The sequence below is a fragment of the Notolabrus celidotus genome, chromosome 10 (assembly GCF_009762535.1).
Source record: "Notolabrus celidotus isolate fNotCel1 chromosome 10, fNotCel1.pri, whole genome shotgun sequence".
Classification (NCBI taxonomy): Eukaryota; Metazoa; Chordata; class Actinopteri; order Labriformes; family Labridae; genus Notolabrus; species Notolabrus celidotus.
Window position 1 is genome coordinate 5,176,125 of NC_048281.1, and position 266,925 is coordinate 5,443,049.

General features: G+C 40.1%; 6 protein-coding genes across 18 annotated transcripts; 2 read left to right on the plus strand and 4 right to left on the minus strand.

The window, feature by feature from the left end:
* Positions 1-11,319: 11,319 nt before the first annotated feature.
* wnt6b (wingless-type MMTV integration site family, member 6b) lies at positions 11,320-52,060 on the minus strand. The gene is made up of 4 exons (XM_034693139.1): positions 51,399-52,060; positions 33,532-33,752; positions 17,551-17,855; positions 11,320-16,320 (listed from the first exon to the last, which is right to left on the minus strand). Exons 1-4 carry the CDS (start codon positions 51,476-51,478, stop codon positions 15,859-15,861), a joined length of 1,068 nt encoding a protein of 355 aa, XP_034549030.1. The 5' UTR covers positions 51,479-52,060; the 3' UTR covers positions 11,320-15,858.
* Positions 52,061-74,403: 22,343 nt separating this feature from the next.
* On the plus strand, positions 74,404-80,827 carry LOC117820351 (FAST kinase domain-containing protein 3, mitochondrial-like). The gene is made up of 10 exons (XM_034694084.1): positions 74,404-74,539; positions 74,792-75,647; positions 75,788-75,938; positions 76,096-76,283; positions 76,502-76,670; positions 78,114-78,199; positions 78,308-78,479; positions 78,649-78,718; positions 79,948-80,062; positions 80,205-80,827. The coding sequence occupies exons 2-10, from the start codon at positions 74,817-74,819 to the stop codon at positions 80,301-80,303; spliced, it is 1,881 nt and encodes a 626-aa protein (XP_034549975.1). The 5' UTR covers positions 74,404-74,539; positions 74,792-74,816; the 3' UTR covers positions 80,304-80,827.
* Positions 80,828-82,507: 1,680 nt separating this feature from the next.
* On the minus strand, positions 82,508-101,549 carry cfap65 (cilia and flagella associated protein 65). Of its 11 annotated transcripts, none has more exons than XM_034694292.1 (35): positions 101,458-101,549; positions 100,006-100,090; positions 99,834-99,892; positions 98,891-99,081; positions 98,703-98,805; positions 98,388-98,554; positions 97,968-98,176; positions 96,022-96,152; positions 95,717-95,942; positions 95,368-95,636; positions 95,101-95,295; positions 94,784-94,995; positions 94,281-94,437; positions 93,993-94,121; positions 93,528-93,779; positions 93,288-93,427; positions 93,076-93,160; positions 92,844-92,990; positions 90,216-90,381; positions 89,596-89,724; positions 89,262-89,475; positions 88,966-89,094; positions 88,664-88,754; positions 88,441-88,526; positions 88,174-88,240; positions 86,965-87,075; positions 86,691-86,882; positions 86,381-86,539; positions 86,099-86,236; positions 83,977-84,093; positions 83,741-83,875; positions 83,608-83,664; positions 83,293-83,507; positions 83,066-83,173; positions 82,508-82,990 (listed from the first exon to the last, which is right to left on the minus strand). In XM_034694292.1, exons 2-35 carry the CDS (start codon positions 100,037-100,039, stop codon positions 82,597-82,599), a joined length of 5,214 nt encoding a protein of 1,737 aa, XP_034550183.1. In that variant the 5' UTR covers positions 100,040-100,090; positions 101,458-101,549; the 3' UTR covers positions 82,508-82,596. The 11 variants fall into 11 exon arrangements, with proteins under 11 accessions (XP_034550183.1, XP_034550191.1, XP_034550184.1 ...); XM_034694300.1 differs by having other exon boundaries at positions 99,834-99,847; positions 101,458-101,548; XM_034694293.1 differs by lacking the exon at positions 101,458-101,549 and adding an exon at positions 101,135-101,277 and having other exon boundaries at positions 98,891-99,078.
* A 1,652-nt stretch (positions 101,550-103,201) lies between these two features.
* Positions 103,202-106,716, minus strand: LOC117820421 (motor neuron and pancreas homeobox protein 1-like). Its single transcript, XM_034694173.1, has 3 exons — positions 105,975-106,716; positions 104,874-105,034; positions 103,202-104,377 (listed from the first exon to the last, which is right to left on the minus strand). The coding sequence occupies exons 1-3, from the start codon at positions 106,441-106,443 to the stop codon at positions 104,036-104,038; spliced, it is 972 nt and encodes a 323-aa protein (XP_034550064.1). The 5' UTR covers positions 106,444-106,716; the 3' UTR covers positions 103,202-104,035.
* Positions 106,717-133,187: 26,471 nt separating this feature from the next.
* myo1b (myosin IB) lies at positions 133,188-219,349 on the minus strand. Of its 3 annotated transcripts, XM_034693483.1 has the most exons (31): positions 219,060-219,279; positions 206,188-206,334; positions 200,735-200,850; positions 176,775-176,869; positions 172,664-172,768; positions 171,278-171,324; positions 168,714-168,777; positions 165,627-165,725; positions 163,287-163,390; positions 160,846-160,993; positions 159,693-159,811; positions 159,021-159,107; positions 158,831-158,896; positions 155,179-155,283; positions 153,062-153,124; positions 152,661-152,861; positions 152,322-152,548; positions 150,507-150,707; positions 147,482-147,575; positions 146,445-146,594; positions 146,256-146,324; positions 146,059-146,145; positions 145,575-145,661; positions 143,583-143,669; positions 142,057-142,131; positions 141,794-141,928; positions 140,274-140,380; positions 139,961-140,093; positions 139,406-139,558; positions 135,600-135,730; positions 133,188-135,512 (listed from the first exon to the last, which is right to left on the minus strand). In XM_034693483.1, exons 2-31 carry the CDS (start codon positions 206,311-206,313, stop codon positions 135,380-135,382), a joined length of 3,414 nt encoding a protein of 1,137 aa, XP_034549374.1. In that variant the 5' UTR covers positions 206,314-206,334; positions 219,060-219,279; the 3' UTR covers positions 133,188-135,379. The 3 variants fall into 3 exon arrangements, with proteins under 3 accessions (XP_034549374.1, XP_034549376.1, XP_034549375.1); XM_034693484.1 differs by lacking the exon at positions 145,575-145,661 and having other exon boundaries at positions 133,204-135,512; positions 219,060-219,254; XM_034693485.1 differs by lacking the exons at positions 143,583-143,669; positions 145,575-145,661 and having other exon boundaries at positions 219,060-219,349.
* A 1,335-nt stretch (positions 219,350-220,684) lies between these two features.
* LOC117820659 (basic leucine zipper and W2 domain-containing protein 1-A) lies at positions 220,685-234,159 on the plus strand. The gene is made up of 12 exons (XM_034694507.1): positions 220,685-220,811; positions 223,128-223,201; positions 223,546-223,722; positions 224,831-224,925; positions 226,458-226,523; positions 226,687-226,822; positions 230,723-230,832; positions 231,071-231,241; positions 231,530-231,676; positions 232,004-232,142; positions 232,371-232,493; positions 233,448-234,159. Exons 2-12 carry the CDS (start codon positions 223,138-223,140, stop codon positions 233,477-233,479), a joined length of 1,260 nt encoding a protein of 419 aa, XP_034550398.1. The 5' UTR covers positions 220,685-220,811; positions 223,128-223,137; the 3' UTR covers positions 233,480-234,159.
* The last annotated feature ends 32,766 nt before the right edge of the window (positions 234,160-266,925 follow it).

Genomic DNA, 266,925 nt, shown 5'->3' on the forward strand with positions numbered 1-266,925 from the left:
GTGTATGACTTTGTAGCCACTTACTGTCTCGCAGTTCCTTATAAGCATGACTCATGCATCACTCCCCTGTCACCACTTTGAGAATTGAAAACAGCAGCAGAGAGGACATTTTTTGTGACTCTTTTGTGTCCCAGTCAGGCAGATCTCTGGCCAGATCGTGTTACACTTTTTATTTTCCTTACTATAAAACAGTTTGGAAAGTGTAGAAGCCCAGGAGGGTATGTTGTGACCCAAAGTTCAAAATCCCAATCAAGACAAGAAAAAGATGTGATGTGAAGGGTTGACATGGCAGGATGTTGTGGGTGAAGTTAAAACATTATAAAGTTTTCACGGTTCTGTTTATCTGGGTTCATCTGCTGATTTCACTCAAACTTAAATCAGATTGAGTTTGATCTACATCACTGCCCCAGAGGTTTACAGTTCACAGGTCAGACTCCACTGTTTACTATTCATATAGATGGGATTTTCAACAGCAGGTCAAATGGGGTCATTGGGACCCCAAACAAAAACTTAAATGTAATTTATGTGATTATGGAAAAACTATAAACACAATAAAAAATAAACACACTAGTCAGAGTAAAATATAACTGTTTAGGGGGTTTTATGGTAAGTTGTGGTGAGGGGAAAAATGGTGAAATTGGAACCACAAACAAACAAAATTTTAGCACAGCTGGAGGGTTAAGAAGACATGAGAAATAAAGGACCTTGGGATAAAACATTCAGTTTCCTTAAAGGACGAAGGAAACAGAGAGAATAGTAATGACACAAATAACCACATTTCTACAAGAAATAAATAGTTATAGCTAAATAAAATGTGATCTCATTATGAGGATGAAAAAGGCAACAGTGAGTTGAATTTTGGACCAACTAAATCAAACTGCAAGTAGACCAGCTAGCTTAGGCTTCCAAACTTCAGCTAGACACAGTTCTGTCACTGTATCACCAGGATATAATTTATAGGCTCTTTTAAGAAGTTTGTTTCTCACGGCCAATTGCCTTAAGTTGTAAGTTGTGGTGATGGGAAAATGGTGAAATTGGACCCACAAAATCCAAATTTGAACACCATTGGATGGTAAAGTAGAAAGGAGAAATAAAAGTCCTTGGGACATATTCAGTTTACTTTAAGGACGAAGGAAATAAAGAAAATAGTAATGACGAGTTTAAGCTAATTTGTCCAAGAAAGAAAACTTTAAAGCTGAAATATGATGTCTTGATAGGGTTAGACATGGTAACATTGGGTCAAATTTTGGACTAACTAGCTAGCTTATGATTCCTTAAGCTTAACATTGTTTGTCACTGAATCCCAAATGAGATAATTTATAGGCTCTTCTAAGAGTATTGTTTCTCAAGGCCAATCACAATTCAGAAAAAAATCTAAGTTTAAGGTCCACATCATTCAGCTGAACCTCTAACTTCTCTTAAGTTTTAGCAAACATCAGAGAGAAATTAGCTAACACTACTTCTCATGTTGCTCAACAATTTTTTTTCAGACTTGGGTTGGTTTTTTTTTCTCCAAAAATGAGCTTGTCCTGCTTTTTGTGTTAATTTATTAGGTTGTAAAAGTAAGGATGAAATTAATTAAAGTTGTGCAACAGAAAGTACACATTATCACTTTGAAAAAATCTTGCAAAATAGTCAAAATAGAAGTCAAGTTTCTCACAAGATTTAAAGTCTGCCACTTTAAATGAATCACTTCCTACTGACAGCTGGAGGTTATGCAAATCATATAACAAGCTATGACCCCCACTCATTCATTCAAGCTTTTCCACTCACATATATGTCAGGGGTGATGACTCTGGGGTGCTTTTTAAAATGTGAGTGACAAATCTAGTCCTCAGGAGGTAACAGCACTTTTTAAAACCCACACCTCTTATACATTTTCCCTCTATGAACCTGTAGCACATTATTCTGTTTGAAAGGATATTGTACTCACACTCTTGTGCAGATGCAGACTCAAAATACACACAGCTTCCACATCTGGACTGGGGTCCTCTGCCAAGAGGTTTGGTCTGCTGTCTTTTTCTCTCCCTCTCTTTTCGTGTGTGTTTTCTTTACTCTCTCTATCTGTCTTTTTCTTGTAGTTTCTCTAAAACACACACACACACACCTATAATTGTTTTTTATTCTTCACCAGAGACCATGTTACCATTCAGTTACATTCATTAAAAATGATGTGGGAAACCTTTCAGTGCTAGTCTCAGTTCACATTCAGTCCTGTGTCTGGAGACAGAAACTTTATGTTTGTCAAACGCTCACGCCAGGTTCATTTCAGAGTTCTCCACTTTGTGCCTGAGCGTTTTTGTTTTAACATGATTTTCCTGCAGTTATTGAAAACATTTATTAAATTTATCTTGCACTGCTCACTCTCACTCACCCAGCTCCATGAAATATGACCCTGCTGAACATTTAATTCAATAATAAACTAAAACACAGAGTTTTCCCAACAGCCCCGGTATTTTTATCGAGTCGCAGTGTCTGCTTCAATTGAAACTTTATTGTCCTGCAGGGAGCGACACGGCCGAGCTAAGTTTTCACAGTCTGGTGGCGAGTGCCATGTAAACACATGAGGTCATACAGAATTTATGAATATGTAGTTTCTGCTCTTGTGCAATAAGACTGTAAATTTTTAGTGGGGTAGTTTCATGCAGCAGCAGTGATTTACTGCTGAAATGTAAAACATGGAAATTTAAGATTTTATCTTAAAGCTTCTTTATGTTTGTCTTCAGTCAGACAAATCCAGTTATAAATGTTAAGTTCATGTTGGGCTGAAGACATAAACACAGTTAGTTTTAAGACTTGACTGTAAGTGTGACCTTTGATGCAGGCTCAACTGAAGGTCAGTGACACAATGAGAGTGGTATGATATGAATGTCAATAATAAGTTATGCACATTTATGTCAAAATAAGACATACGATTGGCTGACTTTTCCTTACATTTCTACATCTAGTAATCATTTTCAGCATATTGCTTTGTACTTGTGATTCCAGTTACCAGACAAGTAGCAGGTCTATTTATTTCTATGAAGTTTAGTAGGGCATGACACAAAAAGTTGTAAGTATCAAATTACTTTGGCCTTTTTGGCTAGCTTTACCTCTGGGATTCCCACTGAATAAGAACAATAGTGTTTTCCTTTACTGTGCCCCCTTTGTACTTGGGGTGCATTATGCCATTGTGAAGACTGGTTATTGGGTACATTCATCCATTTTAGGACCTTACAATTTAAGGCTAAGAGATATGTCACAGTTTGTAGAAACAAGGAGGCAGACAAAAGAAATAAACAAAAACGTACTTAACTCAGAATCCACAAAAGACAACACACTGGTATCACAGGGAGCAGGAGACGTCACAACATGGGGAGCACGATACAACTTAATGAACGGACACAGAACGGAGGAAACACAGAGACAATAAACACACACTGGGTAACGAGTAACGAGACACAGGTGAGAACAATGAGGCACAGGTGTAAACAATCAAAGAGGAGGGAAAAGACAGGAAGTCAAACTACAGGGAGCAATTACTACAAAATAAAACAGGAAACATGCTAGACAAGGATCACAAAGAAAGACACAAGGAATACAACACAAGACAAGGATCACTAAACATATAACCAATACAGAATATAAACAGGGATGAAACACAAGGTAAATCTACAAAATAAGACCAGAAATCAAAGACAGAATACAACAAAGAAAATACAAAACAAAAGCAACCCATGACAAGATATTTACTTGTTTGTATATGGAAGGCCATACACTTTGAAATAACAATAATATTTTTTAAAGGAGTGTGCCTAGTTGTGAATATAACATTAGGCGACTACCACACGCTTTCTGGGGGCCGTAGTTTTAAAAAAGTTTGACTCAACTATCCATCAATGTCTGTGAGTTTCAATGGGAGCTAGCAGTGCACGAGGGTAATGGTGAGAAAGAGATGCATAACTGTGTCATCTGCTAAGATGCTCAATGACAGTGATATGAGATAATACCTCCAAGTGGTTGCATATTTAATCAAAATACAATTGGTCCTAGAATAATTCCTTGGGGAATCCCATCTTTGATAACAGTAGTTTCTGACAGATCAAGTTCAGTACCACTCCCTTTGTACCAAACATTAGGCTATAACCAATAACCTACAAATTTAGCTGAATACAAAGAGTGAAAACAAAGGAAGGCTAGCTTCTTCAGATATAAACAGTTTCAGATTTGTTTACAGGTTGAGCGTTTCACTCCAGCTGTTGCCTCACTCTCAGCATGCAGTTTAAATAAATAAGAATTTTTTGTCATATTTAGAGTGAGTAAGCATTATCGCCTGAACTGTGGGACTTCTCCTCTGAAGTCAATTAAAACTCGTTTTCAGCAGTTCCTCCTCTTTGCTAAATACAGCTGCCAGATCTGTTCCATCCTGTTTACTCCAAAGTCCATCTGCATCGCTGCTTTCATACTTGGCTGAAAACCATGGTAATTTTGGTCAGTGTACCTCTGTCACACCAGTAAACTTAAGGGTGATGGATGAATGGTGATGCTGTATATTACTTCTTTTTACACCTTTAAGGGGTTTCTATTGTGACTTGACTTTGGTGCATTTTAACACAGTACAGTAATGTGTTTTCATTAGATAGCAGCAGTCCCTCTTTACTGCCATGAACTTTTCAAGCTTCACTTTATTGTTGGAGACATAGTAAACCTGGTGTCATGGTTACTTCCAGCATTTCCTGCATCCACTACTAGACTATCATGAACTCAAACCACCATTACTGTCAACCAGGGATCCAATACATAGCAAATAAAGAAGAAGGAAGTTTCCTATGATAGGATTTATGATGGGCAGTAAATAATTACAACATACAGTAATTTAAAGATAGATTTGGCCATTTTGAAAAATCCCTCAGGTTCTCAGTCCGTGTCATTGGCTGGTCCAGGCCTTTCTCTCCCACACTCTCTGTCGCACATGGACCTCTGACACTATAACAGCACAATGTCCTTTATATTAACTGACAGAAGTTATGTTTGTCACACCCTCACTCACTGTGTTTCTACGAGAAGGGAGTTCAGGCGAAGTTCATGTTTCTTGGAGAGTTTTGGAGCGAGCTGACGAAAATGAGCAAAGCAGAGGGGAGCGCGGCAGAGCAGAGGTTAGTCAATTACAAGGCTCGACTCTCGTAACAAACTTCTACAAGCAAACTCTTGGCTCCAGTCGTGTGTGTTTGTGTGAGTAGAGGAGACAGAAAGGCAGGATAGGAGACTGGTTGTACAATGTTGTCAATAAGAATTGGCGTTTGTATGCTTATGCTCGCAGGGATCCATGTTTGTGGGGTATTTTGTGTGAAATGTGGAGAGCAGAAAAAGGAGGGACAAACTGTGAGGGAAGGGACAGCTGTGCAGTTACACCAGAGGGAGCTAGGACAAACGACTGCGCTGAGAGTGAAATGAAACTATCAGTAGTGAAGATTGATGGTATTGCAAAAAAAAAATTTAAAGACAAAGAGAACTCCTATGAAAATATAATTTGGTCCAGGAAACTTTGATTTAGGCCACATTTTCTGGTTCAGTCTTAGAGCACAAAAGGAGGACAGCTCTAAATCAGCGGGGCTCTGAATTTGTTCACGCTACTTTTTATTTTTATCCTCTCATTCAGTGTGTGTATAATCTCCCGTAATCTCAATCTATTAATCTAGAAATCACACCCACATATGCTGTGCAGTGTTATGCAATTTTTTGCAACTGATATACCAGTTCTACATGCATGCTATCAGGTGTATCTTACTGTTAACATATTGTATCTGTTGAACAATCCCCATGCTGTGGCTCTAATCAATTAACCCGTCACTGAGGAGAATGAAAATATCCCAGGGTTGTGAGAACTGATTTTATTTTGGATGATCCTGACGAGTCACAGAATGTCCAGAGAAAACATGCCTGAGGGGAGGTAAAACTTCGTGGAGGATCCTTTAACAAAACAGGCACCAGAGTAGGATCCTAAACTTACGTGATTTTTTTCTTTCTTCACCCAAGTGAATGGAAAAGAAAATATTTTGAAAGTTTTCTGTAGAGGGAGAAAGTGAAAGAGTCACATTCAAATGTTTCAGTCAGTCTGAAAACACTACAGTTATTGTTCAACAGTCAAAAATGACAACTTAAGTTGATTTTTTCAGGGTTCCAATAATGCATTACTTGGAATTGAAGGGGTGTCAAGCAGGGGAAGAGAAATGAAAAGCAAGGTTAAATCAGAGATTGCATCAAAAAGAAAATACATTACTTTTAGTCCCTGTGTTATGAATTATGCATAATTTGTGTGAGAAGGTGCAAATTCAAATGTTTATGCACATTTTTTTTCCATAAATCACAGTTCTTGGATCAAAGTAGAGGTTCAGTATCTTACACAATAACACTTTTATGAGGTGTCTTCATGACCTAAGGTGTACATATGGGACAATGCTGTCGTGGATTTGAGCCTAGTGCAGGACTTTTTGTGAAACTTCACTCCTAAATTTTCTTTTAGCACCATACACTACTTATCAAAGCCAAAAGAGACACGTTCACATACTTTTCACCACAACTTTTTGTACTTTCAAAACATCATGTCAACTAGCTATCTCTCAATGGAATACAACAAAGCAAACTGCGCCATTGTTTGTGTTTAGTTTATCAATCTGAGAAGTCGAAGAGGGAGTCCCTGTAACTGTGAAGACAACGGACTAGCCTGTGGAGAACAGACAAATCACAATGGCTTTAAAAACTTTAGATTTATTGTATTAAGATTTAGATAGACTTATGTGCATGAGGATGTGTGCACAGACACACACGCACACACTAACTCATGCAGCCTTGTTTGTAGAGATCAGAAGTGCTTGCTTTCCTTACTGCCTCACTTACTCCTGGGTATCCCTAATTGGGGATGATTACAACATGTTTGCATGCTACTGTTGTCTCAAATCATTGTCGTGTGTGTGCGTACGTGTGTGTGTGTGTACGTGTGTGTGTGTGTGTATGTGTCTGCTGGCTCCTTTAATATGTGTTGTTGTGTGCGTGTGTGTAACTCAACTAGAGAGGCATGCAAGGTAGCAGGAGCAGCCGATCCAAGAATGTGTTTACAAAGCCTTATCATAGCTTCAGAGCACAATGAATGAGGACCAGTTGGGTAATTACATGGATAACTAAGCTAAAAATGTCCCCAAAATCTCTGTTTCTCTTTGGCACACATCAAAACTGATACTTACATATGTTCACTAACCCAAATACACATGCACACTTATTCTATTTATAATGCACAGAAAGTGAAACTGGTTGAAACCATGCCAAATGATGGACAACTTCAGAAAGTAATGTCTTCAATTCCTTTAATTCAAAATTATATTATTACATTATGTAACTTGTGAGTGATACTGTGTTATTACATGATAATTGTCATTGTCAGTTATTACTGGTGTCATCCATAGGAGGATACAGTGTGCCACGAAAGTAAGTCAGCTTCCTGCTGCAAGGGCGCCATCTTGTGTTCAAAATACAAAGTGATGAAAGCCTCTTTGTTACATGCAGTGGAAAGAGTGTTTAAAACATTGCTCTGTATTATTAAATCAAAGTCAAATTTTAACTAAAGATAAATGTTACATTGATGGGTTTCTTCACCTGAACAATGAAGTAGCTGACATGCTGCTCTTTGATGCCTCATTTATGCATCTCTGTGTGTATATCTCCTGTCATTCCATGTTCCAGCCAAACACTGAAGTCCTCGAATGCTCCCTTTTAGATGTTCCTTATGTGTCTAACACAGAGAGAGAGAGCTTTCTGTATGTATGACCCTTAACTGTGCCTCTTGACACTGAAAGACATACTAGAGACATACATTTTTAATCCTGCTTTTAACTTAGAGTAATTTCACTATTAATGTTATGATTTTTAAGATTGTTATGATTATGATTATTATGATTATTGTTATTTTAATTGTTATTATTATTATCATTATTATTATTGTTATTATTATTATTATTATCATTATTATTATTGTTATTATTATTATTATTATTATTATTATTATTGTTATTGTTATTACTAATACTATTATTATTACCATTATTATTATCACTGTAATTATTATTACCATTATTATGGTAAAGATTATTGCAATTATTATTGTGATTATTATTATTATTATTATTATTATTGTTGATGTTGTTATTATTATTATCATTATTATTATTATTATTATTATTGTGTTTATTTTTTATTATTGTTATTATTATTATTATTATTATTTTAACATAAGTACATTTTAATTTTAAATATCTTATTTTATATTATTGTATTTTTGTATTACTTTTCTGGTATTTATCTGAATATATTTTATTGATTTTATTGTAATAATTATATTAATAAGTATTACTATATTACTTTCCTCCATCTTGTTATAGCCCTGTATCATTATACTTTTTTTTTGCTATTTTCTGTCTCTCTGTTCTTTTGTGAAACACCCTGCATGCTTAAACGTATGAAAGGTGCTATTTAGATCAAATTGAGTTGAGTTGAGAGAGTTGAGTATTCCCCCAGGAGTGCTGCATAGTGATCACAGGTTGCCCACGCACACATGTGCACGCACACTTGAGCAACCCGGTTGTCTGCTTCCCATCAGGGATTTGCCTGACTGTTGTTGTGCAAACAGCCGTGTTTATTGTCTCTGTTCTAAAGAAAGAGACCCTCCTTGTCTTCACACAGGAACAGACACTGAGCCAAAGCAGCCACAACAGGCAGCTGACCCCCTGTGTCTCCTGGCGGCCATGTTTTCACAACCCAGGATAACAGAGAAGAGAGGAGGGGGTGTAAAGAGACGGTTACAGAGTTTGGTAAGCGACACGATCACAAGTACAGCATGATGAAAGAAAGAGAGAGAAAGAGAAACTGATAAAGATGTGGGTCTGCTGTTGGAAGACTTTGGGGAGTGGGGGCGTAAGGGATGAGTAAAAGATACATCACCAGGTCATCTCAATGTTTTTCCACCCACGACAATGATGTGGGTCAATGAGTGATTCCCAAGGCGGCAAGTGTTGTTACAGGATGTTGCAATGATGACAGGTTCTTTGAGGAAACCCAACATATTTTCTTATTCTGCATATTCCTCAGGGGGGTCGGGGAAAGTTTGCCAAACACAAAAATACTCTCGTTGAACTTTCTTCTTTTTCTGGACAGCATTATATCTGGATTAACACCTTGACACTCTCATGCAGGAACAACCCTATGCGTGCTAAGTCAGATTATATCCCTGATGTGTCTCTCTGCAGAGTATATGTCATTTAATTCTCCTGAGGCAAGCTGTGCCTAAAATGTCATGCACAAAATGGACTATTAAATCTCTACGCCGAGTTGGGTGGGCTGTGGAACTGAGGCAGCAGCTGAGCTATCACCTCCGGGGCCTGCATTAACTCATAAAGATCACTGTCTCTTCCAAACATACTGAGCCAAAGTGGAGGTCATGTGTGCAAATGTGAAAATGTGAGTGCCTCTTTCTTTAAAGTATAATAAAGAATACATTTAGTGCACATTTTATCTTGTAAAAGAGGTACGATTGTTTAATTTCATGGTTTGTGTTAAACATTTCTCTGAATGTCTGTCTCTCCCACTCCTTTAATTATAGTCATTGGTATCAGATGAAACCCCACACAGAGTTGATCTCTACTTGTGCCCTTTGTGTAAGCAACATCTCACTGCTAGATTGATGGAGGATTGGAGGAGAGTTCACACAAATGGAAGAGCATTATAGTGTCAGATTACCTCTAAGTTCTCCCTCATTATCTATCCCTCCTTGTCTCATTTATAATTTCCCCTCCCCTGATGTTCATTTTCCTGTATTTGCCCATTTTTTTTCTCATTTCTTTATGATCTAATCCCTTTCCAGCTCTCTTATTGTCTTCCTGTAGGTGAGCATGCACATACATGTAAAGGAAACACACAGTGAATAAAAGCAACAGACCACCAAGACTCCTCTGTAGGAGCTGAGAAGCAGCAGGACTCTATTTATCTGTTTGATATACGGAAATGACAGACTGCAGGGTAACACTATAGATCCATTTATTCTGGCAACCCTTCATTAATGCTTTGTGTGCGGCTGTATTTGTGTGTGCATGCACTTAACAGTCATTGTAGGTGGAGACAAAGCTCATCTCCAGCAGGGAACGATGTTGCATACCTCAGGCACTATTTCTCTTTCAAAGGGACACATGGAAAAATACACACACTCTAACCTGGCTGTGCACTCCCACGGACGGACACACACACACACACACACACACACACACACACACACACACACACACACAGACTCAGACACATTGACTGGCAAATACAGACACATGCAGCCACATGCACACAGATGTCGACAGGCAACCGTATTTATACCAATGCTCCAATAAATCTATCTGCTCACTTGTCTATTTTCTCTGGCTGTGCCCGTGCAGCACTGAAAACCTGCACGGCTTAAAACCAGAGAAGAGGAGTAGAAAAGGTTGAAGGTGCTACAGTAGTGCAGACAGGAGGAGATGAGTGGCCCATGGCATTTTCCTGCTACCTCTCCGTGTCTTAAACACAACTGCTGGCCCAGCTCTGCTGCACACCACCGTGCAACAAATTCCAGGAAAATATGAACTTGTGTCAACTTGTACAACTCAAACTAATACAGGCCCGCTTTGCTTTTTTCCCACCCTCCTCTTTTCATTTCTGCAGAATAAATACCTCGAAACAACACCTCTTTTTGCTGAGTCGCAAAAATAGAATTGAACGGAGCAGAGCTGCTGAAAGGTTCGACTTTGGTGAAAATCATCACTGTGGTGAAAACCTCACTTGACCTTGTGTCTGAATTAAAGATTAAGATAGGTTTGCGCAATGCTTGGAAGTACTCTGGAACAAAAAGATTATTTATGATGTCATTCTGCATATATTTAGTGTCTATATCATTTTGGGTTGTTTAAAACTATATTTATGTGCTGATTTGACTTAATAACAAAGTATGCATTTATTAGACTTTACACAATTTACACGCACACACACACACACATATATATTTATATACTGTATGTCTATTGACTTGAGGATATCAAGATTGGGCTACATTAAAATAAAATTTGAAACAGCATTCACTTACCTTGAAACACATGAAACATCTATCAACAACAGAAAATTGCTTGCTGATTGTTTCTGTCTTTTTCTTGTATGAAAACATTTCAGCCACTTTAATTTAAGGTCATCAGACCACAACAACATAAATCCAGTAATACATTTAAAAAATGCAAAAATACACGTAACACTATCAAAAGGTGCCACACTCAATGACTGTTTTTCTTTTTATTTGCATAGGGTTTTGAATGTGAGTCACAAAGTTTTAGGCTAAATGAAAAACCGACATCCGGATATGAAATGATTTATGAAAAAAACAAACTTACAAAAGAAGAAAATAACAAAACACTTCCCAATAGATAACAAACTGATAAATTCATGAACACCTGTGGAAAGTGAAGTTGTTCGTTTACACCAGCAGGTTGGCCAAAGATGGGCTGCATTAGTAATTGGCTGACACTTAAAGCACCTGTGAGTAACTTTTTGGGCTGTGGCGATTTTGGCGCCCCCCTGTGGACAAAGCAGTATATCTTTGTCATGGAATACAAAGGCTGTTTCTGTTGGATGCTGCCCATCAATATGTGTGATGCCCAGCCACCATTGGGTTTACATGTGTTGAAAATAAGTATTAAAATGTCAGAATAAAGTCTCACTAGTGTATAAACTCAGTCTGTTTTTAGGTGGCTCTCAGTGGAAAAGGGGTTAAACTGTGTACCTATGTGAAGACTCTGACTGCATTCAGCAATTGTAGTTTCTCTGCAGATTTGTAGCACTGTCTAGCATTGTCTGTTATTGCCACCATGCAAGCTACCCTTATGGTATTTGTGGTAAAGTTGATAGTTGTGAGATACGGTTCGACCCACTGCCCAATTTGCCAAGACTTGCGTCACCCCCCGATGGTCACTTGTATAAATTTAGAAGTCTTTTCAATCAAACCAGCACTACATAAGGTTTATTCAATTAGTAATAAACCACAATTTCCTCTAAATACATTATTATGACCTAATGAGGGTGAAAGTGGCGCCACTCGATTGGTCTGCTTTAGCTTTGCACAATCTTCTGGGTAAAAAAACGTAACACCATAAAACACCTCTTTGCATTTTGCATTGGTGTATTGGTCATACCATCAAGGTATAGGATGCAACTCACTTTTTACATCCCAAAAAGGAATCAAAAGTGCATCTTGTGCACCAAATTGCAAAGTATGAATCAATCGTGTTGCAAATATTCTGGTTTAATTTCGTAGGCCATAGAAAGATATCATTACCAACATCAGTCTGTTTTTTTACAACATGAAAAAAACTCCTTAAAGGAACTCTGACTGCTTCAGAAAGTGTTACATAATGATTCTCTCAACCAAAAGTATTATTACATTAAGGTAGGAATACATTTCTGTTGTTCTTCCTTTTACTCATCTTTTGTTGGCTCAAGCCAAACTTGGTTAGGGTCAAAAAATATATCAAGACGGTATTCAGAACATGCACGGATATGGAAATGAACATTTAATCATGCCTATCTTAATTTAAGAGATAGATATGATCACATAATTAGAAAGCCCTGTTGATGATACTTTGTTTTTGAGGTCTTTACCATCTTAAGTCAAATACACACCTTCAGTAACCAAGTGAAAACCATGCCATCATAACATTAGTGGATTTATTGTTGTATCATATCATATACATCCTAGAGTTACTTGTTACCATTGTGTGTGGTAGTTGTATTATTTCATATCATTAAAGTCACTTTGCTGTTGAAAGACTTAACTTTGCAATTGTGTACAAATGCTGCGTAATAATAGTGTTACTTTGTCCTGTGGTACCATTCTGGATCTGCACATGATATCTGCAAAAAAATATAGGGTCCATATCAAAGACAGACGATCATGTCTTAAATGCATTAGAAATTCAAGAACCCAAAATAGTGTTATCACTTTTTATAATGATAGATGCAAGCATGAAAGGTTGTTAAACTATGTTACAAAACTAAGTAATGTTTTACACAGTTTTGAGCTGCAAGGGAGAAACTGTCTGTAATGACGCTATCCTAACACATGTTACTCACTACCACTTTGTATTTGTCATTACTTGGAACTGTCAGATCTGAGTCATGATAGCTTCCTGAATCATTGACTACACTGACTTTCAGTTTAGAGCAGAGTGATTCTGAGTCCTTTTAGAAAAGATAAGATCCTCCAAGACAAGCAGCCTTAACAGAACAAGGGGGAAGCAGCGTTGTAAAGTATACACTGTCTGGTAATAAAACTTCAGTGTAAATGAGATGACATGATTTATGATTTATGGGGAACACACTTCCCCGGAAAACAAGCAACAAACAGAAGATCTTGTCTGCCTCACACTGAGACAGAGAGTCAAAGAGAACTGTGCTTTTAATAACCAATAAAATGAAGTTTAACATCAGACAGCAACTTTAAGTTATATAGAAAGTACTGCTGACTGAATTATACTGTGGTAACTGGCCAACCTGCAAAAACACATCCTTAATAGTTTCTTTCAGACATACACACACCCACACGCACACACACACTCACACACACACTCACACATGCTTATACAGTATCACATGAAAGCTAACATCCAAAGTGCATTATTACATTAGCCCTGTATAACATCACAGATAAACAAAATACATTATTTACATTTCGTGATACCGAGTAATGTCTGAATTCAAACAGACAGCTGTGAAGGTTTGATTTGCCAAGCTACTGAGGAGGTCCGCGGCAGTCGTTGTATCCAAAGTGCTTCAGAGAGAGATGGAAGTGAGTAGTCTTGTTGTCATATCTTTATATAAATAACAGTCTTTGCTGGCACAGCTGCAGAAGATAGCGCCAACAGCATTCTTCAAATGATATACCATTTCCCTTTTTGTGTGTGTATTCAAGACCAGAATCGTTTTGTATGGGGTGTGCTTGTAGAAAATGTACAGCAAAGCAGCATTTAGTTTAGCAAGGAGAAAGACATCAATCATCACAATGCAAAGGTGCTCTGATTACTGTGAATACAAAAGCATGACAAAACGGTTGCGCTGTTACATTTTATGGTGACAGTCATTCTCTGAAAACATGTCCAAGGTAAGAATGAAGGACTAGAATTCGGGCCAAAAGTGTGACCGTTGATGTTTCTATCATGGTACAGCAAACTTAATATTTCTCTACAGGCTCAAAAGGTGTCATAATAGTCAGTGTCACCCCTGGAGATTAGCAGCCAATGAACATGTGACGACCCACTAGGCCCCTCCCCTGAACAACATCGTCCAATTATAGTTGCGCAATACATAACCTGGCTTTTTTTCATGGGGTTAATGTAAAAGTAATAATTTGTATAATTAAAGTAATAATAATAATTATGATAATGATAATAATAATTACTATTATTAAAGTAATAGCTTGAATGAAAGTGGGCGTGTAAGCCGTTTAAATATCCCAGACATGTTTAAGTATAAATGGATAAAACAGGGCTCACTCTTATTAAGCTGCCAGTGTTAGCATGCCCAATTTAATACTATAGACAAAACAATACCCATACACACTGATAACATCTGGGATCCATCTAAAGAAGACCTGTCATCTTGAATGACTTTTCTAGCACTTGTTATGGGGGAAGTTAAAGTTTGACAGGGGTGGAAACAGGATGTATTAATAGAAGAGAGGGCTTAGTTAACAGCCAAATTAGACGTTCTAGCTGTATCTCAGTTCAGGCGATACGTCCTTTGAAAGGCGCACTGAAGTTTAAATTTATCAAAGGCTGTCCCATTTCGAAGTGTCTTTCAAATGCAGCTAACATCCAACTTTTCCCAGGCTGCTAAGGATGCATCAGGTGAATCCTTGGCAGAGCAACGTTACTTTGTGTGCCAAATTAATTCAAAGAGATGGCAGAGTTTCAAGCGGCGGAGTAATGCACTGGTAGGTATTAGTATTTGGACTCAACTCAATGAAACAGCAGGTAGCCTAATAGAAAGGTTAAAAAAATAAAGATGCCTTGAAATTTGAAATTGTGTTTTCGATGAGGATTGTGATGGTTAAGTTATGTAATGCTAGCTTTGCAAGCTAGTTAGCCAGTTAGTTTGCTTTTGCTAGACACCAGCTGTGGACTGTGAGCTGTGCATTGGGATGCAAGGATAAGGGCGGGAAATGCTGGAAATCCTCCATAGGCCAGACCCTCTCACTTCAGTTTGACCCGAGTAGTCCACACAGCCTACAAAGGCTGGGTCCCTCAGAGGATACTACCCCTGCACTGGGACACAGCTCATTACTGCAACTGGTGTCACCAGCCTGTAAAGCTTTGCATTTTCAAAACAGCAAACAGATTTAACTATGAAAAATTGACAAGCTACTGATCTGGTGGTGGTATTGAACCATGTGCCACATGAAGGCCTCCTTAAAGAGATGGGAAAACTTCAAAATCTTTGGTCCTTTTTCATGTACAAAAATAGGTAGTTCAGAAAGAAAAAGTTCTCCATCCACTTTTTGTTTGCTTCTTACAGCCCCTCTTGTCTTTTATTCTCAAGTGACTGCTTTCTGCACCCAGTGAACCCTTGGCAAGCATCAAAAGGGATCAACAGTTGTTTGAAATGAACATTTTTGGGCATACTCTGAGTGTGACTGGTGCAAAAACAGGAGCAGAAGTAACACAATGAAAGTCCTTCTCTCACGCTAGATCAAAAACCACAAAAAAGTAACAGAAGTTCTCAGATCAACCAAGTCATATTGACAGAACTCAACCTCAGTTCAGAAGTTCATCAGTGACAGAGACTAAGCTCTTTTCGTACCAAGCATTTCTTGCACTGGACCACACAACACCAGTGGAAACGACACAGACAGTTCTCCTCAAACGCCACTGTTTCCTCCCGGTAGCCGCGCTCGCAGCACAGCAGGTCGCAGCCGCTGATGTCCATGGCTGTGCTGTTGCACATTCGACCCTTTGTCCCCAGTGAACCAGTTTTTCTATTTGCGACACAGAAATCCGGCGACTCGTCAGAGTAGATCAGATCCTGCTTGTCTGGCGGCTTTATGTTCTGGCCGACGGGGATCAGAGTCTTGCCATCGTTGCCGCCCATCACTTTGGAGGCGCCATTGAAGCGCTCCAGCAAGCGGTCGCCCACCTCCCGGAAATGAGGCATCTTCTTCCAGCACGTACGCAAGGTGCATGAGCCAGACAGTCCGTGGCACTTGCACTCTGTCCGCATGTAGAGCTTCACTGCCTGGGAAGGTGAGGTGTGGAGGGTGCGGATTTCAAAGGGCGGAGGTGAAGAGGGTCGGATGGGGGAGAAGAAGAGAAAAAACAAGTTAATCAATGAGGGGGCAGAGAATGTTTAAAATGTACACTGAAGTCAAGCAGAACTGTTTTTGACAAATAACAAGTTCACCTAAGAAACAGTTTATAATTGTGTTTTTAATTGTGTGTCTCTGATCACACACACACTGATAAATAGGTAAGATTAAAACAGACGCTATTCAGAAGGAATTCAGCTCCCCACCCCCTCCTCTGCCTCCATGTTGCCTCTGGCCTTCCTACATCTAACAAGCCTTGACAACAGATCATTCACTTATACTGCACATAATTAACCCATCACACACACACACACACACACACACCTGCCTGCTCTCTCTCTCTCACACACACACACACACACATATGCATACATGTAGACCTGCATGCATGCACATAAACAGACATACACAAGCACCACAACACCTTTATTTCGTAACCTCCGGGCGTTCGTGTGCAGGTCTCGTCTTTTGTTCAAATGGTTTGTTCGCTAATGCTACAATTGGACGTCATCCATAAAACCCTCCTCTCCCTCTACCTGTCTTTGACCCCAACTACAGTGAACTTTGTAACTCTGTGTTATTCTTGTGCATGTGCCAACATTTTTTGCAAGAGCGTGTACCAAACAAACCAACACAACAGAGAGGAAAAGCGAAGGAAATGTTTCCCCGAAGATGAAGCAAGCTGTAATATAAATTAGTGTAACTACTTCAAAAGATGCTCCTTCTTTCCATTCAGTAGCATGTTGACTTGTTGAGGCTATACTTCATATAAACAACAAAGAGGAACTTTAAACTTCTACAAGGGCTGTGGAAACATAAGACGCTACTTGCCTCGGAGGCTTGAAAACAAAATGTGTGGCACGCTCTTGTTTTTGTGTTTCAGAAACCTGATTCTTGTTAGAATATCAGCTTACGCCGCTACACAAATATGGCTGCGGGCAATGTCTTTCTCTTTTGCATGTTCGTGGAATGATGGAACATTCCAGAGGACAAGTAACACCTTTGCTGCTACATCTTTGAGGGCATGGTGTAGTGCCAGATCTGGATTTAGTATAACACAGTAGCAGATAAAATGCATTTCTTATAAAGATATGTTCAATACATGTTTTAAAAAGAACCACACAGACATACTGAGGTTTTTATTCTAGTATCTTTCTTACCAGCCGCCCAGCCTCGTTGTTGTGTAGGTCAACAAGTGTCCTGATGTCACTCTTGCCCCTTCTCCTCTTGGCATCCATAAACTGTTTTGACTTTTCGTATCCGAACTCCACGTCATCTCCACAGCCCCCCCACTCCCACTTGACCCCGTCCCCAGAGGAGGAGGCTGAGGATGGCCTCGGAGGTGCTCTGTTCCTGGTCGCCTCACAGCCACACTGCAGGAGGTCTCCCATGCTGCAGGCCTGGGTCACAGCATGGGTCACACCAGCCGCTGTGATGGCATATACGAATGCTGTTTCCCGGATATCTGTGGTACAAGGGACAGGTGAAAGAGGGGTTTTAGTTCATTGTTTGGTTCCAAACAAGTCAACAACAGGCCTTTAGGTAAGATTCAGAAATCTGATATGATTTCTCTACAGCTTGAAGGAATAATTACTAACCAAAATATGTGCAGGTGTGCTTTAACAAGTCCTACAAGGGAATTAGAACTTGCTTTCATTATTTAAGAAATTGGAAGCATTTTATTTTCTTTATTTTTGTAACTTGGATGATAATGCTTAGGGGGCGGCTGTGGCTCAGTGGTAGAGTGGGACATCTTTAAGTGGTCTCAAGTTGGGGTTTGATTCCAGGTCCTGCTTTCCACATGCCATAGTGTCCATGGGCAAGACTGTTTTCGAATCCACCTGCTACATACTACCTACAAATGTAGTATGCAATATGTACTGTATTGTACATTTGAAGGTAGTATGTAGTATGAGTGTTCTGTTGGATCTGTGTTGCAGTATGCTGGGTCAGGCGTCGCTGGATTTACGGTTTTGGAAAGCGGAAGTAAACAACGGCCAAGCTGATAAAGAAACTGCTTCTTTACCATCACTTATGATTTAAAAAGATAAGAAGTGGTTTATATGGAATTAATCATTTTCACAGCACCTAAAAACAAAGTGCCCCCCATCATTTACAGAAAAAAAGAAGGAACATTATCACTGTGCATTGTGGGAAACAGTATGCTAGCAGTCTGCTGCATACTGAGAAATCTTCCTGAATCAGAACCATATCCAGGCAGTTTTGGAATACTGCAAATTTTGTTCTTGTTCACATACTACATACTACATACAGAATTTTGGCCAAATGAATACGTACTGCTAGTATAGTAGGCAGTTTCAAAAACAGCCACAATGATGCCTTTATGTAAAAAAATAGGCCTCATATAGCATCAAGTAAGCTTTGAATCAGGCCTTTATAAGTTGTAGGACAAATGTTACATCCCAAAGATGGTCAGGGTATGATAACAATAAATATAAACCCAGGTAAAAAGAAGAAAAGGAACAAAGTAGAGGCAAAGGTAAAGGATTTATTGAAGCACAACATTTGTGTTTTGCACTACTTCAACTCATGTCTCTCTCAGCAGTAAGAAAACACCAAAACATTCTCATAGTGAAAGTTAAAAACACAAACAAACATGAAATGTACGCTCTGCAGGAGGCGGGCAGAACGGCAGGGCGGGATTTGATTGGTTTCATCATTTGGCTCCTGATGGCAGGGATTGGTTGGTGTTTTCCCAGGTTTACTCCGGCTGTAGATAGCAGCTTTTTTACACTCTTTTTTAAGAACACATTATGTATTGATTGCCATCAGGACATAAAGATCATTTTAACCAGTATAACAAAAAGTGGATCTAAATCTGACTACCAACCCCAGCATTAACAAAATAAGGAAAATTGGACAATTTACAACAAGCTTCTATCAAAGAACACTTAACAAAAGAGAACACCAAACACTATGAACTACAATTATGACAAAAAACAAAATCAAGATATAAACTCCAAATTGAGTATAAAACACACGCTCGCTCCACTGAAGGAGTAAGTCTTGGGATCAGGTACAGTTGTTCCCAATCACCAGCTGCTGCAGTCAGACTGGGAGCATAGAGAGAGAAAAACACACCACAAAACTACGCCACGTAACACAAAGTGTAGACAAGTAAGAAAAGTGTACAAAGTCACTTAGATGTAACCCATGAGTGAGTGAACCACGCTTGGGACATCTTGAGTTCAGCGCTAAGGCTGTCACCATCTTCATTTGTGGGAAACAGAATGACTACATTTGGGTATTCAATGCTAACATCTATATTCTGGTCAACATCGGCCCTGGTACCATCTTGGCAAGACAGCTTTGCCAGCTTTATCTTCTGGGACCTTGATTTAAAGGACAATACCCTGCTGTATGGTGACTTGACATTCGTGACTGGGACAGAAACTTGTTAGAAAACCGTTCACTGAGGTAATAAATCAACTGAGAAGTAGGGTCTTGTTGCATTGACTTTAGCTACTGCTTTAATTAAGCCAAGCAAGACGTTTCTGCTTTGTTTGCTACTTCTCAGCCAAATAAATAAAAGTGTTTTTCCAAAATGTCAAACAATCCATGGAAAATAAAATGGAAATGTTACAACTAGAAACTAAATTGAGACATGAGGTTGTAAACAGATCCATTAATTGGGAGGGGTAGGCTTTGGAAAATAGGTGCATTCCAAATATGCTGCTACACACAGGTAGACACAAGTATTTAGTCTTTTTTCCATTTCACATTCTCAACTAATTTATTATTCCATGGAGACAAAAACTGCACATGATACACACCTACAAATTGCACCACAGCACATCCAGACATCTTTTTATTGACATACTCTGTCAGTGAACTCTTTGTTGATCATCCCCAAGTTCTCTTCAATCAACTGCAGGTCAACAAGTGGAAAAAGAGAGATGGATACACAAGAAAAGTAGCTGGTTTCCATCCATCCATCCATTCATCCATACAACTGTCCTTCCATCCAGTCAGTCAATACAGCAGCTACATGGAACAGGATAAAAGCACCTTTCTCTCAATCCCGCTCCATTACGGTGATCTCAGGCATCATTGGATTTGTGGTGCTGAGAGTGTAGCTATTTCTCCCTCTGACATGCACACTCATACAAAGGCTCTCACACTTATACGCAGCACAGCTGCTGGTTTATTTCGGGTGCAGGGCTTAACACTCCGGACTAAAGGCATGTAAAACCACAACTGCAAATTGATCGTCTGTCCTCGCTGGTGGCTCCAGCATCGTTCTCGCCCTCGGCTCAATACGTCTTGATCCTTAGTTATTGCAGCTACATCACTGCACTCTACATCAAAAGAGCAGCAATGAGAGGATTTGAAGAGATCTGCTTGTTTCCTCCTGTGAGTTAACTAATGCTACCTGGCTACCTAAGCTAACGTTACTTCTGTGAAAGTTGAAAGGTCAATGTGAGAGTTTACATGATTGAAAACACTGAGCACATTCTGCCCAAAATAACACAGCAAAAAATCAGTGAGTTAAAACCTGGCCACTGACAGGTTCTTCTTACATGTTTTCCTATCCTGCATGCTGCAGACTGGTGCACAGGAGGTGCACATTAAATGTTTGCTAATCCAGTGCTGAAAATAGTTGACAAATGACAAATGCATTACTTACTCATGTTTGAACAAGGTGTGGCAGACAGATTAATGCCTTGCTGAACTTTGGGTCCTTTTACTGGATTTGTTGACAGTACGAGTGAGTGTAAATTTTATCAAGAGACAAGAAAGCAGCTCAAGTTGTTTGGGCATCGCTTATCTAAATGTCAGACCTCTACCAAGGTGGTTACGACACTGGAGACTGAGTAAATCTGTGTTAGAGACAACAAAAAGAGGGAAGATAAAGGCCACTTTGGGAGCCACTGTATGAGTGTGTGGGGACTGGAGCAAGGGGGCTTTTATTCATAAGAACTAAAACGCAGTGAGCGTGCCATCACCACTGTCAACACTGCCAACTGCATATCGCGTGATTCAGCGAATGGGATTCATTAAGAATGGTAACACACTATCACACAGACACACACACGTACACACAGAAAGAAGGAGTGGTGTGCGACGAGACCTGCACAACCCAGCACGCTGTGATATCAATACCAGCTGCAAACCCCAATTGAGGAGAGTCTATGGTGGTTTACTCGTTAGTGTGTTTTAGGTGGACTTAAAGCATTTATGACATTTTACATATTGGTTACTTGTGAGATGTTTGGTGTGCCTCTTTGATGGTTCTTTAATAAAAAGTCTCCTGTGGATTTTTTATGTCATGGTTCATGTTTCAGTTGAACTGTCCGCCCTTTGACTTCTATTTCAATGTAAGACTTGTGCATTGCGGTACGCGTAGATTATGTCTCCATTTGTGTGTGTGCTTCATATCCTTCTCCCTGCTCAGTTAAGACCACACCTCACAGTTCAGCATAATAGTGCTGCGATTTCCAGAAGCAGTGACAGTCTGAAATCAAGATGTGTCATCCTTAAAACATGTCTGGATCTATTTAGAGACACATCACATCAGCAAAGAGCTCGTTGTAATCAGAACAATATGGTGATGGTTCCATACGCTATGTCCAAACACGCTGGGAGCCGGTCCAGGCGTCCTCAGATGCTCTGATAAAACCCTGTTGCAAACCTGAACGAGGCAAATGGCATGTCTGCGTGTTTCATTCCAGTTAAAAATAATAGGTGGTCTAATCACAAGTTGATTTCATTTGGTTCATAGTGAGAGCAAATCAACACAACAGATAGTCAGAGGTCATACAAATGGGAGTGGTCTGAAAAGGAGAAAACAGAGAAAAGAGTATTGTTATGAGTAACAGAAGATATCAAAAATTGGATGATTTGAGGCACCCTGTTTCATATTTTCCTCGGAGACATGAATTCCAAACAAATTCTCTGCTGCGGTGGGTGTCTGGGCCTGTCTACGTCTGCTTCTAATTCCATAAAGGCCCTACTGCAGGAATTAGCGCATATTCCTTTAATGCTCTGGCTTTTGGGGGAATGATACAAGGGGAGACTGGGTGTTAGAACTGAAAGTCTAAATAAGCAAGGTTTAATAGAAGTATGTGCTTCTCTCTGGGTGCAGTGCTAAATCTATTGATCATCTGCCAAGTGGGATTTAGTTACAACTAAAGGTGACTGATGGAGATATAAGGTGTTTTTTCGCAATGCAAGAAGATCAGAGTATGCACAAAATAAGAGCAGTCTGCCAGACAGCCTTTGCAAAAAGTGATTTTTTATTGCTGAGACTGACAGCAGGCTCCATCAATCATGTATGTTTTGATATTAGGCCATCACCAAGTACACTGCAAAAACTCAAAATCTTACCAAGTGAAATGGTCTCATTTTTAGTCTAAATGTCTTATCCCTCTTGATTTCAGATACATTTACTTAACAAGTAACATTTGAGCAAGATAGAGGGACTCGTTTTAAGACAATGCAACTTAAATATCTTGAAATGATCTTGTTTTGAGTTGTAATTTAGAAGAAACAAGGTTTATTTTACATTTCATACATTTTTCAAGCTGATATATTATTTGTAGAAGACGGATAATCTTGATTTAAGACTTTACTTGATTTAAGTAAATGCATTTTATTGGAGAATCTATCAGAAAACAGCTCCATTGATAAAAGAAAGAAAGAAAAGTGGTTGTTTTTAAGGGTGGGTTACAGTTTTCAGGCAATGTTTCTTCTAAATCAGATAAAAATATTCATCCTCAAACTACATGCACACAATAAAACACCTACTTTCGAGCATAGCTGGCTTATCCTAAAAACAACATGACTGAATTTTAGTATATCCAGCTCACTATGAGAAGACTTTATATCTCAAATTGCTCAAATTAAACTTTGTCATCTTATTTCAAGTACATGATGGTCTTAAACCTAGAGAAGTTCCGCTATAATACAACTCAAATTAAGGTGAATATATCTCAAATGAAGTAGTTGACATGAAGTGTATTAGTGCAGAAATATTTTTTTGAGTGAAAAATACTAATTGTTAGCATTTCTGGCTTATTCTGAGACACTAAGCTTTAAAATACTGGTAAAATAAGTTTTCCCTGCTAATTTTAAGATCACAGTTTTTTAAATATTGCATCTTATTTTAAGAAATCTTACAAGCAAATTTCACTTGTTTTATTGGCAGTTTGTTTTGCTTATTTTAAGGGAAAAGTACCTTGAAATGCGTTTTTTTTGTCTTGTTTTCGGAGGGGAATTTTTTCCAGTGTAGCAATGTCATGACCCTCTCACTGTACTGGCAACATCAGCAGATAACTGACTGACATGATAGGTCCATTAGCATATTGAGCTCATTTGAGGTAATTAATTAAAGCCTCCAAGACAGTGAGGGGATGTCACATCCCCTCTTTTCGACAACAGGTGTCAAAGATCCATCCCTGCGTTATCTATACAACTTCTTCGGACACTTTAGAGTGACCAATTAACCTAACTAGCATGTTTTTGGGCTGTGGGAAGAAGCCAGAGTATTTTTGGAGAACTCGTGCATGCAAGTGGGGAAAATGCAAACTCCACACAGAAAGGCTCCAGCCCGGTGAGGAGTTCGAGCTAGGGACCTTCTTGCTGAGAGGCAACAGTGCTAACCACTGCACCACCATGCAGCTCTGGTTTCCAACATGACACATGCAAACTAATTCAAAAGCAATTATATCCAAATCTAACTCAATTAATGACAGACAATATTAAACAATTCAAAAAATCACAAATGTTTTAAATGTCTTCAAATAGTTTACCTTTAATCTAGCATGACTTTTACACAAACATATACTACCAGAACTACAACTACCATTATTACACCAGCTTGGATTCCCCACATTGTTTTCATGAATTATGAGTAATAAGTAAATTGAGAATTTAATATTCAGAAGAAGGAGAGCTGAATGAGGACAGTTTCATGTTAAATCCAACTCTACAGGCAGATAAGAATCCATCACCATGATTCACTGACGAGGAATCACTGGGACTATTTAAAAAAAAACTGTGTACATAAATCATTTTAAATCAATAAAATAATCTTTTAACCAAAGTTTTTGATAACGTGTTTGTCTTTTAAGTTAGTAGCCGGGTAATAAGCTGGATAATGTATAGTTAGCAGGTTAATGTGGGACCCCTCCACTTCACGTCGGGATCTTGTCTCACCCTGTCGGGGTTCTTTTTCCCATAACAACCTGCTAACCATACATCATCCCTTACATAAATAGTGAATGTATCTCACGTTCACTCTATTAGGACATTTATACACTAATGGCCCGGTCTTGCCATGCAAAGTAGGAATCTTCCTGCTATAGACAGATTAACACAGAGACAACTAAGCTTTATCAAAGATCACAACTACTGAACCAAACACAGCATGAGCTGTATCTTGTGTATTACCAAAGCTCCCAGGACAAGCTACAGCATAAACCTGTGGACACTTTGATGATGTCCATGTCTCTAACATAGGCGTCATCAAATTATACCAGGCTAAATTCTGCCAGGCCATCTTTCTCGCCATGTTTAAGGTCATTAAATAGGAAGTCACGTTATCTGAACCAGCAGTACTGATTAACCATTATGACCATAGAGTATGTTTAAAGTGCCAATGATCATGTTTTGGGTTTATTTCAAACAATGAATTTGGAAGGGACAGACAATGATATTGTCCCAGCTTATATAGACCTGCACTCATATCAGAAAATGTTTTATTTGTTATTCTAAAAGGGAAGGGTTGTTTCATTTGCAAGTCTTTCCATACAGTCATATTTTTGTTTCCATGTTCATGTTCATGGAGAGTTGGAGCTTTGCCAAACTCTCACTGATGATGGATGGGGTCACTGGACTAATATAGAGCTGTCAAATATAACCGTTCACACTCTCAACAACTACCACGTACTTCCAAGTAACAGAGTGTGATCAGGTACAACATATTTTATATCACAGACAACCCTGTTTAAGATTGGTTCTAATCATACTCCGGTCCATTAACATTTTAACATTGCACATGACTGTACTTGCATTACAGTTAGTCCAACAGGTATCCAGGAATCAACTGCTAAAAAAAGTGAGTTGGAAAACACAACAGCTGAATATACAGCATGTTATGTTGCTGATGATGAAAAAAACAAGTAAAGGATAATGTGAAGCCGAGAATCTTGTCCACCCTGAAGGGACAACAGATATTAATCTGATTCAGAATTAATAACCGTTAATAACCGATCAGAATGAAGTATTGCTGGGAGATTAGATAAAAAGCTAGGTGATAAAGTTGAACACAGGAAAGCACAGAGAGAGCAACAGAAAGAACGTGTGTATGCCTGTGAGATCTTAACTGATAAAATACTTGACACAATCTTTGATGGGTTTAATTACTTCGCCACAACTTTAGAGCCCAGAGCAAGAGCCCTTGTTTATCTGCAGTTGTACAGTGCTCCACACACATACAGCGTACACAGTCCACTGAGACGTTCAAAGCAGAGCAGCGGCATCCCCTATGTGGTTAGTAGCATCAGTTATGTTGATGGGCTCACTTATGATCGCTTCAGGCTCTGTGTGTTGTTTAAACAGCAGAGATGAAGGAAAAGAGGATAATAACCAACAATTAATGACGGGGAACTAGATATTTGACGTCAACTGTGCGTCAGAGGTTTATGCTGAGAGGAAAGAGCATTTCATGACGCAAAATAAGTTGATTCCTTGTGGCGACACGTTCGTTCATTCATGCTTCTTGAAATAAAGATTTGTGTTGCAGAATCAACTAAACCCCTATGACATGGACATAAACCAGTCCCTCCAGGATTTCGCGGGATTTTTTTGTGATTGTTGCGGCCCAAAAAGCCTGAATTTGCGACAGCTTTTTGAAAAAATTGCGGTGAAAGTTGCGATTATTTTTTTTTGCTTTTGTCCCCCAATAACATCTCAGGGGCAAGTAAATATGCTAAATTACAGTTGTTTTTAGAAAACATTCTTGATGTGGCCACTGACTGTATTTTGATTCTCTTGATTCACAGAAAAATGCCATGAAAGGGCTGTATTGCACATTTACGACGGTCCCTGAATGCACCTCGCAGCGACTGATGCACAGTCAGTTCACGCACCCTGAAATTAATCTGCATCTTTGATGACAAGGAGTTGATCAAAACTTACTAAAGGTGTCTGATGTATCACCAAACTGGATTAAATCAAGCTGTAGACGCAGAGCTTTTTACAGTAACCACGGCAACAACGTCAAACATCAAATAGTAAACAGATGTCCCCCGGTTGTGTCTTTGTCACTAACTAACACCGGGGGTAAAAATCCTCAATGAAGATGAGACAGATGCATGGAGGTGAGGAGAGCTGGTTCATAAAGCACACCTGCTGCAGGTAGAGACCAAGCTAACACTGAGCCCCTCAACCTATAAATAATAACGTTGTCATGGTCACTTGTCCTGCCTGCTGTCCCCTCTTTTCACCCGTTCTCTCTGCGTGTTTTGTTGTTGAAAAGTGCCGATCAAGTGAGGACTTATGTTTATGTTCGAAGGAAGTCAAATCGATGACAAAACTGATGACGTACAGGGGCTGCGATTGAGGTAATTGGTCAAATTTGCGGGAAAGTTGCGCTGATTGTAAAAAATTGCAGGGCCGCGAAAAAAACGCGCTGATTGGTTGAATTTGCGTTGATAGTTGCGATCGCGAAATCGCAACTTCCTGGAGGGACTGATAAACACACATCCACACACAGTGACATTTTTAGTCTGTGTCTTCATCAGACACACATATTGACAGACAGCCACTGTGCGATCTTATAACATTAAAAGTCAAAGTCAGTTTCTATGACACACACCACATGATAAAAACACTTGGGATGAAGGTGGTTTCTGCAATGAGGGAGGAATGCAATTTTCAGCCACCTTGGTCATTATCAGCATCGGGCTGATGGTTCTAGTGAAACTGAGGTACCTGGAGGAGTAGCCCATTACAAGACTAACTTGTTCCTGTACTCCAAGGTTCTGTAGAACACAAATCCTAATGTGCAATGTTAACATGCTAGACTTTTCTTGGGGCAGTTTAGTGAACACTTGAGCCTGGCCCATACTAAAAGATTTTTTGAATCTTAACAGATGCTAAAAAATGTGTGAAACCCCAAACATGACAACAAATAATGACAGAATTTACTGTCTTGTTCTTGTTGTGGATGGAGTGAAACAATACTGCCAACACAGAACACCACACACTGACAGATTCCTTTCAACAACAACCAGAGTCGCAGTTTGGGAGCAATTTCTGTTTAACTCATCTCCTTGACAGTTCGATTGCGGTGTGTTTTAGGGGACAAATTGTAGAAATACTTGTGTTGTTGCTACAAATCAAAAAGTTGGTCATTAGCATTAACTGTTATATCCATGGCTGTGCTTGTTGTGCTTCTTTCTCTAGTCAGCTTGCTTCCTGATTGGCCTTGTTCCTTTCCTGGGTTTCTCGCCAAACAACAGGAAATCTGATCCTAAATTTTAAACATGTTTGATACTAATGATCTCAAATCACAGACATCTGATTTCTCCCCTTCTTTGAGGGGAGTGAAATCACTCTGATCATACCTCACACCTCAGGAAAATCAGGCTAGATAATCATTAAAATAAAAAAATAGGGCACATGCTGGCTTTCGAGATTATATCTCTCAGCTGGCCTGGAAACGCCTCAGTATCCTCCCAGAAGAGCTGGCGGAAGTGGCCGGGGAGAGGAGTGTCTGGGTTTCCCTGCTAAGACTGCTGCCCCCGCAACCCGGACCCAGATAAGCTGAGGAAGATGGATGGATGATGGATGGATGGATGGATGGATGCTGGCTTTTCCTGGAAGGGGGAAATTGGGCCCTGATTGTCATGCAGTGTGCACCCTGCTTTAGATGCAGGGATTGAGGACTGATACTTCTACATATAGTGCTCAAAAATGTTCTTATTTTGCCAAGTAGTGTAGAATCCCTGAAGTCTGACACAATTTCCATTTGGTAAAAGGAATGTAAAACTAAGACATTTAGAAAATGGGACACAGACGTATGGAGGTACGCTCTGTTCAGCTTATACAGGAGGATCTTGCAACAGGTGAAGGGTAACAGCTTTATCAGCAGTTTTACAAATTACATATTCATCAGATCATTAGCATGTATGAGGAGCTGACATTTTACTGGAACCCCTTCTGATGAAAAGTTGATTGGGAGTGACACATTCTACAGCTCAATCGTGAAACCTTTCATTATTCCAACAGCTGTTTTATCATCTATTTTAGTCGTTGCTGATATACAACTTAGGGTGCAGAAAAATGAAGGTATAGATCTCCCCTTTAAAGCCACTATATGTATTTGAAACTGGTGAAAAGCACAATACTAATATACTTGTATCTACAAAAGTTGCTGCCAGGTCTAATTCACCTGCAAAGAAAATCTCATTGATGACAATACAGTCTAAAGAGTTTATTATAGCACACGACTCTAAGTAAGAGGTTCAGTAAACCACTTGGCAAGCATAAGCGATATAACCAAAAGCTCTTTTATTTTGACATTTAGATCTACTTGCTTGTGTTAAACAGCCATTACGAGCAGACCCAGGTAATTGAGGACAAAGGCTTCAAAACAGAGGAGCACTTTGGCTTCCCTTATAGACAGGCAGGAATTTATGATTAATTGCTACTCTGTCTCCTACCGGTAGATTCTTGCCCCTTTCCCCTTTTCCTTCCTCCCTGTCTTACTGTATCTTTTGTGTTGTCTTATTTCACCTCTTTCTCTCTGTCAGAGACACTGGAAACATTGAGGGTGTCATGCATTCAAATGAGATTGAGACAATTATATTTTTGATCACGCTGTTAGTGGGGTTGCTGTGGCATGTGACTCAGCATCTGCCTGTGGCCTTGTGCTGGAAATAATCAGTAGTAATGTTCTGCAGAACAGCTGATCATATTTTATACTTTTACCAATAAGTTTAATGTGGAACCGATGAAATGAGAGTCTGCTGACTGTTTCTAGGTGGCATGTTTGAGTCTGATGAGGACATCTTGATCAATCAAGAAAATAACTATTTTAAATAAGAGATAATGCATCAGTGGTATGCATAAACGTGCTGAAATGAACACATTTATTAAACATGCTCATATTTTGGTGAACTGAATGGCTCAATTTGAAACTCATGAATGGTATGTAACTTGTCTTAGATGCAGCGATTGGTGCCAGACATGGCAACATAAAAAATGGAACTAACATTTTAAACTCAATATCAAAGAAGAAGAAGTAAAATATGCCGGAACTCTTTACTTCAAATTGATGTGATATGATGTGTGTGAACTGCTTGTCTCTGGTATTGCTCTTGTTGTGTACAATGAATCACTGTTGTCAAGGAGTTATGACCATTTAAAATCAAGTATTAAACACAGCTTGGTGGTTGGTAAGAGAGCCAGGTGTGCACTGTAATTAGTTAATTAGGAACACCTGAGGCGGACTGATACATTTTGCTAAAAGTCCCAGAACTGTACCCTGAAGCAGCTCTCATGGAATTTCTCCATTAAATTATACTTTTAAAATTGTCCAATCAGATTTAATGGTTGTAACTAATTTTATATAATGAAGACAGATGTGTATTGTTCTGATGGTGTCATGCTAAATCCCACTCAAACCAGTTGCTGAGATTTCCTCAGTTAAAAGGTTTTCTGGAGTGTAAAAAGAAGATTATTTTAATGATGATAGAACACACATATATGAGTTATCCTGAGTGATAGTATCAAACTTTGACTCCATAGCATAAACACTCTTCTTTAACGTAGAAAGATATCAGCTGTCTGATAGTGTGACTATAAAAACTCTCAATTTCAAAATCTCCTTTATTTGCATTTTCAGAATACAACAAGATTAACCTCAGGTCAAGAGTGTTCAGTGGCAGTAAAGTTGTGTGTGGGGTCATATAAGTTACAGTTACTTTTTTAAAGGTATGTTTTTGGGCATTTCTGCCTTTATTGGATCGGAAAGCTGGAGATAGATAGGAAATTTGGGGAGTAGAGAGAGGAGGAAGACTTGCAGCAAATGGTTGGAGGTCAGAGTCGAACCTACGACTGCTGCAATGATGGCTATGGCCAAGCTTTTTTTCAGTTTTGCTTTTGTAATGGTGCGTTCACACCAAACGCGAATAGAATCATTCGCACGAATGAAGTACATGTAAAGTCAATGCAGAGGCGCGAGTTGACGCGAGTAGAGGTCTGGCGGCGCATATCGGGCGTATTCGGCGACGCGAATGGCGCCATTCGTTCGCGCGTATGAAGCGAATTCATTCGCGCGAACGATTCGCGAGAGTTGAAATATCTGAACTCAAGCGAATGAATTGCGGCGCGATAGCCAATCAGCGTGCAGATCCCCCGGTGACGTGTGCTGTGTGACGTATGGACCAGCGGAGATTCCTACGGGGATTCCCTCATCTGGAATATATGGGACACTTTGATTCTATCACCGTGCAGCTTCCCCAAACTCTGTGATTCTACCTGTTCTTATTGGATGAGGAATAAACAGGAGCTGACTGTGAGGACAGAGAGGGAGGAGGATTATGTGGTGAGTTGTGAAAAGCTTTGTCTGTCAGCTATCGGTTGTAGTATTAGGAAGTTATCTCTGCCCACTTTAGTATAACCGGCTTCCCCATTCAATGTCCGCGAGCTCAACCTTGTTACTGCGGTCTAGCCAGCCTCCACTTCAGAAACGAAAGTCAAGCCAGCCTCCACTGTCTTCTGTTTGATGACAACAGACAGCTTTGGCGTGGGAGCCCCCCTCCCTCTTGCGTATATTCGCGTCTTGGCACTCGTTTACACGCGCGAAGTGAGCGAGTCATTCGCGCGAGTAAACACAAATCATCGGCGCGTCCATATTCACGCGTCTAGTGCGATCGTTCACGTTTGGTGTGAACTCACCATTACATTTGAAAGACTTGGTTTTAGCAACAATCATTTATTTAACCTTAGACCTAAGGGTTGGTAATGTTAAATTCATAAATGTGTTGAATTTATTGTAGAAACATTAACATATAATAAAGGTTAAGTTCTCCTTGTAATGCGGTAAATTGATTAAGGTTATCGGTCAAACATGATTTGAAAGGGTTTTTTCCTACAAGGAAATTTTGTCTTTTTAGGTTTCAGCCCAAAATTAATAACACGTTTTCAGAACTGGAAAAAATGACGTAGCTATGATGGAAATTGCTTAAGATGTTTAATAACAATCACTATTGACGACAACATTACCTCATCGAAAATGAATATGATTAAATTGTCATGTGCCATTTCCTTGTGTAGTTAATAACAGGTGTGCAAAAAACACTACTGTGCACATCTCTAAAATATGAGACCTAAAATGGGTTTAATAACACGCTTGACACAATTTTTTATTGTCTCGGTTATTCCCGGTTTATTGACTCAACACTGACACAAAGGCGCTCAGTAGTACCACTCAAAAAAGAGACAGGCAAGTCTCTATGAATCTAATCATACCAGAGAAAAACCAACACAGTAATTTGAGAAGACCGAGCGCTGACCCAACAGCAGTTATGCTACAGACTTCAAAGAGCTGGAGGAAGATGTTAAGAGATCTTAAGAGAGATGTTAAGAGAAAAGGCAATTTTAGCTGATTATTCCAAGCGTGCCCGATCTGATGAAGAGGAGAGTCAGTCAACTGTGAATATGTCTGCGCTGAAATACAACAGCTGCCCTTGTCTGTTGGAGTGCCATCAGACAGGGTTCTGACCTCAAGTTGATGTAAGGCCATCGGCTGTACTCATGAGGTCGTGGGTTCAGATCCTGAGGTACTACAGGCTGAGAAATGGGACATGACAGTGATTTTTTTGTCATGCAAGGATTCAGAATCCTGTGTAACCACCATCTGCTACATACATTTGAGTTAAGGGTCAAATATCCAAGGAACTAAGTCATATGAAAGCACTTTTATTCTTGGGAAGAGTGCCTGATGAAGTCCAAATGACTGGTACGATCTGTGTAACACCATTTGTTTAACACTTATGATTACTAACATAGTCTAAATATCAAAAATAGACAAATGACCAACCAAGTGTCTGTCCATCAGTGTTGAACAAAAAAAAAGGAAAACAGTATATCATTTCAGGAAATGTGCTTATTTGCCTTCTTTCCGAGGGCTGGAATAGAATTTCCATTGGAGTCTTAAATCTGCTGATTTCATGTAAAGTTAGGGAGCCAGGAGACAGTGAGCTTAGCTTCGCCTGAAGGACTACGGACAAACTAAAAACAAGGAGGGAAGAGCTAATGTGGCTCTTTTTTCAGGTATTATTTCTACAAGTGCTTTTAAAGAGAAGTTATGAAAGCTATAGTGAGTAGCTTTCTGTTTATGTTCATTTTGGCGCTCCTTGTGGACAAAAACACCTCAAATAACTGTAATAACTAATTGTGCCCCCCATGTATAAGTCCGATTTTCCAGCTTTACCCACTGCCCTATCCTCTCTAAATAAAGGCATAAAAGACCAAAAATATAACATAAAAAATGTTTTTATGTGTGTAAATCAGGGTTTCTAGAAATAATAACAAAAAAATCTCTTCCCACCTTCTTTAAACAGTCAAATGGTCACTCATTGTGACCATTTGACTGTGGAAAAAGTGTAGAGGGGTTTGTCTTCATCACGCTATACATTACCTTATGTGACACCTACCCCCTTGCAGCACTTACAGGCATCAATAATCACAATATGTATAAACTCTACATATATTTGCTAATGGTTGAGTTTGCTTTATAAACCATAAAAGACATCACTGTTAATTTCAGTCTGTTTCAAAAACCAGTTAAAAACTCCTTACATGAGCTTTAACTTGTAACATCCTGTTATAAAAGTAATTTACTGTGCTGTGAAATAAAATGTAAGGCGTCCAGTAAATTCAGAAACTGAAATTTTGCATTGTTTGTTTACAATAAACAGAGAAGTCATGTAATTTATGCAAAATTTGAGCCTCTTTTGGACAGGTCAGTGAGATGGTCATCCTTTCATATTTACCGGACTGATATGATAGTGTTCTACTAGATTTAAGATTTAAGGGTGTAAGACGGAGGAAGAAAAAGACACAAAGGTAGTTATTAACAAAAAAACTTCCATTCCTCTCAAGCTTACCTTGCTGCAGTATTTTGCCAAAATACTTGTTGTGGCTGGTGCAGTTCCACCGGCGGTACCTGAACTGATACTGGCACTCCCTGACGCCCAGCCTGGCTCCTTTGGCCACCTCACTGACGATTTCTGGCTGAGTCTGGCACAGCTCGGCCTGCTTCCCCGCCAGACGCTTTGCCTTCCTGCAAATACTGTTGGGGTCCATAACCAGCGGACTGCCCACTGCCCTAGAAAACAGGATCATTGTTAGACAATTCAAAAATAAAAAAATCTCCCTACAATATGAAGAAGAATAAAAGTTCCCACTTTTATTTTTGGTGAGCAACACCTGCCAACTTAATCACACAACAGACTATGGCTGCAAACATCTGCAGCTAAACACCAAATGCAAGTTTTCTCTCTGTGGCTGCTCAGCCTGCCAACTCTGCCCACCACTTCTCGGCTGTGGCGATAATGTGCTCCTTGAATAGACACGTGAGAGACAACAGATCACCAAGTTTCCCAGAGGCATCTCAGCACTGACGTCAGATTCCCGGGTCTTTATTTTGCTCTTGGACTTCATTTGGTAGAACTGTGTGGTCTTCTCAAAGTTGGATGTGAAACAGTTGGAAGTGTCTCAACAGACAGGCTGTTGTACAGTTGATCTTAATGCTGAGTTGATTTGGGTAAACCAGATGGCAGACTGTCTAGATTTCCCTGCTGATATGGCTTCTCTGGAGATTTTGCAGCGGCTAAGAGCCTTACCGCTTAAACCACAGTTAGAATCAGCACAAAGGGAAAAATACCAGATTAAGCCGATCTAAACAGAAAACATCCATATTATATTACCAATGAGGACAAAAAGTGACTTTCAAAATGTGTGATGAATAAATCAAGCATGCCTTATGAAGTTTAAACACTTTAAACATTCAAATACATACACATTGTACTGACTACAGAACCTGGAGCGCCAACCAATGAGTGTATATAATAAAGATAAGTAGTTTATACAAACCTTAATGGGAAAGAGAGGCTTGGCTGTATCACTGAGAATCATTGCCAGCGTCTGTGACCGCTGTGGCATAACAGGAAAGTGGCTTTGGGACATTTTCATTTGTTCCCTCCACTTTTTGCCTAAGCTGGCGCACACTTAACTCTTCTATGCTGTTAACTTCATAAGCAATTAATTCATCACACCACTTTTTCTCTTACTGCATCTCTCTCTCTCTTTCTCTCTGAACTTTTCTCTGCAATTGAAGTTTAGTTAATTAATTTAAGCGGATGCTATATAACTAAGACCATGACATAAGAGTCTGAATGGTCCTAAAGGCGCTAGAGAGAAAGTGGGACTGACAACCCATGGCCCCACCGGAGGAAGAGGCCTTTGATGAGCCTGAAATGAAACCATAGTTTTGGTTTGCATATTTTTTCCAAGTTAAAGTTGCTGTAAGTAATGTAAAATGAGCAGAAGAAATTAAGAAAGTTCTTAACGCTTCCAGCAAACATGTGGAGTCTCTCTCTTAGGTCCCTTTCACCCTTACTGTATGTGCAAAATGGTTCAGTCTCTATCTAACACTGTCACTCCAGCTAAGTGAGTGATGCTGTAGAACCATGTCTCTCATAAACCATGAAGCAAAATCAAGATATCAAAAGATAGGAAAGAGAAAGAAAAAGCAAGCTTAGGGAAAATGTTTGAACTAATGTCTTTCACCAAAAATGGTAAGCACAACTCACACCTTTCACAGTAAAAACACTCCTCTTTGGAGCAATATTGAGCTTTCTTCCCAAAGAGCTAGCATCATATATTTGACAGTAGCAGAGTTATCACAATCTGTAGATTCATATGATATCATTGGTGTCACACTGAGACTGTTACTGTCATAAAAAGTAAATGTTTTTCATTCATATTCAATTTGAATCAGTCATTAATACCAGCAGATTTTTTGTTCAAAAACCAAAGCAGTAAAATAACTTTTGGGTTAATGGGTTTTAGAACTTTTATTCAAGTTTTTGTTAAGAGTTTTTTTGACACAAAGTGATCAGCTGTTTGCTTTAATGACTATGGAAGATGTTAAAATACAAACAAGTCACAGTCTCTAATATTTATAAAAGTAAGTTCATGTTGGATTTTTGGGGATTCAAGGTTAAAGGTATCATAAATTCACATGGACTCATTTTTAACCATTGAACTATTATTGAAAACACATTTAAAAAACCTAATAGATGCTTAAATTTGTTGTTTGTTCTTCATTTTTTAAATTTACTTATAACTCAAGTGAAATTGAGTTATAAGTAAACTGATAGAGTTTATAGTTTTTGCTCCACATTTGTAATATATTGTGTGGACGAGCGACGCCCCTGAAGGGTCCACTGAGAGGAAAGAGTGAGAGAGACTGTCTCATAGGTTTCTATTCAGCCATGTCAACGTTAATCTCACCGCCTGATATCATTCATCTTCTTTGAGAGTTTGTTTTTAAAAGACAGACAAAACTTGCCAATCACTTCTCCTGGAGGTACGAACTAATAAACGTGTGCACACATTAAACCTGAAGTGTCCCCATCAACCTTGAGAACACAGTCTTTGTGTTTTTGATGCTTTTGAGAACCTTTTCTTTGAAATTCAGTAATACTACAATATGTTACATTCATGTGTCCACGCATGGATAAATAAAAACACAATTCACAGTGAATCTTATGTCAAATCCAAACTGCCCAAATCCTCACATCCAACAGAATTTACAGTAAACATGTGAACATACAAGACAGCTGAGATTACAGTTATGGTTTCCTTGAGGTTATACCTGTGTGATGATATCAAGGAGTGATCCTATACATCCTATAACAATAGACTTTTAACATGCACAGTTCACATGCACTACAGAATGCAAACACACACACACAAACACAAACTTGTGCACCGACTTTACCCAACTTTAAAATGTACTACTGGGCTGCCCACCTATCTGTCCTTGCTTGGTGGAAAAAAAGGTCCATTATCTTCCACGGACTCATGCCCTGCTTGGCTAGTGATAGAAAGATTGCTTTGTAAAAAATGTTCCCTGCGCTCTCTCCTTAACAGCCCTGTTGTAGTTAAGGAGTCATATTTTAGTAAAAGCTTTGTTGTTGGGAACACCATCAAAATCTGGAAGCAAATAAAACTATACATTAAAGCTCCAAAAATGTATGTAGATACTCCTATTTGTCAGAACCATTCGTTCACACCAGGCCTTGATGATATAGGTTTTCACATCTGGAGTCAAAAAGGCATCTGTAGTATAGGAGATTTATATATCAATGGGAGTTTTGCTACATTTGCTCAATTGAGAGCTGTGTACGATATACCAGCAACACATTTTTTCAGATACTTACAGATCAGGGATTATGTCAGAAAGCACTTGCCAAATTTTGTAACCCTGAACAAACATGAGTCCATGGAAGAGATAAATCAATTTGATCCGGTTAAACACGGGGCTGTTTCCCATTTTTATCAAATCTTACACAGCATAGATGAGGTGAATACGTTGGGTCTTAAACAGACGTGGGCTGAAGAGTTAAATGTGGAGATAAAAGATGAGACCTGGGATGAATGTTTAAAGAATATACATGACTGTTCAGTCAATGTACGACACAATCTTATACAGTTTAGAACACTTCACAGACTTTATTACTCTAAGGAAAAACTGCATAGTTTTTTCCCTGATGTTTCTCCTCTCTGTAATAGATGTCAATCCTCAATAGGTAATTTAACGCACTCATTCTGGTCATGTAGTAAACTATCAGTGTACTGGAAAAACATCTTTTGCTGTTTGTCTGAGGCTTTTGGAAAATGGAAACCTGACCCACTGGTGGCCATCCTTGGAGCTACAAGCTCCTTATCTTTTGCTGATAAGTATGAGAAGAAGGCTGTTTTGTTTGGAATGGTGGTTGCAAAAAAGCTAATACTAAGAGTGTGGAAGATGGACTCTGTGCCCACCTTTGATCTGTGGCTGGGAGAAATGGCGAACACTTTGAACCTTGAGAGACTGAGATTCCACAAAGAAGACAGAGGAAGTGTGTTCAATAAGATCTGGGACCCTTTGCTGAACTTTCTTCGTGGCACACATTAATATTCTGCGTCATAACTGCACCATCCTGCTGCAAATGTGTCTTTGTTTTTTCAAGTTTTTCTTTTTTTTTCCTAATAAGAACTGCTTAGGATAAGGTTTTAATGTGATCAAGCCTGCTATTGCAACAGACGTGCTCTTTCTTGTTTTGTTTTTTTTATTTTTCCTTTTGGGAGGGGGGGGGTTAGCTTTTATTTTTAAGTTTTGCTTTGTTTGTGTGTTGTCAAGTCTGTATTTTCTATGTTTATAAAAGCAATAAATATATTTTCAAAAAACTTGTGCGCCGACTCCAAGGACACCCACTGCTGAATTCCTTCTATGATAATTGAGAGTGTACTGACAACAGCGTTATGGAAACAATTCTGTATTTTCAATACAGGTGTTCTGTGTGTGTGATGTGTGCATGAGTGTACAATGTGTGTGTGATTTTTCACAAGTGTGTGTGTGGTATTCACACAGATAATTAAGTCACACAGACAGTCTGTATGTGTTAATTATCAGGTACATATACAGTACTTAGCAACACACACTCCCTCTCAACAACCAATCATTATCTACCCACTGCTATCAGGCTGGGTGTGTGTGTGTATGTGTGTGTGTGTGTGCGTGCGTGCGTGTGTGCGTGCGTGCGTGCGTGTGTGTGAGAAAGAGAGAGAGAGAGAGAATAGGACACAGACAGAAAATGAAAGTGATGTACATGGTTGTAGGTGTATTTTTATACAGTGTATGTAGACTTTTATAGGTCTCAGAAAAAGATTTCAAATTTGTTTGTGCATGTGTGTGTGTGTGTGTGTGTGTGTGTGTGTGTGTGTGTGTGTGTGTGTGTGTGTGTGTGTCTGTGTTTGTGTGTCTGTGTCTGTGTGTATGCATGGGGCATTGCTGGGAAGCCAGCCCTGTCAGCAGCTCACAATAGCCAGTCTGGTTTTACAATGGGAGGTGTAGAGTTGTAAAAGTTGTGAATGTACTGGAAGAAATTTGGATGGAGTCCTGGAAGCAAAAGATAGAGACGGTTAAAGGGCTTTGACTATGACACAACATTTTCCCTGTTATGTGCAAGAACTGCAGTGGACTGTTCAAAGTGAAGAAGAAGAAGAAGAAGAAGAAGAAGAAGAAGAAGAAGAAGAAGAAGAAGAAGAAGAAGAAGAAGAATGATACTAGTTCCAAATCACAGGCATTCAAAAGTGTGTTTCTTTAGCACGTTCTCATGCAGCTGAAGTAGTTTGCATTAACTCAGTGACCTCTTCCTGAGTGTTGAGTTCAGAACTGATTGATTCAATGTTAATGCTGCTGTTGCTATTTTTAGTATTAGAATCTACACTGGAGACATAGTGCATGCAGTTCTACCTTTGTGACCACCATATGGCATTAGCAAGTCTTTCTTTGTTATGTAACCTCTCAGGACAGAGGCCACAGCAGTTTAACTCACACATCTTTATGCTTACATATGCTTATATCATATCATATATTGCAACTTAACTAATTAAAACAGTCTTTTCCTTAGCTTGAGCATCTATATGATAGTAGCTCTGGGGAAACACATTGGTAAGAGAAAAGGAATATGCCAATGGCCACGGTTACATGATGTTTTTTAATTCTGAATTAATAATTCCGAATTAAATAATTCTGAATTAAAGTATTCTCCTTCGTGTTTACATGGAAATAGTAATTCCGAATTGAGGTTTACATGGAAAACACGTTTAATTGTTTTTATTCAATTCATCTTAAGGTCTGGGGGTTGGGAAGGGTTCTGATTGGACAGGGGTGGGCGTGACGTATTTACGTTTACCGGAAGAAAACAGACTCCAGTTCCCGCTTCTTTCATTTTCGGTTACAACATGGAAGACCACACAATAAGTTCAACTTTCGCTTTGATTTTGACTATAGTTGTACAGCTCAACACAAACGTACTACTTCACTTTCGTCAGCTGAGGACGAGAAGAGAGATAGAGGACCGGAGAAGGGAGGCGGAAGACCGGACTGTGGCGATTCAAAGCCGGTTAGTGCAACGGCTGCTCTACCTCAGCCTGGAATATGAGCCCGCCTGCGCGGAGTATGTGCGTCATCGCGACAGGACAAGGGAACGAGCATGCGCAGAACGACCGGAATTAATTTAAAGCGGAATGAACGTATACATGACAGAGGAATTATTCAATTCGGATTTAAAATCAGAATAAACCAGACACTTACATCGGATTTAAGTTTAATTCGGAATTATCATTTTCATTCGGAATTAGGTGTTTACATGGTCATTTTAAATCTTTTTAAAGAGGATTTAATCTTAATTCGGAATTAAAGAGGAATTAAAAGTCTCATGTAAACGTAGCCATTAAATTATTTAGGTAGAAGAGACAGTATCCTATGAATTTTAAAAACTGGGACATATATTTCAATAAGTGCTCATTGGAATGGGCACTACAAAATATAATTATTTAACCCTTTATGCAGAGTTTTTTGGTTGATAAGACCAGTGTTCATTTTGTTAACGAAATTATGACGATAAATGTTCGTCAACGACTCATTTTTTCAGTACGAAAACCAGACTATGACGAGCTAAAGTGCATCACTGATAATAAAAACTCTGACAAACAGATGTTTTGATTTTGTTAACGAGACAATGACAAGACAAAAACATTAGTGGCCGGAAAAAAAAGCTGCCAAAATTAACACTGGATAAGATTGTGTACATAATCCCCACTTGACTGTTGATGCATTTAAAAGCAGGGCATGATGAAAGGAGGATGGGAATGTGGGCTGAATCGGAGAGTGGAGTGAACTGAGGTGGAAAAGAGCATTGCCGGTGATATATCCAAAAATGGGGTGCATTAATTGGATAATCAGATGGCTGTAGGCACCAAGCATTCTTGCCCTTGTTTGGAGATTTGCACAAAAAATGTGTGCATCCTGGTGGGAAGGAACAGAATATGTGAACATTTGATTGTAGATTTATAAAAGTAAATGTAGCAGGTGCAAAGAGCTGTTTGACTGATCAAAACTTGGGTTAGTTAAGGAGTTGTATGTGTCTATAAAGCAGAAAAGAGCTGTATTTGATATCAGAATGCAGATTTAAGCACATCACCTGCCATTATGTCTAACTGTCTTGTTTCCTGCTGTTTTCTATTGAGCAGTATGGGCAGATTGGTGGCTTGAGTGGCATGCTTTGACTGTTTATCTCATCATTTTCATCTCATCCTGGTAGAGATTTCACGTTATTCATTCTGCTCTGTAGCCTTCTGTTGCATCCATGAAAACAAAAACAGTACTGAAGAAGTTAAATAACAACATTTCCATTACAAAGAACAAAGTTAATTTCCGAAAGCTCCCATTCCCACACTCAGATGCTTCAAATGCCTGCATATTCTCTTAATAAACACATGCACATTGGTCCAAGTAGACGCATTTGCAACTACGAAGGCATGCATAGAGATAAAAGCAAGTACCCCTGCAGAAGGAACTACAAAGGCATACAGTAATCAGATCCTCCTCATGAAAAGTGCCACTGTTCTTCTGCCTGTCATTTATGATAGTGACAGGACAGATAACTTAGATAACAGCAACAAGAGCACGCAGTCACTGATATCATCAGGGGCCTTAAGGGAAGCACCGTCTTGCATGAACAGTTTTCTATGATAATAAAATACTGGAACAGAAACAGGGAGTCACATGCACAGATAAAATCAGTAAAAGTTACAAAATAAGTCAATCAGAATCTCTGGTAGCGGCACTGTCAATGCTGCTGCCACCTGTAGCAAGTTAGCAGCAGCCCCCATGCAGAAGCAAACCTGTATCTTGTGGTGTTCTTATTCAGTGTTTTCTGGGCCCAGACACGAGCAAGAAAGAGATTAAACTTTGGTGCTCAGAGCGACCTCAGGTTTCATTAAGGATCTCACGGCACCATAGATAAAGTGCTGTACTGTACGGGGCCTTTCTTTTTTTTTTTTCCCCTCTCCGCCCACGAATGAGTGAATTTCATCCCTCCTTAATCCCTCAAGTATGCTGGAGATGAAGACAGTCACGACAAGCGTTAGTCTGAGACGCAGGAGTGTGAGAGAAAAACAGAAGGGGTCAAAGAGAGCAGCTAAAGAGAAGGTGTCTGGAGACAGGGAAATGTGAGGATTCAATGTTAGTGAAAGAGGATTGAGTATAAAACATAAAGTAAAAGCCATCATGAAGTGATAATGAAACAGAGATTACCTTTGTTATAAAATTATGTAGGATATGTCTGCAACCCAAGCAAAGATGGTGGAAGATGGTCAGGGACAAACTCAAACGCTTACTTTGGTGTGCCCCCAATATCTGCTTTCAACTGATCCTGCAGTCTGGCAATTGTCAGTTACATTTCCAACACTGACTGTTCATGTTGTTTTTCCTGGGTTCAAAATGGGGTTCAAAGTTCAACAAAAAGGTTTCTCAGTATTAGTAAAACTCCCAATTTAGTTATTTCTAATAAAGCATGTTCAAGGCTCAATACTACAAAAAAGAAACATCTGAAAAGTAATATTATAATTACCTTAAAATGTAGAATATAGAACACACCAAACATGTCTCACCCTGTCGGGAATCTATTTCACATAACCAGCCGCTAACCATACATTATCCCTTTCTTATCAGGGTCTTTTTCTCATCACTTTAATCACATTTCTACTAAGTAAAATTTCATACAACTCTTACACACTGACACCCCCCCTCGCAGCTCATAGGTTAGACATCCTCCTGCTGTGTAAGACTCCATATAGTAGCTACTACTACTATAAATCTCATCACTATCATCTCTCTCTCTCTTCATCTCCTGTATCCCTCTTTCCAACCCCAACTCGGTCTCAGCAGATGTGTGTCTAACATGAGTCTGGTTCTGCTGGAGGTTTCTGCCTGTTAAAGGACGTTTTTCCTTGCCGCTGTCACTAGATAAATACTACGAGGTGCAATGCTCATGGTGGATTAAGATGAGATCAGACTGATTCCTGTCTGTCAGAGGGGGCTGGACTGTCTTGATTTTAGGTCTTAATAATAATATAACATAGAGTGGTCTAGACCTGCTATGTTTGTAAAAGCGTCTTGAGATAATGTTTGTTGGGATTTGGTGCTATCTAAATAAAGATAGATTGATTGATTGATTGATTGATTGATTGATTGATTGATTGATTGATTGATTGATTGATTGATTGATTGATTATCTCACTAAAAATAACCTACATCTTTTCAGTGTTCTGCTGACTTTCACCTGTGATACTCTGATAATAACAACAACTGTCAGTCACCTCACAGTCATAAGATTCATGCAACTCTGTGCTCTTCTTACGAACATTAAACAAGACACTATGTTAAAGCATGTCACAACTTATGTTAGCTAGCGAGAACAGGGCTCAACCACTTCAATGATGGATGGATACAATCTTGCAGGAGTGTGTTTACCACATACTACATGCTTTAAGGGTTGATGCTCTACTAAACACTTCAGCGTGTGTTGACCTGATGTTCAGAAGCGATCTCATGCAGCGAGTGTTACATGACTACAGGGAGAGTGGGTGGATGCTTTTTTGAGGTTTGCTATAAGGCTCAAGTAGAAGACTTGCGCTGGCTTGAAATATCAGTCATTAGAGGATACTGTAAGATATTATGGTATTAAAGTAAAAATTAAGGTATTATCAAGCTGAATGGGTGTGACGCCCCTGACTACAAGGGATTTCAGCTGAGGCTTTGATGCTTTGTCAAGTCTGACTTGCTTTCATGAAGTCAGGCTCCTGTGTAACTTATGCATGTCACAGAGCTTAGAGTGATGTCTTCTACTTTTAATTGTATAATGTGTAATCGACATACTAAGGCCTTTGCTTTCCATCCTTTAAGGACTTCACAAAGCACCTCTGCTTTGCAACATTACCATTGTGTCTCATTTAATCAACTTCAAGAAGAGACTCGCAGCTATGGTTTGAAGGACAAAAACTGGAGAGGAAACTAAGTACCTAAAGATTACATTTTTCATGCTAGTTTAGTCCCTAACCAGAGTGAAGTTGGTGGAGAAGGTAAGGTATAATAGTCTGTTCAGTCTCCATGCTGGTTGATATGAGACTTTGAGAAGCATAACTGCTATTACTGTTAGCAATGGTGGTAAATAGCTGCTAACTTTGTGATAGTTCTTGTAAAATGAACATTTTAAAGGGTCATTGCAACACTATAGGAAAAAAAGATTTCTGAATTTATATGAAGTTACAACATAAAGAAATTCACTTTAGTTTGGCATATTAAACAGAAACAGGCGACTAGTTGCTGGGCTTGTGCGTATGATAGACTTATCACAGAGCTTGAAAATAGCAACACTGTCCTGCTGTTTAAAAGTGTTACAGTGACACAAACAAAATAATCAATATGTGTGGGGAAGTATTTAGGGCCCTGTGATTTCTGCGTTCAGGGAAATTTCGGACGGAATAGTGGAATTGGCAAATAAAAATGGAATCTACTGTTAAACGCGGAATATTGCGGAAATGGACATAATGTGACTGAAATGCTGTCATCATGAGGAGAAGGAATGTTTATCTGGGGAAATGTTTCTGGGGGACCGATCATTCGTGGCACCACCTGTGCATCTCCTCACAAACACTCACCCGCTCCCTCCCGAAATAAATAACATGTCGAAGCGGCCTCCAGAAACACCGGCTAAGTCTACAAAAAAACTATGAAATTAATCTCTTACTCCAAAAATACAGAGCCGAACAGTTCCCAAATGACTTCTGTGTGTCAGGTGACATGCTTTTTTGCAAATTCTGCCAACATACTGTTGACTGGAAATGTAAAAATATGCGTGATTACCACTTATTGTCCAAAAGCCATGTGAAAAACAGAGAAAAACGCCGTGCTGCTAATGCTAGCCAGGCCAACCTGCAATTACTTTTTACATTTCATTAATGGACACTTTATTCACTGACACAACCAGCACACACTATATGGTGGTAAAATAAGTATAAAGGGTAAAAAACAGAATTCCCCCAAAATTAATATGGAAAAATCGTAATTTGGAGGAAAAAAAAATGGCTTCCACAGGGCCGTAAGTAATAACAGGGGATCAGGAGAACCCCTAGCTGTCCCCTGGACTCTCCCCTGACACCTTCACCTCTCGTTTTGTATTGCACATAGCAGTACTGTGTCCTGCCTCACTTTCTACAGTTTCTTTACGTCTGTCTGTGTCTTATCTCTTGGAAACACTCATCAGCAGGACACCAAAATAACACAACTTGCATTTTGAATGTTCCATTATCACAACAGAGGATTCGTATGTGGATGAGGCTTGTTAATTACCATCCCAAACTTAAGAAACCGGCTACACAACACTGTTAATACAGTGATAAGAGAAGTTTTATATTTTAAGATGAGATGTTGACCTCGAACATTGCATTAAGAGTAGGGACATGACAAAAGACATGTCTCTCTCTCTCTTAGATCACTTGCAGAACTATTCAGAACAGGGTTTGGAGCAAGTGGAGATTGTTCACTTAATGATTCCAGACAGTGATCTTCTATGGATGAAAAAAGGGTAAAAATGGTCAGTAAATAAGCCCTAAGTGACCTGCCCAGGTATTGTCTATGTGTGGGAAACATTGCACTGTAGCAGCTGTAGACTATGTGCTCACTGGGGTGTCATCTGTGAAGTGTGGCTGCTCAAACACCAGATGCAGAAAGTTACGCATGATGGGAGGAAGTTATATTGAGCTCGTAATGTTAAATAGACTGTGCATGAGACCCAAAGCTTGTGTCCAAGATGAGTCAAGGATAAAAAATCTTCAAAAGCCTTTTTCAGACAAAGTTTGGTGTTAATGTCTGGGGTGAAAAAATCCCAAAGTCATTCTTTCAGGCTACGCTAACCTCCTAAACTGCATGTATACTTTTAACTAGCGTCTGCTGACTCCAAACCGTGAGAAAAATGTTGCCTCCTCTTTATCAAATTAAAGACACTCTGACATTTCATGGAACAATTTTAACTTTTGCACTGTATACATTTGAACCGTATTGAAGCATGTGTGCAGACACACACACATACACACACTAACACACAAGCAAGTTTAATTCAGTTCTCTACCTGATGCCAAACCCGCATCGTCATTTAATCTTTATCTGTGCCCATCTCCCTGGTCCTGATTAGACATCTCGCTTTTCAGAGCAGCCGTGGAGTGGACAAGATTAGATCTGTTACTATGAGTCTCTCTCCTGGTGATGATGGCGGTTTTGACTGTACAGTCGGTGGATACATTTCCATAACTGTATGAATGAGTAAGTGCATTGGTTCTTGTCTGAGTGCATGCTAAACAAATTAACCAGGATCCACTGGTTGAGACTGCATTTGGACTGACACACACACATAAACACACAAAGGACACAGCTATAACACACACACACCAACCGTAGAGCAGATTATGTGCACCTGTAAGCTAGTGGCACGCTCCAGGGTGTCTGCCCACCAAACTGGGGCTTAGACACACATACACCGGGACACACACACACACACATGGCAAAGTTGGCCCTGCTAAGCACTGCAGTCAAAACCAGTATAAGAGAGCAAAGGCATTCCTCACTCCTCTGAGCCTCTGCTCTCAAGCCAAATGATTAGAGTGCTCTAATCAGCGGAGGCTCTGAAAGGATATTTATCTCACTGCATTTCGTCTCTTTCACTCTGTCTATCACTGCAGCTCTCTCTTTTCCTTCAACGACAACCTATCTTTTGAGATAGGTATGTTTTTTTCAACAGGGCGAGTATGGCTGTGGCCTCAAGTATGGCTTTAGTGACAGAGACACTGAAGAGAAGCGAGCCCGAGACAGAGAAAGAGAGATGTATGATGGTATGTCCAGCAGCTTTCAACAGAGAACATCATTGTCCTGGCAGACTGCGGAGCAAACCACAGGTGTGGCTTCACCCTAGCTGCACCACACAGCCACAATGTGTGTGTGTGTGTGTGTGTGTGTGTGTGTGTGTGTGTGTGTGTGTGTGTGTGTGTGTGTATGTGTGTGTATGTGTGTGTGAATCTGTGCACTTGTGTGTCTGTCTGCGTGAGAGAGTGTGTGTGCTTGTGTGCTCCAGTGAAGAAGCGAGTGAGTGAAAGAAGATGACAACGAATGTCAGTGGGGATAAAAAGGAAGTAGCTGATTTCTTGGTGTTGATTCCCTTAATCCACAACAGCTTTATTTCAAAATGAATGTCTTGGGTCCTGGTGAATGTGCTGCCAGTTGAACACTGACGTGATTATTAGAGTTGGAATACAGTCTTACACATGGGGCTGCTTAGCCAGGACTTTTTTCTCTCTTACATATTTAGTCTCATGGATTAAAGTACATCACTCATGTTTTATTACTTTCTGCTCGGTCCTTCCTCTCTTTAAATTGAATGCACCACAAATTAGTAATGTAATTTATTGGAATGTTAAAGGGAATTGTGTTTTGGCTGGTAACAATTAAGAAAGTACCCAATTAGGTATTTGTAATTGGACTCAGATTTGGCTGTTTAATACTCAGCTTATAAGTATCCCTTCTTTTCAGATGCGTCACCAAATGCCTATTTCAGGTCTTGTGTTTTTCTCGTATAGAGCACATTTATCAGTTAAATCATGAGCCACCACTCAGCTACATGTTTTAACGTACACAAACTGCTGTTTCCAATGTTATGTGAATGTTTAAAGCTCCTGTGAGGAGATTTTAGCTGGTGATGAGACAGTGGCGGCTGGCCAATAGAGGGCGCTCGGGTGCCGCTCCACCACATTACCTTCAATAAGACATAAAAAACTAAATTATAATGAAATAATAAAATAATATTCTGAACTATATGTATATACACTACCAGTCAAAAGTTTGGAAACCTTCTCATTCAACAGTTATTGTTTATTTTGATTATTGTAAACACTGTAGATTAATACTGAAGACATCAAAACTATGAAAGAACATATATGGAATTATTGAATGAACAAAAAAGTGTTAAACAAAGCAGAATCTGTTTTATATTTTAGATTCTGTAAAGTAGCCCCCTTTTTCCTTCATGACAGCTTTGCACACTCTTGGTATTCTCTCAGTCTGCTTCATGAAGTGGTCTCCTGGAATGGTTTCTAATGAACATAAGCCTTGTCAAGAGTTCATTTGTAGAATGACTTGCCTTCTTAATGTGTTTGAGACCATCAGTTGTGCTGTTCAGAGGTAGGGTTAGTACACAGTGGATAGCCCTATTTGACTACTGTTGTAATCCAGATTATGGTAAAACCAGATTATTTCATAGTTTTGATGTCTTCAGTATTAATCTACAATGTTGAAAATAATTAAAATAAATTAAAACCATTGAATGAGAAGGTGTGTCCAAACTTTTGACTGGTAGTGTATATTTTAGATGAGCAAGATAAAAATGATATAGTTAATGATGAGTAAAGTTGTTTCGTTCATCTGTGTTGTCTGATTGGTGACGTGTTTTCACCCTGGGCGCAAAAATCTTTGGCCCTAGACTCTGGTTAAAAGTTGTACATGCACAGTAGCTCCTCTTCAATACAAGAGATAGGACCATCCCTGCGCCCAGAGCTGAATGCAGCTGGATGGGGCCCACGTCACAGCCGTCTGTCCTAAAGGGCGGCTGATTGACAGGTGGAGCCTGGTCGAGCCGCGAGAGTTGGAGGCGATCGGACAGAGATGCAGAATGGAGAAAGAGAAATTAAATAATTCAGTGAAATCATTTAAGACATCATCTTTTGAGAGGAGAACGTACCAGGAGAAGCTCCACGTGATAGAGCGCAGACCTGATCAGCCGAACATCACCATTAATCATCAGTCCAAAGACAGAGGGAGACAATACACCCGGCCTTACCAGGACTTGGTTTAGCAACAAGGCTTGGCTAACTGCATGTAGTGAGGCTAATGCTTTATTCTGCTTTCCCTGCCTCCTTTTTCAAATGTCAGAATCTGACCCAGCATGGATTAAGACAGGTAGTACTGATTTGAAGCACTTTTCAGATGTGATACCTAAGTACATGTTTGCTTTTTGGTATGTCTATTTTGAAGTTATAGCCCCCCCCTGGAGAAAACTCCACCAACCACCACTGGTACTGATGCCACTTAATGACACACAAAATCAGAACATCAAGAATAAGATGGTTATTTTTATAAAGTTGTACTTAGTGTCTAAATCTATAGCTGCATGGTAGGTTTCAGGCAATGTGATGTAACTGCATGCTGCCAAAACAATATATCTATCCCCACATGTACCCCGGCAAAGATTCTAGATGAGTGATATATATTTGATAGTAAAAAGAAAGCAGAATGTGACCTTTAAAAAATAAAAAATAAACACTACATATGCATGTACAGGACAAAATCAGCAATTACCTTTTTGTCCAGAAGGGGCGCCAAAATCCACCCCAACTTAAAGTTCCCCACAGGAGCTCTAGTGTGATTCTAATCAAGTTTTTAGTTCATTCACTTCACGAGAAAATTGATTTCAGACAAACTCAGGTCTGTGAAGAGTGACAGAGACAGCTAGGGACAGGTCACATAGTTTCCGAAAAAACCCTGATGAGGGTGGATGGAAAGAGGTTGTTTCCCAAAATGTTCACAGAGTGTTTCAAACTGTTTTATGTCCATGTGTTTTGGAGCGAGCTAAATCTCTATGGGTAATCAGTTCCTGGTGAATACCTTTGAAATGATGAACACTAGTTATCCTGAAAACAAGCTGGGGAAAAACAAGCTAGCGACAACCTTTGCCCCCCCCCCCCCCCCCCCCCCCTCACATCCTGCCTGAAACAGTTTTTTAACATGAATAATTTCTTTTTTTCTTTTCTTTTTGTATGGTTGTAATCTAAGGTTAATTTTCACGTGCAACAAGGTTTTTAAAGTTAATGATCTGCTGTGTTGTTGCTCTGATAGCTTTGCGTAAACTAATGCAGCTAATGAATGAACACACAACTATTACTCTCCAAAGTGCATGCAGACTGTGTCCTTTCAAATGATGATTTGAATGATCTTTTAGCTACATAGATCCTCAAATAATCAACAAATGATGTATTTTAATATGATTCTGTGTACATGTTTGCATTTTTATAACTCTTTCCCTGCTTTAGAAGCCTTCTGTTTAAGGTAGCTGACAAGATTTTAGCCTGAGTGTTTGAAGACAATGTGTTTAACTGACCCCTGGAGGGACAGTGTTTTTCCCCCTTTCCCTCCGCAGCTGGGTCACAGTAGAGTTCAGCTACAGACCAGCACCCCTCTGGCTAAAAGTCACTTGTCTTTGTCGGTTTTAAGGCGGCTGAAATTCACACGTCAAACACATATTTTTCACTTAATTCTACCCTCTTATCCTTGGTTTTTGAAAAACTATGTCCAGTTTATCCATCTCTTAAAAATAATCTGGCCATTTGGTAGGAACAGGCTTAGAAGAACTATCATAACAGTCCAAGATGCTGTCAAAATGTGCATTTGCTTCTATCCCTTTCTGCAATCACATAATACATCAGAATTCATAAAAGCAAACTGAAGTAGGCACACTGAAGATTTTGGAGATCACTGAATGGACCAGACGTTGTTGGACACTGGTTCGAAGGGATGTTTGGTATGATGCTCTAAACTACCAAAAGAGGAAGAAAATGATCAGGGAACAGTTTCCCCAGCACCCTCATCTTTGCAGAAATATTGTTTAAAAAAAATAATATGGCAATTGCTAAAGAGCATCTCAGAGGGAGACTCTCATAAAAGCTAAAGACAAGTGGGTTTAAGACATCCTCTAAATCTGCTTGACAATTGTACAGTCATTCAAGGATGTGGAGAAGACTTTCACAGCCTCTGTGACACAACAACACACACTGACCTTGACTGGGCTGTGAATGAACAGTGGGAGGATTCCCTGGGAAAAAAAGAATCTCAAAGCTTCACATTCAAACACTGCCGCTTTGCAGAAGTGTGTGTGCTGTGTGCATGTGTGTCTTATAAAGAGAGGGAAGGAAAGCCAGACATATTAGATGTTGTCTAACGAAACACTACACAGGCAGACAGACTGAGACACACATGAATAGAAAATATGTTATCAGCAGATCTGCAGGAGCTGTCTGTCTGTCCGACTGTCACACACCTTGCCGAGCTGAGCCTATATGGATTGTTTTATGATGACATATCCACTGCGCCTAGAGGGCCACCTGACATTCCTGACTCCAAACCCCCACTACACACAAACACACACACACCACCTCCACCGAGTTCCCTCTCCTCTCTCCTCCATGTATCACTGCAGGCAATGAGCAGCAGACACCTCTTTCACCACCCAGTTTCTCTGTCTCAAAGCCCTTCATCCCGGGGACCCATATTTCCCACCCTCACTGAGCAATATTTTGAATTAGAAATATTTGTCACTTTCTCTACAGATGAATTAAATAATATCCTTTTACAATAAAAAAGTACAAAAACAGTGGAATGTGAACTCTTCTTTTCTGTCTTTTAAAAACAGATGTATGTCTTAAATCGGGGCAGCAAATGTATCACCCTTAATGTTGCTGCGAGTTTGTCCATTTGCGTAAATTACTAAATTGAATAAGTTTATTATAACACACTTTGCTTTTGCTGCATTACACTTTGGTGATCATATTTATCTGTGGACCACACTCCCGGGCTATTCTGGGTATTTAGGTGAAAAGCCGGTAAGCAAATGAGTACAGTGGATAAATATAGATCAATATGACGTCTCATGTTTGTGCGCATAAATCAAACTAGCTGAATTGTATGAGAATGATTAAATCTCATGTTGACACGGGACAGAGTCACCAAAAACACGTGGCAAAATAACAGAGCACTTACCACCAGAGTCCGATGATATTGACCGGACAGAGCAAGATAAAGAACAGGGCCAGCTGGATCCGCGAGAGACGAACCGTCATGGTGAACGCAGCAAATCCTCCAGGAGACTCACCAGCAAAGTTTAAAGTACTGACGAGCTCAGCCGACTCCGAGTTGGATTATTTCTTAAATACATAGGAGGTCCTTGTTTTCTGGCGGTGCACTCGGCAAAAAAGCTCACTGGAAACTGTCTGTCAACAAGAGCGCAAAAAGTTCATCATCCAACTCCTCTTCTGTCGGGCGCATTTTAATGCGCAACAAAGTTGGTCAAGAGGCTACTGAAGAGATGTCCGCTTTCAAAGGTGTGGTTAACCTCTTCATTGTCTTTCTGCTCTATCAGTCGCAGAACATTAAATGCTCCCAAAACGCTCTGAGAAGAAACGAGAAGTGCAGCTCCAAGCAGTGAAGTCCTCTTTCAGAGCGAAAAGGCGCATGAAACGCCTCTGGTTGAGCGGACAGTCGAAGCCTCGCTCGCCGCTCTTTGGGGAATATTTAAAACAATGAAATAAAATAACCAGTAGGTCTGTAGGTAGTGAATAGATGGTGTAATGGATGCTGATCTACTTAACGCGCTGTGAAATGACGCGCTGATGAACCCAGTGCTCGTATTCTTTGTGCGCACCGGCAGCAGGTCTGTGTGCCACTGTCTGTCGATGTGTTTTCTTTGGATGATACAGGGAGCAAAATATGTGCTCCCCTTCTTCTTCTACCTTGCTGTGACGTCGCTCCGGGCAAAGCGAAATCCTCGCTGTCACTCAGAATGAAGGGGAAAGAAACTGCAATTAGTTTTAGTAGAACCCGGCTGAGAACTGCGAGGGGTAAACACACACACACGCACGCACACAGAGGGACCTGACACAGGCTGTAGTGTGTTTATGGTGGACCCGAAATCAGAGCTAATGGAATGAGATGATGTCAGCACAGGTGTGGTAGCACCTTTCTGATGCTTGTGCCAACAGACTGGCACATTCTAAAGACATCTGGGTGTCTTGTAATGTCTTTCATGGGCTAAAATTCAAAGGATCACATTTAAAGGGATTGCTGTATTCTATTAGCATGAACATTTTGTCCTCAATAAAACCCAAAGTTTTAGAGAGGTTATTTTGCGTCTTCTCATAAACCAAAAGGTGTGTGTGCGTGTGTGTGTGTGTGTGTGTGTGTGTGTGTGTGTGTGTGTGTGTGTGTGTGTGTGTCAGTGTGTGCTAGGGGACTGGATAGTATTATCGCCTATCTGGCCAAGGGCATATCCATTGAAATTCAACACCACAGTACTGTAGTCGCCCATAAAAGCCCTGTCACCCGACTTCGTTCCACTGCAGTGATGCAATCAATCACAAGTGTAACTCAAGGCAAACCCACCCAGTCAAGTACCACTGTCTTTCCACAGGGCCTTTCCATGGGTACATTCACAAATGCGCTAACCATAGCCATGGCAGTATCTACCGCCAGTGACATGCAGGCCCACCCTCACTGAAACGTAGAGCTTATTTTGACAATTACTTGAACTGTAGGTTTGACTTAAAACTTAAAGAACAACACTTGAATTTAAAAGATAAACTAACATTTTGCTTGTAAAATATGTTACATAATATATGTTTACCAGAGGTGGAATGAGTACTAAGATATAGCCTATGACTCAAGTAAAAGTACAGTTACTTTGATTAAATTTAACTTCAGTAGAAGTAAAACCAACAGTCTATGAATCTACTCATGTAAAAGAACTTTATTTGAAAATGTGCTTAAAATACTGACTACTGATTTGAAGGAGGCAGGGAGTGAGGGGGTTAGAAAGCAAGATATGACTCCTAAATTATGTCAAAGCATATCCTCCTGGCCTAATTGTTGAAGTATTGACCTTTTTTTGGTATGGCACTTTGTAGAAAGTCCCCTTCCGTCAATTCATGATCTGCTGTGCAAAAGAGTTGACTATGAATTGTCATGTTTGCAGGACTGTGAGTACAGATAAAAACCAGGTTGTAGATTGCAGCTTATTATGGTTATGAGTTATTGAGTTGAGAAGGACAAACCTGTGAATGTATTTGTTGCGACTTCAGCATGCATTTTCTTCTCCTCCTCTACATTAGTTCACCTGATCACAAAGCTGTAGACATGAGCCAATCAGCTGGCAGTCATAGTTGATGGAAAGCTTGTACGCTTCATGCTTTTCACTTTTTGTACTTAGTCACTGATGTAGTGTTCACTGTAGCAAAGTACTTGAGATACATGTATTGATATTACTGTAGAGTTTTTGTTTGATTTGGTCCATTTAAAGCATGTGTTACCTAACCACAGAACATTCTTGAATTTCCCCGTTGTGGGATGAGTAAAGGACTATCTTATATCTCAGCATGTACTTTGTGAATTTTGTAATCTAACATGTACTTAAGCAGGTGCTACAGTTGTTCATGAATAACAGGGGTTCCCAAAGTGTGGGTTGGGACCCCCTGGGGGGTTACGAAACAAAAATGTGGGGTCGTGAGATGTCTTCCAGAATGTTTCTATTTAAGTTATCTTAAAATAGTAAATTTTACCCATTATAGTGAAAAATATCGACACAAATAGTATCAAAACTTGAAATACAACCTTGAAAATAGAAAATGTAATGAGTTTCCTGCCTTTCTTTTTGTCAGATGACTCCTAAGTTTAGGGTTAGTGAACAGTTAATTATCAAATGCATCAGTATGAGTAGGTTAATTCATGACGGCACAGGAAACACAGCCACATGCTCATATAGGATAATTTTCTGCAGACCAGCTAAATGAAGCCACATTAAATCACTTTGAGGGACAGTGGGGGTCGCGGGCTTAAAAGTTTGGGAACCCCTGATGTAGAAGTGCACTGGGAGAGCACATAACTTTGCTAGAGCCCTTAGTGATGAGCAAATCTGCAAGTTCAACCATGCACTCTAAACATCTGGGTATACATAAGAGTTATGTTGAATATGGTAATGCCTCACTTCATCATGCCAGCTGTACATTATTTATTTTTGGTAATGCAAAGAAGGTCACAAAAATAAGAAGAAGAAGAAAGAAAGGTACTTTATTAATCCCGAGGGGGGAAATTCAATTTTTTCACTCATGCTATTTTTGGACATGCTACACATACAGTTTTTTGGTATATACATACAATGCACACACATGCAGTGAACATGCTTAGGGAGAGATGTCAGAGTGAGGATACTGCCATCAAACAGCGCACCACGAGCAGTCAGGGGTTTGGTGCCTTGCTCAGGGGCACCTCGGCAGTGCCCAGGCAAGTAAACCAGCACCTCTCCAGCCACCAGTCCACTTGCCAAACTTCGTCCATACTGGGACTCGAACCGTTGACCCTTCGGTTCCCAAGCCAAGTCCCTATGGACTGAGCTACAAACATCTGTAAACATTAGATAAGACTTACCTTGCAGTATATTCGAATACTAAAGGCTCAGACTGATGTAATATGTTCAATGACTTACTCCTTAACCTGATCAACCATCAACATTATAACAAAAAATTAATTCAGTGGCTGAAACAAACAAATTTCGTGACTGGAGATTTCCATACTCTGACGTCACATACCCTGTGTGTATTTTAACCATATTATCTGAGTTAGATTGTCACTGCACAGATCTAGTTTTTCATCACACTGTGTAGTGTTGTAATGGCCAGTAATGTAGTGGTTAAGTTAGCTGTATTGTCATGAAAAACAATCTTTAATATTATCAATTTACTGACATGAGCCAAGGTACAGTTGTCTTAGATCCAAATAAAACAAACTGTTACCTGGATACTGATATAATCTATTAATACACGCCTCCAGGGGCTTTGAGGAGAGGATGAGAAGGTGTGTGTTCGTGTTTGAGAAGGTGTATGTATTCAGCATCACTCAAGCTTGCAAACAATACTGCTATGACATTTGTAACATTTGTTTAAATCTAACAGGGGGCTTAAACAGTCACCTCTTTCACGTCACTAAGTTCACCATGAACTTTGGCCATCTTCAAAACAGATAGATCACAATGGGACATTTGATTTATTGCTCTTTGAGCTCAGACTATCAATCTATCAATCTTTATTTGTATAGCGCCAAATCACAACAAACGTTTTCTCAAGACACTTTTACAAACAGAGCAGGTCTAGACCGTTCTCTATGTCAAATTAATAACTCAACACCAAGACAGGGTAAGACTCAGTCTTAACTCATCTTAATCCACCATGAGAACTGCACTTTGCAGTATTTAGCTAGTTACAGCGGCGAGGGAAAACTTCCTTTAACAGGCAGAAACCTCGAGCAGAACCAGACTCATGTTAGACAGCCATCTGCCTCGACCGAGTTGGGGTTGGAAAGAGGGATAGAGGAGATTAAGAGATAGAGGGAGAGAGAGAGAGAGTGAGAGAGAGAGAAATAATAGTGATGAGACGAAGAGTAGTAGTAGTAGTAGGAGTAGCTGTTGCAGCTGGAGTCCAGCACGTCCCTATCAACTGGAGTCTGGAACGTCCACAGCAGATATAGGCGTTTTTCGACCAGAGGAACTTTACCCTGGAACTACATGCGTTTCGACCGGTGGACCCAGGGTCTAAATTTAGTCAGGGGTAGATAATCTCCCCCCTAAAAAGCCCCTGCTAGTGGGGTAGTACTTTTCAAAGGTCCCGGGGCTTTTAGGGGGCAGGGCCTACAGTGCTGAACGTGTCTGATTGGTAGATTAACCTGCAGTATTTTTATTCCGCCCTCCGTCCACAATAACATCACACACATCTGTGATTCACTTGATTTCTCTTTCTTTCATTAGTTTTTGTTTGTTCTATCTTTTTTGTATGTGTGTGTACTTTTCAAAAGAAGAAGCTGTGATTCTCTTGATTTAGCAGCTTGTAACAGTAGTCTTCTCTCAGCCCACCGTGAATGCGTCTCTACCAGTGTTACGGTTTTAAAAGTGACCCTGTAAACTGGAGACCTTCAGCTGAACGTGTCAGTGTTTGTGGAGTTTACACAGCTGTTGAAACACAGAGGGAGTTCCTGGGAATGCAAACTTGTTTAGTTTTTATTAAGATTTCAAGATATCCTCATCAGATATTTAATGATCATCTAAAGACGTTTATGAGGGATGCATACGGCTAGAAGTCAGCAGTTAACAGGGTTGCGGTTTAAACCAAAACACCGGCCGATCTCTGCCACGGCTTTTTGAGTTAAGAAGGATTTTAAAGCCGTGTTGAAACGTCTTTGCTACTCGCGCTTATCTCCTCTCACGTGTTGATTCAGTGAATCCATCTGTGATGAAATATAGCACCATCTAAAACAGACCAGCTGAGTCTCTTCATGCTAACAGGCTAACTGTTGTGTTGCTCATAATGATACCTGCCTGTCCGTCTGCTTCTATGGTATCATCTGTGATGAATGGTCTTTGTCTTCGTTTTCTGCCCTCTACTGGTCTGGTGGTGTAGTGCATTTACTTTTTTTTCTCCATACGTCACTGGCCTGATTTGCTCAATCTACCCGGGACTTCAGCCCACGGTCAAAACGCAGACAACAATAGGAAAACTTTTAGTTCAGGGTAAAGTAGTTCTGGGGGCTTAAAGACCCAGGAACTCTTGGTCGAAATGCATCTTAAGGAACCTAGAGCACAGCTACTGGTTTATAAAGTACATGAGCTTCTTATTGTTTAAGGTTTGGATTTAAAAATCCTATTCCTGTTTTTCTATACAGGGCCATAGGAGAGAGGTCTATCAGAAAGCATATTTCTTCCACAGTGTGAACGACATAGACTAAGGCCTAAACACCGGCACTTATAACTGTCTTTATGTCATCTTGTCTTTTTAAAGTAAGAGATATTCTGATATCCTTTTAATGACCCTAAAATTATTCATAGTTTGTGGAAACTTAAAATAGATGTGAAGAGAATTGTTGGACTTAGTTTGTGAGGTCCTCAGTCTGAAACATGACTTCAACAAGTACAGATATGGTCAAACTGCTTTTACCAAGGGAGCTATCCTTGTATTGACTCTGCTTATGTTTGGCCATTACAGGCTGTGCAGCAAATCAGTAAGAACACCTCGTGACAGTTTTTGAATTTGCAAGATTCGTTTTTCTTTTCATTAATAAGATGATTTTAATTTGACTCAACATATTTGTACAGCCAACCACATTTTCTGGCTGATGCTACAGTCTTCAGCATAAAAGCGATACTTTCTGCATCTTGTAACAAGTACCTCAATGATTTGCCTGTGCAGTTTTGGTCTTAGATGAACAGATTTTTATTTTCCTTTTCTCGTAATTCATTAATTACAGCCTGGGCCTGCTGGAAAATCAGCCCCTGTTGATCATATGATCAGACCCTTCTGAATCGACACTATTGTTGTCTCGCTTTCAGAGCAGTGATGTATGCAGTGTCTGCTATTCCTCAAGGTGTCCAGGCTCCAAATCCCCCTTTGTATGTGGTCTTAAAACAAGGTGAAAATTAGAATGCGGTGGCTAAATGAGCACACACTGTAACAGCTTCAGTCCTTGGAGAGTACTTTATTGACATGTGATCTGGGGCCAAGCACAACAAAATTAGAACGTCATGAAAATTGAGTTATCAATGACCTATAAATAACTGGCACAGTTGTGACTTGCACATGACCATTGTTCCATGCTTTGCACTCTTCATCTTTCTTTCAAACACCTTACTTTTTTTCTTCCCAAATGTCTTTTTTCACTGTCTCTGTCTACGTCTTACTCAACATCAATTTCTTCCTGGTCTAGTCCCCCTCTCTGCTGGATGAGTGTGTTTTGTTAGGGAGGGCTGATTCTTCATACTTGGCCGAGGCTTTATGGACAATAAAGATCTGATTTCAAAGTCCGGCAGGGTGTTGGGCCTGGGGTCTTGGCTCACAGCTTTGGTTGCCTGCTGGGAGGAGACCCTGCACAGCCCCTAACCAGATGGCCATCAGCCCATATACAAGAGATTCATATTATACATTATGTACATTGTTTAAAAAAATCACTGTTTACATACTTTACATGTGGTGCCCAGTGCTACTGAAAGCTTTAAAGCATTGCTCTTAAAGGCTTTCTTGTTATGAATGACGAAGAATTTCTAGATCAAGACTTTAAATGAAAAAGATCACAGATATTCTGTTATGTTATTTATTGCTATTGCTGCATTAAACCTACAACAGTTTTGAGCCTCTGTCTACCATCTACTCCCGAGTTGCTTGTTAACCATAGACTGTATATAATATGGATGTAGTATCCATGACGTCACCCATCTGTTTCTGAAGCGCTGTTTTGAGGTCAATCGTTGGCGGGAGCCATATTGCTGCTGTCGAGCGATTGTGACATAAAGAGGCAGGCTTTGGGAGATTAGTCACAGGAGGCAGGATTTGACTTCAAACGCACTCTTTGAAAGTCGCAGTGTAAAGTTTATAACATGATGGCAAACAAAGCAACTGCAACCCATGCTATGATAACAGTTATGCAGTTATTTCAATGCTGTGTGTAATTTACATTTTCATGATATGGTAAATGGTAAATGCACTTGCACTCACATAGCATTTTTGTAGTCTTTCTGACCACTCAAAGCGCTTTTACACTTCTCGTCACATTAACTTACTGATGGTAGAGGCTGCTATATAGTAAGGGACCATCAGTGTTAGCTAATGTCAACAGCAGGAGCAATTTGGGGTTCAGGGTCTTGCCCAAGGACACTTCGCCATGTGACTGTCAGAGCTGGGATCGAACTGCCAACCTTCTGATTGACAGATGGCCAACTCTACCCACTGAGCCACAGCCGCCCCTTATAATATATATAAACATCCTCTCTTCTGCACACTTGCTTTTGGTGAATTTTCCTCAGTATTTATTGTTGTGTTCACACATCAGCTCACCTCGACTTAAAGCAGAAATTCTACAAGGGGCCTAGCAGGAAAAATACTGATCTAAGTTGAGATGGAAATTTTGGTTAATTGCATAAATTAAACTTTGGGAAACTTTCAGTGGTTTTGTGCAGAAGTGAATACAGCTTTGCAGAAAGATGCTCAATTTGCATGAAGTACGGTCACATGTTTAACAATTATAAACTGGAAGGAAGCAGGTCAAAGTAGGTTAAATTAGCTATGAATATCAACAGTAATTTTAGATGGCATTGTAATCTTAAATCTAAACATATTTTTACCAAATGCAGTCATCTGCTGATGAATTTACAGATATATGTTATCATAAATGTCCTGTGATAGATTGGCAACCTGTCCAAGGTGTACCCTGCTTCCGCCTATTGTCAGCTGGGATAGGCTCCAGCCCCCCACGACCCCGAACGGGATAAGCGGTCAAGATAATGGATGGATGTTATGTTAAATAGACCCCCTGTTCAATGAGAAGCTCATAAGTTAGCCGTTCTGTTTTACATCACACAGTTACTTGTTGTTTCCATGCAACTGAGAACGTGTTGTGTTTTTGCTGGCTCTGCCTTCATACATGTGAATGTGTTTGGGCTTTAAGGTAAGGGGCGGAAGAGAAACAGCTGCAAATGAGTGTGCTGAATATATAACACAAGACTAAACTAGAGCTCACTACAAAGACTGCAGCAGATCATCTGATTGATCTAATTATCAACTTTATTATCTGCTTTTCATATTAAGACAAGGCCACCAGCTACTTATTAATATGAAACAATAAAAGATGTGGAAAGAATGTGATATCCCTGCTCCACGTGAGAAGGGCTTTATACTGATTGCAACACTATTGCCATTAAGTACACTATAAATCACTTTTCGTGTCATTAACCAATTCCATGCTTATTTTAATGTCTCATAACACTGAATCAATGCATGGAAAAAATAAGTGCCAGCACTCCCCTTATTCACTTATTGGCGTGAGTATCTTGCGGCCTGTAGCACCTCATTGGTGTTACATTCTAAACTTCTGCAGTAAAGATCATAGACTGGGTAATAAATGGACGAAGTCTCTGTGACGTCACCCATCTGTTTCTGAAGAGGCGTTTTGAAGCCTATCATTGGTGGTTGCCATATTGGAAATGCTGACTTAACCTAACTTTGGTAATTCTAGCATGATACAAAGACATGGAGTTGAGGCGGTCTCTTTAGCCTCTTTGCTAAAAGCTACAGGGTGTCCGCCTGTCAGTCAAGTCAGTCATGCCCTTATTTGGGAAAATTCTGAATATCTTAAAAAATAAGGTGTCATAATAATTCACCTCTTGTACAGTTTGTGCTGATAGAGAAATTAGCTATTTAGACACAAACTGTTTTTTGAACCAGGCTGTAAAGATGTTAAATATTGCTGTTGAGATCCTCTATTTTGAATGGGTGTGTATGTGATTTCCTGTTTTTCTGCAGGCAGCCTCAAGTGGACACTCAATGAACTGCATATTTTATCACTTCTGTGATGGCTTCATATTTAAAGTCCAGCGTTTGCCACTTGGTTAAGATACAGTCAGAAAGTTTCAAATGACAGTCATCATCCAGTTTTGGTTTGTGTCCTCATTGTGCCCTTCTGGAGCCGGCTAACATTGCTGTCGTCTTCTTCCTTAGATTTTCCTTTTTTGTCCAACGCTGTAACGGCGAAAACAGACAAGTGAGCATCATGTTATGCCCACGAAAGAACACAAGCACCATGTAGTGCACCACACATAATGTATTTTAGATGCTTTCATTAATTACCGTAGTATGGCTAGGAGAGGAAAAGGTACTGGCAGCTGGTAAGAAGTCCAGTTATGCCAAGGGGTTGAATTTTGTCAGCTGCATAACGGAGTACACCAGCCCACTTAAAACTGGGGTTGGTAGTCAGATTTAGATAAACTTTTTGTTATACTGGTTAAAATGATCTTTAAGTCCTGATGGTAATCAATACATAATGTGTTCTTAAAAAAGAGGTAAAAAAAAAGCTGCTATCTACAGCTGGAGTAAAACTGGTTCACTCACTCATGGGTTACATCTAAGTGAATTTGTACACTTTTCTTACTTGTCTACACTTTGTGTTACGTGGCGTAGTTTTGTGGTGTGTTTTTCTCTCTCTATGCTCCCAGTCTGACTGCAGCAGCTGGTGATTGGGAACAAATGTACCTGATCCCAACACTTACTCCTTCAGTGGAAGGAGCTTGTGTTTTATACTCAATTTGGAGTTTATATCTTGATTTAGTATTTTGTCACAATTGTAGTTCATAGTGTTTGGTGTTCGGCTTCTCTTTTGTTAGTGTTCTTTGATAGAAGCTTGTTGTAAATTGTCCAATTTTCCTTATTTTGTTAATGCTGGGGTTGGTAGTCAGATTTAGATCCACTTTTTTATACTGGTTAAAATTATCTTTATGTCCTGATGTCAATCAATACATAATGTGTTCTTGAAAAAGAGTGGAAAAAAAGCTGCTATCTACAGCCAGAGTAAACCTGGGAAAACACCAACCAATCCCTGCCATCAGGAGCAAAATGATGAAACCAATCAAATCCTGTCCTGCCGTTCTGCCCGCCTCCTGCAGAGCGTACATTTCATGTTTGTTTGTGTTTTTAACTTTCACTATGAGAATGTTTTGGTGTTTTCTTACCGCTGAGTGAGACATCTCCTGCTGTAATGCACTGGATATCTGCTATGCTAGCCAGCACAGGAGCTGCAACCAGATTTCTCTGGTTTAACTGTAGTCTCCTTACCCACCCTCCACCCCTTCCCATGACGCCATGTTGACCTTAAACAACTCTGTGATCAAATGAAGCCCCATTAGTTGTTGATTCCCAAACTGTGTCTTCTTAATCACATAGCTCAGAGTGGAGTTATGTGTCGTGTCCTTCCAGCATGTATAATTCGTCCGTAGGGACTTGGTTGAGCGTTGCAAAGGAGAACGCCCTAATAGATATAGGAGCTTCCCTTGGAGCTGCCAACAGCGCATATTTCTGTCATTACATTTAGAGTCTAACATCATTTTTGTTCTGTAGGATATTTTGCAGAACAACAGGGATGAAATATGTGATATTGTGTCCCAGACAAAGAGAGGAATAATAGGGGATGAACAGAGATTTACTTGCATGGTCAAAAATGAAAATCAGTCTGGGATGTAGATTTCCACCTTTTGTGTCCCAAGTAGTACCTGCATGTTAACGCCTGGCCCAATTCAGGGAAATACTTCAAATAACAAGCAATGAAAGGGAGTTTATTAGTGTTATTAGATAAAGTCAAAGTTGCATTAGAACACTGTCTGATTGAACACCATCACAATGTCTTGTTCCAGACCAGCTTAGCAGCAGCTACAATGAGCCAGACTAAACTAGCCAATGAGAAACCTGCATACATCTCCGCACTAGAAGCTGGAGGAGAAGTTCCACACCGATGACTGCTCCTCTGTCACTGTCTCTGGCACCAAGATTAACATGACCCTTTTTGTTCTAAGTGAAATATCTTGAAAGCTATTGGATGGATTGCCATGAAATTTGATAAGAACATTCATTCACCCCTTCAGCATGAAATTTAATAACGTCTGTGATCCCCCTATGGCACCATCATCATGTGCTGCACTTTGATTCGTTACAAAGACCTTGTGATTTTCTTGTTAGACTCGGCTGTACTTTGTGTTCATTGCGCGTTATCAAACACTTTAACTTAAGAAAAAGAAGATAATGAAGACTGTACCTGCCAAAGTTCTATCCATTCGCATGTGCTGTCATTGTAGCATGTGTTAGCTTATAGCTCAATCGCCCCAGTTGCAGCCAGGTGTAGCTGCTGGCATGTTATCAGACTTCAGGACTGTTGCTAAGTCAGATTTATACGTCAAATCTCTTCTCGAAGGTCGACACTTGCTGTTATTTCAGTAAAGATTTGTATGCCTAGACATCACCAACCTATCTGCAGTGGTAAAGATGTACAGTAGATGTACTCTTTTTATATCATAATGACAACAGAAACTAAGAAATCATAAATTCTGCCAGGGTATGTAAACTTATGAGCACAACTGTAGGTTTCTGTAACTGTGTGCATCATACTGCTATGGGAACAATAGCGCACAAAGTCACGATGCACCTCTGTCAACCTGAAAACAGATGATACACTGGGAAAAAAAGCCCCTCCAAAAACAAGAAAAAAAAACATATTTCAAAGTGCTTTAACCTTGAAATAAGCAAAAAAAATCTGCCAATAGAACAAGTGAAAACTTGCTTGGTAAGATTCTTAAAATAAGATTTAATATTTAGAAAACTGTGATCTTAAAATGAGCAGGGAAACTTATTTTAAGTAATATTTTACCAGTATATTAAAGCTTAGTGTGTCAGAATAAGACAGGGGTGATAACAATTAGTATTTTTCACTCAAAAAAAAGATTTCTGCACTAATACATTTCATGTCAACTTCTTCATTTGAGATACATCCACCTTAATTTGAGTTGTATTATAGCTGCACTTCTCTAGGTTTAAGACAATCTTGTACTTGAAATAAGATGACAAAGTTTAATTTGAGCATTTTGAGATATAAAGTCTTCTCATAGTGAGCTGGATATACTAACATTCAGTCATGCTGTTTTTAGGATAAGCCAGCTATGCTCAAAAGTGTGTTTCATTGTGTGCATGTAGTTTGAGGATGTATATTTTGATCTGATTTACAAGAAACAGTGCCTGAAAACTGTAACCCACCTGTAAAAACAACAACTTTTCTTTCTTTCTTTTATCAATGGAGCTGTTTTCTGATAGATTCTCCAATAAAATGCATTTACTTAAATCAAGTAAAGACTTAAATCAAGATTATCCGTCTTCTACAAATAAGATCTCAGCTTGAAAAATGTATGAAATGTAAAATAAACCTTGTTTCTTCTAAATTACAACTCAAAACAAGATCATTTCAAGATTATTTGACTTAACAACATATTTAAGATGCATTGTCTTAAAACGAGTCCCTCTATCTTGCTCAAATGTTACTTGTTAAGTAAATGTATCTTAAATCAAGAGGGATAAGACATTTAGACTAAAAATGAGACCATTTCACTTGGTAAGATTTTGAGTCTTTGCAGTGGGATGAGAATTCATTCTGCTAAGTCACTCTGATGCAGTTCTCTCACTCCGGATTTGTTGTTGTCATATGTTGCATATGTCATGCAATTGACACTAACAAAAATCTGAGCATGTAGACTTGAGACTCATCTGTAGTAATCAGATTGGAATTGCATTTCAGACAACCCCCAAATCTGGTTTGGATCTGATTTAGAAAAACACACATCATGTGGTTTTAGCCGTCTAGACTTCCTAAAATGTGTCTGATTATAATCTGTATACAACAAATGGATTGATACAGGCTGGAGGTCTTAACAAGATCTTGGTCAAGTTTACCAAAAATCACAGTGATGAAAGGACTTTTCCCATCCAGTCCACTCTCATGTCACATAAGTCTTGGTGTCACAGAGGATCTTTCTGAAACACTGCATTCTTTGTCGTATTGTAATGGATTATCTCATATAAGAAGGTGTAACTTTGCAGATAAAAACAAAATAGTCAACCACTTATAATAATTTTAGATCTGACACTGATTCAACTGAAAGATATTGGTCTGAGTTATAAAGTGTTCCCTCCCTCCCTCCCTCCCTCCCTCCCTCCCTCCCTCCTCCACCCAGGAAAAGCTAACAGGCCTAACCCCTGTCCTGCCACACCTATCATACACAGGCTACACACACACATTCTCCCTCTCACACTGCTTTCATCTGGGCGTGAAATGGATTCCTACTGTCTGCCAGAATGCACCACCTATCTCTGGATGTGATTCCCTTTCACGCTCTTTCATTTTCCCCCTTCCTTTCTTCCTTTCTATCTCTCTCTGTGCCACACGTGTGCCCTTTTGTTTCCACAGAAAAATGCCTCGCCCGCACTGTGAAGTCCACAAAGCACATTCCCTGGGCGGTTCTGATTCAGGATTGATTTGAAATCCCATCAGAGCTTATATTTTATATGACAACTTGAATTAGGTCCAAATCAGAAACACATGACAGCCCTGGCGTTTTTAAAACAAACCACAGTCATCTCTGGAATCCTCAGGAGAAAGGCATGCTCATGAAATTCTTTCATAACTGGCATGCAGACATACACGCACACACACACACACACATACACGCACACACACACACTGGAAGTGTCACAGAGGTTGTAGTATAAAATATTGATACCTCCTGCCGCCACATGATTTTACATGTCCAGAAGCAGACAGTCTGTTTTTGTAGAGGAAGGAACAGAGGTTATGCAAAACGATTGTCTTGTTAAGGCAAGTAACGAAAGTAAACCCTGCTGGGGAACCGCCTCCCACTAAATCTGACAGTGTGTCAACATGTGCTGCATCATTTGGTGTGAATCAGATTTATCCTGCTTTTCCTCTCTCAGGGAGGATCCAGTGACCCTGTTATAAAAGGACACATTTTATTGCGATCATTACAATTTGCAAACACTAGGATGGGCCATCTAACCTGTCAATTGAAAGACTAAATCATACAAGTGTAGAGAAGCTTTTCTCAGTATGATCTAACTTTGATCACACCTGCAATATCATATCTGTACAGAGAGAGTGAGGGAGAAAATAATAAAAACACTTGAGTTAATAGCGCTGAGGCCTAGTCCTCAGGTTGGGTACAGCTGTATTTTATTGCTATGATGAATGCATTTTGAGTATTTCTCTTTAAAGACTCATTTAACTGCTTTAAAGAGGTATCACAGAAACTCTGACTACAAAACTTCAATTCATAGTTCAGAAGTTAGATTCACAAGATATGGCTTGCTGTTTAGATAGAAATGGCATTTCTTCCCATATGTAGACTGACAGAATTGATACCAGGACGTTTTTTCGACCGGTGGACCCAGGGTCTAAATTTAGGTCAGGGGTCCCGGGCTTTTGGGGGGCAGGACCTGTAATGCTGAATGTGTCTGATTGGTAGATTACCTGCAGTGTCCACAATAACATCACACACGTGTGATTCACTTGATTTCTTTGTCTTTAATTTGTTCTATCTTTTTTGTATGTGTGTGTACTTTTCAAAAGAAGAAGCTGTGATTCTCTTGATTTAGCAGCTTGTAACAGTGGTCTTCTCTCAACCAACCGCAAATGCGTCTCTCCCGGTGTTACGATTTTAAAAGTGACCCTGTAAACTGGAGAGCTTCAGCTGAACGTGTCAGTGTTTGTGGAGTTTACACAGCTGTTGAAACACAGAGGGAGTTCCTGGGAATGCAAACTAGTTTAGTTTTTATTAAGATTTCAAAATATCCTCATCAGATATTTAATGATCGTCTAAAGACGTTCATGAGGGATGCATCCAGCTGAAAGTCAGCAGTTTACAGGGTTGCAGTTTAAACCAAAACACCGGCCGATCTCTAGCACGGCTTTTTGAGTTCAAAAGGATTTCAAAGTCATGTTGAAACGTCTTTGCTACTCGCGCTTATCTCCTCTCACGTGTTGATTCAGTGAATCCATCTTTGATGAAATAAAGCACCATCTGCTGAGTCTCTTCATGCTAACAGGCTAACTATCGTGTTTCTCATAATGATACCTGCCTGTCCATCTGCTTCTATGGTGTCATCTGTGATGAATGGCATTTGTCTTTGTTTTACTGCCCTCTACTGGTCTGGTGGTGTAGTGCATTTACTTTTTTTTCTCTTCTATACGTCACTGTCCTGATTTGCACAATCTACCCGGGACTTCAGCCCGTGGTCGAAATGCACACAACAATGGGGGCACAGGAACCTTTTAGTTCAGGGTAAAGTAGTTCTGGGGGCTGAAAGACCCCAGAACTCTTGGTCGAAATGCATCTTATGATGAAATATGTTCTCAAGAATTTCTCATCTCCAAAAGCGCAATGGAGAGGTGTCTTTAAGCATGGGTTTGATTTATGGATAATCCGGCTGGTGAGGCAGCATTAAATCTACCATTGAATCCGTGCCATAGTGTGGCAGTAATGTGGTAAAAAAAAAAAAAATGTCAGTAAAGGAATGAATAAATTGCAAGCCAGTCAAAATGGATGTTCAAACCCTAAAGAATCATATTTGTAAATACTGTAGGATCATCTGCATTCAACAAGTTTGTTCAACTTCAACAGACACATAGTGTGCAGTGACATCTTTGGTTTCTGAGTATCAATAGACATCTTTTCAGTAGACATGTCATCTTTAATGTCAACATATAGTTGATCAATCAATCTTTATTTGTATAGCGCCAAATCACAACAAGCGTTATTTCAAGACGTTCTAACAAACATAGCAGGTCTAAACCATACTGTATGTCACCAAAGACCCAACATCAAGACAGGATAACATCCAGTCCCCTCTTACAGACCGGACTCAGTCTTGTCTCATCTTAATCCACCATGAGCATTGCAACACAATATTTCGCTAGTTACAGCGGCAAGGACAAACTTCCTTTTAACAGGCAGAAACCTCGAGCAGAACCAGACTCATGACACATCTGCCTCGACTGAGCTGGGATTAGAAAGAGGGATGGGGAAGAATAAGAGAGAGAGAGAGAGAGAGAGAGAGAGAGAGAGAGAGAGAGAGAGAGAGAGTTGATAGAATATAACTTATGCAGTGGAGCCCTTGAAATTGCAAGAGGTCATAGTAACTTGTGTGCACACGACAATTAGATAGTTTTCATCTGATAACTTCTATGCACAAGATGAAACGATTACCTTTGCAGGACTTCAGGGGCTTTGTTTGAAACTGTGCATTTTAGAAAAAGTAGAAATATGCAATTATTTTCTTTACATGTAAACACACTCAAGAACCTGGACACTCTTTATCACTCAGCTATCCGCTTTGCCACCAATGCACCCTTCCACACTCACCACTGCGATCTCTATAAACTGGTGAGTCAATCCCAGGAAAGACAGTTCCTACCTGTCCTCTCTTCTTCACGTCACCCAAGCCTCAGGTCCAGTGAATACATCAAGCTCATCATCCCCAGTACTTCTACTATTTTTGGCCATAATTCCTTTCGTTTTGCAGCAGCTAACGACTGGAATCTCTAACAAAGCGCCCTCAAACTTTCAACTTTGACTCCACTCACAACCTTCAAGCTTAAACTTCAACAGATTTTAGTCGACTGTTGCTCCTGCTGATCACTTCAGACTTTACTTACATGCATACTTATATATATACACAAATACTTTGCTTACACCTAACACACATTGCTTCTTACTTGTTCATTTTTGCTCTATTTTATGGTTATATGTCTATTTGTGACTGTAGTTTACAAGTGTATGTGTTCCTGTTGGCGCCTCTTGGCCAGGGCCCGTATGCACGTCCAGCCATTACACAAACGGGACCATTAGTCTTAATGTACCGTTATGGAACGGCCCATTTGGCCGTAGTGTTAGCCGCATACACGACTGCAAATAATTGGCCAATTCACTAGTTGCGCCATGAAAGCGAGGCTGGTGCAAAACTCATAAGTCCAGGGAACCTCCTGGAAAACTCTGATCCAACAAATTCAAACTGCGCATGCCTACTACACATAAACAACAATAAACATGGCGAGCGGTACCGCTGTGACTGAGAGAAGATCAAGAAAACACAAGTTTTCAGTGGAAGAAGAAATGGACATTTTATTACAAGAATATAGAATGAACAAACAGCTGTTATCAGCAAGTCAATCAAAGTTAAAGATAAGAAACGGGTAAATGCGTGTGGTGTTTCTGAGCGCACGGTAGAAGACCTAAAAAATAAAATAATGTCTTTGCATATTTCGTCTTAAACGGTAACGCATAAGCACGATGTCCGCCTTCCTTTAAACAGCCTAACAGGTGCAGTAATCCTGCTGTTAGCCCCTGTAATGGTGGGGTCTACCAACATTAAATGTAAGGCTTTGTTGGGGTGTTAACCTGGCTCATGCATACTGCTAATCAATTGTTTTCACCATTAGTACAATCGGCCCGTTTTCATCGCTAATGGCTGGACGTGCATACAGGCCCAGGTCATGTTTGTAAATGAGAACTGGTTCTCAAACATTTTTTTACCTGGTAAAATAATGGAAAAAATAAAAATAGATAGTCAATTCATCAGTCTATATTTGTTTACTGCTAATGCTATCTCAAGACGCTAAATTAAAAGAGCATGTCTAGACTGTACTCATCGTTATAATACTTACCAAGACCCAACATTAATCCACCATGAGCACAACACTTACAGACTTATCACTACATTTGCAATAATAGCGGTTCAAGTATGTGTACTATCTGCAGGAACAGCAAAGTAATGATAACAGGCGTATCATAATATTTACAACAGTTCAAGTCAACAGGTCTAAAACAAGCATTTACAATCATAATGATGAAAATAGGAGTGGGAATGAAAATATTAATTACAGCAGTTGGAGTTTGGCAGTTTAAGAGTAATATTAGCATTATAACAGTGATAATAAAGGGGGCAAAATAAGAGCAGCTGTCCAAAAAGGCACACAGACCATCTAACATCTCATCTTACCAACTGAAAAAGTCACCCTTAATGTTTTGCTCAAAACAGGAGAAGTTTCTGCAGTGTAAAAACCTAATCACCCCTGTATTCATTGGTGTTTATCTTTGTTGTGTCCACCAGCGTCACAACAAGATGGAACAAATTTCACATCTTCTTTTAAGTTCTCAGAACACATGAGTCTGGATGTGATAAATGACCATGCTTTCTTAATTTCCCAGCAAAGTTAATCATTCAGACTTTGTTATTTTTAATCCAATAGCAGGAATAATTTAAGGGAGAGGGGGACGGGGAGACATGTTATCAACATGCGTCACATTTATTTGTGAGTAATGATAACATCACTGTTGAACTTCAGATTATTAGATTAGATTTGGTGTTATTCCCGTACACTGTGTGTTTGTGTGTACAAATGCAGGGGTGTGTACTGGCCTGTTTAACATTGTCTCAACATTTTGTATGATTCATATGTCATTTACAAGATCTATGTGTCATTTTTACATTTGTATATTTCAAGTTAAATTACCCGTACAGAACTCATGTGGCTATCCCAGCAAGCTATAATAAAATGTTGCTGTGAGACAGTGTTATGTATTCTATAGCTGCAGACTTTTTTTTATGTTGAATCGATTTATAAACACATGTTTTTGGTTGCACATGTTGCGCAACTTATTTAAAGGTACATTGCATTAAATTACCTATCCTAAGAAATGAAACTGAGTCATTTTGACTCATTCTACCGTTTTCCTCCCACTACACTCTCAGGGGGACAAACAGCATGAGTGACTGTTCACTGTGATTCATCAGCATTACCGGCAGAGCAGTCACTTTATTATAACAGATCTTATCAAGCCTGCCCCGCTCACCATTGTAAAGCTTCAGGTCTTTGACTCTTTCTTCTTCCTCCAGCTCGGATCCTGAGGGCTTTTGGTGTTGTGAAGAGATAGAGAGGTAACCAGCCAGATGGGTATTAGACCCACACACACACACACACACACACACACAGAGTCACACACAGATCGCCTCAGAGATATTGGGTGCAGATGACTTGTGGATCAGCTTTCATATGCTCCTCTGTGTCTCTCCAGCCACACGCATGCCCACCCAGTCACACAGCATTTCTTCAGGCAGAAGCTTGTTCTGGTTTTGACCTTAGACTCCAAATCAGAATATGTGCTCATGAAAAAAGCAGAAAACTTACTTTCATATTCCTGGAACCTCTTTGTGTTTGCAGAGCAAGCAGAGAGCTCAATTGTATGAAGACCTGTTCAACTAATATAACTGTTGTCTGTGGTCCTTATTCACACAAACAGTCCTCAATGATTAAAGCAATACAAACATGCAAGTAGATTTAATTTGACCTTATTCTGGTCAGAGTGCATTTAAGTGCAAAGGTTGTATTTAAAAAACACTTTCATTCTTGTGTCATTTAAGATGAGTAACAGAAACTGTATGTCCATATTCTCTGAACTCACCGTACAAACCCACTTTAAGCCTGTTCCCTCTTGTGGAACTGTGGATCAAATTTAGCTCAGCTGTGATTGGAAGCATTATGAACTATGTGGCGAGGCAGTTTGTTTGTATGTAGCACCATCTTGTGGGAAGTGAATGACAGACAGCCTAGTAGACAGACAGGAAAAGTATGATGTACTTAGTAACAGTTACTAACACTGTCATGAGTTACACTTCCAAAGTGATAATAACATAATTATCTAAATATATTCTATTAAATTTTAGGTTGCCAAAACAAACACTTAATTCGCCTATAAGCAGAGGATGTAAAAAACAGGGTATTTTTTTTTAGTAGGTTACTTGACCAGATATTCGTCTATTACTATGACTTATTAATAAAAACATAATTAATTTATTTCATTTTATTTTAAAGAAATATAAATTATTTTAAAAAAGACAGTATGGGTCTATTTTTATTTTAAGCCAATGGATGTATTTTGTGAGCTCACACAAACCCACTTTAGCAAAATGCTGTGTAATCATCCTGAAATTAAATGTTTGACCTTGTATAACGAAACAAAAATAGAAGTTCATTTTAATTTTGGTGATGTTTTATATATGCATGCATCAGCCCACAGTGCCTTCATTCTCTGGATACTGTTAATCATGGAGCTCTGAGGTTCATTACAATCTTAAGTCTCTTACTCATCACTGCTCCCTGTATGCTCGAGTTGGCTTGTCTGCATTGTCTACCCGTAGATCAATCACTGGCATGTCCTTATTTATAAGATGATTCTTAACTTGCTTCCCTCATATTTATGTGATTTTATTCATTTAGAAAATACTTAGCCACAGTCTCCGATCTGTGACACAGTCACAAAACTTGTTTTTGCTTTCTTTCCCCATGTCTTGAAATGGGAAAAAAAAGTTTTTGTCACGGATGTAGAAAGGAGGGGGAGGACCAAGGTGCAGATTCAATAAATAAGGGACTTTAATAAACTAAAAAAACAGATATAAAACTAACTTACTTTTAGAAAAATCCAAGGAATAAAAGAAACACAGGAACACTGGTAGACGGGAATCCACATTACATGACAGAAGTACAATGAACAGGCACAGAAGGGAGGAAACAAAGAGACCAGGGTAGAAACACTGGGTAACAAGTGTTACAAGACACACAGAAGATGAAAACAAGACATATGTGAAGACAATCACAAAGGTGGGAAAACACAGGCAGTAACACTAAACTTAACACAAGAATATTCTACAAAATAAAACACTGAAAACCAACTCAAGACAACAGGAAAGCACAGGCAGCAATAACACAAAACACTAAACACACCACAACACAAACAAAGTAAAAGATAAAACTCAGAATGTGAATCAAAAGAACACACAAAGTGAAGCCAGAAATAAAAGCCAGGACACCACAAAGAAAACACAAAACTAAAGCAACCCATGACAGTTTTAGATCCTCAGCTCCTGCAGCCTGGAACCTGCTGCAGGAGAATTTTGGTTTGAGGGAGATTGTATCTATAAATGTTTTTAAAAGCAGAATGAAGGCATTGCAGGAAGATGCATCTGCTTGTAGATGCTTTGACTGATGACTTCTGTTATTTGATCCATGATAATTTGTCATGTTTTAGAATTTTGTCTGTAACTTTGTTGGAACATGCTGCTGCTAATATTAGCCAGGACACTCTTGTGAAAGATATTCTTAATCTCAATGAGGTTTTCCTGGTTAAATACAATTTAAATAAATACAAAAATAAAAATAAGGTTAAATATTTGTCTATTATTATGACCTATTAGAGTTTTTTTCGATTGCCTAAACACGATTTTGAAAGCAGGGCCAATTTTGTCAAAACAGTTCACACAGTTCACACAATTCACACAATTCACACAATTCACACACACACACACACACACACACACACACACACACACACACACACACACACACACACACACACACACACACACACACACACACACACAAAGTAGCAGAACACCTCAGATCCTTTGCAAAATGAAAGACTCTTGTAAAAACTAAACACTAATTTATCAAAACAATATTTTGTTACCATATTTGAAACAGTTACACTCTGTTGCTAACCTAAAACACTTTTAGCAATTCTACTTCTCAGTGATCAGAGTACTGTAAATGAAGTACACAGAGAAAGTGCAAATATACAATAAATTCACCAAACACTACACAAGACCAACGCTGCAGACTGATGAAAATATAATGTATTACTCTTTATAAACCCAAATCAGTCAACATGTCAACATGGAGAATCACAACAAAACATGTCCCAGTTTTCATGCCACTACAGTAGTGTGCATAACACTGTAAGCTCAGCAAATATCACACAAACATCAAATACAGTATCCAGTTGAAGACAGGTGAACTCACCTGCTGCATTGTTATAGTGCTTTAACCTGATTGCTGTGTCTACAATTAAGCAATCATGTGTTTGTGCAGCTGATGGCTGTGTTTAACCAATTGGGTCATAGGTGTGGTCATTTGACAGTCAGTGCTTTGGAATTGAAGGAAGTGACATCATGATATATTTCTGTGTCTAATGCATAAAAGTGTTTAGTGTTTTATAAATATCTGTGTGTATTGTTTTGCAAAAAGTGTGAGGCTGACATTGTGCTTATAGTGGTGCAGATCTGGGCTGATGTTTTACTCCTTCAGTGTAAGGTTTTGATAATTGTGTAATACTTTTGATTTTAGTGTTTATTCAGTTGTAAAAAAAAAACTTTAATAAAAAATGTTTATTTTAATTTTAAGTCAATGGATGTATTTTTGGACACAAACTCACTTTTGCAAACCCTGAATTATCCTGAAATTAAATGTTTGACCTTGTATAAGGAAAAAAAATTAAAAAAAAGGTTAGTTTTAATTCATTTCATCTCTTTGTATTTATAGATATAATTAAGGTTATATATAATCAGTATACAAACGATGTATTCCTTCTACTTTTGTGAGGGAGTAGTCACAACTGGATTACATCATACACTCCACACAGCAGTCTCCCTTGGTTCCCCCACGCCCCCCTCCACGCCCCCCTCCAACAATGACAGAGGACGCGCTCGGCCAATCAGACGGCACGTGACTACATAATGTACAGCCGGCGTGTAGTTCACGGTCTGACCACAGAGGGGCAGCACGTGTAAACACATGTAATATTACACAAGCTGTTACCAAACGGTACAAGGCCACTTCTGTAACATGTAGCAGCCCCTCTTCATGAGACTCCTGTTTCCCTGAAGGTAAGACGTGTGTGTTTATTGAGACTGTGAGATTTATATGAAGTTTCATTCATTTATACCAGAAACTAAACCTTTGAATCCAAAGGCATGTTCACTTTGTAGTTTTCTTGTTGTTCTCTGTTTTGCAATACGCCAAAGTCCTAACTGTATTTTTCTCTGTAGCTTATTATTTGGACATCATTAAGCACTATGAGGAAAAGCTTGTGCTGTACTGACTTTGACTTTTCTCATGTCTCTGTTCCTCTTTGACAGCTGCTGTTACACCACTGAGACAACAATGAAGTCTATAGCTTGTATCTCCTCGTCTGTCAGAGCAGCGTGTCTCCACACCTCCTCGTGTTTTCCTCTAAATCGTGGATTATTCTTTAGTAGTACACTGGACAGATGCCCCCCTGCTAATACTGGGGTTCGCACTTTTCACAGCACGCACGTAAACACAACAGTGGTCCAGCAGGTCAGTGCAGCCCCTCCCCTCATGCTTGTTCCTGTACCGAGAAAAGGACACGATGAACCTTTTGCAAGACGAGTGCCACCTAAACCAGCAGCAAGACCCACACCAGATCTCTCTCCATACAGCCCATACACCAAACCACAGAGCAATGCAGGTGCACCTGTTAGTATCCAGTCTCTGTTTGAAGGGGGTGTGATCCCTGAGCTGTGCTCCAGGCTGGCTGACCTCCCCAGCAATGACAGGGCAGAGGGCCTGGCTGCTTTGCTGGGTGCGTGTGTGGAGTATGGCTTAGAGGCCCAAAACCCTCTGGTGCAAAGACTGATAAATGAGTGCCATGAGCTCCTCTCACACAGGGACATTGGGGTGAGTCAGCTCTGCCACCTGGGTGAGGTGTCGTATGCCCTGGAAGGACTCAAGTCAGACATGCTGTCAGAGGTCCTGGACTCTGTAGATGTTGCCGTAGAAGAGGATGTTCTCACTCCCACTGAGGCTGTCAGAATCTACTCCCTGCTTGCTCTGTGTTACGATCCTGCCAGCCAGCAGCAGATGTTAATGCTGTCCACTTTGCACAGAGACGCACAGCGGATGGTCCACCGGCTTAAAGCAAGACAAGTCAGTGAGATTCTGAAGTCCCTGCTGAAGTTAGAGCAGAGACAGGTAGGTACACTCCTTGATTTATGATGGAACATAACATTTTCTTGCAAAACTTTTACACCAGGATGTTTTAAGGGACACTTTGAGTGTCTTCTGCTCTCCTGTGTTCCGTATTATCAGATGACATTGATGTTTGTTCGCAGGCCATTTCTCTGGTGCTGAGCCTGAGTCACAGAGCGTCCCGGGTCTTTAAAGCTTTTAGTGACAACGACATCGTAATGGTCCTCTCTGCACTGATGGTCCTGGGACAGCATGACACTGAGCTCCTGGCTGCCATGGAGAAACACCTACCAGGTGGGGCTTACTCCCTCAAAAGGGCTCAGACAAACTCACTCAAACAAGACTATATTCTTTATTCCCTGTCTATGATTTACAAGAATGTTTTGTTATCAGAGTGGAGTAGTAATATTTGACTTAACCCTGATGTTCTGTTCTGTGTCATGTGTCTCAGTGAGGCTGGGTAAGTGTAAACCTGAGCTGATCAGCACCGTCATGGAGTACTGTCTGCAGATGAGGTGCCGCTCTGAGCCCATCTTTGAGGCTGTGGCTGAGAATTTCGTTCGCCATGCTGAGAAGCACAGCACCCCTCAGATAGCCAAACAGATTGTTGCCATGGGGAGGCTCAACTATCTGCCACAGGTGAGGGTTCATTTTAATGTGAATACCCTGTGTATTAGAAACATCTGGTATTAATACAAAAAACTCAAAAACTACTCCTCAAAAATTAGATTTGTGTCCTCTTATTTGCTATCATTCAAAAGGATTTGTAATTCTGAAATAAAAGTACGGTATTCCAATCCCTTGTGCTAAAACAGTGTGACATAAACTTGTGTGTTCTCATATTGTTCTCTTCTCAGTGCTCCACTCAAATGTTCAAAAAGCTGGAGAGCATTCTATCAACCAGGTTTTCCCAGTTCCAGCCTCGCTCCCTGATAGAGGTGCTGCACGCCTGCATCCACCTGGAACGCTTCCCACTCAACTACATGTCCAAAGTCTTCAGCCCGTACTTCCTGCAGAGGCTGCACGGTATGTATACAGCAGTGCCTAGCACTCCATTCATCAAGTGTTGCATTATTCCTGTCTATTGAACTATAATACATGCCTCATCAGCTCACCAAGTGTCATGGTTGGTCATGTTCTTCACTGCCTGTTAACCAAACAGAGGCACACTGATCGTAGTTTTTAAAAAAAAAACTAATACACGGTTACAAATAATTGCTTGCTCAAGATTATCCCTAATTTCAATTTTTTTTGTATTTAAAACAAATTTCAAACACAAGGATCGAAGGTGTCAAGCCTTTTTTGAGGGGTTTGGCATGTCTTTCTGTATTGTGGTGTTTAAAATAAGCAATAGGATAGGTTGATGTTGGACAACAGTAATTCTAATACCTATATAAATTGATACAACTGTTAAAAGGATGGTTCCTTTTTGTTTGTTTGTCTGTTTTATGGAGTGGGGTAGTATAATGTACTTGTCAATAATAAGTATATTAACTCAACTCAACTCACCATCAAAACATTAAAATTAATAAAATAAGTAAGTGTGGAAAGAAAAGTTAAAAATAAGCTAGCGTTGACAAGATCAGATGAATACAGGGAATAAAATAGATACATAAATAATTAAATAAGATAAATAAATGTTAAAGCAATAATTAAAATAATAATAATGCAGTCCACGGCTAAAAATGAATTACTCCAAATTAAAATCTAGATTAAAAAGGTAAGTCCTAAGATTACTTTTAAAAACATCCACAGAGCTCGCCGTTTAGATTACCCAGAGGGGTTCCTGGCCAGCTTGGCCACCTTGTTGAGAGACCAGGATGGAAAGCAGCATGGAATCTAGGACATCAACAGCGTCAGACAAGATGAACTTTACCATGTAATTTAGTCCATTTTCAAGAAGTCTGACATTAATGTTGGTGTAAGTATTAGTTTGATGTAAATATTTTTTCAGTGCTTTACTTTGCTGTCAGAAAGGCAGAGGAACACAAATGTCTATACTTTGCTCTCTGATGGCAAAGTCAAATGCAGAAAAAATTCTAAATGTAGAATACATTCACCCTGACATTAAAGTTTGGATCAGACTTTCTTAAAACTAGCTAAATTACGGGCGCAGATTTAGCCTAATAAGTTGTGCACCAATATAGCAGGTGGCCTGGGTTCAATTCCAGCCAAAAACATGAATTAAAAAAAACTAGCCGAATTACATGGTAAAGTTGATCCCATCTGCAAGGGTTGTTAGCCTAGCTTCCTCTCACAGTTTCATAACAAAGGGGCCAAGCTGATGTGGATCCTCTGTGGATAATACACTTCCTATTGACAAATACCTCATACAACCTCACTCCAAATATACATGTATATATCTATATCTTTGAACTAATGTATGCCAAAAAGGCATACACTTTGACATTCAATATTTGTGACATAATGTCATCCATGTAATGTAAGCTGTCCTTGTCTGTCCTTCAGCACAGGGAGAGCCACTGGACAGGAATGCACTGGGACAACTGACACAGCTCCATCTCTCCACCTCATTAGAGTGCACACACTACAGAGTAAGAAAACACTTTGAATGGCCTGATCTTAAAATAAAATGCACTTTTCAATGAGCATACTTGAAGTAGTTTCCCATGTAAATGAAGCTGTCATTTTGTCCTCATCAGGGTCCCAGACTGCCGTACTCCCTCCACGTGAAGAAGTTCTCCTCTGTGGACCAGGCCTTTGAGACTCCTATGGAGAGTTTGTTATACAGACAGATCAAAGGGCCACTTAGGCAGCTGCTGGGAGGGAAGTTTTACTCTACCAGAATCTTTACTCACACCGGATACACTGTAGGTAAGCAACAATCATACAGTTATACTCATCTTTATGAGCAACATGGAGATGTAAACTTTAATCAATCATTGGAACAGAGGTTACAATACACCACATGAATATGAACTTTATTCAAAAAGAGTCTCATGCTGTACTCACTGGTTCTGTGTTTCTTCCCTTTTTTGTCCAGATTTGGAAATTTGCCTAGATGAGGATGGATATGTTCTGCCGCTGTCTCAGTGGGATAGCATTAAAAGAAGGTACGATTTTCCTCAACATGTTCACTGTATCAGAGAAGACTGATTTAAAGGAATTTCACTTTGAAACAATAATAAGAAAGTTTATTGATATAGCACCTTTCCAGAACAGGCATCACAAAGTGCTTCACAATAACAGAATAGAAAGCAACAAACAAGACATAGCAAGAATTACATTGAACTAGACACAATACATGAACACAACAGACATAAAAACAGACGGGTCAATCAGAGGCTTGTCTAAACAAATAGGTTTTCAACTGCTTTTTAAAAATGACTACAGTGTCCACAGCTCTTAGTTCAGGTGGAATACTGTTCCAAAGTTGTGGAGCAACAACCTTAAAAGAACAGTCACCCTTAGTTTTTAATCTGGTGCGAGGGACAGCCAGCAAACCCTGACTAGAGGACCTCAGAGTCCTGCTGGAGTTATATGGCTTCAGCAGTTCTCCAATATATGCTGCAGCATGAGCATGTATTGCTTTATACACAATCACAAGAGTTTTAAACTGGATTCGGAACTTAATGCGAGCCAATGCAAAGACTTAAGTATGGGTGTGACATGGGACATTCTGGATGATTTTGTGAGGAGCTTAGCTGCAGCGTTTTGGACCACTTGTAGGCGGTTCAAAGACATGCTGCTGAGACAATTGAACAAAGAATTACAATAGTCTAAAATAGTCAATATGTCTCTAATGAGTCGCCATTACTAGTCCATAAAACACTCTGGTTCAGCTCCCCAGTACATATCTGACTTGCTCACACTGCATAACCCGAACCCGGACCCTTAGATCAGCAGGTGGAAGACTTCTAAACATACCCAGAGTCAAATCAAAGTCTGGTGAAGGGGCCTTCAGCTACTGTGGTCCCTCTATCTGGAACAAACTGTCTGCTGACCTCAAGTCCATCACAACTGTCTCTTCTTTTTTTTTTTAAAAACTCAAAACATATTTATTTTCCAGAGCCTATGAATGACTGTTGTGACTGGCTGCATGTGCAGCAACACTTGCTCTTAGTTTGATTGCCCTTTGCTTTGTTTGATGTATGTTGGGTGTGTCTATTCTTTTGTTTTTATTGTTTTTAATTCTCCATGTAAAGCACATTGAGCTTATGTGTAATGAGATGTGCTTTATAAATAAAATTGCTATTGCTATATGTGATTTAACCTCTCAGAGTTGTGAGTAAGCCGTGTGATTGCACCTGTTTTAACACTGAGATGTCTTGTTCATGTGCAGGATAGCACTGTGTTTGGATGGCCAGAGCCGTTTCTGCAGCAACACACAACACCTGCTGGGAAAGGAGGGCACTAAAAGGAGGCATCTCCGCAGGATGGGCTACGAGGTGGTGCAGGTACGTTGAAGAAGATATGTCAACAATATTACAAAAGTATAAAAGTCCCAAAAGCAAAAGCTTAACTCATCAAGGGATGATATGTAAAAAATAAAGAGTTGCTAATGAAAGTCTTACCAAGATCTCTGCCTCTCTTTCACAGATCCCGTACTTTGAGTTTGAGAGGATGGGAACTAATGAGGAGCAGGTTAAATATCTTCACAACAAGATCTTTCCAACCATCTTCAAGTTCAGTCACTGATCTTTGGGATCATGAGATGTTCAACCTCCATACCCCAGCTTATACGGTTTGATACGTATGTAGCTACACAAGTCCAAAAAACTTCCAATGAACTGTGTGGACATTTGGTGAAGTGATGCACATTTGACATGTTTAGTATGAAGAAGATGTAATGAGAAGAAAAGTCTTTCTGAAGCTCTAACAGAGTCATTACATGTTTTAAATACTGATTGAAAGTGCCGCAGTAAGGCTGGATACCACTTCTAGCTGGTACATAAGTGCACTGTCTGATTTGAGTGAGGAGATTTTCAGTGTTTTTAGCAGCATTTTTAATGGACATGATTAACGATTGATCATTTGTGGTTCATTTAAAAAGAAGGTATACTATGTAAATATTGGATGGCACAGTGGTTGTTGCTTCAACTTATGTCCTTTGCCCTGTGGTGCAATTTTTGCCTTACTTGTTATTTTATTTTTGAAAACTGTGACTTGATTTACTTGACAAGATGCTTCAATTCACAATAAAATGCACATGTTGTAACAGATGTTTCATATGCTTTTATATGGCATTTCAAGATGTACAGGAACTTGCCTCACATTATTCGTTACTCTTGTGATTCATTTTGGAAAATAAGATAAGAACTTCTCCAATGTGATAAAAGTATCTCAGTGTAATGAGGAATCTCAGTCATCCCCCAGTTTGAATCATATTTTACTCCAAAGCCCACAAGAATGTTGTCACACAGATATGTAACACAAAGAAGTTTTTTGAGTGTCTCAAAAATGGCACAGCGTAGATGTGGATTGCTCAAAATCTTACTTTAGTCATTGCAAACCAAGACAGGGGGAAAAAAAATTTGAATCAGCAACTAGGTGTGTTATCTCAGAAATTTCCATGAGTGTGTTCTGCCATTTGGAAAGTTTGAATTTATAAAAAAACACAAGCTGACTGATTTTTTACTTGTTCAAGTTACAACACTGTCACATTTCAGAGCCAGGTCATTTTTAGTTATAGATATTGAACAGATAAAGGATTTCAGTCATCCATACATATTGTCTTTAAGTTATCAAGGAAGTAAGACTAACAAATGTTGACAGCAGCTTTGCTAGCAGCCACTTCACCAGACATCTAGTGGTTGCACAATAGCACAGGTGAGACAATTTTTGACAAATGAAAATACTTAATTTAGTTTTTTGTCTGGTTTTGCAAGTTTTGCAGGCAAGTTATGAAAAGGAGGAGGAGACCTCTGCAGCTGTTTCTGGAGCAGGTGAACAGTAAACAGTGTTCTCACTCTTTTCCAGAGGTAGTTTTCCTGGAGATTTTCAGTGATGATCAAGCTGGTATGACAGTCGAAATTTAGTTCCTAATTTAGCTCCTAAATAGTCTAATATGTTCCTCTCAGTGGAAGTCTACATTGAAAAACATGTAGTCTATGGGTATCTATGAAATCATCTCTTACATGATTAGAGAATTATGTCAAATTGATTATAGAATAATGTAACCACAGATGTACAGCACTTCACTTTATTAGTGCAACCAAGTAACAATGATGGGAAACTCTCATCTCAGCTTTCTCTTTTCTCAAAAAATATAAAATTAGCTAAGTAAAAACTAAAGAGCCAGCAAAGGAATCAGGAAGCTGCCTTACTGAAATAAATAAATAATAATGATAATAATAATCAGGGGATCAGTTTCCCAGGTTTCTATGATGCGTGGGAACCCTGAGTAAAACTGTGATAAGTGTTTGAGTCCTGACTTAGAGAAAAAAATACTGTAACTCTTATTCACATTGTTATCAACTGCTGGTTCAACTGTGTTTATGACAATGACAATCAATGGAACCTATGTAAACAGGGCCCAAGTTTGAAAATGGAGAGGATGGAGCTTGATATGGGAAAGTCAAATCTACATGTCAGTTACTTTATTAATTAATTATTTTAATTCCATATTGTAAAACTCTTAATTTGTTTTATATGCAATGTAATAATATCTCATGGGCTTGCAATTCAAACCAATTAAATGAGAAAAAATGGATACTAATAAACAAGTATTAAAATGTGGGACTCAAATAAGAGATCAGTCTTATATTAATGCCAGAAGTAGAAGTGAAAAAAACTGATAGATAGTGAGACTAAGTTCCTGCTGGTTATCCTCTGTTGTCTTTTTCCTCTTAAGTTATTGCTTTTGAACTTACTCTCCTGGTTCTAATGAAACACCCACTACATGAAGTTTTTGATATTTTATTTCTGACAGCTGCATTAAAGAGAGGAACACTGTAGAGCTTCAGTAAGTGTGTACAATGCGTGTCTATCTTCACCTGGGTGAAACAGGTGGCAGATTAACAGAGCGGGGGTGTGCTGTAAGTACAAGCTCTCCTCTGACAGCTTCCATCATCAGGTTCTGGATGGTGTTTAGCAGCACGTCTTCACTGATGTCAGCAGGCACATGACTCCTGTGCAGTGCGGTTTCTGTTTGGGGCCTTTTTGCTGAACCTCCTGCGGTGCACTGACTGTCCACTGGGTTGTGCTGTTCTTGCTGCACAGCCATTGTCACACTCGATGTAACCTGAGGGTGAGGTGCAGATGTTGGACGGGGCAGTGAAGGGAGGGAGGGTTGTGAGGGAGTCGTTTCTGGAAGGCGGTATGTATTAGGCTTGGATGCCAAGGGGATCAGAGACTGGGTGAAGGCTGAGTCATCAAGGATGTCCCTGAAAAGGAAGAGATTTGTGAGAACCTAATGTGTCATATCTAGAGGGGTCATATCTGTGTGACTGTAGTACTACCTGAGCACAGAGGTGAGAACTTCCATGATGACTTCACTGTCAGGGCCATGTGTCACTGAGGACAGGCCAGTCGTTTCAGATGTGTGAGGCATCACCAACTGACGGCATCTGAGGAAGAAAGCACAAATACAAATGTTTCCGGACTGCTTTGGGATAAGGAACACAACTCACAGCTTCTCCTGAATCTTGCACAGGTTTATATAAATGATATATAAATTATGCTTTACTCATACTGCTCATTGCACTGATCCGGGAAGTGGGTAAGGTAGTCCAGAAGCCCATGGGATCGTGCTGTAATGCCTAGATGCAGCAGAGAAGGTTGGGGGGCTTCAGGGCGACACCACACTTTTGACGCTTCTCGCTGCAGCCATCGCTCTGCTCTTGTTAGCTTATTACAAACCTCTGTTTGACGACCAGCTCTGGCACAGATAGCTGGAAGAGTCTTTGAGAGGAGAGAAGGGAAGATAAAAGTAAGGAATGTTTAAAGATGACATTTTTTACTGATGAATTTCAGGCTTTATATCTCAGCTCTCAAAGACCACCTTGTATTTCCTGAGCGCTGGCCCTTTTCTGACTGAAGCTGCCACAGGTTCCTGTAACTACACAAGGACAGAAGTTGAGGCTTCATCACAATAGGAAATATATTATTTATTAATTTAAAATGAGATGAAATACCTTATCTTTTAGTACCATCTGACATCCCAGAAGATCTTTGTCTGTAATTGTGAACTCAACTCGCTGTCTCTCTTTCTCTTCCTCCCAACGCTGCAGAGAAACTTGGTAACGAATCAGTGCAGCTTCCTGCATTATCTGGAGAGAGGAGATCATCTTTATCATCCGAACCATGCTGTAACGTTTTGTAAAGAACAGGCTGTGAAAAGACAACTGAAATGTATTTAATGCCATGGCACCTGACAGATGACATCCAGCTGGTAGTCCGAGGGGTAGTCAGTAGCGGTGAAGGTAAGAAAACAAACAGCACTGTCACCTGGATGCAAAATACCTTGCTTTGGATGGATGTGCACCACCTGACCCAACACAAAGCACACATAGACATAAATGCAAACCTGATTAAAAGTTATAAAACAACTTTTATTTAGTATGATATAAAAAGGACACAGTTTTTGAATTCAGTATTAGATAAATATTAAAGAAGCATGAATATTAGAGAAGCACTGATGCACAATGGGCCCGATCTATTAAAGGTTTGCGTGTATAAAAACATGTGCAAACTTGATAGCGTGCACAAAACTGATGTACTAACCGGGAGCACCGAGGATTGCGTCTGTCAAATGAGCAAAATAGCACTTGCAATCCATTTAGCGTGTTAGCCTTCATGAATATGCAGAATACATGCAGATAATCAAAACGCTCAAAATACTGGGAGGAGGACATGTGAAGTATCTGATATTCAACCACATAAGATTAAGTATATGTTGCTAGTCTGTGTTGTTTAAAATAAGTCCAAGGGCCCACAAGAATGAGTTACAATAGTAGGCTCCAGAAGTCTCTAGGAAGGGCCTAAAAAAGATCACCTTTGACATAGGCAAATATATGGTTGACAGTGACAGCTGACGTCTTTGTCAATACTTAGAACAAGGCGTCCATAAATGGAGTCAAATAGCAGCTAACTTGAAACTTGTGTTGAAGAGTCCATATATGTGTATGTTTGAAGGACACCCTCATTCTAATTTGAGTACACCTTCATAGTATTTAAGCCAGAACGTGGAGACAGAAGAGAGGCGACTTCATCTGGCCCGGTCGTCCTTCAAGCAGTCGCGATGCTTGTTACTGATGCTGATGCTGTTTGATTGTAATAAATCGAATTACTATTCAAGCTGGCCAGTGTCACGAGGTTCATTCTACATCTGCACATCACGGGCTGTTAAGACACGACACATGCAAATGTAATCATTAAGCACACCCAATGTGATTTATCAAACCTGAAGCAGATTGCGGTCAGTGTTTTTGCGTCTATATTTAGCACGTTTGAAAGGCAGGTGCAAACTGGCACAGCGTTACGCACAAATGGCTGCGGTCATTGTGGCGAGAAGGAGCCATAGATGCAATGACAGACGATGGAGACAGACAATCTTCGGTGCACGTGTCAACATATTTGGACTGTCAGAAATAAAAATAGTAGAGACATAACGTCTCTCCAGCAATGCCGTTTTTGAGCTGCTGGATGACCTAAGGGCTGATTTGGAGCCAGTCACAAAAAGGAGCCATGCCATATCTCCTATGGAGAAACTCCTTGCAACACTGCATTTTCTTGCGTCTGGATCATTCCAGCGCACCATCACAGTTAGTGCCGTAACGTAATGAACGTTCATCTCCTGTGCTCTCCCCTCCCTCTTCATTCACCGGAGGGCTCGCGCCACATTGGACACAGCTCTCACCTCCTGATCAATGGCCTGTAACCCATCTGTCTGATGTCTTCATAACAATCTGGACGCCTGCAGGGCTCTGCTGAGGTGTTTTCTGGTCTGAGCTGATGTCCTCATTTTGAAAGGAAGGATATATATATATATATATTTTAGAGATCTTAAATATTGACTGTAATAGTTGATAATTTAGAGATTTAAGATTTTTTTTTAACTTTACTTTTTGGGCATTTTCGCCTTTATTGGATGGAAAAGCTGGTGAGAGACAGGAAACTTGAGAAGTAGAGAATCGGGGAAGACATGCAGCAAATGGCAGTGGCTAGGAGCCAAACCTGTGCATTAGCCTCTGTACCTGGGCGTGTGCTCACACCGCTAGGCCAACGGCGCCCCAGATTTAAGATTTTTAAAGGAATGACCATTGATTCTGTTGAAACATGTGTTTCAATATCTCATTGTGTGCTAATCTCAATTTACTGAGATAAAAAAAAGAAAAGGAGAATAAGACTTTTTGTTGGTGTGTTAGAACAGCTGTTTACAGTTGTGCTTTATGTTAGTTAAGGACAAGGATCATCAGATCTTGTGGGTCCAGCTGTAATATTGCTTAACTAGAAAGAAGAGAATAGAAAGGACATTTTCAGGTCCTGCGTACCTGCTGATTGCTCTGCTGGTCCCATGTATAGTGGACAGTGTCTGCATGGGTCACATTGGTCAGGCAGAGCATTCTTGAAGATCGTGAACCAACAAGTATGTTTCCCAGAGATACACTGTTCTCAGACAGGAATACCACCTGCACACACACATACACATACACACAGTGATAAATACATACAGCATTAAATTGTCAGACACAAAGACAAGAGGTCTTAAAAGCAACCAAGCAAAAAGAAATACACATTTAAACATGATTAGAAAAGGAAAGAACTGCTCTCACCTGACCCGGGAAGGGCAGCCTATGGACACAGAGCTCAGAATTTCTACTGTCATTGAACTTCAATCGGTTTGTAGAGCACAGTGTTGGAGGATTTAAACCACATCCTTCAAACCTCACCAGTGTGGAGTCTCCATCTTGAACATGTATAAGAATATCCATCTGTAAAATGAAAAACAAGACGTGAATTTCTATTTCAGCTTGATTTCTGAATAGATATTACGATGCTTCAGAGAGAATATGCACTGTGGCAGAAACATTATTACAGCGACTGTATATAAGCGGTTAAAAAAAAAAGCAACTCAATACTCACGTGGTACACCTTAGCCTCTAATGGAAAGAAAATCCACTCTAGCATGGCTGTCTCTCCTGGTTGGACTACGTCCTCTGGATTGAGGCAGCACAGCAATGGATGGTTGAAGTTGTCCACCTGTAGCTGTAGTAAGATTGTTCTGTCCACCTCATAATGGACTGGCACTGCACCACCGTTGTGTAGTTCATACACCTGCAGCACCAACAAAGATATTGCATTAACCAGTAAATATTCCAGTCTTCAAAGCGATATATGAGGAAATAAAAGCACTGGCCTGTCTTGGAGGATTACAGTCCCCAATTGTTACAGAAGTGAAGACATGTCGTTTGGAGCTAAAGTGGAGATATGGTCTGTCTGTTTCCGTTGTCACCCCCTGAAAGTTCAGCTGCACACAGAAAATCACACTTAACACATGAAATCCAAAAATTATCAAACAATCAGAAAAAGTTTGCCACAGCCAGGAGTTTATGAATGTACTAGAGATGGACCGATCTGGTTCTTTCAGGGCCGATACGGATACTGATTATTAGTAATCAAGGAGGCCGATAACCAATATTTGGAGCCGATATTCATTTGCAGTAAAAGGGGAAATATTGGCATCAAAATTTTGAATAATTCTAACCAAAAGTTCAGGAAGCTACCAGGCTCAGCAGCATGTCTTATAAAGTTAAATGAAAACTTAAACAAATAAATAGCTTTTCAGCAGTAAATAAAGTTTTCCAAAATTTCAATTTAATTGAAATGTTAATCTTTCACTTATCTTTGTTTTATGGGGATATTTCAGTGTTTTTGAAGTGGGGTTGTATGAGTTTTATATCACTAGTAATTGTAGGGGCCACACTGGATGCTGCTCAGCTCGTCCCCTGTAATGAGAAACTGCAGGGAGAAATGGAACGCAACCTAGGCTACAGTTTCTGCAGATGGTGCCATTCCTGCCACGAGATTTAGCAAATTTTGAAAGACTCCAAAATGATCAGTGTGCTGCAGGCGGAAAAGTACGTCTGTGTTGCGGCCGTGAATAGTGCAAAAACGAACAGACTTTCTGGCGGCAAAGTAAAGTGCTGATAAAATCCAAGTAGAGCATGCACCGAAACAGAAGTGAGTGCTCGGGTCTTTAAAATCCACTAAATCACGTGGTAGAAATGAGACCGTCTGCAAAAACAGTAGCCTAGCTTGCGTTCCATTTCTCCCTGCAGTATCTCATTGGCTGATTGGCTGTTACCCGTGTCGGGTGGGACAATGCTGGAGACTGAGTAGTGACAGCAGATACAGAGGTGCAGCTGCAGCAGAGCCAAAATAACACAGTTTTAAATTGATCTCTTATCAGCCGTCGAATTTCCAAAAAAGGCCGATGCCGACATGTGCCAATAATCAGCCCGGCCAATAATCGGTCTCTCCTGTACTGCATTGTTTTTGCCTTCCAGAAAATAGAAAAGACAATACTTGTGAGCCTTCTATAGATGTATATGATATTGTGCCTCACCAGGATTTCTCTACCATGAGAAATTTTGAACACAACAGGAAATCGATCAGTCCCAGCAAAGTCATGGCTATATGAGGGACAAAGACATGATTATATCAGGATTGTGTTTTCAAGTGTAACTGCATTCAGCTATATAAGACATAATTCAACCATATTATCCTCCCATAATATAGACATTCAATCATGTTTTTATGTACTCTCATCCTCGCCAATATGAACAAATTAATTGATATATCATCTGTGCTGTAACATGCAATAATCTCTGACCTGTAGCTGAGGCATACTGCCCTCTGCTGGCCAGGGAGCAAAGTTCCAGAGGAAGGAGAAATGCTGAACAAACGATTGTCCTGAACCTGCCAGTGACATGCAGATATTTGCACTTAAAACAATCAAAGTTGTTATATTCCTAAATATCTATGAGTCAGTTTTAGTCATTTAGTTGCAATTTATGTTTCTAGAGTCAAATAAAAATAAAAAACATGCACCTGACCTTCATCTGGTACAGCTCAGTGTTGCTAAACTCTCCTGTCTCAGCCCAGTATTCCAGCTCTATCTGTTGGTCCTCTGGAAACAAGAAGGCCCTGATGTTCAACAGAAGAGACAGCTGTTTAAGATCAGCAGTAAGAGATATTTCCAAAGCTGCAATATGACACCTCAAAAGAGAGTTACATCAATACATGGTAAATGTCAAATATTTAAATACTCCAGAACTTGACTCAATTTAGAATTAATGCTAAAGACAGTCTTTGCTGACTCAAATTGTCTATCCTTCACAGTTTTCTTGGTACTCACCAATCCACAGGGAGGGAGCCGGGGTTATGGAACATTAACATAAAAGTTGAAGGGTCTGAATGCAGGGGAGCAGCACTGAAGTTGAAATCCATCAATGTTTGAGTGAAGATGGAGGGAGAGGAGCGCGTACTAGAAGCAGGAAGAGAAGATGAGATCTTACACATGCACCACATGTAAAAAATGTGGCCAACCAAAAACGGAATAAAATTCAAAATCTGTTTCAAACATTAAATGTCTATTTTTCCAGGTATATTTTTAAATGGAGTGCAGCATTCCAGTATAGTTCTCACACATACCTGTGCCTGGTAGGGGTCCTGTAAGTGAGCTCTACAGAGGAGGGGTTGGAAAGCAGGTGCTCATTGAATCTGTCAAGTGAGAAGAGTTTCCACAGATGCACCTTGCTGAGTCTTTCTGCAATGCCGCCACTGCACACATCAATAACCTTTAGAGTGGGAAATACACCCTTGGCAAGCACTTGGCACACTGCTTGGGTGGGGGATAACACATTTCCTGGGAACAGAGATGGAGAGACATAAAAATGTGGAGAGCAGTCAGGAAGTCAAGTAAAAGAATGATAGAATACATTCAGATTTGTAGTGTATTCATGTGTGAGTGTGTATAATCATCTACCACTGGCACTCAGTGTCTGGTAGCTGATGATCCACTGGTACTGGGCTCGTTTGTGAGGTCTCACAGTGAGTTGAAGGGGCATTGTCGAGTGTGAGGACACTGTTCCCCTCTCATGGTCCAGCTTTAGGTCTAATTAAGAAAAATAGGACAAATTAAGTCTAAAAAACAGGCCCTGTTACTGTATCACCCTAGGTGCTTTTCAACCAGAAGGAATTTTAGTTCTAGGAACTATTCTTCAAGGAACTACATGGTTCCTGTGGTCCATTGTTGTCTGCATTTCAACCGTGGCTTGAAGTCCTGTGGAGGTTACAAATCCGGTCAGAGACATATGAGAGAAAAAATCAAAGTAATAGCACTTCACTGCCAGAACAGTAGAGGGCAGTAAGAACAAGAGTTTCTGACGTCCTGAAAGGGACCCTAGTTCCTGGGGAAAGTTCCTGCGGTCCAAAAGCACCAAATAACATAGTCCTAGTCAGCAGTCTTTTTGTGGCTCCTCCAAGCCAGAGAACTCTTCAACCCCTATACTAAAAATGTGCACACACTAATATTCATTGTGAAATTAAACTCATGAATATCTACATTAATAAAACAAACACAAAGAAGACTATCAAAGAGAATACCTTTTGGCACAGTCTGGATGTCATGAATGGATTCCTCATCCAGAAGAGTCTGCTGCACAGAGAGACGAAATGAGACAGGACAAGGACTGCTGTTCACCAGAGGAACCTCAATTGAGCGATAGCCTCCGACCAGTATCTCCCCAACATCCAGAACTTCTGTCTTTGCCTGGGGAGAAACAAACATGCCCACATGATCGGTTTAGTAAGACTTCTTCACACTGCTCATGGTAACTGAAATAGTCTTTTGAGTTTTCTAGAAAAATGACACACAGTTAACTTTGTGCACTTACACATGCATACACATATACAGCCACACAATCATATTTCATATACTGTATCTGACACATTGTTATCATTTCACCACTTCCTGGTTGGTCACTAGCTGGAAATACTATAGATAGAGAAGCTTCAAGCATTAATATTCATTAGCTCATCTCGCTGTCTCTCTCTCTCTCTCTGTGTCTCTCTCTCTCTCTCTCTCTCTCTCTCTTTGGTCTCAGCAGATGGCTGTCTAACATGAGTCTGGTTCTGCTCAAGGTTTCTGCCTGTTAAAAGGAAGTTTGTCCTTGTCACTGTAACTAGCTAAATACTGCGATGTGCAATGCTAATGGTGGATTAAGATGACATAAAACTGAATCCTGCCTGTAAAAGGGGACTGGATCCTATCATGCCTTGATGTTGGGTCTTTGTTAATTTTTTTTTTTTTCAATCAAATTTTTATTGTTTTTAAAGATATGCAACACGATGAAATATCAACTGTACAGGATAAGTCGAGGCATATCATGAAGTAAGACAAAGAAAAAATAGAATAAAATAAAAGAAGGTATGGCGACACCCACCCCAACCCACCCCACCTCAGAATAGATTTCCTTATGATAACAACAGGGAATATGGTATTCATAGTGATAAAGGAAGTGAATAGTGAATAGTGACAATGACATCATTTATAACATTAATGTAAATAAAAATAAAGACAACAAAAAAAGGAAATGGTCAAGTAATACCGTAATAATGCTCATTTAAATCATAAAGTTAGACATATTCTTTGATCTTAGTCATGGATTTTAACCAGGATGAGATAGTGGTTTCTGTGGCTCTGTGCATCTTGGCCACTGAGAGCTCCATAACAGCTATATCAAGATACGTATTAAGCCACTGAGATATTGACAAAGAATGTGGCGATTTCCACCGTAGTGCCAGCATTCTTTTTGCTGCCGTTAGGCCAGCGAGTAATGTACATTTTTGAGGTCTAGATATTTTAAGCACAGAAAAATCATTCAAAAGCAGAACGGTGGGGGTGCAGGGCACTTCACAGTCCAAGATTTCTGTAAGTGTGGAGGCAACCGAGTTCCAAAAGCAGGATACATCTTTACAAGTCCAAAACATGTGCATAAAAGATCCCACAAGTCCATCCGTACAGAGGGTACAAGTTGGTGATGGTCTTTGTTAATGATACAACAGAGTACAGTCTAGACCTGCTCTGTTTGTAAAGCGTCATGGGATTACATTTGTTGTGATTTGGCGCCATATAAATAAAGATTGACTGATTGATAGCTCTTGTTGGAAAACCGCTAACATTGGTATTTGACCAGTTCTTAGCTAATATTACCACTTGATTAGGTTGCCAACTGTCCCGTATTAGCCAGGAACATCCCGTATATTGGGCTTAGTTGGTTTGTTTCATACAGGCCCTCAATTGTCCCGTATATTGACTATTAACTCTTGTAAACACAGCAGACTGCACTCTACAGATCCTAGATCAGATAAAACGGCAGTGGCAGATCATGTGCCAATCACACCGCCTGTCATCCAATCACAGGGCCCCCTCATGGGCATCAGTTGTATATGCGCCAAGTCCTGCAAAAAAGTGTGCAGAGGATTTTCTCTGTGATGACCATTAAATGGTCAGACTCAAGACACAGATGCAGCTCAGAGCTGATCAAACATGAACTTCAAATATCTGTAAACTGGGACTTGTCATGCATGGACTTCTCTCTGGCTGTGCAAAAGGACAAAAGACTGCTTGAGTCAGTCAAGAGCAGCAAAAAGTATCCATGGAAAAAGTACATTTAGTGAGTCATACTCCTCTTTTGCATTTAATTTTTCTTTTTCCTGTTTTTTGATGTAAAGAGACAAATTGCAGTTTCTTTGAGGTTCATTCATATGAGGTTACATAATGATACAGAAAGGATTAAAGGGAATATACACACTTTCTGCATTTCCAGGTGAATCAGAATATGAATATACGCTGAATTCAAACATCATGCTCACACCACCATGGCACCGTGCACCTGTCCCTTATTTAGTAGTGAGAAAGATGGCAACCCTACACTTGATAGAGTCAGAAGGACATTCGAAAGAATTGTTCAACTCCTAGCTAACCATAATGTTAGCTATCTAACATTTGCTGTTGTTTTAAGTATTTTCATTTGAAATATGGACTGAAGTCTTTCCAATTATTGTACAATTCACTTTCTTTTCAGGTGCTGATCATCAGAGAAGCAGATGAATGTATACATTGTATTTCCTGTGTTGATACCATGTGCACAGCAGTACATCATTATGAGCTCCCCACCCTGTGACATCAGAGGAATATGGTCATGTGAATATGGGGATTTGTTGTCCTACCTTTAAGAAGCCTTTAGAGCCCATTCCAACCACTTTAAGGGGGAGGTGAGATCTGCTTGATCCAGGTGATTGGATTGGCCAGAAGGTGAGAGTAGCTTTAAGTGTGTATTTTTTTTCCTCCAGGGGGCTGAAGGACCAGATCTGAACCTGTAACATCAACAAGTCACTCTATGAGTCAGACACACTGTCTTAAATTGCATACATTTATGTATGAATGATTTCAGTCTCTTACTGAGCGCTCATTTGGCTGCAGTTCCCCAGCATCTGGTTCAACACAGATAAGCTCCTGGTCTGGCTCTGAAATGCTCCATTTGAAACTACAATAAAGCACAAGTACAGAAAGAGAGTGGCAGACCAGATTAGTGATTCTGGCGTGAGTCCAGACCACAAACAATGAACTGAAAACTGTAAAAAATACAGTATGACAGTCATAAACTAACCCACCGTAGAGGTAGGCTGCTGAGGTTCCTGATGTGGTGAGAGCGCTGAGTCTGTGAGCCCACAGCTGTCGGCTGGAAATACAAACTGCCGTCTCCTTCCAGGGACACACGCATCTTTTCCACCACACTGACTACAACCAGTTCCTATGAGACACATAGATGCAAGGATTGAATTCAACTGCAAAACAGTGAAGTGATTGCTACTGCTTTTGCTCGCCGTATTCCTGTGTAGTGTGTATGGTACCTGAGTGTGTTTTGATGCATTGAGCTGGAGGCGTAAACTGAGCTCCTGTTTGGGATTGTCTTCTGAGGGAATTGTCCTGAGGGTGAGGATTTGGTGATTCAAAGGCTGGATCAATCCACAGCTGGGCGCTACAGAGACCGAATCTGCCAGAGCAGAGTTTGAGGTATGGTCCAGACAGAAAGTGAGGGGGAGCTCGCCACAATTCTGGAGAAGGACTGTCCGATAGGAAAGAACACTGAGAGCTGGGAATACCTGGGAAAAGACAAGTCTTAAGTTACCATGTTGCAGTGTCAAAATGTTCTTTATGGTGGATTTAAGACATTACACATTGGTTTGCAGACCATACACACTTAGAGCTGTACATTGTGAGCATGGTAAAATATACTATAAGGGCAAACTAGAGAAGCCAGATAAAGGAAATAGAGAGAAAGATATACTGTGATTATTTTCGTGCTTGTATCTCACCACTCGATGGGGCTTTAGTGAGCAGCGTGGGGCAAAATGCTCTTTGCCTGGCTGAAAGGAGTGACCTATGATTCTGACAGTCACAGACCAGGGTGGACACAGCAGTTGCCCCTCTAGGTGATGATTTTCCTGCAGCGTCAATGGAAGTAAAGGGATGTAAAAGAAAATAGAAGAGGAAAATAGATATTCCACTATAGTTGAAATGGATACACTGTATTGTTTGAGTTTATGACTCAAATATGAAAAGCACCATTGATTGAAGTTCTTAAATTTTGACCTCAACATTACCTTAAAATATGCAAAGCACTCAAGTTGTGCTTCGTGAAGAGTGTTGATCTGCTTGGGGTCATAGTTCACGCGGAATGAGGTGGACTTCATAGGAGCCAGGTCCCATGAGGAGGGTGAGACAGAGAATGGGGAGTCTTGGGCTGCAGTCCATGCTAGGCTGGATCAGAGTCCAATGCAGAGGGAATTAAAATGAGCAAGAAAAAACAACAAGCAGATAGAAAAACATGCCTCATTTTGTTTTGCATTGTACAAAGTTATCATGACCTACAGAGAGTTACTGTTTCATGAAATCACTTGAAAAAAAAACTGAAATATGGCGGCGGCCAGATGAGCAAAAACTGGAATGGCTGTTTAAGTTGGATTAACTGATAAATTCATGGTGTCATGTGAGCCCATGCAGGCCTGGTTTATAAATGTAGATATGGTGCAATGATAAAATTCAAACTTCAAACAACATTACAGACTTATATTTTGTGCTACAGTAAGAAGCTATGCAGAGGTACCTGAGTTTCCCCCTGGTGTGGTTGGTGATGGACACAGACTGAGCAGAGGAGCATGAAGCAGTTAAAGATGAGGATGTTTTGTGGTTAAACAAAAGCTCACAAGGCACCACAGATACATGTGGAGAAAATGAAGATGAACTACAAGATTGTGGATCCATGCATCCCAAGCTAGACTGGAAATATTCCTCCATAGAAGTTGTTGACTGGTTTGACTGTCAGAACACGAAAAAGAAAAAAAAAATGAGAGAGATAATGCTAAACCTATTCTGTGCTCTGTGCTGTTTGTAAGTGACTGCAGTCTTACTCATGTGCTTTACCTCCTGCAGAGGGCTGAGCTCTCCTTGTTGATCCGGGTGTACATTTTGATCTTGCTGCACGGCACTGTGAGTATCAGACAGATCCTGTCCACGGCACCAGTGGAGCTTGTACAAAACCAAGTGTTCAGGTTTCAGAACGACTGGTTTCTGGAGCTCTGAGTGACAAGTCCCAATCAGGTCAAGGAACATGGGTTCCTATGGAAAAGATTAAGATGCGTGATCATGTTTTTTCTTTGAGTATGTAAACATCTGCATGTTGGTGCCTACCCTGTGCAGTATGAGGCAAGCCACTCTCCTGTGATGTGCAATAGGCAGTGTGGGCCTATAAACTGCCTTCAGTGTGATGTGGCTATGTGGGTTTACAGTGCCACTTGCTGGACATATTCTGAACACACTATGCCCACTACAGTCAAGGTCCCATTGGTAGATAGCTTCAACAGAGGAAGAATTAACCAGTTCCAGTGTGCGTATGACCGTTCGTCCTTCCTCAACACAGCCGAAGTCCAAAACGGAGGAAGACAAGGACACTTCGGGACCTGTTCACAGAAATAAACATTTTGAACATGCGAGAATCAGATCTTAGATTCTGTTTTTCTTGTTTATGTGTAACCCCTACCTATAGAGTTTCCAGTGAGTTTGAGCAGAGGCTCACTAAGTGCTCCTCTACATTTTAGAGAGAAGTACTCAACAGAGCTTACGTCCACCACAGCAGGGGTGTACGTGATTGTAGCCTGAAGAGATCCACCTGGTGCTACCTCAACCTTGCTCTGAACACAGCTGAATTCTGACCCCAACAAAGGCACGTCATCGGAGAGTGGTGAAATTGAGAAAAAGGCATGTACCTGCAGAAAGGGGCAGAATAGAGATGAGAGAGGCATCCATTGAGAGAGTAAATTTGCATATATGTATATTCTTACTCACAGGGGAGGGGTTGAAAACCTCAAAGCGTTTCTGCAGACTATGGCCGACTGCTACAGAGCTGAAGTGCAGACTGAGCAGTTGTTTGTCATACTTGGTCCCAGGAGTTCTCAGCTGTAGACATGGGTACTTGGCTGACCAGGAAAGCAAAGGCAAGACAAGACAAGAGTGAATATGATATCCTATCTGTCCTTCGACTCATTTCATAGCATTCATAATATAGATGGCCTTTTATCAATCTAAATAAAGTTGTGATCAAACAAGTAAAAAGCATGTGACTGGTAAAAAAAAAAAATAGTTGTACAGAGTGCAGTCAATACTCAAGGTTTTGATTGTTAACCTTTGAAAATCATCTTATCACATGAACTGTACGTTACACCCATAGACTGTAAAAAAATATGGACGTAGTATCCGTGACGTCACCCATCTGTTTCTGAAGAGCTGTTTTGAGACCAATCGGCTGCGGCAGCCATATTGCTTCTGTCGAGCCAGTGTGACGTAAAGAGGCGGGCTTTTAGCCTCCTAGCCAACAGCTGCAGTGTTCCCACAGGCAGCTGTGCCTCTCATTGGAAGACTGGTAATCTCAATGTCTTCGAAATTGCCAAATTAGAAAAAAATTCACCCCCCTCACAGTGAGAGGACATCGAGAAATGAGCTATTCAGCCAACACTCATCTTTTGTACCAGGCTGTAAACATGTCTATTAATGCTGCAAAGATCGTCTTTTCCCCATTCATGTGTATGTGACTTCCGGTACTTCCGGAGCCGGCCTCAAGCGGATCCTCGATGAACTGCAGCTTTTAACACTTCCGCATTGATTCATATTTTTAGACCGGAGGCTGCCGCTTGGTTACACCAGAGGTTCCCAAAATGGGGGTCGGAAGACACTGGGGGGGGGTGACATGCCTTCCAAAACACAATCAAAATTTAGAATGATCTAAAATTGCATGTTTTATCTATTGTTGTATTAAAAAAAATGCTAAATTTGAGATAAAACCATGCAAATGAAAAATATTTTCTTCTTTACTTTGTTGCCGTATGACCCCTGAGGAAATTATGCTTCCTATAGCGTTTATCAAATGAAAAAGAAATATGTAGGTTACATAGGACACCTCAACAGTTACATAAATGGAAACTAATACCAACAGACACATGCTGGAGGTGCGATGAGACTGGTGCTTCCATATTTCATATACTGTGGATATGTCCTATACTCAAGAACTGGTGGGAAAATATTCAACAAGTTCTTTATGAAGTGCTGAAAAAGAAATATAAAGTTTCTGCTAAACTGACTGCTCTAGGCTCTACCTGTGAACTCAAAGACTCTGACCGGTTTCCCTTGGAAAAGAGATGGATCATCCTGGCTTAAACAACAGCCACACAGATATCATTAAGACACAGGAGAAAGAAACACCCACCTCCCTATGAAGACTAGGCAACAACCATGGCTCAACTTGCTGCTTATGAAAGAGTGACATATTGCTTGCTGGACAAACTGGACCAATACATGCTCATATGGGGCCCTTACACAGCTTGGCTGTCTATTTCTGCAACTTAAGAGGTCAATCTAATAGCTAGATTTAAAATGTGTGACGGATGGATGTATATTCAGTATTTGGGAAACAGTGTGTGGTTTTGTTTTTGTTTACTTGTCATTTCTTATATGTTTGTTTACCCTCTGTCTCTGCCAACATGCTATGTCTATGTTACACATGTGAGTGTATGTTCGTGTAATATAGAGCCTTTTTCTTGTCTGAAAATCAATAAAGACTGTTGAACACGAGAAATATGTAGGTGTGTTGGATTGGCCTTCTCGTTATTGCATGCGACTTCGAGCAAAATCAGACCACCCCAGGACAATGGGGGGTCTGCAGTCTCTGGCACTGTTATTTTGAGGGTTGTGGGCTAAAAAGTTTTGGAACCCCTGTGTTACACCACCGGTTACGGTACCTAGTCCTTGCAGCAGCACAGTGCAAAAGCTCTCCACCTGGTCCTCTTCCTCCCCAAACCTGCAGTAGGCCTGTTGCTGGTACACCAGCGCCTCTTGTGGTTGGAAGACCACAGTGATTTCACACTCTTGGCCTGGCTTCAGAGAGCCCTCCTCTGGGTTTAGGTGGAACGGTAGAGAGCTCTCCCACTGGAAGTATGTCTGTAGTTTACTGCATTATAAAATGAGTTTGCAAAAAAATGAAAAAGGAGAGAGGGGAAGTAGAATTAAGTTACAAAAGTGATGGATTTTTCTTTACACCAGGGCATGGACACACACTTTAGAACAAAATCACACAAATGATGCTGCTTTATTTTCTCAGTCATTCTCAGGATATTCCATGCTCTTATATTTCTGCATTATTCTTATACGGACTCATGTACCTCACATTCCTGAGCAGGAAAGTGGTAAGAGAGGAGTGTTGGACAGCACAGACCGGCAGCAGCACAGAGTCTGGAACCTCCAGAGTAAGACAGGGAAGGGTCGCACGGAGACAGACTTGGAAGCTTCCATCTTTACACTGAAACTCAATGTTGTCTTCATACTCACACTGTCCCACGCAGACAGACAAACATGAAACAGAAGAAGCAAAGGTCATGTGACATTTCTTTAAAAATGACTGCTAACTTATTTATAAAAACTAGTCCCGACAGACCATAGGTTTAACAGATATAAATCTATGGTTTGCCATATTTTACCCTCTGCAGTGGTGTGAAGGTGATTGGCACTGAGACAGAGACCCCTGGACTGAGAAAAATGATCTTGGGTATCAAGGTGGTGAAGAACTTGGACACAGGTGGCCTGTGAGGGTGTAAAAAGGAGACTGTAAGTGCTCATCAAACACACATTGTGCATACAAATGTGTTTCCACGTGTGTTTGTGAGACCTGACATGTAGTTTTTGCAGCTTGCTGTGTGTATTCTTTAACACCAATGTCTTGGTGAGCTCTCTTTGCAGGTCCCAGTCCTCCCATATCAGCTCTGGCTTTGTTTCGAGACCTAAGAAGCAGCTTTTTCGGCTGGAAGCTTTTCGTGGGCGATTTTCACTCCTCTGCCTTTGGTAGATCCTTGGGTCCTGCTGGTTAGGGCGAGCAGCAGATGTGAGTTTTGAAGAAAGACACAGATAAATGACAGAATAACATGATGCTTGACACAATTTTCAACACAATGTAAAGTGCAACTAGAAGAGAGACCCACGTGATCTATGGTACAGTTTATTAGGTAGTTGCATTCTAAATCTTCATTATTAGAAACAGGTTTAATGGGTTTACATATACACAGGGAATTTGTCTTGAGGTTATGATCGTATTACGGTAAAAATAAATAAAATTAGAAACCGGAATCTTAAAAGAGTTTTAAGGTTCATACAGACATGCAATAGTGCCAAAGCCAGTGTATAAAACTGTATTAAAAAACTGTATGTTTTTGTTGATTGTTGCTGTTCTGGTTTTTGTTTTTAACTCTGTAAAGCACTTTGAATTGCTCTTTGTATGAATGGTGCTTTATAAATAAAGATATGATTAGATAAGATTATTACTTTATTGATCCCCTGGGGGGGGGGGGGGGGGGGGGGGGGACGTTTCAGTAGTGTCAGGTTGACATAGTGAGATTATGGTTGGTAATGACAAATTAAGCAATAAATAAAGATAAATATGGGTGTGTAATATGACCATGAGTTGTTACAATAATAATGTAATATAACATAATATAATAATAATATGGCAAGATAATTATAATACAGTATACTCTGCATTATAATGCCAGCAGCAGTCAAGAGAGTCAATTTTATAATGCCAGCAGCAGTCAAGAGAGTCAAGAGAGTAAACTTGCCTTGCCTAATAGCACTGCCACAGACATAGACATGGACTGCTGTGGCCCAACTTTGCATGCTCAGGAAGGGATCAAAATGTTTACATTTTACACAAAGGTTGAGAAATTGTGATTTAGCTGACGCCACAACGTATGAATGATTATCAGTTTCAGATCAAAGTTTAGAAGTTACTGTGATATCTTTTCCATCCATGGAGGGCTCCCATGGTGCTCCTGAACCCAACAGTTCTGGACCCCGAGCCTCAGCAAACATGACTCTAAAAAGAGAGCGCATTCAGACATTTAGGCAACTAAATATCAAATTAAGAGAGGATAAACAGTATGGCAGCCGTCTGTTGTTTGCCATAGATATGAGGTGTTATCATTTTACACAGCTGAAGCACTTTTATTACAGCCTAACTGTAAGAGCTGATAAACGGGCTCAATTGTCGTGATGACTAAGCACAGTTTACTTACTGCGGTCAAGTGAGCCGTCTTTTGCAAAACCCTACTCAAGCAAGCCGCAGCTCGAAAAATAATGCGCGAGTACACAGGGAATTACGGTACAGCTGCTGGGAGCGACCAAAAAGGAGGAATGCATCCGCGTAGTTCCAAATTTTGTCAAAAATAATTCTTTAAAATAATATTCTTTATTTTCTTTAAAAAAAATCTGGGAGAGGTGACTACAATCTTTCAATGGATTATTGTTCCCCATGTCCCTGGCTGTCACTCTGAAAACATTCAGCAGATTTTACTGTACAGTTTTTGAGAAAAATGTTTTTTCTCACCTCTCTCAGATTTTTCAAAATAAAATAATAAAAATGAGTAAAATATCAAAGCGTCTGAGTGCAATTTGAGCAGAATTTAACATTATTTTTATCAAAAACTCTACAGTAAAATCTGCTGAAAATGTTCAGTGACAGCCAGGGACATGAGGAACAATAATCATTTGAAAGATTTTTGTCACCTCTCACAGATTTTTTTAAAATAAAATGATCAATATGACAAAAATATCACAGCATCTCAATCATAGATCTCAATCCAATTTGAGCGGAAGTCAATTTAATCTGCATAAAAACTTCAATCATCTTAAAATATAGAGAACTATTACTTTTTTGTAATTATTTTCTTTTCTTTTTATATTCAATAAAAAATGTTGGAACTACGCGGCTGCGTTACTTCTTTTTGGTCGCGCTCAGCAGCTTTACCGTAATTCCCTGTGTAGTCGCGCATCATTTTTCGAGCGGCTGGCTTGACCAGGGTTTTGCAAAAGACGGCTCACTTGACCGCAGTGTTTATTTTAGGGCAAAACGATCCCTTACCTCTTTGGAAACGTCCACGTTTAAACCTTGTAAACTGTAAACTACTGTCACTGATGTGATGAAAACAGCGCTAACAACAGCTAGCAGAGGATGGGAAGGAGAAGTTTGCTTGCATTGCGTTGCCACGACAACGAGCAATTGTTTGTTTAGCTTTGCTTCGGAGTTGTCATTACGGCAGCCGAAGAGGGACATACATAAAAGTCAACTGCTGTACTTTGTCTTGAAATGCGAAAACGACCTTATAAGTTGGAGTATTATTTATGAGAAGAATGATGACTATTTTCAGTGAAGCCATCACAAAAGCAAGCAATCACCTTACTTACAAAATGATTCCATTCGCCCTGTTAAAAAAACATCTGGTCCATCTCGTCACTTGTTTACAGTGGCGGAGCCAGGGGGTGACCAGGGGTGGCCATGGACACCTCTGAAAACTGATTGGCCACCAAGAGAGAGGTTCCGGTGGCTGGTGGTGAAGGTTTCAGTGGTGTGTCTGCCCCCTGGTGGCTGGCTGCAGTATAGGTCAAAAAACCCAGTCAAACTTTAAAAAATAAATACACATTGTACGAATGTTTCTCACATCCGTATGCTGTGAAATTTCAAAGGACACACAGCGTCTTGTGACGTCACGCTGTAGGGCGGAGCTTATTACAGTGGCTTCACAGGCTCCCAGGAGAGGGATTTCTTGGCTTCAGAACCGTACAACGGGAAGAGGCGGAGCAACGCTGTCCATTTTATTTACAGTCTATGTTGGCCACCCCAGTGGCCACCCTGAAAGTCTTAAACATGATTGGCCATTTGCCATTTTAGAGGCATTACTTATATTGAAATCAGTTATTGTGTTGTTGTGTTTCAACAAGCTGCAGAGACAGCAGTTTCTGTGCATTTGAATATTATTTTTGTTGATGCTTTGATTTTGGACAATCATCTTCATTTTGAGTCCTTAAAGGGTTCAGTTCAGCACATTTAAATGTTGACACTGTCGAGTTACATTTTTAATCTTAACATTAGAAAGCTACAAATTTGTAACATTTGTTAAATTATTCTATGAAAAGAAGTTAAAGTAGATGTGATTATTGGAGGTAATCCTACTAGGTTTGGGGTAAGCCCAAGCGTGCTGGATACGGCCCTGGTGGTGAGGCTTTCAGCAGTGTGACTGCCCCCTGGTGGCTGGCTGCAGTATAGGTCAAAAAATCTGTCTACCCCATTCATTTGAATGGGGGAGCAGTCAAACTTTAAAAAATAAATACACGTGTTACGAATGTTTCTCACATCCGTATGCTGTGGTTATATGTAGTTATTATTTGACTGTTTTGTGTCCAAGTCCTCTTTTTTCTGAAAAGTTTCTTTTTCGTTAGTTATTAGAGTTTAAAAAACGGGGTTTTACTTCCGGGTTTCCTTTGATTCACAGCCGCCGTAGGACGAAACTTCAAAGGACACACAGCGTCTTGTGACGTTACGCTGTAGGGCGGAGCTTATTACAAAGGCTTCACAGGCTCTGGCTGCACAACGGCTGCGCCCAGGAGAGGGATTTTTTGGCTTCAGAACTGTACAACGGGAAGAGGCGGAGCAACGCTGTCCATTTTTATTTACAGTCTATGGGTAAGCCCCTAATGTTTTCCACGCCTGGCCACCCCTTAACAGTCAGTGCCCCAGTTTGGCCACCCAGGTCAAAACTGTCTGTCTCCGCCACTGCTTGTATAATGTACGGAAGAGGATTAGGGCCACCACAGAAATAAAAAAAAAACAGAATTTTCGAGAAAGAAAACTCGAAAATTTCGAATTTATAAAGTCGGAAATTTTCAAGAAAAAACTCAAAATTTCCAAGATTATAAAATTGGAGAATTTCTAGAAAAAACTTAAACTTTAAATACCTAAATCTGTGAGAAATGAAACTCAAAATTTTCGAGTTTGATTCATAATTTGATAATGCTGTCAAGTGGGTTCATGGTGCAGTGAAATGGGCAAAGGGCAGCTTGTTAACAATCAACAAATACAAAGTTTTCTTGTAAATCTATGACTTTATTAACTCGAAAACTTCAAGTTTGATTTCTCATAGATTAACAGCTTTATAAACTCGCAAATTTCGAGTTTTCTTTCTCAAATTTTTTTATTTTTTTATTTCTCTGGTGACCCTAATCCTCTTCTGTAGTAATGCATGACATCATTCATTCTCCTGAATTTATTGAACTCAATTCAATACACAGGAATCAATCTTTATTTCTTTAAACGTATCTACCCACAAAAATCACTTCATTTAAAATAAAATATATTAAATTATATCATATTAAATTATATTGACAACGTGACAAGTCACAAAATACAGAAAATGCCATATGAACAGTCAATTAAAAATAACAGTATAGTACATGCAGTTGAATATTATACAAAATAAATCATAGCCATGTTTTCAAGTCATGTTTAAAAATGACAGCTTTTGAATAATGGTGGAACATCTGGCGAGCAGCTGTAACAGACAGTAATGCACTGATAACAGTGCAGCACATCAATTCTAATTTCATGAATCCCCAAGTAGCAGCATTGTTTTTTTCTTCATCCCAACTGTTTATTGAAGTGCTATAAACCCCAATGCATGTTATAGATTACAGGACAGGAACAAGGGTTCAATCTTTCCACTGGTTTAAAAACAAATCATGCACATAGTCAACGTTCTTACTCATCATCATTACTCAGATGTTCTCGTCTGATGCTGTCATGTTTAACTGATGTGCAGATGTTGATTTATTTTGTGTTAATACAAACATGACACTGAAGATTGGGCTGTGAAAAATCAATAGATCCCTTCATGCCATAATGTCTGTGCACCTGTTCGTGTCCTGTATTGTCTTCACAAGAGTATTAAACATGTAAAGACGTACAATATAAGCATGCTGGATATTTTAACTATTGGAAAGCAGCACTTCTTGTTCCTGGGCCTCCCTCCTCTAACTCCTCCTCTGAGTAAGAGCTGTAGCTTGCTCCTCCTCCTCCTCCTGCATGCCTCATGAAGACTATTGGGCTTAAAGAACCTTCTCCCAACACCTCTATCTCCTCTCTTTCATCAACATCCTCCCCATCTATCTCCTCTTCATCTTCCAGGCCCGAGCTCTGTGAATCACTCTGAGGCTTGTGCGCACCCGTCCTATTTCTTTCTGGGTCAGACAGTGAGGAGGTCAGGGATGCTTGCTCCTTGGCTTTGCGACTTCTTTTCCACTTCATTCTTCTGTTCTGGAACCAGATCTTGACCTGTTTTAAAAACAACAGAAATCAATGTGTTGGAGTAAAACAATATGTGCTTGGGGTGCATGCAAAAATGTGTAAACATTGCCTTTAGAGTTTTGAGGCTGGTGAGAAGAATGTCAAAAAAGCAGGACACCATGACCCTGTACTAAGGATGATGGAATTCAGGCTTGGTACTCTAGGTAAATGGAACATGTGTTTCACCAAGGTCATATAAAGAAACATTCACACTGTGAATGTGTGGTGTATGTCTTCAAATCCAAAATCATTACAAATGTTGCCCCTATATGTATACTGTACAAACCATAAGCCTTTTTAAAGGTGAAAGAAATCAAGTCTTAACTTAAAAGAGGCCAGAAATAAATACTCTTAAAACTGATGTGATTCCACTGAAGATGGTCTTCTTTGGGGAGGATAAGGACAAGCATACACACACACACACACACACACACACGAAAGTAAACAGTGGGCTTTAATTTATCCAACAGTCTCTGAATATTACCTGAGTCTCAGTCAGCATGAGGGAAGTGGCCACCTCAAAGCGTTTTGGCCTGGACAGGTATTTGTTTAGTTTGAACTGGTTTTCTAATTCTAGCAGCTGCCGGCTGCTGAAAGCTGTCCTGGGCCTCCGACACTTCCCCAACAAACCAGCTTGAGTCTGACCTGAGAGTGGACAAGAGAGAGGACACAAAGGAAGAAGTTGTAATGCTTGTTTTGTCATTGTAAAATCTTCAGCTGATTCATCACAAAATCTTCCCTCTTGGTTTGCATTTCTTTGTTTGGATTCCACAGACCTATCTGTTGACTGTCCTGCTTGTCACTGGCCCTTAACATTTATTGCTTTGAGGTGTTGTCGTGGTGAGAAGATATTACTCTGTGGGGTAATAAACCACCACAGGGGGACCATTATCTTAATGAAAACACCGTAAATGTTATCATTTGATTTAGTAGTAGGTCTATTCCTGGTGTTACCTTTACCGTAAAAGTTGTGCGTAATATTTACGAGATAAATTGCCTGCAAGTGTCGAAGTGCATCACAATGTTATAGGCCTTTCAAAACCAATACTAACACACAGGGGGAGGCACTTATGACATACACACTTACAGTTAAAGCCTCCAGTATATTTTTGTTAAATAAAAACAACATTGAAGGGAAAATGAAAGCCTTTAAAGTAAAGTTTAGTCACTTAAGCCGGTGTTCTTGTGCTCTGCTTTTATCATGAGGCTTGTGCGTAATTTGCGTGCGTAAATCAGCCAATACATTTAGGAATATGCGATTTAATGTATTTCATTATGAAATGAGCTTAGCTAAAGATGAAGAATGAAATAAAACATGTTTTAAAGTCAATACAAAAAACTTTTAGGGATTCATGTGGATACAAAACTATATATAAAAAAATATTGGTGTAGTTTGACGAATTGATTTCACAGTCCGGTGTTGCAATAGGCCTATTTCAAACATCTTACTTGGCTGCTCTTATCAAAATTATTACACTGCTGATCATCAATTTAACACATGAATGACCAATAATGTGCATTTGATTTCCTAAAATATTTGATACAGTTGAGCACTGTCTTTCAGAAAACAGAGAAACCCGCTCACCACCATATTCGCCCACTCTGGGTATCATCATCCCAGCTCGGATCCAGGGTTCCAGTGGGTGCCCCGCGACCATGGAGGCCGCCTTCAGCTGCTCTGGGTATGTATGAACCAGCTGCGAGAAGCCGGGGTACATGAAAGCGGGATGCTGGCCTCCGAGGGCCGCCAGAGGATACATGGAGCCCGGGTGAACTCCAAAGAGACCCCCTTGGTGTAGAGCAGCGAATCCTGACTGGGATAAGTTGAAGAACTGAGACTTGGATAGAACTCCTTGATGGGCTGGTGAAGAGTTTGTTGGGTTTGGATGAGGAGAAGGCGTCCCTGAGCCGTGGGGTGACAGCGAACTTCCACCGGGGCTCCTGCTGTGGTGCAGCCCAGGAGAGGCGCCATCAATGTCCGCCCTCTGATCCGTGCCATGCGCGAGAAGCGCATCAATGCGAAAGTTGTGAGCTTTGTCCATAGTGGTTGTCATAATGTCCCACGATGTCTACTATCAAAAGCTGATCTTTAAAGTTGGAAACGCTACTCTTCTTGTGTACTCAGTACTTTCTAGTAAGAGGTAAACCACTGACACCAACTTTAAATTGATCTCTAAATTCAGAACACACGGCGTGAACTGTTAACCTGAGCAGACCCTGCTATACTGTTATTTCACTACTTCTGAGAAATCTCTTCTCTCTGATCCCCTCCACTTCAGTCCCGTGCGCAAACCCACTTCACTCACACCGACAGTGAGGAGAAAAATTTCCCGCACCCAACAGCACCATAAACTTTGCTCCCTTGTGATTGGCCAGAGCCTAGCAGCACAGGGGCAGGATTACTCTGTAGGCGATTCTTCAGGGTTATTTGCATTTATGCACTGCTGTGTCAGCTAAGACCAGCCACTTATTACTCCACAGATAGCACAAATAACTTAGAACAGGGTTGAAAATGTGATTAGAGGTAAAAAGTTTCATTAATTCATTATGTATGTATTATAAAACATTAACGGTTTTAAAAGAAAAATAGGTCTCTCTTACTTTCTTTCTCTTTCGTTATTTCTGTCTTCACTTGTTTGTTGCCGACTGTCTTTGTTCTTTTCTTCTTCCTTCCTTACGTTATCTGTTATCTGTCTGGCTGTTTGACCTCAAATATAATCTCTGTCTCAGGTGTGATTAAGGTGCAACCTTCTCACAGACTGTCTTGTATATTCTCATGCTCGTTAGACATTTACTTCAACTATATTGCTGTAATTGCTGTAATCTCACCTTGGAGAGAAGTAATTCATCATTTTACAACTAACTCTTCATTAGATTTTATAACCTGCTATGGGTTGACAGAAACCCGTCTGCTCTTATCAGCGGCCGCTGCTGTGATTATCATTTATCAGCACACAATGGAGCTGTTAACGGGATAGTAAAATAACAGAAAGCAAACTCATTTTCTCTCCCTTCAGATCATATAGCACACAAACAAATATGGACAGGTGACACCAAATCCTGTTTGGTTGTTTGGCATTTCAGAAAGGAGTTAGATACTGTAAATCCAATAAAACTGTGAAAGTGTTCCATACATTGGAGAATCCAAACAGAGCTTCAAAGAGGACATTTTCCTTTCAAGCTGAGCTGATTCCTCCCTGTCTGTGGAAACCCACTGAGTTTCAAGGCATCAAGTGGACCTGTAAAGTTCAAAATTCATCCAAGCAGACTTCTACCAGAGTTAAAGTGGTAGTTACTTCCTGCACACTGTTTATACAGGACTGATAAGAAAGGTTCAGACGCATGGGAAAACAAACTGATCTTACTATAAAGACAAACACCAACATCTGCTGAACAACCCAACATACTGTCTAAATGAAACAGCCTTAAGATGCATCTGTGTGTGTGCCAGCATGCATGCATGTGACTACCAAGGGAAATCATTATCTGAGTGATTATATGATGGCTTTGAGATATGAAGATTCTTGAGAACAAAGAGAAAAACGTTTGTTTAAGTGCTGACTTTTATAGCATACCTGCAGCATTAGCAGAAGTTTCCGACTTCCTCATTTAGTCATACACTGGAACAAAGAGGCTTTGATGTTTTATTTTTAGAAGCCAATTAAGACAGGTTACTAATTTACAAGTGGCATAATCAGATTTATAAAATCCCAAAGATTCATAGGTGTAGTCATATAGAGAATGAGAAACAGGCAGAACATTGTAGGGTCAGGAGGGGAGTTACAAGGAAGTAGTTGTAAAACTGGGATGGACTAGACACTTTCCCGCTCAAAGAAATGTGAATAAAAAATGCAATGTCACAACTTCTCTTCTAAAAAGTGAAATTACTGTCATGAATGGAGCTTTAGTTTTGGATTTGTCCTTGTGTTTCATGTCTTATTTCCACCCTGTATTCCTTCTTCTTCTTCTTCTTCTTCTTCTTCTTCCTTGTGTTTAGTGATCCATGTCTTGTGTTGTTTTTTCTTGTTTCTTAGTCTAGTCCAGGGGTGTGAAACATAAGGCCCGCGGGCCAAAACCGTCCCGCCAGAGGTTCCAATCCAAAGTGAAAAAATGACAGAGAAGACATTAACTTCCATTTTTTTTTTTAAATGGATGCTTTTCAGATTTGTCCCCTGGGGGTCGCATACAATCATAGTTCTGATGGAGTGCACCTGAACGGCACTCTGGGACTTTTTTTCTCAAAGTGAGGAAAAATAACATTTGCAGTTTGCATAATCTGGTAGACTTTTTAAGTCACTTCAAGATAGAGTTTTTGTATATAAACTTGTCACAGCAGGAGCGGTGGATTCACACTTTTCAAAATAGCCAACTATGGTTTGTATGCTTACCAACATGTGCGTACGTCATAGATGCGCTCTGTCACCGCTAACACTAGCACTACACACCTGCATAAAACACCGTCCGGCAAGCAAACTGTTCATGCTAGAGCTAGGGGGTCCATAATTGTCAACTTTACCTTCTTCATTATTATAACCAATCAATCAATCTTTATTTGTATAACGCCAAATTCACAACAAACGTTATCTCAAGACACTTTTACAAACAGAACAGGTCTGGACCGTACTCTATGTTAAATTATTAACAGAGATCCAACATCATGACAGGGTAAGACTCAGTCTTATCTCATCTTAATCCACCATGAGCATTGCACCTCGCAGTATTTAGCTAGTTACAGCGGCAAGGAAAATCTTCCTTTTAACAGGCAGAAACCTCAAGCAGGACCAGACTCATGTTAGACAGCCATCTGCTTTGACTGAGTTGGGTCTGGAAAGAGGGATAGAGGAGAATAAGAGAGAGAGAGGGAGAATATATCTGTTCTGCTGCTGTAAACACTCTGTGTCAGGTGACTTGGAAACCTGTGTGCTTGGTGTGTTTGCAGCAGGTTTCAGTGCTTAAAGAATGTAATATTTGGCCAACTATGCGACTCATCATGGCAAAAATACAACAGCTGTTTTTGTAAAGAGATAGTTAATGAAATGTGATCATTTTCAGAATGTACTTTTTTGCACTAAAACAAAGGGAAACATTTGGAGTTGTCCTTCCCACTTGAGATCAAATTGGGCTCTATGTGGGCCCTGAACTGAAATTAGTTTGACACCCCTGGTCTAGTCTATTGTGTTTTATTTTGTAGTTCTTGATCCCTGTGTTTCCAGTTAGTTTTACTTCCTGCCCTTGTGTTTTCCCCTATTTTTTGATTGACTTAATGAGTTTCACCTGTGGCCGTACCTGTGTTAATTAGTCCCCTGTCCTGGGTTGGATCATTGTAAGTCTTCCTTGTGTTCACCATATGTTTCGTTATCCTAGTGTTTCCTTAAGTTTCCTTTTGGATTCAGTTTCTCAGACATTTTAGTAGATTTGGTTTGTACCTTTTTATCTTTTGTAATTAAATCTTTATTTTTCTGCACATGGCTCCTCCTCCGTTTTTCCCCATTTTGACAATCACATAGTTTCATTACAGAATGCAGTTGTTTGATGTCTCCTACTTTAACCAATGAAGTACACCTTTCTGATTGTTGTCTTATCTCTATAAAATAACTGTAAATTAAAGGTTATGAAAGTACATTGCACTAGGTTGTTTTTGATAAGGTCTTCTTTCCACTGCCCTTTATGGTCAGACAGGTCACAATAATGTGTGAAGTACCGGGAAAGCATGAAGGTTGTAAAAGCCAGCAGTAAAATAATTAATACTCTGTGATCTGTTATACATTACAGGTAGATAAGAAAGCCAAAGGGTATATCTCATCCTTAATAAAGGCTGACGACTTATCTAGACCATGATATCCTGCCACAAATATAACATCATTTCAGATAAGGCCGACATAATGGACGCCGCCTTTGAAAATTCACACCAGCAAGAGATATATTGTTTGATAATGAGATAGAAAAGTGATTTACGGACATGTGTGTAAACCCAAACAAGAGAGTCCTTGTGTTCTCATTATCAATGCATGAGCTTTGATCTACTCAGGCAGATTGCACAAACTATTGAAATGGAAACTGTGACTAACAACATAATTTGTTCATCTGAAGTAATAGATATTTAGAGTTTGGGTCGATGGACTGCAAGTCTTTGTCCATTTGGTATTTTACCATCAATTAAGTATTCTTTTAATTTTTAGATTAGACTCACACTCAGGTTCAGATGTAATTTCAAAAGCCTTCAAATCTCAATGAACAGTATATTCAAAACTATTCAAATGTACTTGTATGGTGGACAAAAAGTTTGTATATTAACAACAACTATGAATGAAATGCTTTGATTATTTGACCCTTTTGATTCAGTGTTATCGTCGAGTCACCAAACCTCAGGTTAGAGTTAAGTCTTAAGTCTCCAGGTGTTTTTTTCTGAGTTTCAGTCAACAACAAAGGATCTGAGTCCAGTCTTCAGTACCCGAATCTGAGTCCAAGTCTTTGTCTGAGACCTCAAGGTTGAGTCTGAGCCAAGTTCCAAGTTCACCACTTTAGCACGGTCTTGGAGATAACATACAAATTGGACCATTAGCCACAGATCTTGAGTTTTGCATCCTACGAATAAGGATCTTCTTCCATGTTGTTTACCAATGCTGTTGGTATTTGCCACAGTGTCAACAGGCAGAGGTGAAACGTCTCAGATCCTTTCTTATCTTAAAATAATTATTAACACAATAAAATAGACTCTATCAATAAATAAGACTCCATCCTCCAAGTTGATTCTTTACCTTAAATAATCCAAATATCCATTCAAACAAAACTCCAAGTGTAGAGTATCTTCACAACAACAACCTTTTTTGTACTTTTGTTTTAAGGTTACAGTGGACTACTTCCTCCAATGCTCTTGTTCTATGAAGATGCACTTTTGAGAGGCAGACCTCAAATGTCATGAACATTTTAGCTTTGCTTTGCAGCAGATGTGTTACAGATAAGGGGGAATTTTCTGATAGCCATTTTTGGGTCACAGCCACCTTACACAGAAAGGAAGCAGAAACACATCTGTGCATGCACAGGCACTGTTGCACACACACACACAGGGGCATCTTAGTGGGGGGAAAAGTGGGACTGACTACCTAGGGCCCAAGTGGGGAGGGGGGCCCTTAATGCGCCTGAAATAAAATGTGTTTTCTGCTACGCTTTTCTTTTGTTTTGATATGACTGCAATAAGATAACTAAAATTGTCTGAATAAATAAACAAACATTCAGAATTCCACGGCTGCGGGAGATGCGCGTCTCATACTTAAAGTGGGGAATTGTCATATTTTCACAGCATCAAGTGTGGCTGAATCTGATTGAAAGTAAACTGTAGGTTTTTAGAGTTTTATTTGACTTCATGAGGTTAGATTATACCAAATAATTCCCCCCCTTTTTTTATTCATCAAGTCACTTGGCTTCAAATAATCTTGTTTAAAGCGGTGGACAGTCTGAAGGTCAATGTTGTGCAGTTACTTTTTGAGAAATTGTAAAAAAAAATTATAATATTGATATGTAGCTTAGATTTGAGTCAGTTAACCAGGATAGTTTTAAGCATATATTTTTGTTTAATGCAAATAAACCAGTCTTATAGCAGCAATGTTATATTTTGTAGGGTTGGCTGTGGTGATGGGGCCCACTGAGATATCTTTTCAGGGGGCCCAGAATTCCTGGCAACGCCCCTGCACACACACATACACAACAGAGTCAAAGAAGACAGAGCAAGTGCGGCACACTCAGCTCCTCTCTGCCTTAAGCTGTAAAAGAACCATTCATGCTGTCTCTATTCATACACAAATGTCAGAGAGGTTAACTCAGTGGGCGATTCTGTCAGACCTCTGTAGTTAAGAAGCAGAAAGCTTACAACCGTCTGACAGGGTTATTAATATGGAAGAAGACGAGGAAGAGACTTTGTAGATATCATGTAGATTTATTAAATGCACTAATACCTTAAGAACACTTCTCCTAGCAATAACACAAAACGCAGTTATAACTACTGACAAGGAAATGAGGGAGTTATATTTATTTAAAAGTAAACATAGTTCATAAGATATCAGGTAAAAATGCACAATCTTTGGTATATTGCACTTGTATTGTGGGTATATTCCAAAAGTTATCACAACTGGTTACTGCAAGATGCAACAGTAAAAATGTCAAGGCAAGGCAAGGCAAGGCAGCTTTATTTGTATAGCATATTTCATACATGAGGGCAACTCAATGTGCTTTACATTAAAACATTAAAAGCATTGGAAACATTCAGACAGGCATAAAATAACATAATTAAAATGACAAATATAATAAAACAGAAAAGAAAAGGAAAATTAGAAATATATTTAAAAAATTTAATTTAAAGTGAGCTAAAATGAGCTAAGATAGGAAGGCAGTGGCAAATAAAAAAGTCTTAATCTTGGATTTAAAAGAGGTGAGAGTTGGAGCAGACCTGCAGCTTTCAGGGAGTGTGTTCCAGATATGTGGTGCATAATGACTAAACGCTGCTTCACCATGTTTCGTTCTGACTCTAGGGACTGAAAGCAGACCAGTACCTGATGACCTCAGAGGTCCAGATGGTTCACACAGTAGCAGCAGATCAGCAATGTATTTTGGGCCTAAACCATTCAGTGCTTTATAAACCATCAGCAGGATTTTTAAAGTCTATTCTCTGACAGACAGGAAGCCAGTGTAGAGACCTAAGAACTGGAGTGATGTGGTCTACTTTTTTGGTCCTTGTTAGGACTCGAGCAGCAGCATTCTGTATGAGCTGCAGGCGTCTGATGGACTTTTAAGGGAGTCCTGTAAAGACCCCGTTACAGTAGTCTAGTCTGCTAAAGATAAATGCATGGACGAGTTTTTCTGCATCCTGCTGAGACATAAGTCCTTTAATCCTTGATATGTTCTTAAGGTGATAGTAGGCAGACTTTGTAATTGTCTTAATGTGGCTGCTGAAATTAAGGTCTAAGTCTATTATTACACCAAGGTTTCTGGCTTGGTTTGAACATTTCATTGTTGCAGATTGGAGCTGAGAAGTAACCTTTAACCTTTCTTCCTTTGCTCCAAAAACAATCATTTCAGTTTTTTCTTTGTTTAACTGAAGAAAGTTCTGGCTCAAAACCAACAAAATAAATTCTGATTTAGTTGAGCAATTTTCACAAATGTTTATGTTCTATATTGCAGGTTAGGAATTGAACCCTGCGGAGACTTTAGGGCCCTTAAAAGGCAAATATAAGTGGCACAGACTTAGGCTTTATGTGTAACAGGACTACGTATCCCAGGAGTCATTCAGGCTGCAAAATTCCCCTTAAATTCCCAACAGATAGGCTATAATAGAGCCTGTTGTTCCCCCGCTGTCTGTGTCCTATTGTGGTTTCTAGTCTAATTTCTGCTCTTGGTTTTTTGTTGTTGAATCCATTGTCATGTCATAGTTTTGTCCTGATTGGCCTTATGGACCGCAGGGGAATAGAACACTTCCTAGTTTAGCAGGGGTGGGTGTTCAGGGTTGCAAGGTTCAACCCAGTTCAAAATAGGTTGATTAATGATGGCCGTCAGAACTGAGACTGAGCCATAATGAGGAGGACAAGAGGGAGGAGCGGAGGAGGAGAAGAGGAGGGGAAGAAGGGGAGGTGGGAGGAGGAGAGAGATTGGATGATTAGAAGTTAGCACAGTAAACAGTGAGCTGGCAGTACAATGAGATGAGGCTTTAGGCAGAAGTGGAGGGGGAGACAGATAGCTAATTAGGCCTGAACTGAGGTGTGTGAATGAGAGGAGGAGACAGACACACGTAGAGCTGGTTATAACACAAAGACAGGGGCTGTGACGAGGAGGCTGCACAGAGTGGTTAAACATCTGTTGCTCTGTGGGACACCCAGACTGCTCCACAGGGTCAGGTTCCCAAAATACTCATTACCCAAACATGCTCGTCCTTTTACATAGTTTACATGATGGCTGTAAACAAGTTAAAACCCTTCTTAAAAATGTGACTTCTCTGTAGAAAGTTAACTCATTCATAGCTTTCTTTATCAACCAGCGGATTGAGTTCTTGTTCCCTGCAAACACATGATTATAATGTAGTTACCACTCGAGTTGTCATGTGCAAACTTTTGATATATTTGTGCAATCTGTGGGAAAATAGGAACCAATCAAACTCACAGTCCTTATGCACATTTAAAAATAATTAAATGTCTTAGTAGAAAAAAAAGAAAGATTAAAATTAAAATTGGACAGCACCATACTCTGTAGCTGTTGCTGAATATTTTGATAAAGGTAGTGCTTGTCAACCAAGTGTGCTTCTCTATTTAAAAAAGTACGTAATAGAGCTTTAGTGAGCTGCAGAAATAATATGAAAATATAAATACTAATTAATATAACAGGAAGGAAAGTCACAATATCACTACAATTACTGTAGCCCATCTGGGCAGTCTGTCATGAAGGAAATTGATTCAAAGTGAACCCATTTTATTGCAGTCACTTTAATACAGTACCCGTATTACCCAGCTGTGTTAAATACTTGATTCTGATTGGCCAATACTCCAAAGCAACAGGGTGTGATATAAACAGCTCATTGTTGTAAGAGACCTTGTGATCTCACATGTCAAAAAATCCATCCGTGGAAATGAGTGTGGCACATTTTAACTCTGCCTGTTGACACTTTGGCAAAACATGACTTTAAGTTAGTATTCTAAATCCTTATGTATCATGAAGGGCAGGGTGTAAAATTAACTTTTTACCTCATCTGCCATTGGCTAGAGACCTCCAAAAATGTACCGGCCAAAAATATTTTTCACCGGCCAAATAAAAAAATCATGACTCATTTGATTTAAAATAATTACCATACATTTGTATTATGAAAATCCAACTTAAGCATCACTGACAGAATACAATTGTTTACAGATAAAATTACATTATTGCTGTTTTATTAGGTTATACTCTGTTTAGCTGTCTGTTCCTCTTCTTGATCGTCTCCTGCCTCTTTGTTTATCCTTTTTGTTTGCGGTGGCTTCACACCGGGAATGTGTCGCCACATCTTCATCGAAACACTCTTCCCGCCGTGCTTCTTCAAGCAAAGGGGATGAATAGAACTCCAGTAGCTGACGTCACACCATTCCCGACACACCAAATCACAACACAAGTACAGCGCGCCGCGAGGGTCAAAATAGCCTGACAGTCAGCAGAAATGGGCGAAAGTATGAAAACAAACCCTCACATGTAATACAACATTTTCCGTCGGCCACTGGCGGGTGTGTGTTTTTGTTTTACAAGCCAAATTAATTTTTTACCCGCCATTGGCGCTTTGCGGGTGTTAATTTCACCCCCTGATGAAGGGTATTTCAATAGTGTGTTGAATTTATTAAAAGAGCATTCAACTTCCATTCCTGGTTAAATGCTGACCAGTCAATAGCAAAGAAGATAAAAGAGAGGAGGCAAACAGCGCAGAAACACTGAGTGATGTCAAAAGACGCTGAGTGAAAGAGACGTCTAGCAAATTTCAGAAGGCAGGCATAAAGCTAACACAAAACTGAACATGAGGACGGGCTCTGCCTTGTCTGTCTTTGTCTTTAATGGAAAGGTTCAGTGAAACATGATTTATAACAGAAAAAAAGGCTAATGTTTAACTTCAGTGAAGAAATGTTCTGTAGAAATTAGCTGTTTAGTGCTAATTTGACTTGCTAGTGATAATGACAATAAATTGTTCCCATAGAAGCACTAACAGGAATAACATTTTTTAGCTGTAAAAAAAACCACTGTTTGTATGTTGTTTTAATTTGTTTATCTCTAGTCGACTCTTCAGCTAGTCCAAAACACTGCAGCTCGAGTGCTGACTAGAACTAGTGTTAGCTTCCCTACACTGGCTCCCCATAAAATCTAGACTAGAATTTAAAATCCTTCTTCTGACCTACAAAGGTCTTAATGATCAGACACCTTCATATCTTAAAGAGCTCATAGTGTTCTATTACCCCTCTAGAACACTACGCTCCAATTATGCAGACCAGCTGGTCGTACCTAAAGTCTCTAAAAGTAGTATGGGAGGAAGAACCTTCAGTTATCAGGCCTCTCTCCTTTGGAATCATCTACCAGTCAGGGTCCGGGAGGCAGACACCCTCTCTACTTTTAAGAGTAGGCTTCAAACTTTCCTTTTTGATAAAGCTTATAGTTAGAGCTGGCTCAGGCTTGGACCAGCTCTTAGTTATGCTGCTCTAGGCTTAGACTGCCGGGGGAACTGACACACTGACACACTGGGATCCTATCTCACCCCCTTACCCCCAACCCCCTCATCACTTACTTTAACTCTCCCTGTCCCAGTAAAGTTACTAACCATAGACCTTTCTGGAGTCCCTGAGCTCCCTTGTCTCATAGGTTCCTCTGAGCTGCCGTAGACGTCCTCCCGCTGTGGATGTTCCAGACTCCAGCTGATACAGACGTGCTGGACTCCAGCGGCAACAGCTACTACTACTCGTCTCATCACTATCACCGCTCCCTCTCTCTCTTATTCTCCTCTATCCCTCTTTCCAGACCCAACTCGGTCGAGGCAGATAGCTGTCTAACATGAGTCTGGTTCTGCTTGAGGTTTCTGCCTGTTAAAAGGAAGTTTGTCCTCGCCACTGTAAGCTAAAAATTGCGAGGTGCAATGCTGATGGTGGATTAAGGTGGGGTCAGACTGAGTCTTATCCTGTCTTGGTGTTGGGTCTCTGTTCATAATTCGACATAGAGTATAGTCTAGACCTGCTCTGTTTGCAAAAGCATCTTGAGATTTCGTTTGTTGTGATTTGGCGCTATACAAATAAAGATTGATTGATTGATTGAGTTGGTAGCCAGGTGACGAGTGGCATAATATTAGTAAGCAGATTGGACTTAATACACATTATTTCTTACAGACATGTCACTTAAAGACATAAAAATCTACCCTATTGTTGAGCTAAAAGTCAGTACTACTGTATTTTCCTTTTTGGGAATTTGATTATCTGTGAAATGTTTTCATGACAATTTATCAAACAGTTACTGAGATATTTCAGGAACTTCATCCAACAATGATAAATCCAACAACTGATGGAAGAGAGTTGTGGCAAGTAAAAGTACTGGAGCATGGAGACAAATAGAAAAAATACAGGGAAGGGAAAATATTATTTTCTCTAGAGTGTTGAGACATGATTTTTCCAATTTGCATCATTTGCATCATTTGCCCCCTTTTGTGCCTTTTTTCACCCTGACTCCTGCTTGTAGGTCCTCATCATTCTCTCCACAACCCTCCGTCCTGTCAGAGTGGAGATGGTTCAATTAGCCTTGTGGTTCAGGGACACTCCCACAAATCCATGTTTGTGGGGTTTAATCAGTTAGGATGTGTGCATACGTCTGCATCATCACATATGTGCATGTAAGTGTTAGGGTTAGGTGATGAAGGGAGCACATAATTCTTTGTCAGTGCATGTCACCTCTCCTGTCGTGTTCTTTATTCCTTATCTTTACTTTGAATGCTCCGAAAATGCAGAAGACAAACACCTACATTGTCTTTGGAGAAAGATACTAACGCTCCAATCCAGAAGTCATAGTAGTCTCTGTAAATATTTAGATTATTTCTATAGAACATGCTATGCTAAACTAAAACGACCTGCATGGTGATTTATTGCCTCAGAGCAATTTGGATAAAAGAGGCAATAAGCCCTGTGGGCGACATGTGTCCTCTACGATGACATTGTTCCCCTTGATTTTATGTTGAAGATATTTACAAGTCATATTTCTCTTTTGTCTTTCAGCTGTGGTGTTAACTGGGAAATTGCCTATGCTGCATATTTTCAGTTTGAATTGATCAAATTCTGTCTTTAACATCACGCAGCAATAAATGTTATGTCTCCAAAAGTGCTGTAAAAGAGAAAATTGCTGAATGCCTTTTGTGCCTCAAAACAGGTTTCAACCTTAGCTTTAAAGTCCATGATGTTGAAGAGGGTTAAGAAACAACATTTCTTTAGGGAGGCTTTTTTGTCTCAGCTGAGGAGAGACACGGGGAGTTTGTGGAGTAGAGGGAAGGGGATGACACGCAGCCAGGGGTCATGGTCGGGAGTCGGATCAGGGACTGCCAGGATGGTAAAATTTACTTTTTTATTGGCCTTTTTAGTAAAGAACTGATCAGTTTCCTGCAACAGTTTGTGTAAACTGGGCTTTAAAAGAGTGTGTACTGGAAGTTTAATGTGCTTTTAAAAAGGAGAAGTGCACACAGATGGAATCTCCTTTGTCACAAATCTGTCATTGTACTTTTGCACTGCAGCACAAGACAGACTGACTTCTCGTCGGCAGGAGGGGTGTTGTGTTTGAGGCTATCCAGGGGTTAACAGGGGGATTAGGTTTACTTTAATTGGTCGTTTTGACAGAGGCGGGACTGACAGGTTAAGAGGAGTGGCTGTCACTTTAAGATGTATGTCATCCCACATTGAAGAGGAGATTTCATTTCCCTAATTGACTCTACACTCCCCCTTCACCCCCCTTTCTTTACACCTTCTCTTGTGGTTGTGTTGCTCTACCTTCTGCCATGGTCTCCTCTCTTCCAACCCTCCCTTTTGCTTCCTCTTAGGTTCCCAACCCAGATGTTTCTTGTCTAATTGCAGTCGGAACAATTTAATTTGCTTGCTCATTTGCAATGAAAACCAAGTGTTAAACTAGTTAGCACCATTAGAGCATATAAGAACTCCTTGATGAAGAATGATTAGTCTCACTGATGCTGCTGGACCGTTCTTGGAAGCACCTGGCTTTTGCTACAGATGATTTAGTCTTTGGTGCCAACAGTCAATATTACTTTTTCCACTGTAGCCAGTTGATTCCCCGATATCTGATAACAGGGGATTGGGTTATGTCTTTCTTATCTGTGTGCTGCAGTTTGCTTAAAGTCAGAGACCAACTTAAGACGCATGAATGGAGTTGGAGTTGAGAGAGACATTATTGGCCATACGCAATAAAAATTATTTGGGAAAATGTGTTTTTAGGGATTAAGAAAAGGCCTGATTGTTGTCAGAATTTGCAGATTGGTTCTTGGATAGAACTTCAAACTGATTGTTTCCCTGCATGCAATCAGAGCTTGCTGAAAATATCACACATGGATCAAGAAACAAGAAAGCTTCCAATAAAAGACATATTATATGCCGATGAATGTTTGTTGAGATTTAACTGAATATGTCTGTCAATAACAAAAGACCCAACAGCTATTCTGCCTCCAAGATTATAAGGATGTAGCCTAGACACCGAGAGCCACAGTAATCTAGTCTTCTTTGTTTTATCAATCAATCAATCTTTATGTATATAGCATCAAATCACAACAAATGTTCAAATATTTTTTTTATTTTTATTTTTTTATTTGTATGTCTTATTCTTATGCCTTGTACAAAGAGAGCACAGTTTACCAAAGTCAAATTCCTTGTGTGTTCAAGCATACCTGGTCAATAAAGCTGATTCTGATTCTGATTCTGATTCTGATTCTGATTCTGATCCCAAAACTAAAGATCAGGTCAAGCCCACACTTTATGGTGTATTATTGAGAAAGACTCACCATCAAGACAGGATAAGATCTAGTCCCAATTTTACAAGCAGGGCTCAATCTGATCTCATCTTAAACCACCACGAGAAGAGCACTTTGCAGTATTTAGCAAGTTACAGTTGCAAGGACAAACATCCTTTAACAGGCAGAAACCTTGAGCCGAACCAGACTCATGCTAGACACACATCTATCTGGATATTGTTGGGGTCTGAAAGATTGGTAGAGGGAGATGAAGAGAGAGAGATGGTAGTGGTGAGATGGATAGTAGCAGTTGGAGCAGCTGGAGTCTTGCACGTCAACAGCAGCAGGCCGTCCACAGCAGCAGGTCGTTCACAGCAGTGATTTATATGTCCTGGTATCCTTGTTTTTCTACTTTTCAACCTTATATCAGGGGTCACTGTGCTGATGTGAAAAGAGGATAGATAGCCTTCAGGCTTTTCAAGAAAGGATCAACTCCATTTGCACCAGCTCCTGTCACAACAGTTATAATGATGAGCAGGAGCATTGGACAGCTGTAAAAAAGAGGAAGTTGAAAGGAAAAATAATAAGTGGGGGATTTATGGCCTAAAATGACAAATTCTAAATTCCCAGCTCTGGGATGTTGGGCAGAGAAATTCACACTCACACACATGCCCGCTCACTTGCCTGAGCTCCTGCCTAATGTCTGTAAATGAGCACCTAACGATGTGTTCAGCTATTTGCTTATCCATATCAGTTCCACAGCTGCCTCTGTTCACACGTCCAAGCAGACACACACTCACTCAGACACGCAAAGACCCAATCATTTTGTTGACTGAGCATAAAGATAGTGATGATTTATTACTTAACTTGTCCAAACTCTGTGATGGGTCCTGCGGCAGAAAAAGGCCTGTTTACTCACCTGTGTTCATTCCTTTTTAAAATGTCGAACAACAGATTAATTGATAGGAATGATAGGGAGAAAGGTTGTAATTTGTATCCCCAGAGTTGCACAAGATAAAGCCAACACAGAAATAGGCCTAAGTTAGCTCATTAGAGTGGAAAATAGCTGCATGACATGACGTAGTTTGTGACTATCCCACTGTGTTCTTTTCCACTACCTAGATTGCCAGAGAATGATTCCACAATAACAAGAACAAGCTTCATTATCTCCAGTTGTCAAAGGTTAAAGGTTACCACTCCTCAAGATCAATGTCACAACATTTTTCACCATAAGTCAACAATTCAATTGTGTCCTATAAGATAAAATGATGATTGTGCCATGGGGTGCTGATTTGGCCAGTTAGTGACATCACACACCCCATGGGACTCCCCACTCTTTCTACCAATGTCCTGCACTGTCCACTGTCCTGTCCTCTGTGAATGAAGGCAGAAAATCCCCCAAATTGACTTAATAAAAATATTTATAATAATAAAATATATATTAAATAATAATAATAATAATAATGATCTAAGAATAAATAATAATGATAATGATAATGATAATAATAATAATAATAATAATAATAATAATAATCATATTAATAATAATGATATAAGAATAAACAATAATAGTAATAATAATAATAATAATAATAATAATAATAATAATAATAATAGTTGCAATAATAATAATTAAGTCAATAAAATAAAAAGATAAAAGCATGACATTTTTTTAACCACTAGTCAAAGGTTAACTTCACTATACTATTTTAACATCCCTTTACCCCGTTCTTGTGAACATAACAGGTACAAAAGAGGAAACATCTTCCAGTTTGTCATGGTTGAAGAAATGAGGAGGAGGTCCCATGTGCTGATTAAAATTAAAACTGATTCAAACAAAAACCAAGAGATAAAACAAAACTTACTTCACCTAAATCAAGGGAACAGAAAAACTCAGGGGTCACAGAAATCACAGTAACACTCATCAAAGATGTAACAGAACAAATCAGACACATTGAGGAAACAGACTATACTGTATACAAACACTGGGTGACAAGTAAGGGGACACAGGTGAGACCAACAAGACACAGGTAAAGACAATCATATAGGAGGGAATACACAGGAGGTAAAACTAAACTCTAAAACAGGAAGCACAAGACAAAAATACAGACAAGGAATCCAGACATGAGAGTAGACAAAAAGGAGAACATATTTTAGCACAAAAATAACCTAAATTCACTAAAAGAAAAAAAAGAACAGACCAAAACATGACTCTTAGGTGCACTTTGAATTTAAGATTGACTAAAGCTGATTTAATTTAGTGTTCAAATTGGTATAACTATCTTTCCAGCCCCTCTTGTATTCCTTCTGCTCAGAGCCTGTTAGGTGGAGGGCATTCAACCACAAGGCATTGATTCAATTTTTTAATAAGGCACGAAAATGAACAGAAACTAATATGCTTACATTAAAAAATTATGTATTCAATCTCCTTTTTAGAGGAAATGTGCTTTGAAGTTGTTAAAAACATGAATCAATCATAGCCATGGTTGTTGAATGTTTTCCCTTACACATCAGCTAAAGCAAGGATTTCCTTTTTGCAAGCAAGAGTATCAAATGTGTGTAACCTATTGAGCTTTCAAACATCATTTATTGGCAGATAAGAACTTTTCTGGGATAGATTTTCAGTCTCCGTATGTGTCTAACCTGTCACTTCTTGCCTGAATGTTCAGCTATCCACAGATGGTGCAGCAGAAGCCCATTTCCCTCAGAAGCCCTCAGTCCTCCTCCCCCTCCCCTCCCCTCCTCCCTCTATTCTTGCCTATTGACGTGATAATGGCTACAAATTGATGAAGCCATTGAGTGGGCTGGTGACACGAGGGTGAGTGGGGACACAAACTCTCCACCACCCAGTAACACTCATTAATCAGATCTCCTCCAGCCCCCGGTCCCTCCCTCCAGACTGCCAAGGGGCTGTAATGTAACACTGAGTCTGTCCTCATACAAGGAGGACCCCTCCTGTCAGACTTTATTGCTGTGTTAGTTCCGTTAAAAAAAAAAGGCAGAATTAGAGATTTATAAATAAAAATAGAAAAAGAATGAAACAGAATAGGTTGTAAGAAAATTAAAATGAGATTAAATGTCCTTGCCTGGTCAGCTCAAGCTTGAGAAACTGAATGGACAACCGGCAAGGAGGCTAAGCTTTCAACAAGGTCAACTCTATCACGAAATTTAGGACAGTAAGAAAAAACTCCCATGATGGTGTAGATGTGCCCTACATTGAGACATTTTTCAGTGCTTTTCTATGCCATCAGAAAGCCACTTTGTTTAAGCACTTTTTGTGGACACAATACGTACGTGTTCCTCCGCCTGCAGGACATTAATCAGCTGTTCAGATCTATGACCTTCAAAAGAGACCATAAATACAAACAAATAAAAAAATGAGTGATTCTGAAATGCCAATGATGTTGAGCACTGTGGATACAGGAGTATACCTTTGTTATTTTTTTAACTTTTTATTTTCTGAGAGTTTTTCTTTAGAACATACATACACTTGAGGTTAAAATTATTAGCCCCTCTTGTGAAATCAGATAAAACCCTTGATTTCTCCATGAAAATGACCATTAAAAACAAGTGTTTATAGTTTATGTGTTTCCAAAATAACAAAGACAAATGTTCACTATGTTTGACTTGGATATTTTATTGATGCAATGAATTAAAACAAGAAAAGGTAAAAATGTCATGTCCAAAATTATTAGCCCCCTGGCCCTAAGTAGTCAATAGTGCACCCTTTCTGAGCCACACCTGACAACAACCTCTTCAAATAGTTCTTTACAAGGTTGGCACATGTCTCTGGAGGGATTTTGGCCCATTTTTCCAATGCAAATTGTTCCAGCTGGTCCAAAATACATGGTTTCTGAGCATGGACATTCACTTTGAGCACCCACCACAGATTCTTCACAGGATTTAGATCTGGGCTCTGTACGGGCCACTCCAGGACCTTGGTTTTGGTGTCCTTTAAGAACTGTTTGACCAATTTTGACGTAAGCTTTGGATCATTGTCTTGCTGGAAGACCCAGCGCCGACCAAAGCCTAGACTAAGAGCAAAGTTCTTTACATTATCCCTCAAAATGTCAACATAACTTTCTTTTTTCATGATGCCATGCACCCGAACAAGACTTCCTCTGCCTGAGGCTGCAAAACAGCCCCACAGTAAGATGCTCCCTCCACCATGTTTAATTCTGAGGACCGTGTTCTAAGGCTTGAAGGACTCTTCCTTTCTTGGCCAAACATAATGAACATCCATGTTCCCAAAAAGTTCCATCAGACCAAAAGATGGACTTCCAAAACTCATCTTTACCTTTCAAATGTTTACGGGCAAACCTCAGTTTGGCTCTGATGTGCTGCTCTTTGAGTAAAGGGGTTCTTCTGGGACGATGGTCCTGAAGCCCACTACGATGAAAATCCCTCACAACTGTGCTCCTTCAAACATCAACTCCAGCGGAGGTCAGGTCAGCAACAATCATCTTGGCAGATGTCCGGGGCTTCTTGCTGACATCTTCGACTACTTTCCTCTCCAAAGTTCTTGAAATCTTGCATTTTCTACCACGCCTAGGTTTGTTTCTAACAGAGTTTGTCTCCTTGTACTTTGCAATGATGCAACATACAGCTATTCTAGACACTGTAAAATACCTGGAAATGACAATATAGCCTTCTCCCTTATTATGAGCCTCAATTATCTTCTTCTGAGCTCAAGACTGATTTCCATTGTCTTTGGCATGGTTAGTAAGAGTAGTCTCTCTCAATAACATGTTCAAGTGCTCTGTTTGGAGTTCCTTAAGTAAATCTCAATGCTGTTTGAATGCTCAGGTGTTGTTAGGAAGCCAACAGACCTACAGGTGTTGTTAGGAAACAAACTGACTGCTCAGGTGTGTTTTAAAAGTAAAAATTCACAGGGGGGCTAATAAATTTGACCACCCCATTTTTCACTATATTTGATATAAAGTTATCCTAAAAATGCATTTTACATTCCAAAATGTACCGAAGCTACTAAAGAACACCGGTGAATGTTTCCTTATATCAAGTTTTATCAATGATTCAAACATTGGGCAGAATTTAAGGACAATGTTCCAGAATTCCTTGGGGGCTAATCATTTTGACCTCAAGTGTATTTACATACATACGTACACACTTACACATATACTTACACATACACAAGAACACAAAAACATGAGGTCATAGCTTGGTCTGTACAAGAAAGCATAAATTTAGATGAGATACAAAATAAAATGCATACTTGGTCACACATATTTATAATTAATTATTTTCCCTGACTAAATAAATACACCACTTCTCCTGTCATTTTCCCCCAGATCTTTTTGGAGCTGTATAGAAAAGTAACTTGCTCTAAAAGATGTAGTTTTTTTTACAATATTAATACATATACCAGTAGTAGGGCACTTCCTCTGAAGCCAAAGTTTTGTAATGGTCTTTTTACTTGATGCCAGCAAAATCTTTAGGAGGTAGGCATCGTATTTACTTAGTCTGTCAGGGATATGTCCGAGGTAAAGCGAGATGAATGTTGTATTAATGGTGAAACCCAGAGTTTTTGAGATAATTGTTGCCACTTCCTTCGAGTAAGGCTTAATGAGAGGGCAAGACCAGAAAATATACCAATGATCAACCATCATCTCTCCACATTCCCTCCAGCAGCAGAGTTGAGTGCCACTTCATTTAGATTTCTGTTTGGGAGTTATAAAAAAGCATATTAAGTTTTTAGTTTGTAGAGAATGATTGTATCTTCCAGGCATGCTGCCAAGTGTCTTCAGTTATTTTGATGTCCAGTTCTTTTTCCCGTCTCTGTTTAACATAGTCTATTGTGTCCTTATTCAGTGTAGTGATGGCATGGTATAGCTTACTTATTAAACCTTTATTGATCTTTGAATTGTATGCATCAATGAATATTTGAATCAGACTAGCTGTCTCTTTTGGGCCAGGACTTTTTACCTCTTTACAGAAATAATCACGCAACTGTAGATACCTGTAAAAGTCCTGCCCACCAAGCTCATACGTTTGACACATCATCAAAGCTGTTAAACTCTCTTTTTTTTAACAAAGGAGTGTACCTTTATGAACCAGATTTTACAGTGCAGAATGAGACTCAATGGATAGAAAGAGAGAGGGGAGAAACTTCTGTGCCAACTGGATCAGGAGAGATCCCAAGTTCCCTGGTGATGCAAACTGTGCGACCATGCCCTTAAACTGAGAGAGCTACTGCTGTCACAAGTCAGACTTTGTAATAGTAGTTCTTCAAGACCTTTCTGAATCAGGGGGTACCAGCAGCTTACATATAACATAGTCTGTGTCATGTCTTATTTTCTAAATTTCTTCAATTTTCAGAAATTACAATGGAAAACCAGAAGTGCCTGCTAGAAATGTGTCTACATTAGGACATCTGATCAGTGGGATGAAGGCAGAGGGATACCTATGTGTTGTGTCTGCAAATAGTGATAAAACAAACTGAATTTCTGACTGCAACTCACGCCAAATACTGTCTGTCAAATTGCGTGATAAAATTGATCCTGTTTGCAGCAATGAATAGCCTAGCATCTGCCTGCTTTCTCAATGACGGGGCCACCCTGACTAATCACCTGTGTAAATAGACTTACTAACATAAAGTCACTCATACAACCCCACAAAATAAATTACTCACCCTTTAAGGCCCTGTCTGACTTGACAACCAGATATCTTTGAGCTGTTCAGGTAAAAAGTCACAGCTGAAAGCAAAAGGTAACTTTGCATTAAAAGATAGTGCAAGAAGCCATAGACTCTAGACTTCTTGGCCTTACATAGGTAGCATCACCGCTGACCCCTCACACCCTGGACACAAATTCTTCAAACTCCTCCCCTCTGGCAGGCGCTACAGATCACTGTGCGCCAAAACAACCCGCCATAAGAACAGTTTCTTCCCCCAGACTGTCACTCTGATGAACACTAAACCATAACAGTGTCATACCTGTTGGATCAATACTCTCTGTAAATATACATGTAGATACACAATGCAACAATTCTCCAAGCAGAATTCCATATTTCTATTTTTTGTATTATTTAACTACTATTTTTATAATGTAAAACTACCTCTGCTACTCACCACTGCACTATTATCAGGTTATTTTAGCCTGTACATATTAGTCAAGCCTATTTGTTGTTTCTTTGTATTTATAGCTAAGGTTATTGTTATTATATTTTTTATTTTATTTTTTATTGTAGTTCTTATTCTTATTCTTATTCTTATGCCTTGTACAAAGAGAGCACAGTTTACTAAAGTCAAATGCCTTGTGTGTTCAAGCATACTTGGCAAATAAAGCTGATTCTGATTCTGATTCTGATTCTGATATGAGGAATTGGTGCCCAATTTGTAATCATTGAAAACATAATTGAACAAAGCTGCTTTGGCTTGGTTTTTACATCCCATTTGGTATGACTCTGAAATTAATTAATTGTTGTCATTTTAATTAATCATGTAGTCCAAAGCTTTTTATGTTCATGAATGTAAAAAGCTTTAGTATTTTCTTAGTGCTACAATAATAGAGTCGTGATCTTCATTTGAATATTAACCTTGTTTGAATGATAATAGCTGTTGCACACAAAAGTGGTGAAACAAAGATCTGTGGCATCCATATAATTAATTTAGTAGAGATAACAGAAATCCAGTTTCAGGTCTGAAGGAGTGGTTTCAAGTAAATCACAGCATGGATTTAGGCAAAGGTAAATCAGCTGACTAGTGGTCAATGTGTTGACCTCCACATCCTGAACCTATTCACTCAATAATTAAATCAGATGTGATTCTCTGACAGCTCAATACAGTCGATATGATTGGCTCACTGCACACACACAATAAAACAGCAATGTGATTTATTGAAACAGTTTGTAAAAATGAAATTGAAGTATCCCGTTTGAATGTTGTGTTAAAAAATAAGTTGTCTATGCAAACAGCATCAGTAGAGGTGGTTTGAGAGCTAGTATGTCATCGCCCTGGTGGCAGACAATGTGCTAATGAAGTAGCAACAGTCAAGTTACAATATGACAATATTCAAAATTGACTTGTGACATTGACAATGATTTGTGAAGATTTCATTTTTACAGATATGTAACATTACATCGATGACAGAAAGAAATAGAGGTGAGAGAGTGTCGGATGTTGAATTAAGAGATTCATTACTTCACCCTGAACTTTGATCTTTATTGACTTTTGATGGCAGTAAATTCTGGACTTGAAAATCCCATGATGCTATTCAAAGGATGTCAAAACAGCTGCTTCATGAGTTTGATATTATTAAGCTCCCTCCTGCAGTGCAAACCACAGTCGTGATTATGCTTTTACTGTGTTCCACTTTGCAGGAGGTGATGCTGCTTAGCCAGCAGGTGACCTTCTCTAAACCTACATATTTTTACTCCTTGGCTTTTAACCCAGCATGAGAGTTGTGTGGTTTCTGTCTCTGTCTGTTCTTTTATTTGATTTTCATTACAGTGTTTTTATTCCATCTATTGTTTTATTATTTATTATTTTAAGTATTTTATTTGTTTATCATGTACCTTTATTTTATTCTATTTTATTTTCTAACAATGTTTCATGTTCTGTGTGTTTTAACTTATTTTACCTCACTGTGCAGTACTTTGCTAAACTTGATTGTTTTTTTTAAATGTGCTATATAAACAAAGTGGATTAGATTGGATTGGATTGGATAGAACACTATCGCTAAAATTAGTAACACCATCACTGACACTGCATGTTTTTTACCCTATATAATATACCCAGTAAAAAGTACTTGTCATCAAAATATATCAAAATATGACAATACATGACAAATTAGAGTAGTGTTCTTTTATTCTAAACTGTGCCATGTCTAATAAAATGAAAAAAATGTATCGGGGGGGGACCTATAAAAATGCTCCAAAAATACTGAACAATTTGGAATTGGAGACCAAAAGATTTCTAAATAAAATGATGAAAATGTAGCTCTAGCGAAAGTTCAGACAGGAAGACTATAAAGCAATCACAGCAGTAGTTTAACTCTCCTCTCCCTCGTTTAATAGCTCACCCGCTTCCAGCTGCATGCTCCGGAGCTGTCATTGGTTAATCAGCAGCTGCGTCATCCCATAGCTCAGTGGCACACCCTTATCGTCAGCCTATCAACTTTCTGCTGTCTTTTTAAATGCGTCTCTCTCTCCAGCTAGTTCCTTCTTGCATTGATGGTGCGCACCCCTCCACCTCCCCATCTCCACCTGGTCTCTGCAAAGTCTTCAATTCCTAGGATCATCAACCACCACCACCAGAGTCTGGACTCTAGGGGGATTTCTTCAGCTGCCAAATTCATGCATCCTACACTCACAACATTATCCCCATAGAGACCTTACGCCAAAGATTTCTGTCAAGTCTCATCATTCATTCAGTTGTAATAAATAATCTTTAATATTCAAATTGTGTCTCTCCTGATTGAACTGGAAACTTGGTGTTCGTTCCACCCATTCCTGTGACATTTGAGACTTCCCTGGTGAAGTCAAAGTCTCCTTGACAAGCAAACAGCTGCAGGAGAGAGAAACAAAAAATCCCTATCGCCGGTCGAAACTCACCCGAACACGTGGAAGAAGCGGGTTTTGGAGCAGGGAAACACCCACGCCTTCAAAGACGTCAAAGACGATGCTGAAGCTACCCAGGGACCCTTGACACTTAGACAAACACAACATAATGAAAATCATGTAACTGTGTTTGCTCGGGTGAAAATCACCCAGCAATAGTGTTCTAAGGCTAAGCAGCAATCCATACAATACTTTTAAAAGCCTTGCCTTATTCATGAATTTGAATGTGAAATATAATACATAAAAGCCTGATAAAGGAGTAATTACTGTCTTTCAAATATATTGTGATTGTTCATGAACTCTTACTGGAGATCAGATACATTTAGTATAACTAATAAAATGAGATCTAAGCTCAATAACTTGTTCTCTAGATCTGACACTGAACATTTGATTAAGTAAACTTCACAAGCTCTGAGAGACTCTTTGAAATTAAGTATGGATTCCAACTATTAAAAAGAAATTAAAATCAATACTAGCAATTATAAGCTGTGATAAAGGACATTTGAGTTCTTCATTCGCATCTTTCTGCAATTCTTAGTGAACAACCCTGTGCAAATCTGAAGATGTAATAGTTGGGTCTTAAGAAGAAGAAGAACCACCCACATTGAAGTCACTTCGCGGTTCAATTCTGTACTAAATTGTGCTCAGTGGTGGTTCAGTACCCTGAGAGGGGCCCTCAGAAAGCTGGGTTTAAAAGAAAGAAACGATAGCAACCAGCTTTATGAGTCACACCTGGATGAGCCCCGAGCTACAAGGTTGCAGCAAAACAGCACATTATTGGAGACAGCACTCCTCCAGGCCATTTTTTATCGTGGCTTCATACATCAGATACGCTTTATCATTGCGCACATCTCTTTCAGAAGACATCTTTCATCCCCAGGCATTGATGTTAAACAGTGAGGGACATGCAGCCGCTGTGGTCTTTATCAGTTATGCTTTGTTTCTCTTTGTGGTTTATATTGAATTTTTATTTTCATTAGAATGTTATCTTAGGCCATAACACCTATTTAAAAAGTTAATGTTATCAGAATTACACCATTGCATCGTATTAAATACTGATGAAAAAATGAAAACAGACACAGATGAAAGACACAAACACCGCGAGAAAGAGCAAGGATTTACTTCTCAGTCCACTCTGCAGCAGCCTTATAAACAGGGATATGAAGGTCTGTAGACAGTAATAACCTAAGCAGAAGTCAGCATCCATTAATTCATAACTAAAGTACCTCACAGTCTCTGTATTTATGGCTTTTATTGCCAGGAGCACCGTACAGTCCACTGTAGCAAAAAAATATTTGGACAACATGTGAAATCACCTCAGGAAAGTCCACAACCAGTGCAGCGCTGTGTTCATTCCCCAGGTCATGATGAAAAGATAATGACGACAGAACATGAACATGTCCCTGAAACTTTTTTACAAGTTGGAAATAAATCAATGCAGAATGTAAAAGTTGCACGGTAACTGTAACAGCTTAAGGATGCCTAATTTATATGCCTCCTATCTGGCTCTACAGTCAAGTAATACATTTATCCAAAGCAAGAATCACAAAGGGGCATTGAAGTTGAGTGTTTATGCAAATCCTTATGATGGGGGTTCCCAAAGTGGGGGTCAGGACCCCTTGGGGAGTCGCAAGTTTTTTGTTTTTTCTAATTAATCAAAAATGTTGTATATTGCCATTACTGTAAATACACACTACCAGTCAAAGTTTGGAAACACCTTCTCATTCAAGGGTTTGTATTTATTTTGATTATTGTAAACACTGTAGATTAATACTGAAGACATCAAACTATGAAAGAACATATATGGAATTATTTAATGAACAAAAAAGTGTTAAACAAAGCAGAATCTGTTTTATATTTTAGATTCTGTAAAGTAGCCCCCTTTTTCCTTCATGACAGCTTTGCACACTCTTGGTATTCTCTCAGTCTGCTTCATGAAGTGGTCTCCTGGAATGGTTTCTAATGAACATGAGCCTTGTCAAGAGTTCATTTGTAGAAAGACTTGCCTTCTTAATGTGTTTGAGACCATCAGTTGTGTTGTTCAGAGGTAGGGTTAGTACACAGTTGATAGCCCTATTTGACTACTGTTGTAATCCAGATTATAGCAAAACCAGATTATTTCATAGTTTTGATGTCTTCAGTATTAATCTACAATGTTGAAAATAATTAAAATAAATAAAAAAACATTGAATGAGAAGGTGTTACCAAACGTTTGACTGGTAGTGTACATTTTTTTTTAAAAGTAATTCATTTAGAAATAAAAACTTCCAAATACATTTTTTCCATTCATTTTCTGCCTTTCTTTAGACTCCTAAGGTTAAGGTTAGTTTACAGTTAATTAACAAAAGCATCAGTTGCAGCGATTAATTCATATCAGCTCAGGAGACAAAGCAACATGTGCATGTATAGGTGGCTACTTTTCTGCAGACTAGCTAAATTAAGTATGAAGCTACATTTAATCACTTTGAAGGACAGTGCGGTCGCAAGTCTTTGGCACCTATATTTTGGGGGTAGTGGGCCGGAAAGTTTTAGGAACCCCTGTTCTAATGCATGATTGGGATACATGTCTTTGTGTATCTTTCAGCATAAACTAAGTTACCGTTTTATTACTCAAATGCACGAAATTACTAAGTAGGAACAGCAGAGAGAAGCACAGAAGAATGAAGTCATCAAGCATGTGGGGGAAAATACAATATTTTAGAAAGGGTTTTTAAAACAAAGGTTTTTAAACCAGAAGAAATGCTCCTTTGTGATGTTTAATGATTCATCTCTCAAGGCTGTTTGTATCAGTGAGTATCTCTCAGCATCTGCTCTGTTTTACCTCTTCCTCAAGTGTCTGCTTTTCAAGTGTAATGCCATCTTGCGCCCCCATGATGGCACCAAAGACTTCCCAAACTTAAAACAAAAGCACCGTGACTTAACTGTACTTCCTATTTCCCCCCATGATTGAGATTTTACCTCATGTTCACTGAGCAGAACAATTCAATATTGTTATCTCTTACAAAAACCTCAATAATTTTTTGATAGTAGGTGAAGACATGATGTGTGTTTAATGTAATCTAATAAATGTTTAATATTTGGATGAATCAAATAGGTGATACTACTCCTGATGTTGCTACAGGTAGACTGGTGCAACAGCAAAGACTAAGAATACCCACAATCGACCCTGTTCAGCTGATCTGATGCAGTTCTGAATCACTGTTTAAATACAGACTCTGCAGGAGATGAGATTGTGCAGCGTACAGTTCCTTCACTCTCCCTCTGAGAGTTGAACATCCACAGGGAGGCCGGGGCTCCTCCTTCCTTTCCCAGCCTGCAGAGTGGTGGGAACCGGGTACTGGGCAGCCCAAAATGGTCTGCTATTTTTACCACGCTGTGTTCAATAAGAGGGCTGCTCCCCGGAGACCTGTTGTCGGCAGCTCTCCCCAAGCCGAGGAATTTAACCCCAGGAGCTTTCCCCAGAGGTGATGGAAAACATCTGGCCAGCTGCTTGACAAGGCCTGGTTGTCCAAACTCAATGCTACGAAAGCCCGTAAGACTTTTGTGTCCTGGCAAACCCCCCTGATGATTCTGCTGATAAATAGCAACCAAGCTGACAGGAATGTGAGATTCACTCATCTGATGCACTCACTGTTGATTTTACCTGTTGATGGGAATGAAAGAAGCTTCAAACTGTGTGATCGGTGTTGAATCAGGGACTGTAGGTGCGAATGAAGCTGGAAAGCAAAGCAATAAAGTACCAGAGAATCCCGGAATAACAACGTTTATTTATTACTGACTTTATTTAATTTAAAAAAGATTACTTGTAAATGTTACACTGAGTTCTATTAAAACAGTTCTATGTTCTGTCTCTCAGCACAGGTTGACATTAGGCACACAAGAATGCAGACATCATTTTGCAGATCTAGCCATTGTTCAAATACGAAACAGAGAAGAGAGACAAAAAGGGGGGAAGAGGGGGGAAAGATGTCACCTTTGCAAAACTGCATTGAGAAGTAGTTTGCAGTGCCAAGGAAGAGAATACATCAAAAATAGCATTCAGCGTAATCTGTTCTGTGCAAGGGACAGCAACAACTCATGTCTGAAGTCCCTGTGTCGTGTGTGACGTTGAAAAAATACAATAGCAACTTACAAACTAATGTAGCCTAGATATCAAAACATGACTAGACCAACTTTGGCTGTGTTCTTCTCCCACAGACACCAGAGGAAATTCTGGTTGATATACAAGTCAACAGTACAAAACCCACTACCATGACATCCAAAAAAAGGTTATTATAGTCAACATACCTGGAAATATAGCACTCTGTCGCTTTCTCGAAAATCTAATTTAGCTAATGTATAAATATACGTGTAGCAAAGTTTACTGTACTTGTACTAGAAAGATGCAAAAAAGCTGTAACTACAATTTCTTCAGATACATCATGAATCTACATTCATGTGCATTTTAATATTTGGCGTTTCCCCTTGAAAAATAAAAATACACATTAGGTAAGAGTGGGTCAAGCACTACAATAACTCAAGCTGCAGTGGCAAGAACGGCGATTTCACAAACACAGCAAGTAAAGTTAGAATAGTAAAGAAAGCCTTCGTCCATGCCAGCGGCCTTTAGAGCCTATGTACAGCTTACAGCACAGTGAGGGCGACTGCTTTGGGGTCTCACTTCTGTTGGAGTTTTTTTTCATTGGAAAAAAGAACAAAGTATTTTTATTTATTGCACACAAAAGAAAAGATTAACTTTTTCCACTTTGCACCGAGGACAGCTTGGAATCCACTTTTGGAGGATGCAGGTACCTTTGTGTCTTCTGATTGGTCCTTTTTTTTCCCCCTTCCAATGAAGTGTCTCTTCGGTGTCCTGGTCTTTGATCAAGTCTTTGACATTCTATTCATCAAGGATATGAATTCGGTTTATCTATTGGTAGATGAAATAAAGCTTGAAGATTATCACAAATTTCACTGTGCTCATCGAGGAAATGGGAGTTGATTACGTTTGCAGTGCTATCAACACAAGAATTGCCACAACATGTTGATCACCACTGTTTGAAAATGTTTGGCAATGTGTTGTAAAGTATAGAATTTGAACAGGGCCACTAACATACGTTGTTTTTCTGTGTTTGTATTTCTAAACTGACCGGTTACATGTCACAGGACCTGTTCAATGGCACGTAGGAATTGCAGATAGAAAAGTGGTTCAACAATTAATCTAGCAAATTACATTTGAATTCTGAACCTCCCATTGTTTTTTTTTCCCCCAGAGGAAAAATAAAATATAGAAAATAATAGAACATACAATCAAATTCATTTTCAGGTCATCCTCTTTTGGTTACACTGAGGTAAAAACAAGTGCAGTACTTCAGTTCTTCAGAGAAACTAATTCTGTCGCGCCAAGCCCAAAAGTTCCCACTTCACCTTCAGTTTTAAGCCTTCTGCTTAAAGCCAGAGCTGCTTAAAAATGGATGACTCAAGGCCAGATGAGGCTGGCGCTTGTCACAAACTTCATGATGACTCTTTCTCTGAAGACTAATTCAACTTACAGGCAGAACAATCATTATCAAAGTCACTGCTGGCATACACAAAGTCTCTCGTGTTCCACCAAGATTCGTCTTCCGTCAGTCTTCGACTTGTGACTTGAATGTTACAAAAACACCGGTGATAACATTTTACCAAGTTTCTATGGCATGCAACCCGGTTACAGGCTTTCTCTGCCATAAAGTGGCACATTACATCAGGTTACAGCGATAATAGTGCCATAGTAAAACTAAGAGGAAGAGACTGAAAGGATAACAACAACACAACAACAAGCCAAATAACTGCACTGTCACTTGTGAGCTCAGGGTGGGCACGTGGTGATGTTTCTTGGTATTGGAAAAGATGGTGGTATGATGTCAAACTGCGCCCCCCATCTGAGCACTCAGGAACAGCACTGGCGAGGGAGCTGCACTTTATGCCATGACAGGAACCGACACCTCCAGCAGGCGGTTGTTCTTGCGTTTGCAGGAGACACTATTGCCGTTCTTGAGGGCTGCCTGGATGAACTTGACGCAGACTTTGTCCTGCTTGAACTGCACCAGGAACCTGTCATGGAAACATTTGTGTTATTATTGATCCTCACGCAGGTACAAATGTTCCTAGAGTAACGGATTTAACTTTGCAGCCTCTTACTCGTCCGAGATGTCGATGTCGAGCTGCTCTCTTTCTGCAGCTGTGGCTCCGGTGCGGTGGAGTTTGGTGATGATCTCGATCAGATGTTCACTGCTGAGTAAGAAGTCTCCTTTGATAGCTGAAGCTGAGCCCTAAAACACATAAACACAACTGTATTGGCATAAAAAGTTCAATCTCATGTGCTCATATACTGAAGTATGATGAAATGAACATGATCTCTCAGGAACTCATTTCAACCCCAGCCTGTGCAAGATGCATAAAACAAACCACGTCATGGATTTCCCTTCAATTTGCACTGTTTTGCTTGAACTGATAAAAATTCTATACACCTCAGTGCACTAACCTGACATAACCACGCATGTTGTAGTGTGAAGAAACCACACCAGGGAAATAGGAGACAAAATTCCCTCAAGATAGCTCCTATAGTGGGGTGGAGGGCAACATTTAAAAGCCTCTCCTATTGCTCTGTGAGCTCTCTCGGAGAAGAAATGACCTCTAAGCAAAGGTTTACTGCTAATGAGATTTTTTTGCGCAGCTCTTTGACAGCTAAAGTGACGTAGAAGAGAGCATGGGCAAGGGTTATGGTAAGAAGGTCCCTCACTAGGAGGTACCCTTGATGAAAGGAAATGTGTCTCTACAGGAGACTCAGCCTGGACTGGAACACTTCACCTGCTGAAGAATCATGGCCCCTAATCGCACAGGGTAGAATAAGCATGCTAATGTGCAGGCCTTTTTGAAACTACATTATTTACCATTACATCACACGTTTGTGTTGTAGCACTAAAGTAGCTTTAAAAAACTGCACATTTTTCTGAAAGACTTCTAATGATGCATACTTTTGTTTTGTTTATGCTAATGATGTTCAAGCTGAGAAATCAGTGCAGCTATTTTTCAAAAGGAGTTGTAATCAGAAGGGTTTTCATGAACTTTTGTCTGTAGTTAATGTAAATTCACAGACAAAAAATGAAGAAGAATTGTATTTTAGCTGCACTGTAGTAATAGCATTCAACACTGTGTCCTAACCAAGTGGTCTCAAAGTGTGAAGCCAATGTGGAAGTGTTAAACTGCAGTTCATCGAGCATCCACTTGAGGCTGGCTGCAGAAACACCGGAAACCACATACACACAAATTGAAAGAAGACAATCTTTACAGCAGAAATAAACATGTTTACAGCCTGGTACAAAATTAGTTTAGTCAGAGTAGCTAATTCCTTGATCGGCACACACTGTACTGTGTAAGATTGTAAGATTATGAGTATTCAATTATGAGAGACACAGCTGACTTGGTTGACAGGCGGGAACACTGTAGCTGTTGGCTAGGAGGCTCAAAGCCCACCTCTTTACCTCACAATCACTCGACAGCAGTTAAGGCTGATTTATACTTCTGCGTTGAATCAACGGCGTACCCTACGCCGGGGGTCCGCGTAGCTCCCGTACCTACGCCGCGGCCTACGCACGTAGCTGACGTGCACCTCCTCCAAAATGTAACTCCACGTAGAGCCGACACGGACCACAAGCTCTGTGATTGGTCCGCTCGGCGGCTTTGTCTTTCCCGCATTTACAGCACTTCCGGGATCCCGGACATCGGCCGCACATCGGCCGTGTATTTCATCTCCTCCTCTCTATTCTTCATGTAATCATGTCTGTATGATAAACAGCAACATGTATCAGCTGTAGATTAACATAACACGCTCTGAATCTCTGTGGAAAAGTAAACAGAGATCGTAGGGGGACCGGAAGCAGGCAGCCGGCTATCAGAGAGACCGCACTGCCCTCATGCGTTTCGGCGGAGAATTGCTGCGCGACACGGACACACCGACGCACAAGTATGTGGTGCTCATGTCTGCGTCAGCCCGTGCTGCGTAGGGGAGACGCAGAAGTATAAATCAGCCTTTAGGTTCAACATTTCCAATATGGCTCCCACTGAAGATTGGCTTCAAAGCAGCGCTTCAGAAACAGATGGGTGACGTCACGGATGATTAATTATACAGTTTCTGGTCCTAACTGGTCGGCAGCTTTGAACACTTGCTTTGTTTCCATGTACATTCCTGCCGCTTTAATGGGAATGGATGATGAGCAGTTCATTCATGAAGTTCAGATGAGGAGTTGCCTGTATACCTGTTCATTCTACAGCAAAACCTATACAAAGTGGCAGCTGGCTGGAGAGAGATCGACAAGTCATCAGATTGTCCAATAAGGAAATGTTTATTGATTTAAGCCCTTGTTAGCTTGTTTAACAAAGTAGAGATAGTGGTGCATTAATAATATCCATATCTATAATCATAGTGTTATTAATTTATTTTAATAACACAACAGCTGTCCAGTTAGGTAGGAAATACCCTTCCATCTCATACTTCTCCAGCTGGTCTCCTGCACACAGCTGATAGTGGTCTGGTTTGTGTTAACATGGCGTTATAGAAGTGAACTGATGGATGCAGTGTGGACAGCAGGCGTCTGTAGCTGCACAACGTGACGAGGTATCTGATTCTGGCATGCTATTAGGACACGGTGTAAGGGGGAGCAATGCTGTACTGAATATCAGCGTGCCTGTGATTTGATCATATGTGCAAGGCTGCAGGCTGAGTACTGAAGATTATCACAGCATACTGAAATAAAGTAAAAGACCAGATGCACATGTGTGGTCTTTACTTTTATGCAGAAGTTCTTGAAGCTGCCTGAAGCAACAACTGATCATTATTTTTTCCTCATTTCATCTTTTGCTCAATCAAATCAACTTTTCTTGAGCTGGATTCTTGCCATGCATCATTTAAATAGTTCTCAGCACAGCTTCTTTTCTATGTGTCGACACATCATCACAGGCCATCTACCTTTTCTAATCTACATTCCTCTGCATGTATCCAACCACTGATAGGAGTCTGTAGATAGTTTGTCAGGGGGCATGTGTGATTCAAAGGTGCCGATATCTTATCTAATCAAAGACTGTTTTGCTGAACTGTTCTCAGGTATTTATACCCCAGCTGGGGAGAGATACAAGAATTTGAAAGAATAAGTGCTGATGCTCTCTGGGTGTTTTTAAAAGTGAACTTAAGACTCACCTTTTTAATCCGGCTCTTAACTTGGAGTAGTTTCTATTCAACCCTGGACTGCATTATTACATCATTACCTTTATAATAATAATAATAATACTAATAGTTACTTTTATAATAGTAATAATAATAATAACAATAATAACTATTAATACTGATATATTATTATTTATTATTATTATTGTTTTAATAAAGATAATAATAATACTAGTAATAATAATAGTATTATTATATTAATTGTAATTTAATAATATTAGTAATGGTACTAATAGTAATAATCATAATAATATCAATACTAGTAATAATAATAATAATAATAATAATAATAATAATAATATCAATAATAATAATAAAAAATAGAAACAACAATTATTTCATATTTTATTAAATGTATGTTTTAGCATCATTTATATTTTTCATTCTATTCTATGTTATTTTTTTTGACTTTTCTGTTATCCATCAGATCTTATTTTATTGATTTCATTACAATGATTGTGTTTTTATATTTCTAAGTATTTCATATTTCTACCCTCTGTCTTGTTTTAGAATTGTATCATTTTCCTATTGCTGCTATTTTCTGTCCCTCTATGTATGTGTGAAGCTCTTTGGGCTGCATGCTTGAATGTATGAAAGGTGCTATATACTGTCAACACAGTTGAGTTGAGTAGATGTACTCTATATAAGTGTTAACAGAATGCCCTTTGATCTACCAACTACCTATAGTGTAATGAAACATCACATCCGAACAGGACTTGCTTACCTCTTTGAGTTTGAGAGCAAAGAAGCCGTCGTTCTGCGTGCTGACTGACACACTGCTGAGGTCCGGCAGAGGAACGCTGGCCTTCACCTGGCCTGTCTTCTGATCAGCCAGCACCACACTCTTCTTGGTCAACAGGAAGATTCGAGGTGTCCCCTGTGAATCAGAGCCGGAAATGTTTACCCCCACCTACAAATTCTGGTGCTGTGAGACGTGTCACATTTTGGGCTAAAGAAAAAGCACAGACCAAGGTGCAGCTTTAAGCCTCTCTAACCTTGAAACTTGGACATAGTTCCACAAAGAGAAAACATTTAACATGCTGCCTGTCAAAACACATCTGCGATCTTCTGGAACAAATATAACGGCAGTTGTTTGGATGTCAAAATAAGAGTTGTTGCACAGCGAATTGAAAGAGCCTTCAAAACAACGTAATATTTTCGTGCATCACTAGGCCTGGGTGGATCTCCAGCAAAAGTCTTAACACTGGGTGCAATTTAACAGCTTTTACACAAACTACATGAAACGTTCCTTTAATGCAGGGTGAGTGATCTCGCTCACCTTGCCATTTGCCCTGTTAATCTTGTTGACCACATCTGCCAGCAGGACTTTCTCATCCACAGCGCTGTTGAGTTTCTGATATTTGGGGTTCTTGCTGATCTCCAGGTAGTCTCCTTTAAAGGGCTGGCTCACGCTGAGAAAACACACACATTCATAATGCATACCACATAAGAAGACAACACCACACTGTGTTTACTGTGGTTAACAGTGTTAAATTAAAAGATGCACTAATCTGCTCATTAATCAAACAGCAGGTCACTGGATATTTATCTGGTAAACCTGTAGCAGGAAATAAAGAGCACTCTGCTGGTACCTGCTAGGATAGAGAGTCTTCTTATCCTTGAAGATCTCGCTCGCCTCCAGCTTCTCCTCGTAAACAGCCTTCTTCTCCTCTGTGAACTGGCTCCTGTATTTCTTACACTGAAGACACAAACACACAGATACACAGATGTTTAAATAAGTGTTGTCATTGATTACTATGAAATACTTTGTAAAGCTCATCCAATATTATCTATTCAGTCTGGTTAGTGTGCTTCATGGATCTTGTGACACATTGCTTTGCCTCTCTCTGCACATATTTCTTCAATATTGACAGGATATTTTTCTCAAGTGGTTGTGATTCTATGCTTCTTCAAAATGTTTACTGCCTGTGGCTCAGGAATAATAATTTTGCTTTAAACTGTAAGGTGGGTTGTTGCCTGTTCATGCTTTTGTGTGCCAGTCAACATGTGCACAAGGCAATGTGATATTTTGTCTGCCCAGAAAAATTACAGATCAATGAAATACTACTACTACCATCTCTTTTTCTGCACCTTCCTTTAGCCAGCTTTCCAACCCCAACAGTCAAGGGAGGTGGCTTTCAACATGAGTCTGGTTCTGCCCAAGTTTTCTGCCTATTAAAAAAAGTTAGCTGCTGTAACTTGCTAACTTATTGTGCTTCATGGATCTTGTGAAACATTGCTTACTGCTTGTAGCTCAGGAATAAGGATTTTGCTCTAAACTGTGAGGTAAGCTGATGCTTTGTCATTCTACTACTACTACTACTACTACTACTACTACTACTACTACTACTACTATCCCTCTTTCCAACCCCAACACAGTCGGGGCAGATAGTTATCAACATGAGTTTGGTTCTGCCCGAGGTTTCTGCCTGTTGATAAAAGTTTACTGCTGTAACTTGCTAACTTAGTGTGCTTTACGGATCTTGTGACACATTGCTTACTGCCTGTGGCTCACAAGTAGAGATTAAGCTCTAAACTGTGAGGTAAGTTGATGCTTCCTTATTCTTTTGTTTGCCAGTCAACATGTGCACAAGACAATGTGATATTTTGTCTACCTAGATCAAATTGAGGAGGTGAGCGTTGGAGGATCAGAGGTTACGTGAGAGGGTGTGGTGGTGGAGCAGATCGGTGAGGTACTGATAAATGTACTAATACTACAACAACAACTACTACTACTACTATGACTACATCTCTTTCTGAACCTCCCTCTTTCCAACCCCAACACGGTCGAGGCAGATGTCGGACTACTGAGTCTGGTTCTGCTCGAGGTTTCTGCCTGTTAAAGGAAGTTGGTCCTTGCCACTTTAACCTGCTAAATGCTGTGCTCATGGTGGATTAAGATGAGTTCAGACCGAGTCCTCTCTGTAAGAGGGGACTGGATCTTATCCTGTCTTGATTTCTGGTCTTTTTAATAATTTAACATAGAGTACGGTCTAGACCTGCTCTATTTGTAAAAGTGTCTTGGGATAACATTTGTTGTGATTTGGCGCTATACAAATAAATATTGATAGAGAGAAGATGAGCTCTAGGTTGTTTTTTTTTTTGGACCAACCCTCCAGAGATGGAAGATCCTCCTCAGCTCTGTGTGGGCTCCATCCAGAAAGAGGTAACGCCTGCTGGGCCAGTTCTTGTCTATGGGGGACATGGAAGGTACGGTGCTCTTCAGACCCAGGAAGTATTTCTGCATCTGTAAAAAAGTCAACATGGATGAGAAGTGTACTGCAAGGGAATTTAGGATACAGGTATTCTAAGAAACAAGTCATGAGAAACTTTTATTCAAGTCAGGATTCTAGGCAACATTCCAAACCAACTTACGATTCTCTGGATGGTGAAATCATAGATTTTTTTGCCTGCGTTAGCCCTGAAGAACTTTCTGTACTCTCTGCGGACCTTTCATAAAAACAACAACAACAACAACAAGATATGTCAATCTCCCACTATCACTCATTAATTTGATGTGAAGCAGGAAGGAGAAGGAGAATGAACTAGCAGGAGGATGACAGTGAACACAAAAAGCACAATGGTGTGACAGACGTTTGGTTAGTCACAAACAATGCACACCTGGAACAGACAACTCCAAGCTGCTGGATTTAATTCACATTATGATGATTACAGAATTACAGAATTAATGACTGAAAAGTCCATGATGCTGATGACAAATGACCTTCATCCTAACCTTAATTGTGACAAATTGAGATGTGAACAGGTGCATTGTGCAACGTGTGGCGGAGGCTGGACCAATTATCATGATGAAAAGATTAACACTGCAACAAATTACCCACATGAGGACAGTTATTCTTCTATAACCAGGCGGACACACAACAGAAAAAACATCGGGAAATTGCACACACACACACACACACTCATGCACTTTATACACCTAAAGGACAAAGAGAAAATAAGTGACACAGATACTGCTGGTAACACAAAACAGAGCGGCGTCATATGAGGTTAGCTGCAAGGAAGCAGGGAGAGCAGACAGAGTTCAGACGTTCAGAAGAGAACAAATCAGATAGAGACAGACAGTCTGCCGTTGATGTCAGTCAGGCTTTGTTAGTTCGGTTCTTCAGCATTAAAAACCACAGAAAAAGAGGAACGGAAAGAAGCTGTCAATCAATAGCTATCTAAAATGTGTCTGACTGTTCTACAGAAGCAGAGTGAAAACTGCTCGACCCTTTTACACGTATGCTAAATGTTTCTGCTTAGACTAATAGCTGTGATGAAAACTGCGAAGTGTTTTTTTATTCAGTGACAAAAGCCTGGTTTCATAATTTAACAGCTTTTAAAATCCACAGATAAATCAAATGTCCCTTTATTAAACCACAGTGGTAGAACGGTCTCAGAATCTCTCAGCTAGAAACAACTCCAGGTCTCTAAAGATGAGACTGCAGCTATGTTAAACACATTTCTCTAGGCCTCACAAAGCAGGGTAAAATGTTGAAGGACAACAAGTCCTGCAAGACCAATAAGAGCTGCATTGTAAAGGGAATTGGGATTTTTATACTGAAGAGAAAAAAAAAATCCTACCCTTGCAAAATTACTCCAAAGAGGGAAGCAGTTTTTGCTTCAGTGATCTTTGCAGAACTACTTTTTTTGTGATGGTGTTTTTATTTAGCATACAACTGGCATTTGGTTAAAAGTTAATATGTATAATTAGTCATATTCTAATGTGCCTGATCTCTGGGTGTAGAAAGCTAAACTGCCATAATGAAGAGCACTCGTTAGATACTAGCTTCCTGTGTAGCGGTGCGTGTTGGTGTAGGATGATGAAGAAGGTCAGGAGGGGTGAATGAACAGGATGTTGATCCTGGGGATGGCTGAGTCATGGGGCTGGTAGGTACCTTGAGTCCCTTCCAGTAGGCCCAAATCACAGCAACAGCATGCTTACGCCGGGCCTCCTCCTTCAGTCTCCTCAGCTCCCTGCGAGCCTGTTCACAGGGGGGGGAAGGAAGAGGCAGAGAGCGGGAACAAATGAAGCAAGAGAAGATTAGAAGAAGAAGGAGGAGATACTGTTTTGCCTGAGGACAGCAAACATCAAATACACACACGCACACACAAACAAAAACACTCCATCAGAGGCTGTAATAGTACAGCTCTATGCTCCAGAAACACACAGCACTCTGGGTAACATGAACATCTATGAGGAAGACTTCTGTAAAAGAAAAAGACTTTTAGTGGAACTAGGTGTTAAAAAGAAAGGAGCAAAAGTTACATCAGGGTCGCCTCAGCGGATCCAAACAAATCCATCTAAAAAGACAAATGATGAAAGGAGTAAACATGCAGTAACTACTCTACAACAAGACATCATGCAAACAGCAGAAAGCATGCACTGGTGAGGCATGGACCTTTATGGAGGAGGCTGAAAACACCTTCAAAATGACCTCTCTGTTGCTAACCTGTGTGTGAATGCGACCCTGTACCTTCCAGGGATGCCTACCTAAGCTTCAGTCATTTACTTATATTAGCAATATTACATCCTCATATGTTAGACAGGGACTCCTCTTTTCACTTCAGTACCTGATGGAGAAGTGTAAATGTAGGAGAGTGAGAAATAAACTGCCCTATGTCAGCGATCGAATGTATAAAATGATTTGAGCTGCATGATGGATGTTAAGGTTCCTTTTTTTTTTTTAAGGAGGGTTGGGGTTGGGGTGCGGATGAAGGCGGCAAGACACATAGTCACGGCAAGACAAGTCGACAGGCTGCCCAAATACCTTGGTGCCCTGCCAGCCGGCCCAAATGACCGATACGGCATGTTTATTCCTCGCCTCCTCCTTCAGCTGACGCAGCTCTCTCCGGGCCTGATGAAAAGCGTTGGCAGTTGCGGAGGTGGTTATTTTCAGTGACAGGCAAAACTTAATTGCCCTGAGGGAGGGGACTGAGTAGGTGTGGAAAAACCATGATGATGAAACATTGACGAAAGACAACAGGGGGATGTCAGGAGATGGGACAGCGTCTGGTAAGACTCGACATGCGTGCTGCTTTGAGTCGGCGCTCTCATTTTGTGACTCTGCGTGTTTTCACGCTCAAAAGAGAGGACTTCAATGAGGAAACAGCGGGAGGGTGTAGATTATTACGGCATTACTCACAGCCTCAAAAAGATGATGAACTTAATGTTGGTGAAGAATAAAATCATAGAATAAAACTTCATCTTTAGCAGCTTTTATAATGAGTCAGAAGTCACTGTTCTCAGAAAGCTGTGGGAACTTTGAAATGAAAACATTAGATAATGAGATAAAAGCATGTTGTATGCAGATGACACTCAACTTAGCTTATTTGTAACCACTGAGGCTATAAAGTAGTAACATGTGCCACCATATTGACATAATCCTGCTGGTTGATGAGAGGTTTTGATGTCTTAGCATTAAAAGTGGTCTCTCTGCATGAACTGACTGTACAAATAAGCTGTTTGAAGGGCAATGTATCACAGAAGATAAGGGGCAATATCAAAAACTCTGCAAATTAAGCCCAAAACAAAGACTTAAGCATCTTTTAAAGATCTCAGCATGGCAACTTTTCAGAGAAAAGGTTTGGTTTTGTATTAGAGAGCTGTAGTTTTAGTTTTTGGCTTCATAAATTATCAATACAACAACAAAAATATATCAGGAAATGCTTCAAGTAACAGCTTCTAAACAAAAAAGCAGGACAAACAACGATAAGGAACATTAATCGGGCTGGGGGATGACAGGAAGGATAATGGACGTTCATTCAGACGAGCTGCTACTCTATTAGGCAGGTTCACAGTGGGAATGAGATGGGATGGGACACTGTGTACAGGGATGACAAGACAGCTGGGACACAGACACACTACTGTGCGGCTGGGTTGGAAATACCTTGGTTCCCTGCCAGTATGCCCAAATTACTGTCACAGCGTGTTTATTCAGCGCTTCTTGTTTTAGACGTCTCAGCTCCATCCGAGCCTGGTGGGATGCGGTGGGCGTTAGGTAGGACAGGTTGAGGATGTGAGAGGGGATAGAATCAAGAAAGAAAAGTGAAAGTAGAGTGGGGGGGGGGGAAACAAGAAGAAGTGGCAGTTTTGTGATCAGCAAAAGAAGCGAGATTAAAAAAGGGGAAAAGCAGCAATAACTTCAAAGTACAGCTTGTTAAAGAACAGAATTTTTGTAACACTGTCGGGGCCCTCAGGCGGGAACACGGCTTAAGATGAAAAATCAAGTGGCGAAGGCCAGACTGTTAAGACTTCAAGAGGAGTTTCTCCCAAAACATGAATAAAAAAGCTTGTATCAAACCTATGCTAATGTTGTGTGGAGGTAAACACCACACTCTCTGATATTCCCCTGCACTTTAATGCGTCAGTACCTGGGTGCCGTGCCAAAAGGCTGAGATGGTGGTCACTGCCTCCTCACATCTCTTCTGATATTTCAGCTCTCTCAGGAGTTTGCGTGCCTGGTGGAAGTAAAACAAGCAAACATTTTAATGTGTTTCTGTTAGACTACCTACACGGCTCCCTGCTATGTTTGTTTTTATTCAGAGTGATTATAAATGAAGGTGCACACCTGCCATCCTCTAGTGTAGGACTGCACAACAGTGGTGGCGCTCTTGATCTGCTTGTATTTCTTTTGTTGCTGTGAGATGAAAACAGAGAAGAAAGTGAAATAAAAACAACTCCTCAGGGTCTGCTGTCTATATGTTTAATATTTTGTGTTCACTAATGACTAAGAGAGCAGTTTATCAAAGCTGCTCACCGCGAATCGGCGGTACCACGCAGCCACCACTATCTGACTCTCTTTGAGCAGCAGGAAGTGGCTGCGGCACTTCCAGCCGCGGTAGATCTTCTGAATGAGTGCGGCCAGGTCCTCCAGACATTGTTTCCTTCTTTCCTCCAGGAAGAAAAGCTGCGGGGAAGAGGAGAGAATTTAACTACCTTGAGACGCATACAGTGCGTTTAAATGTCCAGATATCAGCATCAAAGTTTCTCACGGCAAATTTGGCGTCATTTCAACCTTCACAGTAAAACCAGAGGGAAGGCAAAGTAATACATGGCACGCCTATTCCCATAACATGAGATCAACAGAGATATCTTTTTATCAGAGCAAATATTGATTCTGCTATATCAAATCCAAAGTCCAGTCCATCTGCAGCCTTCCCTGCTTATTTTATGGATTTGTTTGCTCAATGTTATCGTTATTAGTCGATGTAATATGCTTATCAGACAGACTTAATTAATTGTCTCATTTTGCTCTACAGTTCCCGACAATAACTTCTCTAACTCTGGATCTGAAGGTGTGGCTGCATGAGAGCAAAAGAAGTACTGTCTGGAAACACAAATGATGTGATTTCCCAGTTACTGATACATAGAGCTGATATCTTGATTAGACAGAGAAAGCAATTACAGGAGGAAAAAAATACCAGAGTATGACATCATGTTATTCCCAGCTTTGTTTGCTGGATGGGGAGAAAGTAGAGTCCAACACTGCAGGCTTCAACAGATGAAGCGCCTACAAACGTGGAGCAAAGAAGCCCATTTCCCATGTAAGACAGCTAAGTGAAAACATGTGTTTTCAGGGAGCTAGATGCATGCTAATTGCTGTAGTGGGGGCTTTAAGTGCAGCCCACCCTGCTTCACAAACATCATACTGTGAGAAAACAGGGCAGCTGAGCACACTCAATACAACCTTTTAGATATTCAAACACAGCTTGATCTAGCGGGGCGCACAGCAGATGTCAAAACGAGCTAGGAAGTATATTTGATGTAGCTGCAGAGAGGATGTGTGTGTTGTACCGTTCTTGGGTTCCTAATGAAGATCTTGGAGCGGCCGTATGCGTACTCTTCTGTTGGGACCTGGAGGTCGGGCATCAGCACTTCCACTCCTTCCCTATGGGGAAGCCAAGAGGATTCATGGTCATAAAGAGTAAACACGATGCTTTAAGTGACAATAAACACAAGAGCAACTGAGACTTTAAACACAAGAGGTAACAGATGAGAACAGCAGTGAGGAAGCAGATTGTGGGAAACAGAGGGAGAATGATTACAGACGAAGAGAGGGGAAACAAAGAAACCACACAGAGGGTTTTGGGTTAGCTGACAACAAGATACCAACGCATGGCAGAGCAGATAGACATCAGAACTCTTACCAGGCTGATAGGGAACAAAGGAGACAGATTAGGATGAAATGTCTCAGCATGTTGTGGTTCAGAGAGGGAACAGTTCACTTCTGCTGAACTTTAAACAACTTTTGGGTGACAGGGCTGATGATAGTTTCTTTCTTTTTTAATTAAAGTGTTGCAGAACAATACAGGACAGGTGAGAGACTTGACAATACAATATATAATATACACAAGAATGTGAAAGACAAGACAACAAGTAAACACAAAACAGGGACTAACAGGAACTAACAATGCGTGTGTGTATGTGTGTGTGTGTGTGTGTGTGTGTGTGTGTGTGTGTGTATTAGCTAAATCGGAGAAAATAATGGAAACAAATCTGAGGGGGGGTTGAGCTTAATAAACAATTAACAGAAAGACCAAACATTGAATTAAAATAAATTAATCAATTAATAATAAAGTGGACTTAAAAACAAATATATGTTTATAATAGTTAAACAAAATAAATTAATAATAACAATAATATATTAATAACAATACACATAAATCCATAAGTAAATTATAAGTAAAGCATAACTGTAAAAGTAATTATTATAATAATTAAATTAATATTTGGTTAATTATTATAATTTTTTTATTATTGTTGTTGTTATTGTCTTCATTATTATTCGCAGTAGTATTGTTGTTATTATTATTAGTGTTATTATTATTCATTTTATCATTATTATTTTGGTCTTCTTCTTCTTCTTCTTATTGTTATTATTATTATTGATGATTAAGCATTTTATGGCTGAGCAGGTAAAAACATGCTTATTTCATGTACGGTTCACTTCACGATGATTACTGAATGGCATTACGTATGATTAGAGAATGCACAGACCCACTGTTGGAAGGTTTAACAACTTCTTGGACAGCATATTAATATTAATATTAATATTTGTATAAATATTAATATTAATATTAATATTAATATTAATTTTAATATTAATATTAAAGGTGACATATCACGCTTTTTTCATCAATATATATTGGTCTAAGAGGTCCCCAAAACATGTCTTTAAAGTTTATGCTCAAAAAAACACTTTGAAATCAGATTTTGGCCTGCCTGAAAAACCCTCTTCTTCAGCCCTCCTCAGAACACTCTGTTTTCTCTCTGACCACGCCCCCTCAGGAAGTGGGTGTGGCCTCGGCTCTCCAGCACGTTGATCTAATGTTTACATGTTGGCTGAATATACACGGCTGCTCAGAGACCGCTTTACTTCAACCCTCTGAATCTGATCCAGAATCTGATCCTGACGGAGAGGCGCCTGCAGCAGTACCTTTCTGAACGATTGGTCACAGATTTAGTGTTTCTTGTTGTTTTATTTATCAGTATGTCGACGTGTGTCTTGGTACACAGCTACGAACATGTAGCTATGTGGCTATGCTAACTAGCGCTAACACTTATCCATGATAAATAAAAATCATCCACTAGATCTTCAAATCTGCAGACGTGGGGAGTAAAACCGACCTCTACCAGAAAGGCAGCGGGACCTTTCTGAAGGAGTGGTCACAGATTCTGTATTACTTGTTGTTTTATTTGTCAGTATGTTGACGTGTGTCTTGGTACACAGCTACAGCTACGACATGTAGCTATGTAGCTATGCTAACTAGCGCTAGCACTTATCCATGATAAATAAAAATCATCCACTAGATCTTCAAATCTGCAGACGTGGGGAGTAAAACCGACCTTTGTGTTTATTAAGACAGCCTACAACTAGCATGCCTCCCTTCTAAGCTCCTTGTTAGCATACATTTGTGCAGGTAATGAAAAACGGAGGGGGGATTCAGTATTATTTTATACAGTCTATGGGCTGAACAAGCTCCGAGCTCTGACTCCGTGACAGACCGGATATTGTTGTTACGTAACAAAAACACGGAAGTCTGAAACGGCTTGTTTCACACACATTTACAGAAAGGTGGAGAAATCAGAACAGGGGCAGAATGGATTTTTTTCATTCTCGGGGGGTTTGTAGACATGCCAGGGAAACATATTTCAGGTAGAGAACCATTAAAAAGTCCATTTTGCATGATATGTCACCTTTAATAATAATAATAATAATAATAATAATGATACATTGTAAATTGTAAAAATGATGATGATCCTTGTTTCTGAAAGGATCCTGAGAGGAGTTTTATCTATTGGACGCTGTGAGTCATAATCAAGATGGAAAAAATCCAAGGCAGCTGGCAACACTGTCCTATTCTTATGAAAGGATAAGTAAAAACTCTTTCCTTAAAGTTGTATTTCAACATTCATCTGCATTAAAGCTGTATAGATACCAGTGAGCCAAATACCCTAGAGGATAACTCTTTTTTTTTTACGTTTTGTAATCTAAAGCAGGTAATCTGAGCCCTCCTCCAGCAATAACCTGCTTCATTCACACAGCTCCACACAACCACACCTGGGAGCTGCCCAATAGACTTCAGTCCATTAGCACTGAACAGTCAGTCCGGTGGGAGTACTCTGAGGTTCAGTGACTCAGCTCCAGACTCTTGTGGGTGTTTCTCACTTTCAACAAGTGTATTTCCTCACAAAGACAGGGATTTGATTTGGCATTCTCTCAGTGCTTAACCTCCCACCCCCTCCATCACCCCCTCCTCCTCCTCCTCCTCATCCCACCAACAATTAGCAGCTGCTTGAGAATAAATACAACAACTACCTGGCAGGTCCTTTCCAGTGAGGCCAGGTCCGTTTGCAGAGCATTTTGTAGCGCTCCAGGCAGGGCTCGTAGGCTTGGCGGAAGGCGTACCCGGCTCTTCTTACGCGGACGTTCTCCATCAGGCCCAGGTAGCGCAGTTGATGGCAGACCAGTGAGTCGGTAAAGATGTGGGGGGCCTTCTTGTCATTGGGCTTGATGCATCTGTGGAGACAGAGGAGATTTAGTGACACCAAGGACATAACATCATTCTTGACCAGAGTTCAAGTCAGCTACTTTGAGTAGTTTAGTATGAATTACACTGATTAAAAACAAAACTGATCCTCTGTTTCAGACCAACAATTATAAAGAATGGATGCTATAGTGGTTTTTTACCTGAATCTATCATTTACATTATATATATTTTATTTAATATTCTATTGTTTTATTTATTTGTATTGCTATTTTAGTTATTTGATTTATCTTAGACTTTTGTCTTCACATTTTTAATTGTCTTTACAAGTCATTTTTTATCTTTTATTTACTTATTTCTTCACTTTTTTCCTTTGTTGTTTATTTATATACATTTTATGGCAAATCGTGTGCATTATTCTACTTCTATATCCATTTCTGCTTTATGCTAAGTCGTGAAATATTGTATATTTTTTTCTTCAATGGCTGTAAAGCACTTTGACTTGCATTAGATTTGCATGAAAGGTGCTCTATAAATAAAGCTTGATTGATGGATTGATTGACTGATTATTAACACTGGCATCAGTTGAAACATCATTTCACAGTATCAATCAATCAATCAATCAATCAATCAATCAATCAGACTTTATTTGTAAAGCACTTTTGATATAACCATATTGTACATAAAGTGCTGTACATAAAATAATAATGGTAGCATAAAATAGAAGAAATTAGAAATATCAAAAACAATCCCAGCCCCACCCCTAAACCCATCCCCAAAATCCATAAACAAGGTCAAGAACATGATATTAGAAACATTAAAAACATTTAAATGAGGAAACACTGGAGGTAAAATAAGATGTTAAAACTCAAGATAGGAAATTAAACTCATCAAAATAAAATAAAATATAAGAAAATAAGAAAAAATTAAACCAGCAAAAGAAACTAAATTGCTACACGACAAGTAAATAAAATAGAGTAAAAAATAATAAATATCTAATGTTGAGAGGTAATCCATAAAAAAAAATAATCACTGGAATAAATGGATAAAATCAAATTCATAGATAACTAATTAGTAAGATAATCCAGAATAAATTAATACATCAATACAAATAAAAAATCAAGTGAATAAATATTATATATGTATGTATAATCATTAACATTTCATTGAAAAGTTATTTTTGGGGCATTTCTGCCTTTTTTATTGATGGCACATCTGAAGAGAGACAGGAAATGTGGGGTGTAGAGAGTGGGAGAGGACATGCCCCTGGGAGTCGAACCAGCAACATCTGTAACGAGGACTATAGCCTCTGTATATGGGCCGTGCTTAGACTGCTAGGCCACCTGCACCCTTATCTATAATCATTTAAAATAAGACAGTGTATGACTTTTAAAAATAGACTACAATTTGAACTAGATAGTAAGTGAATAAGGTAAGATAGAGTTAGACTCCAGACTAAAAAAGGTAGGTCCTGAGTTTGGTTAGGATCTTACACAACAGGCATCAGTCTATGAGAATTAGAAAGATTGTTCAACTTCTAATGTTTTTACCCATTTTAAGAGAATGATAGTGGATACAAATGTCAGAACCCACATATCATATTCAAACAGCAACTGAACTGGTATGGTAAAGACTGATATCTCTACCTGATGTAGTTTGGGTTCTTGGTCTGCAGGTTCCTCATCAGCGTCCCCACTGATGCTCTGAACTGGAATCCAGCAGTTAGGGGTCTCTTCAGGTTGACTTTAGCTGGGTTGCCTTCAGGGAACAGCTGCTTAATGAGGCTGTGGGTGGCCTTGTACATAGCCTGGGACAGGTCCCGGTATAGCAAGTCGTTGTTTTTGTCTACAAAGCCCTCGGTACGATACAGCACCTTGAAAAAGAAAGAAATGACTTGAGGGTGTTTTCTTTTCATCATGCACAGAAGAAGAACTAAACAAATATCTTAAGAGTGAAAGCTCTGTTCACTGATGAATGTCCAGTACCTTTCCGGCGTAGTGCTGTATGCGGAAGCAGCTGTGCGGCAGACTGTGGTCAGTCAGAAACTTTGAGTTCTTGCTGAGGCGACTCTCAAAGTGTTGGTGTTCAGCACAGATAGTGTTTAGTTTGTCCAGGAATGTCTCATCACTGACTGTCCCGGGCCTCAGGCACTCCTCATCCAACATGGCTAAGATGCCATTTTGGTGCTAGACATAACAGAGGAGGTGAGACATGTTATAAGTTTACAAAACTACCAATCATCAAGTGTTGAATACTGAACTTTATACTGAGTAATAATCGTCTCTCTCTGGTGCCTTATCAAAAATTCTACAAAAGCAATCAGGCTTGAATGTGGAATCATGCAGAAACTGGTCCGTGTGGTCTCAGCGTTAGGAGACTGACTCACATTCTCAATGAGGTCACAGATAATAGCATTGTTGAAATATTCAATGTTGGTCCACTCGATGCCCTGTAACAAAAGAAATGAAGGTCAAGAGGACAATGGCTTTTCTATCTCATCATCCAGAGCTAAAAAGACATTTTGCACATCAGTGGGACCCTCGAAGAATTCAGTAATTGATGGAGAAACACACTTGAACATTTTCCGCTTTCCAACACAACATTAGCTCCTGGTTAAGGATCTGAAGAGAAAACAGTCAGCTAATCAATGATGCTCTCACAATGGCCCTCATCGAGTACTGTAAACTAGAGATGATTCAGATAGAATTGACAATACTGGATGTTTCACAAGATGTTGTGCGCCTTCCAGTTTCATTTAACCTCAACCATTTGTAAGAATGTAATTCTGAATGTGCCAATGTGAGGTAATGGCTCCAATTGGCGCTCATCAGAACCAGCTTTTTTTTCCAAGAGCGTGCAATTCACCCCTGTATACTCAGATTCCTCTGAGATTGAGACATCTATCCTTGTTGGACATTAACATATTCTCCTCCAGGCAACACTGCCCTCTTTTAGAAGCTTTACGAATCAAAGCCAGAGGAAGAAACTGAAACACAGAAAAGGCATCCAAATGATGCCAGACAGAGAGAATGTTCTTATCATTGCTCTAACGAGACAGAGTTTGTGTTAACAGTGAGGAAAATAATGCTCGACGATGTTACAGGTTTAAAAAATAAGAGTGGAAATTTAGGGGTTGTATATATTTACTTATATAGCACCAAATCACAACAATCGTTATCTCAAGATGCTTTTACAAACAGAGCAGGTCTAGACTGTACTCCATGTTAAATTATAAACAATGACAGGGTAAGATCCAGTCCACTCTTACAGACAGGACTCAGTATGATCTCATCTTAATCCACCATGAGCATTGCACCTTGCATTACTTAACAAGTTAAAGCTGCAAGGAAAAACTTCCTTTAACAGGCAGAAACTTCGAGCAGAACCAGACTCCTGTTAGACACAAATCTGCCATGTGTCACTATCTTTAATCTAAAAACCTAAATACACACTGCATTCTAAAAAGTCTAGATGCATTCATGTCGTAAGCTCATTCATCTTAAATGAGGCTTAATGTGAACAAATGTTCCAGAAAGAAAATACATAAACTGTTACTGGCCCTTTAAGAGCAACAGCCCTTATTTCTTATTCAAGCTTTGATCATTGTGCATTTTGTAGGATGTATTGAATTTCTCTGAATGTAACATTATTCTTCACAGCAATATTTGCTCCCTGCTGAGTTCAATTTTTGTCCACCAGGCCGTCTCTTTTTCCTTTTAGTGTTCCCATAGTGTGAGTAAGGACAGAGCACAAAGCCCATCTGGAGAGGAGAAGAAAAAACTCCCTCCATCTCACCCTCCAAAACCCAACTCTGCCCCTGCTACTTCACAGCTGCTAATGGGTTGGGAACACGGCTTCGGTTGGTGCAAGCAATCTGACAGATATTTTGAGGGGGGAGAGCGCAAAAAGGGGGGCGTGGCTTCAACTGACAGATAATCAGCCAAATTCCTGATTGGTGGTGCTCCCTCCTTTCTCCAGGGTTTGTGGTATTTTCCCATGCAGTACACTGGAGAAAAGCCAGAAGTGGAATATCATTGGTGCTGGTGTGAGTGGGGAAGGGGTGTGGGGGTCACCACTGCAGCGCTCACATACATAGAGCTCTAAAAACAAACAGAGCTTGAAGGCCCACAACGGGGAGTGTTTACTCTTGCTGGAATGAGGGATCACTTCCGTCCCAGAGACTCCACAGAGGGGGGAGGAGGAGAAAGTCGGAGTGTGATGGACGACAGAGACGGATTATGAGGAATAGATGAGGTAGAAATGCATTAAGGTCAAGGGGGATGCATTCTCAGCCAACATGTATTTAAGTAGTTAAAACGATGAGTGACATGACAAGGTTGGGATCACACTCTGGAGGCCTCCCATAATGAACTGCCAACACAACAAATTGAGAGCTCACATGTTGAACGATGTAGATTTACAGTTGTAGGTGAGGGAATGGTTCCAGGGCCACAAGCAGGATTTGATGGGTCATTTGTCTGTGCATGTCGCATGTGTGCGTACCTCTCTGACGTATTCCTCCTGCTCCTCTCGAAGGGTCAGCTCAATAAAGATCTGCTGTAGTTTCTCATTGCAGTAGTTGATGATGAACTGCTCAAAGCTGTTGTCCTGTGGGTGTAGCACCAGAGAAATAAAGAGTAAGTTCCACTGTGGGCAGTGTGCAGAATCATAAAGGTGCCTGTAAACTCATAGTTGCCTTGGGTTACTTTCAGTGGGGGAAAGTGGAGCTTTCAGAACATACTGTCCTTCTGAGCTTGGTTCTTGTGGTCTCTGCTCATGAGTATATGCCAAAGCACTTAGGAATCTTTTATATATGCTCTTCATTTTGACATTGCCTACATGTTTTCTCAGAGCTGTCCTGTAAATCTTTCTTCCCTGAAACGTTTTTAAGCATTATCACTTTTCTTCCAACTTTAGTGGTCTCAGGGTATCCTGCAGATTTCAATAAAATAGGGGTGTAACGATTCATCTACTACATCGATGTATCGATTTATATTCCTATGATCCCACTACATCAATCTGTGCTCAGCAAGTTGGCAAAAGTATGTAAATGGTTAAAGAGAGCTAAATTATAAGAACATTAATATCTATTTATAAAGAGTTAACTTGAAATAAAACTTTCAGATTCTGTTGAAATTAATATTTTACAAAATAGATGCAGTCATGGTCTTGATTATACTATAACCTGCTCACTCATTGTGCTCAATGGTTCCCTGAACTGAAACTTTAACAGCTGTCACTAAACAATATATATATCTGGACAGTAAACAACTAACACTGTAAATGGTGTTGCTGAAGTATCTAATAACAATTAACCCTTATGATTACAGGTTCCTGTAATCCCTCACAGACCTCAGTAAACACAGACTGAGTTTAAACTCATCAGAAGCCCAAACCATTTTTATTCCAGTCTTCACAAATCTCAATTATTACTGTGGCCAATTATGACCATTTGGAGGTTAGTCATGCTTCTTGGCAGAGGGCCTCATTGTGTGCTGGGTTAGGTTAACAAACCATTTGCTAAGGACACAACAGTGGTTAGAGCAGCGTGTTTAGTCTGAGAGCACACAGTGAAGGACACAGTAAGGTTTCTCAGCGGCCAGGAAACAGAACACATGGCCTCAAGGAGATCAGTTATTAACGTCAAGACTCCATTTCCTTTCACTGAGAAACCAAAATGTTGTCTCCACCCCTACACACACACACACAGACACACACACACACACACACACACACACTCAATAGCATGTCTAAATCCACGTGGCAGCAGACTAGGGACTGAAGTATGACAGACTTGAACTTACACCCTGGATACTTCGGCTGTGTTACTGTGCTGTTTTATGACAAGTAGTTAATAACACACTGAGAAAGTAAAGGTATCTGTCCTGTGTTGGAAGTGAATAGTCCCATTGCTCAGGGATGTGGAATCAAAAAGTCACATTATTTCTGGGGACAAAAGTATATTTAGAACCTAGTGCATACACATTTAATTTGCTTGCTAAATCTTTACTATGCATAATCACAGATCCCGTCGTGTCATAATAAACTGTCATATGTACTGATCTCTATTAAAACAGCTTGTTAAAAGTCTACTAGACTACCAAAAACATCCTAAAGCATCAGCCTAATCTGTATCAAGGAATAGTTTGACATTTCAGGTTGTTAGCTTATTTGCTTTCAGTCGGAGAGTTAGCAATGGTAAATGTTGAAGCTAACAGACAACTATTAGCTTATCTTAACATGAAATCTTAAAGCAGGAGGAAGCAATAAGCCTGTCTCTGTCCAAAGGTTGAAACCATAGACTGTATATATAATGGACAGCATTGCTGCGCCTTTTCCCATTGTACGGTTTTGAAGGCAAAATATCCTGTTCCAGAACGCTGCCATCTTGTAAATTTTCTGCAGCCAGAGTCTGCTCACAAGGGAATTTGTGTGTTTCCCTGGTAATAAGCTCCGCCCTACAGCGTACCGTCTCGAGGTCCTATGGAGTTTTTCTCTACATTAGCTGTCAATCAAAGTGAAACCAGTTGTAAACCCAATTTTTTAACTTCTAATAACTAACGAAAAAGAAACGTTCCAGAAAAAAGAGGCCTTGAACACAAAACTGTCAAAAATTAACTACATATCACCACAGCATACGGATGTGAGAAACATTTGTACGACATGTATTTATTTTTTAAAGTTTGACCTAAACCCCATTCAAATGAATGGGGGAGATGGAGTTTTTGACCAATACTGCAGCCAGCCATTAGGGGGAGCAGTTTTTGGGGCTGCCTCACTTCGAGCCGAGCTAGATGACGTCCATTCTATATACAGTCTATGGTTGAAAAGGGAAAAAAAACTGCCAGCATTTCTACATCTCACTGACTCCCATGTCATATCTTTTTGTTCAACCTGTGCAAAAACATGCAAAGTCAGCATGTACAAGGCTTCATTTTGACTAGGTGCATTAGCTCTCCCAGCCTCTCCACTGGTCTCTGGGTCACTTCCAGCAAACTCCAGAAAGATGCTGAGTGCTGCCAAGAAACACTCCGGAGTGTTCTTTTGGAACAGAGCCAGGCAAGTGGCGTTCTCTCGCTTACAGTCTTTATGCTAAGCTAAGCTACTGGCTATGACAGCCTATTTATCTTTTCATGTAACTCTCCAAAAGAAAGGGAATAAGCAGTATCAAGAACTATTCCTTTAAACAACTATCTGTTTGTTTCCAGAAACGACAGACACTTAACACAGCAGCGTAACACTCAGTTGCCAGTGTATCACCACACTGCGTTAGCTTTGGCGGATTATACGTAATAAACTGGCAACAGAGTGTTCAGTTGTCATTCTAATGATGCAAAGGCGTCTTTAGCATCGTTTCAGCTGTGTGGCCACGCTGCGGGCCAGAAGTCCTACAACGTCTTTAACGAGGAGCTGAATTAAGTTCAGATCACAGCATGCACTCTGGCACAGCAAACAGGCCGGTGCAGGTGTTACTTACTCCATCCTGGTGACCCAGACACAACACAACAGTGAGGGGAGAAGAAGGACTTGTGAGTGAGCGATGTGAACAAGCAGGAATATGGAAATATGGATATGAAAAGCACATGAACATATGAGGGGGAGGGGGGATGAGGACATCGAGTAACAAGGCAAGGCAATTATTGTAATTTCTATTTAGTCCATACAGTGCACTCACATGTGTTTGCATGCAGGTACTTAATTACATGCACTTCTGTGGTTTATAAGTAGATAAGTAATCTGTACCATGTCTTTTTTGCCAAGGTATCAAATAATGAGTGTTGACGGTTTAAAATCTTGGACAGAGAAGCGTAACATGTACATTATATGTATGCTGTGTTGTAACTGTATGAGTAATTCCTTTCTGTTGTAGCCATTTTGGACTATGAAACACTGCCTTTAGTGTTGAAATAACCTTGCCAGCAAAAATAATTTCACCCCAGGGAGCAATAACGCTGAACGAATCTGATCTGAATGGCGTTTTACCAGCCCCTTAGTTCTTGTTGATAAGCTCCTCATGGGTACCAAAACACGCACGCTAGCAGCCTGGGGCAAAAGCCTTTTAAATGTAAGAAACAAAACCATGGGTGGTCACAGTCAGTCCTTGTTGTGCAACAAGAGAAAAAAGGTAGAAGCCTTGATGAGCCGCTTGTCTTACCTCAAATATCTCAAAGCCATAGATGTCGAGCACACCCATGACCTTGTGACGAGTTTTGGCTTGTGCCTGCGGAGAGACAATGTTGTCAAAATCAAAAAGACACTAGAGGGGAGCTGAAAGGGCACTTTGAATGAGCATGAATGACAAAGTTTTCACACTTTAAACATTAAATAGTCTTGAAATCACTTACTTTAATGCTTTCGTTGATTCTGGTCACCAGCCAGCTAAACAAACGACTGTAGAGATTTTTGGCGAGGGCATCTCTGGCATAGTAGGCCTGCAAATGAACACACATTAGTGCCAATGATGGGCAAATGAAGCTCCATGCAGACGACACATTAATCTATTTTTACTGTATCTTTGCATGTCAGAAAGGTCAGCCAAGAAAGGTAAAAAAAAAAACTTAACAAAGCAAACGTGGAAAAAATTATTCCTGGACACAACCACACAGGTCGACTCTGTGAGGTTAACGCTTTAATTCAAAAATCTCAAAAAAAAGACGATTGAGAGGGCCAAGCTTTACAGCACCTTCACTGTGTTCACAGTCAGAGTGAACTCAGTAACCTCCAAAACATGACCTATATTTCAATATCCAGGAGGAATACAGCTTATCTATAATGGAGAGGTTTTCATGTAGCCTTGACATGGATGTGAGGCTGCAGCCTGAGGAGCAAGTCAAGGGGAAGAAATGCCCCGTTAATCTTTTTTTATGCACAGTGAGTGCTTGAGTCTGAGTGAGTGTGTGTCTGAGTGTGTGAGTGTGTGGGTGTGCGTGTGTGCGTGTGTTCTAATGATAACACAAGAAGCACCAATATGTAATGGTGAAACTGGTGAAAGACGGATTTAGTGCTACTCCTCTGACCTGGGCCACATTCAAGGTGGTGGACACTTTCTCCAGCTTAGCCTCCACTGTGCGGTAACTGAACGCTCGTTCCAGCACTGATTGTTCGATTCCCAGCAGCTCACACATCTCCTTCAAATCTGCAACACAAACAAAAGCACTGACAGTAAGCAGAATATTTCGGGAGGCATCAGGGAAGAAGATATGATCATAACACAAACAAAAAAAGATGGACGAAAAATAATAAAATATGTCGACTTGTCCTTGTTTCTGAAAGCAGAAGTAAAGGTGATTAACAAACTCAATGTGTTAATCTCTGTGGACTAATCAAATAGGATCAGATGACACAGTAAGTGCTGGAAATGGAAGAACATTTATTTTGAAAAAGATAATGTGATGCAAATTATTTTTATAAATACCTCAGGGGAACAAAATAAAATAGAAAAGGGTAGCGAGACATTCAAATGTGAGAGATGTGTTGCAATACACAGAAATAATAATAGTGATTTATATGGGAAAAACAACCCACTTCCCCGCGAGAGTCGCACCATGATGGATCATGCCACTGCCATGGAGTTAAATATGTAAATGTTCGTCTCCCCTAAAGAGAGCAGCTGCGGAGGCGATAACACAAACAGTTCTTGTCATGCAAATCAGAAAATACAAATATGTGTTTGGAGAGGGTGACTGCAGAGTAGCCAAGAGGGGGCAGTGGCTCACCATCAGGCCAAAGCAAGACACAATGCAAAAGGTTGGTGTGTGAAAATATGACCATTAAATCATCAAATATAATGTGACATGATATAATGAACAAAGTCATAATTAGTCCCCTTTTTTTGTTTGTTATATTTTTGGGCATTTTTGCCTTTAATGGGCAGGACAGCTGAAGAGAAACAGGAAACGTGGGGAGCAGAGAGAGGGGGAGGACATGCAGCAAATGGTCGAGGCTGGAATCGAACCTGTGACCTCTGCTTCTGTATATGGGACACGTGCATAGACCACTAGGGCAACAGCGCCCCAATTAGTCCCCTTTTTAAACCAGGACAAAAACACCAAGGCATCTCATTGGTCCATGGCTGTGTCACTTTTCCACATCTTTCATGCATTTCAGGTGAGACGTTCCTAAAGGTATCACAGGGAGCTTAATTTCTCTGCTTCATGTTGGTCATCTTACCATTTTTGTCCTTAATGCGACTCTCGTCAGTGCCGTTGCAGCGCGACTCCGGCTTGAACTCAATGTTGCCAAGCTTCAGCACGGCTGCCACCAGCTCCAGCACCGACTGCACCTCGTCCTCCATGAAGCCCACGATCTGCATGGCGTTCTGGGATGCCAAGAGGAAATGAGTCGCTGATCAGCTTGTTGTGCATATCATTATGAAACAGACACAAGGGTTACAAAAGAGGAACCCAGCCATGAATCTGACTGTCTGTGACACCATTTCAGGCATACTGAAACATTATCATAGCTTGCTGTCAGCACTGTAGGAAGTGTTCTAATTCTGATACCAAGTTTGGCAAAGAAGGCGACACATATATTTAAGGACAATGACTTCTGTAAACACATTTCTTCATGACTGACTTCCTCAATTTGTGCTCACTTGGATAGTTTAAGAAGAAGAAGAAGAGGAGGGAACTGATTTAATATGCTAACTAGTTGTGTCACTATGTTATATTTAATTCAAGAGAGCAATCTCTCCATCCTGGTCCTTCACTATGAGCAATAAGAGCCCAATTTTAAACATGTTAAATTGAGTCTCAATGCACCAAGCTGAAAACGAGACAACCAAAGAAGTTGAAGTGAAGCACATAAGATTCTTATGCAAAACACAATAGCTGTATGCTCTCTGTATGCCTTGCCTGTGTGTATATGTGCTGTTATTTCCCATCTTGTTGACATTAAACTTTGCACCATAGTACAGCCATGTCTAAAGGGAGGAATTGTGGTCTTTTACTACAGACAAGGCCATGTGGTCGGACTCATTGTTCAGTGGGAATGTCCTCTTGTGTTTCCTGTGGTGAAATGCAGCTGTGTGGGGAATACTGTGAAAACTCAGTGTGAGAGGTGATGAGAAGCAGGATGTAGAAAGCAAGGAAACAAGTCAAGTAGAGTGTGACATCACAGCCCGACTTGCGCAGTAGCTGAATCTGGAGCAGGACAGAAAACAATGGAGTCCAGGAGATATAGTCTTGTGTGGATACAATATACTATGTGTCACTATCATTGGGAATAACAAGTGCTTCCATTGTATACAGGTTTTGTTTTTATTGAAAAGGAAGCAGCTGGGTTTCCCCCACAGACATGCGACTGCCACTGTTCTTTTACAAGATGAACTATTTTTGAACTTTGGCCAAATGCTGCACATGGAACCTCTTGTCTTCAATCTATGCACACCTTGAACTTCAGGCGGTCACTTTGAAGTCCAGGTTCAGTACAAAGTTCACCTGGTTTTGTAACAGGTTGGAGAGGGTCTGCTACGGAAAGGTTTGCAGCTTTTGTGACCAACACTCTCTTATATTTATTATAAACATGAGCCAAAGCGACACCGGACCCTCTGTTGTGGATTCAGATGAATTGAGTGTGATATAACTATCCACAATCAAGCACATCCACATCTATGATGACTGTGGGATGTTGGTGCCAACCCCTTGTGACATCCATTGTGGTTTAGGACATGGGTTCCCTAACTTTTACAGCCTGCGACATCCACTGTCCCTCTCTGCCGAGGGAAAACACTAATAGGCCTTTTTTTTTCTATTTTGTTCATTTTTGGATTTGTCTAAGATATTTCATTTAGCTAATCAGTAGAAAATTATTAGTATGAGTATTAGTTTTTACCCAGTGTTTACACTTTTCCCCCATTATACTTGAATTATTCACACACTGTGTTCATTCAACCCCTGTATTATTCTACTTATACTCTCTGTTGATATATATATTTACCTTACTTAATCTATTCTCTATCCAACAGCAACCATGGAACATTCCCCACACTTCTTAATTCAATTTTATTCTAATCTTAATTAGATTACAATTTTGGGATGAATGTATATATATGTGAATGTGAGATTGTACATATTGCTGCTGTGGAGTTACTGACCTCACTTGTATACCACTGCTCTCTGGCCCTTTAATTTCCCCCCAGGGATAAATAAAGTATTTTGAATTTAGGCTAATTATGTGCACATATTTCTGTGTTTCCTGTGCTGCTTTAAATTAACCTGCTGGCTCTGATGTCATCATTTATCTGGCTAAGTCACCTCAGAGGTCTTGTGGCAATAAAGCAAAAGTTGAAAGCAGATAACAAATGTTTTATTTGCATGGTTTTATTTCCAATTTAACTATTTCAAATTACATTTTTGTAATTAGGGATGGAATATGCAATTTTTAATACTTTATGTTTTTGGAAGGCATTTTGTGACCCCCTAAAGGAATCATGACCCCACTTTGGGAACCACTTGTATAGGAGATTTTTTTGTTTTTGTTTTTCAAACTAGATCATTTCCACCAGCATCCAACATTTATTTTAGTTTTTTTTTGTTTTTTTTAAATCTACTGAAATACAGACAAATATATGTTCGTTGTTAAATACAATTCTATATCTATGATCTACTCACTCTGACTGTCCTAAAGTTGGCAGCATCATCCAGCCCATTGACCGCAGCAGAGTCCAGGCTCAGGTAGTTGTACTTGCTGAAGTCCCGATCCAGCTTCAGCTTCTCTGTGGCACACAAAACATGTGGTTGCTATTTAAACTTCATTTGTTTACGGCAGGTTAGCTAATGGAAAGTTAAGCCTTATTTACATTCAATGCACGTAACAAGTGTAAACTCACAGCTGGGACATACCTGATAAGCAGAAAAACAATCGTTCTTTTTGAGACTCAAAATCACTTGAAGATGCAAAGGTTCATATACATGGTACACATGCTTTGAAACAAATTTGCGCAACAGCACGACTGCAAAGACAAATTCTACACTGCTTCATACTGCAGTAAACATTATTTTGGAGGATCAAATGGCTCCCTTAAAAGCCGCCTCTCTAGAAGCAAAGAAATCTATTCCTCTCGTGGGCACATGTGTCAGGTTTCATTAGTGGTTGCATTAGCTACGGACGAATCAAGCCCCTCTGATGTGCGTGCTCCAGAGTCAATGACCATTATATTGTTCTCCTGTGTTCAGGACATAAAAACAATGCCCTCTGTCCATAGAAAAGCAAATAGAGGGAGCAGGTTTCCCTGGCTGGTCTTTGTTCTCTGCGCCGTTTGTCAGGCAGGAAGATTGGATCATTAATGCAGCAGCCATGTGTTCGTGCAACTGCAATGCTACCGGATAATAAGTATGTATGGTGTAACATAAGGGAATGGCATACTGGCAGCTCTGCAAGGCAATTAAGTAAAGGGAAATTAAAATATGAATTCAAAGCAAGAGATTATGAACGGTTTACCCATGTTAACCACCCCAGTCTGGGCTTGGACACCCAAATCAAAACAATATGGTGAGTTGATTCATTGCTTCCCGTAAGCTGAGAGTCATCTATTCTTGGACTAGAAATTATTCCAAGGAGACTAAATATAGATGTAGTTATTGAACATTTTTAAAAGCAGACTCAAGACCTACATCTTTAGCCTCGCTTTAAACCAAGCCTTATTCTATCTTACATTATTTACACATTATCTAGTTCAAATCTGAGTCTGTTTTAAAAGAATGGCATTGCCTTATTTTATTAATCATTTTATTTATTGTTGATTATCTAATTATCTATTTAGTTGTTCATTTGATCTGATCATATCATTTCAATCATTTTTACAAATTACCTCTCAGCATTTTAATATTTTATTCTGTTTTGCTCTGCTGTATTTACTTGTAGTGTAGCATCTTAGCTTCTTTTACTGGTTTAATCTTTCAGTCTTTTATAGTTTTACTGTTTCTTTTAAAAGTGATTGTAAAGTTCTTGTTCTTGTTTTAAAGCACTTAACAGCCTTGCTCCTTCATACATCACTGATCTCCTGTCATTTTATGTTTAAATGTTCCTCGTGTGTCTCACACAGGCACCGGCCAGAGAGCTTTCTATTATTATGCACCAAAACTAAAGAACTCTCTGCCTCTGGACATTAAAAGGGGAGCTCTCTGAGTGTTTTTAAATGTAAACTTAACACCTACCTTTTTAATCTGGCTTTTAATTTAGAGTAAACTATTTTTAGCCCTGGACTGCATTATTACAATCATTGTTTTAACAACATTTATTTATCTTATTTATATATCTATTTATTTATGGTATTTATCTGTTTGTTTTTTTTAACTTGAACTGATTTTTAATTTTGCTTTCTACTCTTACTCATTTATTAATTTTACTGTATTGATTTATTTTTATTTTTAAGTATTTCATCTATGTTTTTGTCTTTATTATTTCACCATTTCTGTTGTTTTCTGACCCTCAGTTCTTATGTTAAGCACTTTGTGCTGCATGCTTGTATGTATGAAAGTTTCTATAGAAATAAAGTTGAGAGGTTTATTATTAATTTCCTATTTTAAGTTTTAACATCTTATTATACCTCATTATAAAGTCATGATAACGTTTGCTCTGTTTGTCAGCAACTTCCTTTTTTTATGCATCATGTTCTTAACCTTGTATATGGATTGTTGGAGAAGTTTGGGGATGGAGTGATGGGGTCTTTTTGTATTTTTAATTGATTCTATTTTGTTACTTCCATCATTATTTTTATGTACATCACTTTGTGTCACAATATTGTTGTATGAAAAGTGATTTACAAATAAAGTCTCATTAATTGATTGATTGATTGATTGATTGATTGATTGAGTTTGTGTCCAGAGCACATATGAAGGTTGAGTTAAACTAACTTTTTCTGAGGTTCCTTTCATTTTATTTTCCAAACCATTTCATCATCATAATGAAGCTTCCTTTCAAGTCCCACTTCCAGCTTGTTTACAACTTACTAAGTGTGTCATCTGAGGCTCCAGACAAAAGCTGATAAAAGACGTGGAAGTTCCTCTCTCCTCTTGGCTGTTTCACCACACGTGACTTCTCCAGCAGATCTAAAAGAGTGGACGACAACAAAAGGAACAATGACACAGTGATTTCCTCATAGTAGTGTTCAAATGAGTTGTTTCTGCAGTGATTCAGAAAGGTGTCCTTGAGTAGTAAATAGAAGTGACCTTCTTTGAGAAGTATAAGGACATCTAACATCTGTGAGGAGCCCCGAGGGGTTTCTGGTTCGTATGACTGTATGTATCTCAGTTGCCTTGGTGACCGAGCCAATAACGGTAATTATTTGTGTGTATAAACATAGAACAGGAAGTGTACGAGGAGGAAACCACACAAGGATACCAAACGTCAGCTCCTTCTTCTGGGCTGCAGACCAAGTGCAACAGTACCTGATTAAAAGGGGAGCCATCATCTGCTCACCACATTAGGCTGAGTATGATTTAATTAAAGGCCAACTGCAGAGCTCAGCATCTGAGGCTGCTTGAGATCCTCTTCACTGCCAGTCTGGCTGGATAATAGCATTCAATTTGGCTGCTTAGAAAACAACTTATTTGAGAGACTTTTACAGTTCATCAAAGAGAGTATTTGTGGAGGGGGGGTGTTGTCCACAGTGAGCTCCATTTCCCTTGGTCATGGTTACAGTGAAGAGAAGGAGAAGAAGAGAAAAAGAGCTGCGCATGGCTCTTTCAGTTTTTAGACATCACAAACTCTGACTCACCCGCCTGTGGGTGCTGAGAGAACAGAAGTGCCACTTTGCTCTGCATCTGTGGATACAGTGCAAACACCTCGGTAGAGAGCTCTGCACAGAGACCTGAAGTTGTCAGAGTTAGCTGTGGATCAGACCAAATGAGAATCTATGGCCCCCACTGGCCACAAATCACATAAGTGATTCGATAAGAGCCAGCACATCAATAATACAACATCCATGACTGAGTGGCTGGCAGCAGTAATCCAGAGCTGTGCTCAAAGATGCAAAGAGCTGCTTCCTCCAGTTCTGCATGCTATTTAAGATTTTTTTAATACATTTCTTCCCGGTTCTTTCTGCTGTCAGAGAGTCGCTCAATATCCTCATCCTAAGGGGACTGAAGTGACCTTTCACATTGTGTCCCGCCAAACAGTCATGTCATCTTATTATTGCTTTTTTAAACCAAAGCTTCCCAATTTTTTTTGCCGTAAATCACCCTGAACAGCATTTATTGCGTGCTCTGTTCTCTCCCTTGGATAAACAAACACACATTAAAGCAGCAATACGAGGACAATATCCTGTTATGTTCTGAGGCAAGGATTTGGCTGATTGGCTGCCAAAAAAAAAAGAAAAACTAGCTTAAAGATTTAACCTCAGTTGCAAAAAGCAGTGAGGGCTGGAAGGATATATATCTAGAGTTATATAATAAACTGAGAGGTGAAAAGAAATCAATCCCGGCTTGCCCTGTAAGAGCATCCTCATCCATCTGTCTAGCCAGCCAGCCAGCCAGCCAGCCAGCCAGCTCTGTCTGAGGCAGTCACATGTCAGTGGGTCTGCCTCACAGGCAGCCCCTTGTGTTGGACTGACTGAGGCCAGCAGACAGAGGTTCATCTATGTCTCGACCATCAGCTCCTCTCTTTGTTTCTGTGACCTCTGTCGGGGGAGTCGGGCGCAGACAAAACAATGTGGACAGAGTCGAGATAAAGCCAAAACAGATGAGTCCAGAAGTGAGGAGAGAAAGTCGGTGGATGCAAGGATGCACTTTTTAAAGCCTGGAGGTTAAACCAGCTTCAATAGAGCAGTAATGAAACATGAAACTCCACCTGAGCAATATAGTATTTGAATAGCTTTTCATAGCAGAGACTTTTATGATTTCAATAATCAAATGTCGCTGCTGTCAGGCTGATACCTCATATTTCCAAAAAGGAAATAAAAAAACACAGTTTTTTCAGATTGTAATGCTTTTTATTGGCCAGCATTTTTTTAATTCTCACTGACCAGCACTAAGGGCAACCAAAAACATATTTTTTGTAAAAAAAATATAATGACACATGGAGATACATTGTATCTGCCTGACACATGTGTCATGTTGCTGGGAGAAAAGGGGGGTATTTAAACGAGTCCGAAAACATGTCTACTGAAACATTTAAGAATATTTCCAATTACACCAATCAGCATTACATTATGACCACCTGTCTAATATATTCAAACCGCCACCTCCTTTTATCAGGTCTGGACAAAACAGCCTTGACTTCATGAGACACAGACTCCACTAGACGTCTGAAAGTGTGCCGTGGAGTCTGGTCCCTTCAGTCCTGGAAGTTGCTAGGTTGGGTCTCCAGGGATCAGACTTGGTTGTCCAGCACATCCAATGGATGCTCGATTGGATTGAGATTTGGGGAATTTGGAGGCCAATTCAACACCTTGAACTTGTTATCGAGTTCCTCCAAGCCGCCCTCTTGAATTGCTACGTGGTCCAGTCCATGCCTGAGTGTCCATTGTAGCTTTCAGTGGTAGACAGGGTTCAACATGGACGTCCTGACCTGTCTGCAGATATATCACTGAATTTCCCTCCCTGGGATAAATAAAGTATTTCTGATTCTGATTTGGATAGCCACATATGCAGCAAACTGTGATGGACTCTGTGTTCTGACACCTCTCTATCAGAACCAGCATTAAGTGTTTCAGCTCCAGTAGCTCTTCTGTTGGATCAGACCACATGGACCAGCAATCATTCCCAATGAGACTTGACAGCCCATTGGTTCACCAGTTTTCCTTCCTTGGATCACTCTTTGGTACTGACCCCATGCGTATAGGAGCATCAAACAAAAGCTGTAGTTCTAAAGATGCTCTGACCTAGTTGCCTCCATCACAGCTTGGTCCTTGTCAAAGGTGCATACATCCCTACACTCGACCATTTTTCGTGCTTTAAAGGACAAAATGTTCACCTGCTGCCTAACCCCCCCACTGAGAGGTGACACTGTAAAGAGGTAATCAATGCTGCTCACTTCATCCGTCAGTGGTCCTAATGTTATGGCTGATTGGTGCACATTTACATCTCAATGCTACTCACAGTTACTGATGACGCCACCCAGCGGGTCTCCTTTGAAGTCAAACTCAATGTCCATGTACTTCCCCTGTGGATCCAAGCAGAACCGTTAGAACTGAACTCATAAAACATAAATAGACACTGTGACTTGAATCATACCCCAGCTCATAGGTTCAGTTGAGTTCACAGCGGGGGACTCTGTACAAACTCATTCAAGTTACTGTACAGCATCGGCACTGGCGGCTAATCATAAACTGCTATGAAATAACTGGAACAGGGAAACTAAAACAAACCATATGAGGCCCCGCTCTATTCCTTCTCTCTGAATCTTGGATGTTAGAACAGAGAGTCCTGTGTGTTTAATTTTTTCCCCTCTCTAGTGTATTAATAGCAGGCAGGCCCTCCAAAACAGCTGAGCTCCACTGGTGAGTGGGCTCCAGTTAAACTCAAATACACTCAGTAAAGTGGAGTGACGGTTGGAATCATAAGTCTCTGTTGAACTGATAGAGCTCTAGAGTCTAAGTTGGACGGCCTGGGGTGTGTATCAGGTATTTGGAGGTTAACTTTATAAATAGTCAAATCCTTTATAATCCTCTGTTACAACTGTAAGTCTGTGCAGTGACATATATTTGGGTGACTGGTGAAGTGAGATGATTAAACATTGAAGGAAAGGGGAAATAAAACATTGGGAAATGGCCTGCTAGCTGCCACTGGCATGTTAAACCAGTTTCCATTAAAACTGTTAAATATTAAGTCGAAAGACGAAAGAAGCAGACAGTTTATTGCAAATCAGACGTTTTGATATTCTGGAAACTTCTCCAGCTGAACTGGCGCTCTGATTGAAGAAGTTGTGACTGAATAAACATTCATGAGACAAAAATGTACATGAACAAAGGTAGTAGTGTGATGTAATATCATGCAATAAGGGTGGAAACTGACTGCTACAGCATCAGGCCTCCCTGGAAGTACTGTGCCAGAAACTGCTAGAATGCTCTCTTGGGAGACACAGCAGCAAAACACACCCCTCTCCTCTCACACTGCCACTGTCTGGGAGCTGCTGCTTTTTCTTTTTGACTGGATTTGTATCTGTCTGCACAAAGACGCATGCAGACACTGAATCATTCTTATGATGCTATCTCGGTCTATCATAGAGATCAGCGGCAGACAGTTTCAGCCTGCTCATTCTCACCACACTAGGCTGGGTAATCATAGGAACAAGCTGTCTGAAGCTACACTAATAAACAAGTGCGATTATCTGCACACAGAGAGTTGAAGAGAAGGCAAGGTAAAGAAGAAATTGCACTCTCTTTGGGACAAAAAGTGCACATGCATGGGGCCCACACGCTGCACTTGATGGAGAGCAGTGCAGGTCAGAGGCCTTGCAATGTGTGCTGTATGCAGAGCGCTTTTTACAAAGTCCTTTAACATGTGCATGAGCAATATATCAAGTGTGCAGGCTCTGCTGTAAGAGGCATAACGTGGGCTGGCGTAGGGTACGGTCCTATTACATGTCTTTTTTATAAAATGAAGGAGGCTGTTACTCCCCTGTGACTGCTGTTCTAACATGCATCACTTATTAAGGACATGTGTCCACTGGAAAAACTGGCTATGTTGTAGCCAAGCAGCAACCTCCGGCCGCGAGAATTGAAGCCAATGCGGAAGTGTTAAAAACTGTAGTTTCTAAAGTGTCCACTTGAGGCTGGCTCCGGAAGTACCAGAAGCCACATACATACCAATTCAAAGAAGACGATCTTTACAGCAGAAATAAACATGTTTACAGCCTGGTACAAGAAACGAGTGTAGTCTGGATAGTTCATTTCTCGATCGGCACATACTGTACAGGGGTAAACTTTTTCATGATGCTGCAATTTCAAAGATATTAAGATTACGAGTTTTCCATTATGAGAGGCACAGCTGACTTGATTGACAGGCAGGAACACTGTAGCTGTTGGCTAGGAGGCTCAAAGACCGCCTCTTTACCTCACACTAGCTCGACAGATGTTAGGTTGAGTTCAGCATTTCCAATATGGCTGCTGCCGCCGATTGGCTTCAAAACAGCGCTTCAGAAACAGACAGGTGATGTCACGGATACTACGTCCATTATTTATACAGTCTATGGTTCAAACTTTCATCACTTATTAAGGATATGTGTCCACCGGAAACATTGGCCTTGTTGTAGCTTAAAGCAAGCAGTGGTACCTGAGAGTAGACAGAATTTCTCTTATGAGAGCTGATCCTGCAAGAAGTGAGGAAAATAAGCTACCGTAACATTTTAGATCACACTCAGTGTTAGAGTTATAAAGAGCCAGACTTTAACAGGCACATGAATAAGACATAATGTGTTAAGACATTAAAAAAAATACAGAGAGGGACAAAAAAAAAGTAGGGAATTAAGAAATACTTTAGGGCTCATTTTGAAGGCAAGAGAAAACATGGATGAGGGTGGCAAATTATGCAATGGTTGAAAATAGTCTAAGTGTAAGCTCGCAAGCTGTGCATAATATCCAGCAGCAAATATGTCCTTGTTATGCAAGACACCATTTATCGAACAACACTAGCTGTTCCTCAGCTCTGGAGAGGATACTTACAAATCTGGAAGAGTTGTCATTCCTCACTGTTTTGGCATTTCCAAAGGCTGAAAGGGAGGAAGGTAAAAAATCAGCAACCAATGCAAAATGTATGCAAATCTATTCAGAATAAAGTTAAAGTCAATGTATCAAAGCTTGTTTACAGATATTTCAAACCCTGAAAAATGATCCTTAACATTCTGTCTCATTCCAGCTAGCTGTCAATCATAAAGGGGGCCGGATGTCAAAGCCATTTGTACTGATGAAGCCCCATAATTCTGTGTGGATTAGGCAAAGCACCAAAGCTTTCCAGGCTTAGGGAGGACTGAACCTTGCTGTCACAACACATTGGAATCAACGGGCTCCAATATCTGCCAGTGTGTTTTTTTTTTAATAACAAATAACAACAAGCTGAATGCTATAAAGTATCGTCCACTACAAAAATTTGGTGCGTGACAACATTAATGCATCACAAACACTCATGCATATGCAAGCCATGTGTTATGTGCATGAATTTCAGAATGCCAGCTTCCAATTCGGGGCCCACTCATTTCCCTTCTAACCACATTCCTACATTAAAAAGCTATTAATGCGTCATGCATCAAAGTGCTACCAGCACAACTGCTTAATTGCTGATAACAGATGATTAGTGTTTAATTCTAGCGTTGAGAAAGGAAGGGGGATCAGAGCAAGACATGAAAAGGCATGGAGGGTGACAAAGAATGGAACCAATAAAGATTAAGAACAGAAAGTGAAGCCGAGAGTCACGGAGAGCGAGCGTCAGGCGGGCACACCATGAGTAGCACGATAACTGTGCTCCCCTCTCCCCTCCTTTTGGCTGGAGGGCAATTAGATCGGCAGGAGCTAAACTGTTGCAGATGTGCAGGGTTTCTGCAGCAGCTCAACCCTGGGCATACAGCTTCATCATTCATGGGCATTTCCTGTCCACTGCCCCCAATTAAAATACAGCTGTTGCTGTGCCAGCGCTGAGATGTGGGAGTGAGACAGTGTGGGTGTGTGTTGCAGGGTAGGGAAGTTTAGGAAATCTAGAGTGTGTTACAAAGTAATTGAGTTATTTTCCTAATCAGTTTAATGTTGTGGCAGTTATTTTTATGTTTATTTACGTGTTTGTTGGTGTCTCTGTGCTATATCTTTAAGTTATTTCTTGACTTACTGCGTTTGTTCATAAACAGCTCATTTAAAAACTCTGGGAGAGAGGTTTAGGAGAACAAATCTACATGATACCCATATTTTGGCAAAATAAAGCTAATTTTCTCATCACTAGATCCTTTAAATGTGTGCTAACAGGTTGAAAGCGGTGTCCCCTTGCAGTTTCCAGATGTGAACTTGAGACGATCCGGCTCCCAAAATTAAGACGCAGCGTGAGTGTGAACATCCCTTACTCACCCTCCAGCACGGGATTGGACTGCAGCAGCTGTTCCTTGACCTTATTCACCTCCTGGCCCTTCCCACACACCGCTGCCACATATGACATCACCAGCTTACTGGCCTCTGGAAAACACATACAGACACACAGATAAATATTCAGGTCGCAGCCTTTGCGAGACATGACTGAGGAGCGAGTGTACCGTGCCTTCGCCATCATAATATTTCCCATAAAATCCCCAGTTACCTCATCCCCCCTGACACCCATCAGAGCAGGGTGGGGATCATTCATTAGTCTGGGGTACAAAGCAGAGGAAGGGGCCTCATAATGGAGACCTACTTTGTTTAGTTAGACGGAGATGATTATTGCATCATGTTCTCATCATTTTAATTACAGACTTCACTGGGAACCAAGAGTGTGTTCTGATGGAACGTGACTTTATCTGTCTTGTCAGGACTGATCCCTGTTCATCCACTTTTCATGTGCGAGCTGAAATGTGATGAGAGCGAAACGTGTTCCCGAAATAATTTTCTGGATGAAAATTGGGACACGAGCTCAAAAGGCATCGTGTGCCGACTGAAACAAGTGACATGTCTTGTAAGATGACTGCTGGCATCAGGATCACCTCTTCAGTCCAGTGAGATGACAGTGACCCAGAACTGATGATGTGTGTGTGATGTGCCAAGGGGGGATAGAGAAGAGCTTCACAGTAGTTGCTGGTACTGACTGCTGATGAGCCTGGCACACAAACAGCTCCAAACATGCTCATACATTTTGCAAAAGGTAGGGGGAAGGTGTGTTCACTGCTTAATCTTCACATTTTTATCTCTCAGGGTAGCAAAACAAAGTCTCTGTGTCTCAGAGAGAACTATGTTATGTCTGCGTGCCGCGCTGGCATCCAGTGATAATGTTCGTCACAGCTCCTCGCTTCTATAGAAATCACAGAAAGACAGAGCACAAGAAAAGCCCCAGCCAGACATAAATGCCAATGACCCATATCGATGGGGCATATTTTTTGATGGCCTTATTCCACTCGACAGCTTCCAGGGCAATGAGATTATCGAAATCCAAATTTATCTCCCAGACAAGGCTGAACAGATTCTTGGAGTGGGGTCTTAAACATCCACGGGAGGTTGAGAGGGGCCGAGCAAAAGCCAGCAAATCATGCAAAACAAGACAGACAAAGTTGACTCTGCTTTTCATTGCCTTGTTATAGGTCTGTTTTTGTCATATTACAGTCGCACTAATAACCTGCAATGTCAAAGAGTGTGGACAGGGGATATTATTTTATATGCTTATGACACTTGACTGCTCTTGGTGTTTTCTGTGAAAGAACAACAAGGGAAGAACATCTGAGTTACAGAAACATACTGTGTCAGAATTTACACTAAACAAACAAGGATATGAAAAAATACTGCAAATGCAAACAGTAATTGATAGATCAGTACTGCATAAAGGCCTTAAACATGATCTGATATGATGTTTTATGATTTTGTGACGTGACATTTTGTGACATGACAAATTGTGATATTTCGTGACATGTTACATTTTGTGACGTGACGTTTTGTGACGTGACATTTAAGTGACGTGATATTTCGTGACTGACATCACATTTCGTAACGTGACATTTCGTGTCGTGACATTTCATGACGTGACATTTCGTGACGTGACATTTCGTGACGTGACATTTAAGTGACGTGACATTTCGTGACGTGACTTTTTGTGACGTGACATTTAAGTGACGTGATATTTCGTGACTGACATCACATTTCGTAACGTGACATTTCGTGACGTGACATTTCGTGACGTGACATTTAAGTGACGCAATATTTCGTGACTGACATCACTTTTCGTGACGTGATATTTAAGTGACGTGATATTTCGTGACGTGACATTTCGTGATGTGACATTTCTCAACGTTTAAGTGACATGACGCTTCATGACTGACATCACATTTCGTGACTGACGTCACATTTCGTGACTGACATCACATTTCGTGACGTGACATTTCGTGACGTGACATTTAAGTGACGTGACATTTCCTGACGTGACATTTCGTGACATGACGTGACAGTTCGTGACGTGACATGACGTGACATTTCGTGACATGACATTTAAATGACGTGACATTTCGTGACATGACATAAGTGACGTGACATTTCTCAATGTTTAAGTGACGTGACGTTTCATGACTGACATCACATTTCGTGACTGACGTGACATTTCGTGACTGACGTGACATTTCGTGACGTGACATTTCGTGACGTGACATTTCGTGACGTGACATTTCGTGACGTGACATTTCTCAACATTTAAGTGACTTGACGTTTCATGACTGACATCACATTTGGTGAGTGACTTCACATTTCGTGACGTGACATTTCGTGACGTGATATTTCGTGAAGTTACATTTCGTGACGTGGCGTGATGTTACTTTCATGACATGACATATTTTATTGTATATTGTATTGTGTTTGGTATTGCATGGTATCAATATATAGTCACCTGTCAACGCAACACACGGCAAAAAGAATCATTCGCCTGTTTCTTGTTTTCAGTTATGTTCTACTTTAGCCCCAATAACAATCTTGATATCCTGTCACTTGGGTTTACACAAACTAGGAATTGACCTCTGTGTTGGCCTTTATATAACTATCATAACATAGGAAAAGAAACAAAGAAAGCAAGTGCACAGCAGTATTCCTTCAATAATAAACTTATACAAAGTTGTGATAGTTGTGTTTATAATACTTCCAAATTTGTCCCTCTCCTTGATTAGCGCCACATGGCCAGCTATAATTAGAACTGTATAGACACTGTGATTACAATGCACCCACACACTTTAGTCTACAAATCTGCAAAGTGTGGCAGATTGTAATTTTCTGAGTCTGAAGCTGAAAGACAGATCTCCACCTTCACTGGTCTGGGCAGTAGCAATGTCTGGGCTATAAATGCTTTGTAGGAGACTTTCAATGCACAGTAATCAAAGCTGGAATGCCGCAAGTAACTATACTGGAATAAATGCGTCATGCAACATAAGTTCAAAGGTTAGGGTTTACAATGCTGCGTATGAATGAACGTCTCTGTCTTTACCATACAGGAAGATATTTTATTGCTATATTGGGGCTGATTTCCCACAGTTTATGCTCTGCCAACTCAAAATGACTTTTACCTGCAACACAGCAGTACCAACAGAGACCAGGAAATTCCAATCCAGGAGCTTTTTCTGTAAGGTATGTGAAACTGCTCCAGAAAATGGCCACATGAGCATAAAAACCAACAGAAATAAAGGAGCAGGGACATAACTCCAGCTGCCTCGAGCAGCAGCAGCAGGCTACTTTTAATATTCTTTGATCAAAGCACAGTTGGGCATGATTATTTGGGCCTCTAGACAGGGCCGAATAGAAGTGGGCACAAAGCAGGCGTTACCATCACATTTCATGTACCAACATGATATTCTCAAAGAACTGGCATCGAGCAGCCTTTTAAATGGCAGTTTTGATCTGAATCTGCACTGTGGCTCTTTTTCCAAACAACCCTCATCTTACAGCAGCCTTCAGAATACATTTTGACTACACTTTAAACCAACTTTTGTTCACAACTACAAACAAGAAGACTTGAGCAGACAAGAAGAATTGATGGTACATTTTTAGCCTCCAGGGATCAAGCAGCTCTTTGTAAAGAAAAGTTGTTCATTTTAAGTGTCTTTTTCCTTGCCTTATGATGAAAGAAGACATTTTCTTGTTATTGCTAGGGGGCAGATGATTCAAGGCAACTGATGCCGGTCATATTTAGGCCTATTTAAAGCTGGAGTTGGTTGCCAGATTTAGATACACTTTTTGTTATACTGGTGAAAATTATCTTCATGTCCCGATGGCAATCAATACATAATGTGTTCTTAAAAAAGACGTAAAAAAGCTGCTATCTACAGCCAGAGTAAACCTGGGAAAACACCAACCAATCCCTGCCATCAGGAGCCAAATGATGAAACCAATCAAATCCCGTCCTGCCCGCCTCCTGCGCATACATTTCATGTTTGTTTTGCATGGCTACCAACCCTAGCTTAAAGAGAACATAAAGAATATGATATAACTATGTTCAAAAAAGAAGTGATAGTATTTTGCCACTTACCAGTTTTCCCAGCTCCACTCTCCCCTGTGATAAGGATACACTGATCCTTGTCCTGGTCCCTCAGTGAACGGTAGGCCTCATCTGCCAAAGCATAGCTGGAGAACAAAGAGAACAAAGTCATGAGCCTTAACATTACAATGACATGCTCCAAGTTCACATAATACCCTTATTTCCCAGTATCCAACAGGATATTTTTGGATGTGAAGACAGTGGAGTGGTAAAAACATGTTGAAAAAATGTTATGATTCTACACCACTACAGCCACATGGCAGTCTTCCTGATCAATAGCATGTGGCTTTAATGGAAATGAGGTCCCATCTGTAGGACAGCCACAGACTCTTTATATAGATACAGAGGCTGCCTCACATTTGGGAGTTGGCAGGATGGTTGGAATCATGATCATTCTCAACTCCTTTAGCCAAATGTAACTACTGTGCTAACGCCGTTTTCACCAGTCCCTATAATAATAGATGATTATAAAGTATTCACTGTAATGATGCCAAAGCTGCCCCCAAATGGTTGACCAGCCAGTTTCTGTTTGATGAGTAAGGACTGCTTCGACCATTCTTCATGGCAGAGCGGACTGCCAAGGGGAGTTAGCAGCTATGAGCTAGGCTAATGCCAGCTAAACCAGCCTGAAAACACCAGCGACTCCAAGCTATAGTTCAGAGGTTGAAAAGCATATGCTCATGGTAAAAGGTGGTTTAATTCCTCATGCTCGATTATCTTGGTGCTAGCCAGAGATAGGGACATTTTAACATTTTAATACATAACATAATGTTATGTCTCCATGCTGCTAGTTGCTTCCTGTTTTGCCGTTAGCATCGTTGTTAACAAGCATCTTGCTTCGTGTGAGTGCTCCAGCATTTCCCTTTTTGAAAGGCTCATGACAGTTCTATATTTTTATGACATACAGCCCATTGTTAGCACTGATAATTAAAACATTCCATCTTTTCCTTGGAACCCAAAATGATATTTGATGCCAGTCACAAAACTAATTTAAGACCAAATGTTTCAATTGCTGGGTGACTACCAGACTAATGCCTGAAACTTGTGAGAACTGGACCACTAGGAAAACCCCAATCCCTCCGGGCAGGTTTCTGTTATACTTCTGAAGAACACAATTAACAGCTCTGAATGTAAAATTACTCTTGGTGGATTAGTAAAGGATGAAAGCGGAGAGCCTATTATCAAATGAAGTCTATTGTCTGACATTGAAGGACGGTGATACAATGGGAAAACAGGACTATTATTGCAGTCTCACCCCCAATTGCTTCCAGAACAATACAGTAGTTGTTCACTTCATGTAGACAGTCCCTGCTGATGGTTTGAAAGGAGGGTGTGGATGGTGTGAGACCAGTATCACAATGACAACTTTTTATCTTGGGTGGCTCAGTGGTGTGTAATTTCAATGTGATACACCCTCATAGAAGAAATACAGAAGGGTGAGGCTGCCGCAGTACATTTTTACAACCTCCATTTGGCAAGCCTGTACAGTGCTGCAAGACCTGCTAGTAAGTTCCAACTTTCTCTTCCAACAGGACACAAGACTGCAAATTAGGTTTCTTTGTCCCCCGTCCTCACATACTTTGGCACTCATTACTCAGGAATTTTTTCCAAAGCCACATCTGGTAATAGCTGTGACTTTACCGTACAACCCCCCCTTCAAAAATGTCTAGCCATTGAGGAGGTGATGTGTTGTTTAGATGCGTTAAATTGGTTTTGGAAGGGTGTATCATTTTAGACCACCATAATCAGCTTGGCTGGGTTAACAAGGAGTGTCGGTGCAGGTAGAGCGTCACAGGAGAGAAACAGGGGCAGAAGATAATGTCACTGTGGAGAGCATCACTGTGAAATGTTTGTGTCAAACCGCCCAGTGGAAACATCCTGGAGCAAGACAATGATTCCCAGCTCTACAGTCAGGATACGCCTCGCATCTAAATCATCAAGGGTTTTCAAAACACAAGCTAAGATCAACATCTTTAAGTCTAATGTTTCACATCAAGTACAGGGTAAATATAGCTTGAGGTAATTTTGGAGGAATGCATCAAAATATTCCCTCCCCAGCGTCTAATTTGGTCCTTGCCTGGAGGGTTGGGGCACTCCAAGTCTCCCAGGTCTGAGTCAAATCATTAATCAAGTATTTATATGAGCTGAGTGTCTTGAATGCAGAAAGGAATGTCTGACACTCACAGATGCTGACAGGTATTTTCTTACAGCCCAACCCATGGGCTCTGAGGCTGGGCCTAAAATGGGTTGGATTCTGAGGTTACATTAACCTGCAGAGGCAATGCTGTCAGACTCAACCACACTGCAGCTCAAAATGTAGCACAGTAATAAAAATGGTAAAACAGAATTTTAAGTGATAACTAGGGGAGACATTCAGATTGGATTTGAGTCTTCACGCTGAATAATAACGCTGTTCCATTCCATAATTTGTTTAGTGTCTCATCCAAAGTGGAAAAAGAAAGATCTAACATCTGAAAATCTTTAAATCTAGTTTAGACACAGCAGTGGATGCATTAGTGGATTTGCTGAAATTAGGAGAACTTGAAGCATATAATCACATACTGAACTAAAACTGACCCCACATCTGAAACGTAGCTGATGAAGCCATGAAGAAGAAGGGAGGAGGGGGGGGGGCAGACATGGACAGCCAGATGAATGCATTCCAGGCCACAATGCACAGTTAAATCTCAGGCTATAGCTAATGGAGCTTAGGGTTCTGCACCATCACACATGGGTTTGAACTAGGGCCCATGCAGCCCCCCAAAGCAGTCCTCTCACAGTAGTCCCAAGTGCTGGCTCTACATCAACAAACCTTTCGGAAAATGGGCAATCCAGGGTTGTATCTTCAAAATTCCTGCAAGTCAAGCTGGTGTGGCCTTGACATTAGACTTATGTCTATTTGTTTTTCTTGTTGTCTTGTTCTGCCTTCATTCCAGAAAGGATGCGTGTGCATACCACAGATTTAATTAAAGAACCAGACTAGCTGGTGCCCATTCATTAGTTTCTTTTCCATGTGCCACCTATGGGAATTACATTATAAATCACATCACAAATAAAGCTTTGCTAGTACAAAACCATCCCTGTGTAGGAAAAAAGAAATATAGTAATAGAATTTGCAACTGGAAATATCCAACTTGAAACTTCTCATTGACAACTTATCATCCAGCCCTCTAACTGATCTTCCAGTTGTGTAAGATGCTAGATTCTGATTGGTCAAAACCCTTTGACAATGGTTATTAACTTTCACTGAGATGAGCAACGCCAGAGACAAACTGATCATGCATCATGTCAAATCAATCCGCAGAACAGAGTCCCGGCCATTTTGCTTCTGCTTGTTGACACCATAGACCGTACGGTGAGTTAAAACCGTTAGCTTCCGTTAGCATCAAAACAATGTGGCTAAAACTGTAGTTTCGATTAACATGCTAAATCAGCAGGCTACTGACGTTCACATATTGGATCCTGTCCAACAATATTAGCAACGGCAGTGGACCCGGTGAGTGTAACTTTAAGTAATCTGTCACTACAAAGAAACGTACACCATGAGCGCCGAAGAGCTCAGAGAAGGAGAGCTGAATGAAGACAGTTTCATGTTAAATCCAACAAAACAGGCAGATAAGAATCCATCACCATGGAATGCTAAATGACGTGGAATCACTGGGACTATTTTTTTTTGAAGTACATAAATCAATTTAAATCAATAAAATAATCTTTCGACAAAGTTTTTTGCCAACGTGTTTGTTTTTAAGATAAGATAAGATAAAATATATCGTCCCCAATTCGTCATGGACATAAGTGCAGTGCTGCTCACAGTCAATACATTCATCATACCAATATTACAATAACATGCTCACTGTCAAAGATGAAGAACTATGTGACTGTGGCATACAATGACACAATGAAATACCAGTAATACAATAAAATACCAATGTGACAGTAAAAATGGCATTATGTTAGTGCAGTGTTTGTTGAGTAGAGTGATGGAAGTAGGGAGGAAGGAGAGCTGGGTAATAAGCTGGTTAATGTATGGTTTGCAGGTTACGGGTGTCGAGAGTGGTCTCACCCTGTCGCGATTCTATTTCCCATAACTACCTGACAACCGTACATTTACCCTAGCTTAGATTCTCACGCGTATAAACCCCTAGAGTTTTTTAAAGCTGTTTTTCTGATGTACAAAACACATAGCTATTAGACGGTAACCACGGCAGCTATCTTGGGTGAGGAAAAAAAAAATCACTTATCAATACCCCAGACACAGTTGTGCTCATAAGTTTACATAACCCGGGCAGAATTTATGATTTCTTAGGTAATTTCTGTTGTCATTATGATATAAAAAGAGTAAACACAGTTGTTTGACAATAAATGGCTTCACCTAACCACTAACCATGAGTGGTTGGGTGAAGCCAAAGTTCTTCTCTTTTCATTCATGTTCTCTGAAAAATGGCCAAAACAAAAATCACAAATTCTGCAAGGGTATGTAAATTTATGAGCACAATTGTAAGTGGTAGCCAACATCAACAACAGTGTTTAAAGAAAATGAAACAAAATTGAGAAAAACAAAGGGTTTTCTGAATGTTCATAAGAGAAGAACAGCTTAAAGTGGCCCAAGCTGCTAGTTGGTTCTGGTGAGAGACAGCACATTTAAAATCAACTGTTTAAACTTTAAAGGAAACCTTAGAAGTCCTTTTTTGGGACTTTCATTGGCATAACATGATTGATCTTCGCCATCAAAAAGTCAGCTAAAATCAGTCAATCACTCACAGCCCAATCCCTGCCATCTCCTGTACACCCCGTCTGCATGGATGAGACTTCCCATAGGACATTACGTCACTGCTGAAAAGTGCAGCACAGCATAGCAGATGTCTGCTTTGTGAAAACAGTGCTGGTGCCTGACCTGATCCTGGCAATGAGCGAACCATCACACAATTATCCCTGCCCCAGAGGAGGCCAGCGGGAGGGGAGGGGTGGTGGGTCATTGGAGGGGGGGTGTAGCGGAGGAGGGGTGAGGGGGGTGTGTAGAATAGGGGAGGGAGGTCACTTGTCAAACGCACACAGAGTGGTATGAATATGTATGGCCATCACATCAGAATATGAATAGAGGTTGGTAGAAGCGAGGGACCACACCCCAAATTTGAACAAGTGCAGATTATTTATATGTTAGAATGAAAGACAAAATCCAAACCGACTTCTTTCAAGAAATCTGTATTTTCATTCCCACATATATAAAGTAAGAATAACAAGGCGGAATTAGAAAGTAAGTGTACCCCTGTGGCTCCGGCATCGTGCTATCATTAGGAACATGAAAGCAGTGCGAACAGCAACTGTACTGGAAGTAAAAACGATGATGAAGCACCAAGGTCACCATCAAAGGAGGGAGGAAGCTGTGAGCGAGGCACCGAGCTCCCGAAAGGCCTCCCTGATCAGCGTGCGGAGCTGGGTGTGTGTGGGGATTAGGCTGGGATAAGGTCTTGGACCATAAGTGCTGCTTGGCACCTCCCCTTCACATCTGCCTGCAGGCTGTAATTTGGCCATGCACGTGGCAGCGGTGAGCACAAAGCCACACTGGCATGAGGTAAGCAGAAGAAAATAGTCTAGTCAGTTCTTTTTTACTAACAACCTCTGGTAACTGGGGCACAGGAGGAGATGATGGGCCTGCAGTGTGTGACCTGAATCTTAAAAGGGTGGAGTGCTCCGAGGGTGAGTCAGCTCACTTTAAAGTTGTGATTTGTAGATGCTAATGAAGCTGTAATGTATGGGCTAAGGAGCAGGCCACCCAGCTACTGAAGGATGACAAGATCCTCAGAGACTGTTAGCAATGTCTTGATACTGACACGCTGCGCATTTACATACCCTTCTTTTTTCAGGAAGAACTTCCAGCGGGCTGCCTTGATTCTAAATCTGGCTAAGTCTCTATTACTTGTTTGGATGAATGCGAGGGCTTAGGGGTCGGGCAGCCTGTGATCTCAGTGTGATCTGGCTCCTCCAGAGGCCACAGGAAATCCGCCTGGCTCTGATGGAGCAGCCGAGGAAGCAACTCTTTCCTGATGCTTTACGACCAGGTGGAGGAGTGGGTGGCTGCTGCAAGAAACCCACACACACTCATCCAGTATAGTGGGCTGCAGTACAGTTTGGTGGCAAGCTTGCAGGTGTGGGCGGCTTGGAAAGGAGATACATGCACACAGACTAAAAGGTCTCAGTTCTGACAGATGTGGCCCATCTGGGTGATAATCATGGAAATGTGTTAACCTAAAACAGGTGGTGGGGACAGGATCAGCACATGGGGGGGACAAGCAAATATCTGACACAGGATTATGATAACAGTGGCATAGTCAATGAGGGGTGTGCACATTACAGACTACCTCTATCTAACTCTGTAACTAACTAAATTAAAAGCCCAGTGTGAAGTACGGCTGCCACACATCTCTAATTTATTCAGCACAGACTAGATGTTGCCAGAGAGACCTCTGCTTAATTACTCATTGATACACCCCCACTCTTACATCAAATTTCCAGGGGGTCCAAGGCTTTAATTTACTTTACTACACAGCAATTTGGTGTTCCACAGAAGGGGAAAACACAGGCCCAGGTTGTTTGTCTGATCCTTGGAATGGCAGGAAATAAGCCTGCTGAGTAAGGTAGCAAAACATCCTCAAAGCAACACTCAACAAAGACTTTTTCAGCTCTTTGCAGCACTTCTGTGCACATCTGCATGCTGCTTACAAAGACAGAAGGAGAAATATTCAAAGTAATCCAAATGATAAGGTGTTTGAAGAGTTGAAGAAACTGTCTGAGTCATGGGATAAATGACAGAATGATTAATGACGATGGCCTCGTGCCTTTGACTGGAAGACAGAAAAACCCACGCTGAAGAGAAAAAAGAGGCACAGCCACGTGCGCAGTCACAGACAGGCGGGTGGAAAGAGAGGAGCAAGATGTCTTTTTATAGGCCTCAGCTCTGTCAGGGCTGAGAACTTCCTCGTCTCACCCTGCAACAACTGCTTGGTGTTGCAGTGTTTCTGGTCACTTCAGCCTTATGAAGACCCCCCAAAAACCCTCTAAGTTCTGACACTTTAAAATTAGAAAGTAACTGCAACCTCTGAGCCATGCAAGCCCCAGTACCTTCCCTGCACACTTACAAAGAGCTGCATAGAAGTAAACTGTTATACTCAATTTAGGACAAGATCGCTTGGCTTATCTTCAAAGAGGCCAAGGCCTCAGGGTGACCATGTGAGCCACCGAGCCCATTCAGACAACACACAGTCATTGTGGGTCTGACCAACAGTGTAATGTCGGTCCCACATCTGCACAAAAGTGGTGGTTGACACCCGATCCTGCCCCACACCAGGAAATGAGGAGGCCACAGGCTGAGAAGTTTAGTGGAAAAGAATAAAGTTGTCATGGAGTTCGTTTACGAGAGGCAAAACAATCTGGGCATAATGTAATATCACAGCTGAAAGGGTGGAAATAAATGAGTTTTTCTTCCTTTTCTTGGTTCATACTTCTGTAGTATCTAGTTAAATGAAACTGAGTAATGTTACCTTTAGTGCTGCATGCAACTCAGATGAAGGAAAGCTGGTCTTTTTTGCACTTTGGTTCAAATAACAGTTTAAACAAAGCAGTACACAAAAGCATTCTGCATACAAGGTCGGCTTCACAAGTTGGCGGATCAGCCCCAACAAAAGAAGGACACACCTTCATCATAATGAAACAGTAACCTTTACTGAAAAGGAGCATGCAGCCATGAGAGGACAGCGATCAATCACATTTTGAGGCCCTGTTTGCACAATCTATAATGTCTGAAGAGAACAACAGCATTAACGGAGTGCACAGGTTCCACTCTGGTTAAACAGCACATTATTAGATGAAAGTGAGGTTCAAAGGTCAAAGAGCTTGTGTTTAATCTCAGTTGAGAGGTGTGTGTGTGTTGATGTGTTGTGTGTAAAATGAATAAAACCAATGCTTCTTGATTTCAGTTTTTTTTTTTTTTTTCATTCAACAAGTTGAAAAGAGACCCAGAACATCAAAGGGGCATCAAGGATCCATCAAAGCCCTCTGTGTTGGAGGAGGTAGCAGTTAGCGTGCCCTTGTGTTCTTTGGTCAATGGCAGATCAACACAGAAGGCACAGGAGATTGGCTTCAGTACATTTGTTTCTTACGCAACAGTGTGAAAACTACAGCTGCACTAGTTGAAATTTGAAATTAAAATTGCACTGTGTTGTGCATTGCTTTGCAAAGAGTGTGGTTGATGGTTGCTTGCATAAGTTCCACAAATTGGATGGGAACAAAGAAAGTCTCGAATTTATATTTTGACTGGAGGCAAAAAACAATCGTCTTCTTCACTGCATCACATGACAGTCAGTCGGGTTTAAGTTGAAGATGCTGCATTCAGACTGAGCCAAATATAGCTTGTGGCTTTGTCTAAGTACTCAAGAGTTCTATAATTTGCTACTTCCTTTCCTACTTTTTATTTTATTAAACTGTATTTATATCAATCTATCAATCTTTATTTATATAGCGCCAAATCACAACAAATGTCATCTCATGTTGCTTTACCAACAGAGCAGGTCTAGACTGTATTCTGTTACATTATCATCAAAGACCCAACATCAAGACAGGATAAGATCCAGTCCCATCTTACAGACAGGACTCAGTCTGATCTCATCTTAATCCACCATGAGCAGAGCACTTTCAGCATTTAGCAAGTTACATCGGCAAGGTCAAACTTCCTTTAACAGGCAGAAACCTCCAGCAGAACTAGACTCATGTTAGCATAACTTTGTCCTGATCAACCTTTTTACGTTATAAATTGTCCAAACTCAAACTGTTACGAAAACACGCTTACCCAAGCTGATCAAACCAAACACTTCCACCATGTTTGGCTGCATTAGCATTGATGATATCTCTGTGTAATGTCAGCCTGACGCTAAGGACTGTTTTTCAAGCCTTTTAGGAGGTCTTGGCCAAATTTCCCTAACCAAGTGGATCCCCAAATCCACCTTAATTCCAACCAAATTTGTTTGACAGCTTGTTTATGTCATGTGGCGGAAGACAGCCTCAACATCACTGTACACCAGACCCACCTATTGAAAACAGTAGGAGCTGCAGTCCTCCATGATTTTCTAGACAAACGTGCAGGACTCCAGCAGCAACTACTACTACTACCACTACTATTTGTGTCATCACTATCATCTCTCTCTCTATTTCTCTATCTCTTATTCTCCTCTATCCCTCTTTACAACAACAACTTGGTCGAGGCAGATGGCTGTCTAACATGAGTCTGGTTCTGCTCGAGGTTTCTGCCTGTGAAAAGGAAGCTATACAAATAAAGATTGATTGTAATGTAATGAAATCTCACCTAAAGCCTAAAAGACAGATGTGGTGGTAGTTAAGACTCTATAAGGGGTCTACCTTGTATTTTTTGTGCAGTAGTATCAGCAACAACAAGTAAGTGGAGGTGCTTGCGCCTCGACTCATTGATTCATACCAAAATATCACAAAAACATATTTTTATGCCAAAGAATTTCAACATGACAAAATATGCTCCACAGCTGATCCAAGTCTTATCTATTTGCCTTCCTCTTGGTACACCTCTAACGTGTTGCTATGTAAGCTGAGTACACAGATAAAAGCTTCATACCCATTGTTCTGACTGAATAGAGAAAGTTTACCGTGGATTTTGGACAGTCACAGACAAAGGGGAATCAATAAAACCAAATCTCAAAGAAGTAATGAATGACAGCGTAGGTAATATTTAATAAAGATGTTTGACTGTTGGCAGGTGGATGAATTATCTCTGAGAACAAAAGAGCGAATAACCTCCAGCCGTCTATTAATGATTGTCATGATACTTGCTCTCAGATACTGAGTGTCACAGAACTGAGCCTGGTTCAAGGAGAGTGTAAAATGTAACTTGTTAAAGGTGCAGTGTGTAGTATGTAGCAGCACTTAGAAGACCAGACTTGGTAAACATAGAATATAATATTCATAAGTATGTTTAAACTAGTGTAAAATCACCTGAATACAAAAATTATTTGGTTTTTGTTAGCTTTTTAAATCTACATGTGAGAGGGTCCCCTTCCATGGAGGCTGCCATCTTGCACCCCCATGTTTCTACAGTAGCAAAGAATGGAAAAACCAGCAACACACACATTAGTGTTTCAAGTGAGCTGCCGTGCACAAATGCATCGGTTGGAAGACGAAGAAGAAGAAGAGAGTGGTTTTTGTGTGCGAACACATTTTAATTGATTCATTTTTTATGGTAAAAACTGGACAAATGGAGGATCATATTATCATGTGTTCGGTTTGGCGGCTATTTTAGATTTAGTCTTAGTCTTTAGTTGAAAAATGCCTGTTAGTTTTAGTCACATTTTAGACTTTTCAGCCCTTTATAGTTTTAGTCTAGTTTTAGTCAACAAAAACTCAAAAGATTTTTTTATGATTTTTGCTCAAACATCTTCACTCTTTAAATAATTCATGTAGTCGATCAGATATCGGTATCAGGGTTATACCAAGTGTACATCGTCAACATTTAACTCCTTTAACACTTTTGTGTAATATCTTAAGTTAAATAATTCAACCTGTCCCTGCTGATGTGACCACTGTGACTGTATTTCGATTCTCTTGATTCACAGAAAAATGCAATGAAAGAGCTGTATTGCACATTAACGACGGTCCTTGAATGCACCTGCAGTGACAGGCGCACTGGATAGACAGTCAGTTCACGGCACTCTGAAATGCATCTGCATCTTTGATGACAAGGAGTTGATCAAAACTTAATAAATGTGTCTGATGTTTCACCAAACTGGATTAAATCAAGCTGTAGACGCTGAGCTTTTTATGGTAATGGTGGCAAAAACTGCAAACGTCAAATATTAAACAGACGTCCCCCAGTTGTGTCTTTGTCACTAACGCACACCGGGGGTAAAAATCCTCAATGAAGATGGGACAGATGCATGGAGGTGAGGAGAGCTGGTTCATAAAGCACACCTGCTGCAGGTAGAGACCAAGCTAACACTGAGCCCCTCAACCCGTCACAGGAATGAGTCACTTCTATCTTTAAAGACGCACAGCGGGGGAAACATGGATTTTTAATGTCCGACAATCCGCCTCTAAAGTTTGTGTCTCCTAATCGACTCGTCAACAAAATCAAAACATATTTTCGTCAGAGTTTTTATTATCAGTGATGCACTTTAGCTCTTCATAGTCTCATTTTCGTCATGAAAAAATGGGTCGTTGACGAACATTTATCATCATAATTCCGTTAACGAAATTAACACTGATCATAAATCACAGGAGCTTCTTGTCCTCAAAGGCCACCGTAGCCTCTACTATGAGAGGAAGCCATTGTGTCTATCTAGAATTCTGATTGCTAGATATTGCTAAATAGTTCAATTTCTACACACTGTACCTTTAAATGGATATAGAAGGATCATAATTTAATACGATATGCAAAAAACTATAGTAAAATCCAGCGCCATGACCTTTTACATTGCTTGTATTACACTGAAGCATTATATCATATGTGGTCTTCGTTTTCACAGCTTGAAAGTGAAAGCAACATGGGAAGTCTCATGAAAAAGTATGCCAGGCCAAAGATTAACCACACACTGAACTTTCTGTTTGAAGCAACAGACGACTCCTGTAAGGGGATCGGATGTCAACATACTGGAAGATACAACTATATTTGAGAAATACTTCAAATATGACTTTAAGAAAATTCTCAAATTCAACCTATTCAGTGTCTATAAGCTCCAGGGGACCTGGACTGTGTGTGTGGGTGTGTTTACAAGTACAGCTTATAGACTGAGTAGGTTTGAGAAAGCTGTGAGCAAATGCAGCCATTGATTCTAAATGGTAGCATTATCCAGTGTAATGCATTTGCATTTTATTCTTGAGTTGAAGAGGTGGGTGGGAAAAAAAAACAGGAACACACACACACACACTTTCCCAATCATCTCCCTCCAGGTTCAGTGAGCTCACCATTACGCCAACACACATGCTGGAGAGGACTCGCTCTGCCCACCTGAGTCAAAATGCCACTTCAACGAGTGCCCACTTACATCTACCTACGTACAGGTTCCGTGCTGAAACTCATGCAGGACTCCTTCAAAATAATCCCTTATATAATAGCATAACAGTGCACACATGTTACCAAACAATGGTGGCTGTAATGGATGAAGTAACAGGAGGCATTTCAAATAAGATGTTGTTTTTCTAAGACTGATACCATATAGAAAATATATGTACTGCCTGTGGTGCAACCAACAAAGAAGAAAGGCTAACACAGGTGTGATGATGCTGTAAATGGCTCAAAAGTCCACCTTTATTACAATGGTACTATGGCTTTTTTTTTTTATCTTAAAGTCCCTTACCATAATGATCACATATGAAATTAATCCCAACACAAATGCCTCTTTGGGAGTTTTGTGCTTCACACTGTAACATCAATTTGCCCCCTGAAACTGGATGGGACGGATGGCTGGTTTAACAAGCTATGGTGCCTAACGTTAAGCGCCTCGGCTTATTCATCCACAGCTCTTCTTCCACTAGGAAATTAAGCTAAATGCGGGGAACACTGCGAAATCCAATCACATGTACTGCTCTTTGCGAAAGGTCAAGAGAAGCCTCATAACATGCGGTGAAGCGCCATAGAGTCATAATGTACAAATTATGTATGATGAGATTGCACGGCGGGGGGATGCTGATGGGGCACTTAGCAGATAGCTCCCTCCCACGTGTGATCCCACGTCTTCTTCTCTGCTCTCGACATGGGGGTTGCAGGTTTAACACTCAGAACTTATGAAACTGAAATGGGTGATATAAGCTCTTTGTCTTCTTTTGACATGTATGCTAGAACTCTGTAGTTTGCTCATCATGCGTTTGATGATTTTGGGGTCGTAGAGGATTTGAAAAAAACAAACCAGACATGCTAAATATTAGGGATGGGCGATGATTTTCGAATATTCATTCACTTTGAAAAAATCGAAGGAGTTACTTAAAATATTTTCTCATTTTAAAGTACAATCTTTCATTGTTTTTTACAGTGCCTGGTTGTGATTTGTTATTTCCGCCACACGGTGGCTACAGAGCGTCTTAAAGCTGTTTGCTAACCGCATTAAAGCTTGGGTTTGTAGTCTCGGAAAGCTAGCATGAATTTGAATGTAGCATTTCCTCATGACTCCGTCTAACCCCTCCCCCCTTCCCCGCGGAGCTCCTCCGAAATGATGGCCCCGCTCACATGCACGAGCGCTGCTGACTTGTGACCATATGATGGTGACTGATTCAAAACCGGTCCTCACCAAAACATTATCATAGTGAAAGTTAAAAACACAAACAAACATGGCTGCTGTTAGTACTCACAACTATCATGCTAGCATCATCCAGTTGTACTGGTGACATGATATCAGGAGAAAAGTTATAACACATATATAACACTGTAACAGCTCTACTGTTTGTTAAACGTGTTCAGGGTAGATGTTCTTAATTCCTTGACAGTCAGTGAAGGCATCAGAATAGGTGTAGAGTGTGTGAACGGGAGAGAGGAGAGACAAGAGGAGAAGTTCTTCATTCATTCAAACATTGATTGTTGTTTTGTTGGTTGGCGTGATCACGGCCGACAGTGAGCGGTTATTAAAACTCAACGTGTTCACGAATCGGCTCGTCATCCCTACAGCGTCCGGACGGACGCTACAGCACATATACATTTTCTGTAGGACTTACTGAACGTCACTAATTATTCTGCTTGTTGGTGAGAGCTTTTTAGACTCTGATCCGGACTACAGTCCTGAGCAAAGCACCTCATCAGGTCAGAGGGGACAGGCCCGAGGTCGAGTGAGAGGGGCAGTATATAGAGTCAGGGGAAGTAGAGGCAGGAGACGGGGACAGGGAGTGCACGCTGAGGAAATGTACGCGCAGGAGGCGGGCAGAACGGCAGGGAGGGATTTGATTGGTTTAAAATTTGGGGACCCAAAAAAACGCTGATTGGTTGGTATTTTCCCAGGTTTACTCCGGCTGTAGATAGTGACTTTTTGTACCTCTTTTTTAAGAACACATTATGTATTGATTGCCATCAGGACATAAAGATCATTTTAACCAGTATAAAAAAAAGTGGATCTAAATCTGATTACCAACCCCAGCTTTAAGTAACAGAAGAAGAAGAATGCTAACTGCGTTAAATAGAAGAAGAAGAAAACATTAGCGACAGCTGCAGTGATTTTCTACGTTTCTGAATCTCACACTACTACATCACATGTATTTCCAGGGACTGAGCATGGCTGTAAAATGTAAACACACACGCCACACTGCGTCACAGAAGCACCGACATAAAGATGGAGACAGACGCTGTCAGAGCCTGCTACTAGCAGCACCTCGTCCTGCTGCTGGTTACGGTGACTGACACACAAACACGCTGTTAATGGGACAGGTGTGTGTTTTTGTGTGTGAGGTGGGGACGACTGTTCGAATAATCGTCAAATAGATGCTAATGATTATGGAATAGTATTTTGGCTTGAAATGCCCATTCCTACTAAATATGAACCTTTAATTGTTAACATTGGAATAATATTGTTATAGTTCACAGTCAAAGGTAGAGTCTTTGTCAAGTGGGTAAAAGACCCTGAGATGTTGTTCCATGTGAGCTGGATATCATAATGATCCATGCTAATTTAATCAGCAATTTCCGACACACACACACACACACAAGGACCTAGGAAAGGGAAATTATATCAAAAGTGTCAAACAAAGCAGATTTCCTAGCCAAGCTGTCATACCCATGTGCATGACAGCTGAAAAGCCCGACATGTGCCTTCCACGGGGCCTCTTTGCTCCATTAGCCAGTCGTGATGATGCCCCGCTGTACCCAATGGTCGAGTGGCATTAGGTATTGAGCGCTAAGAGTGTCGGGGGGTCTCAATACCTCATTAAACATTGGGGAAATAAGATCCTGCCCTTGAGACATGGGGTTAGCTGCCTATCCACACACACACACACCCCTAACACACTCTCAAACTCTCAATCTCTGTCTGGCTTGGGTGGCAAGGGACAGACAAAAGCTGACTGCAGGCCATCTGTAATGCTGCTGTGCAGGAGAAAAGGCCTCTGATTAGTTCGTCTCTAATGCTTCCACTGTGTGTGGAGGGGAGGAAAACACCTGCCAGTTAATTATGAGGACCCTCATCTGGGCAGAGAGCAGTTTGCTAAATTGACCATAAGAGGAAATGATGGACACGAGTGGCCCTTTGTGAGAAAAAATACTGTGGCTGTGCACAAGTGGACCCTTGAGCTGGGCTAAGATTTATGAATTTTTGAACATCATGGAAATAAAAAGCGGGAAGCAATAACAAAAAACAACAATACAGAATCCTGGTGGAGTTTTTCATGCAGATATATTTTCCCTCATACATTTTGATCAGTCACCACCTCCTGCTTTTGACAAGCCTTTCATCATGGGTATGACCCACAGCTGGTGCACACTCTTGTTGATGCTTTTTTTCTTGTTTTTATTCAATTTTCTTTTAGATAAATCTGCTTCAATTTACTCATTTCTTCCTGGATCACATTGTGCATATTAGGATATCATAAAAGTCTTGGTAGACTCCACTAGACAGCTGCCTGGAAACATCTGCTGCCTGACTTTGTCTTAATTGATCAATGTGTTCTTTACTGGTCTCGGGCCAAGCCACAGTTTATGCTAACTCTAATTAAAATGGAACTTAACAGGCAATTAGCCTACTAACAAGTTTAGAGATTGGGGGCCAGCTGCAGTCCTTTTTCTCCAACTGATGTGCACACACACACACAAACACACCCACACGTTAACACCAACACTGGGGAGTGTAAAGAGCAGGTGGGAAACAGACAAGCACCTGCACACGATGACTGGCTCTAACTTGTGCTTACAGAAAACACAAATGCATTGCTGCACAAACAGAAAGCACCGCAGACATTCTGGGAGGAGATGCAGATACGCACGCAAAGAACACTAAAAACTAATGATGATGCAACCCTATTAATCAAATACAATGCATTTTACAAAACCAGTCATGCTCATGCACCTAGTCCTGGATTTACTCAATAACATTAAGCTGCATTAATCTTTCTTCACATCCCAATAGACAACCAGGAAGTTTAGACATTTCCAACAACACCAAATCAGATAATGAAGGAACTTTCACAAAATGCTGGTGTTTCCTGCAAGTGTGGCAGACCATATAACAACAGTTTTGTACCAGGAAGTCTCAGAAAATAACCCTTTATGTGACATTTTGACATGTTTTTGTCTACGGCAATGTTCTTTCTATCTATCGATCCCTCTAAAATCTTGCACAAAGAGTGGATGTTGCTTACCGCTGTTGTTTGCAGAGTGTGTGGGCGTATACAGGTTTTGAAGGGGGTTTAAGTGTTAGGCAGTTATCGGGTGCTTGTTATTTGTTCTTTAAATAGCTCCACAGTAACAATGAGGCGAGAAATTCGATGAAGACCGTAGCTTCATTCTAAAAAATTGCTAAAAGTATTCACCAACACCGACATAAATATTCTGAAGTAGAAGTTTTCCCAGCACTTGTGTTTGTTCAGCAGTTATCAACTGTCTTGCAACATCCAATGCAATTCAATAGGGCTTCCTACACTGCCAAACACCATTAAGTGCTCAGGTAAACACTTTGAGGAGCTACATTGACTGATGCAACCTGCTCTGAGCTGCTGATTTAATGCTGTTTAAGTGTCTGATGAGGATCAAAGACAGGAAGAGGAAGATTCCAAGGACCCCCTGTTGTTACCTTAATTAAAGCCAAACACTGATCCCCTCAGGCACTGTTAGCATTAGTGCCTGTCAGCAAGTTGAAGTTCAGCCAAGCAAAAAATACAGTCACGTACAGGCACAAACCTTTCTCTTTTGAAAACAACATGACAAAAAAATGTGTTCTCCTTCTGTTTGAAAAATAAAGAATGCAAATTCATCTCATCTGTTTCTTTGGGGGGTTGTTTTGGGGAAGTGCTGTGCCTTTAATTATTTCAGTGCTTCAATAAATTTGCTTTTCAACACATTTTGACAAAAACATTGTGATGAAATGTAAAAATGTGTCACATTAAATAAAAAAACATCAGTTTCGAATTCATTAAAAGTTCATCTTATTATTCAATAAATTCTTTGAAGAACTATATGCAGCAAAAACAAAGTTATTGCTTAAGTTTAGAAACATATAACCAAACTTTGGACACAGCCTTTATGAAACAATTTACAGCAGGGGTGTCCAAACTTTTTTCAAAGAGGGCCACATATGATGTTGTCAGAATACCTCAGGGCCAGTGGCTCCTACTGAGACTTTGGAATCCTAAAAGTTATCTATGAAATATTTAATAACAATTATTTTAAATGTTTTCTCAATAAAACAGTAACTAGGAAGTACCATGTAAAGATTAGCAAACGTTATCTTCTTCTGGGGGAAAATGTTTTTCATTAGGGTCAGGCAATGTGGGAAAAATATTGTATCATTATTTTCCTATGGCAGGATCACGATCTGGATTTCATAACATCTACTTTTTCATGTTGTTTTAAAGACTGTTCTGACCAGCAGACAACATATTAAGAACAAAATAATTATTTTCCTGAGTTCTGAAAATGTTTTATGCACCAAATTTTGCCTTTGCTGTACAATTTCATAATTTTGATCTTGTATTGTGTCCTCTTTTGTGTCTTCTGAACTTTTAGTGCTCATCAAGAACATTTTCACATCATGATGAAAACATTAATTTGAAAAACTGTCAGCTTTAAGAGTTCTTGTGTTTCTTTATTGCCGTCTTGCAGGATTCCCAGAGCTTTGGCTTTAGAGAGGTAGTCCATATGAATCTTTTTGAGACATTTCTGGATTGACTTTAGTTTTGTTTGTGCGCTTGAAAGAAACTGTAAATGTTCAGACGATTCAGAATGTGATTAATTTCTGTGCTATAAATAACACATTTTAAGATGGAAGCTTGGGGCCATAAATAAATGGACCTCGGGCCGCAATTGGCCCCCGGGCCGTACTTTGGACATGCCTGATTTACAGAATCGCAACACCTAGTTCTTATTAATGGATTCGAATGTGGCCTAAAAACTGAGGCTTTTCTACGTGATTTAGGGCGCACACAGTGAGAGCTCCAACAAGAAAAAGCTTTGTGTTTAACAAGGCATGACAAGCTATACATTCAAATGACCTGTAGCTATGCATGCTCCATGCTGTTCTAATTTGAATACCAGTCAGGCCAAATGTATTCAAAAGACAATATCGAAATGTTGTTTTCAGATCATAACTTCACAGCTGATTATTTGTTTACATGTGTCATTATTAGCACAGAAACAGTTCCAGACTTGTCGTTTTGTACTTGTTAACGCCATAATGCTGGATAAAAAGTAGATTACACTCCATATGAGTGAAAAATGTAAATAAGGTTAATTGAGAAACTTTGTGAAAAACACTTCTTTCTCACCTACCAGAAATAAGACAGTACCTTCTTCTTACAGTAGCTTCATGATGTCTTTTAGATTTGGTTCAAATTAGCTTATCTTAAAAGCAGTATAGTATGAAGTAGTATTTTTACAAACTAGCGTCATTTTTTAAATTCACTCTTAAACTATAACCAATTATGATTGGATAATCACAGTTGTTTTTCATTTCTCATAGATATGTATGCGTGTATACTTGTATTAATTCATTTGATTGCTTTTGGTATTACTGTTGGTATTGTGGTTACATAGAATTATTGGTGTAATTATAATAATTTGTATTAGTTATTATCATTACGTTTTTATTGATTTATTATTTTTGTTTTCTTGTTATTATTTAGGGATTGTATTGTCTTGTGTTATATGACACTTAGGGTTGCCAACTGTCCCGTATTAGCCGGGACATCCTGTATATTGAGCTAAATTGGTTTGTTTCATACGGGACCTCATTTGTCCTGGATATTGACTATTAACTCTTGTAAATGTGCCAGGTCCTGCAAAAAAGTGTGGAGAGGATTTTCTCTCTAATGACCATTAAATGGTCAGACTCAAGACACAGATGCAGCACAGAGCTGATCAAACATGAACTTCAAATATCTGTAAACTGTGACTTGTCATGTAAGGACTTCTCTCAGGCTGTGCAAAAGGACAAAAGACTGCTTGAGTCAGTTAAGAGCTGCAAAAAGTATCCATGGAAGAAGTACATTTAGTGAGTTATACTCCTCTTTTACATTTAATTTATCTTTTTCCTGTTTTTTGATGTAAGGAGACAAATTGCAGTTTCTTTGAGGTTTATTCATATGAGGTTACATAATGATACAGTAAGGATTAAAGGGAGTATACACACTGAATTCACACATCATGCTCACACCACCATGGCACCGTGCACCTGTCTCTTATTTAGTAGTGAGAAAGTTGGCAACCCTAATGACACTTAATTGCAAGTATTCAACACAACTGTCAAATTATGTCAAAAATGTTCCAATAAACATAGTTTATAAAAAAAATTACTTCGATAAAGAGGACCACCCACCTTTATCTTTTGTTGAATTTAAATTAATAATATCAAAAGAAGCAGTGAGCTAGAGCATGCTGCTGCTAACATGATCTTGTTTCCTTGACATTAGTAATGTAATCCCTTTTTTTGGACTCTATAATGTTTTTGTGGTGCATTTATGAGTAAACAAAAACATTTTTGAAACTGTAAAACATGTTTTCCTCAGACAGGCTAATCATGCCAAAGACAATATGGGCCTGCAGAGAGTCCATTTCTATCACTTTTCTTTGTATTTTGTGGTTATATATTATATTTATGGTCTTCTTTCACTGTATCATTGCTCAAAATGTCATTGAGTTCAGGATAACTGGCCGGATGTGTTTGACAGGGCTGCGTGCATGACATTGCTTGAGGATGATCAATGCAAAGCCACAAAGCTTGGTCCAGATGGTCTGACTCCAGGATTAAGATCAATTTATATTGCATGTTGAAACAATCTGCCTTTGACTTGCATGTTAGTCTTTTGCAAGTCTGTCCTGATAAAGAGGGCTTCATCGTCCTTACTTAAGAAACTGATGGTAAGATAATTTTTCACACATTTACAGGATGTGTGTTTCAGTCAACAGGAAACATTCCCAGTGTAAAAAAAAGTCATGAATCACTCGAGATGCAGAAGAACAGAGAGGGATGGAGCAGGTTTTTCATCTGTGGTTCTTTGAGTTATTGCCATAACAGCTCAGACAGACATGTAGTTTTAACCAGTGTTATTCAAATAATACTACACTTTTATTTAATGCATTGAGCAACATGTTTTGGCTGGATCTGTCATTCATGAATAAAGAGCTTTAAGATAACAGCTTTAAGCAGCTTTAGGGACTACACTTGTGCTTTTGCATGTCTAGTACCAACAAATCTTTCATAATTTACATCACTGCTTTGTTGAGGCCACGGCTGGTTTCCTTCATGTCAGTATGGTATGAAAATGATCTTGCAAAGTATTTGACAAATGGTTGACTATTTGGCCTTTAGCCTTTAGTAACTTTTTAAATTACCTTGTGGTTATGCAGCGAAGGGCAGAGGTCATTTCTGAAAAATGCGTGTCCATTGCCAAACATGTTAGGTCAGTGTATGAGTTGTGAGGGCTCGTTTCAAATCACACTTCATACAATGTTTGCCACTATAATTCTTCAGGAGCACTGCAGAGAAGATGTGTTTGTTGGAAATGTTGGCATTTAAGATGAACTCTTGTTAGTTTTAAGGAAAGATTTTAAATAATATCATTTGACAAGATGCAAACCTAATCCTAGAGCTGGGCGATATTAAAAAAGATGTTACCACAATAAAATATTTAATATCAATCAACATTGATCATTATCCCGATAAATATCAAATCATTATTTCATTTACATTTAAAGGCACATTTTTGAAAGTCTAATAAATCAGACGGTTTGTTAGTTTGTATCTGGAGTTATTTCTCTGATAAGCTTCTTGAATAAGATGAGATTTTTGTGAAGTTGTAGTTTGCAGATTCTCATTTTTTTCAGGTTGAGGTAATTTACATAATTTGATTTAAATTCACAACAAAAATATATCACAGATACTGTGTATCAGTTTCTAGAGCAGGGGCGTCAAACTCTTTTCAGTTCAGGGGTCACACACAGCCCAAGTTGATCTGAAGTGGGCCGGATCAGTAAAATCATAACATAACCTATAAATAATGACAACTCTAAATGTTTCTCTTTGTTTTAGTGCAAAAAGGTACAAGCACATTCTGTGAATGTTCACATTTAATTAAGTATCTTTCTACAAAAACAGCTGTTCTATTTTCTCCACAAAGAGGGCAGAATATTTTCCTCTTAAAGCCCTGAAACCTGCTGCGAACACACCAAACACACAGGTTACCCATTCACCTGACACAGAGTGTACGGTTTACTGCAAAAGAACAGATAGATTATAATAATGAAGAAGGTAAAGTTGACTATTATGGACCCCTCAGCTCCAGCATGAACAGTCTGCTTGCTGGACAGTGTTGTATGAAGGGGTGTAGTGCTAGTGTTAATAGTTAGTGGATCATCTCAAGTCTTTGCATAATCCGGTTGAGATTCATAAACAGCAAGCAATCTATTTTCTCACTTTGAGAAAAAAACTCCCAGAGCACCCTTCAGGTGCGCTCCATCAGCACTATGATGTATGCGACCCCCAGAGGACAAATCTGAAATATAAGTTACTTTTATTGAAAAATTGTAGTTAATGTCTTCTCTGTAATTTTTTCACTTTGCAAAGTCGTTTCGCGGGCTGGATTGGAACTTCTGGTGGGCCGGTTTTGGCCTGCGGGCCGCACGTTTGACACTCCCTTTTAAGGTTACTATGGATTACGGGCATTTAAATATATTGAATTTCGATCAACATTTGTTGTATTTATATATATATATATATATATATATATATATATATATATATATATATATATATATATATATATATATGTATTTATATCACGATAATTATCGTTGTTGAATTATCGCCCAGCCCTACTTTATCCTCTCCCAGCATGTTTTGGGTAATAATCAGCCAGCTGGTGTTCTGTCCCTTATTAAACTAACAATAGCTCATAGCAAGGACAGAATGTTTTTAAAAGGGGAGGATTTGTTGTGGGTAATTAAGTTATCACGTTTCAACAGGTAAATCAGGAAACCCTCTAAATCTTGAAAACAATGCACTGTGTTGCTGACCATGGGAAAACTCCTGTGCACACCAGCGGTCTCCACCGGTAAACACAAGGACACACGGGAAGAGAAAAAAGCCAAAGAGGGATAAAACCGCCTGAAACTGTGTCATGTCAGTTCTGTACAGCTGGCTGTAAAGTAAAGCCAAGGAGCTCGCTTTTGTCTGCAGGGAGTGTGTCTGCTCAGGGACAAGGGCACTCTCGCTCTTTCATTCCTCTCTCTGAGGGGTTTTGCTGCAGCCTAGGGACACAGCAGGCTAATTGACGAGTGCTGGGCTTTGTTTTATCTTGGCAGCCTCGCAGAAATGTTGACTTAAGGTTGCCAGTGGACAGATGGCATGCCACAGTGCTGAATGGCGAGCAGACCCACCAGACTGACTCGGCACACAAGAGCGAGTGACCGCCTGATCTCAGGCTCTGCGCCTCCTCATTAATGACTGGATCCAAAGTGATAATCCTTACAGGGGTTTGGAATATGCTGCGTTTTCAACAGACAGAAGAAGGTTCCTGCTTAAAACCATCAATGTTGAAGAAGTTGTTTGGATATCAAAACCCATATGTGTATGCCTCCCTAACGTCCTTAGATGGGGTATCAGTGTGTAATCAGGTACAGGAGCATGTGCAAGTCAACGCACAGATCTGACACAAAAAACAAATACGTTTCGGTTTTCTCCAAACATCATACTATACACATCATAAAATATGCATTTAGTATGTCTGCCTCTTCAAAATGTTGCAACCAAAAACTAATCAAATCAATTACATGGTGATAGAGAGTGCAAAGTTTGTCAGCAGTAAAAACTCTAAATAAAAAAGGTGAATGTTGAAAATCTGGGTCAGTGTATAGATGTATGTTTTAAATGCATCAACATACATGGAATGCTTAGTTAAAACTACATTGGAGCATTAGGGCCACCTTTTAGAAAAAAATTGAGATCTTGAGATTACAATCGCAAAATTATGAGAAAAAATATAAAATTTTCCAGATTGAAGTCATGAGATTAAGAGAATACAGTCATACATGTATGAGATTAAAGTCAAAGTTTTAATCTATGGTTATCCTATATGTTATTTCCAAGGGACTTATCATAAGAGCAAGCTGCCCTGCAGCCACTTGAACTATATTAGGGAATATGTTTAGCATGGGTTATACAAACAACTCAATACCAGATCTTTTAGCGCATTAGCACCACAGAATGAGGATTCTGACTTGAAGGTGCAAGAAACGTCTGTTTTGAAGAGGGGCAGGTTAACAGGGAGCTTGTGAACACTTCTGTTTGTCCTCAGCTGATGAGTATAACTTCACAACATGATCCACTTTCTTCATTCCAACGCAGGCAGCTGGCTTTCCTTCTAAAGTCACTTTCTGTGTTGTCTTAGCCCACAGATAGATTAACTAAAGCCAGTGATTACAACTTCTCTCATAAAACTACAACTTTATTGTCTGAAGATTATGACTTTATTGTCATTTATTTTCAACTTTAATCTCTTAAGTTTATGACTTTTTTCTTGTAAATATAAAACTTTAATCTTGTAAATTTAGATGTTTATTCTTGTAAATTGACAAGAATAAACTTTACAGCTTTTTTCTCTTTCCGCTTTATTCCCCTAAATGTGCGACTATTCTTTTAATCTTCATTTTTTTCTTCCTTACAGTGGCCCCAATTCTTTGGCGCTATCCTCGTCTCTTGTTCAATTTTAGTCAAGACACTTTGCATATGCACTGGCTCGTTGGGAGGTGGACTCACATGTGTGGACTCAGCTCATAGAAGTTCCTGTTGCGATACTCCTCCACTTTGTCTGGCGTGAAGATGGGCAGGGACCTGTAGGGGTTCATGGAGATCACCACACTGCCAATGTATGTCTGGGGAGGAGAAGAAGAAACAAAGAGCACAGTGAGCGTGGATCAAAATCAGTTGCAAGGGCAGTGATTCCAAAATCCTGTCCTCCGCTCCGTCCATTCAGGTGTTAATTGTCATGTCGCAGTGGGAGGAATTCTGCCTGTGTCAGCTGTTCTCTGTTGAGTGTTCATAATGCATTGTTTAGGCATGCAGGGCATGGAGTGAAACTGAGGAGAGTTTATGGAAGCTGAGAGCAGGCCAGTAAACAATGGACTATAAAGAGGTCAAGGTTTTGAAGAAGGGTATTAAATGCCACATGAAACCTTGAAGTTCAAATGTTTTTCTTTCTCAGTTTAACCACAGGGCTCCTCCTTAATCCTCCTATTATGCTTAGGGTCAATTGGACCCCAGGCTGTTTTAGCTGTATAAAACATAAGAAATATCAACATTTTATAAAAAATTTTTTGGGTTGTTATGGATGATATTGAGGTCACTATAACATACAATTGTATAACCTAAAATAGCATCCCTCTGCTTTAGCGGTCTAACCTAACGTAACCATACCTGGAACAGGAGCTGGGATTGAACCGCCAACCTTCAGATTGAGATATAATAATTTCCTGCCACCATGTCTCCAGAGACATTTAATAATGTGTCCTGTGTCATATGTTTTGAGAACATAGAAACAAGGCAGGGCCGACGAGAGCATGACAAACTCACAGCAGTTTGATGTTCTGTTTTATAATAAAGTCCTTCTGAATGCTTTAAATTGTGTTTATGCTTGAAATATATTTAATTTAAAGGTTATTTAGAGTCAACAGAGAAACATAAAAGTACCTGACACTTAAACCTGGGTAACAATCTGTTCCTGGAGGTTTAAATTGCTGGGGTCAAATTGACCCCAATGATAAAAGATGTTACTAAATTTGAGGGGAACAGGAGGGTTAAAAAGGACTGCAGCACTGGTTCAATCATATCGCATGTATTGAAGATGCAAGTATCAAACATATCAGCTCAGTAAAGAAACATATAAAGCTAACAGTGTTTCAAATCTCCACATACAAGAGCACCTTTATGTAACACTCGCACAGGTCCTGTTCAACACATAACACTTGTCAGATATTTCAGAAAGCAAATGTAACCATCCATCATCTTCATCATCATCCTCCCACGCTCCAAACAAAGCCCAGATAGCACTTTCAACCATCAACCTGAAACATTTTTCTCTGCTTTCCATGGTAATGGCTGTTGCATAACCCAAGAGCGGAGCATGGCCTTCCCTGTGGCAACACCACAACCTCCCACAGCCTCTCGTTCAATAGCCTACCACAGGCGAAATGAGGCCTTTTCAAGTGCAGAGGACAGGGTACAAAAGGGAATGAGTGTGTGCGATGTAAACAGCCATCACGTGTAAATGAGAGGGCTCTTTGGACCAGAGGCGGAATCATAACACGTTAAAAGTAGCAAAACGCACATGCAGGGGACTTTGTTGCGAGTCTTTAGATGGATAACGTCAGGAAAAAGGCCCACTCCTTGGGCTGTTACTGTAGCACTTTAAAGACTTTTCACCACTAATTCAAACAAACTTATGGTCCATAAATAAGTAACCAAACACCTAATAACCTTCCCTCTATAACACAGCAGAAAAAAGGGAAACACCAAAAGATAAACATCCTCCCTTTTAAGTCTTCTACTCCTTTTTCACTCTGCAAACAACAAGAATAATGCAATCCCTTTTCTCTATGGCTTTCTGAGGAGTGACCCTTGACCTTTCCTACTTGGAGAAAGGTCAGATGGGATATCAGTGAGAACTCATGAGGTAGCATGTGTATTAGCAGAGATCGATAATGTGTGCAGACACTGGACACAGAGTCAAGGTAGTGGGCCAATCTCTGCAGCATGGTTTCTTTTGGATTTATACACCCTTTGCTATGAACTCCATCTGTCTGGTCATTAAAATTACAGGTGCTGGGAGGATAAATCACAAGCTTAATAGCTACTGAAAAGAAACTACTTTTTCTCACCCTCAGCTTTTTCTTAAGATCATTTTTCAGTGATTTCTCATCTTTGACTTTTTTGTGCCTTCATATCTGCCATCTTCTACTGATGTAAAAATTGCCAGGTGCTAATCATGAACATTTCGGTTTGGTGGGCCTTTGGTGTCAACATGATGAATACAGTAATTGAAAGTTGATTGGGACTGACAGCTTTAGAAAGCATAGGTAGGTATCTCGGTATTTCCATATGACATGCATAGTTGTTTCTAAGACTTATGTCCATAGCTACATTTAAAAGAAATAAGGTATGCTAGCCTTCATTGCCTCAGTGGTTCTCCAGCTTGCATTAACACAGATAAATAAAAGAAGTCAGCCTCATGTTTACGAGCCAATAACACTTAGATTTTGGGAAACCATTTTCACTGTTGGTAACCATGCTAGATTGTAACAAAGGCAATGGCACAACACTCTGGCTGTTTTCAAAACCGCCTACTATGCTAACAGTACATACCTATTTGGACAAAATTCTGTATGTAGTCTGCAGTATTTAAACAAGAGCAAATCTGCAGTATGTCAAAACCACCTGGATGTCGTGCTGATTGGGGGAACTTCTCAGTATGCAGCAGACCAGTCTCCCTCGCCCACCGTTTCCCGCAATGCGCAGCGCTACTTGGTTTTTAGTAGGGCTGCACCGATCCGATCCTGGTATCGGAAATCGGCTAGATTGGACTCAAAAAGCTAGATCGGATATCGGCGACAAGGGGTCGATATATATCGCCGATCCATATGGCACTACAGTGGGCACTATAGCCCTCTTCCCAGCCACAGGTACACTGTACTTCTGTGGGAAACACTACATTGACAAATTTTTTTTTCTCATTTGAAGCATTTTTTTTATACAGAATATTTAATTCCTCTTATCCACTGCTGAGGTTTACAGTTGAATTGTAATATCTGTTGGTGATGAAGATTAACTTACCAAACTGCTGCTACATATTTATAATCTCTTGAATAATGACACTGTCAGCTTAAATTTCAGATACCAAAGCCCAGGTATCGATATCGGTATCGGGACCTAAAAGTTAGGATCTGTGCATCCCTAGTTTTTAGGTGCATTATCGCCACCTACTGTGTTGGAGTTCTATCAGACATTTAACAGTCCGATACATTTACAGTGAAGTAATGTGAAATAAACGCCAGTGAATCTCGTCACTTCCAGTGATCATAAGTGATGCTAAAGAAGCAGTTTCTCTATCAGCTTGGTCGTTGTTTACTTCCGCTTTCCGAAATCGAAAATCCAGTGATGTCTGGCCCAGCATGCTTTAAAACAGATCGAACCGAACAGTCACACCACATATTAAATTCAAATGTAGTGTGCAGTATGCCGTACGTACACTAAAGTTGTAGGTAGTATGTAGCAGGTGGTTTCAAAAACAGCCTACACCTTGCAGTCCCTCACCAAATATGGCAAATGGCACCACTTTCTGTTACCGCGCTTATCTTTAAATATTTTATCTATATTGATGATTCCATCTCTCTTACTGCTTTATTTTACCCCTCTTTTCCTGCTTTATTGATTTTTACTGCTAAAAGTTATTCATTCATGTAGTGATTTATTTTCTCTTTTAGTGCTTGAATCATTTTACTTCCTGGTCCCTTTGGTCTCAGTTCATTTTTGGGTTCTTGTGCCACCTGGGTTCTTTTGGGTTGGTTTCTTAAGATAACTGGTTAAGTTGTTGTTTGGGTTCTACTTTTGTTTGTATTCTTGATGTTCCAGTTATATTGTAGTTCAAGCTCTTTTTGGTTTTTACACTTTGTTCTTTATGTATGCGCTGCTGTTATTGTCAAATATTGTTTTTGAAGGTGCTATACAAAAAAAAAATATTATTATTTCCTCTTAAACTTGTGGAACAACAGATTTTACAACAGGGCATTGGAATAATGGAGTGCATTTTCCCATTAATATCAGATAAGATTAAATATAGGAGAACAATCCCTCTAAGAGATTTAATTTGGTACTGACCAATTAACAGCTTCAGTTTTGCCTTTAAGAAGAAGAAGGCTTGGTTCCAAATTAGATATTTGACTTTGTAGAGCTAACGTTAGAAAAAAGTGTTTCAGTAAAAAACAGTATCGATTTCTTTCTTTCATTGTTTTTTTTTTTGCTCAGCAGCAGAGAGAGTCAGCCATAAGAAGCAGGGCAGCAGTTAACAGGAAGATTCTCCTTCTCTTTGATTTTCCTCAGAGTTATTGGATACATGATGCGCCGTCCCTCTGGAAACAAAGCCATGTTTCTTCTGCTCTGAGCTGTCATTTGATAGTTTTGGGTGGGGGTTGGGGGCCATTTGTAAGGAATGATACCACATGAGGGGAAAATACATTCGCATGGAAGGATTGTTCACCGCAGATTTATTGGATAAGTACAGGCCTCGGTGCCATTCCTGGTCATCACTCTTGAGGTGCAGCTAACATTAGCTACCATAAAAAGCTTCCATTATAGAAACTCCAAGCCATGAGCTTTACCTTTCCATGAATGTGCTTTTTCTTTCTTTCACTTCATCAGTAATCAGTACTTAACTAAAAAGGTAACATCAGATATGTCAGTTGAAGCATACACATAATTCAAAATGGCAAAATCTGGGCTTGTTAAACCAGTTTCAGAACATTTAGGTCAGCACCACAGGAAAGAAAAGAAACTCTAAGCTCAGATTTTGAACAGAAAATTGAGGACATCTGACATGTGCAAACGCTGTTCCCATTCCTCAGCAGGATGTGGGATGCAGTACCACCGAATATCTGCTCCTCTACTGAGGCAATCACGGCTACATGAGGTGACATCATGCCTTGGGCTCCGAGCCCTGCGAGCCAACAGTAACCAGAGCGGAGCTGTAATCATCATGGCTGATGTATGGAGCAGCCAACCTGCAGAGAAGAGGGGGCGTGGAGTGGCCGAGCACAAAGCCCAGAACCAATTGCCTGATGCCGGGATGATACTCAAACAACTGCCTTCTTCTGGAGAAAGATACCAAGCCAGCCAGGCTGCAAGTCCCCTCGTTTTCCCTGAGCTCTAGATTTCATGCCTCATTTACAGGCATCATCTACATTCCTCGGTGATGTGATTTATTGATTGGCTGGTTACTGTGGTCCCTGAATGTGTGCCACATGAGTAGCCAAGACTCAAGTGACTGTGAGAGTGGAGAAACAATGGAGATATACAAAGTATCGGCATCTTTCCTCAAGGGAGCCAGCGTTGGAAGTTTTTGGAAGTATAAACAAGTAAAGCAGTCTGATATTACACTGCAAACCAAACAAAGTTCAGTGGTACCAATACAATCACTCTTTGAAATTAATTTGTAGACTTACGTAGATCTCATTGTGGTCAAAGCGGTTCCTCAGGTTGTCGAGGAATGTTTCCTCAGAAAGGGGCTCTAGGAGGACCATGTCGCCAACCCCAATCATGTTGTCTAGAAGTGACGTTTTCACCTCCATTGTGGCTGCAGGTGTCGCCCCCTGAAATGAAATACAGAGAGAGGAAGACAAACATCAAACACTGCATTCAATAAAAGTTTTTTGTGAAGTCTTGGCCACTGGTGACACCATGGAACAATGTTTCTCTAAATGAGCATCATGTGCGTAATCAAAATGGAAATCAAACCCTGCCATTGGTTTCACACCATTATGGTGACGGACAAACTTATATCTGCCAACAATGACCAAACAAAGTCAGCAAAGATAAGGACTGGAAGCATGCAAACATGACCGTACACAAAGATTACATTAAAATGAGGAAGGAAGTGTCTTAATGTATATGTAGCTTGTTGGGATGCTACCGTCATATTTATCTTTGATGCTAGTTTGGTCCTCTGGAGCACAACATACAAGGTCAACTAAATGGCTTACTGTCCAGGTTACCAGAGTTCATTCAGAGCTGGGAAAATCTGCGTTTGGCTATTTTGCAACATCTGCATGGAACTCCCTTCAAAGCACTTTAAAAATAAATGCATTTGTTTCTTGTAGTCATTACAAATCATTAGTTTTAAACTTTTTAACCTCTGATTGCACCTGTTTTAACTGACTTTGTATTAAATTTACTTTTCAGTGGATTTAACATTACTTTTTAATTGTTGTCTGTATTTAATTGATCATCATTATTTCAAGGTTTTATCTTTTATTTGCTTGTCATGCATTTGAATGTTTTTTATATGTTCAACGTCATTGTAAATGAGGGCTTTGCTCTCAATGATTTTCAAGTTTGTGTCTCTTTCTGAGCTACAAAAGCAAACAAGACCATCCAGATAAAAATTAACGTTTTCTTCATAATCATTGACTACCTCTTCAAAAAAGGCCTAAAAAAGGCAACTCCCTACTCCCTACCCAACTTTGATCTGTTCTTCTGTATCTTATACCTTTACCTTTCCTTTGTGTCTTTGAACACCTACAAAATAACTATTTACATTTTATCAATTATTATGATTATTACAATTATATTAATTATTATTATTATTATTATTATTATTATTATTATTATTATTATTTATTATTATTATGTCTGTAACCACCGGCGGGGGACGATGTCAATTAAAGTGATAAAGTGCATGCTACCTAAATAGCCTCTGTTTACATTTACATGGCAAAGATTTTCTATGCATCAGACATTTTATTGTTAAAATAAAGCAGGATGGGATTTTATATTACAAAAAAACCCACAACAGGACCAAATTGGTAAAGAAAAGAGAGGTACCACTTTGTACACAGGGGGCGCCAGAATCAACACAAACTGAAAGTTTCCCACCGGAGCTTTAAACTGCACTACAATCAAATGTATCTAAATATGTATGTAAAATGTATCATTATTATAAGGCCTTATCTTGTTGTGAGAAACGCCATAATAATAAATTTACTGTTTCATTGCACCTCTGAGGCCATTATTTTAGGTTTGCTGTCTATCATATGTGAAGCCTTCAGTTTTTCAAGAGGCATTCTCTGTTCAGAAAATAAACAGTCCTAAACTTAGCCAGTTCAAATAAACTCCTGGGTGCACATGTTTGTACAGCAGTGGTCTGACTCCAGGGGGGAGCGGGGCCTTTTGATTGGCTATTCAGGCTTCTTCTCCTCTTGCATGAGAGAATGTCCCTCAGGCAATTACATAACAGGAGAACTTTGCCCTTGACCTCTGAATGTCTGCTCATCTGGAATCTGCTCCTGTTTAAGAGCTGCTTAAATCTCAAAACAGTAAACTGCTTCATAGTTTTCAGCTTTTCAGCTTGCTTGCTGCAGCAGTATAATATTCAGGGCCTATAAAGGATCTGGGCTGGAGTGACCATGACAAAGACCGTGCTGGGGGTGGCAGTTTTTTGGTCCAATGTTGCCTCCCATCTCCTTTGGGACAGTAATCCCAGTGCTATGGGGCCGGAGATAAAAGAGAGGCCTGGGATACATTCAGGGCCTTGATACAGGGCTTTGCTGTGCTAAAAGCCCAATGTCTGCTGCTGTGACAGACAGATGAGGCCATGTAATCATCTATTGTTCACAGCTCTGGTAGTGTAGATGTCTGTTTTTGCATAACTACGGACAGAAACTGGTTGGTACCGAATGAAAGAGAGCAAAGTGTTTTTATATGCACTGTGATGTATGAGTCTTTCAATAAGTAAAGCATGGATGTTTACAGGACTTAGAAATAGCCCTGAAATAAGTGAATATCTGAAACTCTACAGCTCACTACACAAATAACTAATACTCCAAGCTCCAGTGTCTCAGCACAAAACCATCACTTTGTCTATTTAACACAGAACTCTCTTCAGGTCAGCTGTCACATCAACTTTTAGAACCAACTTAGCAGCAGCATGACATTCCTGAAAAAAAAATGGATCTCCTGTGCAGACCTCTACTTTACGGTTTCCTTGGCTTCTGTTCCCCTGCAGGGCACAATGTTATTGGCCCATAAAGAAGACTCCCGGTTCTTAGTAGGAGGCAAGACTCAAGCTCCAAAACCGCTCCTGCTCACACTAGGAGTGAAAACAAATCTTTCAAAATGTGGGCCAAGACAGGGAGGGAAACGTGTCTAAAAATGTTAAATGTTCTTTTGTTTTTGAAACAAAGGGGTAGTAAACTGAGTTGTTTCAATACCTCCAACTAGTGCTGAAAATGCCTTGAATACAGCCCAACATCTGGTAACAGGTATCAGCAAGAATGCTTGTTAATGGCCTGATCTAATAGCACAATTTCTTAATCCCCTCAAACACTTACATGTCCCTTTAACTCCAAAACAGTAGCATATACAGAAAAAATAATAAGTCTGCCATTAGCAAGTATGTTTTAGAACAGATAAGAACCAGATTCAGATAAGTTAACATGTAAAAAAAAAGGGAAAAAACACAGCGAGATGCTAGCTAAAACTGAATGGTCAGTCAAAGCTACCAAAATGTCTGATGTCAGATTTTTGCCATAACATGTACTCAGTCGAGCCACACAGCTTGTCATGACGCATGCTGTTATATCTTTCTTGTCTGTGCAGGGTTAAAAAACAGCCGACAGCAGTTCAATACAAATTAGCGGTTGACAGATATCGGTTTTTCAGTGGTTGATGACGATAATTACAGAGAGCAGTTCGGACAATGGTCAATATATAATGCCGATATCATGTTCTTGTTGTATTTGAATATGATGAAATACAACAATTTAATGATAGCATCCATTATTCCATACACATTACAATATAATGTGTGGTTTTCTTAACCAGCTTCATTAAACAAATAGACAAATGAATTGGGTTTTGCTTTAGATTTCAGAAAATGACTCGTGTTTGATATAAATCCTCTTATGATGGACAGAATAGTGCTGTTAAATATGGCCTCTGACATAAATATAAGTCAACTGTGTTAAATTTGACAATCTGTCATTTAGGATAGGATATGAACATTAGGGGAAGCACTAACATTGCTTGACAGCAGCCATACTGACAAGACTGCCTGCAATGGCTGCAGATATTATTTGGTTATTTGTATAAACAGTTTGATTTCAAAACATCATTAATCAGCCCGTCTCTAATAAGAAATGTAATAATATGTATTTTATTTTACTATTTGTGATGTACTTGGTACTACATATCAAACCTTATCAGAGAAGGCAAATTAGTGTTGGGACCATAGACTGTATAAATAATGGACGTAGTACCTGTGACGTCAGCCATCTGTTCCTGAGCGCTATTTTGAAGCCAATCGTCGGCGGGAGCTATATTGGTGATGCTGAACTCAACCAAACTTAGAGGTAAAGAGGCAGGGTTTGAGCCTCCTAGCCAACAGCTATGTGTTCCTGCCTGTCAGTCAGGTCAGTCATGTCCTTAATTGGGCAAAAAGTAATAATCTTAATATCTTCTGAACCGTCGAGTTAGAAAAAAATATTCACCCCCCCTTACAGTGTGTGCTGATAGAGAAATTAGCTATGTAGAGCCAAGCTGTTTTTTGAACCAGGCTGTAAACATGTTTATTATTGTTGTAAAGATCATCTTTTTAACACTTCCACATGGGCTTAAGTGGAGGTTGCCGCTTGGTTGGGACTGCATTTGTTGCAAAGACAGCGCCATCTTTATTTTTTTTGAGGGGGGGGGGGGTTAGATAGAATAGCTTGGGAGAGACTGGAAATGCAGACCATACTCCCGCATGGTCACCAAATCATGGGTGACTAGTAAATCCTGCGACCAGTGTGAAGGGGACTATGGCCTTTGTACATGGGGCGCCTACTCCACATACCGAGTTAAACTGGCACCACCAGCAGCTCCGTCTTGGTGTGATAAAGGGTTTTCTTGCATGTCAACCCATTGTCCGCTGAGGTCTGTTACTTTACATCCACTTAATACTGCAGCATACCTCTCTTGATGGCATCGCGCCAAAACACTCCCAGTGATGTCTCATATCCAGCAGCTGCTCTGGATGTCTGAAGCGGGGTTTTAAATCAAGTTATTTCCTTTTTAATGTAGTCGCTGACTCTCCTGAGGGATGAAACAGATAGCACCTGCTCTGTGATCCCCCCACCATATGCCGTCTTGCTGTAGGGCATCATAATGCTGCTGCTTTGCTACAGCATTCCAGTATTTGAAAGTGAAACTCTTAGCAGCAAAGAGAGGCACACCTTGGTTTAGATAGAGAAATTCAAAGAGAAACAATCTTAATCCTACATTTATATGCATTCAAACACTCCAACTGTGACAAATCATTAATGTCAATGAGTGATACATGCTATGCAGGTTATCCAACAATGTAGCATGAGCCTGGCAACCAATCAATAGTAGCCAAACAGTTGCTACAAAGCAGTTAATTACCAGCTACTGCAAACTCACTGCCAGGCAGGAAGTGCATCCTACACGAGGATAAAGTCTTCAGTGTTAACAAACAGAGCTTTAAAGGACACAGCCTACTCCTCCTCCTCAATGAAAGCAGATGTTGAAGCCTCTCTGTGACCCAGGGGAGAGCACCACGTGTCCACGTGGCCCGAGAGCCTACGCCTGTCTGACCACCAACATATTGTATCTGTCTGCAGCCACGACGCCGGATGCCCTCAGCTCCACTCCTGATAACCCACTACCCCAGATTTGGAGCTGGCTTCTAGGCAGTCAGTGACACAATCCCATTAATAAGAGTTGCTGCCTGCTGTTAACTGTTGTACTGGAACCAGAGAGGGAGACTGAGAGAAAACCTGACAGCCTTGATTAAACCCAGGGGATTAGCTTTACTGTTGAGACATGAGTCAGTTTAAGTCAGTCTGTGCTGGTGACAAAAATAAAGATTCTCCTTTAACTCATCAGAGATAAAGCACAAAAAAACTTCTAAACGTATTATGCTTTTTTTAAATTAAGCAACTTCAATTGTGACCGCAGGATGAACCTTGTGAGGAGTCGGTCTCAGAAACTGGATGAGAAATCTGTCGCTTTATCAATCTCTCTGATGCATTTTGCATCAGAGAGATTGATTAAATCTCTGTGATGCATGCTAGAAGGTAAGCGTCACATGCTTTAGCTGCTATTAATCTCAAATCTAAATCTCACAAATCAGTGATGTAGTGAAACTCATGAAAAGCTTCATCTGGCTGCACCTAGAGTGAATGTGCTCTCCAAAGCGTGACTGGCTGACCTTGCAAGTCGGAGAAATACAAAAACATTGTATTCAGATGGATACAAATCGATGGTTGATCTGAATGAAGCGTTTACTTGCAACACCTACAACAGATGAACAGATTTGCAAGGACTACAGGGTACAGTATCTGCCATGATACATTTAGCAGCTATCAGCAATTTAGATTCAACATAATACCTGCTGTGGCACTAATCTCCTCGACCCCCCTTGCCTTGGTGTCACGCAATATGCAGCATGCTGGCACCATCATTCAGAGCATTTCCGAGCATAACCCTAAATGTCAGGAGAAGGGCACTACTGACTGAGTCACTGTGTTTACCCTACATACAGCATACAGTTCAAGTCAGCAAATTCAATTTAAAATTGGAGTTTGATGTATAATTCTCACAGATTAGAGAGCTGTATTTAGTGGAATGAAGTTGCTGTACATAAAAATAACAACATGATGGAGAGATTTTATCATCAGGAGCCTGAAAGTGATGTGGGGGCTGTGCTTGGGATTTCAGAGCATGTCACAAACAATATTATGAGACATGCTTTACTCTGCGACTCCGACTTTGACCTAGATTCCCCAGCCCGGTCAGGCTCTGAGGAAAAAATTGAAAAAAAAGGGGGACATTAAATGTGCATATATTATTTACAGACTGAAGCGCACGTGCTCGTTTCCTGCTCTTTCGTACGGAGTGAAGCCTGTCAACCAGGAGCAAACAGCCACCCGGGCAAACACATAAAATACAGGATGAGAAGCCAATAAAGCAGCTGTTATTTGTTTTACACATATTCTTTTTTGCATTGACTAAATGGGAAAAAAAAAAGGCAGCCCGGAGTAGCTATCCATTTTGAAATGGTCAATATCTTCCCTGCAATCAGCAAATCCAGCTTGGCATGACATGTGGTCTGTGAGAAGCTAGGCGGGTATTGTGTGAGCCCCACTGACGGAGCACCAGCGTCACTCTACCTTAGCAGCGGTTGTTTGAGAACACATAGGCGTCCATGTGCAAACAAATGATAATAAAAGTCTATTATGCGGCGTAATAGTAAATTCCCAACAGATCAAGCTGGCCTTGTCACGGGGCAGGAGAGTCACAACACCAGGCTGCTGGCACTGATGGAGATTAAAGCCTTCCCTAATGGAGCATCAGCAGGGCATGGGGCTGTGCCAGAGAGCAGACCAGGACAGGAGGTTAGAGGAGAACAGAGGGAGAGCTGCTGTCTGAGACAATGACCTGGGATACAGAGTCCTTAAAAGGTGCAGATCTGTGACTAGAATTAACAAAAACACTTTTAATATCTTGCATATAATGACTGCTATTTGAAGATCCCCATCCTCACGCATTTGCAAGTTGAATAGAGTTGTCATGCCAAACAACGACGCAGCCTGGTTTAATCATAAACCCGTAACCCAAACAAACACAGCGCTTTATTTACAATACACCGCTCAAACAGCACAGAGACGGGTAGATTTGCAAAAACATGAGCCTACAGCTGGCAACCAGGCTGACAAAGGATCCACCGACCATACCGTGATTAATCCACTGAGCATACAAAAACCCAGGCGGAAAAGAGACCAGGAGAGGGAAGGGAACAAATGTCTGATGTTCTAGCTCTGAAGGCCCTCATTAATATATTCTTGAACAGCTTCTTACTGTAAACAAGGGTCACTAAATAAACTGTCAACACTGGAACATGGTCTCAGATTTTTGATATGGTGACACCTCAGTCAGATTTGAGCTAAACTTGAAATTTTCTGATGTTAAAAATATCCTTTTTCATGCTGGATAAATTGACTTCCTGGGGCCTGATCACAACATATCTTATAAGAGAGATTCCATATTTTTCAGTGGAGGAGTCGGTATTCCAACAGTGGTAATTAAATAACAGTTGAACTTAAAGCTACTGAGCTACAACAGCTCAATGCCATGTTGGACTCTGGTTCAGAAAACCTGACACAAAAGACTAAACATGGATGTAGCTACCTGCAGCCTGTTGCACCAGCTGTGTGTAAGTTCAAACGTAGCCTAGTTTGAACGTAATTTCTCATTTAGGATGGAGTTTACACTCTACTAACGTTTTGGGCGTTGCACCAGCTGAGATAGTTCCAACGTAAGCCTAAGTTACAACTTAATTCTTACACTTGGCTCCTAGTAGGTGTAAAGTCCTCCGTAGAGTATATCGGCTACCATGGCACGTTGTTTTGAAAGGTGGGATGATGAGGAGATACAGAGGGTCCTCCCAGCTATATGACTTCTGCAACGTGATATCCACAAGAGGCTAAATCCTTTGGAAAAATATGATGACCAATATTTGCCCTCCTGAGTATTAACATATGTTGTAGTTGATAATTGTACCACTCGATGTCACTTTTATTATACACACCGTAGATTAAGGATTTAGACTGTAGTTATTACTTTAGTTTGAGTCAGCTGTTGGTCAGTTCTGATACGATTAGGCACGAAAGATAACAGTGTATCAAAATTGGTGCTTTCCTCTGATTGGCTGCTGGAAGTGTATACGTCATATCTGCGACAATGTTTTGGTTAGTTTGGATGTTACTGCCGACTATTTAAGATGAACCTTATGTCTCCATGTTGCAACCAAACAATGACACAACTTAAGTTACAAACTAACTAGTTTCAACGTTTGGTTTAGGGTGGACTTTACACCCTAACTTAGGACACAACTTATGCACAGCTGGTGCAACAGGCTGCAGGTGTGAAAGTGAAGCAAATGTGGAAGTGCCTAAAATCTGTATTATTTCATAAAGGACAGCAGGGATGTGCACTTAAACTGCCAGGTCAACCGGCACCCAAAGACCTCTTAAGGCTGTTATGTACTTCTGTGTCGACCCGACGCAGCAGTGGTTGACCAGTCGTGCAGCAATACTCAAACTTGAGAGCAGTGTAGTCTCTGACAGTCGGGTCATCTGTTTCCGGCCCCGCTACATTTTCTGTTTACTTTTTTCCATTGATTCTGAATATATTATGTTAATTTACAGCTGATACATGTTGCTGTTTATCACACGTCACCCATCTGTTTCTGAAGCGCTGTTTTGAAGTCAAACGTTGGCGGGAGCCATATTGGAAATGTTGAACTCAACCCAACTTCTGTTGAGTGATTGTGACGTAAAGAGGCGGGCTTTGAGCCTCCTAGCCAACAGCTACAGTGTTCCCGCCTGTCAATCAAGTCAGCTATACCTCTCATAATGGAAAACTCGTAATCTTAATATCTTTGAAATTGCTGCGTTATGAAAAAATTCACCCCCCCGTACAGTGTGTGCTGATAAACGAATAAGCTATCCAGACTACACTCGTTTTTTAAACCAGGCTGTAAACATGTTTATTTCTGCTGTAAAGATCGGCTTTTTTGAATTGGAGTGTGTGGTTTCCGGTACTGCCAGAGCCAGCCTCAAGTGGACACTCAAGAAACTGCAGTTTGTAACACTTCTGCATTGGCTTCAATTCTCGCGGCCAGAGGATGCCACTTAGGAAGAATAGAGCAGAGATATCTAAGGAGATGAAATACACAGCCGATGTGAGGCGATCCTGGAAGTGCTGTAAATGCAGTAAATATAATGCCGCCGAGCGGACCAATCACAGGACTTGCTGTCCACATCGATTCAACACGTTGTATCATTTTGAACAACGTGCGCGTTTGCTACATGTGAAGATCTTTGCATGGGTACAGGATAGGGATGCACCGAAATTAAAATTCTTGGCCGAAACCGAAACCAGAAAGAGGAAACCAAGGCTGAAAAACCAAAAAAAAAAAACACAGAAAGAAATTATTACGCCAATTATTAGTACCATTGCATTTATGGCTCTGACTGTGTACTAACCTCACTAAAATCAAGGATCTCATTGAACATATTGCGGCCTGGATCATTTCTAGTGCGCGCTGCTTTGTTCCCACATCCAAGTAATGATCCTAATAACGAAGTGCAGAGGATCTGAATAGATCTCAGTGAAATGTGTGCTGACAGACTCTTAGAGTGTACTTTTCATTGTTTTCACTCAGTGGTCCGTCTCAACCTCTTTGCTTAGAAGACACCTTAGTGCTGCAATTAAAGGAATAAAGGATGCAGACATGTTGCCCCTTATCCAGACAAGCGCGTACTGTCCACAGTTTTTGCTTGCGTCATCACAACATTCTGGACTTCTCAGACGAAAACCGAAAATGCACTTTTGGGCCATTCTCTGTGAATTTTCTGTGCATCCCTACAATGTACACAATGTAATTTACTCCGTTACAGCAACAATTGTGATTTATATTTGACTGATCACGTTAAAAGCAATGAGCCTATATGAAAACCTTCTTTCCTGTTAACAGATAGGTAACAGTTTTAAAGGAGCATCTTCACAACGTTTCAAAACAAGCTGGTAAATTCAGGCAAATTCTAGATTAACAGTTTTCATGCAATAAGCAGTGTTTTACATAAAAGCCATATACCACAAAATTTGTTTGATAAACAGTCAGTCAGTACTCCTCTGTAGACTCAAACGGTCACTTACAGTTCACAAAATAAATGCAAGAGCGGACCCTGTAAGGTTATAATTTTTTATCTGTATTACAGCACAAGAGTGCACTCAAACGTTCCCCAGGCAGCCATGCGTTAGCAGTGTCAGCGTCGTCTACACTACAGGCAGTCAAACACTTGGTCTGGCTCGGTTTCCCATAAGTGAATGAGGAAAGCAGCTGTACTGGACTGAACAAAGTAACAGTGAGCTGAATCGAACTGTGCATGGTTGCTACTGTAGCTCCGAGGGGAGGCAACAAAAAAAAGTCAAGCTTAAGCTGTTAGGTTGCACAAGTGGAAAACATTCAGAGGCAAACAGCCGCAGGGAGAGTTCTTCATTCTGGATAGTGCACTTGGACTGTCAGTTCGGACCCTTTCAATGCCAAGTGACGTACACAAGCTCAAGATCAGGGTTTAGGTATCAACATTTAAAATCGACTATTAAGGCGTGTGATGCCTCCAGGCTCATGAAAATACTCCTGTAACAAAGACACTGCAATGCCAGTGTCTCTTACAGAAGGCTTTCCATGGTCCAGTCAGAGGAGCTGCACATGTGTGACCCTATCTAATGTGTTGATTCAGGGCTAACACAAGACGCACGCCTCACTACACTAAGCTGCACGGGCAGACAAGTGCAAACACCATTCATCACCATGGCTCTGGCTGGGGGACTTTGGTCCACTATACACACCTCATTAGACTCCAGCATCTCACCCAAAAGTGTTCATGAAGAGACATTTGGCACTGGTGCAACTTAAACCTCGCAGGCCAACTAGCTCACAGTGAGGAGAGCTACTCGAGTGGCCAGCAGTCCCCCCTATTGCTGCCTTCCAAGTCTGAGCTAAATGGTTGTTACTTTTTCCAGGAGTCCATCTGAAAGTCTGAAGGCTTACACACACTACCTTTCACAGTCAGCTTACATCACCGTTTGTTTGATCAGTGCCTGTAATAAAGTTCCCATCTGGTTCCCCTGACTGAGACTCTGGCCAACAGAGGCGGGACATATTTGTGGGAAACCGCAAAAGGAAAGACACAATTCTTTGAAAGAAAAAAAGTTATCTGATCATGAAAGTTCATAAGTAGCAGGGGGAGTGTAAAAAACTGTTACATTCAGAGGAAGAGCCAAAGCATGGTAACACAGTGTTTCAAAAGGAGACAACCTAGCACCTCTAATGCATGACAAAAGTGTTAGTCTGCAGCTTTACCGATGACTTCATGTTCATAGAGGCACATTACTTTTAATGCATGACTGTTTTTATGTGTATGGAAATGCTTAAATAGCTTGGACTTCATGTCTCCAGGCAAAAAAGAGAGAGGAAAACTAAAGTCAAGGTAAGACTCATGTTTAGACTCAGCAGTTTCCGAAGCCTTGACTCACAGCTGAGAAATCCCACCACAGACATGTCTCCACTTTAAATGCAGTTTCACCTCACTTGTGCACTAAGTATCTTACAGTGCCAAGTTGTTACATGTGCTAAAAACATATACAGCAACATGTATAGGCACTACATTGTGATTTACAGCAGTGTAAGGATTTTGTCTATATTTATCCGACGCAAATAGCCTACAGTGTGATATTAATATTGTAGCAGGGATTGGGGTTTTCCCCTTACATCTAGTATAGTTTTTCCTCCCATAATGCATTCCTGCCCTTGTTCGATTGTATAAGCTGAAGGCTGGATCCCACGGGGGATCCCGGCAGAGCGAAAGCAGGTCACCTCTGACAAGAAGGAACTTTAAGATGTTGCTCCTAGACTCAGAGAGGTGAATAGTTTTATTCATTCAGCCCATGTTGAGCAGTAATTTATACCAGTCAGGCATATTAAAATATCTTAAAACGAGGGGCGTACTAGAGGGTAAACCCGCTTCCAGTCAGTTTATCAACTTTAAAGGCTGACATTGAGTTATTTCTGTGCAGATCCAAGTGTATCAGCATATCATAGTGAGGATATACTTTTAATCAAATCAGATGATCTCAAAGTGGAGGTCAGAGTATTTGTGTTTCCATTTACCCTTACAGAGCACACCAAAAACCAAAGCTTGTTCAGCTGTGTAGATGTTTGTTAAGCAGAATACTTTGTGCACAGTGCTGATCAAGGCATATTTTCATATCAGTGCACTGTAACAAGGCTGAACTTTTGATGCATTGAGAATGGTCACATCTGCTGCTGTCTTCTGCAGTGGTTTGACTCTCCTGAAGTACAAAGACAGAGCTTAAAGCCGCAGATGTGGGCAATTAGCGACCACGCGTTTCATTACCATTGGTTAATGAGCCTTGGTTTGCTTTAGAATGCGTAAAAAGGCGCATCAAAACTAGGACACACTTAGTCTCAACAGTTGTAGCATCAGACAATAACATTTCTTTCGCACTGATTTTTTTTTTTTAGGGGAGAAAATCCCAACCCCCTCCTGCAGGAAGACGGGAGGAATGAATGAGCAGGGAAGCAGACCGTCTCCAGACTCTGAGAAGTTAACTCTGGGAGAAAAGTTGCACAAAGTGTAACACGATACAAAGTATCATCAGAACATGAGAAAACATGCTCAGTTTGATTCATTTTCACCTCTAAACACGTTACTGAAGATGTCAAACGTACCTCTTTATCTCCGAAAGAGTTGCTCCCTCTCGTCCTAAATCCACTCTTCGGGACAAAAGTAGGATCCCAGAGGTGATTCCCCAAGTCTGGAGTGGCTCCTGAAGCCCTTCCCTGCAGTTTGTTTTAGTTTACCTCGGATCTGCTGTGCTGGATGAGGCTGAACAGGGCTCTCATCCGGATCTCAGCTCTTTGAATGGAGCTGTGGATGGCTTGAGAGTGCAGGGTCCGCCGGGCGTAGGGAGTGGCTATAGCGGCGTCTCTGGGCTGGTCCAGCGTCCCCTAATCACCTCCAGCGCAGGGGAGGGGGGGTGCGTTCACATGTCGTCGGAAATATTGCCATTAGAGATTTTCTGTCTTGGACTTTGTCTGAATTTATTAAGTTGTAATACTGTTCAGTTTTTAATCACTGTTTCAGCCACACACCCCTAGCCTTGCTGTTTGTATACCTAAACACTATAGTCTTTTGTGGGGAAATGAATGGTGGAGTTTAAGTAGAACAATTGCTCTAATAGCCTATGTCAGACATGGAGTTAGACATGCAGCCCATTACAAAATGTTTTCTCTGGTTTAAATTAAAATGAGATGTAGGCTCACATTTCATTTTTTGTTGAAGAAAAATTAATAACTTACGGAAGAGGATTAGGGCCACTGAAAAAAAATAAATAAATTGAGGTCCAACATATATTTTTTATTATTATTGTTCTAAGAAAAATGTCAGAATTCTGAGAAAAAAGTCAGAATTCTGACTTTTTTTCTCGTAATAATAATAATAATAAAAATAATAATAATAATAATAATAATAATAATAATAATAATAATAATAATAATAATAGTAACAATAAAATATATTGGATAATTTTTTTATTTTCAGTGTATTAAAGTCAGAATTCTTAGAAAAAGTAAGAATTCTGAGATCAAAGTCAGAGATGTAGGCCCAAATGTCACTTTTTGTTGAAGAAAAATGATTAGGGCCACTGGGGGAAAAAATGAAGGCCCAATATATATTTTTTTATTATTATTGTTCCAAAAAAAAGTCAGAAATCTAATAAAAAGTCATAATTCAGAAGTCAGAATAATAATAAATAAATGCCCTAATCCTCTTCCGTAATAACTTAATTAAACCATTGATGTAGAAGTTCTGAAGCAGAGTCAGGATTTACGAGCTGCACGGTAACGCAACACTAAAGTTTTCCCTTCATCCCATAAACGGATACACAATCCATCCGACAGCACAACATCCCCATCCTGTGTCTTAATGCTAGATAACACCGACTTGTTGACCCAGTGTGTAATAACTCCAGCTCTGGGCCAGTTTAATGTGCTTCCAGAGAGATTTAACATGTATTTATGACAGCTAGGAAACAAATGCTGTTCCAGACTTTTTGGAGGGGTCAAACATTTCATCTTTTCATTTAGGGCTTACTCTCTTACAGACAGTACAGGGGGTTACTTCACAAAGACTCCTTTTATTTTACACTATTTTGTGCATTATGAAGAAAGTAAGTAATTCAATCACGTACAAAGTCCTACAGCTGTTAGAAAATTCACCAAAATCATTTAATTTATCATGTTATTGTCAGTTTTGAACAAATGATGAAGAGTACTCTCCCCTCTCAATTGTGATGACCCACATATTTCCTGTCACTGCGCATGCGCCGTCCCGTTAACGCTTCCTCTTCTCTGCTGCTCATCACAGTCTGGAGGTTTAAGTTTTTATTCCACGGTCTGTTTTTGCTCAGAAAGAAGTCGTTGGTGAGTTTCTGTCTCTTTTAATTCAATGACAGGAGTAATATATTAATATTTACACTGACTACATCACTGCGTCATGGAAGTACAGGAGGCTAACAGTGAGTTAGCTAATACTGATGTTAGCCGGTGTAGTCAGGCAGGTTTAAACATCTGGTGTCCCTGCTTCTCTTATTTGTAACACATATTTCATATCTTTGGCTTTAGAAAGCATGAACACATCATGTCATTGAATAAATGTGCATCCAAACAGTGAATGCATGCTGCACAGTGTCATCGGCTATGCTAGGTCTTGATGGTTAGCCTGTATCTAACTGTCACTGCACCGTTCTATGTTATTATGGCTAGCATGAGTATACAAGTTATTCACAGAGCTCAGGGTTTATTCCACACCTACAAAAATATGTGAGGCAAACAATCAAGGACGTCTCCCTATGTCCTAGTCGTTTTGCCTGACACAGCATGCGTACCTGCCAACATTGGACTGTGATAAATAGAGAGATTTTCTGGAGCCTAACCCTGAACTGCAGATTAATATATCTAATAAACGGATATGTAAGTCAAATACTTTAAATGTCTCTTCATTTCAAGGTTTGCAGTATAATATAGCAATAAAAACATACAAGATTTAAAAAAAAATCCATGTCTTACAAATGTGACAAGTTTCATCAACATGTTTTAGAGTGAGAGGAGAGTGAGCCCCTTATTGTAATGTTAATACCATTATAGTATTATTTCAATACAGTTTTGAATGCAGGAGTCTATGTAACATGAATCTACATCTCTATGTGCTGTTTAAAGTCATTTATCAGGGTCCTTTAAGTCAGGGGTTCCCAAAAATTTCAGCCCTTGACCCCCAAAATATAGGTGCCAAAGACTTGCGACGCCCACTGTCCCTCAAAGTGATTTAATGTGGCTTCATTTAGCTGGTCTGCAGAAAATGACCCTACCTATATGAGCATGTGTCTGTGTTTCCTGTGCTGATATGAATGAACCTGCTGCTACTGATGCTTTTGATAATTAACTGTTCACTAACCCTAAACTTAGGAGTCATCTGTCGAAAAGAAAGGCAGGAAACTCATTACATTTTCTATTTTCAAGGTTTTATTTCAAGTTTAGCTACTATTTTTGTCAATATATTTTACTATAATGGGTAAAATGTACTATTTTTAGATAACTTTTGTCATTCAACTTTTTTATTGCATTTTTTCAGTATTTTTTTGTTTACCACAAGTTAACAAATTATATATAAGTAATATAAAACCAACAAAGAGAAGAAAAAAAAAAACATGTAACAAAAAAATTAACAATAATAATAAAGAAATAATAATCATAAACAGTAAAAACAGAAATGAAGATAAACATAAGAAAACAAGGTAAATAAACAAAAATATATAATAATAAATATTTTTAGATAACTTAAAAAAAAAACATTCTGGAAGACCTCTCAAGACCCCCCATTTGTGTCTCGTGACCCCCTAGGGGGTCCCGACCCACACTTTGGGAACCCCTGCTTTAAATCATATTTATGAGCTACAGCTAAATGTTATCTGACCTACAGTAACCTCTGCATCCTCAGCCTCTGCTGCTTTCTGCTCTTTATATAAAGAAGGAAGAGATTTCCTCTGCATCTCCACCTGAGGTTATCAGGTAGAGTTTAGTGATTTAATAACTTCACCTGTGATCTTGTGATAGTGACACTGTCAGCACTCTGTCATCAGATTCACACAGCTCTAAACTCTCCTGATGAACTTTAAAGAGGATGCTACATTATGGCACGTCACAACTTAAGTCAGCTATAAGAACAGGGCTAACCCACTTTAATGAGGGATAGATCAAACCATCTACAGGGAGAGGAGGGGTGGATGCTTTTTTCGGGGTTTGAGTATAAGGCTTAAGTAGAGGACTTCTTGAAAAACTGTTAGAGATTAGGGGATCCTCTTAAAAATATAGTATACAAATTAAATTAAGGTTTAAAAAAATTAAGGTATTAAAATATCTGATGGGGCACGTGCACCATTAGATTGAATTAGCATGCAACCCCCCCATATAAGTTGAAGGACACTCATTTGATTGACATCAACGTGAAATAGGGAGATTATAGGGAGAATTGACAACTCAGGAGGACAGCGGAAGAATACGGTAAAAAGTGGTAGACTCCCGCCTAAATCAGGAGTGTTGGCAGGTCTTAGCATGCGTAAATAAACTGTGAAGTAACCTTAAATCTTCAGTGATAATTGTATTTCCTTTCCTTGCTTGTTTCCATTCAAATAAACTTTTGGTCCTACACCTGATCTAATATCTTTCTCCCTTTTCTTCCAGAGTGTCTTTTATGAGTAATCAAAGGCAGCAGAAGCCTACGCTAACAGGCCAGCGTTTCAAAACCAGAAAAAGAGGTGAGGAACTTCCCAAGGAATGACGTGTGTTCCAAAATGACTATTCCCATGAACCTTTCATTCAAACAGTGTCAAATACCTACTTCCTTATCAAGTTCCATGATGGACACCTACTTGAAGTATTTTATAGTACATGCATCTAAACCCCCGAGGTCTGTTCATTGAAAGCTATGCCGATTTGATCACTCATGAGAAAGTCACAAAGTTAATTGATAGATGTGTTGTTTTCACTATCATCTGTTCAGCAGGTAGCACGAGTATAGGTTAGGACATGCCTTTGTGGATGTCTGTAATGTCAAGTAAGTAGGAAGGATTAACGTGTGTATATTTTGTCTTGCCAACAGATGAAAAGGAGAGGTTTGACCCCTCCCAGTTCCAGGAAAGCATCATACAGGGTCTGAACCAAACTGGCACAGATTTGGAAGCTGTCGCAAAGTTCCTCGATGCATCTGGTGCCAAGCTTGACTATCGACGCTATGCTGAAACTCTGTTTGACATCCTGGTGGCTGGTGGAATGCTGGGTAAGTAAGAGGCACAACGTTTGTATTTGCTCTACCTTGGGAAAAAAAAATACTCACAAAATGTTAAATTTGCCAAAAAACAGACTGTTTCAGCATAACTATCAAATGTATGATCATTAATAGGGGTGTAACGATTCATCTACTACATCGATGTATCGATTTATATTCCTATGATCTGGCCTTTGAGACGACATATATTGATTAAAGATCGTTTTAAAAGGTAATAAATCGATTGGATCCATACTTGGAAATAACACATTGGATTTAAGCACGGCAGACTTTATATGGATGTGTTTTTTTTTATCTTTTAATGATAAAGACGTTAAACGTTACTCAATCCAGGCTGCCTGTCTGTGACGTCATCGCCACACACCAGCAGACAACAGAACATAGCATGGTGGATGACAGAGGAGAAGCCGGCGAGCGAGAAATGATCAAGCCACCATTGTGGTCCAGTGTGTGGAAACACTTTGGCATTTGCAAAGACGGAGATGTTCTAAATAAGTCGCTCGCTGTTTGAAGGATATGTAAAGGTCAAGTAAAGTTACCACGGCAACACCACAAATGTATCCAACCACCTACTAAGGCGCCATGGGATTTCACACAACGCAGACCGTGCAGGCACCTCTTGCAGCGTTCATGAAGGTAACATCAGCTCTGCAGAAGCCTCAGGCCTCTCCAGCATGTTAAGTCAGAGACTAGGACAAAACTCGACCCAGGCCAAAAACATCATGACAACAACAGGAATCTAGGACTGTCTAGTATCAAGGGATTTATTTCACAGTCACACTGGTTGAATCTTTGGCTAAAAAGTTACTGAATAGATTTCAAGTCACTGAATGGTTTCGGATCGTATCTTTCTAAATGAACCAATATTGTCCTTTAATCGTATTGTTAACCACGACTCATGATATGAATCAAATCATTGTTAAAAAGAATCGTTACACCCCTAATCCTTAATGTGTACTATAAGAGTAATAACACAGGGAATGTTTACATTAATAAGTCAGCTTTATTTACCTGCTCACAAAGTCATGCAAAGTGAATCATCTCATTGAACCCAAGAAAGATAAAGCTCACAACATCAAGAATATGTGTTTCTTTTCAGCCCCAGGGGGGACCCTGTCAGATGACGTGACCCCCACTGAGTTCTGTCTCTTCAAAGCAAACGAGGACATAGAGACCATGCAGGCTTATGCACAGGTGAATGTTATAATAAGACCCCAATTCCATGCAAGCTGGGATGCTTCATTAAAAGGGTAATGGAGACAGAAATTATGATGATAAGCTTAACATTTTCAGTCTGTGACAGGTGACTGCAGACAGCCCACTTTATCACCAGGACTCTTCTACGGCACCATGCTGTTGCAGAGGGATTTTACAATAGCATTAACGATCAATCAGTCAATCTTTATTTGTATAGCGCCAAATCACAACAAACGTTATCTCAAGACGCTTTTACAAACAGAGCAGGTCTAGACCACTCTATGTCAAATTATGAACAGAGACCCAACACCAAGACAGGATAAGACTCAGTCTGACCCCACCTTAATCCACCATGAGCATTGCACCTCACAGTATTTAGCTAGTTACAGCGGCGAGGAAAAACTTCCTTTAACAGGCAGAAACCTCAAGCAGAACCAGACTCATGTTAGACAGACATCTGCCTCGACCGAGTTGGGTCTGGAAAGAGGGATAGAGGAGAATAAGAGAGAGAGAGAGAGAGAGAGAGGTGATAGTGATGAGACGATGAGGCGAGTAGTAGTAGCTGTTGTCGCTGGAGTCTGGAACATCCACAGCAGGAGGACGTCTACGGCAGCTCAGAGGAACCTACGAGACAAGGGAGCTCAGGGACTCCAGAAAGGTCTATGGTTAGTAACTTTAATGGGACAGGCAGAGTTAAAGTAAGTGATTAGGGGGTTGGATCCCAGTGTATCAGTGCCCAGTTTAGGCAGTCTAAGCCTATAGCAGCATAACTAAGAGCTGGTCCAAGATGTCAACGATGTCTTTCCAGATGTGTAAGCTCTCCATGCTAAAGGCCCTTATGCGTCCCCATACCATCAGGGATGCTACCCTTTGAACTACGTGCTGAGAACAAACCGGTTGGTCCCTCTATTGCTTACAGAGAAGCACGTGGTGGTCAGATTTTCATTCATCAGACCTCAGGATAGTTTTCCACTTCACCTCAGTCCATCTTAAACGGGCTCAGACCTAGAAGAGTCACCGGTTTCCTCTTTGCATGGTGCATTTTCAACCTGCATTTGTGATTGCAGTGAAGAATTGTGTTCACAGACAATGTTTTTTTGAAGCGATTTTTATCCCATGCAGTGACTTCCACTATAGAGCCTCTTTAAAATACCTTGTTTTATATCCAGTCATGTCTCTAACCTGTTGCAAAAGAGATGGCTGATGTTCTTCCAGGTGTTTTTTGTAGTATAACATACCTTTGACGGTGTTTTGTTGTCCCTGTCCCGAATTTTTTGAAAGTATTACTAGCCTCAAATTTAAAATAAGCACATCTTTTTCATAAAACGGTTAGGTTTTTCCCTTTTTAATATACGATTAGTTGTCTTTGCATGATTTTAAATAATTACGTTGATTTAAATGATTTGCAAACTATCAAATTCTGTATTTTTAAAGATATGTAACTGTTTTATGCCCCTTTCTTATCAGGGTTGTATTAAAGTCAGTAAAAATAATACAACATATAAAGACTTGTTCTTTGTGTCTACCAGGTCTTTAACAAGCTCATCAGGCGTTACAAATACTTGGAGAAAGGTTTTGAGGAGGAGATCAAAAAGGTTTGTATTTCAATAGAATTATCTTCAACAAACACAGAGTGCTTGTTAATTTTGAACTCATGAACATGATTCTCAATCCCCAAAACTTAAATTTTCTATGAATATACTGTGTGTCTGAATCACTTCAGCGTACAGGATTCTGTTTATGTTTGCTCTTTGGCAGCTGCTGCTGTTTCTCAAGGGCTTCTCGGAGTCTGAGCGCAACAAGCTGGCCATGCTAACAGGGATTCTGTTGGCCAACGGCAATATCTCTGCTTCCATTCTCAGCAGCCTCTTCAATGAGAACCTCGTCAAAGAAGGTACGCGTTCCTCTGCCTCGTAGGCGTGTTGCTTTGTTGTTTGCAGCTTTCCAGATAGTCCACAAGCAGAATAAGTTTAGTGAATATGAAATAATTTGTTGTGAAAGGGTGGAGGAGAATCATCTGAGACCCTCAGATTAATCAGAATGAAAGATAAAGATCGTCTTCATCTCTTTAGTACCTTTGATTCTTCTTATTTTGTTCAAAGTAGTATCCTCATTGTCTCTTGTTATTAATCCCAGTGTTCTCCTTCTGTACCTGTCTTTTAGAAATGTTTGATTAATTGTCTTCTGGGTTGTGAACAACATTTACCTTAATGAATTGAAATACTAATGTCCACCTTTACGGTTGGTAATCAATAGTCATGTCTTATCGGTGGTATCTATGAGAGACACATACTTGCTGTTAAACTCATTCAGTCAGCTAAATCTGATTGGTCGTGCTCTGCACGGGTCATTTTTGGTTCAATTTTCCAGAATGATTTCATAAATGTTTAATTCTAGTGGTTATTGATTTGTTGGTCTGCGATTTGCAGACCAACTTAGTCATGTTGAACACTTGTGATGGAAGGCTGTTCTGTTCGTTTATTACTTGTGGCTTTTTGATTTGCTCTCATCAATAACTAAACTCTCAGTACTGTTATTACTTTTTTTACCCCTAGACATTAATACAGCATTTAGCATTGTCCTTTAATATTGAAATTACGGGACTATTTAGAATTATATTGTGCAGAAAGGTATCATTTGAGGATTAAAAAAAAAAATATATATATATATATTATTATTATTATTATTATTATTATTATTATTATTATTATTTCTTATTTCAATGTATTATTATTATTATTATTATTATTATTATTATTATTATTATTATTTAAAGGTGACATATCACGCTTTTTTCATCAATATATATTGGTCTAAGAGGTCCCCAAAACATGTCTTTAAAGTTTATGCTCAAAAAAACCCTTTGAAATCAGATTTTGGCATGCCTGAAAAGCCCTCTTCTTCAGTCCTCCTCAGAACACTCTGTTTTCTCTCTGACCACGCCCCCTCAGGAAGTGGATGTGCCCTCGGCTCTCGGGCACGTTGATCTAATGTTTACATGTTGGCTGAATATACACGGCTGCTCACAGATCACGTTACTTCAACCCTCTGAATCTGATCCAGAATCTGATCCTGACGGAGAGGCGCCTGTAGCAGGACCTTTCTGAAGGATTGGTCACAGATTTAGTGTTTCTTGTTGTTTTATTTATCAGTATGTCGACGTGTGTCTTGGTACACAGCTACTAACATGTAGCTATGTGGCTTTGCTAACTAGCGCTAGCACTTATCCATGATAAATAAAAATCATCCACTAGATCTTCAAATCTGCAGGCCTGGGGAGTAAACTTGACCTCTACCAGAAAGGCAGCAGGACCTTTCTGAAGGATTGGTCACAGATTTAGTGTTTCTTGTTGTTTTATTTGTCAGTATGTCGACGTGTGTCTTGGTACACAGCTACAGCTACAGCTACAGCTACAGCTACAGCCATGTAGCTATGTGGCTATGCTAATTAGCGCTAGCACTTATCCATGATAAATAAAAATCATCCACTAGATCTTCAAATCTGGGAGTAAAACCGACCTTTGTATTTATTAAGACAGCCTACAACTAGCATGCCTCCCTCCTAAGCTCCTTGTTCCCACACATTTGTGCAGGTAATGAAAAACAGAGGGGAGATTCAGTATTATTTTATACAGTCTATGGGCTGAACAAGCTCCGAGCTCTGACTCTGTGACAGACCGGATATTGTTGTGACGTAACAAAAACACTGAAGTCTGAAACGGCTCGTTTCACACACATTTACAGAAAGGTGGAGCAATCAAAACAGGGGCAGAATGGATTTTTTTAATTCTCGGGGGGTTTGTAGACATGCCAGGGAAACATATTTCAGGTAGAGAACCATTAAAAAGTCCATTTTGCATATGTCACCTTTAATGAGTTATATTTAGGGGGCATTTTTTCTCTATTAATAGGACAGCTTAAGAGAGAGGAACAGTTGGGAGTAGAGCGTTTTTATTATTTTTTATCCAATCTATGGGGCTCAGTATTTCACCTCCATGTATACCAATGCAAGTACTTGGAAGTGAGAATAAACTGACTCTGATTCAGCAAGGGGTCGAACCAGGGACCTCTGTGAAGACCTCTGGATACGGGGCACGCTTTGACCGCTGTGCCACCGGCGCCCCATCATCTGTATTATTATTATTCATTATTTGTTCATTATTTATTATTATTTTATTAGTTATATTTTTGGGCCATCATTTAATCAATGATCTTTGAAGTGAGAATAAACTGATTCTGATTCAGCAAAAGGTCAAGGCAAAGGGTCGAACCAGCGACCCTTGTGACGAACTCTGTACATGGGGCACGCTTGGACCGCTATGCCACCGGCGCCCCTTCATTTGAGGACATTTTGATAGCCAACTTGCTCACAAGTGACTACGCTGAAAAAACTAATATCCCCTCGTGTCTGAACGAACTATAATCTTTCCATTATGAAACTATACTCTGGATTTTTAAATGTCTGCACTGAAGCATTTATTTATAGGCATGCCTAAAAAGTGCTTCGGACCAGTTACGTCAGAGACAGCATTTGATCAGCTTGTCTTCAATCTTCTTGTTAAAGATAATCCAACATGCACACAGAAGTGCATTCCCCGACTTGTATTTCCTCACATTAGTTTAAGTTTGTAGTTTAAGTTGACGACCGACATACACTTACTCTACATCAGCATGAGAGAACTTAATTAGTTTCCTTTAGCCTTAGAGAAGTATTACTGAAAGGAAGAGTAAATGAGGCCATCATTAGTGTGAATAGGATTTAATGGTCTCATTATATAGACAGTTTTTGTTTGCTCTGACCTGAGCAAAAGCTGTGTATGGCATCAAATGATGGGCTGTTTAGCTAAATGTAGTGTTGTAGTGAAGACCACATCAACCAAGACAAGACCAAGACAATGAGGGATCCAGACCGAGTCAAGATCAAGACCAAGGCAGGGCAAGACCGAGACAAGACCAATACCAAGACCAAGACCATATATATCAATGAAAAATCATTATTAGAGTTAACAAAATAAAAGACTTCAGTTTATTTTGTTTAAGTTTGCTTTAAATACAGTTGACAACAACAAACAAGGTTTGGTTTTATCTTTGTTGCCTTTCTTTTGACGCTCTGTGAGAGACTTTTGACTCCTTAAGTTTTGTTTTGATCATCGTTAGTTTAACTTTGGCTTTAGATTAAAGTTCAAACTGTGTTTTCTGTTGCCTGTGATCTCAGGAGAGGTAGGAGGTCGTAGCACTAACTGTGCAGGAGGATTTTGTTGAGCCTTTCTTTTCTCATTAGTTGTGTGCATTTTTAAATTTTCTTTAGATAATATTTGTAGTGTTTTTATCTGATGGGTTATAGGTGTTGACACAGAGTGCATCAGTGGTGGTCTCGACCAGTCTTGATATAAAATCCAGAGTTCACCCAGTCCGAGACCGAGACAAGACCGAGTAAAAATGCTTTCGATTCCGAGACGAGACCGAGACCTTAAATAAGTGGTCTCGAGACCAAGACCGGTCATGAGTACTGCAACACTAGCTAAATGTAACATGACCTGTAAAATCTTACAACAGAAATAGACAAATTGTATGTTGCTGATGTTGTCTGAAATCATATTGCATATAATTTAGATATAAATGCATATTCAGTACACCTGTGGTCTCTGCATTATTGTTTTTCCAGGCACTGTGCCCTTTAAAAACCTGTCTTATTGCATCCTGTGGAGTTGTTTACATATATCTTACTCAGGCCCAACTTTATCCCGGCAGGTCTGTCAGCAACAGCTGACTGAAATGTTTTGCATTTGTTCAGGTGTTTCAGCATCCTTCGCTGTAAAACTCTTTAAATCCTGGCTTTCTGAAAAGGACATCTGCTCCGTTGCTGCCAGTCTCCGAAAGGTTGGCATGGACAACAGGCTCATGGTGAGAACGACGACTTAAACACAATCTAAGATGCTGCAAGGTTAACTGTGTGTGTTCACTCTAAGTGAAAGATTTTAATGAACGTTAGTTGCATATACTATGCATGAATTCTACCGAGTTTCAAGCTATGGTGGCTTACAGAGCTCAGGCACTTAATGGCAATTAATAGCCCTTTAAATGCTTTAGGAGGCTCGCCTGGCCGGGGACTGCCTCCATATTTGACTGTGTGTTTTTTTAGGAGCTGTTCCCTGCCAACAAGCGCAGTTGTGAGCACTTCTCAAAGTACTTCACAGACGCTGGGCTCAAGGAGATTTCGGACTTTGCCAGGAACCAGCAGTCCATAGGGGCTCGCAAGGAGTTACAGAAAGAGCTTCAGGAGCAGATGTCACGTGGGGACCCGCTCAAAGATGTAAGTCTTGTCTGGTTTTTCAGCTCCTTATACATTAAGAGTGTATTAGGACATCACACCACTGAGGATGGCACTTTGGAATGCTTTCTTCTTTTCCTGTGTCACTTTTCATCGGAGTAAATGATGAATGAAATCAATGTCCACATTTTATCTGTTCCTGCATGTCTGATGTTCTTATTACAACAGACATCAGCAGGATGTTGATTACCCATAGGCCCCTGCATATGCTGGCCATGGTTTGTCTGCTTGGCTTATAATGTCTGTTCCATCTCCGCTCGGGTCTGACAGATCATCGCCTACGTCCGAGAGGAAATCAAGAAGAACAACATCTCCGAGCAGACGATGATTGGACTAATTTGGTCCAGCATTATGAGCTCGGTGGAGTGGAACAAGAAAGAGGAGCTGGTCACAGAACAAGCCATCAAACACTTAAAGGTAATGCATCTCATGTATGCCTCCTCTGATCATCGACTGTGTGGCGGTCCGGAGCGCACACTCCGAAATGAGAGATCTAAAGAAACCTACAAATTTCCCTCTAAAATGATGTCTCAGGGATGTTTTAAAATCCAGGCTGCTATAGGCTTTGAACTTTGAAGAGAAGATAATTGATTTACTAACCCAAAGCCACTCCACCGGCAGAGTGGAAGTAATCAGAGAAATATCCAGAATGTGTTTTTTTCTTTTCTCTGTGAGGTCCAGAAACCTCCCACACACCCCGCGTGAATCTAACGATTTCTGTAACTCCCTGTTCTACATCCGCAGCAATACAGCCCCCTTTTGAAGGCGTTTACCTCCCAGGGTCTCTCTGAGCTGACTCTCCTGCTGAAGATCCAGGAGTACTGTTATGATAACATCCACTTCATGAAGGCTTTCCAGAAAATTGTTGTCCTGCTCTACAAAGGTGAGTCCTGTTTGTCCATGAAGCTCCTTTGTTTGATCTCTCACTGTCAAGAAACTGAACTTGTAAGCGAGGTGCGACTGAAGCCGTGTGGCCAGCAGCAGTTGCAGCTAAAGTTAGTCTAGATTGATGTTGCTGCCTCCAGAGTTGTTTTTCTCGAGCACCTGCAGACATGGCACCATAAACAAAATATTTATGTTCTCTCTCTCTCTCTTTTTTTTTTGTCTTCAGCTGATGTTTTGAGTGAGGAGGCGATTCTGAAGTGGTACAACGAAGCCCACCTTGCCAAAGGAAAGAGCGTGTTCCTTGAGCAGATGAAAAAGTTTGTGGAATGGTTGAAGAACGCAGAGGAGGGTAAACACTCCGACACCCCTTTTCCACTGAGGCAGTTTTACACCTTTTGACCAACTCAAACCTGGTTGTAGTTCCCTGCTTGTTCAACTTTGAACTCGAGCCCGTGGAAGAGCCACGTCATGACATCACTTCTACGTGACTGCTTTTCCCAGAATCACTAGCGCGAACTTTCCCTCACAATAACAACGATGGCGGACAACGTAGCATGCCTGCTGGTGTTGCTCCTGGCTTCTCGTAATCACATGAGGTCCTGAAGAGAACTCATCCAACTTTACCAACACTTCTGTGCTGCTCGTCAGGCTTTACATGGCGACTTCACCCCTCGCCCCTGATGTAAGCAGTTCGCGGTTCTAGACCAGCAAAGAGAAACTGCCTCGGCGGAAAAGGAGTATTTCAGGGCCGGCTCGGAAAAGACAAACAAAACGAGTTTCCAACATTTTCCTGCAGCGAAAAAATAACAAATATGAAGCTAATGGATTCCAAGGCTAAGCAGTGGTCAGTTGAGGAAACAAGCTGCCTCCTTGCGGTTTGGTCCTCCAAAACAAGGTGGAGGGATCGACCAGGACTGAATACAGGGAAAGTTCTTGTAGCGCTGCTGGGAAAAGCGGTCACATAGAAGTGACTTCATGACGTGGCTCTTCCATGGGCTCGAGAGGGTGGAAAACAAACTGGGGCCGGGTTGGTTCGCAAGTTAAACCAGCTGCCAACCAGCATGAGCACCAGCCCAGAACTAGAACCAGGTTTGCGTTGGTCGAAGAGGGGTACCAGCCTCCTCTTTTTCTTCCCATCGCCAACCTGTAGGTCGTCAAATTGATCCGCGTCAGTGCCGTATCTCATTTGTGCCGGTGTGTCTGTGTCTCCTGCGTCCCTTTCTTGTGTGAATGACATTGAGGGTGATCTCTGTGTGCATCGATGTTGGAGCGGTTTGCTGACTTGAGGTTTTCTTTCTTCCAGAATCTGAGTCTGAGGAGGAGGAGGCAGACTGAGGACCTCTCGCTCTAACTACCACCTTCATTTCTATTTAACATTAACAAACATTAGAGGACTGTCTTTATTTCTTTATGTTGTTCCTTTTCTACGTCCTACCTCCTCATATCTAGTTAAACTGTAATGTAAGGGCTCAAAAATGGTTCTTATTTCTGACATGTTTTCTTTCTGAATCTATGCTTGTACTCTTCTTTACACTCCTCCAGGAGCTGGTCACAGTGCCACGTTTAGCTGAATAGATCATAACCCCTTTCAGGCAACAAAGGGGGCCTTTTTCTTTTTTTCTTTTTTTTGGGGGGGATACATGGTTCCCTTTAAAATTAGCCTGTTTGGAGGCACATTTCACAGCTATTATATTTAGTCATGGAGCTCTTATTTCCCCGAGGCCCATCTGTGTTACCATGATATCTTTCTGCTCTGAAAGGGAAACTCTTCTGTAACTTCATTCAAATTCTGCCAATCATGTGACAGACTTTCAATTTTGGCCAGTTTTATGTAGATTCTGTCGGTGATGCAGATGTGCCATTTCAAACACTAATGGTTGCATTGCCCCCTGAAATGACTCTTAAATTGTTCTATACATCTTCTGTAACAGAGCCCCTCTAGCATTGTACTTTTTTTTTTCCTTTACCATACAGTTTGACTTTTTGAAATAAATGAAAATAAATGGTTTTCATTACGACTGCATTAACTGCTGCATTTTGTCACATCAAAAAATGATTAAGGTATGAGTGTATTTTGGAGAAGTATTATGAGCACTTACAGGAAATTAGCAGAACATTTCAGTTATATATGCGCAGCTGATCACATGGAAAAAAGTTGTTGTAGACATTCAGGTAACTCCATCTGTTGTGTCAGAGATCAACCTGTGTTCCATCAAAATTTCCCATTGGTTAAACTCTTCAAGCCTCACCTAATCAAGTAATCAAGAAAGGCAGCGTAGCATGCGTGACCTGAGGTGCAAACAACCATCTCATTCACCTCACTCCTATCCCACTTTAAATGGTAATTATGGCTCAGTCAGGCATGCAAAAATGAGAGTGAGATGGTGATTCAAGATGTTATGAAAACGAAGGTCCATGCACATTCATTACTACAAGTCATTTTACAAAGTCTAAAAAAACAGGCCACTCATATTAATGCTGTGGAACACATTCAGAGTTGTTAGTGCATCTCTAACCTCATGTCTGGCTGTGGGTGGTAAACTTTGACTGTCAGGAAACTTTTGATTTTCCAACCAACCAAAATTTCCATTTCATACTTTCTACATCAGTAGCTCTAGACATCAAACAAGTATTGAAGTGCGACTCTTATCTTTTCTTGTTGAAAGGATTTATTCATGCATGCTTGACAATTTTTTTGTATTGTTCCAGAGGAAATGTATCAACTTCAGCTCAAGCTATCACACAGACTGCTGCCTAGGCCTTGAGTGAATTTGAAAGGATATAGTTAGAAGTATAATACATAAGTAGACATGAAAACAAACAGCCGAATAGAAGCTGTTTATACCGCTGTGTACAGTGACATTGCTAAATAGAATGCATAATGTAACCTATGTAAGTCAATGTCGGCAAGCATATTAATAATGACTACACTACAGTACAGCACAAAGAACACTCTTGACTGATAATTGGTTTCACTCAGTACCAACAGATGGCAGTAAGTCCTTAAGAGAGGCTGCATCCTCATATTAAGTCCTAGTTTTAAGAGTCAAGCTCATCCAGAAAATGCCATTTTAAAGAAACCAGGCTAGAAAGTATTAGACACAGGCAGCACTACAAAGTATCTGACATGAGTATTTTTTCTACCTTCCTGTCCCAGGAGGATTTGTTTGCTTTTTGGTTTTATTTAGTCTCTCTAAAGAACATGAAACAATTTGGGAGAGTGACAAGCCAGCAGGGGAAAACACGACTGCTTTTAAGATTTGTATGTGAGAGCACATTTAAGTGGGTGCAGTGCTGAATAACAATAATGCCCCCCAACACCAACCCCTTCCTTTGCAGAGTATTGGCAATGCCATCTTGGTGAGACTGTTATCTTAGTGTTACCAGCACTGTCACACACATCCAGAGCTCCTCCCTGCATGCCATTTTGTACAGGCACTGGGCATGGTCTCATACTGGAGAGAGCTGTGGTATAATGAGCTGTGCACACTGTGCCCTGGCACATCTGTTTGTTTTGCACATTTGCCATTTTGCAAATGCATACGCTGCTTCACATACAAAGGGTATCCCAAGGCGTTGCTGTTTGTTTTTACACAGGTGTATCTCAAGGCATCGCAGCCTTTAACACATGTCTCAATGACACTGAGGCCAGAGGCATCCGCATTCCCTCAGTGACTTTTTGTACATGTTTTCATCTCATCATCCTCCAGCAATCACAGAAAGAAGTAATCATTTTGTTCAATGGCATGAAAAACATGTCAGAGGAAAATAGAAGAGAACATTGACTTAATTTATTTTTGAAAAATTCTGTCTCAGTAAAACTTCCTGCTTGAATTGAACAGAGCGGCACAATGTGCCAGGATATGCCAGGGGAGTTGTGGAGAGCAATTATTCTGGATTTCACACTGCAGCTTTGGTCAGTAAACATGACACAGACTGCAATGCAGAACTCATCCGAATAATGTCACAAAACTGAGACAGATGAGGCATAAAGAAGAAGAAATGTATATAAATATACATTCTTTTAATGAGGGATAGTCTTAGCTTTCAACCAAGAATACAAACCCCCTCGGACCGTGACATGATGAGCACAGCACTAAAGCTACACAGTTTTTTTGTGCAGAGTGTAAGTGATATGTGTTTGCTCTGCATTTAAAGTAGCATTGTGTCACAGCCCAGTTTTTTCTGCTCTGCTGATGCTTTATTTATGGGAGACCACCTTAATGCAACGGCTTAGCACCCAGGTGAATATGGAAATGAGGATCAACATGTTGACTCACTCAATGCCACCAGTTTGTCCTTGGATCAACTCATGCCAAACATCCCAAAGCATTGCAGCCTCCCAACCTCAATGCAGTCATATTATGGACAACTGAGCACCTCTGTGACAGAAAATAGCAGCTAAGCTCTTAAAACCATGAGGGCTGAAGAGTTTCTGGGTTATAGGCTGACAGACGCTGCTATCTGTCAGCTGTCCCCGCTCAGCTCCTGTTGGTCTCTCTCTCAGTCCCCGGAGGAAAAGCTGCCATCCTCACAAGCTTTGTCTGCTGGAGGCAGCCAGAACATAGCTGCCTTTTAAATGTTGTGGCCTGAAACTATTATTCTCAAGGTTATTCATCATGTGTAATACTTCTGTTCCAGAGGCAGCTTAATTAAAGGTGACAACTATAGGTTTGAACCTCAAGACCTGCCTGCTGCTGGCCGAGTTAAAGCACAAAGTGTACAGTCTTTGGGCTGAGTCTGTATAATGTACGTATACTGTATGTATACTGTAATTCCAGTGGTGTAGTATTGCTTTGGGATGTAGCTATTAATGTTTACAACTTATTAAGAAAATTAAAGGGGAAAATGATAGTTGAAATTGCTGTTTTATCCCCAAATAACAATAATAGAATGGGTTGGATATAAAAAAAAAGACCCCCTTTCCTATTAAAATATTTAAAATACAAGGACTTGACTGGAATCCTTTGAGACATGAAGAACTACTTAAAGAAGCAACCATCACAGTGCATTTTTAGTCCGTCTCAGAATATCAGAAGTTCTGAAATTCATGTTGACTGAAAAAAAATGTTATGTTATAGTTTATTAGCATTTTGTGAAAGAGAATATTCCATCCATCCATTATCTGCACAGCTTATCCTGTTCAGGTTCGCATGGGGGGGCTAGAGCCTATCCCAGCTGTCATTGGACGCAAGGCAGGGTCCACACTGGACAGGTCGCCAGCCTATCACAGAGCTTACATGTAGAGACAGACAACCATTCATGCTCACACTCACTCCTAGGAGAATATTGTCTCAGAAAATGAGATACACTTGATGTGCTGCAATTGTGTCTTATCTCCCTAAGACTGTGTGACACTTTAAATGGGTTAATGTGAACTCGGTGGATTATTTAATCTAATAAAAATGAGTGAAATACTGTGATTTCAAATTTGATCCCTCAGTAATCTACATTAGTATTTTTAGAAAGCATACCAAAAGAAAATGATAAAATGAGGTCATCAGGAACAGAATTGATCATCAAAAGTATGAACATTTGTAATAATAGAATAAACGTTTATTATTCATGGGAATTAAAATGCAGATTTGTAACAGACTGTAATTCCATTTAAGTATTAACTCAGTTTTTTAGACCCACATCCACTGGCTGGCAACATAGTGAGTTTGTATTCTTGATATTATCATCCTCTATACTGGAAGGACAAGACAGCAACATGCAAGCACTTTCAGATCTTTGTGTGTGAAGCCTGAGATGCATAAAGAAAATGGCTTTGCTTTCCTTTGTAAAGATCAAACACGACAGCAAAGCAAACAGGGGAATCAAAAAGGTGAGCACTACAAAATTGAGTGTGAGGAACAATAATTGAAATGGTGAAACGTGCAAGTCTTGCAGACAAGCCTCTGTCTTCTGGTGACCACCACAGCCAGAAATAATAGCATCTTCGCTCCTTAAAAGCCCCTCTACCAGCTTATGGGGACCACACTGAGTGTGTGTAATGGCCTGACTGTGAGAGTCAAGGGATTTAGCAGCTCGACTTGAGTCAACACTGAGGCTCATCACAAACATCATTACTTTCTCTTGGCTTGTCCTTTTCCCTCTTCAGTGGCCCGGGTCTGATAGCTGTGTACAAACGACTGGAAGCAAAGGGATGGATGGCCTAGTTTGATAAAAAAAAATGGTCCACTCAAAGGCTGCTATTTGGAACCTGCTTGTCTTTAAATCCATATCCAGAGGAAGAAAAGCTCTTAAGATGGCTTGAAGAGCAAACATAATCATCTCACCTTCCACATGCAGCTCTTGTTGCTTTTTCAAGAGTTTCAGCTGATTATTTTACATCTAATCATTGCCGTCAGGGTTTTTAAAAGAGGAGGGGGCGTTATAAGTGAAGTTAGTTGGAGCTGTGCAAGAAGTGGAAGGGAAGGGGAGGCACTTTGACAGCGCCCTCTTGGGAAAACCAAAGCTACATCACAACACTTTGGCTGTGACAAACTGCGCTGATAACTTGCAAATGGAATGAAAGTTTGCATCTCCAGAATGTTTTTAACGAGTCTCCCTGGAGTGTGGCATAATGACTCTGGAATGGAGAGAGGGAGTGCAAGTGTTCGGTCTGCACGCAGCTCTCCAGTTTTCTGTAGCCCGTTTATGCACCAGCAGCTCCAGGGACTCAGACAGGCTGTGCAAAGACATGAAAAAGCCTCTACAAAACTGTTTGTTTTTGTAAGGAATGGCAGAGTAGGGAGGAGGAACACACTTAATATTAAATTACCATTTTTTTATAGTTATATAGCAAATATAAAAAGTGAAAAAACCACCCAAACAGACATTTTCAAAGATGTAATAAGGAAAACCTCACCAAGGACAGATTGGATAAGCAACAGAAGAAGCTTTTCACAAGAGTGTTTTCAAGGTTTGAGTCTTATGCTCTAGAGGGATATTTATAAAGGAAGCTTTGTGTCTACATTTTAAATGAAGATTTTTTATTTTATTTTGTGACATTGCATTTTTAAATAAGCTTCTGTCTGCCTCTTGTTAGGGGAAAAACGTATGGAGGTGATGTCAAGTCATTCAAGTTTGTTTAATTAATCATTACTAAGAGCCATTTTTCAGACAAGAAAGAATTTAATCATCCAGCAAGGACAGAAAAAGTAAATTATCGTCTGGAAAAAGTTTCCAAAAAGGTAAATGATGTTTAGAGAGGACGTGTAATGATAGGATTTATATGAAGAAGGATACAAAGATATCATAGATTAGAGTTTGATCTAAAGACTCCTTATTGGGTCACTTTATCCATCTTGCAGATACATAACAACATTAACCCTGTTTGAAAGCCTATGTTTTTAACCTTTATATATGTTGCTCTAATTTCACATAACATACAATTTTTTATAAGAAAGTTGTTGTACACATTGGCTTTCTTATTTTTTCAAATATGTTAAATTTTTATAATTACAAAATGGAATATTACAATTCTATTTTTGAGACATTGAATATTTTACCATCATGTAACATCTTTTATTATTTTAGCATTTCTGGAGGACTTAACATAATGCATCACACACAATGAAATGACACAGAATGTAGGACGCATAGAGGCTGTTTTTGAAACTGCCTGCTATACCAGCAGTACGTACTGATTTGGCCAAAATTCAGTATGTAGTATGCAGTATGTGAAAAAGAGCAAAATCTGCAGTATGCCAAAACTACTGCCTCAGGCTGTTTCCGAAACGGCCTGCTACATACTACTTACTAATGTAGTAGGCAGTAGGTATTGCCTACTACATACTGCGTTTGAATTTAGTATGTAGTATGACTGTTCTGTTCCATCTGTCATGCAGCATGCTGAGCCAGACTTCGCTGGATTTCCGGTTTCGGAAAGCGGAAGTAAACAACGGCGAAGCCGATAAATAAAATGCTTATTTAGCATCCATTTATGATTTAAAAAGTTAGGAAGTGGTTTATATTGTGACATCATGAGAGGTTTCTAGGGCGGTACGAGGTGGGAAAGTGTAAAATCAATCTGAAACTGTCTCAGTTCAGGTTCAACAAAAAGGAGGGGTTTATTCAACCACAGGTATAATCACACAAAACAAAAAGGAGGGGTTAATTTAACCACAGGTGTAATCACACAAAACAAAAAGGAGGGGTTAATTTAACCACAGGTATAATCACACAAAACAAAAAGGAGGGGTTTATTTAACCACAGGTATAATCACACAAAACAAAAAGGTAACTCAGGTAATTGTTCAAACAAGGTCTCAAAGGTAACTTAAAGCATCCCGTAGGAGAAAATAGTTCTTTTTAAAATAATCAAAAAAATTAGTCCATTCAACTTAAAGTCTCTGTTATGAAAAAAAACAAGGTTCCTTTTAGTCACTTTCCTGTGGTCAGTTCTCAGTGTTCCTTCTCCTCTTCCAGCCGTGTGCTCCCCTCTCCCAGTCTGATTTCCAGCCCTTTTGTCCTGCCTCAATCAAGGCTCTTAAGCACCTGCAGCTGTCCAGGTAGTGGTGGCTGCTGGGAGTTGTAGTGTGCTTACTGGTGGCCATTTTGTCTGGGTGCTGATAGCCATGGATTATGTAGCACCCATCCACAACCTGTCCTCTTGTGATGCCACAATATGTAATTTGATAACTTTCACAGCACCCAAAAACGGATTTCCTCCCGTCAAAAAATGAGGAAAAAGAAAAAGCAGAACGAGCGCTGTGCATTATGGGAAACAGTACGTGAGGCAGACTGGTCCGATGCATACTGAGATATTTTCCCGAATCAGTAGACATCCGGGGAGTTTTGGCGTACTGCAGATTTTGCTCTTGTTCACATACTACATACTACATACTGAATTTTGGACATATCAGTACGTACTGCTAGTATAGTAGGCGATTTCGGAAACAGCCTCAGTCTGCCTCACATACTGTTTCCCACAATGCACGGCGCTCGTTTCGCTTTTTATTATCTCTTCTTTTTTGACAGGGGGAACTCAGTTTCTAGGTGCTGTGAAAATTATTAAATTCCATATAAACCACTTCTTAACTTTTTAAATCACAAGTGATGCTAAAGACGCAGTTTATCTATCAGCTTGGCCGTTGTTTACTTCTGCTTTCCAAAACTGTAAATCCAGTGACATCTGGCTCAGCATACTGCAACACAGATCCAACAGAACAGTCATACTACATACTAAATTCAAATGCAGTATGTAGTAGGCAGTACCTACTGACTTCTATATAGGTAGTAGGCAGTAGGTACTTTGTAGGTAGTATGTAGCAGGCCATTTTGAAAACAGCCTATATTACTGGGTAACGAGTAACGAGGCACAGGTGAAGACAATCAAAAGGGAGGGAAAACACAGGAAGTGAAACTAAACCAGACACACAGGGAGCAAAAACTACAACAAAAAAAAAATACCAGAAAACTCTTCACACACAGGAAATACAACAGAATACACAGGGAGGAAAAAAGACTGAAACAAGGTCAATCTAGAAAATAAAACAGGTAATCAAAGACATAATACAAAAACAAGGAAAACACAAACTAAACAAGAGCAACTTATGATAACTGAGTTCTATGGGGAGGAAGCTAGCTTGTTTTATTTTAGCAACATAATTTAACTATGTCCTCATATAGTTAATTTACCCACCAAAATACCTTGTTAATTCATTCACATTAGATACAGTCAAATTATTGAATAACAATCAAGCGGCAAACTCCGGTCTCAAATGATGAAGCCAATGCGGAAGTGCTATAAACTGCAATACATCGAGAATCTGCTTGAGGCTGGCTGCAGAAACACCAGAAACCACATACACATGAATGGGAACAAGACGATCTTTGCAGCATTAATAAACATGTTTACAGCCTGGTTCAAAAAACGGCTTGGCCCTACAACGCTAATCTCTCTAATGGCACACACTGTACGGGGGGTGAATTTTTTTCTAACATCACGGTTAAGAAGATATTAAGATTATGAGTTTTGCCCAAATAAGGACATGACTGACGTGACTCCCAGTCGGGAACACACAGCCATTGGCTAAGAGACTCACACTACGTCACACTCTGCCTATTTGAGTTCTGCATTACCAATATGGCTGCTGCCGTCGATTTGCTTCAAAACAGCTCTCAGGAACAGATGGGTGACGTCACACTACGTCATACTACGTCCATATTTTATACAGTCTATGATAACACTGTGTTCTTTTGCTTTGACTGTTATAAAACTAGACAATGAGTATATTTAGCTACAACTTGCTGGCTTTCTTGCGTCCGTCTTTTGATACATTTTTTTCCAGGATGCAAGTTTAGTATTACCAACATATCCCAAGCCATACTGCAATCAGCTGTTATTTTTTAAGGTACCTACCTTTTTACCTCTAAAAAGAGAGCATTCAGACCTCTGAGGTACACCACACTGTTTAGGTGTTGATTGGCTTACGTGAGAGCACGAATTGCTGTGAAACTTCAAGACGAAGACTTTATTGCAAAGTAGTAAAAGATTGAGAAGTGAAGTCACGGTCCCGTCCACCTGCTGAGGGATGGCTGTCTCATTCTGAAAGTAATGAATTCCTTCACACCTCCCTTAAACCATCTGTCTCCTTCTCCCAAAATGTAGCACTTTGCATTCACCTGAGTATTGGGCATGTGCTTGTGGAATGATTGTTTAGTCTACCTCAACTGAGCAAGTTTAACAGATGACAGTCCTAATGGTTATGATATTAAGATACGGTATAATGCAGAATACATGCACATGCTTTTCAATTTTACATGATTTTTAGGTTTCAATTTGTACTTATGTTTGGCATGCTCTTCATAATCTGCTATTGATTGATAATCCACATTCCAAGTTGCATTGAGTCTGGTTCACAGCATCAAATCTACAGTAAAAATAATAATAATAACTTTATTTATACAGCACCTTTAAAAACAAATGTTTACAAAGTGCTTTGACAAACATAGCGTGGTTCAGATAAAGTAAGCATTGAGATAGCGAGGAGGGATTTTAACAATGCAAAACAAAATGCAACGCAAGAGGTTCAAAAGAATACACGTAAATTAAACAGAATGAAGTGGTGAGACAATAGACAAGTAAATCATTGTTGAGAGGTTTTTCAAAGGTAAATAAAGAATACAAATAGAAATAAATAAATAAAAATGAATAAGTAAATAAAAGCATTAAAAGGACAATAAAAGAGGTTTTCAGAATAAGAGGACGACACTACATCGGGAAAATTAGAAGAAGTGAAAAGGATAAATTAGGACCATTAAAATAACACATTTAAATAACAATAATAATAATAAATAATAATAATAATAATGATGATGATGATGATGATGATGATGATAATAATAATAATAAATTGAATAATAAATAATTAGTTGGATAAAAACTATAAATAATAATAAAACAGAAGTAAAAGATTAGAAAGATAAAGTCTCATAAAAGCATAGATATATATAGTGTTCATTTTATATACAGGAAGTATTTCAATAGGCCTTTTTTCAATAGAAAAAAAGAGAAAGAAAGAAGATTTCTTCACAACAATGTAGAAGGAAACTGTGATATTGCAAATTCCAATCGATACTAGTCATTCAAAAGAGTCAGAAAAAAAGAAAAGACAGTCACATCTATATGTTTTATAGAGTTTTATTATAAGTAAATTTTTTTTACAGAGTATCAAAATCCGAAGGCAGCTTTGCAAGAATTGGAACTGACTCCACCACGGCAGGAATAACAGAGCCTGCAGTGCTCATGGCTTTTAAGCACTTTCCAATGTGTTGTAGACAAAGGAAGTTTAGCTCTTTATAGACAAGCAAGAGAACCTAAGTGGTTTCTAGTGTGTAGCCCGTACCCAACAGTGATTTGAAGACATGGTTTCATGTTTTCCACTTTCTTAGTGCCTGTAAAAGCAACCCCAAAGAGAAGGCCATTACAGTCTTTATCCCGTGTAACCCATCTGTAAAAACAATGACTTCACTTTGGGAGTGGATGTCGTCCATTTTTTCAAACTTTATTTTTACGCACTAAATATATCTTAATTTCTGTTATCAAACTTGGCTACTGATTGCATTAACATTTCCAAAAACGTCAAAACTGGGTTGTGAGTTATGGTTATTTCTGACTAGTCTCTGCAAAACAATTTTCACATGGTTCAAATTCAAATTCAAATTTTAGTGTAAATGTATAATTCAGCTGCTCATAACTCATAACCAGCAGCACAGGACAAATTCATGTAAAGCAGCAGTTTTAATAAACAGGAGATGAGCAAAGGTCAGAATAACAAACCAAAGTTCCCTGACAGAAAACAACAACTTAACAAAAGACAAATATCTTACCTGACTCCTCAGAGCCAACACAACAGGAGAGTAATGGATCAAACAAAAGGCTGCTCACTCTTACTCTGTTGCTGAAAGTGTGCTACTTTACACTGGATTTATTAATAACAAGCTAAAAAGCAATTCACCTTTCTAGTTTTACTGTAGCTCCTGTGTACAATTCATTATTATCTGTATGTCTCTGTTAGTATTTATATTATTTTTGTACAAGCTGCTCCAAATAAATTGCCCCTAGAGGGATTAATAAAGTTGTTTGAGTTGAATTAAATAGCTATCCAAATCTAAAGACACCATCATATATTCAGACTTTACACAGTTTTTACAAATCTTAAATTCCAACAACAGCGTCTAATTCTTGTCTGCTGGGAATGGCAGGAGAGGTGCAGAGCAGGCTGCAGCAGCTCAGAGTTAAAACCAGTGTTGTCCTCTTTAACTAATCCGGAAGGTGCAATTTTGTCTGAATGGACCAATCAGACCTGCAACGGCACCTGCTTCTCTGGCACACTGTAATGAAGTTGAAGATACAAATTATACCTTTTTTTATTCATAACAATGATGGAAGTTGAGTGTCAACAGGTTGATGAAAACATTTGGTTTATCGTACCACATTCTAGTTGTTACAAGAACACAGTGGTTTTCACTAGTTGCAGCAATATCTGAAATCCAATTCTAATATTCTTCTTCTTCTTCTTCTTCTTCTGCCCCACCCCCTTGTGTGATTAAGGGTGAGCCAGTGGCAGCAGTGCAGCAATATGAATATCTTGGTACTGTTCTTGATGCTAGGCTACATTTTGAGTTGAACACTGATCTGATATGTAAAAATGCAAATCAGCGGCTGTTCTTTTTAAGAAAGTTGAGAAGTTTTAACGTGGATCTTACTCATGAAAATGTTTTATTCTACTTTTATTGAGTCTGTTTTCATTTTTTCTATGATCTCCTGGTTTGGAAGCATCAGTCTTAAAAACAAGAATAGGCTTGTGAAAATCCTCAGGCAGTGCTGTAAGATCACTGGTGCCTCTTTTAACGACTTTGATCACATTTACAAAGTGAGTGCCATCTCCAAGGCAAAGGCCACAGTTATGGACCCCCAGCACCCTTTAGATGAGGAGTTTCAGATGCTGCCATCTGGGAGAAGGTTCAGTCTTCAGGTCCATAGTTCTGGACCCCTAGGACCCTTTACATGAGGAGTTTCTGATGCTGTCGTCTGGGACAAGGTTCAGTCTTCCCAGGTTTAGCACTAACAGATCTAAACTGTCTTTTATTCCGTTGGCTGTTGGTTTCTTCAACAATCTGTAACCACTGTGATCTATATGTGGACTATGTGTGGATCTTGTGCGGTGTTGTGTATTTGTTTTTGTATTGTGTGGACTACTGTCTGCAAATCGAATTGCCCCTCTGGGACAATAAAGTTATACTCTACTCTCTGCTTTAATATATTTGTTCAATAGCATTTTCAAGATATGCATAGCTACTGTCATGATATCTGTTCTTGAAGATCACTTGTACCTTTCTGTAATGACAAGATGATATTAATTGAATATTTGATATGGATAATTCATATAGTGAATAGTGAGAATGAAGTTGTTGTTATAAATCATCTCTTTTACAATGATGATACTTGATTATCAAGTAGTAATATCCGGTGAGTATATTATTAAAATTTCTTCTTGGAATTCTGATTCAAAAGCAATTCATTTTTACTGCATTTTTTATTTCTGTCACTGGTTGAATGTTTGAAGGGCATACTGACTGAGTGATGATTGGGATTTGTGAAATGCCCTTATTCACTTTCTTCCAGAGAGTGCCACAAGGAGGCCGATAACATTCTCCTGTCTGTACAGTAAAACATAGTTATGTTCATTTTATAGACACACATCTAATCCACCTGACATATCTATCTTTAGACTCATGCTTTATGTTAATACTATAAACAAACTATCTACCACATGTAAATTAGCCATCTGCTAAATTATTTCTTAGCATCATTTATACTCCTCACTGCACTCCTGTCTCATTCAGACGCGTCTGTTTTGCATGTTTAATGTAGCCTTGTACATATCAGCGTAACATCTATATTATGACTGTACACATAAAGCATACTCAACCAAAGTCAAAGTCCTTGTATGAGCACACATAACTAGCCACTAAATTGACTGACGTATTTGGCGCTGATGTCTTCTTTACACCAACTTTTGGTGTCTCCATTTGAAATGGGAGGACTGCAGTTTACACTGTCAGAGTTTGAATGGGTACGGCCGACCCAGGGTAACAATTTTTCCGCCACATCGATTTGTGTCCGGTGAAATTCTCTGTAAAATATGAAGGGAAAAATGCTGGAAATCCATGCAAAAACAGAAAAGCATCAAGCTGTGGAATCAAACAAACAAAAACAGCCATCGCAACTATTATGACCAAAAAAGGTTCACCAGAAGAAGACAAGATTGCAGCGGCGCCAGAGCTTACCAGTGTCCTATGTCTGAATCTGATGTTCATTTAGTCAGTCTGAACTGGTGGCCGAGCCCCCCACTCCAAAGAATTGGCAGTGTCCCTTTTTTTCAACAAATTCAAGGTGACAAGCCTAGTCAGAACTTATTCTGAGTAGCCCAAGTGACTGTTTAATTCTAGATTGGATACCCTTTCCAAGTGATATATGGAATGCTTTGCAATGAATGATGAATAAATAATTTAATAGATAAAACAGCTTATACATTAGCATATGACAACTAGCTGTACACATCTGTTGTGGGAAGACCAGGCTGCTGTGAAGATAGATTCGCTGGAGAGTGCACCACTGTACCGAAATCCATACTGTGTGAAAAATATAGGGAACAGTTTGTCAGTGATTGTGAATCATTGCAACCACGAGAGGTCATTGAGTGTGGAGGCATTAAACAACTGAAAAATTAGGCTAATTGGTCAGACTATAAATGGGATAAGGTGTGGACGGTTACAATACACACACACACACACACACACACACACAAGCAAATGCATGTCCCCTCAAGGCAGATACCTCGCGGACATAATTAACCAGTGAAGTAAATTAAGGATTGGAATTTTTTTTATTCTTTTCTTTAACACATGTCAGAAGAGGTTTTTAGAAACCTGGCAACCTGGTTATGTCTGTGCATACTTGAGGAAAGAGAGAGGAGATGCTAACTGAGCACAAGCATCTACTTTATAGCCCTGAATGGAGCATAATAGGGTTAGGCTATGTAACAGTGTGAAGATTTTTCTGGAGGAATACAGCAGATTTGCACATTTTATCTACCTTGCTACCTCAAGCAGAGGTTGCAATCAAACACAACAGGAGGCTAAGCAACACTGTGAGAGGAAGAGTTGATTATTCTTTAAGCTGCAAGTGAATTGAATTCCTGTTGGTATCCAGTAGTAGAACACACTCCTGATCCAAACTACTGCCACAGTTCATGCTAATTCTCTATATTGAAAAAAAAGGCTTTCATATTCAAATCACACCAAAAACCAATTTGCATCGACGGCAGTAGTGGGTGTTAAAATGATCGAGGGAACAAGTCTATGTTACACATACTGGATGGAAAGATGTCAATTTTCATCCTTTCATCCTTCAATCCTTTCATGGTAACTCTCTGTGGCTGTGTTATTGTTTGATTTGATGTGTGTGTGTGGGTGTGTGTGTGGTGTGTGTGTGTGTGTTTGTGTTTCCACTTGTGTTTCTAGTTAAGTCTATTGTGTTTCCTGTTTTATTTTGTAGTTCTTGTCCTCTGTGTGTCTGGTTTAGTTTTACTTCCTGCCCTTGTGTTTCCCTCCAGTTTGATTGCACCCATTAGTTTCACTTGTGTCTCGTTGTGACACCTGTGTCTGTCTGTTGCTCGTTACCTCATGTGTATTGTTTTTCTGTACAGTTTCAGAATCAATATTGTAAGTATGTACTAGTATGGGCCTGCTACCTTTCAATCTGTCTGTACTTGTTCAAGTATGTACTTATTCAAGTATGTACTGCAAGTATGTATTAGTCCCTGTGTTCTTCCTTGTGGCTTTCCCTGATTTTTGGATTTTGTGTTTTTTTGGACTCTTGTTATCAGTAACTTATTTGTATATCTCTTCTATCTTTTGTAAATCAAACCTAAATAAAATTGTCCCTCTATGTCATGCACCGTTTGTTTTGCCCCTGCATTGTGACAACCTAAGTTCTTTTCAGCACACAGTTCAAAAGCCAGCATCCCTGATGGTATGGAGCTGCATAAGCACCCATGATGAGTAGCTTACACATTAAGACCCCCTTAAAGCTGACCAATATATACTGTAACCATTTAGGACAGAACTGGGACTCAGGTGCAGAGAAAAAGTCCAGGACACAAAAGGCAGTTCAGAAGACAGGTACCTTTACTTAAACTGTCCAGGGGTCATACACTGTGAATCAGTCAATGAAGGCAAACAAATCCACAATCTAAATCTAAAAATCTGAGCAACAGTCAGAAACCGGGGCAGGCAAACACGAGGAAACAGAGCTTGAAAGCATGTACACACTATGTAACAATGACAATCTAGGTAGGTGGAAACACAGGCCAGGTTAATAACAAAGGAGGCACAGGTGTGTATGGAAAAATGAAACAGAATTATTAGAGGAAGTATCATTAGACATGACACCAGGGTTACAAAAATAAAACAGAAAGTGGGCTAAATACACAAGAAAAAGAATATTACAATATACAGTTTAGGGGCAACATTTGCTGCCATCCAGACAATGCTTTTTTCAAGGAGGACCTGTTTAAGCAAGAACATGCCAAACCACATTCACGTATTACAACAGCATGGCTCTGTAGTACAAGAGTCCAGGTGCAATACTGGCCTGCCTGTAGTCCCAACTTGTCATCCATTAAAAAGTATTTGGTGTATCATGAAACAAAATGTACAACAAAGGACAGCAGCTGAAGTCTTATGAGGCAAGATGGGGCAACATGTCACTTTAAAAACTCCAGAAAATGGTCCCAAAATTTACAGTAGTGTTAAAAGAAGAAGTGATACAACACAATGGAAAAATGCTCCTGTGTCTATTTTTTGCAACAAGTTTCAGGCATCAAATTTAAAATGTGCATGCATATTTCATAGAAAAAGACTTCTGTTTTTATTGAATTTGAACACAACCCAGCTTTTTTTTTTTCATGTGAGATGCGTTAATTAGAGAACCATTCACTCTGTCCGCAGAAATAAACACAAACTCTTCCTGCCATGAAACTACAAGCGCTTCAAAATCATAGTTCTTTCATTCGATGCAAGGGGGGGAAAAAAAACTATTCAGCAAAAGCAGCTTCATCACAGCTCAAAGTGAAAACGAGATGAGACCCGAGTCAACCTCTGGAATGCAAATCAGGAACTTTTGACGTGAATTAATCTGTGAGAGCGCCACAGAAGCGAGGCTGCTCATCATTCAGCCGCGCTCTGAAAATGGATAAACACTGTCATTTTTTTTTTCTTCCTCTGGAGCATGCCCACCCACTCTGAAAACAAGGCTTGATTCATGGGCAGAGCGGGAGCTCAAATATTTACCATGCTCTGCGGTGTAACTGATACCTTTTAGATGTGAGAGGATGAGATGATGAGAGGGAGAGACGGAGACTAATGGATAGATAAATATGCAGGTACATTTTCCTCTGGAGGCTCGGGGAAAGTCTTATCTGGGAATGTGCGATGCTATCAAACGCCTGAACTCAACTAGATGCTTTTACATAACAGCCTCAGAAGCATTAAACATTTCCAAGGTGCATCTTTTTGCTTTCATGAATCCACCTCAGCGACCCTGTTGCCAAACACTCTGAAGTTTGTGAAGAGGGCATTGCCTTTGCAGCGGCTGGTGCCAATTAGACTTTAAATAAGAGATGAAAACAAGTCTTATTTGTTTGTTTTTTAAACCCAGATACCTTTGTTGGAGTTGTTTATGTCTCTCCACAGGCTATGAGGTGCACTTGTGGCTTCATGGCACCTCCAATAGCAGGTTGTCATCCTGGGTGTTGCTTTGTGTGCTATATTTAGCCCGGTAGAGAACACCCGGTATCTCCGCTCTCCACATACACTACATATGCTGCTTTTCTGCAGGGAATGAGCACTCTACTCCCAAGCAATCAATATTGGATGCACCTACAGGGACTCCAGGCTCCAGGCTAGACCCAGTCCCTTCCCACCTATTTTCTATATATAAAACTGGCCTGGCATATAATGAAACATTACCTGCCACCAGGGCGCATAACTCTACCAGCAGCAGCAGACGGAGGAGTTATGGAGCGAGGGCCGAAGAATGATCCAATTACACAAATAGTATTTTTACACCAGAGCATCGTTTATCATGACACTCTATAGAGATAAATCACCAAAGCACTTGGGTTTGAGATAAAATTCACAGAAATCACTTGATAATGGGAGATAAAGAGCACACTGTGAAGAAAAATAATCCACCCTTGCTGAGATATTGGACTGTATGTGCATTTCTCCGTGTGTTGATTCCACAACACAGCTGTATAGCATCTGTGCGCAGGTATAGAGACTGTATATATAACGCAGCTTCCTCCACCCTTGAGATAGAGCTGGCTCCAGTTCCGTTACTCTCTGGAGAGTCATCGTCCCTCTCCTGGTGTGCATTCTCAGGGATAAACAAACACATATGACAGATGTCAACACGATGCCAGCCAGCTTTGCCGCGCGTCTGCTTCCCCCTGACATCCGGCTTATAGGCAGGCAGCACAGAAGAGCTCCGAAGTAAGGGCATCTTTGTACAGGGAGAGCAGGTAAAGTGCACAGAGACAAGCCTGATCCTTCAGTTTAAACAACTTGAGGCTTATTTCTGTAGTTTGGCCATTGTTCCTGTGGAAGAATGAGGTATTCTGTCCGAGCCTCTTTCAGACGAAGACACTTGGCTTACAAATAATCCAGCAGAGCAAGGAACAGTCCGGGTTGAATGAAGAGACACTTTGGCCAAATTCATTTGGGGATGTAATCAAAGGCTTAAAGTAAAACTGTTTCCAAACTGCCTGTTGTTGAAATCCATCCCAGTTTTATTAGTAACTTACTTCAGCTGCTACCTGCCGCACTTTTGCTCTGGGAGGGTTAACAAATGTATTTTTTGAATAACACAGGACTTCCACCAGATCCATGTCCGGTCCCTCTCATATCCGCTGCGGCCCGGCTCCGTGCTCTCTTGTCCGTCAACACCCACCGGTTGCGTTTTCGGAACGCAGCACAGAGCAGGACCGCTGGACAGCCGGAGTCATGTGGCTGAGGTTTTCCAACAGTAATTACTGGATCAAGGATTCTACTCCTCCTGTCCTCATCTCCTCATTGTATGAAAGGTGCTCTATAAATAAAGCTTGATTGATTGATTGATTGATTGATTGATTGATTGATCCATGTTGTCTTTATCAGCCTCTGAAAACCTCTGACTTGATGACTCCAGGCCTGGCTCCACTCGAAATGACATTTTTTTGGTCATAGTTAAGTTAAAAATGTTCTAACAATAACACAGAGTGTTTTCTTCTGAAAATTAACCAGGTTTTTATTTTGTTTTTGTGCCTGACTTCCTGTCCTGCTCACGCGTCGTGCTCTGGCATCAGGCAAAAACAGAAGTCTTGCGTATTTGATCTGTTGTGGTCCAACCTGCCAGATCAGAGATGCAGCTGTAACGCAACAGAGCGGATCCAGTGGGGGTCGTTGACTAGAAATGAAACCCATCAGATCCAGTGCTGTGAAGGATCGGAGACAGACCCGGTGGAATTTGACATTAAGAAAACATAAGAAAATGTGTAATAGAGTCACTGTACGTCGAGAAAGGGCCACAGATAGAGAAGCCACAAATGTGGGAGGTGACATGTGTTTATGGCAAACAAAAGTACAAATGCTTGTGTGAAAGAAGTCTCTAGAAAGAGGACCTGGTTCAACTTACCCTCTGAGGTAAAACTGAACAAGTATATGCTGTGAAATGTACTCAACGTCTGAAAGTAAAGAGTCCTCTGAAGGACATTTTGACTTCCAGTTACTGTGCAAAGCAAACCTCACCTCATGTTTGTGAAAATACTGAACATATATTTGAGGTTTGGCACCAAAAAATCGGACATGGAGCCAGTCCAAAGATCAGTTGATTGGGTTTTGGGTCTCTGTAAATAATAAAGGTTTGTTCTGAAATAGTCTTTGCTGTGCCTTGCCTTTATTTTGAAGGACCTGTTTCCTTTTTTTCAAGTTATATTTTTTAGTTTTTTTCGCCTTTATTTGATTGGACAGCTGAAGAGAGATAGGAAATATGGGGAGCAGAGAGTGGGGGATGACATGCAGCAAATTGTTGAGGCCAGGAATCGAACCTGCAACTGCTACACAAGGACTATATCCTTTGTATATGAGGTGCACACTTAAACTTTAGACCAATGGCACCCCAGAAGGACCTGTTTCTAATGACACTTGCAGAAGTAGAGTTCAGTATTCACACTCCAGTGCAGTAGGTGGCAGTAATGCGCCTTAAGCTGGTTATCACCCTCCATTGGATGACAAATTTCAGAAAGTTAGGATGCAGTTGGTCCCACAAGCAAAATTGATCTGGCCCGGTTCAGGCCCACAATACACTTAGACTCAGCCAACATACCGCATAGAATGACGGCCCTTTAGTGGCCCAGATATAGTTTTCCAGAGACGCCCACACATGGGCCAGCTTAATCACAAGCTCAACCTTAATCGGCCCTGAAGCAGCATGGACAGATCTGGGCCACGTAACCAAGCCACAATCAGGCCAGATGTGGCATGCCATCATATATACAATGCCATCATTGCCAGACCTGGCCAACATCCGTTGGCATACCACTTGCTATGCCAGCAGTCAGCCAGCAGTGCCGGCTTGACGCCAGATCTGGCCCAGACCTATCTGCTATGTGAGGTATTCAGGAGGTGTGGCAAGACTAAGCAGCAACCTCTAGTGTTGAAATATGGCCAATCTGGAAGTCCAAAAACTGCAGTTCCTTGAGTGTCCACATGAGGCTGTCCCTAAAAGCAAAGGAATCCCCATTAAGCCTCATGTTGAAAATGACTAACATAATGTCAGAAAAGAAGATGTTTAAAGCCTGGTTCTAAAATTATTTTGGTCCCATAACATATTCTTTTATTCCTCAAAACTGAGGGTGAAACATGTGTTTTGATATAGAATGACTTAGGTTTGAATACGTTTGCAATGGAGGGGTGTGGGCGTTGACTGACAGATGAGGGCATTGTTTCTGTTTGCTAGGAGGCTTATGGCCGGTCTCACTCTGCCTCTTTGCCTGTCTATAGATTGATCAAATGATTGGTTGAGTCAATTTTTTTCTTTTCAAGTTAAGTTTTTGGGCGTTTTGCCTTTTTGGATAGGAAAGCTGGAGAGAGACAGGAAATGGGGGGAGTAGAGAGTGGGGATGACATGCAGCAAATGTTGAGGCCAGGAGTCAACCCTATGACCACTGCGACAAGGACTGAAATCTCTGTAAATAAGGCCGACGCTAGACCGTTAGGCCAACACGCCCCAGTTAAGTCCATTTTTCAATATGGTGACCACCATGGTTTGGCTTCATGGGGCCTCTTTGGAAACCAATGGTGACTCCACTTACATACATCCATGTTTTTACAGTCTGTTGGGCTGCACCAGTTGGGAATCCCTGGATACTGTTTTCTATCATCTGTGATAAACTGGCCCAATCCTTTAACCTTGAATACAATCTTTCTCTCCTTTTCTTTTCCTTTAAAGCAAAGTGGGATTAAGAGTTTTCTGAAATTGACCGCACTGTGATGTAAAAACCTAACCTCAAGTCACTAAAGAGGCAATAATTGCAAAGTTATTACTATCTGTTAATGGATGATGAGTATGTCTAATGGTCACGTCTCAGCCATGTTCCTGGGTCTAATGCACTGGAGGCTCATCAAGGCACCTTTGACCCACAAATGCATAAGTAAAGCTGTCTTCACGGACAGATCAATACAGGCTGCACACATAAAAACGTCTAGCCTCTTATTTTAATAATATTCTAGGAAGGGAGCCAACTTTGATGTCTCTGTGCTTTTAAAAGGTTTAAAGGAGCAGTTAAGTGAAGACATGCTGTTTTAGAAAGGTGTTCTATCTTCCTCAGCCATCAACACATCGGTCAAAGCCACTGCTGTTATTTATCTCCTCGGGGCAGCGGTGCCTTCACTGGTTCAGCATCTCTTTGCCTTTGCGAGTGCTGCTTCCTCAGTATGTAGCACGCACCATTCGCTTGAGTTATGATCATGCCTCTATAATGAGCAGGAACTCAAATCCTGTTGAACACACATCATTCTCACTCTCTCTCTCTTTTCGCGATTGACAGGGAAGGTGCGAGTGGAGGTGGGAAGGAGAGGCGAGTGGAGGGAGGGGGTTAAATATTCTACAGCCCGGTCCGATCTTGCTGGTCTTCAGAGAGTAATGAAGCGGTTCTCTACGGATTCGCCACATACACCCCCTCTCTCTCTCTCTCTCTCTCTCTGACTAATGAATGAATGAGCCGCACCCAGGTGAAAAATGAGCCAGCTCATTGCAGCGCCTTAAGAGAAAAAAAATGGGATTCCTTTACTCGCAAAAACATCCCACATCCCCACCTACAGCTGCTCAACCCCCACTTCCTCCAACCTCTGATTTCAACAGGGATGATGGATTAAATTGAACCCACCAAAGGCCCAAGCCTTTCCACTGCAGCACCTAATTTGGTTTGTGCCTGTTTGTTGCAGTGGTCTGTGTTTACAGGGTCGCAATTTCCCCCTACAGAGACATTTATGCAACCTGGTCCACACAGCAGATCAGGTATTCACAAGTGAAACAAAGGTCTGGAAGCATTACGAAACAGTCAAACAGTGTATTTTGACAATCAGCTGACATTGGAGCTCAGCACATACTGAGTCATCAGAAAGGCAGAAAAAGGCACGTTAACCAACCAAACCTCGCCCCTAAGCCTTTGAGGTTGTTTGCAATTTGGTTTGATCAACATAATGATAAAAAGCCTGAAGGGGAAAGTATTTGAAGCAGCAAACTGGGACAAAAAGAGGGTGTTCAGCATGAATACATCTATGGCCCTGAAAGTCAATGAATGCAGTGTCGGTCCCCTCAGGCTGAGACAATGCTGAGATGCAGATCACAAGGCGTTGGCGTGCCCTCTCTGTGTCCTGTGGAGGTTGCTGTCCAGCTGGCGCGTTGCATCTGACGTAAACTGGCACATCTATTCATGCAAAACACTGCTGCCTGGGACCGCCTGCGTCGCTCCTGGCGCTAAGGAATGGCAGTTCAACTCAACCTTCAGACACACACACAGAAAAAAAAATTCCAAAAAAAGGCTGTCAACCTGAAAATGGTCTTCAGGCCTCGTATCAGCCCTGTCATCTCGAACTGAGTTTGGAAGCGCATCTGTCCCTTTTCTTTGGTCCCTCCCGGAGTCTAAGGGCTTAAGTCATCTGGATCACAAAGACGTTCTGATGCAGGGTGATGTCTGATAGGCTCAAAGGACTGCAGGGTAAAAAAAAAAAGTTAAAGTAATAAAAAAGGGACACCAGAAGCGTGACTTCCATCCCCAGAATAATAAATTGTGTTAGTTTTTATCAAACAGTTTAATGCAAATTAAGTGTAAATGAATCTCACTGTGTATGAAGGAAGTGCCAGACTTTGAATTAAACAAAATGAGAAGATTAATCCAGAGATCCAAGACTTGATTAATTTTATTTATTTTCTATTTTTTATTTCGAGACACAGTGGGTCAATTTCTGGAACTATCACGTTTCACTATAAGATATGGATAGTTAACTTTAAAACAAAACAGCTAAGATTTTAAATTCTACTCAGCAGGAGAGACGGCTACAATCCGGCTGATGTTTACCAATGAGATGATACATACAAGGAGCTTCTAGCAAATAGGCCCTTGTGGATAACTCATAAGTTATAAAAAAAACTTTCAACTGTTTAAAAGTAGGGTAATGTGCCCTCAATATATATATATATAATATATATATTTATATATATAGATATATATAATATATATATTTATATATATATATAATAGATAATATGATAACATACCTCTAATATGTCAGCCCAGTGATGTACAGTAATACAGAGAATAGAAGTAGAGTAAACTGGATTCAGAGCCGTTTAAGTTCCACCCTCCCCATGGGAGAAAACTTTCAAAGGGATCTATAGAATACAAACAGGTGGAGAAAACTTTAACTTACCACAGTGCTCCCTTTCAGGGGAAGCATGATGATGTGTTGTTAACAAGGATGGCTTTCCAGTGGTGCAATGTGGTAAAATGTACCCTAGGGTACCAAGCTAGTGAAGAAACTTGAACAAAGAGCCTGGGTTACCCCTCCCATGGTGAAAATGAAGTCAAGTACTCTTAAGGATGACTTTCTATTAGAGAAAATGAAGTCAAGTGCTCTTAAGGAGGTCTTCTATTAGAGAAAATGAAGTCAAGTGCTCTTAAGGAGGTCTTTCTAGTGGAGAAAATAAAGTCAATTGCTCTGAAGGAGGTCTTTCTAGTGGAGAAAATGAAGTCAAGTGCCCTCAATAGGGCCTTTCTAGTGGAGACCAATTTGAAAACTATCCACTATGGCCACTTTAAGTGGAGAAAACAATACAAAAGTTCTTCTATGGCCTTCTTCTTGCAGAAAAGTGGTAGGTGCTCAGTGAGTGGTCTAGCCACTGTAGAAACTCTCCCTAACAATATCCAATGTGTAACCCACTGTTTTTTAATCAGTAGTCTAACCTTGGCAGTATACTTGTACAGAGACATCCAACTCAGCTAAGCTATTGTTGCATCACATACAGATAATTACTTATTTATTTAGCCTTGTCAAAAATTAATTACATAGAGGCTTGATATTGACAATTTGAACTCCTCTGTTGACATTTCCCTTTGATGATAACCAATTTTTCATGCCAGTGTAAACATGTTAAGAAATACCTTGTATTTCTGTCAAATCAGATTTAAAGTGTATTATTTATTTGGAACACCAGCAAAGATGAAGGACAAACAAAAAAAATTGTATCAGAAAGATGAAAAAAAGTTTGATGGGTTACCAAAAACAGTCTCTTTTATCCAAACCCATCTTTGAAAGACAAACTTGACTTAAAAGCAAAACTACACCTTTTATAGACAATGTAGCAAAAAAAACCCAGACACAATGAATGATTTACGGTGCATTTTATGTGTCATTGCACAGTATATTGAGCATGTCTCTGATTGACATTGAGGCACTGACTAAAAGAGCAAAGCCTTCAGGTAAACCAACAAAAAAATGATCATGTTCATCTCTAGGGGTCAAAAGTGCGACTCTGAGTTCCAAATAAATGAGAAAACACACCTTCAATTGTTCCATTAATCACGACTGGCCATGCTCACTACACAGAGAAAATGCACATGGATGAAACTGTCAGAATGCACATGGAGTGGGATTGTCCATTTATTCTCATTTAACAGTACTGAACATGCACAATAGCCAACCAGGTGTCACCGCAATGAATGGGAGCAGTTGATGTCAGGATTTATCTCCTCAGACGAGAGCTGAAACTGAATTGTAAACCGCCAATTGGCCAATAAAAATCCACTGAACCATGGCTTTGCCTTTTATAACAAGTATCTACTTCACTCCCTCCATCTCTGCGGTGTGGAGAGCAGATGATGGGATGTTTCTGTAAATGAGTTTGGGGAGTGAGTGCAGGTCAGAAGTCAAGAAGATAAGGGCGCTCGCAGATGAGGCCATTTTTCACCCGATTGAGAGCAAACCTCTGGACTGCGTCTGAATGTGCTACATGACTGGTGGCTGATGTGTTCGTTATCATGCTGGCTCCAGATTTGAGAGGAGATGAGGGGAACCTATGGTGTCATACTTAGATACTCCTGGCGGCAGTCACAGGATTTTTTGCATGTCACAAATACCATTCTGTTTCATACAGCAGTCATTAAACTTACTAAATAGTTCTCTTAATTGTACCCGGTGCATTGACTCCTGATGTATAACAGTGTGCACTTGAGGGGAAAGCTGCAGCAACTGTCTTTAGTGGCTTTCTGGCATATTACCAAATTATAATTGAATATAAATATGATTCAGTGAAATGCTCCTATGCACTTCCTAGTAAAAAAGAAAATCTATAGTTATGGCTTCATTTCACATGAATGTTTAAGAAAAACTAATCTGATTTGTGTTCGGATCATCCTCTAAAACTCCAACAATAAAGAAGTCCAACTGGCAAAAGATTAAAACAGCACTTTCCTACTTCCAAAAAGAAGTAAGAAGAAGTGAATATCTTGCTTCCAGCTTTGTATGCAGGTGGAAGACACCCTTGAGGAAAGGACAAATCCAATATCCAAATATCCAATCATAACCTTAATTATGTGTGCCTGATGCATTCATATGACAGCCATATCCTTTATTGTATACATAATATAGAATCTATAAGGGTCTTGGACTCCAGCCTCAGCTCAGAGGATGAACTACGGACATGCTTATCTTTGCTCTGGCAGCCCTTCTCAGCAACACAATCACACTCCAATACACCCTGAATTACTTTGAACAAAACAAATGGCATTTACCATTCTGGGAGATAAGCAAAGGGGGCATGTGTGAAATAGAAAAACAAACAAAAGGCAGAGTTTGAGGAAGCAGTGGAGTTAATCTTGGTCCGGGGCCGGATTAACGGCCATGCTTGCATTTTCTTGGAGAATAATCAAAGTGGTCCTGGTCGTATAGCTCTATCCTAAAAGAGGAGGCACTTCTGGCTATGAAAGCTGCAGAGAGTCAATGAAGAGCGAAATAACTAGGAATAAAGGAGGACAGACTTTGACTGGTTGAGTCCACATTTCCATTTCATGGCCAGTGGGGGCAGCTGGAGAATTCAAAAATGTGCAAGGGACACATTGAAGAGACAAGATTCATATTGAGTCTTCACTGGCATGCCTTTGCGCTGTCATTCACATGAATGTCCACATCTATTTCTGTTTCCATCTCATTTCACCGCTCTCAGGAACACTGTTTGGCCACTAAGGGTGCTTCAAAAACACCAGGTTTTGAAAAGATTGAGCTGCCTGTCGACACTTGTGCCATTGCCCCCCCCCCACAGATTGTGTGAAGCCGCCCGTGCCTGAGGTCGTTCCAAGAACACTGCAGGACCCCAAAATGGTGTCATCCAATCATTGCCTGCTATGGAAGCCACGATTTCTCAGTAAAGCTACAGGAGGCACACTGATTAAGACCAGGCCAAGGACTGCAGAGAAGTGCTGCACCTTTCAGTCTCTTCAAACTATAAAAAACCTCGAGTGCATGGTAAGCCTGTCTCCTCAGAGACAAGTGGATGGTAGAAGAGAGTGGAGGAGCAAGAGAATCCATTTAACATTTACTATTCCTATCATTTTCACTGGCTGTTCTCATGATGTCTTGGGTCATTAAATTTAAATCTTCATCCTGACTGACATTTGTTTCCATAGAAACTTGATCAAATTAGAAGAAAGCCTTGGTTAAGGCTTAGTAGCTGCAAAATCTTATCACTGCTTTTCTCAACATTGTTCTATTAAGAGTGGATTAGGTGACTCGTTGTGCTGAACAGCCAGAAAATTCATGGCAACGATATTATTGCGAAATACCATTGCTGTCAGTCATTCTTAGGAAAGGCAAGACAAGGTCGGAATGATATGTTGCTTCATGAACTGTACTTATAAACGCAACTGACTTCCTAACATGTTATCATCATTTGTAATGATGTTCAACGTCATGTTTAATTCATGTCACCAGCACTGTGACCGAAATGTCAAATTAACCAAAAACTCTCAGTCTTCTTCTTCTCTGGTATTTCTGCATAAGACTTCCACAAACAACCTGTCTTTTTCTCAAAACTCAAAAACTGTTGAAAAAACTTTTTGTAGGGGTGCAAGTAGAGTTCCTCGTTTTTCATCTGTCATCTCCTCCAACATGATTTGCAAAGCCACACACTGTGTTAAAGGCTAGATATGGCTAGCTGGTCACTGAGTCTTCTTCTTCTCCTTCTTCTGCTGCTACTGCTTCTTCTTTGTTTTCCCTTACACCACTCCATACTATCTACCAATGAGTTACAAGGTATTACTGTATGCTTGTTTTTAGCATAATATCAATAGACACCCAAAGTCGCTTCCCAGGGTCAGGTAGGTGGTCAGCGGGGTAGGTGGGGATAACACTATTTAACAGGGAAAAGCCTTGAGGAAAAGGTGCGTTTTGACAGCTTTTTAAAAGTGTCCAGGGTTGGGGTGCTGCAGATGTCGGGAGGGAGAGAGTTCCACAGAGTGGGGGCTACCACACTGAAGGCTCTGTCTCCAAAAGTCTGCAGCTTAGTCCAGGGGATGGAGAGGAGACCCAGGTCAGAAGACCTTAGGTTCCGGGATGGAGTCTGTTGGTGGAGGAGGTCAGCCAGGTATTGGTAACCCTCACGATTCTTCATGGACCTCATATCCTAGAGGCAGCCATTATCAGCAGAAAAATCTTTGATACACATTTTGCATGAGTCCACTAGACCCAACTCCTCATAATTACAACAGAATCACAGTTTATAGGATATGCAAGCAATTTGTTAGCTATTTTGTTAGCCGTAACTTTATAATGGTGTTATCATGTATTGTAAATGTATTCTTTAAATGTAGACACACTACACATAACTTTGTAATAAAGCCTCTTATAATTAATACCATTTATTTTCATTTCATAATATTAAAGCTGCTGTTGGTAGGAATGGTGTAAAAAAACGTTACTTTTTTCCTGCTGGGTTTGGAGAAAAGATCAGAATGCCCAATCTCTGTTTTCCAATGCCTTTGTATCAAGCAATGTTATTATTCCCCTCATTCCCGTTATGACGGACCAATCATAGCTTATCTCCAATCCTATGTCCTGATTGGTTGAGGGGCGGCCCCTACTCCGTCCTCCGATTGGTTATCAGTCCGGCACTATCATGACTGCACACGCCAATCTCTCTTTGGGGGTTAAGAGGAAATCTGGTTGGGAGGGGTAGTGTTGACATTTGAAGTCCCTCTCTCTGAACAGATGTTTACTCTGTGACTACCAACAGCAGCTTTACCTAGACTTCATAGGTATGAAAAAATAAAGGGAAAAAATCACAACTTTAATGCAGCTGCACAGCACAAACGAGGTATATGAGAATGTGTTAGAAAACTAAATTAAATTTTCCAAAAATCACCCTGCATCTAAAAAAGTTATCAATGTAGCAGATTTGTAAGACTTTGTGGATCAGTTCTTTAATAAGCACGCACACTTACTGGAGCACGCTCTTGCAGTATTATACACTTTCATGTAACAAGTAAAGGAGAGATTAATCAAGTGATGAGTCATCCAATCACCTTCTTTTCCCTGCAGTATAATGGAAAACAGAAGAAAAACAGTTTTCTGTCTCGTCTTTGATGCCGTCATAAATCAAAACGTGTTTCACAGTGAGGAGCTGTCAGAGCGGTCCAGCGGCGCAGTAATTAACACACTCATGGCCACTTTCAAACATGCTACCTTGTGTGGAAACACTCAGTTTCTAACTGGAGCAGAGACTAATTCCAATTACAGGAAAAAGAAAAAAAAAATCCAGAACAATCAACATTTGAAAGGATGTTTCAGCACTGGCTCAGATTTGTGATGAATTACCACGCAGCCATATTATTTCGCTCTGTTTGATTAATCATGATTTAAATAAATAAACTCGTCCTCATTGTTGTGCTGTTGCATTTCTTTTCACAGTGCATGCCTGGAATAGGTTTGTTATACAAGATAATAAGCAGAATGAAAAATGCTCCAAATTAAAAACCCACTCTGACGATGAATATGGACATTGTGCTTTTGTGGGGAATTGAAAGCCATTTGGGAAAAGTACTGCACAGCAAAGCAGAGGTGAGCAGTGTTGACATCTGAACAATTGTTTTCTTGCTAATGATGGTGATTCCCATTCCCCAGAGAGCTCAATGTTATTGAGTGAATGCTAAGATACCCAGGACGATGGAAAACTTGTCCTTCTGTTGCGCTTTTTTACTGATGATGTGATTCTCTTTATGATAGGTAATGGGACCTTCACTCACCTTCTCAGTTGGAACCACATACCTTTTAGTCCAACACTCCCTTTTCTTTAAGGGAAAGCTTTACCATCCATCATATCTGATTTATGGAGTCAGTATGAGACCTCACTGCATGCACAGCAGGATGCCCAGAGCACTAAACGAGACCTGATGCTGGCCAACCTGCCATGCAATAATCGTCCTAATGCCACTAATTATGAATACTGTCAGCTAATGAGCAGATGAAATAAGAGAATTACAGTTCATTGCTAATGAGTTCGCCTAATTAGGCCATTAATTAACTCTAGAAGAGGTATATTATGGGAGGGGGACTTTTGCTGCCTATGCAGTTTAATAATGAGAGAGCCAAAAAAGGGTCGGACAGACACGAGGGGACGTATTAGAAGGGTACGCGGAAGCCTTCCTTCTAAGTCCGACCCTGTCATCAGCAAACAGTTCAGTCAAAGTGTTACCCTCTTTCTCGCTTCATCGTGTCACCAGTTTCCACCCTCATTACAAGGCTATGTTCTCAATGTTAATACAATTACACAGACAGTTTTATTTCAGATGAGATTGCATGTAAACAATTTAGGAAGAGGTTGATAAAATTGGCCTACAATTTCTCTTTTGCTCCCAGGGCTCACTATCTTTTAAGATTGGCTGACTTACATTTAAATACTAGATACAAAGGGTAATGGAAGGACTACCTCCCAAAAGCATTTACCTGAAATGAAACCTAATCCAAGAACACCAGATGAATATCATGTCACTTCCTGAAGTGTCCAGGTCAAAGCTCTGTGAACGTGGTTGTTTCACAATAAAAGCAAAAGAGCTAGAGGGGATTCAGCAATAATGGATTGTTTCTACTAGTAGCACTGAGAGTTGTGAATCATTTCCCCCTGCCATCTGTCCTCCTCAAGGTCCAATTCCCAATGCATTCTGCCTTAGTGAAGGGCAAACACGCTCATAAATGTCTGCACCTCCCTGTTTGCTCTTGTTTTGTGTCTAATTGTGAGTGTGCATCTTAACTCTTTACGGTCCAGACCTGCCTTCTCATTCTGACTGAGTCAAACCAGCAACTGTTGGAACTAGGACTACAGCCTCTATGTATGGGATGTGTGCTTAAACGGCAAGGCCAACTGGCGCCCCTTTGCTAGTTTTTTATTGAGAAGTCCATCCATGACATATGTGATATAACTGACATGATTTCATATCAGTGCTTCCTTCCAGGCTAATTCAAGTTTCTTGGAAAAGCCTGCAACCGGGTCCCATGTCCCTCAATGGACACTCAACCTGGGACAATAACTGGTCTGAAGCATAGACTGTATAAATAATGGATGTAGTATCCGTGACGTCACCCATCTGTTCCTGAGCGCTGTTTTGAAGACAATCGTCGGCGGCAGCCATATTGGAAATGCGGAACTCAACTCGGCCTAGTGTGACGTAAAGAGGCAGAGTTTGAGCCTCATAGCCAACAGCTATGTGTTCCCAACCGGTCAGTCATGTCCTTATTTGGGCAAAAACTCGTAATCTTAATATCTTCTGAACCGTTGCGTTAAAAAAAATCACCCAGCCTCAAGCGGATTCTCGATGAATTGCAGTTTATAACACTTTCGCATGGGCTTCATAGTTTGAGACCAGAGATTGCTGCTTGGTGTGAAGCCACATGACCATATGCCCCGCCCACATTTGTAGTAGCCCCCATTGGCTGACTTGTATGTGGATTCTTAACATTGGATGTTTTTGATTTATTTTCTCTTTTAAACTATTTACATGCTCTTTGTTGTATGTTTTATTAGGACCCTGATGATAGCCATAAGCCAATCCACGTTGGTGGAGTTTGGACCCTTTTTGACTCTTCATCCTTCTCCATGCCTTTGAAAACTTCTACCCGTCATCCAGAGGAGGAGTTGTTGCCATGATCACTTGAAAGTTTGACATCCTTCATAAATAAAGAGACACAGTTACCCCCGACTTTCAGCAAATGGCAAAAAGGGGCTCATCTCAAAATGGATAAGGCCACCAGCAAACAAAGATACCAGTTGTTCTTTGGTGCAGTTTGTGGCGCGCTTTTGTTTGTGGACTCAATAGCATCTCTTTGTCTCATTTGCCCAGGTTTAGTGGACGCATAAGCTGCACAGTCCTTGATCGAACCAGGTCTCTTTACAGTACAGCAGCTGCAGAAGAAATGGCACCACTCCACCAGTAAGTCTGGGGACATGGTGTTAAAATAAAATGGATGCCACAGGCAAACTGGTGCATAATTTGATTTAATTCAGTCAGTCATAAATGAGTTATTCAGAAAACAATCACACTGTTCAATTGATTCATTCACAAACACCAATCCACATTATCTCACTTCACATGAACATTATTTCCATGTAGCCATTTTGCCTCCACAGTGAACTGTTCCATAAAGCGCTCACATAATAATCCTTTGCCCCCTCGCACAGTTCTAGTAGAAGGCCGGGTAATTGTCGAGGGACCGTGGATCGCCTCGAGGGTCAATGCCATTCCACACATTGTACACCATTACGCTTCCTTTAATTGAATTGCAGAAAGTGCAGTTAATTAAGCGATTAACGGCGGGAACATGGGAGCTATCAGAGAACAAAAAGACCCCCTGATGGTGGACAATGCAGCCACTGACCTTCTCTGGGGGAATCTCTCTCTGCTTCAAAAGCTGTGTGGACAACACTGCTGTTCACGCCAGAGCTGTTGCTTTTTATTTTTCTCAGACAGGAGCATCAGTTTGAATATGTTTAACGAAGGAAAACTCGTGCTTTGAGTGCAAATTTGAATTCTGTAAGTTAGCATAGCATACATTTTTGATTATTTGCTGTTCTGCATCCAAATAAAAGATGTTATTTTCACTAGGAGGCTAATTAGGGACCATAAATACTGTTAGGTTTAATTAATTTAACAATATGTTTGTGCCTTTTTTTGCTTTTACAGGCATTGAAGGGTCATAAAATGTGGGAAGAGAGTGGAGAAGGAAGGCATGTACCAAATACTGTCAAAACTGGAAATCGATCCTGCGACAAGGACTGTGGCCCCTGTGCGAATTACAGGGGGGCTAGGGGGGTCTGAGACCCCTTAATTGACATAAGAGACCCCCTGAAAGCCACCACTGCAAAATTGGGGGGGCTCTTGGTAAGCATTTTCAATGTATTTTTTTAAAATTGCTATAGTAACTTAAAATGCCATTTGAAAGCGTCACGTTTGTTTTAACTTTGCGTCATATGGAAATGTATATTTCGCCATACGACGGTCTGCTGGGTTCATATGTGTGTGTGAGCACGCCCGCACAAGAGGGAAGCACAAGTGTCCTCTTTGGTTGCAGAGCAGAGTTGTTCCGTGGTCCTGTAGTGATGCTGGGGTGATGTTTTTAAAGTGCGTATAGGCAATACTTGTGGTCTTATACTGCATGCTGTGTAAAGGCCAAATTCCACCAGATCCATGTCCGGTCTGTCTCCGATCCGTCATGGCACCAGATCTGATAGGTTTCTATTCTAGTCAATGTCTGAACTCCCACTGGATCCGCTACGATGCGTTCCAGCTGCCAGTCTTTGATCCGGCAGGTCGGAACGCAACGGATCAGATACGCAAGACTTCTATTTTTGCGGATGCCGGAGCATGATGCATCAATTTAGCACAGAGCAGATGGAGCGGGACAGGAAGTCAGGCACCAAACAAAACCTGGTTAATTTTCAGAATAAAACACTGTGTTATCATTAGATCGTTTTTAACTTAACTATGACAAAAAAAACTGTCATTTAGTGTGGAGGCAGGCCCCCCAAGTAAAAGAAGAAGTGATTTAAGGTTCCCTCTCTCATAGATCAGGTCTAAACCTTGTCCTTTTATTTAACAGACTAAATACCTTATGTTGTTTATCTTATTTACATGACTGGATGTCAATTTATACATGTCTAAGACGTGTTTTTAGCAAAATATCTCATTCTGCTTTCTTATTATTTTCAAATGTGTCACTCATTAAGAATCTTTGCAAAGCTAATACAGAAAATGGTTGTTTTGGCCACGGGATGCTAGTCAGTATGCCTGACACCTACCCTGCAGCAGCAGTTTCAGGTATTAAAATAACTCTATAGGAATAGTCAGCCTTCTTCCTGATGGTCTTGTTTGCTTTGCTGGCTCATAAAGAGGCATCATTTTTAATTTCAGCCTATTTCATAACCTGTTTAAAAACTCTTCACAGGCGCTTTAAGCTTATATACTCATATTTGGTGCTGTGGTTCCTGTAGTGGCGTCAATATGTATTGCTATGTGTTGAGACACAAATTCATTAACCAAAGTCAATCAAAGTTAAACTCGGCTTGGAAACAGCTCTGACTTACAGCATCATCCATAGAGAATACTCCACTGGGTGCTCTTACAATGCAGCTAACATGT

What these genes read in the sequence shown, in the direction of transcription:
- wnt6b (XM_034693139.1), bottom strand. Translation starts at nt 51,478, where the DNA reads ATGACGGTTCGTCTCTCGCGGATCCAGCTGGCCCTGTTCTTTATCTTG. An exon ending in TGGCAAAATACTGCAGCAAG is followed by an intron (nt 17,856 to 33,531) that starts GTAAGCTTGAGA and finishes CTTGTACCACAG; the next exon opens with ATATCCGGGAAACAGCATTC. An exon ending in ACAACGAGGCTGGGCGGCTG is followed by an intron (nt 16,321 to 17,550) that starts GTAAGAAAGATA and finishes TCACCTTCCCAG; the next exon opens with GCAGTGAAGCTCTACATGCG.
- LOC117820351 (XM_034694084.1), top strand. Translation starts at nt 74,817, where the DNA reads ATGAAGTCTATAGCTTGTATCTCCTCGTCTGTCAGAGCAGCGTGTCTC. An exon ending in CATGGAGAAACACCTACCAG is followed by an intron (nt 75,939 to 76,095) that starts GTGGGGCTTACT and finishes CATGTGTCTCAG; the next exon opens with TGAGGCTGGGTAAGTGTAAA. An exon ending in TCACACCGGATACACTGTAG is followed by an intron (nt 78,480 to 78,648) that starts GTAAGCAACAAT and finishes TTTTTTGTCCAG; the next exon opens with ATTTGGAAATTTGCCTAGAT.
- cfap65 (XM_034694292.1), bottom strand. Translation starts at nt 100,039, where the DNA reads ATGGGAGCCCTCCATGGATGGAAAAGATATCACA. An exon ending in CCTTCACACCACTGCAGAGG is followed by an intron (nt 98,555 to 98,702) that starts GTAAAATATGGC and finishes TGCGTGGGACAG; the next exon opens with TGTGAGTATGAAGACAACAT. An exon ending in TGCAGCCAAATGAGCGCTCA is followed by an intron (nt 92,991 to 93,075) that starts GTAAGAGACTGA and finishes TTGATGTTACAG; the next exon opens with GTTCAGATCTGGTCCTTCAG.
- LOC117820421 (XM_034694173.1), bottom strand. Translation starts at nt 106,443, where the DNA reads ATGACAACCACTATGGACAAAGCTCACAACTTTCGCATTGATGCGCTT. An exon ending in CAGAGTGGGCGAATATGGTG is followed by an intron (nt 105,035 to 105,974) that starts GTGAGCGGGTTT and finishes GTCCACTCTCAG; the next exon opens with GTCAGACTCAAGCTGGTTTG. An exon ending in TCATGCTGACTGAGACTCAG is followed by an intron (nt 104,378 to 104,873) that starts GTAATATTCAGA and finishes TTTTTAAAACAG; the next exon opens with GTCAAGATCTGGTTCCAGAA.
- myo1b (XM_034693483.1), bottom strand. Translation starts at nt 206,313, where the DNA reads ATGGAGGTGAAAACGTCACTTCTAGACAACATGATTGGGGTTGGCGAC. An exon ending in TTGACCACAATGAGATCTAC is followed by an intron (nt 200,851 to 206,187) that starts GTAAGTCTACAA and finishes TCTCCTCCCCAG; the next exon opens with ACATACATTGGCAGTGTGGT. An exon ending in TACAGCACTACGCCGGAAAG is followed by an intron (nt 152,549 to 152,660) that starts GTACTGGACATT and finishes TTCTTTTTCAAG; the next exon opens with GTGCTGTATCGTACCGAGGG.
- LOC117820659 (XM_034694507.1), top strand. Translation starts at nt 223,138, where the DNA reads ATGAGTAATCAAAGGCAGCAGAAGCCTACGCTAACAGGCCAGCGTTTC. An exon ending in TTGAGGAGGAGATCAAAAAG is followed by an intron (nt 226,524 to 226,686) that starts GTTTGTATTTCA and finishes GCTCTTTGGCAG; the next exon opens with CTGCTGCTGTTTCTCAAGGG. An exon ending in GCATGGACAACAGGCTCATG is followed by an intron (nt 230,833 to 231,070) that starts GTGAGAACGACG and finishes GTGTTTTTTTAG; the next exon opens with GAGCTGTTCCCTGCCAACAA.